Raw genomic sequence first — 217,238 nt, forward strand, 5'->3', positions numbered from 1 at the left:
TTAACAAATCATCCAGTTTGCATTTTTGTGCACATAGCATTTAACATTCAGTAATCCTTAAAATGTAACAGACGTCCTAGAGCATTAGTAGTAAAACATGGCTAGTTTGTTGTTTTTGGCTAGTTTGTTGTTTTTGGTCGTTTTAATTTAAGAATGAAGATATAGTTGGAAATCTCCTTATATTTATGGTACATAGAAAATGTTCTTTTATCCACAGTGACTTGCGAACATGCTTTGTTGACAGCTTGGAGAAAATGTCCCTACAGGCAAGTCCAAATAGGCTGCAGTCCAAAAAGAATTAAGGCTTGGCTGGACACTGAATCTGCTGATGTGTAGAACTAGACTGATGTTTAGAAATAATTAATTTAGTCATTAATACAAATGTAATCAATTTGTGTTTAAAACAAGCAGCAACTTCTGATGTTTTTTTCTGTTCTGATGTGAATAAATTTAAATGCAAATAAAAAACAGCATTAAAATCACTTAACCTTTCATAATTAGAAAGTGTTTTTCAGACCCAATACAAACATTTAATTATGTTAATCCCACTGATGTCAATAGGATTCGAGCTCAATGTGGTTGAGATAATTGTGTAGAAAAGGGAAGCTTTGGAGAAGAGCAGAGAGATAGAGTCGATGGTGCAGTCAATAATGATAAGGTTGTGTTGCTCTGATGTGTAAAGTTCATTTTAAACCAATCAACTGGATTTCAGCTTACCTGCTCATTAACCTTAGACTTGATCTTACAAATTCTCCTCAGGCTGTACGAATGACACGAAAGGTCTTGTGATGAGTGAAGAAGTTTAGAAAGACAGTAGTTCTGTCAATGTTCTTTACTTTTAATGAGATGTTTATATCCAAGTATCAAAACATAAGAAGACACATAGCACAACTAGACAGACAGTTCATCAAGTAAACTATTCAATATGAACAATATTATGATTATGATACAAATATACAGATGTAACTCAGGCGTGTGCGACCAGCTGTGTACAAGAAGAGGCCCTCTAGAGTGTAATGATCGGCACTGGCCTTTCACTGAAAGTCATTCATTCTCAGGCCACAGGAAGAGGAGACTGGTCCTCTCTCTCTCCTTGATCCCATTCCGTCTGCAGCTCGGACGACACCTCCGTAAATAGATGATCCCAGTCCCAGCCAACATCCTCCTGCACACAGAACAAGAGGACGGTAAAGCGAGAAGCAGGAGTAATGGAAAGAGAGAGGGAGAGAGATGAAATGAATAGGGAAGAATAAGATTAAGAGACAGAGCAAGGACGAGAGCACAAGCAAGGCAAGAAAAGGAACAGCAGGGATGAAGCAGTCGTAAAAAAAACAAAATAGAGACAAAAGCAGAAGAAACAAGTGAGATGGAGAGTCGTAGTCAACACTTCATAAATCTTATATTCCTCAGAGACATGGCACTGACCCCCTTTGGAGGCCCGGAGGCAGCTGGTCAGTTCTGGAGATAGACTGACCTGGCCGCTGCCTCTAAAGCTCCACTCACCTCTCTCACCTCCTGCTCCGGTGCTAAAACCTTGGTGAGGAGCTTCAGGTCAATCTCACCATCCTGCACAAAAACACAGGCCATGCATTACCCAAGCAATTCTCCCATGCTTACAGGCAGCTTTTATGTCTTTTGTGTGTTGGATACTAATGGTTTTTTCTGAGCAATAGGGCAAACAGCCCCTAAAGCACCAGTATGCATTTATTGGCATTTCTTGCTCCAATCTTTTCACTAGAGTCTGGAAGTGTAATTTGTTCTTTGAGCAACCAATAAAGCACATGCTTTACACATGCATTTTTGGACTAGCTGAGAGAGGTAGGACCATCACCGAAAGTAAAAGAAGCATATGGACTGAGGCAGTGGGCGTGTTTTTGCTGTTTCCAGCAACAGTATGTCAATGTGACTTATTATGTGAAATAACATCATTTTTTAGTGATTGTGGCTGATTGACAAATTAATGTCTTAATGGGACAAAAAAAACTGAAAACGCATATTGTTCCAGTATTTGACTGGTATATTTAAAGGTAATTCCAAGCACTTTTTAAAATAAGAATTAGCTAACGGCCAAGCAGCAGGACATCTCCAAAACATCAAAAGTGAGCATTGAACATAATAATACACATAATAAACACATCAATATATCATTAACTACATAATTGTTAATGCACAAGTCAGGATTGCATCTTTCTGTCTTACCAAGGTCTGAAATGCAGAGTACTTCATTAAATCATTGTCCAGATCCCTGTAGGTCATCACTCTGTTCACCTGGATACTGGAAAAAAAGAAATTCACTGTTAGTTAAATCTTATAATCAATGTAAATTATATTTAAAATACAGCATTTTTATTCATATGGTTAAACCATCCAGAAGCTTAATGAATTACAAGCAAGAAATAAATAGGGGGTCAAAAAAAACTGACATAACATTTTCTAAAATTTCAGCACTAATAATCACACCGGCATAAATAACTCAATGTGGGGATATGAACATACTGTGCCTGCAATATAACGTCTGCACTGTGCTACAAATTGCATATCGATGAATAGCCTGAAGAGTATGTCCAAAAACAAATACGCCATGAACAATGACTTGATTATGAGGCACTGGGACACGCGGAAACAAACGCCAAGTGTAAGTCAGTCTCTCAATTGAAAGCCAGCTGCTTATCTGCAATTTGTGAATTAAAATGAGGGGGAGCCTGTAAAAGTAGCCAGGGCCTAGTAGTGCATGCCAGTGCTACTTAAGCCACATTACACGCTACATTGCCTCTGCGATGAGTTCAGTGTGGATATTATCTCCCACACCGTACACAGAGGGAGCCAAAGGGGACAGGGCACCCACATTAACAGTCAGGGTTACTGTGATAGACCCCCCAACACACACAACATGGGGCTCTAACTGGTTCAGTTAATCATTACAACCCTTGTTAACATTAGCAACATGTAATACCTTGCTGCATTATACAGTGTATACAGTTAGATCTTTTTCTGAATCAGGGTCTTGTGATTTTTTAATTGACTGAATTGAGGAGTATGTGAAAGTACTAGAATTTTGCCCATTACTTTGTTGGCCAAAACTCTACATGCTTTCGGTTTCTGTTTTCATTATTTTAGCTTGTATTATAAATGGAAATCTAGCGGTATTGTGTGATCATAATTGTGTTACATTATTTTCCTGCATAATGCAGGCAAAAAGGCCAAAAAGAACAGGAACTTTATAGCAGTTTAGACCAAATGATTCTGGTCTGGTAAAAGCACACAGTGTTGTAAAATATAAGTAAAATATAATTAACCAGTTGTATTGTGCGGTGTATTGTACTGTGTTTCCTTAAGGTTGACTATGGTTTAATTTCCAACCTGGGCAAGCTGGGAAGAGTCTTTGTGCAAAATGGCAAGCTAAAATACACCCTGCAAAAACATTAGAAATACAAAATATGTACATATTAATGTTTTTTTAAGGCTATTTTTATTTCACTGAACAATAAGTAACAAATAGTAACAATGAAAATATTACTCTATGTGTAGAGTGCCTCCTACACTAAATGTGGATGTCACTCGTCTGTTCACATAGACAACTGTAGGCAGATGCTGCCAGTCACTATGATTACCCGCCACTGTACCGTGTTTAATGTGAGTTTTAATGCCTTCTGTGATTTATTCCAAATGCACACAAGAAACTGTGGATTGAGGAATATTAAATGCCTGCACAACTTTAACTCTACTAGGGGAAGTCAGTTCTGGCAACACAGATCTAACTGGAAATTTAAGGCTGTGCATACCTTGGCGGTGCAGCCACTTGCATGGTGAGATCTTCTTCTTGAACTTCGTCCAGATCGGGGATCACTGGGATGTCTAAAAACAACGCAGAAAGCAACAGTAACATATGCTGCACATTCTGGCTCTCTTGTTGGAAGAGTTTCAGAATTTCTGCTGGGTTAGAGACTTGGACATAAGAGCAACATTGCGTTCATAACATCACACAGGGCAAACAAGAGACAAGCAGTTGGCAACGGATCAGAGGGTGAAAAAATGAGGCATTCTTTATAACTGACCACAAACAATGCTAAAACTTTTTTGAAAAACATCTGAGGCTCTGGGAACACGTAGGGCCATATGCTGCTTGCTACTGCTGGGCACTGGTGAAAGCTGCAACATATCTCACATCCCTCGAATCAGAAGGCTTCACAGATGCCGTCTGTCTCCTCTGTTCATTTTTGTTTACGTTGTGTGTGAATTGGCTCTTGATTCCCACTCTCCCTCCCTCTCTTGCTCCTTCGCTCTCTCCGACTCATCATCTCTCTCTCTCTCTCTCTCTCTGCTATCCTCTTCCGTGCTGCCCCCTGTCACAGTGACCAGGCGGCCATGAATATTCAGTGAGCGAGGCGGCATCTCTTCCTGCTGCGAGGCAGGGCTCTGGCCAGGGGCTCCCCGGAAAGCGCCCTCCTCCCACCCCCCGAACCCCTGCTCGCTCCCCACCACCCACGCTCCCCACCTTACCCCCCACTACCCAAGCATTTGGGCCTTGTCAGCAGTGGCTACCCTAAGGACCCTTTGGGCTGGAAAGGCGACCTCCGTGTCCATTCGGGCTGGGCCGGGCTCCAGGCGTGCGGGCCCATCTGTGTGGGGTCGGAAGTCACGGCGCGCCCTGGCAGGAGCCACGGTGCCAGGAGCCGCCTGCCCGCCGCTCAAAACAGTGGGAACCCACTTTAATTGGCAAAACTCAACAGGACAGAGCATGGCGTCACTCCCAAAGAAGGACGGGGCGAACTTTCACAGCACCCCCCAACCCCACCGCCCCACCCTGTTTTTGGATGGACTTTTGTTGGAGTGAGCAAGTGTGAGTGGGTGTATGTTGGTGAGGGTTTTTTAGGAGGGGTGTTGAGTCAGTCAGTGACATAAACAACAGGAGCCGTGCATGCAGTACAGTAAAGATGGTTTTCAGCTGAAATACATAAGGTCCTATTGTACACCCTGTGTAAGGTGCGTCGCAATGCTCTTTGCTACTTTAACACTTTGCACCTAGTTTAGGAATAAATCTACACTGATGGGTGTGGTGGTCTGGAAGTGAGGTGTGTTCAGGTAAATTTCTGGTTACTATTTTGGCAGCAGAAAACACAGGTGCACTTCTGACTGAAACGAATCTAGACAACAGGCAATCATCAGAGTCCATTCCTATAGATGTGCGCAGTGCGCATACACCCCCCCTCATTCAATACACACACGGACGTACAGGAATGCGCAAACCCAACTTTTAACTCAACAATAAACCAGAATATTAACAATATAAAATTAATATTTATATTAACATATAATTATATTTATATATAATTATTTTTATATTCATATAATAAAATAATATTGCTGTTCCCTTAAATAAGCTGCAGAAGTGCCTTCACAGCGTGAACGCACAGGTCAGTATTCTCTGCTGAGATGCACAAAAGAGCACCGCTGTTAAGATACAAACGCATCAAAGTCAGGGTGCAGCCGGCTCTTAAAGGGAATGACAACTGGCACCCTGATTGGTTTATTTCATGTTACGGCCAAAACACACCCATGATTAATTAAGAGAATTAATACATGCATTTTGCACGTTTCAAGCCGCGGTGCACTACAGATTGCTAAAATAGGGCCCAAAGATTTGTACATACTTTTTACATCCTGATTAACTCTGTAACTTATTCTTACAACTTATTTTCTGCACTGTATTCTTACCACACACTTTTTCAGACTGCACTGTGTCAGAACTGTACTATCCTGTCCTGTCTTTTAAAATTTATTGTATTTATTGTAATGTTCCAGTTCTATGTTGTACAATGATTTGCATGTTTACACTGTAGTACTGTTTGTTCCAGGTTTCATTATGGTTCGAGAGGAAAGTAATTTTATTGCACTGTGTACTCGTACTCAGATAGAATGACAATAAAAGCCTCTTAACAAATTACTGGATATGAAATCAAATCATATTTTTGTTGTTTTTGATAAAGCAATAACACGCAGGGGAAAATAATGGTATAATAATGAATCTGATTATTTAAGAACCCATTTACACCTGGAGATTAGTATTTAGAATGTGTGCTGATAAGATTTTAGTCACATGCATTTACACTGGGACAGATTTGCTTATTATGCAGCAATTATTACTGGTGATTTAGTTGCACTGGTAGGGGTTTTGGTTCTTTAAGAGGTTATTCTGTATTGTTTTATATGTGTCAATCATATTTTATATATATTATACTATAATATGCAAACATGTTTTGCTGATTTTCTACAGTTAATATAAATGAACTGATCCGGTACAAACTGAAATGTGCCATTTTCCTTTAAATTTTAGAGCATGGTTTCTAACATAACATATAAATGGGCCAACATGTTTGTACATGGCATTTTTGTTTCCATTTTTCCCCATAAATAAACAGTAATAGTGCATTAAAATTTGCAGATGTGCAGACTTGGTCTGGAGGCATTTACACTGCTATAACATGTGGCTCAAATGCATTTCAAATGTCCTTCTGAAGTGGTTTGAGTGATGGGATTTGTGTCTGTTTTAAATGCTTCTGGGGTTTGCATTTTAATGAGGGATGGTCTTATCCAGGTATAATCCTGATACTCAAGATGTGTAAATTGACCAGGCGTTAACAGGGTCAAACTGTTCCATAATGAAATTAGGAGTAATTGCTCTAAAGTTAAAAAACATTGTACAGCCACAGAGGAAAGTGTTTTATTTAGTATTGAATGAGATTTCTAGGATTTACAACAATAGTGGAATGCCTTATATTGATTAAATAAATAAATTGTACGTAAAATATATATGTATATATATATATATATTTTTTTTTTTTTTATGAAGAACCATTTAACCAGGCAAAGAAGCCATTTTTTTTTTACTTGTGATGGTTTTGTATGGAAGGAACACTAAAGTACCCTGGAAGAATCCCTTTTTATAGAGGTATAAATAAACCAGTCACATTCATTCTAGATAAAAAAAAAAATAAAAAAAAAACAACTAAAATACAGCTTCCCTGTTCACCTTCATGACACCCCACAAGGAAAAATCAATTATCAGTGTGATCACCGTAATCAACATAAATGTAATCAGTGAGGCAGGCATTACTGAACAACTTCAAAAGAGCTGGGACACACTCTGGGGACTTTTTTTTTCACTGTAAGGCTCAGGTCACAGCAACATGCCACACAACTCATGTTAAATTCCATCACCCTGACACTGATAACAAGCCCTCTTATCCCTTCATTGATAACTCCTTGCTTTTCTCTTATTTTTAATTAATTCTAATTAAAATGCCAGACTCGTTTAGTCACTGACAAGATTCATCTGCTGTTCTGATATCCAAATAAATGCAGGCGCGCGCAGAGCGCTGCTTCATATTCATGAGGTCCTTGGTGACACTTTGTCCTCTCATTTCCAAAGCAGTGCGTTCAGCAGAATCCGTCCCCCCCGGACCCCCAATCAAATTTAATGGTCTTAGCGCAATGACATCAAAAAGCCTCTACGTCCAGCTCTTCGCAAATAGATTCCAGCCTTGTTTTTTTCCTCTACCCTCCCCTCGTCTCAGCAAATAATGCACTATCAACACAATTCTATGAGAGTTCAATGTGAAACACGGAGGGCCAGGCTTTGTGTATGCAAACGTCATGATTAAGTGGCGAAAGCAAAACAACAGCTTCAAATGAGGTTCCAATGCAGACTATTATGAGAGGTCAGGAGGGGAAGCAAGGGTCACTAAAAACAAGCTAATATGACGACTCCATCAAAAAACAGGAAGGTTTTGTTTTGCCTCGGTATCAGAGCATTCAAAATCTCTTAATGTCCAATTCAAAGACCCAAGCCCACCAAGGTTACTCACTTAAATATAATAAACAATATACACTACGATTCTTTAAAGCTCAGTAACTGCCATTACCCAAAAGTCAGCCTGTGGCACCCGCCATCCACAAAGTAATCATCGTCTGACTTATATTTACCAGGTCAGGTCTAAACCACCAGGGTCTCTGTGTATCTGACCATATCATAGTGTGTGTGGGCAGCGCAGTGGTGTGTGGGGGGTGTGTGAGGTGATGTGTTACGCCGGCTTGTTAAATTGACTGCTTCAAAACCAGGCAGAAAACAATCACCACAAGTCCAAGTGTATGTCGATGCAGTGTGTACATAATAAAATATACTGATATAATAAAAGGGCCTGTTAAAATACCATATCCAGCACAGGTTTATTGTTGCCAGTTTTCGTCAGCATTCGCACTACTTCAAATTGGAGCTGAGGGACCCAGAACAAATCCAGCCTCACACCAGCGATGTCTAGAGCTGAATTTTTCACTTTGTAGTAAAATAAACACTTCATAAAAGTTTTAGTTGTGCCATTGTTTCTAATCTGAGAATTTTCCCCCAACAGCTAAAAAAAGCCAAAACAGATACAGCTTTTGTACCAAATCATGATGAATTAGAAAAAAGCTTAAATATAAGAAATATATATCTGAAATGTTTAAAACAGTCTTTCTGTTTATTTGCATTTTTCATGTTTCCCCAAACTTTTTATTTGTACTATTATACTATTCGTCCTTCCAACAGCTACAACCATTTGTTTTTCCTTGATAAAGTAAAACAGTTTTCCCCTACTGCACTACCAGGAAACCTGTAGCATTTTTAAGAATTGTATCTAGTGAAAAGATGTCTTATTCCACTGACATATATAATTAATATGTATATGTCATTTGACTAACATTATTACATTAGATAAAATTACATAAAAAAAAAAACTATAACAAAAAAGCAGAATTATCTAATGTGAAATATGATTTACACTGAATTAAGACTATTAGGCTAAAATATAATTTTGTGCAGTGTATATAAAAAAGCCACCCTTATCTTCATTACTAATCTACTACTAATAAAATGTTTTTTTTTTTTTAAGAATAGAACTGAAGAGTAAAGATTGCCAAATTATTCAGGTCTGTATGTATCCATTGGTTTTTATTATGCATAAACTCACTCTGAATGTATTCAACGTTTGCACACTTAACCAGCGTTGCCTTCACAAAGTGTGCAACCAGTGGCTTTGCTCTTCACCCCTCCTCTTTACTTTAGCAATTTCAACCCTTATTTCCCCTGCTGCTTGCTAGAAAAATGGAACAATTATTCCAGGCTGTGCTTTGCTGAAAGTCCTGACATATTTGTGTGGCAGAGCTCCGGGCTCCAGGGTTTGGGGGAACAGTGTTCCCAGCGGAGAACCACTCCAGGCAGGGACTGGTGTGGTTGAGCACACAGCACAAAGCTGCCACACAGAGACTATTGAAAACTATGAGGCATGGGGATATGGAGATCACTCAAGTAACAAATAATAGAACAACATAATCAGGCTTGAAGGTTAAATGTGTAAGTAACGCAGACACGGATTACAAACGACCTGCAAATTTTAAATAAGGTATACATCGATCAGCCATAACATTAACACCACTGACAGCTGAAGTGAAAAACATTGATTATCTTAATTTTATCTTCTTAGGATTATCTCCTTCATTATCTACAAGCAAAGAAAATTTACTGTGATGTCTAGATGACTGGGTCAAAACATGGTCCTGTGGGGTTTGTTTGGTATGCAGTTTCCAGTACCTACCAAAAATGATCCAAGAACAGACAAACCGCAAATCATGATGAACTGCAGCAGGGTCACGTGCACCTGGGACTCACTGGTGCAGTCAAAGGGGGAAATAACTCTCCTTGAGACACTGTGTGGAGTCTTGAATGTCTTAAATGGTCAAATCTCTTTTGGTGGCACTGTTAGGTCTAAATATTATGGCTGATGGGTGTATGTGTCACTTAATATCAGATCTACTGTCAATTAATGTCTCATCATTAATTAAGATCGTGTTGATCTCAGATAGATGGTGTACATAAATCCACAGGTCAATTAACGCTGGTTAACACATCCAGTACAATCTTGGACTACTGCACATTTCTGCACCTGCAATCAATTTGGCCACCACCCACCGTTCCTAGTTTTCTGTAATTGAGTATCATGCCCAAGCAGTAAGTGATTGTCAAAGTGGAGACTTCTTCAAATCTGTCTCCACTGAAGCAAGCTGAACAGCCTCACTAGCAGGGCCACAGGGGGTACTCACCACTCTCATCATCAGAGCCCTCGGGGGTCTGTGGTCTCAGCCGCCGGCTGCACACAAACAAGAAACGAGACGTTTGGTAAAGAAGAGTCGATGTAATTGTTTCTTCAAAAAAAAGGCACCAAACAAAAAAAACAGAAAAGTGGTTCTATTCAGGAAACAATAAAATAATGAAGCCATGCTAATTTCTCCTGCTGTGAATATGTCCTGCACGGTTAACAGGAGCACGTAAAGAGGTGGAGGAATTTAAAAACGCCAGCCATCTTGGCCCCCAACCTCAACTAAAGTGATGAGAACTCCACCATGATGTCTTTTAATCAGGCTAAGTGATTGTTCTTGTAACGCCAGAATTAGTTGCAACAAAGGACAATTTCCAGCCAATAGTAATTTCCTCCTTATAGCAACAAGCATAAACAAACACGTCTACTGCTCCCATTTTTTTATTAACATTTCATTTGATTTAATCAACAATGTGGAATAATAAGCATAAAACAAAAATCATAATAAAAAGAAAGAAAAGATGGAACTTACTCCTCAACCTCTTCCGCACCTTGCCTTCTTCCAGATCTTTAGAGGACAGACAAACACAGAAAAGGTTAAAATAATCAAGTAGATTTTTAATGCCAATGAATGCAGTTCCTTAAATACTATATGCTGCCTTGTTAGTAATCAATGCATTTATGGCCCAAATAGGGGGACTGAATATGAAATAATCAGCCCTTTTTTTTTTTTTTTTTTTTTTTTTACTGTTCTATATGGTTAAAAAAAGGTACAGTTGCAAAATGTATCAAACATCAATACGTTTCAATATTGCAGTTTGGCAAACAATACAGTACTACAATTAATATATTTATTAATAATTTTTTCAATTTTTAATATTAAAACAATAGATTCAAAAAATCTAGCACCATCTACATCTCTGTATTTGCCTTCACGTCAAGAGCTTTTTTCCGATTTGAATTTTTAAAATGAGCTGGCCATTACATATTTGGTGTCCAAATGATGACCATTGTATCGTTTGGTACAAAGCACTGTGTATTGTTCTCAGTATGTATATCAATCTATACCTGTTTTTTATCTATACCTGTTTTTATTTGAGTTTATCTATTTTTATTTAAAATGAGAGCTGCAAACAGCTGAGAAAGTGCAGACAACAACACTGTTAAATAGATGCTTTTTGTGTATTATATTAATAAAACAGTTTTTTATAAACAAAAAAAAAACATTTAAATACATAAAAAAATAAAACAAAATTATGATATCTGATTATATATATTGTCCATCGCTCAGTCTGTTCACTCAAGCATTGGAATAAGCCATTAAAAACTCATAACCAGCCAACTACTACACAACTTAATTAATACAGACATATATTAATAAAGACCTACTAAATTCAACAGAAAATTTCAAATATGCACAGATGAACACAATAGTAGCAGCACAGCCGGACTAGTGTATGTCCTGCACTGTTTAAAGCATAGCAGTGAACACAGTAATACTACAGTCAGCACCACTTGTTGATTAAGTGCATAAAACAAATCAGCATTGTGGAGATTAATCACATACAATATGAATCCAAAGGATTGCATTCAGTGCCCCCTACTGGTTAAAAACAGTTTCATATCAATCTGAAAAACAGCACGTTCTCAACACAATTCAGACTTTTTGTTTTGGGGAAAAAAATAAAATATTTTATACAATCCGTAATTCTGCACATATTTTAATTCTGTTTTGTCTGCTCAACTGTATTGGTAATACTGTGTAGATATATAGTGAAAGCATCGACATTCTGTTTAAATACTGACACATTTGTTTTGTAGGAAACTACACAGAATTAACATCAGTTTAAGCCAGATACACTATAACATATTATTATTTAACTTCCCCTTAAATTAATTAAAGATATATTTATTTGGGGGCTGAACAGCTTTCCTACTGTTGATAACAAATCTAAATGTTTTTTTTAGGGAATGTATTATATGTCTGTATACAAATTAATGTCTGAATAATTAAAAGTTCTCTGCACTTCAAAATGGTCTAACTGTATTATTCTGATACTGCATTATAAATATACAGCTCTGAAAAAAAATAAAAGACCACTTGAAAATTGTGAGTTTCTTTGATTTTACCAAATTGAAAACCTCTGGAATATAATCATGAGGAAGATGGATGAACACAAGCCATCAAACCAAATTGAACTGCTTGAATTTTTGCACCAGGAGAGTTAGGTAGTAAGGTTCTCCAAAAGCAGTGTGTAAGACTGGTGGAGGTGAACATGCCAAGCTGCATGAAAACTGTGATTAAAAAAACAGGGTTATTCCACCAAATATTGATATCTGAACTCTTTTCTTTGCATTATTTGAGGTCTGAAATTTCTGAATCTTTTTTGTTTTTTCAGCTATTTCTCATTTTTTAAAAATAAATGCTCTAAATGACAATATTCAAAACAATATAAATATGGCATTTGGGAGAAACGTTGTCCGTGGTTTATAAAATAAAACAACAATGTTTATTTTACTCAAATATATACCATAAATAGCAAAATCAGAGAAACGGATTTAGTAACAAAAGTGGCCTTTTAATTTTTTTCAGAGCTATATATTCTAAATAATTAAAAGTTCACTGTTCTTTAAAAAGATGAAACTACATTTTTATGTTATTGTATTATCATCATAGTGACATACCATTGTCCTAAAATGACAATATCTTTTATATCAGTTATTATTTTATCAATATGTATCATCGTCATCAAAAAAATAATAAATATAAAAAACAGGCCTTATGGTTGATTTCAAAGTACAACAGCTACATGCTGCTAATAGGCTGTAAGTTAACGTGTAACTTTGTCATTTTGCTCCATACTGAAGAGTAAATCAGCAGCAGAAGCTATAGCAGTAGCTCACCTTGCTGCCCTTCGTGTGTGTCCTGTCCTGCTGGAGCCACATTTAAGACACATTACGGAGCCCTTGATTAAGACTCATGTAAGGTAAAGCGATAGACATGGTAAAACTGTCTGGAAAAAGTTGTTAGGGATAAAATATATTGTGACAACCTGGCTTCAAAGGTTCATCAATAAACTGACAGATCAGTTAGTGTCAATTAGGAGTGATAGATCGGCAAATCCTGGGATTTCTGCTGTGGGATTAGTGTGAGCAGGGCGGCGGTGATTGAGCACGAGGGGTGACATTGAGCTGAAAAAAGTCCTTGCCTGCTCTAGAGGGGACCATTAGTTACTTTGTTTCAGAGAGGAGGATCAATGCATTGCGAACCCCCTTTAACACCTTAGATAGCAGTCCTTCCACTCGCGCTCTCTCTCTTTCTCTCTCTATCTCTCCACGTCTCCCAGACAGAGAAAATAAAGACAGGTTAGGCACACACACAGAACCGACACCCTGACCTTTCTTGAGACAGATGTACACAGCTTGAACTAGTGACTCAGAAAACCAGGCAAATGAATCCAATCAAGTTGGCTTGTTCACTTTAATGTGCCGGTGTATGCATCTCCAGATTTAGAGGAGAGAACCAGTTAAGCAAGAGTCAACGGGAACAAAAGACCTGTTTGAACGGATACAACATAGTATGCATACAATAGCTTACACACCATATCTTAGCACTGCCCGTTTATTCACAGAATTTAATAAGTCAAATTCCATCTGAATTAAATGAGAGATTTATTTTATCAATAAAAGAGATCTAATAATGTATGGAAATTAATGTTTGCACTTGCACTTTCTCTGTGAAAATTCAGAGAACAGTGCCCTCCTGTGGTTCATAGGGCTTATTGCGTAGCTCTGTGATTCATTAACCATAATAACACTAATAAATCTCATATAGTGAGTGAATCTATGTAGATACAGTCACTAAACTGGATCACTGAATAGATTTAACTTAGAGCTATACAAACACAGATCAGTACAGATCATTTTTTAGCACTGAATCTGTTCCTATTGCTCAAAATCATTGTATCTTAATATTTATGCTTTGTTTTCTTAACTGTTTGACAGTTTTTTTTCTTTAAAATGTGGCATCAATTCTGTGATAAACAAACTAAAATGTGTTAAAATTACTTTGTATAAAATCTTTTTACACTGACTTACAGTGAAACTTAGGAAGGTCGTTTTTTCCTGTAGGGGAGATCCTAGGTTTTTGAACACAGTGATGATCTATTTGAATGGAAATTATTTGAAAGCAACACTGCATTCTAATCCCTTTTGAAACCAATATGCCAAACACCTTCAAAGGACAAAAGATGCATATTGTTTCATAATGGTTTCTGAATACTTTATAGTCACTTTAAATATTTATGGTGCAGTTAGGAGTCCAGTGACTGTAAACATTTACTTATAAAATACATATTCCAAGACATAATTGTAATTTTAAGAAAAAATATTGTATAAATATTATTAGCACAATAATTATTATATTATAATTACACATTCCTTTTATAGAGAAATTAACTTATGATTATGATTATGATAATTCCAGTACAGGTTTTACAATAAAAAAATGCATGAAAATCTTGGGTTAGAGGGATTAAATGTGCAAGGAAGGCAAATGTGACGTGACAATAAAAATCTTGAATCTTGAGTGTTATAAACTTTCTCCTGTTTGACAACCAAACATTGGATATATATATATATATATATATATATATATATATATATATATATATATACATATATAGGTTTGACTATTGTTATATGTAGAATCAAAGGAATGGATGGAGATATGGTCCTTCTGATATAGTACTAAAATACAGCATTGTTTTGGCTTCAATAAAGAGGTCTTTTGTCTTGCAGTATAATCTGTGATATGAAGATGTATGAATAGCATAGGTTTTACCTTAGTCACAGTGTCAGGGATGTAAATGCATTTGCTTAAAGAGTTAACAGTTCAGTATTTTACATTTACAACAATAATAGAAACCAAGGCATAATTTGTGTGAACTCACTTGGCAGATCCCGTACCAGTGGTCTCCTCAGCCCAGCCTCCCTGTCGGCGCGGTGGCTTAGGTGGGGGTCCCTAACACCAAAACAGACAATTAATTAAGAGCCTAACACTCTTCAAATTCCTGGAATCACATTGATCTGGTTAAACCTACAATTTAAATATTTTTTTTAAAATAAAAAAGCATGTATGTGAACAAACATAAAGTACAGTGTATACTTACATTGTTTCACATTTCTATTAAAGAGGTGGAGAATTTTAGAATTTGCAGCATTTTAAACCTTCCATATAAACCATTTGTTATTTTTCTAAAAAAAAAAAAAGCAATCTAATTAAAAAATCAATAGGTAGAATCTGTAGTTTGTCTAACAAAAAATGTCCAAAACATTCCCAATGTATATTTAATTAACTATATTATTAACTCTGCAATAATAAAAACATGTGACTCCGAACAAGCAATGTCAGTTCCTCTGGTGGGAAGCAGGTATATGTCAAATATCTAATCTCATTATTTTCTTAAATAAAATATTAGAGATAAAATGCAATCGTAAAATATAAGTCAAATACTTCATTTTATTTATACTGTGTAAAATCTCGAATTCAATTTGTAATAAATGATCACTTATGTCCTTAAAATTTTGTTTTTAGACATACAGTGAGTATCCAGTTGGGTTAGAACATTTAGTTAAGGCACATGGTGTTGCTGGATTAAAGGGTTTAAACAGTTTAACAATACCACAGTTGATGTCCCATACTTAACATTAATCTGCAATTCTTAATTGGACCATGTAAAACTCTATTAAATGACCTAGGCTAGGGGTGCTGTGTCATGTTCAGTCTCAGCTTCACTATTTGAATAAAACATACAAACTGCAATAATCTGCTTAATCTCAAAGAGCTGCTCTCTAATAATAGGATGTTTCTATTACCTAAAGTAGGTAGACACAGTGTTCTAGATAAAGGGTATCTGAACTGCAGATCATGTACGAATGGCAACAGAGAACCAGTAGAGGGCATTGCCTCACCAATTACTTCTGCAGCCCCAGAGTCAGAGTAAAGCAGCCAGACTACTGCTTCAACAACTCTACAAGCCAGTAAAGAACTACTGATAGCCATCTAAAAAACAACAACAATAAACCACAAGAAACAGTAACTTATAACATATATCTATAATGTCATGCAAAACACTCATCCCTCAAAAACGTCTCTTGTTCTCTGAATTGATAGTGCTCAATCCATCCTACTTTTGGAATGAGTTGGGGAGTTGGGATGAAGTGGATTGGTGATCATCTTACATCCTGTCCTTATTCTTTTGTCACTCTTGTTGCTGAATGCAATCAATTTCTCACAACAATGCTTCAAACACTTGTATAAAGAATTCCCAGGGCATTAGAAACAGTTACTTCAACAAAAGCAGAAAAAAACTTTCAGAATAAATGAGTAGGTGTCCCAAGATTCCTTTAATTAAGTCAATTCAATCAATTAGCTCATCAGTAAATGACGGGTTCATAAAGTGATTCTTTAATATATATATATATTACAATATTTTAATTAGGCCTGTCACCATGGAAATTCTTTGGATGCTATATATAATGTCAATATAATAGTAATAAAATTACATCAATTTAAAGGACAACATACACTTTTAATTAATAATAGTTTAGATGATGTGTACATTTTTCTTCATATGCAACAGTTCACTCTGCACCTGGCTAAAATATTGATGTTCATTAGTGTGTAAACACACACACACACACACACAAGAAAAACAATGAGAAATTGTGTGTGTGTATTATATATTATATAAGACCAACTTGTAGTTTTGACAGTGTGCCAAGTCCGGCTGGAAAATTAAATCTACATCTCTATAAAAGTTGTCAGCAGAGGGAAGCATGAAGCGCTGTAAGATTTTCGTGGAAAACACTGCAATGACTTTGGACTTGATATAACACAGTGGATCAACACCAGCAGATGACATGGCTCTCCAATACATCACTGACCATCAGTAAATTTTGCATTTCATTTGTAAATCAAGGGACCAGAGTCTGGAGAAAGAGTGAAGAGACAGTCCAAGTTGCTTGAGGTCTAGAGTGAAGTTTCCACAATCAGTGATGGTTTGGAGAGTCATGTCATCTGTTGATTTTTGAGTTTTCATTGGCTGTAAGCCATAATCATCAACAATAAAATAAACAAATGCTTAAAATAGATCACTCTGTGTTTAATACATCTATATAATATGAGTTTTACATTTTGAACTGAATCACTGAAATAAAGTAACTTTTCAATGATATTAAATTTTTTAAGATGCAATAGTACTAATACTGTAACTTTACCATGTTTTTTGACTGATGTGAACTTTTTTCTTTATTTCTTCCTATTCAGCCACTGATCTCAAAGAGCTACACTGTGTAATTAGGTTTCCTAAACTCACCTAATTAGTGCAGGGTTGCATGACTCACACTCTCTGACATAATTAGCAGCTCTTCATGTGTGTCTGGTGGGTTTCAGTGACAGCAGACCTGTCTGGTAGTTCGGGGAGAATGTTTGAGGATGAAGAACATGAAGAACAGCAGACTGTGGGAACTGCACAGAGGCCTACAGGGCTGCCCCTCATGACCCAAAATAGCTCCAGGAAAGAAAATAGCCTTTTGCTCTCTCATTCTCATTCTTAGTTTCTGAAAATAGCCCTGGAAACAGTCAATTGGACTGGATGAAGTACGTCAAAAAGAAAAAAATAGAAGACCAACTTCTGAATGACGGAACTCTGGTGGAAGGGAAGGATGGCAGGCAATAAATTGTCTAAAAAATGCACAATATTTTACATGACCAAATTGGGTCTGTAAATGATGTAGAGCTTTTCAGGAATTTCTTTACTTTGTTTAAAATGAAAGAACAGAGAGCTGCCTAGCTTTCTGTAAGGGATGTCCACATCTTGAACCCAGAGCAAGGAAAGTCTTCTAAGTCCTAATAAGATGGGAAGTTAAGAGCCTGGTTAGCAGTGAGTTTTCATTTTATGCCTTTTGAGTTAACTTAATTTAGTTTAGCCAAAAATTCTAACAAAGTTTTTGTATTGGTTACCGACACATTTCATTAGTAAATGAGCTGCACATTTATACACTAACATGGCAAAAGGACATAAGTATGTAAATTGATCATTAAGTGTTACTTCACAAAATGTCTTGGGAACACCTATGCCTGTACAAAACCTTGTGAGGTGATATCGTGAGTGAGGGTGAACACTGGCCAGCATCCTCATGATAAGCTGGTGTGAATTTTCAGTTCAAGAGAGGCCTGATAGTGGGTGCCAGGTGGATGGAACATTTTATTCCTGAAGTTGCTCAGGCATTTAGTATTCTTTGATCCACAGTGTTACGTGTGTAAAAAGGAAACCCTCACAGAAGGCCTTACCACCCACAGTAGAAAGTGCTTACTGTAAATGGTAATGATCATGACTGGTGGCATCTGGCTAGAATGATCCGTGTGAACAAACTGTGAAGCGACTCTGGCAGAAATCACATTCACGTTCAATGCGAGAGACCCCACATACAGTGCTTTTTAGCTTCTATAGATATGGCACAATATACCCATGAGTTTTGGCATGTCGGTGTAGACTACTTGGCCTGTACTAATGGACAATAACATTTATTTTAATATAGAAAGCAGACTGGGCTCACATGTAACAATAATTTTACATTATATTTCCCAAAATGTCCATGCAACTGTTAATCCAATGTTTCTTCCAAAGTCATTAAGAAAGGCATTATTATGTGTTCCCTTTATTTGTAATTTACCCTAAATGTGGAGAATTTGACAATGTGAGAAGTAGTTTGCTTCAAACAACAGGTACATTACTGAGGTCAGCTCAATGGCACTGTGCTCACATTTTTTTAAAAACCATAATACAAAATTCCCAGAAAGTAAATCACTTATATTCCCATTAAAATATAAATACGTGGGTGGTATTCTTAACATAGGCCTAACACTGCCTGTCTCTCCAAATCAAGGCATGACTGAGAGCTGGCTTTCTTTGAACATCAAAAATGTGACCCATTTGATGCAAAATTTATTTTTAGAACACAATTTAAAACCAACTTAAGGCCCAGTCACATGACACTTCAAAAAAATGTATTTCATGTAGTGGGGAGGTCAATGGGGGCGCGAGAATCCTATTTTTACTTCAGGAAAGTTAGACTAATTTAGGAGGTTTACATAAAAAAAGAAGAAAAAAAAAAAACATTGCTAGAATTCCTAGTGGAGAAAATGTGACCCATGGGCAGCTCTCACCAGTCCTGGGGTCAAACCAAGACCTCCATACTGTAGATGCCAATGTGCTGGTGTAAGCCTGCTGCAGAACTTGAAATACAGTGGCCTTAATGGTATTTGAAGCAGTTGGAGTAGTAATGGTCTGTGTGGCCTGAGTAACTGCCACCAGGCCTACACTGGCCACTGCAGCATCTTTAAGAAGTTATAATCTTACAATCAAATAATTATACCATTGTACTTGTTTCTAAAAGATAATTGTTTAACTAATCACAAAAAAGCAATTCTGACCTCAAAAAATGTACAGCAAAACTAAAATGTGCAGCCAAAATAAAAGAGCAAATCTAGACCAAAAACCAACATTAATCCAGCCCAAAGCACAAAGTAACTTTATACCAAGTGACTTTGTTAAATTCATTATTTTTGCCTGTTTGGTTTCAATTTGATTGAACTGAAAACTATTTTCATTGTTTCATTGTTTCATAAACACAAGGTATAAAATTACTGAGCCAACTTCACAATAAAGCACTCTGAACAAAGCCATGCGTTTTGCTACTGTACCGTATCATCCTCCTCCTTTGGATCAAGCACAGGAATTCAATCAGATGCAAACACAGCAGCATGATTAGGCATTGAAATCATCATCGCCATGAATGAAGATGAAGATGAAACTAGAATGGCATATTCAGATCTGAGATTAAATTAGGTTAATTCAATGCTGAGGTTATGAAATTACCTCTCCCGTAGCAGAGGTCCCTGAAGAGGAAGCTTTGCGCCCCGGCCGAGACTCTTCCATGCCCGTCATATCAGCAGCAGCCTGGCGAGCTCTTCTGCCTGTTTTAGCAGCCTGGTCGTAGAAAATATGGACAGACAAAGTTGAAAAGCAAATTACTGTTCATGTCTGACCAGCTACATTTCTTTTGGCCTATTTTGCTTAAGTAGCTCACAGTTCACCACCTGTAGAAAAGTTTTAATTAGATTAAACCATATGGTTAAAATGGCCTTATTCAGGGGTTACTCTCAAGCACTGGCCACACTTATCACTGCAGTCCTATATGTTTTTTATTAAATTCAGTTCAGGAACTCAGATCAATCATACCAGTGCTGGTATAATCTTTTTTTGGAGCAAAGCTCAGACTGGTCCAGCCCTGGGAGGTGTTGCTACTGTCTGATGACTACTATTCAATCATTTCATGAATCAATCAAATGTTTGTAAGCAATAAAAATGTATCAGTAGTTAGATTAATCAGGTTGTTTTTGTGGAGAAAACTAGTTGTTAAAAAAGGCAAGAAAAAATCTAGTGGGGCTCTAGTGGCTCTCCAGACACCATGGCCTGAGGATCCAAAGTTTGATTCCTGGGTCTTGCTGCTTGCTGAATCAGGAGCTCAGTGGCCATTGTGCTTTCTCCTGGAGTCCAGAGACCTGAAGTCCAGAGATCCAACAACACACAATACAGCTGAACACTCATGTCTAGCAGTGAGCTGCTAGGACAACATCCAGACATCTGTTTTTTTTCATGTAAAACAAAAAGACACTTGGCCATGACTTATTAAAGAGTGGAGTGGGAATGAGATCCTAATGCATTGCCACAGCTTGTTAATTGATGTGAATGAGATCCCAATTCATGGCCATGACTTATTAAAGAATGGTAACAAGAAAATTAAGTTGTAGGAACAAGCTTGCAATGTGTGGCCACAACTTATTAAGGTGTGAGAACAAGACAACTAAGTCAACTAATTCCCACGATGTGATAAGACATCCTCACAACGTAATTATGAGTGAGTGGATATGTTACAATTTCATGACACTCATCAACTAAACCTAGCTGTCACACAACCGACCTTCAACGTTGAAATGTGGTTGAAATATGGTTTAAGAAATTTCTGTTGCTGTTTCAAAGTTTAATGGTCAATGGTTGAGCAAACATTAAAATTTTAATGTTGAATCAACATAACTTCATTCTGCCTTTTGAATAAGCATTTTACATTTCATCACCATGCAATTTAAAAAAATGGTTGGATGGAAGTAAAAAAAAAAGTTTTTTACTTCCATTTGCAGTAATTCTTTCTTAATTGGGCAGCAATTCTTTACCATACCTGGGGTTCATGTTTTATTTGTTTTACTGTTTTAGTGTTTTTAAGACCAAATGTTTAATCAGATTGGTATGGTGGATAACATTCTTTATACTTAGCTTTACTACAGTGATGTAAGTTTATTGTTGACACTCTGTTGCCATAGGATTTTCTAGTTTTAGCTACTTGTAGTACAGTTCATACTTCTCAGAGATGTATATTCAGAGAGAGAGAGAATAAAAATAAAACTGTCAATTTTTTATCATGGCATACAATTGCTTATTTTTACCCTCTTCCATACAATTTTGAGCATCTTGAATGTGAGCTATGGTTTATTAAAGGTTAAACGTACAACGTTGATATATCCACGTCAAAATAGGTTATCTAGTTGAGCTAACTAGACAACAAGTTATACCACCCTTAACGTGAACCAGCAAATTCCACTAAGTTAGCCAGCGGAAAAAAAAATCCTTAAACTAACTAGCTAGGTTAACTAACCAAGCTAACGATATCAAGCTATCTAGCTAGCATTAGCTAGGTAAATCCATATACACGATTAGTGTTTTATTATTAATGCTTTATTAATAATTAACTGTATTTATAATTAGCCAGTAAACCTAGGCGTTAGACACTTAACTAGTTATCTAGGTTAACTAACCTAGGTTAACATGATAATTAATGTTTATGATACAGACTATCCTATCGCTTTTAGCTCATTTGCGGTAGTGCTGAACGCTGTGTGTGTTTCTGTGGTGATTTTCAGTGTTAGTTAGGTGAAGCCGCTCCACTAGCTTTAGCCTCCTGCTAAACATCCAGACACTAGTAGCGCAGCTACTGCCTCTGCGATCAGAAAACAGACGAGTAAACGCAGGATAAGTGTTTACACGCAGACGCTCCTTTTCCCGGTATTATAACTCACAGTCTTGGGGACCCCGTTCTCCCCCAGCTGCAGCGTATCCTCCATTTCTCCGTGTTTACAGGCTTTCCTGTATCCCTGTATCTCACGAGCTTCCCGTTACTCCGTACTTTCCACTTCCTGGACGCTGGACGCGTCACACAGCAACTGTAACCAAGGCGATGGAAACGGCGCGCTGTTTTGGATGAGGTGCTTGAGTAACATTCAATGTTTTCCTTAATTTCTTTATTTAATGTATTTTATACATTGTAGATTATTATTTACACCATATAAACAATTAAGAGACAAATATAGAATGAATAGCCAAATACTAAAAACACTTTTTTGGTATTTTGGACAAAATCATTTTTATTTATCATATTCATCTTATTTTTTACAGATATATATTGTGGACACCCCATGACATTAATGTTTTTATTTTTTTAAGAGACACACATGGAATGAGTCAAATACTGAAAACACCTTTTTGCTTTTTTTCAATCAATTAATTTTGGTATGCATATTTATCATTTTTATATGCATCCCTATTTCTAAAAAGAAAAAAAAAACACATTGGATGAGAAGAGGCATGTCTAAATGTACTTGTATGACTGGTGTATACAGTGTGTGTAGAGGGTTTAGATTATTGAGTGTTTTTACTTTTATATGTAAAAACATCCAATAATAAGCAGGGTTTTTTTTATTATTTTTGCCACTTTTCACAGTTGTATACATTGAATAGCATCAATGTATTTTTCTCTGAAAAAATAACAATTTAAATATATTTGTTAAACACTGATTTTTTAACATGGATACATATCAACAACGCACATTATTTATAGTTTGATATAAAATATATATTTTTACCAAAAAAAACCCCAAACTTTTTTGCTATTTTCAACTAAATAATTTTAGTGTGCAAAATATTTATACGTATCATATTTATTTGCATCCCTAATTCTAATGCTAGAATATATATATATATATATATATATATATATATATATATATATATATATATATATATATATATATATATATATATATATATATAGTGGACACTATGAAATTAATGTTTTTTAAGCACTTTAGGCTGTATTCACTGAACACTCACACAGTGCTTTTGTCACCGAGCCATCACAAATCATGTCAGCAATGTGCCAAAGTCTATAAGAACTTTTCTTGCCAGTTATTCCAACAAAAACAGAATAAACTACATAGATTTCAGATGAAACATTGAATCAGCAGGTGTTTTAATATTTTTGTTCCTATAGTTTACAGTACATGGTATGTTAGTTATATACAGTAGTTAGTTATACAGACTATGATACACTTTGCATACATTAATAAATATCAATCAATGTTTTGTTACAAGACTAATTTACTAATTTCAAGATCTCTATCCAACATATTGTTAGATGTCCACCACACACGTAAAGGCATTTCATGCCATGCCCCTGGGCTCCATGTCCTCGTGGTACGAGTATTCAATGAGAACTAATTTAGGTTCATGGCATCCGATGGAAGTACAGTGTTTATTTTTGCTAGTCAATGGATAGTTGGTCGAGTTCCAGCAATCTGGGGTCTTTTATTGTTTACTAGAATATGGCCGGTGGATGTTGATTTAAGGAACTTGGACCTCACCATATAAAGAAATGTTGATTTGCAGCCTCCTACAGCACGTCAACACTAGTCAGGCCTACTTCATGCTAGCTGCAGCATGTAATGAGCTATGTCTATCAGTGCTGTTCATTGTTATTAGGAGAGAATAAAGTGAAAAAGATAGAAAAAAAGGTGTTCATAGTTCACACATTACAGCCAGAGCCCAAAATAGTCACATTGTCACTGCCACAGAAAGGTACGTTGGCAATGTATAAATTTGAAAAAATTAATGATACACTTAATGTGCTTAAAGTGATGCTGGTAGATAGACGTCTCATGTACAGTATTCTCACAAATATGGTAAATGGCACACCTAATCCAGGTACTCAATCAGGTAATTACCAAGCACTCCCTAAGTTGAAGATGGTGTATTACAAGAGGAAACTACTAAAATGTACAGGGCAGGGAGTGATACACAGGCTTCATGTGTAGGCCAAGATTCATGGTTTATACACTGATCAGCCATAACATTAGTACATCACTGACAGGTGGCAGCTGTAAGAGCACCAGGTCATTAATGAGAGATTTCAGCAAGCTGCCACTGTTGGACCCCACTGCTCCTCAGGCATGTGGCATGTGTGCTCTCACAATATCACAGTGTGTATTTGGTCACTATATGAGCATGTTCACTACATTAAAGGCAGAGGCTACATTCTGTCTGTGTCCAACACAAGTATGGTGAATATGGATAGCTTGTCTTATATTAGGGGATCTTCATATATTCTGTGATGTGATGTCTTAAACACAGGAAAATGGACAAGCATAAGAACCTGAGTTATTTTGACCAAGAAAATTGTGATGGCTAGATAAGTGACTGGGTCAGAACATTTCCAAAACATCAATAATGCTCCTGGTGATCAGTACTTTCCAAAAGGAAGGACAGTTGGTGAACTGGCTGACAGGGGTCATGGGCACCCAGAGGTGGCTCTAGGATCAGAGTTGTGAGGGTGCTTGGCCAGACTCCTCCCCCTTTATAAAAAACAAAACAACAACAAAAAAACTGTGTACTTTTAATGATATTCAAATATAGTCTTAGGATTGTTTTCACTGGAGGGACGGGTGTGTCATATCAGTCGAATTAAAAAAATGAAGATTCAAATCAGACACACAAAATGCTTTGCACATTTTAAACATCTTTTCAGCAGAAAGAGGATAATAAAGCATTTTTACATATTTGTAATAAAACAATCCACTCATTGCTGCTTTCTTCATTATGTGGTTTAACTAGCTAAAAGCAGGAAGCTAATCACCACCATTCTGGATTTTTAGTGCGTCAGTACCAACATAATTTGTCCTTACCCTATCACTCGAACCTGCTCTTTTCTCTAAAAAACAATCCAATATCCATTCCTGACTTGCTGGCCATGCACCCACATACAGTGCGAGTTAGGAGTGGGCATCATTTATCTGCTATTCTTCTAAAACAGACAGAAAGACAGATATACTCATTTTTTACTCACAGTGGAAAATGGCTGATGGACAGCCTGCATCATTAGCTGCATATCGTCAGGAGAGACTGCTGTGTTTTTATTCTTAAAATTCTGTTTAATTATATATTTTCTAAGCTTTTACATGTTTGCTCAGCTTACCAGAGTCAACCCTCCATACAAAAAACACCCCATTTTTTTGTGATTCACATGATCCATTAAGGCCCCACCTCACATCATATAGAACTCTTTCAAGGATTCAAGGAGACTTTTTTGTTTTGCATCACATGTGGTACATGAGGTGGAACGAAATTGTAATCTTACAATCCAGTTACACCCAAGAGCAACTGTTATGTAGATCAAATAAAATAAAATAATAATAATATAAAACATAATATGATTCAAATAGATAACAGGATAGAACACATGATATAAAAAGGAGAGTAGGGAAGTAGGGAAACAGCAGCAACATGTCAGTGTTGTTTTAAATATGTAATTAATAAATTCAAAGGCTCATGAGGATCTGTAGTTGTGACTTGAAATATACCCACTGAATATTACACAGGTGGTTCTAATAATGTTATGGCTGATCAGTGTATACTAAAATACATTATTATCAGATATGAAGAAAAGCTCTATGCTGCATGTTCTCTTAGATATTATCCACTAGGGGGAGCGCATGCATGCAAAAAAGGTGGTTGAGTGAGTATGCGTGCGTGCATGTGCGCTTATGTTTGTGTGCGTGCACGCGCACGAGACAGATAGAAAAAGAGGGAGAGAGAAAAAGAGAGAGAGAGAGAGAGAAAGAGACATAAAGTGGTAAATAATAAATATATAGGCTATTTCTTATCTATTTCTTCAGAATAACTCTGTTGGAAGCTGTTTTCTGACTGAACTCCTGCAGTAATAAACGTGCAGTTGCCTCTTCTCACTCAGGCAATGGGTGAGAAGCTGCACCCCTTTTGCCCCTCCTCCCGTCCCGGGACGTCACGGGCCCCGTCCCTATAAAGGTCCGCGAGAGCCCCAGAGCTCATCTGAAGCGAGGAGTCCAGCACAGCAGCTGCGTGAAGGGAATAATATGCTGGTGGGACAGCAAGGCTTTGAGAAACTGAGCTCTTTAGGCTAGCACTCTTCCATGCTTTAGCTATGTTATGGAATTCTATTGGGATGCATTTTTGGAGTGCAGTGCATGGCTGCTCTGCTTAAGTTTACAGGATGGGGCAAACTCCCTCACCACTTGAACTCCAAGCAACTGAGAGGATAATCTGGAATTTACTCTCATAGATTTTTTTTTGAGTCTGTATATTATTTTATTTTAGATTTTTTCCCCTAGTATTTAAGTTCTTTTTTTCTATTTAGTCTCAACTAGCTCCAGCTCACCTTACGTGAACTGGACCTCTTGGTAACTTTGGTACTTAGACTCACAGTGAGGACACTCATAGACATACACACACACACACACATATAAACACACTTACACACTCACTCATACACACACACACACACACACACACACATCACCATGCAGCTGGGCAGAGCACTTTTGTTTTTCCTCCTCCTCCTAAACAGCATGACCATGATTTTCTCGCTGTCTACTTGCACCACTGTGGACATTGACCACATCAAGAAGAAGCGGGTGGAGGCCATCCGGGGACAGATTTTGAGCAAATTGAGACTGACGAGTCCACCGCAAGCCCTGGGTCCCAATCAGGTCCCGTACCAGGTGTTGGCCCTCTATAACAGCACCAGAGAGCTGATAGAGGAGCTGGGCAGGGACCGGCAGCAAAGCTGTGGCCAGGATAACACTGAGACCGAGTACTATGCCAAAGAGATTCACAAGTTCAACATGATCCTAGGAACACCTGAAAACAGTAAGTAGGCCTGAATAGCACTGCATTCAACAGCTTCATTGTTCTCGCATTTTATAAAAAGAGATTGTATTACCCTGTTCAGTTTCTGTATAGGTCAGTAATGGTCTGTGATCTGATCTTGCTTAGCAATACCTAGAGGAATATTGTATTTTATGCCTAGAACACATAGGCCATAAATTGTGAGCTTAATGTTTGTCACTGGACGGATCATCGCAGCTGGAAACCCATCACCCCATCACCCCAGCTCACAGAGCAATACTGTAATATAGACTGTGGTATTTTGCCACAGAAACCAATATGCTCTAAGGAATGGTCTTCAAATAATGCTTCAGTCTGGTATGTCTGGAAAAATCATTTGTAGTCTGTTTCTACTTTAATAATAAAACCTTTAGGATGTTCCTCTGACTGTTAAGTGAAGACCTTTAAAGTTCAGGAGGCAGCCAATCATTTGCTGTAAAAACAGCAAACAGAGGTCATGTCTTGTTTAGATCAATTCAGTTAATTTCACATGATCACCTGAAACTCAATGGAAAATACCTCAGTGGATTTTTCCATGAATTACCATGAAAGTTCCCACAGGCCCTAGAATTCCGGGGTCATCTCTTGATCTAATTGACCGTGTGTCGCTAAATGGAGTAGAAATGTTTGAGATAAGTTGAGATAAAGTTAGAAAAGCCTGAAAGCTCAGGGCATTCTGATGTCTGATGACTCTCTCCACTGGTTCACTCCATCTTTAGAAGAGCATTAAGGCGCTGAGCTCTGTACTGTCCTCAGCTGCGAGTACTGGAGCAGTATGGGAGCTCGCCAGTGCTTTCCCACTGAGCTAACGACCAGACTGTCTCAGGCAGCCTCACAGCCTTTCCAATGGAACCATTTTAACGAGGCTTGCTTATACTGTCCACGGAACAAGTCGTCAGTGATATTTTCCCCCCACTGTCAGACGCCATAACTGCGGTTTATGTACATAATTGTCCGTTTACTCTTTGTCTGGATCTGTGTGTGTGTGTTAATATCGCTAATGATTTATAGCAGCCTTTTTTTCAACGTGCTTCACAGGGTTGTAGTTTAAAGTGATGATTCTGAGTGGAGCCCATGTATTCTCTTGTCATCTTGTCATCTACATCCTGTCTTGATTGATAATAGACCTTTAACGACGGCCAGCTAGCCCATCTATGGTTGCGTCCTCCATCGCAGTGAAGTCTCAGGAGAAAGTGAGAAAATTTTGGAAAGTGAGAAGAATTGGACTTGGGCCTGTTCAGTGATGGAAGCAGGTCATTGCATCATGCATCAAGTGTTTTTTCAAATCAACAGGTGTTTTATGCTACAGAGACACTGAACAGACCGTCCTCTGGCTCCCAAACAAGCTCCAGTGCCAAATGTGGATTTCGGGTCAACTAAAGTGCTTCTGACACTTAAAATATACACTCCCTCAGCTACTTTAGCTGCCATACTGAAAAATATAGCTTATGGCTGCCTGGCCATTTCAAGACCACTGGCCTGTTGGGGTGATCTTCAGGTTATCAAGCGACTACCCACTGACCCTTCCTTTTCCAACAGATGCACACACAAGTCACTGGAGGAAAGGAACAGAGTCAGGCCCTCATCAGTAATAGTTTCCAGAGTTGAATAATTATGTTTATTTCTAATTTCCATTGTGCAATTTGACCATTAAGCAGGCCTGTTTGGCTACACTGTGGTTGATGTCACTATGGAGAAACAGGAATGTACTGTACAGTATATTCCCAGTCCGCTCAGACCAATTGAACTATGAACTTAGGCTTGGATTGCGTTTAGGATATATATGGAATCACTGCCAAAACGTCATGGGAAAGGAACTAGTATAGTGTCCAATGACTTTTGCCAAGTCCCATTGGAAACTAAAGAATGTGCAACTGACCTATGAGATGGGTGTGTGGGGCATCCTGCATTGAATATGGATGGGATTTCCGATTTATCCGATTTATCTGATTGATCTGATTTATGACAGAGTCTCTTGCTTGTCTGTTTGCATGGACATTTCTAGGCAGATTCCACTGGACACCATTATTACCACCCACTGCTCTGCTCTAAAGCCTTCTTCAGTGACGCATTTTTGGTACACATGTATGTGCTACTGTGGATCAAGGAATGTTAAATGCTCACACAACTTCGGAAAACTTTGAAAAACTTTGGAAAACTCTGCAAAAGAAATGTCACATCCATCTGGTATCTACCATCAGGTCTTGCTCTAACTCTGATATGTGCCCACTCTGATATGAACACTGTGCTGTTGGTCTGTGTTCAAATCTCACTCACAAGATAACACCTCACATATAGCACGTATATCTATATAGTTGTGTCAGTTGTTCTCAAGCCATTCCCAGAGGTAACACTTTATGTTAGGGTTAGTTTTCCTTCTTATAACTTTTGATAAATCAGTGTATAAAAAGGAGTAGTGTATCTTAAAAAAATAAGATATTTTAGAGACTTTAGAGACTTCACACTTCTCAAGATTCCAGCTCCTTTGTTTGTCTCCTAAAATAGCCAAGCAGAGTAATATCACTTGAAACATTTTTGAGATACCAGGTTTGTTTGCCCATGGAGTCTGGCCTGAATCGGGTGGGAAATATGGAGCGTTAGAGCTTTCTCAGTTCCACACCTGCATTCCATATGCTCTGCTGTGCTAGCATTGCTTCAGCGAGCTGACTTTTGACCTCTGTGGTACACATGTCAACAGAGACCAAGCCAGACGTTGTGACAGAATGCTGCTGGTATACTAACTACCAGTATACAAAGAGAAGTCAAGAAGTTCCTAGGCTTGTGTTCAGACTGCAGGCAAATCTGGATTTGTTTCACAAATCAGACACTATTATTATTAATTTTTTTAAAGTGATCAGATCATATGTTCTATGTCCAGACACCACATTGTATTATGAGTGTGGGAAACTATCCATATATTTTTGATATCCTCTTGAGACCCAGATTTTAGCATGATAAGCATTTTAATCTGGGAACTAACAAATTTGGGACAAAAAAAGATAAAGGTAGTAAGGTAATCATTTTTTTTTATAACAGTAGAGCATGTTTGTAACCTGACCCTGACATTAGACCCTGACATTAGAATCTAACAAGCAAAAAAAAGATGTCTTCAATTAGAAATTGTTGTTTATTTTAAAATTTAAGAACTATTTTTGACCCAGTTAGTCCAAAAACAAACTTTTATCTTTCGAAGGTGAGCAAATAAACATCAGGAGAATCGTTTCAAACTAAATTGGATGAGAGTTTTGTATTTGGCCCATATTTTTGTCTGAACTGGCTGTAGAAACCTTTGACTGGGATTCCCACCCTCTTGATTTCAATCAGTTAAGTGTTCAATGTTGTCATATGAGCAATAGATGATACAGCAGTGTGTCCATATGAGGCCAAAGGGTTAAAGGTTTGCAAAATTATTAAGTATAATGGTGCAGAGAAGCAAAAATATGATGTCCTCATATGAGAACTCAGGGTCTCAAGAGTATCGCAATATTTTGTTTTGCAATACTGTATCAATTTTCAAAAACACAGTATCGATCAACCTTTACTTTACATGTAAAGGTTTATGTCACAGTAGTTCATTCAGTGCTGTGTGTAAACACTGGATACTATATAGCAGAAATGTACTCTGTTGTTAGATCTCGCTGTTCTGATTGGATAAAAAGTAAACACTTCTTTTATTTAGATTTTATCAATATGATTGTGTATTTTTTTATATTATGAGAATATCACTTTGCTTATATTGTGATATATTGAATAATAACCACTGTATTGTGATACTACTGTATTGTATCTTCCAGTTCTTGCCAACACACAGCCCTAAAACGCATACTGTAGTGAGGAGGTCAGCATCATTATCTAACCATTGGCTCTTTTCTTAGATCCCTGCACTTCTGTCACTCTAGATTTGATGAGGTTGTTGTAATACAGTCCACACTGAGATGCATCTGTATAAATTGTACAGATTGTAATCTCACTTCAAACCACAACCAAATGTGGCTTGGATCTGATTTATAAAAATCAGATTTCATGTGGTTTCGAGAGATTTCAAGAGGCTGTCCACACAATCAAAAGTGAATCTGGATTCAGTCTTGACATGCCAAACTTCATATATGGGCTAGCAGTGTGAACGTGGTCTTGTTAATTGAGTGTGTGTGTTTGTGTGTTAATTAAGGAAGTTGAGCAGATGACGAGGATGGGTAATAGTATGTGGCATTAGGTAATCAGTGATTGAGCAGGCAGGGAGGGGAGGATGTGGACTGGAGTTGCAGACAGCACTGCTTCTGATATATGGAATAGTAAGAAGGTGATGTAATTTCCAAGCAAAACAGAGACCAAATTTTCTGGCCAATACTGGAAGGCCAGAGTCCTCCCCCCTAACTCCACACACTCTCTCAAACACACACTCATACACACACACACACACACACACAGATTTTTTCCTCCTCTTCATCCCTGATCAAGTGGAAAAAAGTCTTTACTTCTGCTGCAAGCCTTAGCGCATTATCTCATCTAAGCGTAGTCAGCCTACAAGGCCCTGGATGAGTGTGTGTGTGTGTTTGAGAGTGTGAGTGTGCGTGTGTGTGTCATGATTTATTCAAGAGCCGCTTCATTCAGAGTGCAGAGACACACAAGAGCACAGTGTTGTAGTGGTGCTGCCTACTCTAAGACTTTAAATAGCTTGAGGAGTCATTCAGTCAAATGGTCACTTAACATAGGTCAACAGCAAGGAGAATCCAAATCAAACGCCTGGGAAACATCTGAGCTACTGGGCGACCTCATTTCACTCAATGTGGTGAAGTGAAATTAGTGAGTTACAGTGTGACCTAATATATATATATATATATATATATATATATATATATATATATAAAACTTCACTTTTGGGTCATATCTCACTCATTTCACTCTATCACATTTAAAAAAATATCACATAAAGTGACTTAAATGATCAGAGTTTGAACAGTATATAAATGTAATTATTAAATAATATTTCTAAAGTTGTTTGGGCATTTAACATTCCTCAATCCACAGTGTTGTCATGTGTCTACCAGTAGAGTAAGAAATAGAAGAAGGCATTACCACCCACAGTAGACAGTACAGTTTGTTGTAAAAATCGTGACTGGCGATGTCTAGCTAGAACTGTCTATGCAAACATACCAAAAATTGCCAAAATGGCAAAAGACATAGGACACAATACTAGGTTCTGTCTTATAAGTTCCCATGGCTTCTCAATGTATTTCTTCCAAACAAGACAGGCTACACTCCTAAAAATAAAGGTGCTTCAAATAGTTCTTTGAGTTATTTGGTCTATACAGAACCATGTTTGTAATATAGAGATGAGTGTGAAGATTCTGGAGAACCTTTTCCAAGGTCTACAGAACTTTCACGTGATGAAGAGTTCCCTTTTTTTTTACATTTACATGGTCATCCACATTGTTCTTCTAGCACAAAAAAAAACATTTAATTTGAAGCACTTTTATCTCATTTCTTCCATAGGATTATGTTGTGATATATAAAATTACTGCACAGATTCTGATCAGCATTTTTCCACATTCTAAAAAACGTTGTTTCTGGTTAAATGCAGCTCAAATTCTTCCACAGCAGCTGGCCGGCACGTGACCCTCTTTGCTCCTCCGTTCCATTTCCTGTGTTTACCTCCACACTCTGACATCTCCAGCAGCCCTCTGGGCACTGTGGCAGTCCGGACTGCAGAGATTGCTTTTTCAGAAGTCTCTGTGTGATGTCACCTGTCGGAGGATGGAGGTACATCCCAGACACAGGAAGAGAGGACGGGGGGGTGCTGGGCCAGCAGTGTCTGGGACAAGGCCTTTATAGGATGCTTAGGGAATGATGGAGGACTACAGTGGCTGCTGCTGCTGCCCCTTTCTCTAGACTGGTTTTGGGGATGATCTCACTGAGAACCTCAGAGTACCTCAAAATATTCAAAATATACCAGAATTAGGAGTTTAAAAATCATGCTGTTTGTTCTGATCTTTACGTGGCCTAAAATCTTTATCAAGATCTTCTAACAATATGAATAAGGACACACAAAACAATAATACAGTATTTAAGAACCTTTTTGTGAACAAATGTCTGTGAACGGTAACAATTATATTATTAAACAATATATATTTTCTCAGAAATAATTGCAATAAACAATATTATCGTTACTTTAAGACAACCAATAATTTTATGCCACTAATTTTATGTTAAAATAATTATAATAATGAGATTTCACACTTTTAAGGAGCAATGAACTGCAGTATTAAAATGTTATGCATATCCCAAGTCCCTACTAGCTAAGTAAACACAATGGACAATATTACAGTAAGGTCAGCAAAAAGTACTGAGATTGTTTTCATATGTTGTACAAAGGGATATTCATTAGATTGGATCAGAGGCCAAAACAGGCATGTTTTATTGGACCAGGTATCTGACATTTTAATCCTAATCCAGTACCAAGTGTTTATTTTAGTGTGTCATAACAGACATTATTATTGTCCAGTTAGCAGTAACTGAGGAGAGTTCTCAGAAGGCAAATAAAAGAGAACCACAGCTTTTATAATTGTTCTCATACCATTCAGAACCATAGCACATTCACGTTACTATAAAACCAAAGCACCACTATAAATACCCATATAAATAAATCAGTCTAGAATGTCACATTATGTTACAATGTTTAAGTATTTATTAGCATAATGTATATCTAAACTGTGTGACCATAACATTTATGCAAAGTAGTATACAAAGTTATACAAAGATTGTATCAATTGATATTCAGCATTAAAAGACTGATCTGGTTTGGGGCCAATATAAGAATATTCCTAATTGGGCAATATGTCAAAAATGTAATCATCACAGGCCAAACAATCGTAAACAGGGTAAACAATCCTCAATAATAAATAATTAATAATAAAAGACTGATCAGTATTGTTGAAACAGGACTGAATATAACATGTTTTTTTTGTCTCAGTGTTCTGTTCACACTGGCAGATGTGAAGGCCAGGCCTCTGCTGATGTAAGCAATTCCAATCTGATAAAGGAGGATGTCGAAGTTTGTGTGTCACCCAATTATGCCAACAATCCCCCACACTCATAGTCATGGAACAAATGACCAACAGACTAAAAGCCTTGGCAAAAATAAGCCATAATGCGAAATCCACCTTAAACCATTGCAATGGGAAAAATGAGGTCATCCAAAAGGAAACCAAAGACTTGATTAGAATTTCAAATCTCTCAAAGTGGGGCTTTCCACCTTCAGCAGGAGGAGAACAAAGAGGGGAGCACTGAAAGAGGGTGATAGACAGTACAGTCTATTGTAGCTCCTCAGGCCCGGTGGAAAGTTACTGTGATATTTAACTGCTTTCTTGGAAAAGAGACACGTGGAAAAACAGTTATTAGTGAAAGTGCCAGATCTGTAAACAGGTATTTAAGATCAACTGCAGTTAAAGCTTTCAGGGGGATGGTATCCCAGGCCTGTTGTGTTGTCATGTTATCACATAGTTCTCTGAAGGCACTGTGTCCCAGTTAACAACAAGGGTAGGGTGCCTAAATAGCTGAGGACTTGGCTGTAAATTGGTGTTTCCATTTGAGTTATAAAATAGTAGCCATGTGCTTGTTGTGTTCGGGACTGTGAGTACCCAGGCTGATAAAAATAAATAAATACACAAATAGAGAAAAACAGAAAATGTGCTTAACCCTCCTATTAGATTACAGGTTAATTTGACTTTTTACATATTATTTTATTTTATTTTAAAACATTTTTGGGGCATGAAACTTTAATCTAAACTTAGCTGTGCTTAATTAGTGTAAAAAACGTAATTCACGATTTACAGAGCCCCTGAAGGACATAAATTGGTGATTGACAGATAATATGTGGTGGGCACCTGATGGTACCTGGCATCTTGTTGGTGCTCTCCACATAGTCCCTGATAAGCACAACTTTTTACCTGTAGAAAATCAGGTGCCCACCATGTCAAGTGTTCTCAAGATACTATCAGTTGAGCACCAGATACTTTGTCGCCCAGTGAACAGTGTTTATTTCTACTAGTACCAAGTGCTCACGTTATAGTGTCTGGTGTTTACCATGTAGTATTTGGTGCACACTAGATAATACATGATGCTCACCTGGTACAATCCTTTTGTTCACCACCTTAGTATCGGGGGTCACCTAATGATTTACTGTATTTGATGTGTTTAAATCATGTATGTTGGTATATGTTTTTATTACACACATACAGTACCAGCCAGTATGACCCTCTAGTGACAATAAAGGCTTTAAAATCAACTTTTTTTACTGTCTGTCACAGTAAAACACAGGTCAGATTGGCACAGGTTTATTTGTAGTTGAACAGAACAGCAGGGGTTAGTTAGTATAAGCACTTTAGAAGGAAGTACTGTATATACTGAAGAGTCTGTCCGGTCTAAAGCCACACTGCACTGCAGTCCAATTGGCATAATCTGTTTATTACATAAATATAGCCAACCGCATGTCACATGCCATCCAACCAGCTAGGGATTTCATGAGGGATTGCATGGATTGCTAATGAACTGTGGTCTGTCATCAACATGTTCCGCTCTTAGAAGTCATTAGAAGTAGTTTTACATGAATCGGTGGAATGTGAGGAGCCTGGATGTTGTGTATACTGTACACAGGGCCTGTTGGAAGGCATGATGTGTGTACTCCTGTGTGCGTGTGTAGGCCTAGCATTAGAACAAGCATAAATCGCAGTTTCGCTAATCAGCTGACAGCCGTTCCTCCCCCTAAAACACTCAGGCTTTGGGAGTTTACGGCTCAGAGGCACCTGTTCCGTGGAAGAGCGAGTGGGAGGAACCTCAGTGGTATCCCAGGCCCATTCAGCCCAGTTCACCAACCTTACTCAGGACATTTGGTTTTCATTTCATGACTTCAACTTGTTGCTAACTTTTCCTCCGTAAAGCACAAACAGATGGGACACGGCTTTGCCTGCGCTGCTCTCCTCAAGCGAGTAATGGCTTTCATTCACATCAGAGGGAGATGGAGATCTGAGAATCAGAACTGAATTTAGGTAGTGATGCTCCATAAAATCAAATGACTCAAGAGAGACCTTCTGTCCACTTGCCTTGCAGACGACCTGCCCTACTGTCCCAAAGGGGTTACGTCTAAAGTGTTCCGCTTCAACGTCTCATCCATGGAGAAGAATTCCACCAACCTGTTCCGAGCAGAATTCCGCGCTCTGCGGGTGCCCAACTCCAGTGCCAAGAGGAACGAGCAGCGTATTGAGCTCTATCAGGTGGGTGTATTACTCCAGTCTGTCTGTGTTTTTTTTTCCATGTCAAATACAGTAATGGGCTGAACTTGGAAATCGGTGTGGGCGATATAACAATACTTAAATATTATATTGCAAAGTGATAATAATTTTATGATAATACTTATTATGATTTTTTTTTTTACAGTTTTTAACCCATAAGATCCCAGACCCAATTCTGAATACTGATGCAATTTTTTAAACTGAATCAGATAAATTAATTGAACAGCTCTTTCATGTTTTTTTTCTAATTATTTTAAGTATTTATAACATTCAACATTTTGAAATTGTCTCAAAACTAGTTATATGGAACATTTAAATATGTAATTGTATTTAAAAGTATTTAAATTATTAAAATGGTTAGAACTAGGGGTGTGCCAGATTATATCATACACAATAATATAGAAAATTCTTGGCCACAAAAACCTTTACTTAAAAGCATTTATTTTTAATTGGTTTTTTTGTAGTTCATATGCATGCACTAAACATGTTCTTTATTTTTGTGTTAGATTTTTTGTTGTTAAATTACTTTACTATATTTGTACACTATTGTTATTTTATACAAATTCACAGTTTTTATATATTTTTACTGTTTCTACTGAATATTTAAAATAGTTATATTTATACTAAATAATATATTTAATATTTATTTTGTTGCAGTAATATATTCTTAAAATATATATATTTTTAAATCTGCATTTTTTTTACATCAAGAATCAATATTGTGAAATATTGTAACATTATTTTAGGGCCATATTGCCCACCCATAGTAGCTGATTTTATTTCTAGCATGAACCCAGCACTCCTACATTCTGTAAATAAGTTAAGATGAATGATCACACATTTACACACTGTCCTGTCCAGGATGATCTGTATATGACACTTTGGGACTTCATAAGGGACAGAGTGCTGTTAGGAACTTTACACATCTGTTAAAAGTGTCTGTGACACATACATTACCATGTATTTATTTGGGTGTAATCAGTCCTGTTTAACTGGATTTACCGCAGTCTATTTTGAAAAAAGTAAATGTACTAGGTATGGGAGAGTATTATAATAATAGTTTCTTTTTTTAAGAATATGTTGCTACTGATTCATTTAGTCTGTAAATCACATGTACTGTGATATCTTTTTTTTGTGAAAAATGTTTAAAGAGATGATGAGGGATTATACTAGGCATAATAGCATTTATTGAGCACATAAACAGGAACAGATGCTAACACATATTTAATGAAAAGATGCTGAAACAAAGGCCCCATTGGCCTGTTATCTGGTATTGGAACTATTAATGTGTTACATGCGTTAATTACATTATTATAATACATTATTGTAACAACAACGTTGTGTAGTTATAGGACCTTAGAGAGTAAGGGAGTTCATATTTCTATAAATCACTTTTACATACATAGTTATCCTCCTGAATTTACAGACTCATTATTTTAATGCTTATGACTTAGTAGTAAATAATAAATAAGCATTTAAGGGCTAATCAAGACTTATGTGCAGAACTATTGCTGTGGGAATTGAGCTGACACTCATTTTAAAGATGAACACTGTGTGTACATTATTTACTATTCACACTATGTGGACAAAAGTATACTTATATATTACACCTCCAGGAGCTTTTATAACATCCCATTCTAAACCCAGGTGCATTAGTGTGGAGTTGGTCTCACTGGGCAGTTCTAACAGCAGGTGTGGGGCTCTGCAGTTATTGATCCTCAGCACTTGGTCACTCTGCTCTGTGTAACTTTACATGCTTGAACACTTTGTGGATGAGTTGATGTGGTTCCTAATCACTTGCACTTTTCAATAATAACCACTCACAGCTGATGTTGGAAAGTCTAGGAGGGAAAAAATACATTTGTTTCACTCTGACTTGCTGACCCATTAATATAAAGTTAGACTGCATGGCTGTGAGCAGCAGTACCACTCCAACATTTACTACCACAAAAAAACTTACTTATTGGCACATTGCCATTGTTGGATAAAAACTTGAAATATCTGAAATGTTAACGTTTTTGACATGGCTAAACATTCTTTATATTTTCTTAAAATTACATTATTAATGGACCAACACAAATGACACTGACCTCCATAATGTCTGGGCAATAAGTAAATATTGATAGATTTGAAAATGTTTTAGATACGAAAGAAAAATACAGTTGTCTTATGTTTATTATCAAAAAAATATATATTGCTTCGATTTGCAGCTAGATATTTACAATATGTTAAATATACAGCATGCATTAAGTCAAGTCATCCAGCCATAACTTCCTTTTTTAAAGTGTTTTTTTCTACTGTACAGTTGTAATTTTTGAGATTTGTTTCATGTTTTTGCCTGACAGCAAGAATATAGTACTTGAGTGTGTTTAAATGTTGTGGAAAGCATTTGTATTTTTATGAAGGTACTGTATATGTTTGGCTCTATACTTTCCCTTTTAATTGAGTAAAATGTTGATACAGTCCTCATATTTTCCTTTAAGTCCAGATTCTCTGTAATTTTTCCACCCCTACTTAAGATCACAACTGAGGCCCACAGTAAAGATCATCATTAGTGCAGGAGAAGCAGCACTTCTGCTTACTTCTGCAGTGCCACGACTTTAAACTCCAGGCAAATGTTTCTTAAAGGAAGCTTCGGGCTGTTTTTCTGTTCACACAGTGAACTCCCAGGCCAGCAGTTTCTTAGCACCAGACATTATTATATATCATAGATCTGAACGTGGGACCAAAAAGGACACTGAATACTGAATTTATATCAAGCCCCCTAACTCTTGCGTCTCCAGTTTTTCAGGGCGCTGATCTGTATTCCAGGCGCAGGTAAATGGATTGTACAGAAGTGCATTTGCACAATTTAGCTGAACAAAGGAAGTATTCTGAGAAAGCCTGAGTAAAGCATGCTTTTTTTGCCACTGTCATAGCCAGAGCTCCGTAATGTAATACATTTAGCAAGGGTGAGAGCTGCAGGAGATATATTGTGTGTAGAGGCATATTATATATACACATATACTATGTGTACCTCCATATATACTTGGAGTGTATATATAAGGTGAAGGGGGATTTTGGTTGGGTTTCCTCATTAATCTCCCAGGAGAGGCTGGGAGCCCTGATCAGGTTCCAGCGTTTCCTGCCAGAGAGACGTACGTCTCCGGCCCTGCATACCACTTCGCCTCTCCACCAGGCTCTGGCCACGGCGCAGGCCCCGGCCTGACAGGCCCGCAGATGGTTTCCAGGAGCCCTGCAGGAGATAGAGGCCGGGTCAGCCACTGGAAGGAGAAGGCAGAGGGGAAAAGGGAGGGGAAAACAAAAACGGGGGTGCAGAGGAGACCCTCGCCCCCACACATTCATTTGACTGAAGCTGATTGGCAGCAGCCTTAAAGGCTCTAGTTTTAGAGTACTGTAGGTATTTCTTTCCAGACTGGCCTCACAGGACCCCCATCCTCAGCTTGAGTCTTACAGAAAGTATGATTAAGTAACTCTCAGCATTTACAAACCTATTATATACTATACCAGCCCTCTGTTTGGGATCTAAGTAGTTTAGGAAACTTCTGGCACACTCTACCAAAAAGACAAACCAGTATTCCACAAGCTAATCAAGCACAGCAGTGCTGCTGGAGTTTTTAAACACTGTGTCCACTCTTCTATTGCTGCACAGTTTGTGTTGGTCATCCTCTCGTCCTTTATCAGTGGTCACAGGATGCTGCTGCTGGCTGGATTTTTCTGGTTGGTGGACTATTCTCATTCCAGCAGTGACCTTAATGTGTTTAAAAACTCCATCAGCACTGCTGTGTCTGATCCATTCATACACACAGCACAGCACACACTACTAACATACTAACACACCATCACCATGCCAATCAATCAGTGTCACTGCAGTGCTGAGAATCCAAATAATACTAACTCTATAGTGGCCCTCTGGGGTCCTGACCATTGAAGAACAGGGTGAAAGGAGGTTAATAACGTATGCAGAGAAACAGAGATACTTTATTTTTTTTAATTCTAGAATATTATAGAACTACACAGTGCTCCTATGTTTTCAGTTGAGCTGACTAAAAAAAAGACAAATAGAAACAAGGAGTTGGTCATAATATTGTGATTTGACTGTGTAAACGACTGTGTCAAGCTACTGCAAGACTTTCTGAGTAATACTGGTCTGGTCCGGTCAGATTTTTTAACGTTGGAATAACATTCAGAGCTGAGCTTTATTGCTTTATTTACCCAAATAAGTTCAAGTGTAAACCTGTGCTGTGTAAACCTCGGAGAATTCTGGAGAAGCAGTTTATTCCGAACTGGTAAAATGGGGCTACATGCAGGCATTAACATGCAATATGGGGATATCTCACACACCGGGAGTCACTTTTTCCATGAGGGAGAGAGGAGAATGCTTTGGCCCCGGGCATCCTTGAGTGTCTGGCTTAAAGCTGGCCCGGCCAATGTCTGGAGCTTATGTGTGTGTGTGTTTGTATGTTACCATATGACACAACTACTCATACTAGCAATCAAATTTTTTATTTTACTGGTAAAAAAAGAAGAAGAAGAAAAAGACGGAAAAAAACAATATTCTGAACAGTTCCGTTTGGAAATGAAGTTAAGGCAGTTTTACAGTTACATTTAAGACAAGAGCTTCACGTCACTCAAGATGTCACTGTCTGATGTTTGTTCCAGATACTTCGACCCGATGAACACATCGCAAAGCAGCGTTACATTGGGGGCAAGAACGTCCTGACCAAGGGAACGCCTGAGTGGGTCTCCTTTGATGTCACAGAGACAGTGAGGGAGTGGCTCATGACCAGAGGTGAGTTTAAGTAAAATAGAAGTTTTAAAAATATTATTAAATAGTGGTTAGTTTTACACTGAAAATTCAGAAATCGACTAATTACAGTTGAGAAGTGGAATGAAAGCCATGTGTTTGTGTGTGTGTATGTGTTTTCGAGACCGAGAGAGAGAGAGAGAGAGAGAGAGAGAGAGAGAGAGAGAGAGAGAGAGAGAGAAAGAGAGAGAGAGAGAGAGAGAGAGACAGACAGAGAAAGCCCAACAGTAGCGATGCTGTGGTTATATTATTAAATAAAACTGCTAATATGTCACATGGAGTTAATTACAGAAGGAAGTTGCAGCCACACTTGGTAATTTCTTGATTAGTTTTGAGGTTAATTGGGTGCATTAACACATTACGTTGTTATTTTTTATAATAAACAATTATAATAAGGTTAAATGCAAACAAAAGCTCCAGCTGGTTCATTGCATTTGTTTGGTGGATAAGCAATGATAAGCCAAAAGCCAAAAAATATGACATGAAATAGTAAAATGTCCCATGACTTTTGTCATGTTACATGGAAGCTAAAGAATGCTGCACTGACCTGTAAATATGAGGGTGGGTCTCCAGCATTAAATGTAGATTTCTAGCAGAGTTGCTTGTCTAGCCAGATGTTGACGGGCTGCACACATTGCTGACACAGATGTGCAAATACAACACTATGGAGCAGATAATCATAAATATATTAGCACAGTGTTTAATGCCAGGCAATGCTAGAAGGGTCTCCTCAGTATTAAGCTGCTGAGCAGTGGAACTTACTGTGTTCACTGGGATGACGGTGCTCCATGCAATGCATTGGGAAGTTGGGGAGTTTGGGATAAGGTGGGTTGAGGTGGTGATCATCCAACATCCTGATCTGGCTTAAGCTCTTGTTGCTGAATGCAATCAAATTCTCAGAAGAATCTAGTAGAGGGCTTTCTCTCCCAATGCCCATATAGTGTATATGTTTCTATGCGTTTATTCAGCAAAAAATTGAGTGGGCAGCTACCTCCATGCAGCTGGCTGGGGTTTGATTCCAGTACACTATACAATTCATTGAGTAGGGATCTTAAAATGATATTTGGCAATTAAAATTATTCAATTGCCTCCTGTATAAAAGTGTCTTCCAAATGATCAAGATGTAAAACAATGCATCTGCATATAAAAAGCAGATGTACAGATAGTATTTTTTGCTTAAGAGTCCAAATGATTCATCTGTAAGACATAATAAGGGCTTTAGAGCTTCTGAGGGTGAGGCCGAGTCTTACCAAGGTAAATAGCTTGGAAATAGATATTATGAACCACCCAAGTTGAGTTTGCATTTTTTCAGTGCAAAAAAAAAAGAAAGAAAAAAGAGAATCCGGCCCTGGAAAGCCATTCTAAAGTGAACAGTTCCGAAAATAAATGTGTTGGACAGTAAATTGCGTTTGTCCCAGCCATAGTTGGAGTGGAATAGTTGGAACTTAATGAACTGCAAAATGAAAATGTTTAAATCATGGTTTCAGGAAGCAACAAATAACAATCTGTATTAATATGAAAACAGTTTTGACAGGGCACAGGATTTAGACCATTCGGTCAGGGTCTACCGTGCCTCGCATGCAGCGAGCTCTTATATTTTTATGATTTAGCACTGTTTGACTGTAGTCCTAAGGTCAGTATCTATGAATGATAAATCATGAGAAGTACAGCAGAGCTCTCTGAACCGCTCGCTCTCTTTCCGTTTGCTGTGCAGAGACTAACCTCGGCCTGGAGATCAGCGTTCACTGTCCCTGTCACACCTTCAGGCCGAACGGTGACATCATTGAGAACATCAACGAGGTCCTGGAAGTCAAATTCAAAGGTGAGGATCAGCCAGAAAAGAACATTCCATCTTTTTCATCAGTTTGAATGCAGATTATGTGCAAACAATGAATGTATATTAACTTCCATTCCCTCATATTTAATAGAAATTAAGCCAAAAATTTAATTTCCAACCAGAGTCTGTAGAACAGAGACTAAAGGCAGAGCCAGACTCTCCCAATTCTCCCAGACCAAGTGTCTTATAGACCACCTTCATTGAGTTTACAGCACAGCAGAAGCAAAGCTTAGTATTCTGCAAGCTCATTCTTCCACTGGATACTCAGTTTGTCCAGTAAGTTTAGTGCTTCAACATGTTGCACTATCTATGTTTTTCTATATATTTTCATTGGGTGGAATGCAAACCCTTCATGTGCCACTGCATCAAGCAACTTTGTTTTATAAAAATGGTTTTGCATTTATTTGAGTGAGCAAGTCTATGCCAAAGTTTCTCTCACTCAAATAAATGAAATTCATTGATTTTGTGGCACTGATATACAGCGTGACAAAATGCTTTTTGACGTTTTTTTGGCAGGGATTATTGCAACTTATACTGTAGCTTAGTCAGCAGGTCTAGAATATGTTAGATCATTATATTATATGACTACATTATTGTGAGGTAATTTGGTAAATTGGCAAAATTTCATCTTTAGTTTCTGAATCAGTGCTTTGGACAGTTGAATCACTGTAACTGGAAGTCGCTACTGGAATTGGTAGAAAGCTTCAATCATTTCTTTTTTTCACTCCTTAAGTCTTGCCTTTTTGTCACCTCGTTTCACCTCATCTCATCTCATCTCTGTTTTTACTCTACCCATTTATTTATATCTGGGATAACATAAATGAAGTTCCTGAAGTTCCTTCTGAAGTTTAGTCCAGCACATATGGGTCTTGGTTAGGTAGGGAGATAATGGTGAGAGAGAAAGGCTGAGGGAAATTGCGAGCTTGATCATGGGAACACACTTGAGTGTGGAATCTCACTTAGTGTTGGGGGCCTCGGGGTCTGGGGGTTTTGGGAATTCTCCCTACTCCATCAACAGGCTTCAGTGCGAGGAATGCGCTGCTGCCGCGGGCGCTCAGACTCTTGGCCCTGAATTAAAGAGGGGCGTCCGTATCCACTGGCGACGCCTCTCCTGGGACCTGAGCTGCTTTTTCTATCAGGGACAGAGTGGATGAGCAGACGGCTGAGTGGGGAGAATGGAGCAGCCAGTTCTGATGGGATTAGCTGTAGAGCGCTGGCCGGTCGTGGGTTGACAGTCAGGAGCTTGGGAGAAACCAAGCAGAGGCGTGAGTTTTATTTTGTGCTTCATCACCCAGCCAGTTCTGTCTGATGGTCTGCAGGTATGGAGCTGGATGATCTGAACCGCTGGGACATGGCCCAACTGCACAAGCAGAAGCAGCAGCTCCTACCCCACCTCATCCTGATGATGCTGCCGCCCCACCGCCTGGACGTGCCGCCGACATCCAGACGCCGCAAAAGGGCACTGGACACCAACTACTGCTTCTCGTGAGGGACTATTCTTTTATTTATTAATTAATTGTTTTTTTTTTCTCAAAATAATGAGCAGTGAACATAACTGTAGATGATTGTGAAAAAGCTGAAAAAGCTGTAGAAAATCAGGAAGTTACAACATCTGCAGTGTTTTATGGTAGCCAAATGCTGAAACATAACTTAGAAACTTAACTTATAGAAAATATATATAATGTATTATAGATTTGTCATGCTTTTCCACTCTTTCTGTCCATTTCATCAGCTTCACTGATCATATAGAAGCAATTTGTAGTTCTGTAGTTACAGACTGTAGTTCTGTATCAGTTTCTCTGCATACTTTATCCTCCTTTCACGTCTGTTCTTCAATGATCAGGACCCCACCAAAGAACCAACACAGAGCAGCTGGTGGGCCATTTTCAGCACTGAAAAGACACTGGTATGGTGGTGGTGTTTTGATAAATAGTGTGTGTTGTGATAAATGGTACAAGTAGAGATCAGCCACAGCAGTGCTGCTGGAGTTTTAAACAGTGTGTCAATTTACTGTCCACTCATATACACTCTATTATACACTCATACATCGTAGCTGCTCCACTTTGTATATTAATTGTAATCAGAGACAGAAGCTCGGAGATTCCTGGTTGAAGAACTATTTTCATTCCATCAGTGACACTGAGGTGTTTAAAAACTCCAGCAGCACTGCTGTGTCTGATCCATTAATACACACAGTGCAACCAACACTTCATACACCACCACCATGTCAATCATTGACCCACAACCCAAATAATAATAGCTGCTCTGTGGTGGCTGACCATTAAGTAACAGGGTGAAAGGAGGATAATAATAAAGTATGTAGAGAAACAGATATAGAGATTGAAATATTGAAATATTCTTACCGGACTGTGTGTTCAGAATGATGTTATGAACATCACAAGTGTTTAAAAACTAAACAGGGATATACAGTATGTGGATAAATATCGTAGTAATCATGAATGAAAGTAGGCTCTCTGTAGCCGTGTTTCAGTGTTTTTCTCTTGCTCTTGGCTCACAGAGGAATCTGGCTCCCAGAACATGCTTCCACAATGGAAAACTAAATAAAATAAATAAATAAATAAAGCGACAACAAAACATTGATATTTCATCACTGGCGCGAGCTTGCCAGCTCTCTCTAGTCCGCATTCCAATTACTATTAGCACACCACAGTTCCCTCCAGAGACTGTATGACTAAACCTCTAATTGGCATCTGACAGCTTTAAGCATGGAAGAAGAATCAGCAAGTCGAGATCTGTCTCTGTATTCGAATCGGGAGTGGGCTCATCTGCTCCTCACACACCGAGGATCCCTCGCTTTACCTCACCGACAGCATTAGATACCTGGGCCTGGTCCAGGAGGGAAAAGAAGAAAAAAAAATTGACACACCTCGCAGTGGAATTTCTGAGGCTCCAAACACACAGCCTGAGCTGTTTATAAGGCAATACAGAATGAAAATAGAAGACTTAAAACGTCAAGCAAGAATTAGCCATATTACTTCACTGAGGCCATGGAAATCTTCAGATGAATGCATCAAGTGTGCCAAGAGAGCAGAGTACCAGACAGAAGAGGTGTATATAAATATATATATATATATATATATATATATATATATATATATATATATATATATATATACACACACACACACACACATATATGGTGCTCTAGGGCAGGGTTTCTCAGCTAGTGAAGCACCCTCCAGGGGTCCACAGGCCCATTTTTTGGGGGAAGGTATTAGTCCACAGGGGGACAGTGCCATTTTTAATCATATAATACAGCTCTGGAAAAAAATAAGAGGTCACTTAAAAATTCCGAGTTTCTTTAATTCACATTTTTAACAAACTCTAAAATATAATCAAGAGGAAGATGGATGATCACAAGTCATCAAACCAAGCTGAACTGCTTTAATTTGTGCAGCAGGAGTGGCATAAAATTATCCAAAATCTTTTTGTAAGACTGGTGGAGGAGAACATGCCAAGATGCATGAAAACTGTGATTAAAAAACAGGATTATTCCACCAAATATTGATTTCTGAACTCTTAAAACTTTATGAATATGAACTTGTAAAAATCGAAAGAGCATTTGTGTTCAAACTATAACCATTATATAATGTTAACACAAATGCATTAAAAAGTAGCACCAGTTATGCTTCATCAGTCTGAGACAATGCATACATTCATGGGTGATTCTTGCGGACAATTAACTCAGCTGAGATGGAAACAAAGAAAAAATAAGTGATACACATTGATCAAGCATCACATTATGACCACCTCCTTGTTTCTACATGCATTATTAATTTTTTTCAGCTCCACTTAGCATATATAGTAGGAGCACTTTGTACAGTATTTCTATAATTACAGATTTTAGTACTGTAGTCATATTGTCCTGTTTTTAAATGGTCAGGATCATCACAGAGCAGATATTATTTGGGTGACTCCAGGATGCTGTTCTGTTGGTGGACCTTTCTCAGTAAAACAGTGACACTGAGGTGTTTAAAAACTCCAGCAGCACTGCTGCTTTTTCTGATCCACTCATTCTCCAGAACAACAAAACTAAAACAAACCACCGCCATGTTAACCAGTGTCACTGCAGTGCTGAGAATAATGATCCACCAACCTAATAATTAATACCTGCTCTGTGGTGGTCCTGTACAAAGAAGTAAGTGGTCATAATGTTATGCTTGATCAGTGTATTTTTTAGCTGTTGTTCCCTTTTGGTCCCTTATTCTAAAACTTGTTAGTTCTTAAAAATAATATGGCAAATAAATTTTAGACTTCTTTGTAGTTATGAACAGGTGGCTGTGAGGGGAAAGGGTTCAGAGCCCAAAAAAAAGAGGCATTAAAACAATTAATCAGTCTGTCTTTGTGCTTCTCTCTCTCTATTCCAGTAATTACGAGGAGAACTGCTGTGTTCGACGTCTCTACATCGATTTCCGTCAGGATTTGGGCTGGAGGTGGATTCACGAGCCTAAAGGATACCACGCTAACTTCTGCTCAGGGCCGTGCCCCTATCTCCGCAGTGCTGACACCACACACAGCACGGTGAGAAGGTTTATTTATATACCTGTTGCAGTCGAACACTTCAGCTTTTACTGTGAAGGCTTTTAGAAGCAATTACAGTGAGCATGAAAAATGAATGACTCTTTGCTGCAAAAGCACCTTAAGTGCACTCACCATGTGAGTGTGCTTTTTAAAATTATACAACAATAAAAAGTGACTAGCAGTGTTTCTTACTTTTACTTTGACTTTTACTTTACTGGTACTATTCATCCAATCCTCCATTTCAGGCCTGTGACAATTTCCATAGAAAAATGACTTTACCACTTAAAACACCAACAATACCAAGCAACAAAGTGTTTCAGGTGTTAACTTTGTCTCATTCGTCCTGAAAACACTACACTTCCTATGCAACAGTAATAGGTTGACATTTTGTGACATGTTTCATTTTCATTTACGGTAAAATGCTCTACTGGGGAAATATCAGCACTGCAGGCAAGCCGGTCCAGTACCCACACCCACGTTTTCTGTAGCCATGGCTTTGTAATTTGTGCAGCATGTGGTTCTGCACCATCTTGTTGACAAATTAATGGAAATCTCTGCAAGAAAAAACATAGTCTTGAAGGTAGCATATGTTACTGTTAGATCTCAATGTACATTTCTGCATTAATTTTGCCATTACAGAAATAAAAGTTACCTTTGTGGAGGGCACTGACACAAACCCATAGCATGACAGACCCTATCTTTAGTACTTATTGCTGATAACACTCTGTGCGGTCCTTTTCCATAAATCATTTATTTTTTTTGTGCAGTATAAAGAGGAAATTTCCCTTTTTTTTATTTATTTCTAAAATAGGCCAATTACCAAACCCACTCATTAGGACTTCCAGATCACTAGTGCTGCTCCAACACCAGGAGGGTGAAGACTAGCACATGTCTCCTCCAATACATGTGAAGTCAGTCACCGACTCTTTTCGAACTGCTGCTGATGCAGCATTACCGAGTAGCATCACAGCGTGCTCGGAATAAAGCACAGCGACTCTGTTCAGATACATCAGCTCACAGACATCATCCTTTAGAGTTATGTAGGGAGTGAGCGCCATCTACCCACCCAGAGAGAGCAAGGCCAATTCTGCTCTCTCAGGGCTCTGGCAGCTGATGGCAAGCTACATGAACAGGATTCGAACCGGCGATCAGGGCATTTCCAGATTAATATTTATTTAGGGAACATTGATAAAGATACTCTGGCAATCTTTGCTCCTCAAAGACGTTCATAGATACTGCTTTTATAAACAATGTACCCCATTACTAGCCTTAAATTATCTCTCTCTCATTTTTTTTTGGAATGCAGGGATAGATGTTTTTATTTTTAATAATAAATTAAAATAAGTTGACCAACTAATACATTAAATATCTTGGGTTCATACTATCTGCAGTGAAACAAAAATCAAAGTAAATGTTCGAAACACTACATCATTTTAAATTGCCATTTTCCGCACTGCCCCACGTGTTTCTGATTGAGGGCTGTATAATTACTGACTTGTAAGCCCATCTGTTAGCATTGGTCAGCGCAGCCCAACCAAAAATATCTGCCTTACAGTTGTCCTGTGGTCAGAAACTGACCACTGATGAAGGGCTAGATGATGACCAACATAAACTGTGCAAGGAATTGCGAGGACCTCAGACTATACACATCCTTCCACTTGCACCAGTGCCACCAACACTGCCGTGCCAGTATCATGTTAGTGTTACTACAGTGTTGAGAATGAGCCAACATGCACGATCCAATATCTGGTCAGATTTGGCACTATAGTGCTGGGTTTCCATTAATGGAAGTCAGCAGATGGGCAAGAAACGCTAATAATAAACCTGCAAATTGCATTGTATCATACTCCATGTCTCCAACATGCAACTTAATTTTTTTTTATAAAGCTAGTAATTTTCAAGTAATTTTGTACCATTTCTATTAATCTATTTATTGTCAAATTTGACATAATATTAAAAACAACTGCCAGATATAAATAGAACAAAAATAAAAAATAATTTAATACAAATAAATGTGTCAAGCATAACTTTCTACACCTTTATCTATTTATCCAAAGGAGTACTTTGTAGATCCCTAAATACAGACTGTAGTTCTTCTGTTTCTCTCTATACTAAATACCCCCACCTTATCATATACTTCAATGATCAGGACCCCAAAACAGGACAACCACAGAGCCGCTATTATTATTTGGATGGTGGTTCATTATTCTCAGCACTGCAGTGACACTGGTTGACATGATGATGGTGTGTTAGTAGTGTGTGTTGTGCTGGTATGAGTAAATCAGGCACAGCAGTGCTGCTGGAGTTTTTAAACACCTCAGTGTCACATCCCTTCCGGTAACAGACTCTGGTTGGTTTCTGCAGCTGGACAAGCACACCATCAGGGTTCTTGCGCCATTTTAAAAGTCAAATGTAATGCTTATTAAGACCTTTTTAAGACCTTGATAAACATGATTTAAGTCATAATTTCTTTGGTAGAAAATAATCTATTGTATTGCAAATCAAAACTTAATGTTTCCTATTTGTTTTCAATATTTTTTTCTATTTTTTTCCATTTTGATGCAAAACAGAGCCAACATAACATATGTAAGTTAGTTAGTATGTTAGCTAGCTCGCTGCTAATGTTAGCTAGCTCTCTGTTAACCTTAGTTCTCTCTCTGTGTAACGTTAGCTAGCTCACCACTAATGCTAGTTCTCTCCCTGGTAATGTAACTAACTCACATCGAACATTAGTATGTTAGCTAGCTCTCCACTAGCTTTAGTTCTCTCCTTGGTTACATAGCTAACTCAAAGCTAACATTAGTATGTTAGCTAACTCACTGCTAGCCTTAGTTCTCTCCCTGGTAACATAGTTAACTTAAAGCTAATGTTACTATGTTAGCTAGCTCTCCGCTAATGTTAGTATTTTAGCCAGCTTGCCGCTAATATTAGCTAGCTCTCTGCTTACCTTAGTTCTCTCCTCGGTTATGTTAGCTAGCTCGCCGCTAATGTTAGTATTTTAGCCAGCTTGCCGCTAATATTAGCTAGCTCCCTGCTTACCTTAGTTCTCTCCTCGGTAATGTTAGCTAGCTCGCTGCTAATGTTAGTATATTAGCTAGCTCTCCACTAACCACTATTGGCCACTGTGCTTTCCCACCAGCAATAAATGCACGGTTTGAAAATGTAATACCTACAGCAAATTTACAGTACATTTAGGACAATTTAAGACCTTAATTACCTGGATTTTAATTTATGACATTTTAAGACTTTTTAAGGACTTGCGGGAACCCTGACCATACTACAATACAATACACCAATAATACATTCTACTAAGGTACTCTGAATAAGAACATCAATCAAATCACAGGACTGTAAAAGGACAAAATATGCAGCAAATCAGCAAGTGTACTATTCTCCTTATTCATTATTAACACACAAATGTTGTGTTTAGCTTTTTACTGTCAAGTGTTCCACTACACATTTGGGTTGACAACACCCCATTTTCCTTCCCTCCACAGTTGCTGAGCCTGTACAACACTCTGAACCCAGAGGCGTCTGCCTCGCCCTGCTGCGTGCCACAAGACCTAGAGCCTCTAACCATTCTTTACTACGTGGGGCGAACACCGAAAGTGGAGCAACTTTCCAACATGATCGTCAAATCCTGCAAGTGCAGCTGAGGGTGGCGGTATGCGTGGCAGCCCCACAGAGGTCCTAACACTTTAGTACGAAGAGGGGGAGCGAGGGGGCGAGAACTGGACTTAAAATACCTCTATGTATCCTTCTCCCCCACTTTTTCAGGAGCATGAAGCACCTGGAGCATGATCCAACAAAGCACTACATCGCCTATGAGATTTGTTCCAGGGTGGATTTACCACCAAATGCTACTCTACCAACCCTCGGACCTCCACAAAGACCACCTGAACTGCTTTCCCCCTGCATTTTCCCTGCATTTTCAATTTTTTTTTATTTTTTCATCTGTTTTTTCTTTTTGTAAATTGTTGCTTTTTGCATTTTGAACTGTCTGCACCTCCATGCATCTGTCTTGGGCATTTCTGAACTGGTCGAATTACTAAAAACGACAGTGCTTACTTAGCGGCACGTGCAAGAAGCTGCTTTATCCAGGATGACTCAGCAGCTGTGATCAGGACACCAAGGGAGACTGATAATGCCTACTGGATCTATAAAAAAAACAAACAAAAAAAAACAGCCTCGCCTGGCTGTTGCTAAAATGATTGGCAGTTTTTTTTGTTAATTTTTTATTTGTGTGTAAATGTAAAGCCTTGACGCACAGGATTCATCTATGCTGAAAGTTGCGCTGTGGTCTTCACAGTACCCTACACTGTTCGTCTAAAGACAGGCTAACAGACGCCAATATCCATAAAAATAATGTTAATGACGATACAGATATGCTGGAAAGAAATGTTTTGTTTTGATTGTTTACCTCTGCTACACATTGGAATCTGAGTTTCTAGGGTCATTTGGTCATTCGGTCGACATCAAGCAGACAACAAGTCAGTGTAAAATGATGTATGAGACACTACATGAACTTTCAACTAGATCACAAAACTGTACATGTTTTTTTTATTGCTATTACTCATGAGAATACCTTTTTTTATTAAAATAGTCTTGGAAAAAATGCACTGAATTTGGATATTTTCTGCAACCAACCAAATAAGGTAAATAATCTACAATAAAAGTTCTTAAATGGTTCTTGGCTTGAACGGTTCTAAGAAAAAAGTCAAGCATTATGTTTGTGGACAGCCGTTCTAATCATTGCATTCTACTGCTTTAATAATTTGCCATCATTCTTGACACAGATGTGCAAATGCACACATACATAGTCTAGTAGAGAAACATGTATTGCCAATAGAATTGGACTCTCTGGAGTGAAAAAAACATAAAAAAAATACCTAATCCAAGGCATGGGTTAGAAGGGTATAGGTTTCCTAGCACTGAGTGTAAAGCAGTAAATCTGTGGTGGTGTTCCATCCAGTATTTTTTGGGATGAGATGGGGTGGGTGATTGTCCAGCATCCTGACCTTAATAACACGCTCTCATTGTCACTGTATGCAAATCATGAATGAAAATCACTGTATGAAAATCACACAACAATGCTCTGAACTCTAGTAGGAAACCTTAACGGACAGAAGAGACAGTTACTCCAACAAAAGCAGGATAAACTCTTTTTTAATGCCCTTGAATTTAGAAGAAACAATGAACGAGCAGGTACCCCAATACATATAATGTATTTAGGCTTATTATGCAATATCTAAGATTATCAATAGGTTAATTAAACTGCAAAGCACCAGGAATAGAGCTTTCTACTAGTATATTAACTCAAGATTTAATTTCCAAATTTAAAAAGCGTTATGATCATATTCTTTAAAGGTTCTTTGCTTTAGTAGACTTTGAGTAGATACAATGTTTTCAGTTTGAGGTCCTGTGGATTTTTATTTATTTTAGCTCCTAACTGCCGTTTTTTTGTTGTCAGATTTTCTGTAATTTACTGTAATATAGGACTTGACCACACTACCATGTAAGTGCTTGCATTAATGTCTAAAGCTTATTAATGTGCATCAAGCCACTCAGTATCCAACTATAGGTTTGAATTTATGACAGTTACTTCCATTAAAAAAGAATGGTTTAAAATATTTAGGGCACGGCGATCAGAAATACAACGAGCATGTGATCAGAAATACTCAATGACCAAGTTCTCTGGCCAGGTCTGTTTAAATTGGACTCATCCCTCACTCTTGGTGGGATTAATTTAGGCAGGTCTAAATATAGTACTCACATTAAAAGACTGACTGAAACAACCACACTGAGGCCTTTAAGGAAGAGGGGGAGTTGGAGAAGTTATTTTGTGTTGAGAATGTGATCTGATATCGATCTGACTATCAGCCAACTATCAGGTGTAGTCTAGCAGTTTGTGCTAGATAGGTTTAATCTGGTATACATTATCCATGTAATAACTACAGCTATGAAATAATGCAATCTCTGATGTTGCTACATGATTTGTTACACAGAAATACTGTATGCACTAGTCCTGACCAATAAGCAGAAAGAACTTTCTCAAGTGGTTTGTTGCAACACATTTTAGGGCATTTAAATTTTTCTGTGTAAAACAATTCAGATCCACTGATTTAGACCAGAGCAAACAAACAGCGTGTGAAAATTCAGGTCTTCTATAGTACTAGCATGTGAACTACTCTTATCAGCATCTGTAAGCTGATCCAAATATTACGCTGACAGTGATGCTACTGCACGTCAAACCACTGCATCATCACCTTGCATTAGTAGTAGCTCAGCATGGAGTGCTAATCTGATATATGTAAAACTGAGGATCGCAAATGTATTTTAGTAATAAACTTCAATATCTGAATGTCTGACCTTATCCAATCATTATCCACATGCTTGGTAACATTTTAGCTTAGGCTAAAATTAGCCAAATCAGCTACTGCTATCAGTGAATAATCCCCATCAGGTAAGGTTGTGTAATACTGGACAAAACAGACAATAATGTAGTTTTTGTCCTGTAGTTTACACTGCAATATAAAAAAAATAAGATAAAAATTACCAACTTGTTACTAGTTTTTATCTAACCTGTCATGATATTAATAATGCATTACTTGAGTCAAAGTTTTAAATAAAGTAAATTAAATTGGGTACATATAATATGACTTTAATCTGTCATGAAAAATGAGAACATTATGAATTTTCTTTCTGCACGAAGCAGCAAAAACAAATTGTAAATGAAATGAACTTAGCTATAAATGGTTTTGCGTACCATGCAGTGTGACAAATGCACACGCCCATGTTGTGATTATGATGCTAAAATGACATACTGTGTAGCTCTGCCCTGTAGCAATGTACACTGATCCTGTGTTGCAATTTAAAATAAAGTATTGACAGAGGTTATTATTTAGAAATCATAATTTAGTATTAAAATTAATGTACTGTAATTGAATCATTTAGAATTTAGGCTTTGCACTTTTGTAGAGGAAGCTTGCATTAGCCCTCACGTTCTCCATTTGGTCACTACAGTTAAGGAAACAGCTACATGGCTACTAACATCTTGAGAAACTTAAGGTAAAAATACAGATAAACCAAAATGACAATTTTTGGCTGAAGACTCTTGAAGTACTTTTGTCTCGCTTTTTAATGAAAGTGTCATTGCTAAGTATTAAGTATAAACTTACTATAACTTAATAATAAAGTATAAACTTAGTATAACTTTTTTTTTTTACATTTTCAGCTGAATTTGTTGAGTTGCCAGATATTAGGTAAAAATAGTTAGATATACGCATACGATTTAAGATGCAAAAAAAAAGTAAAACATATAAAAAATCTTACAATTCTTGTGCATTTACTAATAGAAAAGATGGAGTCAATGTGATCCAGCAAACAGATACATTTTCATTAAACAATTCAAGCGTACATGTAACATTCTTTCAGTCATGTCACAGACAACTGTAAGTTTTGTCAAGAGCTTAAAACAATACAATAATGATAAATCCAGATCCAGAGTTTCACAATATGTACTATAATTGCAACCACTTGAATACAGAGTTGAAGCTCTGAATAAGAACATGTACACAGACCCCACATATTCAGTTGCACGCTGGAATAATCAATAACACAGCATTGTGTTCGATTAATGATTAGAGGAAATTCAAGTACACGCAGGACACGTACAAAATCAACCACAGTAAAAACTAGACTAAAATGTTCTTAAAAAGAAAATAAAAATCAAACCCTGAGGAACATAATGTTACAGTACAGTATCCTCAAATTTGGACATGAGGTCAAGTTTTGCATACGTCAGCAGTAAACCTTGTTGGCCAGACATTATAATAGGGAAGAACTCGATGCTTGCAACTAAAAATGAAAACATTTTTGATCTAATTAGCAAACTTTAGGAAAGTAAAACCTTACTAAGCTCCAAAAATGTGTCATGCCAACTGCCAAGTCCAATATTAACACATTATTAATAATTAGCATTCCATGAGAGGTGTGAATATGTCTGTCATATAAATCAGCATAACTACCAATTCTCCCTGAGACTGGATTTATCTAACGGTTGTACTACAGAGTTGTAATTCATAACACTCTGGTGCGCTGTGGAAGCGTTTACTACCTCCACACTGAAAGACGGAGATTATTATCCAGAGGAGTAAATGTGAGACTTATTTTAGGGGCTGTTAATGAAGTATACAGAGCAGTGTTACTCTAGAGCCATTACATTCATTCAGTCCACTGCTCCAATAATGGTAAAGGTGCCATGAGAGCAGTTTTGAACATTTTGAACACATCATAAAACATGACACATAAGGTACTCAAAGTTGCCTATATATACAAGCACTATGTGGCACCTGAATGAGGCACTTTTACTGAAAGCATTAATGGCCGTTTATGTGCTGCATGAGGACTGTCTGCTGATGATAATGTCCATAGTGTTCTTTGGGAATGTTTAAAGCTACACCGTGTTTAAACACATAAACATTGATTGTTCTTGACAGGCTGCTTTCAGATACTTTAGAGGGTCAGAGAATTTCAAACCCAATCATGAGCCGGAAATATGATGCCTCTGACTGAATGGATGGAACTACAGTTTTAATGTAAACGTGAATATTCTCGTTTGAATGGGGTTGACGTACTATTTGTGACATTATATTAAGTTAAATTATTATATTAATGTAACCCCAAAATGTGACTTGTTTATTAAGCTTAAAAACTGGCATAAGCATTTAAATCTATAATTACTTTATAATTAAATGTACTTGATTTGATTATTGTAAACCTAAATATTTAATGGCATACTTCATAGATTAAAATTTTAGCCAAGATTTTTGTGTTTTGAATGTGGGAGGAGGTGAAACCTATTGTTGAAAAAAAAATAGAATTATGAAGTTTATTACATTAAAACATTAGACTTATAAACGTTCACATTCATAAATTCCAATCTATCTACCAGATGTTTCCCTTTGACCTATATTCATATTTCTGAGATCTGAATCAAATAAATTTGAGTTTATTGTTACAAAAAAAAAAAAAAAAAAAAAAACACATTAATATTTAAAGTTTATCAAGCCAGGTTAATGTGATTTAAATGTATATGTTATGTATTATTAAGCTTTAAGCTTTATACTTGTATTATAAAAATAATTTAAAAAACATGAAGGTAAATATTACTGTACGTTGCCAGCTCTCTTTCTAATGGCCTGCAGGCTCAGTACAGTACACAGGCAGCAGCTGTTGTTGCCTGTCCATTCACGCAGTCTTTCCATGGCAGCAGTTGCATGTGAGAATGGGGCTGGACAACTGGAGTGGTGGGATGGGGAGGAACTGAAGGCCACCGGAAAGTCTTGGGCCATGGAACAGATCCCCGCTCGCGTCAAAGCCAGGCATTTCTTACACTGCAGGCTATCCTGTTGCACGCCCACATGCTCTCCAAGAAAATAAATAAGGCTGGTTTGATGTCACAAACTGTCTCAGGGGGTAGCAGCATTTGTCAGCTGTTCCCTGACTGAAAATACTATAAGGGAAGATATCATTCTTGTCTACAGCACATGGAGGAAGACCACAGGGAAACAAGGTTAGGAAGCACACAAAATACAAATGTTTTTGGTATGGCAACTGAACAGCTGTCCTCTGTTTTTTGTGGAGAGGCCATTGCATCAGGTAAAACCTGGTGAATTTTAGGCTGGATGTTCATACCCAGAGTTCATGTTCATATAATAAACATCTGACAAGAAAGAGAAGTTGCTACATCTGCAGGTAGTCATCGGAGGAGCCCTCGCTCAGTCATCTTTGATTGGTCCCATGAGTCTGGAAAAGTTTGCTGTACACAGACAAACCTATGAAAGGAAAAGAACAGATGACAGTGTATAAGAAAACATATGGAAGAAGAACAAGAATTACATCATCACATACAAATTCTATGGACATTTTAGGGATGTAACGATTTGTAGTGTATTCATACCAAACTGCAATAGATCAGATGTAACGGATTAATGTCTTAGGGAGAATAAATGGTATGCAGTGAGCAAAATGGAGAGTCACATGGTGGATGAAAACAGATGAATGTAATGCAGAAACTACACTGCCTGGCCAAAAAAAAGGTCACACACTGTAATAATTTGTTGGACCTCCTTTAGCTTTGATTGCTGCACACATTCACGGTGGCATTGTTTCGAAAAGCTTCTGCAATGTATTTTCACAAAGTTTCAAAATCATTATGATGCTTTATGGATGTGTAATAGGAAGAACAGTGTCTATACTATTGCTACGGGTTTAGTATGCTAAAATTCCATTGTAGAACTTTGGTAAAGCGGCTAAGGTCACACTTGCGAGAGCAGCATAATGTTGCGTAACCTGAGTTGTATTTGTGCAAAATCCAGTCATTTAAATGTAATATTCACTTAAGATGCAAGTTCTCAATCTCTAGCTAGCATGTTTTATAGTGGTGGCTTAAAGGAGAACTCCAGTTTGTAATAGACTTGGGGTGTAGTAGTGAAACATGACAACAAGTATGAACTTTTGACGAATATGGCCTAGTTTGGCCTAGCATTCTGAAATACAGTGCTTTTGGCTGATGAACTGAACTTGCTTACAATGCAAGTGATCGGGGCCTAGTAGTTTCACACTTCACTGGTAGAATTCTGAGGGCTCTGACATTTTAAGGAAGGAATTGATCACTTTAAAAGTGAACAGGTATTTTTTTTAATAAGACTGTTTATTATAAGTACCTTGAGGTAGTTTTATCCGGGCAGCACAATCTTGTCACCATAAATCAACTGATGAGCATGAACGAATAGGTAGGATAGGGGAACAGATTGCAAAATGAATTCTGTGGAAATGCATGAATTCCAGCTGTTGCTGAAAATATATCTATAATATTCATGCGCTTCCACTGAATTAATTTTGCAATCTGTTTATCTGTCCTACCTATTAATGCTGTAAAACAGCTATTTCTTTGCATGGGCAACACTATGCCTAATTCTCTAGGATGCTGTATTTCAGATTGCTGGGGGAACAGAGGTGGGCTATTTGACATAAGGTTTTAATCATTTGCACGTTTCATTACATGCATTTCACAAGTCCATTTTACACTGGATTCCTCCTTTAAAGCAACCATTTAGTAAGTTCGAGAAATACCAATTCTTGCTTAATACTGATTTTAGCTTAAAGTCCTTAGTAAAAGTAAAAGTAAAACTAAAATTTGGATTTGAATGGTATTGAGCATAGTGTAGTGTATTTAGGAGCATCACTCATTATTAATAGTAGTTTTGTTATCTCTTGTGCCCCATTCTCCTGTAATGGTTGGGCTGGTGGGTGAAAACTGCCTGGGAGAGAGATGTCACAGGGTGGATAGCTACTTGCCCAGTCCTCCATAGGGAAACACATAGGAGACAGCCAGTGCAGTGAAATGGAGACTGTTGGGCTTGGGAGCACCCACAGCCTGCAGGTATTAATACTGTATTGAGCATGCACCTACTCTAAGGCACTTAAAGTGACTGTTACACTCCCTCTTTCCTGCCACCATGTTTTGAGAGATAGCTCACATACTTCGGTTTAATTTTCTTTCTTTAGTCTTTATCACTTAGTGTTCTGTATACAGTGAAAAAAGTACTTCTATTTGATCAAACTCATACCCAACTGTGAGGATCAAACAGCAGTGTGAACAAAATCATTAATGTTTTGTTTATGAGTTTATGATATTACTACAACACATTGTAACTTATAGTGTGAATTTATGAAGCAACGTATGCAATTTGGAATGTAGTTTTTATATAGATTCATATCTTCCCAAGTTAATAGGAATTCAATGTGACATAAGCTCAAACACATACAGTACTAAATATAATATGCAAAATACTAAAAACAGATTTGATGGGAAGTTCTACAGCTATTACATACAGCAATTACTGAATGATATTTGTGCAAATTGTATAATCCAAAATAACATACAGTCATTATTTTTACTGTCAAAATATTGCAACACAGAGTTCCATAAAAACAACAGCGCAGAGACGATCGCTGACACTGTTGCCCTTTGTTAAATTAATTGTCGCACGCGTCACACCAAGAGCAGCTCTGGTGAATTTCATGTGTTATCCAGTAAACGGGGTTATGTCAGATAAGAGCAGCAGCAGAAGCTGCAGCTGTCCTGCCCCTGTCCTCCACTCTCTGCGGTCTATCGCCTGGCCCTGAGCCAGTCTTACAGGAGAAAAGAAATTCCAAGTGCAGTCAGAGCTGCTGTGTTTGTGCTCCCAAACAGTATTCTCTTTCATTCCTTCTCCGCAGACTCTGTTTATTTTGGTGCTCTTTTACACCGTGAGGCCTTACGGCGCAGGAGAACGAAAACATCAGGCCTGACTTCCAATCCAGTGACATGACTGCTGGAAGCAGCTTTTCCAAGCTCAGCAAGAAAAGGGGTGGAAAAAAAAGAGAGAATAGGGAAAAATAGCTCCTCTTTTTCATCATATATTTTCATCATATATATCCCCTCGTGAAACATATAATATATATAATTTATATTCATAGTTAATTCTGTGATGAAACAATGATGAGACAATAGCAAACAAAAAGAAGCCAATAACAAAAAGAACAGGGGAGGAAGATCAAATACCAGAGTGCAGTGAAAAATGAGGCTCGGTGTGGTTTCTGGTTTGGGAACTGCACAGTAGGCCACTGCCAAAACCCAGGAAAAGGTTGAAAGAGAAGTCTAATTGGTCGGCTCTTTGTTTGATTTAGAATTTTTTGGGGCACGCGGTGAAAGTTCTCATTGGATTTGGGCCTATGTTACAGGTCTGGGCACACCATGTCCTCTTTGTCTCATGGCCGGGGCTGTAATCTTTCTGGTAAGTGTAGGTGTAGTCCTGTTTCCTAAGATTTCACACTCTACAAAAAGCTCTGTGGAATCCTGAGTAACCTCACTGACTAACATAATTGTGTTTTTTGGTTTGAGCCTGTTAGAACAGTAGCAAACTGCTTTTTAAGACTTTTAATACCACTCAAAGGCTAAATTAAAGACCATTGTCACCAAGATAAAACAACAAATAGCAAACACAGATATTAACATGATAGACGTTAGAGTAGGCATGCTATTAATGTATTTTTTTTTCTGAAAAGCCAATATTTCAGACAAACAAAAATGAACACTTTTGCACAAACAAAACAGAGAATAGGGTCCAGTACAGTTTTAACTAGTTTAGTCTAACCAGTTAAAAGCAAGTAACAAATGTACCTAAAAAATGATGCCCCTTAGACCCATAAATAATGCTGCTAGTTCTTTCTAGGTCTGACATCAAATCAATAAGCTAACTTGCATATCAAATTTGTAAACTGTGTATTTAATGTCTGGAGTATTTTAAACACCTTGGACCGTGGTGGATTTAAGACATTTTAGGACAAATGAAGGTCATTTTATTTTAACATCAATGAATTTAAGACTTCTTAATAATAATTTTAGCTACAAAATTAACTATAAAAATCCTGTCAGTTCACTAAAAGCTTTTGTTTTTATCATACTCCAGTACCATTTCCTGCACAATTAGATTTGTTGTGGCACATTTTTTTGTTTTGATGAGCGGGAGGGAATGCTACTTTTCACTGTCATGGTTCTCATAAATTGCCAAAATATTTTAGTGTGAGTGCTTCAGTGGAGCAGGGAGTACACCGGGCATCCGTTTTATCAGCCCGCAGCAATAAAACCGGAATGAGTGTCTGTGAATGAGAGTGAATACAGACGAGAGAATGGTGAGCAAGTAATAATGGCAGGCAGAACTAAAAAAAAGAGAATGAAAGAAATAAACATGAAGAGGTGGGAATGTGGTAGAGATTTGGGCAGGGCAATATATAGTAAATATAAAATATTTTAAATGGTTAGAGATATAAAAAATACTATATTGTAATATTTTGTCTGGTATGCCATGTGTGTTCCAAATAAAAACAAGAGTAGAGTTTTGTGTCCTAGAGAATTATGCAGATCCAGTATGTAGGTGTGTGGGTGTAAATATGTAGGAACCTGAATATAACTGAATGCCCAGATTCCATATAAAAATATTGTCATTTAGAGCATTTATTTGCAGAAAATAAGAAATGTCTAAAATAATAAAAAAGATGCAGAGCTTTCAGACCTTAAATAATGCAAAGAAAACAAGTTCATATTCATTAAGTTTAAGAGTTCAGAAATCAATATTTGGGGGAATAACCCTGTTTTTTTAATCACAGATTTTGTGCATTTCAGCATGTTCTCCTCCACCAGTCTTACACACTGCTTGTTGATAACTTTATGCTACTTCTGGTGCAAAAATTCAAGCAGTTTAGCTTGGTTTGATGGCTTGTGATTTTTCAATTTGGCAAAATCAAGGAAAACATCATTCAGTGGTCTTTTGTGTATTTTCATTTCTCTTAATCACATCTAGATATAAGCTTTTTGGTCACAGTGCCCCGCCTTAGTAGAGCTATAGAGAATGAGAGTGGTGGCAACAGAGGGAGGCTGACGAATGCACCCTGACAGCTGATCACAAAGAATGCTGCCTGTATAGATCAGATCTAACTCCCTGTCACACTCAATCAGGACAGCCCACTTATCTCAGCACAAAGACACAGAGGGCCCTTCTCACTCTCAAAACAACGCAGCAACACAATGCATGGCTGCGCTCTACCTCCAGCCGTCTCCACTACATTTTTATTGTCTCTCTGTCTCTGTCTTCAAATGACCTTTTCCTCTCTCTGCTCCCATTATTATCCAGGTGCCAAGCACCTCCCCAACCCCCTTTTTTCTCCATACAATGGAAAAATGCATTCATGAAATTCAGAAGCAGCTCCCTGCAGATCGAGTTGCAGCTACTGATGAGTTTATAAGACGTCTGTAGGGCCACGCCAAAGTACATACCTTAAAAATAAAAAAGGGATTGCAGTGAAAAGAAAGAAGTGACTGCACACTGCATAGTTGTTGGTCTGTGCAACACTGTCATTTTCTGCTAGTTTTTTTTCCACACTCTAAGACTCTGAGTGTTTGCATGTGTGTGTTCCATGATAAACGGTGGGATACATGTAGACACAGAGTATAGAAGGCGTTTAGGGAAAGTCCTGATCAGACAAACAGATGTGCAGCAGCTTAAACTGCTTAATATCACTGTTACTGCAATAAAATCAACAGTTCCTCCAGACCCACGCTCAGGATCCAAGGTGGAAAGAGTTGTGCAACCCAAGGAGAAGAGGCGTGAGCATGTGAGAGTGTGTGTCTGTGCTCACACTCATACTCTCTCATGGTACAGAGGAGGGCAGAAAGCGATGGCTCCCAAAGGACAGTAGAGGGTAAAAAAAAAAAATCACCTTAATTAAGCTACCAGTTTTGATGTAGCTTGTTTATGATTATGATGGCTAAAATGACTAATATTTATAATGCTACCAGACCTATAAGTGTTATCCTGTATCCTTGTATTGCAATTCATTGTATTAATTGTCATTTACTTAAAACACTTAAAAAAGTTCTTATATGCATCAATTATTAGTAGTAGTATTATGTTTGGGGTGGTTTAATTTATACTTTTATTTATTACTGTTTTAGAGTTTGCCTTTTTGGAGTTTTGTGTAAAACTATGAAAATACTTGCCCTTATTTTCTCAGTTTTCTTGTGTTGTTCCATTGCACATAAGTGTATAAGAAACAAGCAAACATGCAATTGGAATAATTTTCTAGAAGAAATACTTCATTTTCTGGAAAAATTCTGGTGGCATCACTTTCGGCCATGACTGTATGGTAAAAAAACTGCCATAGTGGCTAATACAGCACACTGGGTGGAGTACAACACTGGCTTTAATGAGATTCTGCAGACATTTGTAAGCTTTGTTGTTCCATCTAGCAGCTGAATTATAGGAACTGCAGCATCCTGTGAGTTTGTGAAAATTATCCAATAATTTCTCAGGATCAGATAACTTTGACATATCAGCCAATCACTGATCACATATTTCTTTTGTTAGAAAACTGGCTAATGCCGAACGAGAGTTGACAGATCTGTTCAGCTCTTCCACAAACATGCACAGAGCAGATTCAGTAAACAGCAGCTACCTTTCAAGTGATACCGTTGGCTTAACACATCCAGACAACAGACAAATGTCAGGAATATGTCCCAGTACAGTACGTGCTGCCAAAACATACAGAACCTTTTTTTTTTTTTTTTTGCAGAAACATCTTGTCTTGCTGAAGCCCAACTGGTATTGTGCTGCCACTGCTATGACAAGATCAACACCCAGCAGTTGAGAATGGCTAAGATGTGTCCCACAGTGGCATGTTGGAAGGACACTATGTTACATTAAAGTGATATATACATCCAACAGATGTCCTTTTGAGCAGACAGTTCACCTCTTCATGAATGCTTAAACCCAACCTCAATGCCCAGCTCTCATTTCAGCTTATTAGTCTGTGAGCTACTGTCAGCAATTCAGTAAGTGTCTGTCTTTAACTCTGTGTCTGTTTTCACACTGTGGACAGGTCTGGCTTACATTTTATCTACACTTTACAAAATAGGCTGGAAAAATACACCAACATGCCACATGTCAAGGAATAGGAACTAGCTTAATACCCCATGACTTTTGCCATACCCAAAGCTAAAAAAATGCTGCAGCAATCTGTGTGATACGTGCTTTGGGCTTCCTGCATTAAATGTGAATGTGATTCATTGCCTTGCTATGAGCACCCTGGCAGATAATAAGATAATACCTCACAATTTATACAGATGTGGAAGTTTCCAAAACATCCACTGAGGTAACACATTATGAGCAATTTACATATTGATATTCCATGATTTTTTAATGTTAGTGCATGTTTTGATATCAATTTGATATTTATTACATTATTGATATTAGAGTATAAAGGCTTTTAGACATGTTAACCTAGTCTCTAGCGGTTTCATAATTAGTGTGTGGGCTGACTCAGCTGTGCTAAAGGTACAATATGTAGAATATACAGGTCAGATTAGTTTAAATTACTTTAAGTACTGACGTACTGCAGCTGATTATAAAATAAAGGCATGTTACAGCTCAAAAACCAACAAAAAGAAATATATATATATATATATTATTTTTTAAAAATGAGGTACCTTTTCTGTACATCTAATAAAGCAATTGCTGCACATACTCTCATTGTTTTCATTAGTGCTACACACACTGAGTCAAAATGGATCATGAAATCGAAGGATGTCTTGTTGCCATAGTATGAGATAAAAATAAATTGCTGCACTGAATGTGGTTCATCAAATGTGGTATGGTCACTATGCCTATGCCCAGCTGCCAGCAACTGATGCTGGCAGAGAAACCCACCTGTCTGGCCACAAGCAGCTCTCTGCCAAGGTTGGCCATTAAAATACCACAGGCCTGGGTTCTCACTGCATGCTCAATTAAATAACCTACATAAGCATAATATGTAGACTTCAAACTCGATGCACTGCTTAATAAACTGGCATTGACAAGAGATCCTTTACAACTCTGGAGAAAAAAAATTGATAAGATAAAGATGTGTGGGTGTGTTCACCTGTCTTTCCACACGAGGTGTCATACACAATATGCCGACCGGATATGCCGTTACTGGATGGAGTTTCAGATGGGGTTTGCCTGTTAAAAGGAAGAGAGAGAATTAGCTGGGAGAACACCATATTTGTTTAATATGACACACACCTGGCAAATACAGTATCTTCATAGTATCTATATACTGTGTCTAACCTAATTTATGAGGAGACATTTATCTGCTTTATTCTTACACATTAGGAATTAAATATACAAACAACCTTACAGCTAAAATTCAACAGCTAATTTAAATCTGGCAGTTGTTCTTATGATCGTTTTAAAGTTCAATTAAATTATTATATTGACCAATATGAATTCTCCAAAAATACTTTGGAGGGATTAAACAATTTTACAATTACTTACAATGACTTTCTATCATATACTACTGACATTAACCGTTATAAGCATGGACATGTAGTTCCATTTCTTATCATTCTCTGTAAATAAAGTAAAAATGTTCACCATATTGTCAAATATGTAACTAGATTCTGCATAGTGGAGAGCAGAGAGTCAGACAAGCCTACTCATTCAGTTCACATGCTTCCTTCCTGCAGGCCAAGCATCTTAGACTGCCTTCATTGAGTTTATTGCACAACCAAATCAGATTATCATTTAGTTCAGTGAGTGTAATATCCAACATTAAAAATGCAGCTCATGTATTTGATTAGAAAGTGATTTAAAAAACATGACAAACTGAAGCTACTACAGTCCATTTCACCCCCACTAGCTGCAACTAGAGAGTCAGCATATATTGGTAATGATAAACATAATAAATAATGCATTAAACATTATTTGGATTGTCAAGAGCATTGGCAGAGATTGAGTACAAATAAGCTCAGCAGGTCTAATTATACTAATGTTAGCTGGCTGCCTAGCAACTAATTATCTAAATCACTTTGCATTATTTCCGGTATGTGATGTTAGCATAAAATGGCCTGTAATTGAGAGCAACAGTACAACACTATATGAAAAAAAAAGATCAATAATAGTGTGATCAACTAGGCTAGTTGCCTGACAGCTCAACTACAACTCAGAGCTACTCCATGTAATGCAAAGAAAGGTCTTCCAGCCAAGACTTTTACTTCATTATTAAATGTAGCCCTGGCTTCTGATGATGTAGCACAATAAATAAAAGATTTAAAAATGTCATTCTGGGGGAAAGAATGAAATGTGCCATTAGTGCAGGAAACTAACTGCTGTATTTAGACAGAGATTTAGAGATATGTAGACATAGTTTAGAAACATTTCACTGTATATGCTTTTCTATAGTCACTGGTTCTGGCAGAATACTCTTGTGAAACTGTTGTTGTCCAGAGTTTTAAACAATTTCCTAAATTACGGATATAAAGAATTATTTTTCCTCTGCATGACAATGCAATCACTTTTTCCAGGCCTGTGAAGTCTGTTTTCAAAATATCTGATGTGGATAAAATACATGCCATACGCTGTTCTGAGAAGTGTTTACCTTGTTTTCTTCATAACCCCCTGATATAAAGTAGCCTGGCCTTTCAATGAACTCCTTAAATATTAAAATAAATCATATTCATTTGCTATTTCTAAGAGAGAAAGTGAGTTATACATATTGGAATGCTAATACGATATCAACGTTCACCTTTTGTCCAAATGTTTTTGTACACCTATTCTAAATGAGTGCATTCAGATATGTTAAAATTTGTACCTATTGCTGGCACAGATGTGCAAATGCACAAACACGGTTTATAGACTCTCTGTATGGAACTCCCTCGTGGAAATAAACACAAACGTTTTAACTTCATGCCTCGTGAAAGGCATGGACTAGAGGGTGAGTATAAAGCCCCCAGCATTGAGCCGTGAAGCAGGGATAGAACTGCGCTCTCTGGAATAATCGCATTCTGTCTTATTATTTTTGGGATTAATAGGAGAGTTAGGGATAAGATGAGTTGAGGTGGTGCTTCCATTAAATAATTCAATTATTCTGACTTTACTAATAGTTGTTGAATGCAATAAAATCAAAATCACAGCAATGCTTTACTCTAAAATCTAGCAGAAAGCCTTCAATGGAAAGTAGAGACAGTTACTCCAACAAAAGCAGGAAAGAACTCTTTTTAATACCCCTGATTTTAGAGGCAACAATTAGAAAGCAGGTGCCCCAATACTTTTTGTCCGTATAGTGCATTTCCTTTGAGTTTTATAGTTTAATAATCTTGACTAACCATAAATTGCTAGTGGCAGATCTCATGGAACATGTGACAACCGTCCCTCTCTGGCAGTTAATGGCTTCAATAATTAGGAAGCTTTCAAAGAACATCTGGCTGTTGTAGGAATGTTAAATCATCAGTTCTGTCCAGGAGTGGTGAAAAAACAGGGGCCAACACGCCTGTAACTCTATACATTAAATCCGTTAAGCATTTTTGGGAACAATAAATAAAGCTTAGCTGGTATTAACCTCCAGGAACAGAACAGCCAGAGCAGTATTAACACAGTAATGAGGGTACACAGTGCTGCCTTGTAGGGTCCACACAGTTGGCCTTTTCATTTGGTTACACAAGCATAGGGCGCTGCAGCAGATAGAAAAGCTCCAATTAAGAACTCAGCTTGACCATGCAGGAAGCAACACTTTAGAGCTTTATTGGCAATAAGATTTCAAGGCTCTCTGCGGCAGTTACTCAGCATTTAACACGCTGGGCAGAGCGTGACTATGCACCACTTGTTGCCCAAGTTACATGCCTCAAACGCATGCATTTATAGCTGATTCACACCCTGAATTTGTTCAGTTTCATATTAAGAGGCTCAAATTAGGAGTCTAAATATTGTTAAGAAATAAAAACAAATAAGGCAAGTATTGTGATATGTCATATAAAGTGGATTTAAAAAAATGCACCCACTAGTCATTATCTAGTAATAACAAATGTAAATATTATATGTGTGTCTAAACTACTATATAGTGGCACGTCAAATGTCATAGCATAGCTGTACAGTATGTAAAGTGATCATAAATTGTTATAAACATCTTAGGTACATCCACAACTGTTTAGGTTGTTCACAAGCACAAACACCCTGACTGGTTGCTGACTGTTATGTATAGTGTTGTTTGTAAAGTTTATTTCCCATTTACAGACCCAGGGTTAAACATGAACACCAGACGTTTTCTAGCACACTAACAGTCTGGAGAGCTAGTGAATCATTAGGAAAGATTCACTGAAGTTTTCCTCTGCCACTAAAAAAAAAATAATTCCAACAACTAACTGTAATACTGCCAATGTCAGATCTGAATACTTTTCCATTTTAAAGATCTGACCAACTAAAATCAAGCTTAATTTCAAGCCTTCCTTTCTAATTAAAGAATCATGTAAACACTTTTTTTTTAACTGAGCCAAATATGACGTTTTTGTTCACTGGCATGGTTGAGGTTGAGGTGGCTGCACACCAGACAGTAACAGTGCTGTTGTAATTGTCACTCTATTAGTTATGCCCCTCTCTAGCCTCATTTCCTTGACTACAGCTGCAGAATTCAACATGCCTTGCAAACAAAACATACACAAGCATTCACATACGGCCATTTCTACGGCCACGTTACTCCTTTCAGAACAAGTTTAGTACCAGCAATCAGATTTGAGCTAGAGAATTCCAAGGTGGGTTTTGTTTGAGTTTGGGTTTCTCTGCATGCATGCAGGAACTTACCGCACAACCCTTCTATGATACAATGCACTTTTTAATTTCTCTAAAATAATTCCCTAAATAATGCTAAAGACACAATGATTGATGTTCTATGGATAACGTCTGGTGCTGCAAATGGTCTAGCTGGCTGGAAGCCTGGTAATTCCCTAAAGAGAGCATGACTCAGCTCCTATACAGTCAACTCAGACAAATTCAGACACTGGCAATGAATTCATTGACTGAACCAACTATGATTTCATTCTAAAGAACAGAAAGTGGCACAAAAACACTGGTAAAGTCTATATCAACCCCAAAAATTAAGGTAACCTGTTAAATTCTCATTTTTTAGGTGCTGAAAAGAGCTGGGCAAAATGACAAAAACATCATATTGAAATTTATAACCTCGATTACTATACTGTGATATATCACTATTTATTGAATTGTAACCCTTATTTTGTGATATGTATCATGGCCATGTTTCTGCAAATTATACAGCCATATCATAAACCAAACCTTTTTTTACACACACAGACCTCTGTAGCACAACATTATGATATGGCCATTTTTATATCTTGTTTAAATAGTGTATAATATGTCCATATTTAAAATATATTTCCCTGCTTTTGTGCCAAAATCATATTTTTCTTCTTCTATTAGTTTTTCTCTTTACATTGTTCTTATATTCATCTTTTTTTCAATCTTCCATTCTATCCTTTTCTCTTCCCTCACCTGTGCCTTTCACTCTCCTCTATTTCAGCTTTCTCCTTCTCATTTTTCTTTCTCTCATTGGTTCTGTGTTTCCATTTGAGCAGTTTTGGTCTTCAGGCTTCCGTTTTTCCCACACTCTCCCGTGTCACGCAGGCCGACCACAAAAATGCACGACTGTGGAGAGTGTGAGGGGCTATGGAATTCCGCATGCCGAGGGTAAACACAGCACGGGCCAGGAAGGCACACAGAGGAGCAAACACTGCACCTACCCTCCCCAGCACTATCATACCCCACTACTCTCGACTATCATCTCTCTCACTCTCTTTAACCTTCAAAGCCCACAAATAATTCAAACAACCATTAACTGCATGCCACTATTCATTCCTATCCTCTTTACTCTGCTACTTCTCTTTTAAATCTTAATCTGTCCCAATCACAAGCATAAAATAAGAGCTTTATTTAAACCTGTAAGGTTCTCATTACCTTTTGGAGACACTAAATATTATTGGAGTATAATATTTTCCAATTAACTTAGCTTAGCCTGAATGAATGTGCCATCTTTACCAAATGGCAGAAACATTACAAATAAATTAAAATAACTCAAGTTAATTTTAGTAGTAGTAGTTTTAGTAGTATGTCTTTTTAATTCTCATCCATAAAACACTTCATGAATTTGCAAGGTCAGCACATTACTTTCAGGAATTCATAGTTTAAAAGTTTTGCTAGATAAAATTACGTAACTTCATACAGCATAGACTTGATTTATTTTACTTTATTTTAGTGTATTTGTGGTTTGTATACTGATTTATAATATAAAACATTTGACAGAAATGTATATTTTAAGCTCCAAATACCAAAAAAGTGATGGCATTAAAAGGTTAACAAAACAAACAAAACCCAAGAAACAACACGCTCCCATACAACATGCTGCTAGGTACCAGCTGTCTTTAATGGCCCATTCCCACAACATTCACATCTGAGACTAGTAACCCAAAATCTAATTTCACCCCCACTTTCCGGCTCTCTGTGGCCAGAAAACTGTCTCCTGCAGGACAGTGTATTCAGGTCAAGGCATTTCAGCCTCACAGACTCCTACTACTACTACACATACTCTTCCACAGCCAAGAATAAAACGACTGTTTTCCATAAACCAGAAAAGGCAAATACAACATGAAACGTGTAATGGGACTCTTTAAGAAAGAGATACGTGTCATCTGTAAGCATATAATTTGTAGCTAAAGGACAAAAGGTAATGCAGCACACGTGCTGGCATTTGGCAGATTTTTAATAGAGACGTCATGCCTGTTCCACAGAGCGTTATGTTATATTTGCTGCTTCCAGACTTTATTTATTCACCCACTCACTCTAATTTCTTCCTAGATGCTTATCTAATCTCATAGAAAAGCATGTCTAATTGTTTTAAATGTAAAATAATTAACATCCCTGTTACACATAAATCTAGCAGGCCATCTAAAAAGCCTGTTCTACACAAACGCTCCCAGGACCCCTGTTTCCAGCGTTTGTATAGTGTACGCTCACGCTGTGAGAGCTGGGGGTAGGGATCCTGGCCTGAGTAGGCGCGAAGGGAGCAGGCTGTCTGACTGTGCGCAGCCCACCATGGTGGCCCATGTGCTTCCAGCAAACAGGTCGCCGCTACCACAGAAGTTTGCCATTGTTGTGTAGTTTGGCCAGATGTGCTGTAATAAAGCCATGCTGCAGCGTGGGAAACAGATGACAGTTTGGGCTTTCTCTGGTCCCTGCTCTCTTACCCCCCAGCCCTCCCACCCTTTTGTCTGCAAATCTCCAAACAAAATAAGGTTTCCAAAGCACTCATAAACATGGCCTGATTGTTGAACTGCACTGTTTACTAAGGAGGCAGAGGTCTATCTTGTGACTGTGTGTGTGTGGGGGTGTGCTGACAGAAGATGAGAACCAATAGTAGCAGCACAGTAAATTTCTCATTAGCACAATGTGGCAGTAATATTTGAAAGGCAAGGTCTGTACAATGTAGTCGAAATTAAAACAGCATGCAGTGTTGCCTTCTGTAAAGAGATAAAAATAAACTCTGCATCTCAATCATCACTGAATAAAAAAAATAATGAGAACAATGTCAAATGTATATATGAAAAATATGATTGTCTTTTTCCATCATTAGTAATAGCTAAGTATAGGAGACCAATACAGTAAAAATCTTATATCATGATGTTTAAAGTAATTTACAATATACATTATTTATTACAACACACATGATTGTATACAAACGGCCTCTGTAGCATTAGATTCTTTAAAAAAAAAAACACAATTCAAATACTATTGTATACTTAATACATTGCAAATAAATTTTTGTTTTTTGGTAATGTATTTTGGAAATATACTGAGGAGTTTTACTGGATTCAGATCCGGTGACTGGGAAGGCCTCTGACCAAATAATTCATGGTCAAGTTCATTCACAAATTACCGCCATAAAGTGATACACATGTTCAGAAACAGTATTTAAATAGTCTGCAATATTAAAGTGATGGATGTTTGTTATTAACTAGCCCAAACTGTGCCCAGAAAACATTCCCTACACCTTCACCAGCCTTGATGTTAAGATAAGGCAGGTTATGCAAAAGGATTTCAGAAGAATATTCTTTGTGAATATGTGCTCACTGCAGCTTCAGCTTTCTGTTCTTGTCTGACAGAACTTAACACGGTCTTCTAACAACTACAATGTTAACTGTATACAGGACTGCCATACAGTTGGTTAACTGGATAATATATAATTTAATATATGAATGAGTAGATGGCCTTCATAATAAAATGCTTAGTGAGTGTTAACTATACAGTAAGACAATATTTTGTTAGAGAAAAAATAATGTTGGTGTCTCCTTTTTAAAACAAACAATGCACTGTGATCTTATACTGAGGTCTTACTTGCTAAAACGTTGGGTAGCAGTCTTTCGTGACAGTCCATCTCTGGGTACAGTGGTGGGAGGTTTTGGAGTAAGAACCGTGACCCCATGAGCGAAGCTCTGTCCTTTTGTCTGGCCCTGGGTGCCCTGATTTGCTGGCTGGTTCAAGGTGTGCCGGGACTGCACTTGGACAGCAGATGAGTTGGGAACACAGTTTCGGGGTACTGCAGCAGGCACGAGTGTGTGTCCAGCCAGCATGGCCTGGAGACAAAGAGACAGAAACATACAGTAGGAAGAAAAAAAAAAGAGTTGGTAGGACATTAAATATAAAGAAATTTACGTTGACACTGACTTTAACCATCTAAAATTGAAACAGGCTGAGCTTTAGTTCCAGAGCATCTGCTCAGTATTTTCCTAGGGAAACATTAATTAATGTTTCAGTACATTTTCTGCATCTCCACACAATAACGACCATATCTTTATGCCTTTATTAGAAGCAGCATTTTCCCTCAAGTCATATGAGGTCAAACAGCAACAGACTCCAAAAGTCAGTTGGTTCATTTACATGGAAGAAAGAAATGTCACGGCTTATCATAACAGGCACTAAATACTTTATAATCGGACATACCACAACACAGGAATTCTTCACATTTCATGCTTGTTTAAACAAGATTTCATTTGAATGAGCCGTTGGACTTGGTAAACATATTCCGTTCCGAAAAGAAATTTAATGGCTACTGTTCACTGGTTTGAATTGGTCGGGAATGCTGCACATTCCTTCCATCTAGTACCATTTTATACTTGATGTGATCAAATAACTTTTGGAGTGCTGTAGTTTCCTATAAGCAGAGTTACAGTATTCCTGTGTGTAGGTTAATTTTCTGTTGGTGCTTCTGCTAAAGGATGTCTACTCATATACACTCTGTTTATGCTTGGTGTGTGTGTTTATCTTCAAAGCATCCAGCACTGTGACAGCGAGTGTGTTCCGAAACTGCTGGGTTTTGATGAATGAGTGGGCTGAGCTTGCAGGTTGGAGGGTCTGGGTATATGCTTCTGTTGAGCAAGGCCAGGAAAGGGCACCTTTCTAATGTTGCCAAGTGGCTGTTAGCCAAGCCAGCCAAGGAGCCGTGCAGTCTGCACCCAGTGACTGGAATATGGAGCGGAGAAGCCCAATAACACACTTCTGATTACTTTATATGATTATCATTCTGATTACTCCACAATGAAACGTGTTTAAACTGTAGATAATCAGAGCAGCTGTCATGCCCCTGTAACAACTGCTTTCAACAGCAAAGAACCCAATTTAAATGAGCTGGGAAAGGAATAGCATACAGCATTTTTCATACTATTGAACATGACTGCAAATAGATTCACAGAGAAATAGATCTCACAGAGAAACTGCAGGAAATATTCTCTATAGTCTATATTCTCAAACAAGCATTTGCACAATCGTACTGTGCCAACAGAACCACAGATTTTATCCAAATGTAAGATAAAATTGAACTGCATTCCTAAATCAGAAAATGTCGAGACAGGATGGAAAATAAAGGAATAAGTGTTTAATACTTAAGATGTTTTAGGTTTTGTCCAGTCAATTTTAGTTTAATATACATACGTTTGTTTATTTTAGGACTCTCTACATATTATATACTATACTATATATATTTATATATTTTGGTACAGAGAGGACTCTTTACCTTTTGCGTTTGGCTTTGATGCTGACAACAGTCTGCATTATGCCTTTTTTCTTTGGTATGGAATACACAGGATTCATTCCCAAAAAAGATCTGAATCTTTGATTCCTTTGACCACAGTACAAATTCATACTATGTGATGGTTCATCTCAGATGCCTCTGAGCTCAGAGAAGTCTATGCATTTAAACTGCTTCTGGAAATGTTATTTTCATATTTTCTTTTCATTGAACAAACTATTTTGCACATTAACAGATGTGCCTTGCCTTTATTACAACAAATCTGTCAATGGACAGGTCCAATTTCCTTTCAGTACTGGTGCTGGCTGCAGATTTTAATCACACTACATTAAAAACATTTTTAGTTACTATATTAAAAGTTACTATATATGCTTTATTGAGTGATGCCATAAAAGGACCCTTTTTTGTAAAAGGCTTTTTATGAGCTTAAAGGACCTACATTAAATGTAATCATTCTTTATACATATCTCTTGGTTCTTCTTTGAATCTTTAAATGAATAAACATACAGCATACAAGTCTCAATGTCATTTTACATAGTTAGGACCATATTTATACAGCTTCTCAGTGTTCACAGTTCATCTCAGTGTTCTTAGTGTAACAATAATTACAATGACCTCACTGACTAGAACAGATCATAGATCTGCACTTCTAAAGGTAACTGGATGATGTTCAGAGAAATTCTGACTAGAAAGCAGTGTGGCAGGCACAATTGAGGATGTTGTACTGAACAGATGTTATTCTAGACTACTGAATAGAGTAATGTGAAGGCACATAGAGTTGAAACATGTCTAGAAATGATCAGTAATTGAAGTGACTAAACGGATTAAAACCAGCTGCAGGATGCCATCAGAAGGTCAGTGAATACACTGTGCCATGCAGATGGACAGAGCGCTTATTGTTTTCTGATGTTTCTTCTGCAGGACAAACTTCTGTGGTTTCATGTATAAGCATCTGGTCAAACAAGACAGAAAGAGCTTCGAGAGGAGCAGAAATAAACTGGCAGAGATTTAGGGAATATCCCCTGATACGGTCATGAGTCACCAAGGCAAAGTTCACCCACTGAGCATATATACACAAACATACACATGCTTACAAACGGATGACCACACACAAACTGAAGGCCACTTGTCTGCTGACCGGTAGCTTGGCTCCTTCAGCTCATTGAGGCTTATTATTGTTCTGATCTGAGAATGTATTCAGAGCACAATGAGCTGGAACTAAACATAATGAAACCCTTTTAGCATGGGTGTGCCATATCATACTGTACACAATAATTTCACTATATTTTTTTATTTATGAAAAATCCATATTGTAATAATAGCAGTATTCTGTACTGAAACCATTTGGTATATTTGTTAATTTGCAGTTTATTTGCTTGCACTAAGTATTCTATACTTTTGTACACTATTTATTTTGTTACATTACTATTAAGTACAAAATTAGTCTTGGTAGAATACTGATTAAAATGTAAACAAAAAGTTAACATTTTGCCATATTGAAAAAGAACATAGTTATTGCAAAAATACACTGAAATATCAGAATTTTATTCTAGGAATGCATCACCTACTCCTTCTATCACCAGGAACTGAATCCTGATTTTTAAACTACACTTTTGCAACCACTATTTGAACGTATCTTAGAAATGATAAGACAAGACACAAAAATTTGAGATCTGAAATAGAACGATCCAATTGAATATAGGTATCGGGTCCGATATTGCATAGTTAATTATTCCACAATTCTGAGTAAAATGTTGTTTGTTTGGAGATATTTTAGTCAGAAAATGGCAAATAATTTATTATAAATCTTTACATAGCTTCCATGTTGATCCTTATTAATGCATTACTGCTTTTGACCCTGTTTATACCTGATCACTTTATACAATTAGTATCTAGATGGCTTTACTTGGCTTTACTGATAAGATTGTATCAGTAAAGCAAAAGCACCGAAAAGTAGACGTACGTCTGTCATATAGCTAATTAGGTCATGCATCTGCAAGGACCTTTGCAATGTGTATCAGTAATGGCAGTATCAGGATTATATGTCTCTCCAAGACATATGCAACAGCTTAAACGTTCCCTACTTCAACCAAAACACCAGTAAAATTTGCTGTACAAGGCACACTGCTTATTGCTTCCCAAAGAGCAACAGGACTCATCTCATCAGAATACAATCTAGATACTAATTGTATAAAGTGATCTGGTATGAGCAGGGTCAAAAGCACTAATGCATTAATTAGGATCAACATGGAAGCTAAGTAAAGATTTATAATAAATATATATATATATATATATATATATATATATAAATATACAGTCATGTACTATATACTGATTTTGATTGATTGTCCTAGTTTGAACTGCCCAGATATCATCTTTCACCAGAATTGCTGAGGAGAATTTAAATGTGCGTAATGAGTTCCTTAGGATCATATCATCCTATCAGCAACTATGCGGTGGGTTGTGTTTATACTTTTTCTTTATTTTTTGTAAGACTATCAAACCACTAACTAACTAACTAACCTGATGACGTGTGCGGCTCTGCTCAAGCAACTGCCTGGACTGAAGTTTCTGCTGTTGGAGCTGTTGAATGGCAAACTGGAGCTGATAGCTGCCAGACGGAAGCTGATGGTTTTGCTGCTGAGTGGCTCCTGTGGCCAGGTTACGCTCTCCATCACCCACAGAATCATTCCTGTGACTGCAGAGGAAAAAGAAGGACAGCACAAAATCTTGGGTTATTGTCTTTTATTCATTTTATCAGCAGGCTGACATTTAACCACCAGGACAAGAATCCTGAAACAGGTTGTTTTTGATACTAGAGATTAAAATATAGGAACTTAATACACTTTGTCATGTCATCAATAACTTGATCTGAAGCTACAGTTCGGATTCTCATGAAAGGTTTCAGAATACCGTTTTAAAAATCCTCTAGAAAAGGTGTTTAGATAACAAAATCCCCTGGAAATTGCAGATACAACTCACTGAAACAGTTCTGATGTTATATAACAAAAATCAGTAATCCATCCATCCATCCATTGCCAATACCCGCTTAATCCATCAGGGTCGCGGGGGGGGCTGGACCCTATCCCAGCCAGCATCGGGCGGAAGCAGGCCTGGACAGGCCGCCAATCCATTGCAGGGCAGACAGACACACAAACACATTCACTAAAACACTCACACCTAGGGGCTATTTCAACCAATAAACACTGTAAAAATCCAAAATTTGAATGACTTTCATTGAATGTATAATATTGATTAGGCAATAATTCATTGTAAGCTAAATTAACAAAAAAATTGTCATTCCAAGTGTTATTTTTGTTGCACAAAGTAAAAAAAAAATACATTAAAGGAATTGTCTATGCTGTATAGATATATCTGATGAGACACTAAATAATGTCAGACTATTCTAAATAGTAAAATAATAAAGAATGATAAAAATATATACATGACATGATTTTTATACAAATTAGATGTTCTAAGCCCACCTCCTGCAGTTTCCCTGGTGCTGGTATGTCTGTGTCAAAGTAGCATGTGGATCTATAGCAAACATCACAGAACACATAACCTCTCACTGCCCTCTGCTCAGCACGTCACGTTCCATCACCATCACCAAGTGAGTGCCCAAAAAAAAGCAGACCTTTGAATGTCTCCACGCGTTTGTAACCAGATTAGTCCTCACTTGAGCTCAGCTTAGGGGAGCGCTTTGACTTTTTGTTCATCTCTACAACTACAAGGTGTCAGAGCAGGGTCTCTGATCAACTTCAATACAGCAGCAGTATGAAAGCAGCCTTTTAGAGAGAGAATGTCTGTGTATAAAGAGCAGCACAGGCAGAATGAGCTTAGAGGAAAAACAATAAAAATATTCCCTGCAACATATGCAATATGTTTTCTAAAGTAAAAGTGCTGAAGAAATGCTGACAGGTATATCAATGTATGTGAAAAGTAGGATCAAAAACAAAACATCAGTTTTGTTAAAAGATATTATTCCAAGTAGTTTTGGATCATGTCTATTGGTCAATTTAATATGAAATTTTCAAACAATATAAAGCAAAATGGCAATACAAGGTTGCATGACAATTATTAAAAGTAGAGATGAGTAAAGACAAATTTAAATATATGGCCTAGTGTATTGAATGTGGGCATTATTTCTGTTTAAATAGACCATTCTAGATAGAAGCAGCCGGTCACAATCATTACCACCCACTGCACAACTGTCTACTGTTGGTGGTAATGCTTTATATTGACTACACACGTCACGCTTAGGATCCAGAAACATTTAGAAATGCAATGTTCCATCCATCTGGCACCCACTATCAGGCCTCACTCCAACTCACATCACCTTGCCATGAGCATGCTGACCAGTGTTTAGCATCATTCACAATTTATACAGGTGTGGGTGTTCCCAAGCCATCCCCTGGGGTTACACTTAATAATTAATTTAGATACTGCTATCCCAAATCTTTTGCCATTTCAGTGTGTATTATGGGTGTGCCATATTATATTGAGCGCTATAAAAATCACCAACATTTTTAAATATCACAAACAATATTATACCCTAAAATAATCAGCCATCCCTAATTATCACATGAGGGTTCTATTTTTTTTAGCTATTTTTAAGAAAGAGGAATTCACACTGTTCTCATTTCACATGATATATCTACAAAAGACTATAGATTATATCTGTCCAGTTAAATTTATTTCACTTCAATCCTGAATATATGGAGTGCATATTAGAATCTTGACATTCTGGATCCTTTATTTCTGTTCCAATCTGATGAAAATTCTTGTATTTTTTGATATCTCAGTTAGGGGTGAGCCATATCATATCATATGCAATAATAGAATTATTATTTTTTGTAGTAGTAGTAGTAGTGTATGCTTGAAATATCGCAAATTGCAAAAATACTATGAAATATCATATAATTTTAGGCTATATCATCCACCCTAGTGTGTACACACACTGTATACAAAAATATACAGTAAAACTACACATAGCTATCTCACATGATGTTCTATAAGTAATAATGTAATTTAGAATACAACAAACCAACAACAAATCCAATCTTCAACAATTCTTACAGTTTCAGTGTTCCAGACAAACCCGCTGTGTGAACTATCCTCAGTCAAAGAACCAAATATCTTAAAAATCTAACTACAATAAACAAAAACAGTTTGCAAATGTGGCAGTCTAACGGAAAACCAGTAAAACTGCTGCGGCACAGGGACGTATTGTGTACTTAAGCCAAAATCCACGACTGATAGTGATGGTAAGTGTCAGTCATCTGTAAACACTGCTTACTGTACCAAAACGCTGATGTGAACAATAAGTACAATGCCCGTCATGCACATGTTAAGTATTATGCTCATGCACAGCTAAATGTGGGAAAAAGGCCTGCTTGGGAAATTACATCATTCAGCATCATTCCATAGCCCTGGAGTAATACCTCAAAGCACCAAGCTGGTCAATGTGGCTAACATCAGGACACTGAGGATCAGGGTATTTCCATCACCTATTTATTTTCTTTCTCTTTCTCTACCCAGCTTAAGAAAACATGGCCAGCGGAGGGTCACACGACATTGGATGTATTGTTAATAACTGGCTAACCAAGAGTTGGGCTGGAGGAATTCGGTGAGGTCAAAAGGTCAGAGCTAAGATCAACATAGCTTGATGATCGTATTCAATGCACATCAGTTTCCAACACGCAGTTTAACTTTAAATTGAAATCTGAGTGTAAAGAACAGCAGTCCTAATGCACCATGGTAAACAATGTGTATGTGTGTAAAGAAAGGTAGTTTAGCTAGGGCGAGTGGAGCACAGCTCTCACTGCACTCACTGTCCCTTGGGTGTCTATGTCGACTCATTAACACACCACTGTTATCCCTGGATGGAATTTCTCACAGTACTCCCTCAGGGGGAGAGCCCAACTCACAATCCTCCATCTGGATCAAATTAAGGTGAATAAAAACCTTCTTATTCGAAGGAATACATCAAACTATGGTAATCCTCTCACTTTGTATTTAATTAATTTATTTGAGAAGCTTTGACTATTGGACTGCAATCAAAAGAACTCATCCGTACTTTTACATTCTCTAATGATTTCCAAAGTTCTAAATTCATATTAAAGCTAGAGTAAATTACTTTACTGGAAAGAAGCTTTTGTTACATTTCTTGAAATTTCCTTTTTGTCCTGACAGTAGGGCTGTGACGATAATTTTATTACCGCAATACCGCGGTTATGGGACGTCACCGCGGTGATGAGCTCATTACCGTCATTACCGCATTTTTTTATGGCTGTCAAATCTGATTGACTGCGTTTTGAGCGGTAGTAAAATGCTCCATATAAGCACAACTGTGGTGAATTCAGTATTAATATGTCAAGTGTAAGTCCTACACTATAGGGCTGTGCAATATATCAAATACATTTTGATCGCGATAGATATTGGTGTCAAACGATCTCAAAATTCATAATATCGAATATAATTTTTTTTGTCATTTATCTGTGCTGCCGCTGCACTGGCGCGGCAGCGAATGGGTTAAGCAAAACGCGGTGCGTGGTACTCATTGAGGTCAGAACAGCTCTGGAGTCTCCTGCTCACTTCGTCTCCATTGAGGCTGCTGAAGAGAGTGAAGATTAGCAGCACTAATATTGGCTCGGAAATGGAAGCTACAGGGCAGGCTCAGTAAGTTGAGAAAAAAGGAAGAAAAAGACTCAGAACAGAAGAGAATCATCTGCAAGATTTGCCGGAAAGTGGTGTCTGCACCTCTCGCCAACACATCAAACTAATTCACCCACCTCAAGGTAAACCGTAGAGCCATGTAAGGTGTTCCGTGGTCACATTTTGAGAATGTAAAATATATTAATTCATTGTCTGGCTGCTGGCTGTTCTGCGTGAGCACCGCGGAGAACGCGCGGCATTGCGCCTCAGTCTTGGTAAAAATAGTAAGGTTGGTTGAAGTGTAGTTCAAACAGCAAAGCAATGATATAAAACTATAACCACCATCTTTACTGAAATGTTGTTATCTGACCAAGTCTGAGGTAAAATGCGCTGCGCCTTGTCTCTTTCACAGCACGCGGAACTGAGTTCAGAACCGCTACAAATATAACCATATAAAACTCAGTTCAGATAAATAAACTTCAGATGAGTAAGGACACGTAAAGTGAAACAAAAATTGTCAAACATAAAGGACAGGTTTCTATTATTTTAAAATGGAACTAATGTCTTTTTTTTGGTCGGTTGTCTCTTGCGAGCCGATTTCTTAACGTCACGACATTTTAATCAACATATTATATGACCCGGTTCCCGTCAGGATATCTTGCGGCACAGACAGAACTGAATTGTTATTGGCGGGAACAGGAGTTTAATCAATCCAGAGGATGTGGGAGCACATTAATAAATAGTTAAGAAAATTGTAATAATCACGCAGTGATTCTCATGCACGCAACAAAAAAACCCTAAGCACAAAAAAGGAGCGGAGAATGGACCGACACGCGCACACACCGATTTTTTTTTGTAATGTGGTAAGAAACGTGACCGCACTATTCAGCGCGGTTTTAATAAATATTTTTTTTAATTTTAAGCACTAAATGTAATTTATTAAATTTATTTAGGACCGCGGGGCAGGTGCGGCAAAACTGTGTATGTGGCGGGCTGATGCGGGATTAAAAGAAGGATTTTTTTTGCGGAACGGTAACGGGACAAAAAAGAAATGATGTCTGAATTAATTTCCTCCAATCGAATATAATTTAACATGGTTTAAGAATATAAAATAATTTATAAACAAACGAAATATTTAATATTGAGCTAATAGCCCAAGTGCAAAAATACAAAATCAGTAATACTCTGCACTGCACAATTCAAACGAAATAGCCGTAACGCAGCTGCGCTCCTGCCCTGCGATGCAGCCGAAGCCTGGTGTGAGGCAGCAGAAATTCTGGGGTGAAAACTACATAACTACACAACATAAGGAGACATAATGCACTCCAAATATTCAGGAGGGAAGTGAAATAAATGATACTGTACAGATATAATCTGTATCTAGTAGATATTTAATGAGAAATAAGAAGAGTGTGAATAAAAAAAAAAACAGACGCCTATCACAGACTTCTTGAGCCTTGAGCCCGAACGGCCCGAGGAAAGGGGTGAGAAATATATTTTTTTCGGGCCCGGGGTCAGTGGAAAATTTTGCTGTGGATTAATTCGTCTTTTTTTTTTTAAACGAATATTAGAATATTCGCTACCAATTACTGCCGAATATCCTGAGCTCAAAACCGCTATTCGGGCCAGCCCTAAAATAGATCTATGGATGGAGAAGGGGGAGGCGGACAAGCTCCTCCTTCAAAAAGTCTGCTCGGAAAAAGACAGGTTAGCTGTACAATGACGAATTATACAGGCAGCATATGTTCACTTGTTATGCTGTATTTATGGTTTATGTAGAGGTTGTATGTAGGCTGTATGGTTTGAAGAATAAAGATTTGTTACCAATAAATTTGTGGTGTTTTTTTTTTTTTTGGGGGGGTTGGGGTCTCGCGGTTAACCGCAATATCGCGGTGATGCGTTTTTTACCGCGGTTATAAAAAATCAATACCGCCCCAGCCCTACCTGACAGCACCAAAACATTAAAGGGCATACCTGTCTGTCTGTCTACCTGCCTACTTCAGGGCCACAGCCCCATGCATATACTTTGGATGCACAATGCAGACAGTTTCATCTTGCTGTTTGTTATCATATGTGTTACGAAACGGGTTAGTCATGAAACACAGCATAGTAGTTTAGCAGCAATGCTAACAGATAGACTTAGCAAAGTTGGAGCCGTAATGCTAATAGACACAGCTGCCAACCTCAGCAAGTCGTTAGCAGAACAGTTAGATAGATGCCTATGGCGAGCTATGTTAAGTCTTGCTGTTTCATATGATATATGTATGATATCGATTAATATGATCTTGTGTTATGAATAATAAATCTACTTTTTTTAACCAAACATTGTAAACGTTTTTGTGCCATTTTCGGCAGAACTATTTTGGCTGTTAAAAATTTCCTTGTCTAAAGGATTCTCTGCTCTCCTGTGGCTCTGCCTGTGGATGTTCCTGTGTTTTGGCGAGTGGCTTCAAAGCGGGGGCTGAAAAACTATTATTTCTGCATATTTCAGTATATGTAGTGTACATTTATTATTCTAATGCATTTACAGGTTGCTGCTTGAAGTTAAAATAAAATTATAAAATTAGTTCAATTGAAAGACATGACTATGTTTTTAGCCCTTTAAAACATATTTCCTCATACCACAAGAAGCATTCACACCTAAGAAAGGTGGTTCTGCTTTAGGGGGATGTTGATGCTTTCAAGAAAATGTGTCAAAAACTATTAGTGTAGAGCATTCCACTCTTATTAGTCTTGAGTCAAAGTTCCCCCAAGCTAAGATTCTAACAACATAACATGATTCACTTACAATCAAAGCCAGTTAAACACTTAAAGTCATGTTCTGTCAACTGTTCATTACTGTTATTACAACCCAAAAGTAATAAAACACCTGCAGTAAATTACTATTTTACAGATGTGTTTATATGTCTGATAAAATCACAAAGATGACTTACTTTATTGAGTAGAAAAATGGCATGAAAAAAATGGAACAAAGCACTTTTATAACTACAGTTGGTATAAGGGGCCAAGGTAAAGGAGAGAGTCAAATCAGCATTATCCTCTCTGCTGGGCTCCACATTCCTCCAGCTGTACTCCAAAACCTAAATATCCAATAATTATGACATTCCATTACAATCCTAAAGCCCGTCTATTATTACTGTTTGCGAGCAGTACCCAATAACTTACTGGAAATGAATCTCTACCTAAGCCAAGAGCAGAGGCAGGCTGAGCACCCATCCAAGAGCAGCTAAAATTACCCAAATATTTCACAGACTTATGACAACACTGTCATTTACAATGTTTGCCACACACTTGCTGTTAGAATCCAACAATACAACACTTCAACACAGGCCATACATTCTGCTGTTAATAATCCTCTGAATTAGGTTCAGCGTCAGGAATAATATTGGATAAATCAAACCAAATGCCAGCTAGCCTTGCTAGTCATAAGATTCAGCATACGATATGATCTCCAACAGTTTTAACTGTGGGTTTAGGGGTTAACAGATACTGTACAAGTGAGTAGCGGTTCATTTGTGGCGGTACAATGAGTGAGTGAAAGAAGATGAAAAAAGAGTGGCAGTGGGAATACGGCTTGGAAGTGCTGATACAGCATACCTGGCAGCTCCTGGCGAGAGCAACTTCAAAGGCTACTGCTCTTTGAAAGGCATCACGCCTCACCCCTTTGGCTTCTTAAAGAGCCAGTATGCTTAACGGCTTCAGCATGTTTGGCACAGACCACTGGTTTCAAAGCGCTGGATGTGGAGGGAGGGCTCAGGAAATCCAACATTAAGAACAGCTCACAGGTCACAATAAGCAGGTAAATATATTCTTAGAAAGACCTTAAAAATAATGGAGCTTTACGATTTTTCACTAAGAGTGAACGGCACTCAAGGTGAGGGGGGATAACTACAGTCTGGTTTGCTTTAATATAGTTCGGTTTGGTGCACAGCAGACAGTAGCCAGTGGAAAGTTCCGGGCAGATGCTGTACAAAAGGGATGCCACGTTTTGACCAGAAATGAAGCTTTAACTACAAACACAGACCTGCTGCCAAAACCTTTAAGGGAACAGCTCAGGGGAAAAAGGCTCTCTTAGTCTTAATCGCCAGCAATATTAGGATTAATTATTAACTAATGGCAACCATGGCCGGGACTCAAGGATAGGAGTTTAATCACTCTAATTGTATAATGCTAAGTGCTATATATTGAATGCAGAGTGATGTAGAAGTGAAGTGGTCTGTGTTGGTAATCAGATCATCAGAAAGAGAATGCCAAAAAGGAATTTAGGCTATTAGTAGTGAAAGTCATGCAGTGGGAATGTTATAAATTATTTAAGTGTTTTACGTTCTGTCATGGAAATCAAAACATTTCGAAAAACGGAAAAAGCCAGACATTCCAGGAATTCCTTAACAGTTCCATATATAAGGAAGGGTTGAACTAGAAAAACAGAAAAGGGAAGATGAGGGCCAAAGTGTCTGAGACATTGTCACTCACATATCACTGTAAAAATACAGAAGAAACCACATATACTTAAGACTTCCAAATATTGCATGGCTTCCTGTAGCACTGCATGAACACACAAAAAAAACATATGAACAGGGACTGCTGAATCAGTAGTATGACTACACCAGCCCCCTAAAATGCTGGGTGATAAATTAGGTTTCCTTACCAGGATGTAACTTAATAAACAAACTAAATTGTGATTTATGAACTATTTGGTAACCATTTTCTCTCTATTACAGTGCCTAAGGGTTATTGCTAATTATGATAACAATGTAGTTACAAAAGTGAGAAAACTGATGCAGGGTTAAACAATAGTTTAAGAAAAAAGATTGTAATAGACTATAGACTATAAGATAATAAATCTAACTAGATAATAGACTATAAGCTTAATACAGCTATTTAAAAATGGCTCCTATTTTCAAGCACAGCACAGTTTTTAACTACTGTGATAATCTTCCACTCTTGCTCATTTTCTCCCTAAAGAGATGACACAGGTCAGAAAGACAAAGTGAACGTAGGAGGTGTTTCTGATTGCTTGTGGGAGAGAAATCTTTTATTTTACCACTTGCCCTGATCCACCGCAAAGCTTTCTGATTCAGTCAAGCCTAACAAACACACACAAACACACAGAGAGAAGGAAAGGCAAAGAGATAAAGGCGGAAGGGAGAGTGTATAAAAAAAAAACAATGTAAAAAGTGTGTGAGCATTCTTTAACAGATAAAAGATTCTTACATTTCGAAGAGGTCGTAATGAATTTTGCCCAGAAGTCACACAGCTTAAACGACTTCTTTTCCACCAAAACGTCGACTCCCAACTCTCTTTAAAGATTCTTCAGAGACCATTAAACTGGCCTTTAAGTTTTACAGCCTGTGACCGGTTCGGCCAACACAAACTAAGCACCTATAAAATTGTCCAGAGATGATTATACTGAGGAAGCCTACAGGATGCTAATTTGCCCCTTCAACAAGACACTTTTAGTAAGTCTGACTGTAATGCACACAGGTTTAAACTTTGCATTCTTGGGCAACAAGGCTTTTAGACAGTGCCAGGTGTGTCACTTTATGTTAGTTAATTTCTAATTAATGAACGAATGAGAGTTTAACAAGTCACTGTATTATGTAATAGCCATCACTAATTAAAGACTGAACAGCAATAAATAGTTTCCATTGCAGGGTCTTAATCACATAAAATCAAACCAAATTCTATGGACACATATATATATATAATCACACACACAATAACTAGTGGGGTTGTGCTTAAGCAAATGTCCAATCAGGTTGAATAAAATAAAGAAGGAAAATAAATAAAATTGGGAATCAAAAGTTTTAATGCAACGTTTAATTTAGAATGTAAATATGAAAATTGTGCACAGTAGGATATGATGTCCATTGCTGTGCAATAGTCATTGTAAACTGATAAACTGATGATGTTGAACACTGGGCAGTGTGCTCATGGAAACATGGGCACTTGGAATGTACATGAAAAGCAAAGAAAACAGTATTTTAAAATATACTGATCACTGGGAGTAGGCTTGCTCTGTACAGCTCTGTTTAACATCACAGCTTCATCACAAGAAACTCCCTTGTGGACGATGGATAGGAAGAAGTTGATCAACAAACTAAGGTAATTAGATACTAGTCTCAGATTGCATCACCTTAACAACTTCAATATAAACAAATCGCCCTCTACGGCACTTTCACTTCAGCGCTTTAGTGCTCCAGTGTGCGGTCATCTTTACTGAGACTGAGACTTTCTTATCCCTGTTACGAGAAATGAACAGAGAAGATAGGGAGAGGAAGAACGACTGATATTTCCTCACTGCAGGACCACAAATAGTTAGAAGCATTTGAGGAATTCTAAAGGTTGTAATATTAAAAGGAGAATAAAAGCATGATGCAACCACAAAATCCTTTCCCTCCAACTCCAACATTTACCATGGCACAGAGGAGACATGCTAGGGCTAATCTGTAACACTTACCCTTTGTTAACCCACAGACCTATTAGTCCAAAAAATGACTGGAAATGAACTACAAAAGCACCAAAAACAACACTGCTGTAATGCTTCAGCACCGTGCCACATGATGGTTAACGCTTGTTATCACAGACCTATAAAAGACTGCTTGTGAAACAACTTCTGACAACTTAATATACTGTGATGTCAGCCTTATGACTAGGATTCGAATAATGCTTCCTGTTAATCCATGCACACAAGTGTGTGCACAAGTGTGTGGGTTTGTGGGTAAACGTGCATGTGCATACATACCTCCCTGCTCCAGTAAGTGTTCCAGGTTGAACCCCTGAGGTCAGGCTTAGTCCCCCTCTGCTAAACACTCCATTGGCCAGGTTCAGATTGGTCAACTACGAGAAAAGAAAAACAACGTAATTACAGAGTACAAATCTAAATAAACATGTGATCTCATACTTTAAGCTCTTTGGCCAAGTTATGAACTGAGAAACATCCCATAATCAGAGTGTAGGAGACACACATTGATATTGATTGCCTTATTCTGTATTCTGATATCCTGATGTGTACAACTGTGTGGCAGATTTTTAAGCTACATGGCTGTTTGGTGTTGCTTTGCATACGTTCCAGTGGTCACCCTTAATCCTTCATATGAGTGTTTGAGTATACTTGTATACTTAACTAAACTTGGAACAAATCACTGTGATGACAGAAAACAACCCACAGTTGTAACCTGACTGCTAATTGTATTGTTCCAAGTCTTGGTTAACTGTGCAGGTCAACAGGTTCAATTTTAAATGTTGCACTGAGCTGGGAGCTTCATTATGGTGTTCTGACCTTCGTAATTGAGGACCAGAGTAACATATAGACATGATATAGGTATCATAGCAAACAGTATAACTTACTCTGCCATTAATCTGTTATCAACAATCAGCAATTAATTTAAAATTTAAAATTCTTTTTTTTTTTTTTAAAAGAACCAGCTTCACCTCGCCAGTTTTTAGAATTGTAGCTAATTCACTATTCTATGCTTCAAAATAGGAGTCCTAATTTACTCCACATATAGCAGAAATTCATGTTTTATGAGAGATATTTTCCCCACATACATTTAATTTGATTTTAGTAGATTTTTAGAAAATAGTACATGTTCCTCATCCCACAACATTTAGAATAAAGTGCAGTTATAATTGCAGATCACCCTTAAGAACCTCCACATCTCCATGCTGAAACATTTGGCATGCTGCATTACATGTGATACACACTGCTTCTGTATGTGTAGCCCGTAGAAAAAGTTAACGGGAGGACACCCTTAGGAACCTCTACAACTCCATGCTAAATGTGTAGCTCAATAAAGACAATTGCCCATGTCAGTCTAATCTGTTTTAATTTACTGTTCCTGGTAACCTTTATCTTCCTTCTACATAGTACTGTAAATCAACATTTCTTTCTGGGTGCAACTATTTTTGCAACTATTTCTTTGACAATAAGAATATGATAACAACTATCTTGGAAAAAGTTAAATGCACCAGATCAACAGTAGTTCCACATTAACAAAAGGCTATAAAACACCAAATTACTAAACACTGTCTTATGATATTCACAATGATGTTATTCTTTATAAAACATACAGTAGTTCAGTTCCTGATGTTTGTAGAAAACCCAGAAGATGACATAATTAATCACAATAACATTCACATATCATATTGCCCTCATTCGTTAGCTATGCTATGAGCCATGGTTACTATGGCTTAAAAACTGTAAGGAAATCAGCAGACTAGATTATAATTACAACAGTGGCCCCTTAATCAGTGCTGTGGTAAATGCACAAAGCAAAACAGATGTTCAAAAACACATACATAGAGATATGATGCTGAATTTTCCTATATACAATTTTTTTATGTAATTGTTGTAATTCATCATCACGAACCCAAAGCAAATAAGAAGTCAGCTACCAAGAATACAGATAGCTACCACAGTGCAGTGTTACTGTTTAGAGTCACTGTTATCAGTAACACATAGTCTGAAAAGAAAGCCTAGGGTCAAGAAAAGATTTAGAGAAAAGAAAGATAAAAATGAAAAATAGGCTAGAATAATTAAGGGAACAGGGCATATGCTAGGGCATATGCTATCTTTCCTGAAGCAGAATTGGAGTGCTGTACTTTTTCGGCTCTTCCTGCTTCTTTGGATCTGACAGAGCTGTTTATTTTCCCAGAATTTTAAGTTAGGTTTCTAGGCAGGTGGACGGCTTGTTTGTGTGGTTGACATGACAGAGAGAGGGAAATGTCAAACATTCCTCAGCGACAGGTGTTTAAATTAATGCAAGATCTGACAGAGCACAGCCAGACCTCTGGAGCTTCCCTGGTTTTGTTGAAGGAATTTATTTTCTAACTTTATATGAAATAGACTGCAGCTTGAACCACCAACGTTGCCTGCAATAAAAGGGCTGATTTAAGACTCAATTCCACTTCCATGCATTATTCTTAAAAGCACAATGACATGCCACCACATTATGGAACAGAAATTAGCACAGGGTTCCATGACATTGGCCATGTAACATGGAAGCTAAAGAATGCTGCACTGACCTACAGGATGTATGTGTAATGCCTCCTGCACTAATTGTGATTCTGTAATTGTGATTCATAAATGTGATTCACTTGTCTTCAGCGCACTGGCCAGTGTTCAGCCCAACTCACAAGTAGGGCTGTGTTTTGGCAAGAACTGGCAATCAGATATGTATTATGATAAAGAGGTTACAGACATATATTGAAATATATTTTAATACTGTAAGCAAGGATATATATTGCAAACTTTTACTGTTTTACTGATTTTTTACATACATAAGGCACACCAGATTATAAGGCGCACTATCAATAAACATCTATTTTCTGGTCTCTTTTCATACATAATGCACAGTGGATTATTAGGCGCATGATGCCACACTAGAAAGGAACAGGGGTGCTGCCATGTTTTTCCTTCTAATTCAGCAGCTGAAGAAGCTAAGATAAGTTAAATAAACAAAAATGTAACTTCTAAAAAACATTTTCTTTTAAAGTCAAACGAGCGCTGGATGTTAATCTACACAGATTTCTCTCCTGAAAACTGTTTATTTGCGTGAGTAAAACGCTTCAGTTTATTTACAGTTAAGCTTAGCACGATTAGTGGTTAATGCTAATGCTGCTCCAGCAGTGCTAGCCAGGTTTAGCAGCACACTACAGGCCGATAATATTCACCTCTGAGCGGGGAAAGAGCTAGAGCTTAGTGCGGTTAGTGGATAAAGCCTAAACTGAAACTTCTGTATGAACGCTGCACTTTATTGCACTGGTGATTTTTCAGAAAATTAAAGGATTTAAAGTGCGCCTTAAAGTGTACAAAATTTCGATACTTTTTATACAATCAGAACAGTTGGATCTAATTACAGATTATTGAAAATCGACAAAGCATTGCAAAACAAAATTCACAAGAAAACATTTATACTTACTTATACAGGTTATACTATGATCAGTTTACAGAGGACTATCCCATGACTTCTGGTATGTAACAGTTATGTTAAGAATAATCATATTTTACCTGTTTTATTTTAAAGTGCCTAGTTTCAAACCACCTTTTAAACGTGCTACAAAATCTCAGCTTTTGAATTTAGTCTGTCTGTGGGTCAAATGCCACTCTGCAGTGCCACATCTCCAGCGCGAGCTACAGGAAATTGCAGTCATATCTCAGCCACATTACAAACATTGCATGCCTCAGAAGATGACCATCCTACAGCTGTGATTTAATTGAAAAGCTAAATATATGTTGCTAGACTTAAGACAGATATGCAAAGTATGTCCCTTTTCCAGAACCCTACATATTCTTTTTATTTATCTTTTGCTCTCATGACCAAGGGTCTAAAAATACAGGGCAAATCGTCAACAAATTATCCATTTAGCGCAGGATTAGACACATTTAAAAGACCTGTCAGCGAAACTATGATGTTATTCCAGCCAAATAGGCTTGAGGGTGGATGAATGAAATATCTTAGTGCCTCAATTCTCCTGGGTAGAAAGAATACCAGCCAAGATGGCAGCAAGCTTTTCTAATGTGCATATCTTTGCGTGGAGCAGCTTCTATATTTGGGGCTAAATGAGCGTGAGGTGAAAGTAAAATGTTATTATGCTGAGTTGTATTAAGGGTGTGATTTAATGATGCATGCTAAAGCTGAAAGCTTATTTCATGATGGTCATCATGCTGCACTTGCACTTCCGGCCAAGAACACAGGAGACACTTTGGAATTATTTTGCTGTGAAATTTACACCAACAAAAGTGCTGTTTTCCAGCAGTTATCTTACTATTATCACACATACCTATGCAAAACCCTGTTTATCCCACTGTTTAGATATTTGCTTTTAGATATTAACAATGGCAAATGATGTCAGTTGACATGCATAGCTCAGGAGAACACAGCGTTCACCCTTTAGGATTGCCAACTATGATAAGGTGGTCACTAAAAATACTTGTTACGCTTTGTAAGCAAGTGAAGTAAGAGCATAACAACGACTTAACAATGATTTTATTTCCCCCCTTTATACTCCTCTGTAAAGCGAACAGTATCACTCCTTCCCAGATACAACCATAATCAGAAAAAATTGGGACAGTAAAGAAAATACTGATAAATGTAACTTAATTTCCTTTGATAATAAACACCTATTCCTATATGTATTTTTCTTGCATTTTCTTTATAACACTAATGAAATTTGAATGCAGCAGAAAGCTATCAAAATGTTCTAACTGAGTTTAACTGCAGGCACAACTGAGAACATCAGAATGATGCCTTGCAAATGAATAAACTCTTTAGAAGTACTAGTCACCTAATTTCATTCCAAAATAAAGGAAAGAAAACAGAATATAAATCTGTTCATGTATTTGAGCAACTCGTAAAACTGTATGCTAAAAAGTAACCATGTCTCCATGCTGACCTGAATGAACTCTCCACCATAAACAAAGCAAACACCTTCTAATGTAACCGTATACATTAGAGTAAAGTACTGGGGGAAGCAAAAAATGTGCAGTCTGTGTGGTCTAGTGACATTGCGCGGAGGAGAAAGGAAGGGAAGGAATTAGAAGGGAGCTCAGCCAGTGGTCTTCCCACTAAAAAAAGCTTCAGGGCAGAAATGATAGATAGAAAAAACAAGTAGTAGTGCACATACAGCTCTTACACACCAACTTGGTGCCAATTTGCCACATTCTTCTATTTATAAGCATCAATTACTCAGAAGAAAATCTGCCTGCCTGTTAAATATCAACAGAAAGCACCTCCCCTGGGGAGCATCTGATAATGAGACCTCACACAGAGCTGCTGCAGACATGTATCCTCCAGCGACTCCACCAAACACCATGATGTATCCCTACAGTACCTTCTGAGACTCTCTGATCTTTGACTCGGACTACGTTATCAGCATTATATTTGTTACAATTATTTATTACAATTATCAATCAATTACTATCCAAATGATAATCAGCTAAAGTGACTAGAGTATACATTATATTGTACAAAAGGTTTCTGAACGAGATACACCCAAAAAATCCTTCAGGAATTTTCAGGGAGAAACTTTAACCTTGATAACAGTGTATTTTAGGAAACACACATTAGAGTTTTAAAGGTCACATTCTTTCATCAATTAAGATACAATTTTACAACTCTAAATCATTTACTCACTAAGCATTAAGCTTTATTCATCACAACCTCTAACAGTACATAAATGAAGGTATAATGAGTGTGCATTACTTGTCTAATATACCTTAACCACTCTGTTATACTATATATTGAGCATGGACTTTTACCATAAATTTGCATGTGATGATGTATGAAACATACTTATTCCAAATGAATCAAATTCTAAAGAAAACTGTTAGAACCGCTCTCAGTAAGCTTTAAAGAATGTGGGTCATGCAACAGTACAATGACCCTAATGACATAAGTTGTTCAACAAAGGAATGATTAAAGAAAAATGAAGTTAATGTTACGAAATGGCCAAGTCAAAGTCCTGACCTTAATCCAACAGAAACGTTGTAGAACAACCTGAAGCCACAAAACTGAAGTTGTTTTTAAGGAGGAATGGGCTAAAGATTATCCAAACTGATGTAAGGGACTAAATCAACAGTTACTGGAAATGTTATATTGCAATTATTGCTACGCAACTGGCTCACAGCAAATACTGAAGGCAAAGGTTTACATACTCATAGTATGAAAGTTATATGGAATCATGTAATACTGAATCATTTGCCTCAACCAAAGGCTAATATTTTTTGTTTTTAATAATTTGATTGATACTAATAGGTACATTTGTGCGTTAGTTTAAATTCTCTATATAAATAATCTCTATATAATTTTTTTATTTAGGATCATCAGGATTTATTGAAAGAAAAAGGTTACAAGTAACATAGGCCCAACTTACAAGTTTTCAGGTACTATAGGTTATATTCATTACTAATGAGACTAATTCACAAATAATAATGCAATTCTTAACTTTTCATACAGTATCTACTACTAAAACTCAAAATAAATCAAGCTTAATACACAGTCAGTAAAATATACAGAATGGGTATTAAGTCTTTATTAAACAAAAACAATAAGAACCTTTTATAAACTGTTTAAATGTTATGTTCCTCCACCAAAAAGTGTTACCTTAAGTATCTGTAGGGGTAGATAAAAAATAATGTATTATCACCAGTGTAAAACCAGACCTTGTGTAAATTATGAAAAAAACAAGTTCAGCATATATTATGAACCAAACAATTAAAGCAGCATGATGATGTTATTTAACCATTTGCAAAAAATAGCCTACATAATACAGTGCAGAGTCAGTAAACTAACACAGAGTGTGCAATTGTCTTGTGCATATGTACTTAGATACACAAATATTTAGTATTTAACTATAGCATGCTTTTGTTTATTTTATAAACTACGGACAACATTTCTCCCAAATTCAAAACAAAAATATTGTCATTTAGAGAATTATTTATTTGAAGAAAATGAGAAATGGCTGAAATAACAAAAACAATGCAGAGCTTTCAGACCTCAAATAATTCTAAGAAAACAAGTTAATATTCATACAGTTTTAAGAGTTTGGTAGAATAACCCTGGTTTTTAATCAGTTTTCATGCATCTTGGCATGTTCTCCTTCACCAGTCTTACACACTGCCTTGGGATAACTTTATGCCACTCCTGTTGCAAAAATTCAGGTTTTAAATTCGGTAAAATCAAAGACACTCATAATTTTTAAGTGGTCTCTTATTTTGTTTCCAGAGCTGTATATACAGGTACTTTAAAAAAATATTTTGTTAACATTAGCATTTCTCTTGAGCCTATGAGTTAAGCACTTTTAGGTCAGATTGCACAGCTGTATTCTATTACAGTATTTGTTTGTGGCACTAGTGGTCATTTGTCATCTATTCCAACTTATCAAAGCACAGGTAAATTACTGGGTACTCACATGTTGTGTAAGCAGGCTAATGTGACTAGAGGTGCTGTACTGGCGAGCTGCTTGTTTCTCCACTAGTCTCTTCAGGGCAGTCACAATAGCCTGCTGGTTAGACTGGGCCTGGGAAGACAGCAAATCTGGCTCCTTCAACACTAATGCAGAACCAGGTCTGGGCTTACTAGCCTTGTGAATCACTAAAGGACAAGTAAAATATACAGTAGTTTAGGGGATGAAAAAAGGCAGTGTACAAAAACAACATCCATACTATGTGTTATTGTCAGTAAATAAAACATTTACATTGCCCTGCAGAGGAAGGCCGTGAGAGCTTCTGGTTGTGGACGTTCACAGCAGCGGGACTAGAAGATGCTCCAGTAGGGATGCCATAAGTCGGCGGCTGATCTGAACGAGAAGCGTGTAGCCGCTGCAGAACATCACTTGCAGCTGTATTAGAACGTGATGAAGCCCACATGACACGTGTAGGCTGAAGGGTGCTGGATGTGGAAGATACAGCTGTTTGTGGTTTGTTTTGAGGATCAGCATGTGGGTGTGGTGGAGGCTGAATGTAGGGTGGGGGTTGAAGTTCCGATACAGATGGTGGAAAGCAGTGCTGCAGGTGGATATGCTCACAGTCTAAGACTGCAGGATACGACGAAGTGTGCTGGGAAGCCAAAAGCCTGGCCTGGACTTTACAACTTTGCACAATTTCAGGCTGCACCTCGCTGACTCTCACAATTTTCGTGGAGTGGGGTTTGTTACTCCCATGATCGCCATCTGATGTAATTCCTGTGTTATTTTCATTATTTTTAGTGCCATTTGAAGCAAATGCTTCAGCTTGAAGCTCAGTTTCAAACACTGCATCTCCACTTTGGCCCTTGTTGCTTCTGTTTCCACCAATATTTGATGAACTGTGTTTGTTATCTCTATTTTTCTGGACAGAGTTACTAAGCTTGGCCATGCTAAGAGTTACAGCAATTTTGCTCTCTCCAGGTTGGGTTGCATCTTGAATTTCTTCATTTTTTGCTTGACTGGCCTTGGCAGAAGACACTGAGGATTCCGGAGCACTAGAACCCTCTTTGGCATTCATCAGAGCTAGTTTGAGGGAAAAAAAAGTAGCAGATAAACACCATTAACAAAGATAGTCTTAGGTACACTTATCTTTATAACACCAAACTTCATGCCAAGTCATTTGACAAGTGTTTTTTTTTTTACTGATACTGCTCATCCCTAGGTCATTATTGCTTTCCTAGACCATAACTCACAGTAGTGGCACTGCTCAGGTAGACCTAATTATTGCAACACTGCAACATTAGACAAAATCACAGTCATGCTTGGTACTTGGAAGGGAGATTGCATAAATGTATAAAAGTTTAACAGATAAAGCTAAGCTGTTACGCCTAAGATCAACACACGTTTAGATGCCAGGTAACATGAAAATATGTTTTGCAATCTGGACATTATTTATGACCTAAAAGTGAATATATTGGAGCATTTTCAGTTCTATAATTACAGGTTGCAGTCCTGTATCTGTTTCTATGAATACTTTATTATCATAGTTAATTTTTTTAACGTTCAGAATCACCACAGAGCAGCTGTTATTTGTGCATTGGGCTGCAGTAATGGTGGCATTGTTGTGTACTGAGCTGCTATGAGTGAATCAGACACAGCGATGCTTTTGGAGTTTTTAAACTTTACACTAGTACCTGGTACACCAATCGGTCATATAGAAATACAGGTATATTAATCTACAAATCCTACTACCTACTTTTTCTGCCATGAGGTTTAGCTGACTCTCCTGAGCACTTCCGGCATTCTTTGCTACTGTCCGTGTTGGACGTCTGACACTTGGTCCCTAAAAACACACTGGCAGACTTGTTCTTGTGCGTGTAGAAAGTGAGGACTTCTTCTAGGTCACTTTCACTATGAAGAAGCAGAACAAGATTAATAGATTATTAAAATGGCAAGTGAAGCTTGCAAAACAGAAATCAGTACGATATTCAGGAAAAAAGAGCAATGCTGAGTACACCAACCTTGCTTCCAGAATAAACTCCTGAAACACATTTGGATTAATACATCGATCATCATCTTTAATCTTCTCCAAACTTTTCACCATTTGTTCAGTCTCCTAGATGTTTAACAGGAAATCAGTTGCGTGATTTATCTAAACAATCGTTTAAAAAAAACAGACTTCCCCTTTAATTCATGTTTTCCCCAAGTAAATAAAAGGGGCAATTCTAAGGTCAGAAAAAATATGTGGTTATGTCTAAACATTGTAGGATAAATCAATTATGTAATTATCCTGTCAGGCCTATCTTCAGAAAAATTAGCTGTGGATTTCCCAGTGCAATGTTCTTTACTAAACCTTGTTATAGCACTGGATGAATTCCCCCAGTTGATGAGACAGTATGCGTTGACGGTCAGGCAAGGAAAGCTGGCGACTGGGAAGCACAACACGCATGTCCTGCTGCAGGTTACTGGCAGCTCTCTTCAGGAAGCGCATTACCAGTTCCTACAGGATGACAGAAAGTGGGGTCAGGCATGGAAAAATTACACTTAACAATTTGTTGTTGGTATTTCTAGAGTCTAAAGTGACATTCTACCACTTCTAAAGAACATGCTTTACACATGCATTTCTGGACAAGCTAAGCTTGTGTTCTAAGCATGATGATCAGTATGCTAAGCTTAAATAAAAACATTAGTCAATCTACTCTCTCTATTACAGCTTCAACATAATTTCTAGTAGAAATGTTACATAATGCTGCTTTAAAAGTTAGAATTTAAGAAAAGATTCAATCAGTTACAAAACTAATTACTGACTGCTGCTACTTTTGTTTAAAAAAAATGCATAATTCATATAATTAACTCTATATTCCAAAGCTATTTACCATTTGGTCATTGTCCTTCTCTTGCCAAGCAGAGCTACTGTTTGCTCTGCTCTCTGCAAGCAGCCTCATTTGGACCCGATGGAGGTAGGAAGAAAAGGCCATCCGGGCCTGCACCTTACTGCAGAGTGGAGAGGGGTGGAGGAGGTTAAGCAGGTCATCAAAAACAGACATAGGGAGGAGGACTATGTAAGACAGTATAAAACGCAGAAAACATCATGAAAGAGGAAAACATCCTTATATAAAGACAAAATAAGATGCAGAGACTGACATGAAAAAGGAATAAAGACTACACAATGGCTGACACTAAAGTTTCTTTGAAACTGAAGCCTAAAAGTAATCAACACTCATTCAATGTAGACTATACATGTGTGTGTGCATGTGTGCCCTAAGGAATGTTAAACGCACCGCCACTGATGCACATCATTTGTTTTTACAGGTCTGGCATGACAGACGTAACAAACAGTGGTATGTGTCAGTGCAACGAAGTATATGTTGATGTTATTCCTCAGGGAAAAAAAGATGTAAAATAATTTGGAAGACTGATTATCTCCTCATCTGTCCCAGATGACCCTGGGATAGGCAGTATGACTACAATGCAACAGAAGAGGTTTGAAAAAAGCCGTCAAACACAAACAATGATACACTGTATACTAATTGCTCAGGTCCTTTGTCAGTCCTGCCAAGTACAGAGGAATTTCTACAAACTCAGACTTGTCATTATAATTCTCTGCTCAAATTACCATTTCTGACGCGCTTTCTAAGTCGAGGGGAGACTGGTGTCTTTGTTACACTTTCGACGGGAGTATGTAATATTCATTAATGTCACAGTATAAAAAGAACAGGTCTAAATATTTTTGTAGGGCTATTGCATAACATGAGGGGGGAGTGGATGTGTTTCAAGTCTTTCCAGGATCCTGCAAAATGTTAAACAAAGGAAAGACAGTCTGACTCCAGCAATTAGGCAGCCAATCGGAGCCAGATTCTCTACATGGAGGTCAGGGTTGACCTGCAGGATTGGTTGGCTGGCGAAGGATCCACTTCCTGTGTGAATGAGGTAGACTCAAAGGCTCAAAAGGAGTGAAAACATGCTGCAGCACTGCTTGAAAACGATACTGCAGCACTGCCAGAGTTTTGTCCAGAGCTTTTCTCTCTGCAGAGAGTTTCCTTACTGTAACTCAAGTTCCCAAAAGGTTTACACTAACTTCTAGTGAGTGTGTGTGTGTATATATGTGCGTGTGTGTTTGTATGCATTTGTGTTTATTTAATCTGACATCTTTCTAAGCAGTTTGCCAATTTTTTCCACATTTGTTTTGTTCGGCTTTGAATTTCTACTGAAATATTTCCCAGGGTTGGAAATGAGATACATGATCAATAGAATGAGAACAAAAAAGCTAAAACTAAACTAATGCATGAATAAAATATTATAAGGTTAAAGCTCCCTTAAACTGAAATGAAGAATTTTAGAACTTTTAGCCCTTTTTCAGTCATGATTTCAAGATGCAAGGAGAAAAGTGAATTATAATTCAATGGCTAATAATAAATGGATGTGCCATCTTTATCAGAAACTGGAGCCAAAGGCTTCCTAAAACTGTACTAATGACATAGCCAGGCATTCAGAGCCTGAAGTAGCAAGCAAAGTATCCACAACATTACTGTACCACCATGGTTACATGCTTGTTTTTATCTATTCTTTATTATAAGTTTTTAGATTTAAATGATAATAGAAGTCACTTGGATTCACTGTCCAAAACCAAAGTCTTGGAAATGGCTTTGTAACTTAGAACAGAACTTTGGTACTGGTACTAGATTTAGCAGAACCTGAAGAAATTAAGACTGGGTGTGTATTTTAACTCATCCCACTTATCAACAACTATTTCATTTGTTCTTAGAATAAAAAAGGTTTTTTTCACACTTAGTATACTTTTTGGATAACTGCTAAACATACATTTATCATCAGGATTTCAACAAATTTCACTCTTAATTTGATGAATCACAGAGAAAGCACACATTGAAATGCCTTGTTGAAAATCCTTATGCTTTGCATTAAATCTGATGTATAAAATGCATATTATGGAACATGCAGAGGCCAGTTAAACTGTTCCCCATCCAATTAGCTAGTTATTAAAGTTACTTTAGAAATCTGATCAATTTTAAGGGGACAAATGTGTACACTGACCTAAGGTCCCACCCCTGCTGGAGAATGTTTAATAGATCCACTTTAGGTTTCCGGACTTTAACTAGGAAGGGTTCCTCAGTTTGAAGGCTCGAGGGTCGAGGGTCTGAGTGTGCTGGTTTCTTTTCCTGGGTTTCCTGTGGCTCTTGTTCCTCTCCCTCATCACCTTCTTCATTCTCACTGCTGTGTGGAGAAGATGGTGAGAGACCTTGACCTGTAGACAGAGGGGAGTAGCTTTTACAGCTTCTGTGTGGATAAGTCTGAGTTAGTACAGAGCCATTTCCATTCCTTCATTGCTGGGTTAATGTGTTCTGCTAATTCTACCTGCTTTCCTGCTTCTAGTAGTAGCCCGGCCGGTTGAGCGTCTTTGTCTGCGTCGTCGGGCCTCCAGTGTAAGCAGTTTTCTTTCATATTGAACTACGTGACAGGTCGTACGTGAGTCCACCTCTGAAGGCACATTACCTTTCAACTTATTCCTATGGAGTACAAAAATATACTCAATATTACACACGCAGTTACCAAAAACAAATTCACATCATAAGTTACATTATGTCAAATAAATATGCATATTTCTGGCCAATTTAACATGCGTCCATGGCAGAGATGGCATTCATTCATAGGTGTACTAATTATCTGGATAATATACCGGCTTTTAGGTCAAACCTAAAGAGTACACCTGATAGTTTGGTAGTTCAGATTACAATTACCACCATTTTCATCACAGAGAAAAACTCCAGAGCTAATTTAAGAACAGAGAAAAAACAGTATCCTCCCAAGTATGTCAGTGTAGTTTTTGGTTGGTTTGATCTGAAGGATATATATATTTTTCTTTCGTGCAGACTGACTACATTGAGTAAGGAAAGAAATGAAAACTAGTCAGTTCTTTTTTAGATGTAATTTAATGTGCTAACCTAGACTTTGATGCCACAGATGTTTTTTCTGACCTGAGGAACAAAGAACAAATTACATTTTAGAAGTCGTCTTTCTTAATAACAGGACTAGATCAGACACACAAACAATAACCGTAATGTTTTAATATAATACAAAAAGTATTTTAAGAAACACTTCTTAAAAATTCTTTATAGTATCATATATCAGTTTTTTTTTTACTATACACTTTTTTTTTTGACACGAAGCAACCCAGGCCACACTGCCACATAGACAGTCTGGAAAAGCTAACACTCTGCTCGTAGTGTACATATATTGTTACCCCCACCTATTCATCTCTAGACAAAATATCAACTAAAAAACCTAAAATACAGACCAAACTTCCCTCAAGAACGCTCCCAACCACAGTGGAAAAGCTCACCTTCCATGGAAAAGTTTATTAGCCAACATGGAGTTCATAGATGTCTTGTATTCCAGATAACCACTGAGACAGGGACAAATGCAGAGAGCAAGAACATTATTACATAACTCATTTCACCCAAAACCTTAGAAAAATAGCATCAGCAGCTGCTGAGAACTGAGTGTTTTCTAAATGTCCAACTCTAAAAAGAGAAAGGGTTGAACTGAACTTCTCAGAACTGAATGTGATCGTTATACAATTTAATATATTTTTCATGTTTGGGAAGACTTTCCCCCTCAAATGAGTGGGGCAATTCACAGTATGACAGGAAATCTAAAAGGTTTGTACTTTTTTCTTGTCAACATCAGTTTCCTCTAACCTGTAGAGCTCCCAAGTTTGCGGTGTGGGAAAAATGCGGATGAATCCACCTCTCCTCTCATGCTCCTCCTGTGTCCTTCTCAAGACTTTAGCCTGGCCAAGTGAAGCAGTGGAGTGAAGCAACATGACATTAAGGATCAAATTCAACAGGAACAAAGCACAAAGGAAAGCACTGGGGAAGGTGTTGTGCTCTCCTATATGTATAACTAAAAACAAGGGATTCTTTATTACTGTAACTCTATTGTGTTTGTTTATTTGTTTTATTCTAATATAATATATAATATAGTTTTTTTTAAAGTTCATATAATGATTTTCTCTGTATTGTATCTGTATGGTACAGGCTACATTTCACACAGCAGGTAAAGTTGCATCTTTGATTTCTTTTTATTTTCTGTTGACACTGCAAACACAGCTTCCTGTGTTTTTATTCGGCCATTCAATCATTATTTAAGGAATTCAAGGAACAGAGCAGTTACCTTCTTTTTTCATTTGAAGAGAGACCTGATGAGACATGTCATCTTGTTATTTAGCCACTGAAAAGCTCCTAAACTGTTTTTATCCTTTTTTTCTGCAAATAACTTGCCATAAAGATCACATATTTTAAAAATGGTTGTATTTGGGTTACTTTTACTTCCTATGTGAATATAGCATGAATGGTACACTGGTTACCATGTTCAACTATGATTCCCATTAGATCACAAACAGAAACAATTTGTTTATATGAGGGGAAAAAGGTTCATTTGTTATAATAATAGGATTTACTATTAAACATTACCTCCTCTGCGGTCAAGTCCAATCTTTCCACTTGCTTGCCTCCCTGTTTCTCCTTTTGATCAGCATCAGTATCAGTGGCAGATAGAGGCCTCTGATGCTGGATAAGGAAAGGTTGAAATATCAATATACTTGTTTACTCTGCTTGCAGACCACTAACAAATGCATTCCTGTTTCTCTACTGTTCTTAATACTAATATATTATCTGCATATGCGCAAAAAGCCAAAAAATTTGAGCCTGTCACTAATATGTCAAAACAGACTCGGAATTACATCATAACAGTGCATTAAATCTTATTAATGATTATGTATTTTGAACTATGAAGCACATCAGACTGCCCACATAACTGTCTTGAATGGTACAACATGTTTTTAAATAATAGTGGTAATGCCTCGTGAGCAAATGTTTTGATTTTTTAAGAAACATTTACTCAATAAATTCCATAAAGCAAACTCAGGGCCCTGGACAAATGATAGCTGGCTGTATGGAATCTTGGAGTAAGATTTTCCGACCAGGATAGATTTAGCAGACGGACAGATTGAGGCGCCCTCCCCCTCCCCCTTAATATTTATTATGATTTCAAGCTCACATTTTTAAAACATTCAAATGTAAATGTTATAACTACAAAAGTACTATTTAAGCAAAGTTAAAGTTTACCTATAGACATTTAAGTCAACAACAGCAACTAAAAAAAAAAACCCTCACTGTAAGGGGAATCTTCTTGGTTGGTTAAATAAATGTCACGTTCCATCTCCTTTGGCATACCCGCCTGGCACTATTCCCTGCCCTCCCCTGCTAATGGTAAGCATTGCCACAGGAGATTGACGGCTCTAACTAGGCTTTTGACCAAGTGCCAGGAACCATCGTCTGACCCCTGAGGATCGCTGGCTGCATTTGTCATCTTAAATAATACAGGGATTACATTTAATTTGTCTGACTGGTGCCAGGCTATCATGGCAGCCAAAGACTGAATTGTAATCCTCTGAAATAATCTTACACATGGCCTCTAATCAAAAAGTCAGAAGGGAAAGGAGAAAAGAAACACATCTAAAGACTTTAGTGACTTTTTTCATTTAAATTCTTAAATAAAATGCCCTAAAACACGAAAAAGTGTAACATCAGCATCTCACTCCAAGCGTTTCAGCATTTAGAGTTCTTCTTTTTATAATGCTATTTTTACATTAAATCAATGTAAACACTGACCATTAATTTAAGACAAGGAAATGTGGTGAATAAAAAAAAGAGCTTTTTCTACTTATAACAGAAGATAAAAATGACTTCAAAAGACCACGCAAATTGCAATCTCTTACCAATAATAGGTCAGGATGGTGGTGAGGCACAGGAGAGAGAGAGACAACAAAAATAAGATTTTATTAGTCTATTGCTTTTACATTAAGAGGTAGAATACTCACCACTTTGGATTTAGCAGACTGTGCAGAGAAACTGCGCTACAGGACATAAGGCAACAAGCAATGAGACAAACAGCATCATGGGAGGGATAAACAAATGTGCTCCTAAAGAGCCAAAACACCAACTATGATGTTGTTACAGGCAAGATACTCCAACATCTATGCAAGAATACAGAATACAGTTTACTCTGCAGTGTTGATCTACAGTGGTGTTCACAACAAACACATCCTCAGACATCTATCTGGGCTTCTTGAGTAGTTCTAAGGTACAAAAAAGTAAATGTCTGATCTGATCTGAGTTTGTACTCTAGGCTTGCCTGGGCATGGGTATAGCAGTAGGACCATTCTATAAAAATGGGTCTGATGAGATAATTCAACATAAAAATTGTTGAACAAAAAAAAGAGTTAATTACTTGAAATTTTTGCCCCCATGTTTTTGAGAGCATCCGTTGTGATGTGATTTTATAATGACTAAAATTTATCACCCAATCATACAGCATCCAGTCATTTTAAGGTTTAAATATGGTGCCCAAGTCAAAATAAAAAGAATAATATTAATTAGGATGTTTCGCCTGAGATTAGAAAATGTTATTGGTGTGTATTGAATATATTTTTGGTTGTGAATTTAATGATAATGATGTTAAAATTACAAATTGTGTGCACCGCAATAGAAACACAGCAATAGAAAAAAAAACATCAGTCAGATGAAAAAATGATTTTATAGTTCAGTACATATACATTGTCTCTAAGCAATGTAGTCATCGTAACTTGGCACATCTTTCAAGACTACTCCTATGAGAGAGACAACCTTATGGAAATAAAAATCCTCAAACTAAAAGAAGCATGCAAGAATGACAGTTAGATAAACATAAAATGTCAAATATGCCATTTAGCATGATGCTAATATGAAAGAAGGCCTCACTTCAGATGGATTAAACTCCATTTTTCCAGATTTAATAACAAAGCAATGCTTCGCACTGTTGTAGACATCAATCACCGCAGGCCGTCAGCACAGTGAATTTATAAGTGAGTTAACGTGCTGGAAAAGGTTTTGACTGGGAAAACTGGAGAGTTTAGAGATCAATCACAGCACATACCTGAGTTTTTTGGGTCTGGTTCTTCACACTGCTGTCAAGACCAGCTTTATCTGACCTCATCTGCTTTACAACAGGGTCTTGACATACAAACCCTGGAAGCAGAAAACAATTCATGTTTATTAAATGCATGACTAATAACAACATATCTGGTCTTGACACTGCTTTGATAAAATATTACTCTGTAAGGCATCTGTAATAAGTAAGGTGCTACGAGCATCAAAATAATCTCAAAGGTTTTAAACATTTCTGGGACACAAAGCATAATCATTCTACTTAACTGACATTTAATCCCCGCTGGTTTCTGCACTTCTGCATCCAAGTTGTCAGTCTACAATCTGCATGTAGCAATTCTTCAAAACATGGCAGGCTAAAACAAACCTGAGAGTGCTATAAGAGAATAATGCCAGCACTGTTGCTATTGGCATACTGTCACTATTTACAGGACTGGGACACAGCCCAGCACTATCAGGGTTTATTTGGAGGAAAATGGATGGAGTATGTTTAACACACATACACCCATTCCCTCCATCATCCCACCCCCCCGCTGGCGCCACTAATGCATCCATCCAACAAAAACTAGCAATTTATGAGCACCCCATCTCTCCTAATGTGTCCTGGGGGCAATAAACTGGAACCATGAGCTGACAACTGCACTGAACAGCCATTACTATGCATCACTCCCCTGGCATCAAGGGAATCGGTCACAAAGGCAACTCTAGACATTTCTGTTTTGTTATATAACTAAAAGAAATGCTAAATTACGAGCTACAAGCATAGATCACATATAGTACAAATTACTACATGTGATCTATGTAGATCAAACAACTAAAGACAAATACAATCCCAAATCAGAAAACATTAGGACAGTATAGAAGAAAATAGCAGAGTTTCTTGCATTAAATTTCATTGAAGGCCATATGAATTGAAGATATTTCATGTTTTATCTGTCCATTTAATTTCTTAATATACATGCATTCCTGCATTGCAGGCCTGCAATCCATTCCAATATTTTGACAATAAAGTATTTACTACTTTATAATGTTGGTTGTCTTCTTATAACAATTAAAATACTTTTCTACAGTGTAATGATCCATATTAGATTCCTCTGTGCCCAGAAAAGTAATCACCACCTCTAAACATGATTAACATAATGCTTTTTGTTTTGCACAGTCTTTGAGAAACAGTATTTTAAAAATGTTATAATTTCTTCATGCATTTCTTACATACTGGAGATCCTCTTCCCATCTTTGATACTGAAAAACTTTGCCTTTTGTGGATAAGTCATGATTACAATCACCTGTTGACATCAACTGTTTGAAATGTAATCACTTCACTTCCTTATTTAGTTTCTTTTTACTTAATTACAAGCCCTAAATTGAGCCTGTCCTAGCTTTTTTGAGTTGCAACGTGCAGATTGGAAGAGATTTACTGAATATTTACAAATGAAATTAAGTTGAGCAAACAAAACAAAGTATTTTCATACTGTGGGTTCATACTGAGACCATTGAAACAAAAAGCAAAATAAATTTAAAACACTGTGTATTATAATTATATTATAAATGCAATGGACAAGTTGATTTCTTTAACAATACAAAGGATACCTTTATTCTCCAATCAAATCAGGAGGCCTAATTGCATATCTACAGACAATTTATGACTAGCCTGAGGAATGTCTGGAAATATTTAGTGCCCTTTGGGAAAGAGATTAGTATAATAAAGTTAAAATCTGTTTTGTAAACATATACTGTGCATATATTCCTATCTACATGCCTGAATGTTACTCTGAATTAATGACTTAAGATTCAGCTATTCTTTAGCCAAGCCATAACAGATTAATGACACGATAACATACCCTTCTGTTAACAAATCCATCAAAGAAATCATCTAATGCTAATGAATAATGCCTGTGGTTTTCTCCCAAAACACTGGGGATCATTTGTGACGTTCTATTTTAACCCGAATCGACAACATTTACTGAATATGAAATAATGCTCAGGACAGAAACAATGCTTCTCTGGCTCATGAATGAAAACCACCAGCAAGCAACAGAACGTTTAGTGGTTTCATACCCTTCTGCAATATGGAGTGAGCAACGTGAGAAACTCCATAAACAAAGAGACACACACTTAAAAACACAACTGCAGGAGAGCCTGCTTCAGGCTAAATCTTGTGGATGGAAGGAGGGCATAATAAATTTTCCACAGCACACTGGCACTCCTTCAATATTTCCAGTGCCTATTTTACAGGTGAAAGCAACATAGAGCCTACCAATAATGCTGACACTCAGCACTGATAGGCCCCTTTCTGATACTCTTCAATAAATACATTCAGTACATAATACAAGTAGGCAAGTCTGTATTGATTTATTAAACAATATTTGCTGCCCTCAATATAAGAATTACATAAGAATTAATGTCACCAATATTTTATCCAGACATGCAGTTATGTTCATCTATCTGCTTTCTGTTGGAGGCGGAGCTCAATCTGTGAGCAGCAGCACCATCTATTTTGTAGGAAAAAAGTGCAGCATGCACAATGAGTAACGTAATCTTTATTCTCTCGTTTTTGTTTTTTATTTCTGGTTACACGGGCACTCAGTTTATTTTTGTGTTATTCCCAAGCTGTAAATGCCCAATACTTTGCTGCAATCCCATTTCGGCTCATCTTTCTGGTGGAAAAAGAACTAAAGTTGGGTATTACCCTAAAACAGATGGGAAAGTTTAGCTCGTTGTGGAGCTACCAATGGAAACAGCTCCTGTAAGCCACCACAACCACGTAAAAAAGAACAGTATTTAAAAAATATGCAGCACATTTGACAGGCAGTACCAATCTCCTTAAATAATAATATTTAAAAACGTTCAATGCTCTTTAAATTGAGGCAAATGGATTTTTATGCCATTACATTATAATTACATCAGCAGCGTAAAATAGTCTTACAATATAACAATAATAATATAATTTATCACAATTGTTTTTGATTGTGGTTGGCCTACATACAACGTAAGTAAGTACATGTAACAAGTGCAGATAAAATGGTGAAGGAGTAGCTCTATAATAATTATCAGAAAGTGGAAGACAAAAACTTACCCACAAGCGAGAACATATCTGAGATCATGCTGGCCTTTATCTTCAGATCAAGGGGAGCATCACTAAAAGTATGGAAACACAAACATTACAAAAGTGACTACACGCAACACAAATAAATACAGTAAATACAGTGTGATGTACATCTGCACTATACTGTACGACTAATATACTCTTTGTCTAAATTCCCTTTCAAATAAAGTTGTGCAGCTACTATAAGTTGCACCCACTGAATATGCAGATACAAAGCTTGTATAGTCCGAGTAGGAAAGTACAGGGGCAGCTTGGGAACAACCACATCTGTATAAGTTGAGAGGTGTTAACTTGTGAGTGAGGCTGAACACTGACCAGTGTGCTCATAATGAGTGCCATGTGAATGGGAAGTTGTGCAGGTATTTAACATTCTTCAATATCATAGAAGCATTACCACCCACAGTAGACAGCAAAGTGAGCACTAATGATTGTGACCAGCAGCATCTGGCAAGAATTGTTCATTTAAAAAGACAAGCAACTTTGGATAAAATCCCATTCACATTCAATAATGGATGCACCAAACACAAAACCCACAGGTCAATGCAGTATCAGGAGACATGACGAAAGTCATGGGACTACGGAATCTAGTTCCTGTCCCACAACCGTTGCTTTGTCAGTGTAATTCAGATAATAATGAAATTGTATTTAAACTACTATATGTCTAAAAGTGTCTGCCTTACTCCATCTTAATTTCTACAATCTCGGCTTAAATTGAAATATTTTTTTATTAACAAAGATAATCAAAAAATTCAATTCCAAAGGCCCAAATTAGAGACATGTGAGACATGTGTTACACAACTGAACCCTTTCCATGGCAAAGGCTAAATGGCAATTACAGGGTAATAGTGGGAACACGTTTCACATTTAAGTGACATTTTATTACCCTGGAAAAGACGGCCACGGTTGTTTTTCAAGAAGCAAATGACATAAAAGTTTAAATCTAGCTGAACAAAAATTTATTGACACTAAAAGTGAAAATGCAGTAAACTTAACCATTTCAGTTAAATGTCACAGAAGCTGGGCTATTTTAAGAATCACTGTACAACATGTTTATAGGCATGTTTACAGTATGCTTACAGGCAGAGTAGTGTTTGGGGGGAAAACCCTTGACTTGTTTGAGAGTTCATTAGGAATTTCTTTTTCCATTTGCCAAACCAGCATGAAGGCTGTCTTTGAGTCTGGGTTTTTAACAAACTGTGAAAAGCACATGGGTGGATCTAACCCGCTTGTATATGTTCACCTATCTGTGTTTTCAGTTAGACACACCCAGCTGTTGCTGCACAAATGTCAACTTTGAAGAAAGAATCAAACAGATGTTTTATGCAGTTGTTCATATTTTAGTTGTGATATTGCCAGCAGTCTGGAATTAAATCGTCCTTAAAAGTACAGCCTGCTATAATTTGAAAACGCAGGTAAAGGGTTATGATGAATCACAACTTCTGAAGCCCTGGTCAAAAACACAGGCCTGCCAAGCCCCTTTCGAGCTTAGCTGCTCATGACATTTTTCAGGACAGTTTTGGGCATTCACTGTGAACTGGCCATTTAGGAGGGATTAGCTTGTGCGCCTGGCTGTGCTGAAATAAAACAAAACAGTAGCAAGCAAAATTTTCTGCAATCCTGGTAAAGCTGGGCAATATCACCTCAGACCAACATCATAATTAACTAAACATTTGACCTCAATTATGAATAATGAGTAACAATAATAATATTAATAATAACAATTTGTTTTTTGTCAATGCTGTGGGAGTTGCATAGTTAGCTCATTTTTGAGTATTTCTCATGTTGCCCCATGTGCCTCAATGTTACACATTTTAAAGTCAGTACATGAATATGTATATTACATTAATAAGTACTGATCATGCAGGGTTCTCAAACTATTCTCAATCTATGACAAAATGGGACATTACAGAGGCTAGGTTCACAGTAAAACATTACAATAAATTCATTTTTTTTGCTCTGATTGGAATTGGCCATTTTGATGGCTTACAATCATAAACGTAAGTGTATCTGTCAGTAATGTAAACACATTTTTCCTTCAACATATTAGCTTGCTAGTGGCAAATATCCACCTGCAAAAGCAAGAACAAGCTAGAAAATCTTATTTTGCACCGAACCCTACAAACCAGTCATGAGATTTTAATCAAATTACATCAGCGATTTAAAATCTGTTTTTGAAATCATAATTTGATCTTTAGTTTCGAGTTATGTGATCTCTCCCCTTGGTCTTGATTGGAAATAATCTGTACAAACAAAAACATGCATAAAATCCGATCTGACATTAAAATTCACAAATAAGTCAGACGGGTATCTGATCTAAAAAGATTTTTAAACATTGTCCACATAGTTTTTAAACAGATTTAAGTCACTTTAGCCTAGTAATGTGAACTTCCCATTGGGGACGGAAAAATAGTAATAAAAAACATTCTAAAGGAAATATGTGAGCTATCTAAAAACACACAACAAAATGGAAAACTAAATGTATAGAAGTATGAGCTCATAATGTCAAAACTGATCTGTCACTCACCACGCCAATGATGGAGAGAGGTTGACTTCCAAGAGCCATGGCTTGAGGTTGGAATCAATGAGAACATCAAAACCATACAGCTCTGAAAACAGAAACACACACACAGAGTTCAGTGGACAGAAGAGAAGTTACAAGGCCAGTTACACTGAAGGGGAATGATCTTGGGCTATACATGCAGCCTGCATGCATGCTGTCTGCTACTGATTTTGCCCATATTAAATATCCATTTATTTGAATTTAATCAAAAAACAGCAACTAGGAACGGCATGGATTAAATTCAGAATACTCAACATTTAAACAGAAAGATTAAACACAGACCAGGATAGGAAACATTTACAGACGCATTCATGAACTCAATAAAAATGTTATTAGAAACCATTTTCAAAGCAAATATGGGCCAAATTTCATGGGCCAACATGTGGCATGGATGGTTCAGATAAATCTAAAATAGCAGAAGTGTGCCTTCAGCAGACTTTTATAAAGAAACAGCTGTTCTGAAAATCAGATACAAGGCTTTTTAGTTTTAAGCAATAGAGTGTATACAGTAAAGGTGTCCTTAATAGTACCTTAGTGTCCTTATTGTAATTATAAAAGAAGCACAGCTATTCCTCATATTAAATGCTAGTAACCAAATCTGAAACAGCTGAACAACAGAAACACAAGGGAGTGCTTCTGTCCTTCTTCTTATTCTGCTGACTTCTATTTAACATCACTTATTGTTGCTGTCAATGATTTTATCAATAACAAAAAAAACTACAAAATCAAGTCCCATCCCATTCATTTGTTTGCATACAGCGAGCACATGGATGATTCCTAAAACCATATAAAAAAAATCCATGACTTCCTTTTTAAGACAAAATTTGTTTTGTTGGATTGGATATAGCTATAATTTTAATAATTAAAAAAAACAACCATTGTTAAGTTTTTAAAAGCAGTTACATTTTTATTAATAGCACTATTAGTCCATTTATGTTGGTTATGAAAATAATATGATACATACGATTTGATATAATGTGTTAAAGAATTGATTATTTTTTTAAAGGATACAGGATAAAAGAAAACTTAACTTAAATGGTGTGTTACATTCTGCAAAACAATAATAAGTACACAAATTAAGTATTTTTAAGTATTTGGTTATTTGGTTTGTAATTTCGTGCTTTGTTGTACTTTTATTTTCTACTTTTCTCTTTATGTGGCATACTTGGTGTGAAACAAAAAAGAGAATTTCATTGTACGAGGAAAGTTGTTTATTACTGTGTACATGACAATAAACTCTTTGAATCTTGAATTACAGTCATAAAAATGACCACTTAAAAGACTGCATTTGTAACACATTCACATCTTTAAATATCCTTACAGAAAGATAAATATTAAACTGTACATCCGCACCCCTCCCCATTATTGCCACGTCGAGGAAAAGCTGGAAAACTATTTTCCAAGTGTGAAAAGGCACCTGGCAAATTCACAGTCTCTGCACTATTTATCCCTATCTTAAGCCTCTCAGTCAAAGAGAGTCGTACAATAAAGCCTTTTACCCAACTGAGAGGGAGTTCCCTGAGCTCAAATGAACTCTCTCTGCTCTTTTTACTCTCTGCTCTCAAACAGCTGAGCTCTGCTATTATGGTAAGAGTGTCTTTTTTGTGTGTGTATGTGTCTCTGGTGGGATCATATGATTTCACTGCCATGCTCTCACACTACTGGATAAACATTAGGAGGGTGGTCACCAGTCACCCCTCGAGAGCAGCAGCAATGGAATATTCCTCATTTCAGATTAAATTACTCCTTAATGTGAATACTGATGGGAGGAATAATCTAATTATATTATTAGATGTGTGTTAAACTAAGCTCACTTTACAATGTAGCTCTAATGTTATTCTTATTAAAGCAGCAATCCTTAAGATTTTTTATTTTTAAATAAAAGCAGTACTATTCCTTAGTGGGGAAGGGACATGTAATTTTAATTCATAGTATCATTGTCTTAGCTTGACCATCCCTGCAACGTTTAATATACAGTATTTATTCTACAGAGTGGTCTGGTAGGTTTTCACAGGACTTTTTCTGGAAACATCATACATTTACTTACATGCACACCCTCTGAAAGAGGATCTGGTACCATATGCTAGTCAGATTAGTAACCGTGGCACCGCTAAAGGCACTAATACCATAACTACTACCGCACACATGATACATCAGAGATCAGAACAGTAAACTTTATATCTTTATATGCTCATTTACCCACTTCACACCAAAGAATTGCAGAATTAGAACTAAACAAATCTGGCAAGCTAAATGAAAGTGTGACAGAGTCCTCGCTTGTGAAATATGTGACCTAAAATTATTCAAAAATGATGCTGAGTTAGATTTTTTTCTTTATAAAATAGATACGATAAGGTAATTGCTGTGGATTATGTAACGTAACGTACAGTGCAGTACAAGTGTAGTACCTGTATAGCATTATTAGCATGCGAGTTAATATTCTCAGACAATTTTAACTGTTATTTTCATTGCAGTTTTTTTTAATACAACTCAGACGACCTCATTTTTAAAGTACTTATCCAGATGCTCAGTGCAATTACACACTCATCATCACAGAATCACAGAGGTCTCTAAATCCAGCAAATCCCCCAGATTTTATGAACAAGAGCTATAAATGTCATAATTTATATAAAGTAAATTTTACTGAAAGAATACAAGCTGAACAGACTACAACAAATTGTATTCCTTAACCCTTTATCATCCTCGCAAAGAAAAAAAAGTGAAAAATTATTATTTTTATTTTTTTTTCACTTGTTTGGGGCAATAATGTAAACCATTTGTTAACTTTATTCTTACTAGAGATTTCAGTTGAATTAAGCTCCATATATATCAAACGTTTGAAAATACACTTTGTTATAAAATCAGAACACCAATCACAAATTCAGCAAAAAAAAAGTTACCATTCAATAATCAAAACTATAAAAAAACTATACTAGTGACAGACAGAGCATCCCCCAGTGGATACTTGTATTTTGATGTATCTCGACTGATTAGTATAGATGGCACAATCAGGCTGTACTAAATTTCAACACTTTTCCCAGACTGGGATTATGCCTAGTCCTGGATTACACAACAATTTTTTTTTACGGAAAGGCAAATATGGACCATAACTAGGCTTAATCCCTGTCCATGAAACCGACCCTTTAGTGTCTCAAAATGTGCTTTACCAAAAATGCTAAGCAGGACTTTAAATGGTTAAAAAATGTCAAGACTGCCTATAAACACCACTGTGTTCTGTGAAACAAGGCTAACAGGAACACTGTATCTAAATTACTTCATCTTTAATTACGTGCTGAATCTTTTGAGTCCAATATTGAGTTCCATTCCTATTTATTTTCCAAACAATCCAGCTATTCACAAAAGGCTGGTGAGGTCAGATGCATCTGCAGATTGTGTGCACTACTGTGCCAAGGCTAGAAACATTAGAGGGATAGATTCTACAGTAGTTCCTGGCAAAGTGGTCAATTTTGATTTTATTAGGTTCAACAAGGTTTTCTCTTATTTTCTCCTTTTTCTAACTTTCAGCAGGATGCAACAGTCAACAACAAACAATCCTATATATGAAAGAACAACCAAAAACCAAAACAAATGCTAGCAAATCACACACATGTACACATATATAAGCACACATTACACTATATAAAATGATAAATGCGCACAGAACATTTTATGCTTCCCGAATATCCATCACCACACATGCACAGACCTCATGCACCCTCCACTCACATTCACACACACTCCTCACCAAATTCTGCCAACCGAGCTCCATGTGCTACGCATTTTCCCCCAATTAGGAGCAGACGCCGGTCTTCCCCACTGCCTAAGCCCTCACAAGCAGACTCTCTTGCTCTGGCTCTTCAACATATACCAGGAGGCCCTATTAACACGACCGCAAAATATTCACAGTTAGGAAAATAAATAAATATCAACAAGAACAGATCAAGAGCAAAGTGCTATTATGAGCAGCTGGGCACTGGAAGAGAGGGAAAGGAAGACTGCACCCTGAGCTCCAGCCCAAAACCAAACCCGCCACCATGGCTGCACCACACACCAAGCCACAACAACAATAACAATGGGGTTATATATCAGCTCTCGGCTTGTTGTGACATCTGACAAATGTTGCATCATTCCCATAACAAATCGTTTTCAAATCAGCTTTGGGTGACTTTTTATAAACAATTTAACAATGGGTGGAGGTGTCTGAATGAGGTCAGAGATGAAACATCAGCACTGCTATGAAAGACTTCATTCTGCTCTCTCTGGATGTTTCTGACGTCACTCTGGGTGTGTTAAGGTAAGGCCTACTAAGATGTTAAGAGTTCCCTATGAAAAACACTGCAACTTGATTACATTTTTTTAGATCATCACTGTTCTGCAAAGACTACAAAGACTGTAAATGTGAATTGACAAAAGTCATGGGAGAGCAGTACATGACTTAATTATAAGTGTTACTAGGAGACAGCTTGGAAATGCTCACAACTGTACAAATAGTGAGATGTTATGTTGTGAGCGATGTTGGACACTGGCCAGTATGCTCATGGCCAGGAGACATGAATTTGGAACGAGTTGGATCGAGGTCTGATAGTGGGTGCAGAAGATTGGGACATGCCATTTCTAAAGTGATGATTGAAAGGGTCAATTTGTATCTATATATCGTCACTGAGGGCATTACCACCCACAGTGGACAGCACAGAGCATGGGGATGTTCGTGACTGGCAGCGTCTGGCTAGAATTGTACATAAGAACATCCATATTCAATATATGAGGCCCCATACACATATCCCTTACATCAGTGCAGTGTTCTTTAGCTTTCAGGGGACATGGCAAAAATCATGGAATACAATAAAATTTCATGTAACATTACATTTTGCATGTCAGTCACAATGAAATTGAAAATGGCAACTTTCATAGAGAAAGAAAAATGCGTAACTAAAATGTTCAGGATTTCTATAAGTCAATTTATTATCTGGGTTTGGCGGGCACCACTGTTGGGCTGCACACTACTCCAGACACATGTTCTCACCGTATCACTGTGTGCATCTTCTAATTGTGTTCACTGATGTGTTTTAAAAAGATTGGATAATAGCAGAGGCTAAATTCCACCTGTGCCTAGCACAAATACGGCTATTATATTGTCTTCTTCTTCAGAGATCAAATACCAGATTTACATTATGTCAAAAAGTGACAAACAGAAAAAATGGAGATAAGGTTTTTGCATGACAGCGATGATATACAGAGGTACATATGTTGGGCAAGATGTTATATCATCCCTTTAAAAAAGCAGTTTCAGTATAGAGAATACAGAATAACAGATTTAGGATCATTTTACCCTTTAATTGACAGTTGCATAAGGACTGGAGACAGACTGGGTTTTTTTTCCCTCACCAGCTCAGTGCAAGAAGAAGCTGCCATCATCCTAAATGATCCTAGTTCCAAAGCCTGCCTCATTTTATTATCGTTTATAGACACTATTTTCCTTCTATGCAGGCCACTTTTTGACAATTTACAATAATAGTATTATTGATTACGACTGCTTGATGCACAATAGCACACCCTTGCATACTGTCTCTGCAATACAATCAAACAAAAATGAGGGTGCATGCCCTCCCTCTCATCTCCATAACACTTAGCTAGCTAACGTTAGTTTAACTAATGTAAGTAATGTTAATAAAGGAGTGAAGTCTGTTTAAGCTCCCTGCAGTAATTGAACTCACCACAAGTAATATAGAAGTCAGTCAACTGTACAGAACTAGCAAAGATTGTAGAATATTGTGAAGTAAAATGCTATGCTACTACACTGTTTGCGCATCCTTTTCTCACGCATGAGGAGAGGCCAATCAGGATGCTCAGGATTTCCATCACCCTTTTTTTCTCTTGCGTCTCTCTCGCTCCACCAACCATTAACGATAATGAAATTCCGCGTCAACAAATTTTTTTTGTAGACATTGTCAATTACGCCAGCTAATCGTTGCAGCCCTAGCTGGCAGGCCTACCAGGAACCTACTATAAAAACTTAAAACGGCAATCCATATTAATTTTTTAAGCTTTAATCTTACAGTAAAAAATTAACACAACAAAACACACAAGTCACTACAAGCCACTCCTGCCAGTGCCGCCTGGTCAGACAAAAGATGCAGTGTGTTATCTGAGCCCAGTAAGGGGAATGCATGCTGTGCATTAAAGTAGCTCTCTGGCTTGACTAATCAGGTCTAAGTAATAGCAGCTCTTAATCAGCATCATTCACTCTGACAGCCTGTCGATTAATGACGAGCAGGAGTGCTGAATAGCAGCATGGGTGTCACTGAGCCTGGTCTGCACATCAATTTACAGACAAAGACATTTAGTTATTAATTAATATATGAAGAAAGGCTAACCCACTGACACCCACATCCATGGCCCTTGGGTCTTTTAAAACACATTTGTCATAGATAACATTGGCTTCTAAATGTACGCAAAGCATTAAAACACTTTGTATCTTAGAGACAGACATACATAGATGAAACACAATGATGCACAGTGGACACAAACAGACGTTTAGTCCAACACAAACAAGGACACTCATTTCTTCACCCAGAGCTTGAAGTAGCAGACTGTTTTTTTTTCCTTCCCACATCAGAGGACAAGAGGGAGCAATAAAAGATTATGTTACAATGACTCGTTCAGATAGGAGTCGCAATTTGGGTCAGAAAAAGGGCCAACCTGCTGCAAATCTTGCTCTAGCACAATAAATAGTATATTAGAGGCCCTAAATGGTTTGAGGGAATCATTTGCTGCATATCAAAATTACAACATGCATAGCAGCCCAGTGTGGCGTTCATCCAAACTTGGGCGAGATGGTGCGTAAACTGGGAAAACAATGGAGCCTGTTCTCTAGTAGGGTACTTAATGCTTTCAGCTACTGAAAGTTTTCAGAGTTCTTATTTATTGCCCTCCGCATCACAGCCTACTACTGTTTTTCATTTTATTGGTGTATGCCAGGCAACACAGCCTGGAATTATCTGCAAGAGAAACAAGCACTGTGGCTTTCACCATGTGATAGAGTAAAAGGCAGACAAGGAAAGAGGGACAAGGCGAAGGAGGAGACAGGGAAAGTGGACCGCAAGATAAAGCTGCACTTTAAACTAAAGGGCTCATTTAAGGATTAGACTAATCAACGTTTAGGGTTTGTTTCACATGAACAATAAATCTTAAAGTCTTAGAAATAACACCTTCAGGTTTTATTTGGCTTAAAACAGAAAAAGAGAAGGAAGGTTTAGGATAAATAATGAAGGGCTAGGCAAGGGAAAGGCTTAGATAGCTTAAGGACTAAAAACAAAGAACTGGAGTTGAGAGGTGAAATCTGGAGCACCGTGATCAATGTGGAGAAAAAGAGAGATGCAGAAGTGTTCACATGTGTTCACATTGAGATAATGGTAATGGTGTGTGAGAGGTACGTGGTGGTGAAGTCAATTTATTTAATAACTGATCGCTAATCACATTTTGGGGTAAAAACAGTAAAATATATGTTAAAGGTACTACTTCATAACATAGGTTCAGAATAACCTACATACATGAGATACATCATAGCAAACAGAGCAAGACATACCGTATCTAACCAGCCCTCAGCCTGTCTACAACTATCAGAGAGAAATCCAGCTTAGTAAAACAGCTACTAACCATAACAATCCACTCAATACCAGTTTATTCCCACAGGAGTAACTTAGTGCATGTACTGACTAGTCTGTAATTGAATTTAAATGGTTTACGGTTCTTTAGTATATTAATATTCTGTTAATGCTAATGTTATTATGTTTGTCATAACATAATACCATAATATTTTATTGATCATATGGAGTAAATTTCATCGAAAAGCATATTACAAATACAGTACTTGTGTGCTGCAACAATTGGAATTTGACCTCTGCCTTTAATTTATCTATGCAGTCAACACACACATACACAATAATAAGCACAAACACACACACAGTGTGTTAAATTGAGCACATATTCCCGAAGCAGTAGGCAGCCACAGCTGCGAAGGCCAGGAAGCAGTAAGGGGTAAATGCTATGCTCAAGGGCCCAACAATGGCAGCCTGCCAAACCAGGGTATCCCTGTTATTGAGAACCCAGTGCTCTAACTGCTGATCCACAACTGGCTGCAACCCTAATAAGCTCACAAGTCCTTGTACTTTAAAATGTCTTATATAGGACAGTCCATTTCGAGCCTATGTCCATCTTTGCTATCTTTTGTTCTGCATCCGTCTTAAACTGTTCATCAGCAGAATGTTTGAGATCACGTCATTTGCTATCTACTGTGTAACACTGGAAGTTTTTAGAAATCAGAGTAAACGTTTTTTATTCCTGTAAGCTCACTCAGGACTACACAATAAACAGACACAGATGCTGTAACTTCTTATTCCTGAGTGTCACAAAATGAGTTTAGAGTATAAAAACAGAGGAAGAAATGGCTGGGAAGATGAATTGCAAGTCAAGCTCTGTAAAATGACCCTGTCCTGCTTGACCAAAGCAGCATGTTTTCTTTGGACTGAAGGCTTAGCTCAGCATCTGTACATCTGGTCAAAGATCTTTCCACCTCTGTATTTTCACTACTGCAATTTTATTCTACTACTACGCAAAATGCATATATTCAAGATAACTATTCATACTGATACTTTATATTATACTATTTTGATGGATGGAACTGGGCATGGACTAGCAACACCCGACTTTGACTACACAAAAGCATATCTAAAAACTATTGACGTGCTGTTCCAATCCTCATCATCAATATTGATCTGATACTGGCCAAATGAACAGGATTGCTTAGCAGAATAAAAGAAAACAAATATACAGAAAAGATCCATTAGTCCACATTTTCACATCAGTGCTAAATCATTAGAACCCGAGCCGGTATGTGTTTAAGCATGCATGGAGCAGAATATTTGTTTCACAGTTTATAAGCATACATCCCTCACCTACTTTAAGAAAAGGAAGAGATTGTTTCTGTTCGTAGACACTTAATATAGCAGTACTGGTATCAATATCTGACATATAAAGGAGACCAGGTTGCTATGTACAGTTTTGTTTCTGTTCATATGAAATCTTGCATCTTTTAATGTGAAAAAGGCAATTTTGCCATCAGTCTGAAGTGACAATTTCCCAGCAACACTTCAGAATTAAAATTAAGGTTCTCAACAACTTTATAGTATTAAAATTTTCGATGACTGGATTTGATTTTATGTATCGATTAGATTCGAATTCACAAGCTTGCTATTCAATCCGATGGCCAATTAGATTAAATATCAATTCAGTTAGGGATATTTTAGTCACTTCTGTGATTAATTTTCAGAGAATTAATGTTGCAATTGTGCAACAAACACTTAACCCACAATGTTAGTGTTTACAGGAAGAATTTATTCAGCGTTTTCTCTAAAATAGGCATATTTTAAAAAGCAATATTTGATCAGACTCTGATGAAGATAAATATAAAATAGAAAAATCTATTTATTACCCCAGCCTTAATTAAAATGATTTTACATTGGAAGCGAGGTAAGAGTGCTAATAAAGCATGTAAACAAAACATGTCTAAATCATGTTAAAATATATTAATGTGTTTCTCGAAAGTACTACACTATACCCACCTGAACAAACAGGGTCAGTATTTTATTTAGCATGAAAGAACAGTATACTGAGTAAACATGGAAATATATGAGGGACACGAGACAAACACCATGCCTACAGGTGGGTGTTGGCGTGAAAAAGTTCGGAAGCACCGGGTCTGCTGGTTTAATCCACCATAAAATCAGAAACTCACACACCTATGCTGATGTAATCACTGTTAAAAGTATTCAAGGAAATCTATTGTTTTGGAATGCATATGGATGTTAACTGGTACCCTATCCATATCTTGCCATATCCATCACGTTCCGCTGGTGCCTGGACCTGCATATTTTGCTCATCTTCAGTCACGTAATGGGGTGAACTGAACTTGCACTTGCCCCACTGCCAGCCCACTGCCGAACATGCCATCGTAACCTCACCCTATTCGATGACAACCCAAACATGACTGATGGTAAGGCGGTGAGGGAGAAACAGAGAGAAGGAGAGATATTATCCTCATGCAGGTGATTTTCAGTTAGCATAGCTTAGAACCGGGTATCTTGCATTTACTGTCCAAACACCCAACACCTCCAAAGGAACTATTATGTCTACAAACATGTTACAGTGCTAAAGGGATGAGAGATGGATAGATAGTGGAGGGAGGGCAGAGAGAGAAAATTAAATGGATAGAAACAGAAGGGGGCGACCCTGGGAGGCTCAGTCAACGCACTTTCAGCCCATTCCAATTCCATTCCTCTCGGCTCTCAGAGGGATTGCCAGATCAAGAGGAGGGTGAAGAGCATGCCAAGGAGGGAGGGAGAAAAAGAGACAGACACTGAGCCAAGGAAAGAGAGAGTGAGGGAGGGAGCAATTAATGCCAATACCAACACTGCTAATGGCTACAAACTGCAGCTCACACAAGGCTGCTGCAACACAGTTTAAAAAGCACTGGAATTTGAGATTGACGGTTAACTGTTGGTCTGAAATATTTGTGCTTTCAAAAAAAAACATTAAATGTTTTAAAGTATTTTTTTATTTTAAGTTGCACTTTGTTGTATAAATAGAAAATATGTAACTGCGGTTGGGGCAGACAATGCTTCAATAAAAACCTGTTATTTTGCATCCAAATGGATTTTTTTATTGGCCAGTTTACAGCAACTGTGAAATAAAGCCAGTACTTCATTAGTTGTTGTCTGTTTAGCTTTCCCAAAGCCCTTTAAATAGTTCTTGCACAGTTTCAAATTAAAGGAACTTTTATTTTTTTACAGTGTAGTTTGGTTGTAAGCTTATGTTTTCTGGTTTGTTTTTTATAAAGCAGACTTTGGATAGAAAAGACTACATAAGTTTAGTTTGGTTCATGTTAGCTTTCAGTGTGGTGTCCAGACTTCCAGACTTGTGCTTCATCACATGCAGTGTTTCTGCAGGCCTGAAATATTTAGCAACAAGTACTCCTATAGCTCCATTAGCAGAGTATGGAGGTGATGAGCTGCTGTCCAGCATTAACAACTCTATAGACATTGTTACATTTTACCATATTAGCCATTTTACTAGGGTGGACACAACAGTGCTTAAGGTTCACTGTCAGCTGCGTATGCAATACTCTTATTATTCAATGATCTGATCTCTTAAAAATAATAAACAATTGGTCTTTCAAGTGTCCCTTTAGGTCACAGTGTTAAGTAATTAATTTTACTTAAAAAAATGCATGACATTACAATATGGATTTAAAGTGGTTTTGAGATTCAGACAACAAAAGAAAACAATAAAACAACAAAAAAGGATATAAAAAAAACACTGTAAAAAGAAAAGAAGGAGTGAATCTTTGTATCCAGACTACAAACACATCCACAACAAGGTCTTATAAACCTGATTACAGGCTAACTACAGAGTAATTTGCAGAGAAATGTGTTACAACTCACCTCAGCAGTTAACACCTCATAATAGCACAGAATGAAAAACAGTCAGCATGCCTGCATGATGTATAAAAGCCTAGTAATGCTGAAAGATGCAGTGGGTGTGTGTGTGTGTGTTTACTTCGTCATAAGCCATGTCAACCCATTTTTGGTCTATGAAATAAGGCAAGGTCATATTTATATATAGTAAGTGTGGTCTATATAGTTTAAAAGACCTACTAAGACCTACCAAATCTACAGTTGTTTTTCTGACATATAAACATTTGTTTAAATGTTTTTATGGCCCAGTCAAGCCAGTGTAAAGCAGTAAGCTTACCAAAGCAGTTGTTCCTGTGGGGGACAAACATCTTGCAGGCTGTAGCTATCTGTATCTCTGCACTCAGCACGGCTTTGATAATCAGGTCCTCTATTTGACCCATCAGCACTGACATAGAGGACAGAGAACAATGCCATTCAGTCATCTTGCTACCAGACTGTCTGCGTTCAAAATGAAACGTGCTTAGTTTTACTGTGTGTTTCTTATTTGATTCTGAAAGACTCAATTCCACCTATACATAATAATACATACTCATTTTTTTTCTTTTAGTTTCTGTAGCTGAGTCTGAAACTGTGCCCTGTTCATGACAAAAACCTCAACATCAATATTTACTGCATACAGAATGTCTCAATAATAGTGATATTATTAAACAAGTTCCGGACATTAATATACATTATTTACAGAATCTGTTACTGCCATTCATTACATGATGCATAACAGGGCACAGTTTCAGACACAGCTTGACACTCCTGAAACAAGCAGCAAAACAGTTTATTCATAAACCACAAATATCAATACACAGAAATACTCAGGCATAACAAAACATGTATATTCCCTTATCAACATTTAATTCAGCAACATACAGTACCAACCATGCAAGAAATAAACTAAAAAAAAAAAGGAGCTGAACAGGTGAGGGTGACCGTATTATCAGCCTCTACTCACATGTGGTGTCCTTTCCCTCCTGTCTCAAATACCTCAGCATTGCACTCATGCTCCATTTGTTCCCATAATCCTCTACTTCAGGGTCATCGCAGCTGAAAAGGAAGAAAAGGCCCTCAGTGTCAGGCTTTGCCAAAACAGCACTGAGAAATGAGCACAGTGCAACAATGTTGACATGATTAGCAAACAGGGGGATTATCTCACATCTGAGGATGCATTCCTTCTCCGTTTGGGAACAGGGAACAATGGCGAGTGATGATTTAACTGTTTTTCATGACAGCTAAAGTCTTTTCCAATTAGTGTCACCTTCATGTATTTCTACTACATTGAGCCCCACACATGAAGATAAGAAGACAACATACAGCACAGATTTAAAATGAAAAAACTCATAGTTCTAAAAACTAACAGTTAAAATGGCAAGCTTCACATGGAAGATACAGTATATACTTGGTTGACTGCAGTGTAAATTAAATAAATAAGTATAATTACCAGCATGTTTCTAATAAGTATCATCACTTGAATTTACAATTTTCATGTTTTCACTTTTTTTGACGTAATGTGACTGGCAGTTGTTTTTTACATTGTTTTAGAATTTTCTGATGAATGGGCCAATGAAAATGCTCCAAATGACTTGGAATTCAATGATTTTATACTGGCATCCATTCAAAATGAATTAGCTTGTCTTCTTCTGTCATTTTGGAGATACTCTATATAGAGAAAAATGCCTGAACACTTAATTGTTTCTTCTTAAATCATAGCATATTTAAAAGACTTTAAACTGGAGTAACTGCCTCCACTATTTACAGAGAGCTTTCTGTTACATTTGCATAAATGCTAAAGAGAATGCAGTTCCACTGCTATACAGCATAATGTTGACCGAGGGGGCTTTAACCAATCTGGCTCATGCCTGGCATTAGGCATGGTGCCAATTGGTTCATATTTATCTGCTCTATTAGCAGCACATTAGAAGAGGTCTCCACAAATACAGAAATTTACTGTATGAAGGTGCGAGAAAGTGACAAAAAAATAAAAGAACTGATATAAATAAATGGGTAATTGCCTTTGTTGCCATTGTTGGGCTCATTCATAAATTTACATGCACTGCTGTATACAAAACATTGTAATAAAATGATAGAATCTATCTTACCTGACATAGTCACTGCTTTTCTTGTTTACACTGTAGTTGGTGAGGTGCATAAACTGGTTCTTAATGTTCTTCATGGCATGGTCATACTTCACAGTGGCAAACCTACAGTACAGAAAACCAAACAGTGGAAAATATGGTTAATAATAGTTTAATTAAATATAAATTGGTCAAAATGGCTTTACATTCGGTCATTACAAAGGCCTGACAACACTGCTGGATGAATCATGTTGTTTAAATTAAACAAAGAAGAACTTAACAGAATTATGTTGTAATAATAAAAGGACACAGTATTGTCAATATAGTTTTTGTTGTTGTTGAAATAATTGTGTAACTGCACAGCAGAAATACTGTAAACTGTGTTCACATTCAGAAAAAAAAAGTCCAAAAGCATGGCTTGAACCTCTCAGTGTACAATAGTGCTGTGTTTCACAGGGTGGACACCACATGTGGAATAATGAGAATTCCTTGGCATCGTGAGCACCTGAATGCCTGCAAAGCCACTGGAATGTCCAAGATAAAAGTTGGATTTGGAATTCTGCCAGGATTTATTATAGACAGTTAATAATGGTGCATGGTGAAAATAAACTGGAGTGTCACTCTGTGAAGGCCATGCTTGTGCCAAGGCTAATAGCGACAGGCCAAGCGTTTTATATTTTATCCCAGTCAATCTGACCCCTGAGTATCCCCAAGCCACACCTAGCCAATATATATCCAGTTCCCACAGTTTTATTTCCACAGTGAGTTAGACAGATGGTGATGTGACATCTGTATTATTACACAATCTTTAAACTCAAAGCAGAGAAGTTGAAAGTTGGATGAGACCTGCTTTAACTGTATATTTCAGGTTAAAAAGCATCGAAAACAGAGAGCTTAGTCAGAAAGTACAACAGAGCTGACTAACTGTGATACCTTTTAGAATTTACATACAGTACAAAAATATATGTTTCTATCAGTGTTTAATTTTAAGATAAATATATAAATTACTATTCTACCACATACAATTTTAAACACACTGCAACCTTTATCTCTTTCAGTGTTCTTAAGGAAAATCTACACTTGGTAAACCTGATCTTGCTCATCCATCAGTGAGACAATGGAAATCTTTGTAGACTTTGTAGACTACGTTTGTCCAAATAAATCAGAAATTTCCTGCTGCCATCTAGTGGTGTCTCTTCTCAGACAAACATTATTGCTGATGTCAAGATTCTGCTCAAAGACTTAATTTTGCATTTAAGAACTTAAATGATAATAATATCTGAATAGAAATGCCCCTCAAATTTGCAAATAAACTTGCCGGTATGGCTCCTGCATCTAGGCCTGTCATGATTACACTTCTCTTGACAATATTTCTTCCCCAGAATTGTCCAATTATTATTCTACTAAAAATATAATATAATTGCATAATAATGCAATTACATCCTGTCTGTAAATTAAACTTAAATATATTAACTGATTATTAAAAAGCCAGACAGTGGAATGTTTAAATAATCTAAATACATAAAACAGAAATGTAACTAATCCACAGAAAAATGGGCTCTCAAGAAAATGTATTCTCTACTCCACAATGTTGTATTTTAGTTTCAGTCTTTCAGCCATTATCTCAATATAATTTATATGAATAAAAACATGCTTCCTAATATGCTGGGCAATACTGAGACCAGACAAATGTTGGCACAAATGTGTTGTTATTAATGTATATAAAAAAACAAGCAAGCAAGCAAAAAAACAATAAGGCTCACCTGGCAAGGCCTTCTTCATAAACATAGATGATGATGGGGTCATAAGAGGTCACCAGCACATATAACCGCACATCAAATTTAAAATCTGAAGAAAAATATTAAATAAAGTAAGAATTATTATACAATTATTATACAAAAAAGCTACAAACAAGCAAGTGCTACTTTATTACTTTACTGCATACTTACCATCAATCAGCAATGGATTATTGATGTATCGTGACACTAGTAAGTTCTCCTCCATCGGGATCTGGCTAGGCTGGAGGATTCAAAATGACAGGCAAAAGTTATGTTCAGAGCAGGAATACAATATATATCACTTTGACAAACCGCCTAAACTAGCTCTCATATCACAGCCCAATTTTCAACCCTAAGACAACCTAGAACTTTAAACTACTGGACGGACCATGTGTAATATGGTTTTGTCCTGTTCTGTTTTTTTTTATGTCTTTGTGCTTTTTGAAGATGTGCAGCCGTCTTCTTATCCCTTGCTGCATATGTGACATACTACATATTCCTAAACCAATAAATAATTATATATGATACATAAGCAAGAAGCTATCAAAACTAAAAATAGTGGCCTTTTATAAACCTTTAACAAAACATGCAACTCTAAGTAATAGTATACCCCACATATGTATACAATGTGCTTGTCTACCAAAAGTTCCGCACTTTTGTACCACACTTCAAACCTAGTATAATTCAGGCACGCAAACATTTATTTTACACAGCTTTGCTTATAAAATATCCTAAGATGGAACATGAGTGTGTGGTCAGAAAAATATAGATCTTAACCAACAGCACACACCATGTGTGCATGTCTGAAATTAGTTTCAGGTGGGGGGTTGCTATAACAAGAGAGCTCAGGAGCTGCTGCTGCTACCAACTTCAGATCTGGCACCAGTTCACAGAAACAGAACACACAAACAGAAAAAAAAAGACATAAACCATCCCTCTTTCCAAATATCACTACATTCTTTCCACCTTTTCCTGAGGGGGTTGGGTGCTACATACTATGGCCAAGGACGAAAATCATGAGAAACTCGGCCAAGAGAGGATTCTTTGATGTGTGTGATTTACTCTGAGGAGCATTAATGCCTAGAACTCACATTTGTTTCTGGAGCCTGCGAGTTCAGCGCCAGCTTACTATATAGTCATATGGGTTTAACGATCATAAGTGCCAAAAAGACAATGAGCTAGTTAGTGGTCTAGTGATAATGCCCTTCTGTAAGAGCAAAATGCCTTCATACTCTATGGACAGCTTACTATTATACTATTATTGTAGTGCACATAATAAATAATAAAAAATGACAACAAAAACAAAAAATATATAATTTAAACACGTTTTGGAAAATATGAAGTTTGTAAAAATGGTTTTATAACCAGTGGGCCACAGTGACACTGCTAGAGGGCCTTTTGGCCAAAAATGTAGTAAGTTTTTTATTGCTTTGCCAAGTAAAAAAGTTTTCAATGTATTGAAATATACACTTATTTTCAAAAGATGTAAGGACTTAACCGACAGAAATGAGAGGTTTGACATCCTAAAACATGTGAATGATCCAAACTGTATGCTGGCTGTGCCTATGACATAAGCAAGGAAGGATCTTATCTCGGTAAGCAATTCAAGGAGGTGAAAGAGTTTGAGAGGGGTCGCATCATAACCGTAACCCTAACCTTAGTACACCATTGATGGCAGTGGGTAGTTGAAGGCACGATGCAGTAAACAATGATGCCTTCCATACGTCATCCTGTTCCATTGTCAGCACCATTGGCATATGGATGCAGAACACAGAATTACATACGCACAGACCATCGTGACGACTGCCCTTAACACCCAATCACCACAGAACTAGCGGGTGTATTTGGTTACTTCTTTAAGTCTATTTTATTGCGAGTCTCAATGTATAAGTTTTACCCATCATAAATAAATAAATAGATAAACAGCCAAAAACTGTAGCAAGTTAAGTTTATCGATTTAATAGGCTGCATTAATATTTGTGTTGTACTTTAAAAGTGATCAATTAAATGGCCCGTGGCTTTGTGGTGAGCTAAGTGGGCCGCAAGTTGCAAATGTTTGAGAACCCCTGTTGTACAATATCATACATTCTGTAAATGCTTCTACAGCATTAAGTGCGGTGGTTATTAACTTACACTGCTGACCAGGTAGATGCCCCTGCCTCTGGAGGATGCCACAGGTTTGATGATCCAAGGGCCCTTATCCTTGCTGAAGTAGTCTACAGTTCAAACGAGGAGAGTGAGGAAGACATTAAAGTACAGCGGAAGAGCAAATGAGTGCAGGGCTGTCATACTTTATGATGTTTACTTTCTGCATAAGCAAAAATCTAAACAGAGATGTTAGCAAAGCTTGCGGTGGAGGGCACTTACTGCAGAATTCCTGGTATTCAGCAGGAAGCACGAAGGTCTGGGGCACAATGTGGAAGTTTTGAAAGCCGTAAGTCTGCTGCATCCTCTGAATGTTTTTGTAGAGGCGGTCCTTCCTTGTCAGCTCATGAGATCTGGAAACAAACAAGAGCAATAACCACGCTGCCTGTTTCTAAATGAAGTGTTACAGATTTACTGTATAGCTATAGGCTGCTGTATCACACAGTCATTTGCATTAAAGCATCTTTTTGGTCTTTAAGCAACAGAACAAAAGGAAACACTTTCTTATTAAATGTAATAATGTTTGTAACACATTATACAGCAGTTTAGTGGTGGCTCAGTTATTGAAACGTAAAAGGCTTAATATTTTGGTAATTCTGTTGCTCTATCCTTTGGTTAAAAAAAAAGAAGAAGAAGAAGAAGAAGAAGGTGAGCCTGTGCAGCGTGGAAGGCTCAAAAGCTATCTTAACGAACCTCCTCCTAGTCAGACATAGTGTTTAAAGAATGACCCTGAAATGAAGCCTGCAAACAAAGTCTTACTTGGGAATTTTAAAACCATGAGACAAGAAGACAAAATGACACATCATTCATCAAGTTTACCCACTAAAGACAAATATAAATAATATAGAGCAGCATTTGTAGCCTATTGTGTAAAGGCTGGCTCAGGAATTGTTACTGTTGCATAGTAACAACTAATTTGTTGTGGAACTACTTTTTGGCAGTAGGTAATATCAGTATCAAACCATATCTGTTTGAGAGCTATTTTTTCTTTTCTATGTGTGTTTGGGCTCACAATAAGTATTTTTTGGATGATAAATCTGCAATATTCCATTTTTTTGGCAATTTAAAATAATTTAATGACATGAATTTAATTACATGAATACAATGATAAGCTTACAATAGCTCAATAATGAAATTTGCTTATCCTTTTAAAAACTAAAGAATGTTTAAGCAATAATTGTTTGGGAGACATATACTTGATGTACACTGTAGCTGTATTCTTTTCTCCATGCCACAGTCCACAGTTATTGATGCACTCGTCTGCAGCCCTTGTGATGTTATAGCTATTGCTGTGATGTAATTCAAAATAGCACTCTAACATGCTCTATTGCTTAAACGAAATGTGTGTAAATAACCAACATTTTCAGTCACAAACAGGTTAACATACCTGGGGAAGTGGTTGACTCTCTGAAAATCCTGAAGAGTGCGAAGCAGGTAGGTCTTAAGGTGAGTGCCTGTCCACATCAGGTTGTAGTCATTACTGTTTGGATGTACCTAAACAAAAACATGAAAGATAATTACATAATATTAACTGCTCTCTGGTTCTGTCACAGAACTAGGTGCTTCAGATGACTAACCACATAACCCAACTTCATGACCATCTCATGACCAAAGACAATGCCTGACTGTGTTCTCAATGTGAATTGCTGCGTCAGCTTTCTAGCAGATGTAACAGGACCTGTCCAAAACTTCTTTCAATCCATCAGTCCACAGAACATTAATCTGGACTGGTGGTCATCAAGGTGTTTTTTGGCAATTCGAGAGAGCCGTCATGTTCCTCCTGGTTGGCAGTGTTTTCCTCCCATGGATATATTTCTTGCCCAGTCTCTTTCTAATGGTGGAATCATGAATGATGGTCTTATTAGAGGCAAGTGAGGCCTGCAGTTATTGTGGAGTCGTCTGGTAAGTTTTCCCATAATTCCTAACTTTTCTCCATTCAGAGAAAATATTGCAGAAAACCATTCCAACATGTTAAAAAGTCTTTCCAGACTGACATATTTTAATAATGTTATTTTTCATCTCTTCTGGATTTTCTTTTGCATGTGGTATAGTCTGGTCCCTTGAGAGGTTTAAGTCTATTTCACATTTCTGGAAAAGCTCTAGATTTAACAGGACTGGCCATGATTAAGCCTGGGTGTCTGTAAATTATTTATTGATCCAAATTATCAAAAAAAAATGGGTTTATCAAAAATAAAATGTTATTCTAAAACAGGTATTGTTTAATGTTTAAAATATTACAGTCACAATAATTCTGTTATTGTCTTATGATACAAAAGATGCGCAAAAGCTCGACAATTATAACAGAGAGCTTAATAATGTGCATAAACCATGTTAACTCTGTTTAAACAATGGTTTTGTTTTATTTGTGTTTTACTTAGCATATTTTAAAATTTTTATATTCTAATTCCAATGTATGAAAATTTCCTATTTGTTAGACATCCACTGCTCTTTAAGCATTATGTATAACTGCATCATTATTTATATCATGACAAATTTTTAGAATTATAATAATGTTGCTTATTGCAATTATTTCTGATATAATATAGCATCCTAAAAGTTATTATCATTACAGGCCAATCTGTTTGGTTAGGTTCTCTTTGCTTTATTTTTTTTTTTATCTTATTAAGACAATACAAATATGGAGAAATTCAAAACTTTTTTCACAGCACTACTGACAATGACAATATTTTCCCTAATGAATTTTATTGATTTTTTACTACAGAACTCAATATTTAACATTTAAATAAAAACAGCTCCACTAAAATAACTTGTCTACCTTTTAGTACTTTCCTTTTTTCAGTAGAAAAGCTGACCTCTCTATAACACAGTCAAACTACTCCAATCTGTTGCCCCTCCCCTCACCCCGCCTCTCCCCACTCTCTTTGTGGAGGCAGATTTGGCATAGCCATCTATACTGGCTACGAGAAACCCAGATGTTAGCAATAGAAGTTTATTAAAGCTTGGCTGGAGTGCTGCTGTGGTAGATACTAGCCCTGCCTTTGATGATGATTTTAGGGGAAGTCCAGCAGTACTGAAGTGAAATAAAATGGGCATTAATAGTAAGTGCTCAGATGGCGTGATAATAGTGCAATCACTCCCTCGTGAATCAGGATTAGCAATTTTGGAGGCCAGTTACTTTGCATTCCTGGGCTTTGACATCGGTGGTGTCAGAGTGGGAAAAACAGGCTCCTTTACTGTATTCTGTTCCATGGATGATAGTGTCTTTAGGGATGCTGGCTGATTTACCTGGCTGACTCAATTTTATATTTATATATTTCATATTTCCAGATGATTTCAGCAATGTTCTACTGCCAAGTGAGCAAAATATGAAATGAATTGGCAAGAAATCTGCCTTGTAGCTACCAAATTACCTAATTCAACTACAACCTTTTTACAGTGGCAAGCATGACTCACATGGGGTGATGTTTAGCTCTTAAAATATTGAACACTTTGAAGGTCAAGACAATCTAACTGGTACTAGTTCTAGTGTGATGTCAGTGCATGATGCTCTACCTCATGGAATCCATGATTCACAAGTATGCCACGCACGAGCCGACTCTCTGTGCGCACAATCTTGAAACCCAAGTTATATTTTTCTGAAATGAGAAAAGAAACCCACCGATACAGCTTTAGTTTACCAATTCTCAGTACTTCAACAGTCATAAAAACACCAGTAACATGCAAATGAAAATCTCATCAAAGAGGCTACAAAATATGAGTGTAATGTTCTTGCCAAGTTACAAAACATAAATAATTATCCTGGTTATGTTCAACTATGAGGAACATCAATAATGTTCCCAATCCAAACTGACCCTTATTTTTCAGGAACATTTTTATTTATTTATCTAAAAAATATATTGGTCTAAGACAAACACATATGAACAAATATAATATAAACATTAATTACATTTTCGTTTAAAAATTAACCCCAGCTATGGTTAAAGATTAAGGTTTCATGCTGCAACATTCTAAAAAAATATTTTTCCTGTATTTGAATCTGACTCAACAACATAACAGGAGGTTTAAAGGACCCTTTTCCTTGACAAGTCTATTATATATATACACATATACACACAAAACTGTTGGGTCCCAACTGCCTTGATACCTCCAATGGAGCGGATATTTCCATCTTTCAACACAAGGGCTTCAGCATGGAACAGCAAGACAGGAATCTTCCTACTGACCCCACTCCAGGCAATACAGGGATGAGTTCTATGGATGTAAGGATCAGAGGAAAGAGAAAAGGTTCTGCATCAGTTGAATTTGAAGATATACTCCTGCATACACAAATATACTAAATATTTAGCAAACTCCTACTAACACCCAGCAGCTTGTCTCTGTGGTACTTCAGGACATGCTACCAAAATAAGCAGTTGTGAAATATAACACAGAATATATCAACCTATTCAACCAGTGGTAGTGATAAGAAGATGACATGCTGATGTGTACTATTTTGGAAGTGACAGTGCTGATAAGCAGATAACATAACAGGGAGACATATAAACAGTGGCTGCAATTTCTGTTTACGCTTATCTATCCAGGTCTGTCAGACAAAAAAACATATTGCAGCCTGTTTGACATAACTGCAGGTAAGATAAGCAAAGCCTCACAAATCTCTAATGGGAGAAAATTAACAACCTGTCAAAATCTTGTTAGGACAAAGAATCTGATAAAGATAAAAATAATGTCTGAATCTTGGCACAGGCATAAACATTTTTTCATGGTGTTCTCACACCATGACAGTCTGAACAAGTGTCTAAATCAAGGTTCATGTGTTGTTTGTGTTCTATACTATATATTTGTTTTAGTGACTTGTAGGTTTCACACTGCAGTTTAGTGATTGAGTGCACTAGAGAACTTTACTACGTCTTGTCATCACTTTCTACGTGGGTTGCATCTCCATGTATTAGACAGCCTGACACATATTGACCTTTCCAGATGTTGTGCAGGGAGTTGTATTCTGCCAAGAAGGCAAGTGTACACACAATAAGGAAAACCAAAACATGGTTTAGTTGTTCCAGACCAAGACCACCTTTTCTGAGGCCTTATTTATAAAGAATGCACATGCACAAAGATAGGAAACAGATTTATATAGAAATACTTGGCATAAACACATCACGTGATAAAATAGAAAATTGCAAGTAAATGCAACTAAGAAAGGATAATCAAAAAGGCTAAGGAACATGAACTTACAATTATTATTTTGTACGTTATTTAACTTTAGTTGCTTGTTCATTTCACTTTAATATGTATTTGTTTGTTTGTTTATAGATTTTGTTTCAGCTTACACTAAAAAAGGTTTTAATAAATAATTATAATAAATAAATAGATATTATTATTATTATTATTATTATTATTATTATTATTATTATTAATAGTAGTAGCAATATTAGTAGTTTTATAAATTAAAATATACATATGAAAGCTCCCTTAAATATGAAGGTGCTTCAAATAACCAGTTTTGGTGGCATTGTTTAAAGAACAATTTGAAGCCAACTTTAACTTTTGAATACCGAACTTTCTGTTAAACCTGTGAATGTCCCACCTAGTAGAGACTAATGAGCTCTTTCCTGTTTTGACTCAGCATAAATGGCAAATACTAGAAAATAATTTTTTTTTTTTCCTTTTATGTTTTCTTTGACTGGGAAACACCCTGATAACCACTCTATAAGACAGAAAAACTTACATCTTTAAACAACTCAAGACTAAACAGTACTGTAAAACAACTATAATAGGTTATTCCAGGAGAGCCTACTCCAGACAGTGTCTATTTAAGTCATGCCAAGTACAGCTCCAAGATTATCTCTATAAATATCAAAGCACTACTTATTAAGTGAATATCATGCCATATTACGCAAATCTGAAACAAACACAGATGTTATATTGCTGTTTTCGAGTCTGTGTGAACACCATAAGCTAAAGTGATCATTTCGAAGCCAAGATGAGCTTCACAGCAACTTACTCCAGCTCATCTTCTGGCGGAGAATCAGAATCCTCTTTAGCCCGGGTCACAGCTGGCATTTCCACCAAAGAGATGGAGAGGATCTGCTCAGTGTCAGCTAGCCGTGGTTATGATAGAACACATCTCCTACCTGCAGGCACCTGCCAAAAACAAAGTTATGTTTGTATAATTTGTTATATTCATCAGGCATTACATTCTAGAATTTATATTTAGAGTCAGACTTGCAAATGTTTTTTTACTCTATTTAAGTACATATTTAAAAAAAAATAAAGCTAAAGTTAATGAAAGGTTAACTAAAGCCTTTAAAAGCAAGAGCTCTTCATAACTGAACATATTAAAGCTAAAACTTAACCTTTATCCCACATAACAGTCTACATTAAGGGAGTAAACCACTGTTATCAGTACAGGACATTTATGTAGACACATAAATAAAAAAAATTAAAAGTAAAGGTGACCAATTGCATAGAATAACCATGTTTTGTTCTTTGAAGGAGCATTTTTGTAAAAGATGTGGGCTATGAAGAACCTTTAAATTAGTAAATAACCTTCAATGAAGAAAATGGCATTGCTCAAAGAACCCTTCTGTAGCACCTATATTTAAATATGTAATCACAATATATTTCTTAATGTCAATAAATAAAAGATAATATCAATATCAATATAAAAGCCATATACAAATACCCAAAAACACCCACAACGGATGTCTGTACCAACCATCCTCTCTAGCACTAAGCTACGTCATTGACAAATTCACATATGGGAAATAAGATTTAAATTCAGATCACCTTTATTAAAACATGACGTATACCAATATACATATATATATATATATATATATATATATATATATATATATATATATATATATATATATTTATATATATTTTTTTTTTTAAGTGGATACTGGGAGCAATAACACTCAACCTAATTAATTAAATTAGAATATTAAGAAACTTTCGCACATTTTGCATTTATTTCATGTCTATTTTTCTGTCTGTTGTTTAATTAATATCTTATTATTACATATTTTGATCTGCTCTCTTTTCACTACATATGTGCTTTTTGTTCTAATGTATTGTGTGACTTCCACTGGCATCTAAAAAAAGCTACCCAACTACATATGGATGTATTCATCTATGAATAAATCGACTGACATATCCTTTCTATCTACATATGCATGGATATATCTAAGCATCTATCTATCTATCTATCTATCTATCTATCTATCTATCTATCTATCTATCTATCTGTCTGTGTGTCTGTCTGTGTGTCTGTCAGTCTGTCACGGTTAGGTAGTAACTAATTCTAAGCTAAAGCTCCCTGACTTAAGTAACACCACATAGCTTACCTACTACTACTGTAGTAATAGTAACCTTAACTATCTAGCTAGCTAACTTCTGTCTATTAATATACTTAGCTCGCTAGTTAAATATTCTAGGTAAAGCAATATTTAGGCAATACAATATATGTAACGTTAACTAGCACCAAGACACGCCATGCCAAATATAATAGCCAAGCAGGCTATAATAATATTAAATGCTCCGAACAGTCCTAACAGCTTCAGCTTCAGTTAGCTAACGGTGGCTCTGTAAAACTCGCTTGAATGTTAGAGCGTCAGCTAATTAGCTAGCTAGGTAACTATCTAAGATGCTAAGGTAACTTAGCTTAGCCTCGTCAGCCAGTTAGAGCTATGTTTACTGATAAACTGCAGGTAACAGCAGTCGTCCGCTTTAAATACATAAAAATAAATAAATACGCGTTGCTGTCTCTCAGTTTTAAAGGGTGTAAACCTACCCGCAGTTGAGGGAACTGGTTTAGAGGGAAGTTTAGGTGCAGCTGATTTAGTACCTATTAGCTAGGCTCTCTCTCCCCCCGCTGTAACTATAACAACCGACTGGCTGCTGCAGGACTGCGCGTGCGCGGCGGCGCTGGTGTTGCTGAGGCTCACGTGTCTTCCTGTGTGCTCTTTTACATTAATCCTGAACCAGGAATAAAGGTGGTTCCTACTAATGACTCAGCACTGGGATTTAGCACTTTATCAGTTCAGCCCAAAATTCAGCTTATTCTATGCTGATTGTGTTGTGTTACAGGTTCTTTTTTTAGGTGGCGTTCGTTGTTGTAGCCCCTGAGGTGACATCATATAAAAAATGCGACTGATTAAGGCGTGGGAACGAGATCCTAAAACATGGTCACGACTTATTAAGGCAATTCAATTGCGTGGGAACGAGATAATTAAGGTGTAGGAACAAGATCCTAATGCATGGGAATGATTAAATAATTAATTCATTATTTATTTTACATGATGTCAACTTAGGGGCTTCATATGATATGCTGCCCACGATAACAATAATATCACAATACTTGATATATCACAAGACAAGTCTCTATCATACTTCAAAGCACATGTGTTACTGAAGAGGATAAAACACTCCTAAAATACGCAAATAGCAGGAATGATGAATGTAATTATATCTGGCATTTTGAGCTCCAATTAAGACTTCAAGGCTTTTTTTTTTTTGGGCTGTTATAAGTAAAGTCATAAGTAAACTTATGGACAAATATCTAAATTCTGTTAATATTTGCATCTCATTTTAAGCATAACTGGTATATTGTATTATTTACAGATTTAACATACTTAAGATATTATTTCAATAAATGTCTGAGTGTAGCTACTCTTTAATATATATTTAAGTAGCCTAACATCTCCTGAAAGTGACCTCAAGCATGTCTTCTTTTTTAAAGTGTAAATGTGCACCAAACATCTTATACTGATTAATGTCTGATCTTCATGGTGGGGAGCTTTTACGTCTGTGCCAGTTTGTCATTCATTCATTCATTATTTCTTTCATTCACTCCTAGCCAAAAATCAATTTAGACCAAATAATCACAAAGCATGTAAATAATTAGTAAAATAAAAAGGTTTTAATCACGTGACAGTACCCATGAGGACAAACTTTTGCACTCCATTCATTCCTACAAGAGAGAAAAACAAGGCCCCCCACTGCACAGAGGGAATTATTTAATAAAAAAAATTTTAAAACAAAAATAGAAAACCTTTAAATATGACTTTTTTTTACTTTGATACTTAAGAGGCTTTGTTTTCTTTTTTTTTTTTGTGCTGAATTTGTAGTTTTAAATCTCCTTTATTGAGAAACTCTGTTTGGTGAACAACCCCACTTTCCAGAAGCATTGATTGGTCGTCAGATTCACGTTACCTTTCAGTGATTGGTAGAACTTTCAAATTTGGGCGGGGATTCAAACCACGTGTTTTTGAACTGTCAAATGAAAGCGTGATCCGTTGGCCGTCAGCTGTTTCTAATTGGCCCAATGCTGTGTCACCACCACAGTGCAAAGACTGAAGTGGGTGTCCAAAATAAAGCTTTATTTTAGCGAATGTTAATTGCTGCTGCTGCTGTGTGCAATATAGTGAACAGAGGGGGTTCTGCTCTGGTGCTGACAGTGGATATAACCAGTTTATCTCAGGTGGGAGGAATTATTAAACATGAGCAGATTTAACTGTAGAGCATAAAGAATAAATAGCGAGGCTTGTAGCTACTGAACACACCTGCCCACACCTGAACGTAGCGTAGCGTACACTGTTTTAGTGTTTATGAGCTTCTGTTTGTGCTGTTCTGTGGTGTATTTGTGTTTATTAGCTTATTTTCCTGGTGTTTTGTAGTGTAATTGTGTTTGAGCTGCTGTTCTGTAGTGTATTTGTGTTCTTGAGCTGCTGTTTGTGCTGTTCTGTGTATTTGTGTTCTTGAGCTGCTGTTTGTGCTGTTCTGTGTATTTGTGTTCTTGAGCTGCTGTTTGTGCTGTTCTGTGTATTTGTGTTTATGAGCTGCTCTTTGTGCTGTTCTGTGTATTTGTGTTCTTGAGCTGCTGTTTGTGCTGTTCTGTGTATTTGTGTTTATGAGCTGCTCTTTGTGCTGTTCTGTGTATTTGTGTTCTTGAGCTGCTGTTTGTGCTGTTCTGTGTATTTGTGTTCTTGAGCTGCTGTTTGTGCTGTTCTGTGTATTTGTGTTCTTGAGCTGCTGTTTGTGCTGTTCTTTGTATTTGTGTTTATGAGCAGCTGTTTGTGCTGCTCTATAGTGTATTTGTTTATTAGCTTCTGTTTGTGCTATTTTATAGTGTATTTGTGTTTATGAGCTGCTGTTCGTGCTGTTCTGTAGTGTATCTGTGTTTGAGCTACTGTTGGTGCTGTTCTGTAGTGTATCTGTGTTTGAGCTGTTCTATAGTGTATTTTGATTTATGAGTTGCAGTTTGTGCTGTTCTGTAGTGTTTTTGTGTTTATGAGCTGCTGTTCTGTAGTGTATCTGTGTTTATGAGCTGCTGTTCTGTAGTGTATCTGTGTTTGAGCTGCTGTTCTGTAATGTATCTGTTTATAATCTGCTATTTCTGCTGTTCTGTAGTGTATCTGTGTTTATGAGCTGCTGTTCATTCTGTCCGACAGTATGAGTCGTTTTTTGAACCTGCTGCGGAGCTGGCTGGTCATGGTGTCCGTCATCGCTGTGGGGAACACGGTGCAGAGCTTCCGTGACCACAGCTTTCTCTCCGAGAAACTTTACACAGGAACACCGGACTATGGTGAGCATTCTCCTGAAACACTGCTGTAATATATCCCATAATTTACAGTACATATCTTACTTACATAAACACATGTACCCTGATAGCAGAGGACATTGAATAGTGTTTAAACATGGGCATTAAACATTAGGCATTATTTAGTGTTGAAATTCTGACAAGGTTTTGGTTCAATGGTTGAGGCACTCAAGCTACACCCACAATGCAAAAGCTGCTCCCCCACAAATGATAATAATAATAAAAATAATAATATTTAAATGTTATTTTCTGAACTGCATGAACACAATAGAAGCTGTAAGAATAGAATATAAACAAGATACACATATTTAGTATTAGTAAAGTTTAATACAAACAATACAAACAAAACCCTAAGGTCGAATCAATGTCAAATTAATGCATTGTCGATGGAAAATTGAACCTTGATTCAACCTAATTTTTCTTTCTGAGTAATTGTGCTTTACACATTCTGGTGTGTTCCCTGGTTTTTATAGTCACTCGTGTTCTCTAATAAACCACTAAAGCCTTCACAAAACAGCTGTAGGATTTCTACTGATAATAAATTACACACTCTGATTTTTATTTATTAATACACAGTATAAGGGTCAATACCTAGGGTCTTGTTTTAGTATATTTATTATATTTCTCTACATTTGTCTGGGTAGTGTGCTGCACCATGTTGTTAGTTGTATTTAAATTTGTGTGGCTTTAAAGAAATGTCAGGTATTTCTGTAGACATTCTGGTACAAACTGATGACACTAATTTACAGATGATAGTTAGTTCCAAGAACCATTCTTAACAATATGCTTTCTTTCTGCAGTAAATGGCCTTCAGGCAAGAACTTTTGGGATCTGGACCTTACTGTCATCCATCATTCGCTGTGCCTGTGCCATAGACATTCAGAACAGAACGTACATTTCCTAAAGTTCTTCAAAGATAGTTTGGCTTTTAATAGGAGGACTGAGTACAAAATAATGAATACTTTCTTTTCTTTATCTCTGTTACCCCTTTTCTTAGGCTTTACCATATAACCTTGTGGACATTTTTTCTGGCTCTTGGCCACTTCTTATCTGAAGCCTTTATCTATAAAACAGCCGCACTTACCATTGGAGTCATGGCTCCTCTCTTTGTGGCAGGTAAGTAAACTGGCTATACTATTTACTATAAACAAAATGATTGTTTTTGAATAGTGCATGTTGCAGAACATTGCTTGGGTATCATTTTGTATTGACGTTCCTTTAAATATTAAAATGAATCAAAGCAGACATTTAAAACCTCAGATTAATCATTTAAATATGTTATTATAAACCTATCTGCATGTTTTGCTTTGTGGATGACTTACCATTTTATTTTTCACTCTAGGTTTTTCTATTGTGGCCATGCTGATTGGGTTCCAATGTATGGCAGAGCCACAGGAAGTGAGTGGAGCGAGGCAGAAGAAGAGGAACTGAATGTAAGCCTCATTAACTTAGAGGAGAGAGTAGTGGATGGGTGCATCGCTGTTATCTGAAGACTTAAACAGCAAAACTAGACAGAACCTCAGGAAGTCCAGGCTGTTCCAGGTTTACATTGACCACTGTGTGGTCTAGACTGCACATAGTGCATTACTGCTGATGATTTGTACCTCTTGAAATAAGACATAATGAGAAGTGATGTCAGTATTCTCAGCCTGAGCATTGACCTTAAGATTTTTAATGTTCCTTTATGTTATGTGTATATGTTTAATTATTGCCTCATACAGTCAAACAAGCAAAATCTATCGATTGTCACAATTACTCAGTATGTCAAATATAATAAGTAATGTAAAATATTTTATCTAATATAAAGAGAAAAACGGGGGCATTACTGAAACTCAAAAATCTTTAGCAGTGCTTTTGTTAAATCAGAAAATGTACAGTGCCTGTAATATTTGCATGTATATTTTAATGGCATGCAGTCAGTAAGTGCCCTTCAGTGCCTTTTGTATGTAATCAGCATGGAGGGAATGTATAAATGTGAAAAAGGGTGAAAGTTTTGGCAGTTTATTAGTTGCCATGACTACATTTGGTATGTATGTTAAAACTGTTGATGTATACACCAGTTCTGTAAAATAAAAACTAATGAATATATGTATTTTTAGTTGTTTTTCTTCTAATTTAAATAAACAGAAATCAAGAATGAATGTCTAAATAAAAATCTTTATTATAACATAAAAAAGACAGTTGACAAAAAAATGCTTAAAATATGCTACAATTTACTTTAATATTAATTTCTGTCAGAAAACTATTAAGTCCTAAGAACAGTTCTAGAATTATTTATATACGTATATAATATTTTTAAAAGTATACCATTTCAAAAATATACTGTGGGCTAGGGCTGCACAATATTAGGGAAATTTAAAAAAAAAAAAGGGATTTTAAATTTCATATATAATTCATATATCATATAATTGATGATCTAGTACATATTGTCATGTAAAATGAGAACAATGTGAATTTTTCTGTGTTTTAAGCAACAAAAGCAAAAACTTTGGAAAAAGATATTGACATTGCACAAAACATTGCTATCGATGCTAAAACAAAATTCTCTGCAGCCTCATACAAGACAAATATTATCACAGCACCTGATGGTTATATACTGGGCAGAATATCAACATAACAGCATTTTTTTTTTCAACAAAATATGTGTATATGTATATATACTTAAAAAAGACTGTAAGTGCTACAGAACTTCCCTCATATTGATATGATCTGCCATAGCATATGCTGGAATTACAAAAGAAGTCTATTTAATACAATCCAAAATCGGATACACAGTAAAGTAAAGTAAATACCTATAAAGGTGTGTTGGTTATAAATATATTACATAATTGAGTATTTAAACTCTAAAGATTAATTTCAATGAACGTTTTGATCATGGTTGAGACTTTTGACCCACTTACAGAATCCTTTAATTTAGTAAAATGGATGATTAATTCACAAGACTGGTCCGATCTGAACTCTGTTTTACTAAACTGAACATACAGTAGATGTAAGATATGCTGAGAGATAACCATTTTGTATGGACTATACATTGTTGCTACAACTTGGTTAAATAACCAATTACACAAACCGCACAGTACAGTTGAAGTGGTTTGAACAATTGACAGCTATTTTGGTTCAAACTGAAAAATTATATTTATATGTACAGCATTGTTGTTTTTTAAAGCGTCACATAATTCTCAAAATACAGTAAGAACCTGTTTCAGACTTTTTTTCTGGGCTCAGAGATAATGTTTTGATGCATAGCATCAATCAGAACACAGCAATACTATACAGATGTGCCTTCTCATTAACTCTAATGAGAGGTCAGGACTAAACAAAAATAATACTGGATGATAATTTATAAAGTCAGCACTTATCTTACACTTTCTAGTCACTTTAACACACTTTATACTATAAAACCATTATTATAAAGATATATGGTCTTATGGCACACTGCCAGTCAGTATTGCTTTGATTAAAATCATTTATTCAGATAGTTATTAAAAATCATGGGAATAATACACAGAATATAATAAGTAGAGGTTAATTAATTCTAACATTTAAAGTGCGTGATCAACATCAACCTGGTTAACACTGTTTTGTATATATATATAAAATATAAATAGAAAACATAAAATCCATTAAATTCTGTAGTGAATTACGGTAGGCTATTAATACTATTTCTTTTTAAGAATATTAATGCATTTGATTGTCACTACATAAGCCACTAAATAAGCACCGTGTTGTGCTTTAATAAATAGATTCACATTGTAAAACACTGCAGATTTCCAGCAGACTTTTGGCATGGAGTTCTTCAGTATAGATTTTAGGTAGATCATTTTAAGTTGACAGCAGCTGTGTCTAAATCTGTGCCCTATTTTTTTATAAAGTGCACTACCTTTGGATTTCTGCTATTTCTTTTTTATAATGATCCCATCGCACACCATAATATAGTGTACAACTTTATGTACACTATTGGATTTGAACTACCCATAATCCATAATAAGTTGTTTTGTTTGGTTTAAATATTCAGCAGTATCCACTTTTTCAGGTTGGCTATGAGGATTCTCCTTTCTGTGTGAATACCTTGTAATAGTTGTGTGCTGTGTGAGAAAGATTCACTCAGGAATGTTTTAGTCCTACACTTTGTCCTCTTTCAGTGGGGAAGATAGTCCTTCTTCCTGGCATCCTGGCTTCTTCTGAAAGAGAGCACACACAGGTTATTACCCAGTGGACTAATTCACAGTGATATTCTCATTTAAAGCTCTTCCTGTGATTCCTCAGTTTCTCAGAGCAATTTAAAGCTGATTTCAATAAGTTTTGGGATTTAGGGCCCTCTCTGAATGGTTAATTGCACCGAACATGCCGAAGAATCAATTTAAACTTAGTCTCTAGGTTTTGTTCAGTCAGAGAGAGACAGTGTGCTCAGTCAGAAACTTTACATCACTATTTCTTTGGTTTTAATGTAGGTGAATAAGCTACAGAATAATGGTCCATTGCTGCACCAGCCACACACCTGGCCAGAAGAGCTCCTGCGAAAAGCGATCAGACACCCTAGTTTTTAGAATAAATATATTAGGCTTAGCACATTGGTACCATTAAACACAATATTTTATCCCTTCTCCACTCAGAAATGCTTCTGCTTTCAGTTTAGAAACAAAATAACACAGACTGCCTCTTTAATGTAAAACAGCTTCAGATGCATTATGAGGTGCATTGTGAAACAAGTAGGCCTAAATTTGTCAATTTGTATAGCACCGCAATATGTGATCAAACATGCGATATCAGTGCATTTAGACATTAACAAATCATCCTTTTGCAGATGTGATAGATTTAATGCAGAAAAAATAGGCCTGCAACGATTACTCAATGTCGATTATGAAAATTTGTTGATTCCAGATTTCACTGTTGACCAATCGTTCATTTGTAACTGGATAGAAACACAATGGGAGAGGGTTAAGGCTGCTCCCTCACTCAGTTCACACTCAGCACGGTTTCATAATAGGTTAAATATTTTCTCAATAAATATGAGCATGTCCACATTAAAATGTTGGACATTTTAAAGGCATTTCTGTGTTTTTAAAGGCATTTTAGCTGTTTCTAGGAATAGGAAACATATCCACAGAAAGCAGAGATGGAGGACATGGCAGAAACCACCGAACTACTAAAATAATCATCAATAAACTATTTCCACTCATACACAGTTATGTACAAGCACTATGTTTTTTTTTTTATTATTTGCGTGTTTCCCCTTCTCCTTTTCATTCCAAGATATTGTGAATCCTTTTTGTTATGGTTTCCAGATTGAATGAGATTATTTAATGTAAAGCATGATCTGAGCTAAACAGGATCTAAAGGTTAAGCGCAGTAGCAGCAGTATTAACCCCACAACCGTATCGTTAGTGGCCCCGGTGGTCTAACCACTGAGCCACCACTGCCCACAAGTCTAAACATAGCCATTGACTGTTCTATATGTGTTTTATAAAAGAGCCTAACCTACCCCAAGCCAAGACTTTAAAACACAGCTATAGGACTATATGAAATCTTCTTAAAATGCAGCCACTGCAGTTTGGTATATGCAACATAGTGTTCAAAAGACCACCGATTCTGTATAACTATATGTGGCTGAACGAGCCCAGAGCATCAGTCCTCATTAGGTGGGAATCCAGCTACCCAGTGAGTTCTGGCTGGCATCACTGAGGAAGGATCCAACTGTTTATATGTTAGGGCCAAGAAGGCTGCCAGAGAGCAGGAAATGGTATTGTCACACTGGTGTGGTTTTTTTTTTTCTTCTGTTTGTCTGATTGTTTGGGCATTTTATCTGCCTGTTTCCTCACTTTGCTTTAATACAGTTTTGAACTTTCTATGCCAGGGATGTGCTTTGTTTTTGTTATTTTACTGGCAGCTCCTAAGTTAATTTTTCAGGAGGTTACGTCTCATGTTGGAATGTGCTTTGTTTGGGTGAATTTGGCTGGCACACGGCTTGGATTTGCCGAGAGAGACATGGTTGTTTTTGCCACCTGGGGGTTTTAAACAGGTGCACCTGTACAATCCACACCATGCAGGCCTTTTGGTGCTTTCAAGTGCATGTCAGGTGGCAGGTCTCTCTGAGGTGCAACTTGTTCACCCGACCTGGTCACATTTATATGGCTTGAATGGGAAAAAAATAGAGAATGTTAAGATTTATGTATTTTTTATGTGTTTTACCTTGCATGGTCAGCTTAGATATTGGCCAACACAAGGTATGTTCAAGGTTTAGATAGTCTACTCTAGAACGCTAGTCAACTAGCATGATCAAAATCAAATGCAACATACTAAGATGGTCATAAGTTGGTTAACAAATGTGTAGTTATCTTGCAATAAATCAAAGTTGAGTTGCTGAAAAGCATATTTACTGTGGAGGAAATGTTGTCTTACAGTTGGTGAATAATATAATAATATTGAGACTTACCCCTATAATGAGTGGACATTTTTATCTCCTAATGGATGAAAAGACTACACACACACATTTTTCATATAAAATAACAATTTAAACCTGTGTGGGATGGGGTAAATGTTTTATATATTTTTTAACTGAGACCTGCTAATCTGAATATATTCCATTTCTACAGTAACTCACTGCATGGTCTGTCTTTCAGAGTGTGATTACAGCTGCTTTTCAGGGTTTAAGTGAAATGCTATAAAACGGTGGCTAGACTTTAACCGTCACAAAGAGAATGGAAAAAGGCCAGATAACCTCAGATGTCTGATCATGCATTCACACACAAAGCATTCTGCACGCCCAGTGAAGCAAACAGAGGAAACCAGCGTTTAGTTTTCTGAACTGTTTGCAGTTATAGAAGCGCACTGATCCTACAATTGTAGAAATAAAACACTTACTGCATTTGTCTCAGCCACCTGGTTCGCCCTCTGCCGCCGCAGATCTGCCTTTATGAAGCCTGTGAAGAAGAGGGCAAGGTGAGGTCAGTGTGACAATATAATCCTCTAAATTTCATGGCCTTCTTGTGTGATCTGTGTGCAATATGACCATTTAGGCAACATAAAGGTACAGGAGTTATATGTTTAGTAGGCCACTAGAGGGCAATATGCGCTCACACTCTATTCCCTGACATAAGGCAAAAAATGTTTAGGTGACCAAAGAAAAAAAAGAATCAAAAGTATAAATAAACACATGAAACTAAAGTAATGTCTTTTAAAACAAATTGCAAAATATTATTACATCAATGTACCCTTCCGATATCCAATGACATCACAACCTTCACACTATTTTATTTTCAAAGAACTGAAGACATTTACTGCATGTTCAATAACTCTCTTAATATTTCTCGTATTGTCTCTATATTTAGCTGAAGTAAAGCATAGACTGTCCACCCTGTCATGGTAAACTAGCAAAGTCATTTAAAATGTATCTTTAAAACAAAACAAAGTTACCATGAACAACTCTAGGTCAACTGCAAATTTTAATCAAACGCCAATTTTTTATAAAACTGTCCACCCTGTCATTGTCATTGTGCCTGTCCAACCAAGCCTTCCATGACAAAGTGGATGCATGCAAAACAGGAAAAAAGTAATTTAGCTGGGAAAATATCTAATTTAAAGGTTTATAAACATGATAAACAGTTTTTTTTGTCAAGGACTAAAATGCTCAATTCTGGTAATAATATAGGATACTAAACATGTTCATTTGTAATTCATAACTCTGAAAAGCTCTCTAAAGCCTTCAGATAAAATGTTCTAGATACAGAGGAGTCTGGGTGTGGATTTTGATCTATTAAAATCAACTATTCCACTCTCCACTAAACATTAACATAACTAAAGCAATGGCCAAAATAGCCAGATCAGGCTGTCCGAGCAAGATAAGCCTAAAATCAGACTGCATGAAGGCACATTATACGGTGGCCAAGAAAGCCCAGCGCAGTGCAAATAGAAAAGCGCTGCAAAAGCACAAAACACATCCATCAAAATTACAACACAGGCGCAGCAAATAGAAAAACGCGCTGCAAAAAGAAAAACGCGCTGCAAATATAACCACAACACAACGGAAGTGAGTCACAACACAACAGAATTTTCCCGGGGGACCTTAAAAGATGCTGTACCAGCTGTATACAAAGGACAATAAGTGGCAAACAAGCTTCTGAAAAGTAAGTTATGTTTATTACCTGTGATTACCACGGTTGTGTGCATATTATTAAAAGTTCTGCTTCACAAAACGCCTTGTTTGCCACTTATTGTCCTTTGTACACATAGTGAAGTCCGAGACGTTACTGAAGACGCAGCTTAGCTGGTACAGTATCTTTTAAGGTCCCCCGGGAAAATTCCGTTGTGTTGTGACTCACTTCCGTTGTGTTGTGGTTCTATTTGCAGCGCGTTTTTCTATTTGCAGCGCGTTTTTCTATTTGCTGCGCCTGTGTTGTAATTTTGATGGATGTGTTTTGTGCTTTTGCAGCGCTTTTCAATTTGCACTGCGTTGGGCTTTCTCGGCCACCGTAACATTAAGAAGCCTTAAACTATCCTAAATATCATCATGGCACTTGCAGTATATTCTCACCACAGATGATGTCATTAAAGTATAGCATCATCCACCACTGGAAAGAGAAAAACTGCACAGGCTTGACTTTCATTAGAGACGAGCAAAGAGGAAACTCCTGTTTTAAATGTTTAAAACGTAAAAGTTTTCATGTGGTGTCATCATTTGTCCTCTTGACTGTATGTGACTGCAGTTTTTTTTGTGATGTCTTGCTGAATTTGCAGAAGGAGTTTTCATCTATGGTGGATGATTATCTGAATGAAGATTCTCCCATACCTGTCATAATTGTCCCTATAAGGAGGAAAATGCAGAGGAAGATGTTGCCAGCAAGTGTGCCATAGTAGTCAATGATCTTCCCTTGACAGATTGTGAATATTATTCCAAATACCTGCACAGAAAGAATGAACATGGGTGAAGTTTTATTTATAAATATGTTAAATATAATCAGTTTATATCATTTATACACATGGCCTTATAACATATCTATCATTCCACTCTCTTATTCTCCATTCCTTCTACCTCAGTGGACATGTTATACAAGAACTGTGAAATATCTGGTTCGCATGCCAACCTCACCTACTTTCTCCCTCTTCTGCTGTCTCGTTCTCCCTCGCTCTCTAACAAGTCCTGCATAATCCATCAAAGTAAACACAGTCGTGTATTTGGGACACAGCCACACAGAATCCGGTTGCCACCAAAAATGTTTCTGTTTGAAAAAAGCTCTCAGTACTCACAGTGACTGAGATAATGGCATGACCTTGAATGAATGAATGTCATGTTTCTTGGCAACATATTCATTTTAAGATAAGCTGGTATTAATCAGTAAGCTAAGTATCAAATATTCAAATAGTGTAAGAAGCATTAATAGAGAGTAGAATTTTTTGTAACCTAGAAAATGAGAACTTTAAAGCTGCATTATTTTTTTTTTATTCTATCTTTTATTCTATCTAAGACAGGGGTGTCCAAACTTTTTTTGTTGTTGGCCAGAAGGAGAAATATATTTGAAGTCGAGGGCCACACTCTGTAATAAAACAAATAATGAAGTATACCACTTTAAATAATACTTTTTTCCTGATTACTATCATTTACACACCATTTTACTTGACTTACTATCTTTATCTTTGACAGTGTTGTGTAAACTAAGATTTTTCAAATTGATGTTTAATTTCATGATGTCTCTTAATATTAAACTCCTTAATTACGGCAACTTTTAGACTCTTTGGCCCGTTTTTCTGCGCTAGAAATGCGCAGCCTCTCCGCTTCTAGACTCTTTGGCCCGTTTCTGACACCTAGCGTTCAAACTTTGAATCTCACATTAGAAAAACCTGCTTAACAGCGGACCAACTTTCATTCTATTTCGGAAATACCTTGCGGGCCGCTCCAAAAAAGGAAACTGGCCGCAAATGGCCCGCGGGCCGTAGTTTGGACACCCCTGACCTAAGACATGGGTCTCTGCAGGTCTAAGTAACATATTGAAAGCACAGTGGGTGTGTCAAAAAGGTGGGAATTCTGAATGGGAGTTTTACCCTAACTCTAACTATTAAACAGCTAATTAACAAGCATTTCCTGACTTCCTGAATAGAATAGTTGGAAATGGACCAATGTTCTTGGGTACAGTGACAAGAGTGCATTATATTAGTATATATTGTATTATATTGTAGATTATACACTAACATGCCAGAAATCACGCGACAGCAGTATGTAAACTGCTCATGAAGGTGGATTATCAGTTTGAGTGAGGCCTGATAGTGGGTAAAAGATTTAACATTCCTTAATACACAGGGTCACATGTGTACCATAAATATACCATAAAAGGCACACAAGTAGACTGCACTGGGGTTGGTAATGAACGTGACCAGCAGCATCTGGCTAGAATTATCCATGTGAATGGCAGAAATCGCAACCAATTTCAGTGCAGGAGACCAACATGCATATTCTATATTCTATACATTTGGCTTGTTAGTGTACTAGAAGAAATGTGGACCAAATCTGGTCTTTACTAAATCTTTGTAACACAGATGTCTTATCTGGGCGGCAGTGTGAAAAGTAAAAAAAAACACAGAATGTGCAAAAAAACACAAATATACAAGAATTGAGGAACTTTCTAAACAAATGGTTGAATGCAGCCACAGGAGGTCATTTTGGCAGCATTTTAAAAGTAGAGCACATTAAAAGAAAGTATAAACAGACTAAATTGCTTATACTGTTATGCTTCAAGAACCTAAAGAGACCTTTCAGGTGATAAAGCTGCTTAGTCTCTAGTATACCTGTGCTGAGCAGTTGAGCAGGCCTGAGGATGTGCCCTCGGACTCTGGGTATGTGAGTTCTACTGCAAACTCAAAGCCCAACGGCAGATAGCCAGTCATGAAGAACCTGTGGGCAAAAGAAAAAAAAAACATACACGTAAGTGTGTCAGTTGCAATAAGAGTGTAAATAATAAATTAATTTCCTAGCTTTTAATCTCTTTGTTAAACCTGAGAAACTACTACTGTGTCAGGGGTAAAGCATGTTTGTCCTCACGAATCTGGCTGAAGGCTCAGAACTCCCACACAAATGACCCTTTTCACCTGAATGAACCTAAATAGTCAACATTGCTTTCTTTTATATTCTACCGAATGGCAAAGTCTGATTTAGAGCTAATATTTGTACTTTACACTCAGTTACTGTAGCATGTACTATGACAAATAGTTTAAAAGCCCTTTACCCTAGTGCACCTGCTGTGAGAAAGACTACCCAGAGGTGGCCCAAGTCGAGGGTGAAGGCGTAGATCAGCATGCCCACTAACGTCAGGAAATATACCGCAAGTGTGGTCTGCCTGGAGGAAAAGAGGGGAAAAGATTGAAAAACATTAAAGACAGTAGTTTGAATATAAGGATACATGAATATTGAAGAAAGGGCTAAGGGGGGGCATCTTTACCTGCATGTGCCACGTTTATTTACTTATTTTTCATCATTTGAAAGGCCAGCTACTGTGTCAATGTTTGATGATTGGTGGGACAATTAAATGGCTCAAAATAAGAAAAAGATATAAGTTACATGTTTTGTTTTAGCAGTAATGATTTACCAAAGGAGCAACATTTACCAAAACACTGAAATTTTTTAACAATTGTCTTCCTGTACCGCCAGCCCTACCCTCATCATTTCCCCACTGCTACGCTTGCAATATATACATGAAATCATGACCACTCTCACAGGAAAAACAAGATTCCCAAACAGCTCCTTTCTTGGCCCTGGCTCCCTGACTCTTAAACAAACAATGTATTATGAAGTAGAACTGTGGTGGACAACCACGCGTAAGAAAATGTCCCACTTCACTGCTGCTGTTGGAAATAGCCTCAGGCTTGTTTGAGATATATAAGACAGCAAATTCAACCATGATAACAAACGTCTAAATTATATTTTTCTGATAGCTCAGACAGGATAAAGGATAAAGTAGGGCTACATTTAGACACACAACTTAACAAAGAATGATTGTGGTTTCAGTGATAATAGTTCCATTTTGATTGTAACAAACAGCTTAAGAGGGCCCTAAAATTTCTAACTTTATTCTCTGAGATATATGTTGGGAATATTAAATACTTTTATAATTCTTTTATAAAGCCTTTGATCATTCTCAGAGACTGGTTGCTGGAAGGGAGACATTGACTAAGAATACTACCACCATAACACAGATTGTAGACTCATGAACACATATACTATCCTGTATCAGTGATGCCTTCAAACCTTTGTTGGTCACTCAGGGTTGTTTATTTGATTGATGAGTTTCCACTGTGCTATTTCCAGCTTTATGCAAATCAACAGTTTTGATTGTAGATCCTCTGAAAGCTCATTTTGGCTTGGCATGGCTCACATACACATATCTTTCTGAGTGTTTTTTTATCCAATAAAATTTTCCACTAGCACTATGACAGTTTTATGATAGCTCTTAATGAAGACAATACCTTTTGACTTGGATGAAGATAAATTCACATGATATTTTAAATGCTACACAAACTTTTTTTCTTGCCATTATATAATACTAGCTCGTCTATTCCCTGTAGGACTCTCTGGAGCAGATAACCATGAACCTATTGGCACCATGCTTAATGCCAGGCTCGGGCTGGAAAGGTATAAAGCTCCTCAGCATTAAACTGTAAGCAGTGGAACTGTGTTTTCTGGAATAATGGTGCACCATAATAATTGTGCTAATAGAATCACTGACACTGGAGGGACTGTGAAACAGGGCAAATTTATGAAAAGCTTAAAGTCAAGTGTGTTAAACACCCAAGGAATTTGGTAAGAAACACCCCATTTATCCCTTCAAAGTTTGGACATGTGAGGTATGTGTGCTGGAATTTTACAGCATGCAGCAGTTATTGTTCAGCCAAATCCTCTCACACTCAAAAGAGATTAAGGAACAGTAGGTTCATTATGTCAGAAAAGGAGTATTAACTTATGCATTAACTTTTCTGATTTTGGCCAGAGTGGAGTCACAACATGCACACTGGGAAGATAACAGATGCTTGAAGAAAACCAAGCAAAAAGCCCACTAGAGGTGCAGCTGTGAATGCAGATGGTACTGGCACAGATCACCACTCTCAAACCCACCACAACACGCAAGAAACAGACCACTACACATGCTGCAGCTGGCATGAGGCCTTCACCGATCTTCAGACAGAAAAACATCCTGGAAGTGTCCCATTGATCTCTGAACTGAGCCAATCCACTGTCAGCAGCCTTGGCATTTCCCCTGGCACTTCACAGCTTGTAAAATATAAAAGGTACAGGATGTTTTGTTTGAAAGTCTGCCTTGTGTCCAGATTACTATCACCTTAGCCAAAGGATTAGGCTTATGTTCCACAACAGAGTGACTGCAGGGTCTAGCCTAATGTAGTAAAAACAGTAATTAATGTGACGCATACTTTTAGGTCTTAGATTTATCCAACCAGATTCCACAGATGAGGAAACCCACCATACCAGCGGTGACAATAGTTAAAAAGCACCCCTTCTAATGAAAGCTTTATTAAGGTAAATTTTAGGTTACACCCATTGCTAAACACAAATGTACAAAGACACACGGCTGTCTAGCACTGTAGATAATTACTGCCAATAGAATAGAACAAGAGTAATATTTTAGACTAGGCTTATGTTCCAAGAAAGAGAGATAGTAAAATGTAGTAAAAAGGAACAAAGGCATACTTGTAGGTCTTAGATTTATCCAACCAGATCCCACAGATGAGGGAGCCCACCATACCAGCAATGACAATAGTTAGACCAATTCTTCCAGCATTAACCTCTTCCCCCTGAAAGAGGAAGAAAATAGATCACGGACTGTCATGGCAGTGCATTTCAATAGATATGTTATTTTTGGACTATTTAAAAGTACATTTTGGTACATATTTATGGTATATCTATATTATCTACAGGTTTATTAGAGAAAACTGCAGTATTAAATGTTATTCACTCATTCCAATAGATTGGCACTGTGAGTTTGTATTAGTACAAACAACACCAGGTGTGCTAAAAGAACCAAAAGTGTTAAATATGAACAATGATAGTATGTGTTATTGAAAGTGTTCTTTGTGTCATAATAACAATGAGTTTTGTAGAGTTGTCCACATTAGTGTTCAAAAGAACTACACTATTTTGGCAAAAGTGTTGGGACACTATTACATTGCACCTACCAGAGCTTTAATGACATCATGTTCTAAATCCAAAGGTATTACTATAGGGTCCCCCCACCCACGCCCACCCCACCGTCAATTTCCACAGCAGGTGTGGAACAGAACCTGTGTTGGATACTTTGCACTCTGCACTATTCTTCTCAACACTTAGACAGCCCTCAAGTTATGGTTCTGTAACTCTCAGCTTGTCCAGAAAAACATGTTATTTATTGGTGTCTCGATGTATGAATTATACTTCCAGACTGTGGGGGGAGCCCAGGGGAAAGAAATATCCTTTTTTCCTTGTGTTGCAGCATCCTAAAGCTAATAGATTCTTAAATTTCTCTCTACATTCTACACAAACTGAACAGTGATGAAGTGGAGTATTGCAGTATCACTATAATATAACATTTATCCTTGATGTACCCATTGAGCCAATTTCTAAGACAGTCTACTGCCCACAGGGATGTGTAACAAAGGGTGACAAGACATTCACATCTAGAGGCTCTTGTGACTCGTCCAGCCACGGTGGCCTGTGAGATAATCACTGGGGTGGATTAGATAAGATTGAAAGTGACTCACAGGATAGTGGTCAATTATCATCCGGTTCAGCAAAGTGGAAACAGCATAGAAAGACCCCACATTTAATCCTGCAAAAAATAATACAATAAAATAAAACAGTGATTTGCTTTATTCTTAGTGACTAGTGATCAGTCAGATATTATAGAATAAATTATACACAAAGTCTCTATGTTATTATATAGTTGTATAATATAGTTGTATTAAAAAGATAATCATTTTAAATATATTTCTATGAGTCATATATTTTTGAATGGCCTATGGATAGATGGGAACAGATACCTTAAAGAGAACAACATGTCATGTTCTAGGATAATTTATTAACATGGCACGTGCTGATCTATTTTTTGTTAATAATCAACTTACACTTATTTCTGACCTTTGAAATCCAAAATCAACAGTACTTTTAAGTTCTAGAAAAACATTGGGGTAGAGGACAGCTTTTTCAGTGCATAGAAACTATGCTTACTAAACACGTGTTTCTACATTTACTGCACTTATTGCGTTTAGTAAATACATGTTTTTAATATTGTACTGGAATTTTGGAGAAACTGCAGCATTTTCAAGCACCCACCTTAGAATTAGGACATTACTCATTGTATAGCAGTAGTATACTGGATCACAACAAACTCATAGTTTGGATCAGATCACAGTTTTTGAGTTTGAATATTTTGGATCACCAAAAAACAAGTAAAATAGGAAACTAATTGTTCTTATTGTAAATGTGATCTGGTAGGTATTCAGCTGTCGTTCAGGTACAGTATTTTTCAAACTATAAGGTGCACTTAAATTTTTTTAATTTTCCCAAAAATCGACAGTGCTCCTTATGATCCGGTGTGCCTTATGTATGAATTTTACCAGTCAGGTTATTAAGGAGCAGTAAAGCTACTCTGCTGTAGTACATCTGTTATAATGGTGAGTTTTCAGTAAAGTTCCTCAAGCACTAAGGCTGGGTGCAGCAGCATTAGCCGCTAACTGTAGCAGTAGCTCTTTCGCCTTTTAGAGGCGAGTATATTGGACTGTAGTCTGCGTGTTTGCAGTGTTAAAATAAGCTACATGGGACAAACCGCTAGATAATAATCGAGCGGCATTTACGTCCTGCTGCGCTGCGGTTAGCGACTAATGCTAATGCTGCTGCACCCAGCCTTAGTGCTGGAGAAACTTCATTGGAAATCTAAGCTTACTGTAAATAAATTGAAGCGCTTTACTCACCCAAATAAACATTTATTAGAACAAAAATCTGTGTAAATAAAAATCCAGTGCTTATTTGAATTTGGAAGAAAATGTTTTTTTTTTTTTTATTACAGTTTTTTTTACTAAGGCACTTTCTCATTAGAAGGAAAACGTGGCGACACCCTTGTTCACTTTGATGTATGCATCCTTACTAGTGTTGCTTAATGCGCCTTATAATCAGGGCGCCTTATGTTTAAAAAAATAGACCACAAAATAGATGCTCATTGATAGAGCACCTTATAATCCGGTTTGGTTTTTAGTTAGAAAAATGCGGTAATATTCTATTAAATGCATGAAGCCTACCATAGGTGATGATGAGCAGGATGAAAGATTTGTTGTGGATGAGCCTCTTTATAGAGGCCAGGTAAGAATATTCTTGAGGGGACATGTTTCTCATCGCTGCTTGGGCCTGAGAGGGAGGGATTTCTGGCTTTTCCTGGAACACTAAAACACAGAAACACTCAAATTGTTAGTTTATTAACAGGAAAGCACATTTATAAAATATCCAAAAGCAAATTACAGGGTTTTTCCTATAACAAAGGTGGAACAATGTAGTGTTATCAGTCTTTCCCAAGTACTTGTTGGTGTGATAACTTTCCCAATAAACTCATAAAGATATCTACAAATAAAGATATGTATAAAACAAAATGTCCAATACATTCTAATTTTAATATAATATAATATCATCTAAACATTATTTTTCATTGAGATTTTAGTGCACTCTGGGAATTTCAGGTTAGTACAAACTGTCCTGACAAATACACACATTTGAGAATGTTTTTTTTTTATTGTTTAATTAAGTCATGAATAGGACACGCCTGAGCTCACCCCAGGCCACTGTAAAGATAAGATAAGAGAGCTACAGGAGGAGGCGCCACTATTTCCTGTCACTCCCCTCTCTTTCCCCTGTGACAAACACAAAACTTTCACAGCCCACAAACTACACACTAACACTCACAACCTGTGACGCAAACATGCTCAATGACAACATTTAGCATTTTTTTTTACAGTGTTTTAAACTAATAATTTACTTTTATACAACACTATCTGAAAGGAATGCTGATCATTCCAAATAAATAGACATAGTTCTAATCATGTTTCACTGATGTTTCCACATGAACTGTGAGTCAATGGAAATATGATATTGTACAAACATCATATGTGCAACGTGGCAATCAATATCACAGATAAACACATTCTACTGATACTGACCATTAACAATAAAAACAAATATTCAGCTGACAAATATTTTACATCTTACAAAATTCATAGTGACAAAGTGAGCCTCTATACCCAAACTAACTAAACTGTATAGTATATAAACTATATACTGTAATATTATGTATTAAGTGCTTAACTACAAATATTTTGTCTATTTAGAGAGAATAAATGTCATAAACTACTACAAATCATCTGTTTTAATATATAGAGTAATATAACAGTTATTTTGTTATGAAACAGGGGCATGTATTCTAAATGATCCAGAATTGGAAAATAATATTTCTAAGAGAAATTCTAACACAATAGATGTGTAGAAGGAATGACTCTAGTTCTGACATAGTTCTGACAGTGCACTCTGGTATGCAGCATGATGAGGTGGCACTGACACAGTTACAAAGACTTTGGAACCTGAATTCTGTCACTGCAGAACTATGGGAAGACAGGCTTTATTAGACATTAACTATACCACAGTTAGTTCCGACCCTGCAATGTGATTGGCTGAGAGGCGTTATATGAGTGGCGTTATCAGCCGATAATGCACTGTAACCGAAGCTCTCCATATATTACTCCACCACATACAGGTAACCTAGCAACGATCAAGCACTTACAAGCCAAACATCGCAGCTACAAGCAGAGCAGCAATGAAACTGTTTAAACTCGCGGAGTGTTTATAACCAAACAGATTAAAATTGCTCGTTCTCTTTAACTCAAAATCTTTAAAAAACAGCAATAATGGAACTGTGTTATAATCACAATAATACAATCAAGGGTCATGTGATCTACGAACGCATCACAGCAGTGCCAATATTACACGTTATAGCACTCCCTTTCACGTATTATTGCCTAAATATAAAATAACTGGTATTTAATCACATTTCCCTTTCATTCTTTAATACTGAATACTGAGTTGCATTACATAGATACATTTTTGTGTATTTTGTTGGCATCTCATGATAGGATATGACCACAATATTTTGCCCATGATATTTATAATATCACAATACTGTGATTTTGCGTTACTCAATATATTTCAAGGCAATTCTCTACGATACTTCATGTCACCAAAGAGGATAGAATACTTCTAAACAAGCAAATACCAGGAATTATGGATTTATTGGTATCAGTTTCACAGAATTTAACAACTAATATTCCTCACCACAGGTTTACCCTATTCATGTTATTAACACAACTACACGGAGTAATGAAGCAGTGACTGTAGTAAGTCAAAATGGTGTGTGAGTCTTATGGAGTTTAGAGCATTTATGTTTCATTAAAAATATTGAAATTTAAAGCCACTTATTGAGTAATATAATACAGGAAATTGACAAATCCTGCACCTAACAACTGGGGTTATGCATAGGGCTCAGCCAGGATCTACTACTCACTCAACTAACAACAATAGCAAAACCACCACAATCTGATACTGGCTCGACAAGAATCCAGAAGCACAGCCTAACACTATGTTCATGGTCCATTGCCTCAACTGCCAAGTAACAGACCTACCAAAAAATAACCTATGAACAAACAGAATCCCTCCTTAATCTAAGCTCACTTCCTTTAACTATGGCAACAACACACTTACCTAAGCACAATCACACACAATAAATCACATTATAAGTTGCGTGAGCAGAACACAGCAACCACTACCATCTGATACTGGCTCGACAAGAATCCAGAAGCATAGCGAACTATGTTCATGGTCCGTGCCTCAACTGCCAAGTACTCAGACGTCTACAAAAACTCATGAGACAAATTATTACAAGAGCAGGACCACACCAATCCCCTTCATCCAAACTCTAACACAAACTTCAGTGCAAGCTCTTCTCAGGGGTCATCAGGCAGGCACCTTCCTTCGTCAGTGTTTCGCTGAATTAGGCCCACGACACCTTCAGAAGGCTCAACAGTGAAGTCTGGCGTCCCAGACCCACCCCCCTCCAAGCTTGCTGTAGAAGCACAAACTCACTCCCTCCCCCACACAGCCTCAGCCCTTCTGAACCACAACCACTGACTAGATCTTTCAGCTACATCTGACAACTCCTTCACTACAGTCCTTAGCACACGACCTCTAATTCCGAATTCAGACAGCAGTCTTGTGGCAGACTTCGCAACAAAGCCTCTAGTACCTACCTCTACCGGTCTAATATACGCTTGCCACCCGCGCTCTCTCACCTCCGCCACCAAGTCTGTATACTTCAGCCTTTTCCTTTCATAAGCTCCATCTACCTCGTCTTCAAACGGAACAGTCAGCTCTATAAAATACACTATCCACTTACTTTCAGAGTACAACACTACATCCGGCCTCAAGGTTGTAACCAGAATGCACTCTGGGATCTGCAGTTTACTACCTACATCCACTAATAACTTCCAATCTCGTGCATTGGCCCACTTACCAGCAGTTTTCAAGCACTGTGCTGTTTCTCCACTATGCTGCCCCTCACGCACAAACGTGATTACCCTACTGCAACCTACCACGGGCATGTTATTAACTTCTAACCGTTTCTTATCAAGTGCACCTGCAAGAGATCTAAGTACCTGATTATGCCTCCATGTGTAGCGCCCCTGGGATAAACTCACCTTACATGTCGACAAAATGTGCTTCAGCGTGCCACTTCCTGCACATAGCTTACAACTTGGATCCTCACCCACCCACTGAGCAAGGTTTTGTGGCGTTGGCAGAACATCATATGTAGCTCCCAAAAGAAACTTTATACGGCTATATAATGTATCACAAACTAAAATGCCATTGATATTGTATCTTTAACAAAAGCACTGTGTACTGGACACTCTGATAATGAACAAGGTCTACATGATCTTACCGATAATAACCAGAAAGAAGATCAGTGTGGCGACTCCAGCTGTAATATAAAACATGATGCTGATGTAATGAGCCAGTTTATCCAAGTCCTCCACATTGGGCACAAGAATAGGTGGCACCAGGAACCCAATAGCAATACCAAGCTGTGGCAGATAAAAAGTCAATAAAAAGTGTTACTAAACATAACATCTTAAAGAGTATAAATGTAGTTAATACACACATTACATACACACCATTCTCTAATTAATAGTAATCAAATGAATTGAAGTTAAGGTAAGGTAAGATTTGTTTTTGAGTAATGATACTAAAAAAAAGGTGTGCTGTTACACAGCCATTATTTTTAAAAATAATACATTTTTCACAAGTTTTTACAGAACTGGAAAAATCTGATTTTAGATACAGTGCACCGATGAGCTGAAATTAATTTCAAGAAAGAATAAAGCTTAGATCACTGGTGTGACTAAATAATTTATTTTTATTTTGATTATTTAATAGTTAGTTTAAGCTTTAGTAAGATTTTTTTTAATTAATGTTATTTTTTAGTTTTAGCCATCATTTAATTTGTTTTCTATTGTTTTCTTTATTATTTTATTGTAATTGTTTAACAGTGGCAGCTTTAGTATTTTTTCTTTTTTTTAAACCACACTTTTCACATTCTGTTTATTTTTTTACTTTTCCTAATCTTGTTTATTTTCCTTTTAATTTTTTTATACTCTTATTAAGTACATCCTAATTTGATCATTTTTATTAGTTATGCTTTATTTATGTTTTTTATGTTCTTAGCTTGCTTATTTTTTTCTCGTTCATAGTGATTAAATATAAATGTTATTATTCTGTTCATTTGGGAAAAATGGGGCTGAATTCATTTAAGACGAGAACCTCAAAGTATTTTGCCATAATTTAATGAATGACCTACTACCCCACAGTAAAAAAGACAACACATTTGACCACTTGAACGCAGCATTAGGTCAAAGTTTCATTGGCACCAACGGTGTGACATCCTTGCTTTTTATTTTTAATAGCTTTATTTCCAAAACATTGCATTGCTTGTATCGTGGCCTTCAACACAATGTGCTAGAAATAAAGTGCACTCAGTGCACTCTCCTCACACTCCTCCAACAGCGTGCACCCCCTGGAATACCCCAATAAAAAGAAACAACAATACTGGACACGGGAACATTGAATAAGCACAAAAAACAAACATGGACACACCTGGTTTCCCAGAACTCCGATGGAGCAGGCCATGGACACTTCATGCTTACCAAACCAAACTGAAGCTAAGAAGGAGGGTATGCCCAAGACATATACTGAGGCTACAGAGCACACAAACTGGCCAAAAAAGGTGATGGGGAACATGCCTGGGCGAGCTGTGCCAGTCTTGATCCAAGCTCCAATACAGTTAAAGGCAGAACCAACCACCACTATCTCCCTGATGCCGTAGCTGCTCAGAACCCACATCACCGGCACTATGAGGACAGTGTACGTGAGCATGTAAATCATGGAGAGACAGTCAACGGCAAAGGCATCAATGTTATAGAAGCTCATAAAGACGTTGCTGATGATGCCATACTGGAGCCACATGAAGGCATTGCTCATGGAATAGATACTGAACAGAAAAAGCATGACCCAGCGTCGCTTGTAGAGCTTGGTCTCCACCAGAGGAACCAATGCTAATGTGTCTGATGACCTGGCCTCCACGTCAATCCCAGTAATGCCAGGTAGAGTAGACCTTTGGCGCCCATTTAAGTCCTCACCTGGGCTTTTGGTATTCCTCCATAAGGATACAGACTTCACCCCAGTCTCTCCACTCCTGACATAGCCATCCGCACAGTCCTGCAGCTGGTAGCCAAGCTGTGAGCTCATTCTGCCAGCACCCGCACTGCCACACTCCACCAAGCACTCCTCCTTCTCCTGCTCGTTTTCTGTAGCTTTTGTTAGCTGTCCCAAACAATCCGTTAGTCCTCTAGAGTGAAGTTTCCCTTGTATGTGGAGTTATTGTACATTTAATACGATTTCCCCACCACTAACAAAACCATCCAACCCAAAGCCTGACCATTTCATGCCCATGTCTCCAGGCAGCTGTGCTGTACCCAACTCAATGCCCTTGTATTCAACAGCTTTGGACTAAGCTTTGGTCATGTGACACGACCAGAGAAAATAACAATAAAATGTCTTACACAACTAAACAATGCTCCTTTGTAATCTGACCAGGCTGTTGTTCTCTAATGGCTTAATTCTGCATCTCCATAAGATGATGATATTGATATGTTCCAGCACATTTCCACCTTCAGACGTAATAATAATTTGAAGGACGAGGTTAAAATACAAAATTTCTACATTAAATACAATATAAGAAGGTCCAAATAAAGCACTTTGTGTATCAAACTTTTGAGTAAAATCAATTAATTTTTATTAAGCAGCATTGTTTCTGGTAAATACAGTATGTTTTGTATTAGGTAGGGCTGCACTATTTAGCAATCAAAATCCACAAAAAGATAATTGATAATTGAATAATTGAACAAAGAAACTTATATACACAACATTTATACTGAACAATTTTGATGAAAAAAACTTGTTATATTTGGTATTTTAGTCTTTAGTTTCACCCAAAAAAATAATAATTTCAGTGCATTTCTAGTTTTAAGCAGACATGTATGACATTGCACATGTGCATATTGTGATGACAAAGCTGAAACAATATTTTACTACAATATGCGCTAAGTGACCTGAACAGTAATCTCTAATTGCATATAAGTCATCTGGACTAAACGCCTCCCCAGAAAGGATTAGAATAAACCAATGAATTTGATGCTGTTCTGTTTTTTTTCTCCTTCTTCTATATAATCAAGATGTGCCCTCTTCATTGGGTGCATGTTCATAGCAGGATACATGAACATGGACGGGGCTATGTCAACACACTGAGTTATGTGAAGTGTACGCTATCTCCTGTATGTGCTGCTGGATCTCAGTCTATGTGAACAGGTTCTCAGTGGTGTCAGGGGTTTGGCCAGGTTATGTGTCAAAGCTAACAATTTAACCATATAAAACTGAAATCCTATCCATCTAAAAACAATGCGTTTTTCTCATTTTCCTAGAAAAACCTTTCACAGTATGGACTAGCTGACCCGGAGATATAGGCGGCTCTTCAATAGTTTGGTAGGCACTTTTTTCTACATTTTGATATTATATAAAGTGTATACTGGACACATCTAGGGGAATATATACCATTTTGAACTGTATAGTGAAACTATACACTCCTGGTGCAAAAATTCAGGCAGTTCAGCTTGGTTTATTGGCTCTAATCATCCATCTTCCTTTTTACCTTTTTTAAATTAGGCAAAATCAAAGAAACTCATTATTCTTACTCATCATTCTTATTTTTTTCCAAGAGCTGTATGTACCAGTATTTTGAGTTGAAAGTTTTACCACAAATACTGTATGCTTTTTCCAAACTCCAGGTTATTGAAAGGGGATAACAGCATCTTCTCCTCTGAGACAGCATGGCACTCGATATTAGAGCATTACTGTCAGGATTTAAATGCATTCAGCCAGAATGCTTATGTGCGTTTGTGTGTTAGTAGCTTGGGCTCTGACTAGGTTTGTACATGTGTTTATAGGGCCTTCTTTTACCGGGCTAACTAAGTGGGCCCCATTGTTAAAACTCTACCTAATCGCACATGGGTCTAGTGTAGGTTCATCACTGACATCCATATGTGGGGCCAACATGGAACCCATTGAAAGAACTTTCTAGTCCCTAGTTGCTCATACAGGCCCCACATGGGCACATTAACTGGGAAAGCATTTGTTGTTTGGGTTCTACGTTCTGATAATGATTTATTTTGGATGAAAAATCCTACTCCAACATATCATTTATGGAGCTCTCTCATTTGCAGTTCCACCAGTTTTTATCCACTTCTAACCTATTCACTGATGTCTGAACACTTTTGGACATACACTGCACAATAAATGAAAGACATTATTTGTTCACAGTTTGCTTCAATTGTCTCCAGAAAATGTATCAAAGCTACATTATCTTACAAAAGTGAGTATATCCCTCACATTTTTGTAAATATTTATCTTTTTATACCTTTTCAGGGGACAACACTAAAGATATGACACCTTGATAAAAAGTAAAGTATTCAGTATACAGCTTGTATAACAGTGTAAACAGTGCTGTGAAGTCAAAATAACTCAACACACAGCCATTAATGTCTAAACTGGGGTGTGTGAGGAACAGGCAAGCATGGTGGTGCATGGTCCCAGCTTACTGGGAATTGCATCTGTGGGGCATCCTCAAATAAAGGCAGAGGAGCGCAAGGTCTCTAACATCCACCAGCTCTGTGATGATGTCATAAAAAAGGGAAAGAGGATTCCAATGACAACCTGAGAAGCTCTAATAAATTCCATGCCCAAAAGAGTTATAGCAGTGCAGACAAATAATGGTAGCCAAATAAAATATTGATACATTGGGCACAATTTGGCCAATTTTACTTAGGGGTGTACTCACTTTAGACATAAATGGCTGTATGTTTAGTTATTTTAAGGGTACTGTTGTACAAGATTTACACTGACTACATTACATTGTATCAAATTGTCATATAATCAGAATTTTCCAATAAAACGATATAACACAGTATTTACAAAACTGTAAGGGGTGTACTCCCTGAGATACTGTAGATGAGCTACAATATGACAGTTGTGTCAGCTGTTGGATTAATGATGTTTAATGTAATGATACACTATTTGACTCATCCTGTGATGACCTATGTGTTATCTATGGGGCATTTATGTCACAGATAAATGCAGTGACTCATTAAATGTGGTTTGACATGATATAAATTCATCCTGACTTCTCGCTATCAGGCAGACATATCATCTACTCCAGCCCATATAATCAGGCATTTAGTTGAGACCTGAACATGAAACTCAGTAATTAAATCATTGATATTTGGACTAAACCTTTTTGGTGTTGTAGATATTGTTCCATCTCTTGCAATCAATGTGAGCATCTGAAACATAAGCATGTGACTGACTTCCATTAATGTCACCTAAAGATGTAATTGTCTTCTGCAATAGAAGTAACCTTCAGCAAAGCCTTGCTGAAGGAAATTTTAGCCCATGGAAATTTTAGCCTCCTCCACTCTTCTCCTGGGCTACTGGAACAGCACTTGACAGGGCAGATTAGCAAATTTGTTTCTGGGTCATGAAGAGACAGGGAGACAAGGAAATGAATAGTGGTGACAAATTGGCCTTGTGGGATGCAGGGCCTATGAGAGCTCCTCACACACTAAGTCACTAAACCAGGAGAAGTGTTAAGTGCATTGCTACAGCACTGGAATTGCATCATGGGCCAAAATGTACTGTCTGCCAAATATGGCTTTTCATGGTATACACAGCTCGCAGCTCAAGACTTACATTTATGCTTTCCAATAGTGCTGCATGATATTGGAAAAAAAATATTATTGCAATATTATTGGGCTAATATAAACAGGTCTGCTGCTGGGAGAACTTTTTGATAAAGTTGTTGATAATTGCTTATTCTTAACTGTAGTATACAGCTGTGATTGACTAAGAGATACCAACAGCTTACACAGTATTTACATTTACTCAGTTCCAGGTATATTCACATGCAGTCACACTGCTTTACTATTGTGGCATGTTTTTGCTCTTATACCCAAAAACTAGTGATTAACTACCATCATATTCTGTTCTGATAGATGTTTACATTTCTCAACAGTTGCAGTTTTTAACCTGATTCTAGTTTGCTCATGCTTGTTTTTATGGCAATGTTTCCTATGAGTATTGAGTTATCTTGATATTTATTATTCTTTGTCTGTATGGTGTTGTATTGTCTGTCTGCACTTTTGTACTGTTGCACTTTTTGTTCTGTCTACACTGTGTTTATGTGCACCATGGTCCCTGGAGGAACGTTGTTTCGTTTCACTGTGTACCCTGTATATAGCTGAAATGACAATAAAAACCACTTTGACTTTGACTTGACTTTGACTATTAATTTATTGAAGTCTTTGAGTTAACATTTTCACTTAAATGGTGTTATACACTTCTGCTGCTGCTTGGCCCCTAATCATCAAGAGCTTGACCTATAAGAAGACTAACTTTCTTTTGTACTTACAGGCAGTAGAAAGTGTTAACACAAAAGAATGCCTTATTCTGGTGCTTTAAATGGGCTAGTGACTGTTAGGGGGGGCTATATGGCCCTAAAATAATATCACAATATTTCATGGTATTTACTTGGCGATTTGGCAAAACTCAGATTTTTTTTTTCAGGAATACATTACTGCAACAAAATTAAAAATCTATTTTTGAAGGTTCCTCAAAGCACATTAAGGGGTTCCTCCACAGTTTCCAAATAAAGAACAGAATAGCAAATTACAGCACTGCAGTGTCTGCATGGGATTCCTTTAAAAATCCTACAGACGGACAATGTAAAATATATATATCTATGCTAAGTGTGGGCAATGTGACACTAAAATAACTGCATGATATTTCAGGGTAATTTTGCTATAACAATAGTCTTGGCAATCTGATAAAACAATAAAATATATTTTACCAGGTTTGAGAATATGCTACTGCAACAAATAAATGTTTTTATATACAAAAAATATTTACCGGTAGTAAAAAAAATCTTGCCTACATAGTGACAAACAATACCTTACCTTCACTCTGATTCTGTATAAAATAATAATTTCAACCTGTTCTTTTCACATCACAGTAAAATAAGTGGACAGGTAAAAAGCTTAGCTTTATTAAGCTTTATTTTAGTTCCTGTTTATGATCTTATTTAGCTGCTTTAAAATGTTAAAACGACCTGTTTCATTTTAAATGTAATTGAAAATATTTTTTATTATTTACAAGTTGATTTATATTCTTACATTTTCTGCTTTTTATTTTTGTCTCCTCATCCTGTATTTTGTATAATTTTGTTTTATTCTATTCATTTTATGGGTTTAAAAATGTTCTTCCTTTCTAATTAATTCAAATTGTTATCAATTTTATATAGTTTATTTTCAACCCCATTAATTCTAACCCTGTTCTACTGTATATCATTGCTGTAGAAGGAAAAACAAGTATCTTCATTATACAGTGTAAAAAATAATTTTGATGAATGGACCAATAGAAATTCTCCAAAATGACCTGAAAAAAACTCTTTTTACATTGACATTAAAAGTTAAGTGGGCTGTATCTTGTCATTTTGGAGATACTTTTGAACTTATTGTCTTAATCCTGGTCTTGAAATTTAACAAGTGAGCAATGTTGGCAACAAAAGTTCTACAAAAGCATTAATATGCAATAAAATAAATAATGTAATATAACAAAAAATCTACAACACTAAAGAATTAATATAATCTTTTTTAAATAAATTGTCAGTTCAAGAATTAAAGAATTATACCCAATGCCTTGTGCCTCCAACAGCTTACCTGGTTGCCGAACACGCCAATGGAGCAGGCAGTAGACACCTCACCTGAACCAAACCACACTGAGGCGATTCGAGAGGGCATCCCCAGGATGAACACCTGAGCAAAGGAGCAAGCAAACTGCCCCAGCATGGTCACCCAGAACAGGTGAGGCTTTACACTGGCCACCTTGATCCAGGTCCCCAGGCAGTTGATGGAGCTGGCCACCAGAGCCACGACCCTCAGCCCCTTCTTATCCAGGAGCCAGGTCACAGGGAATATGAAGGGAATGTAGGTCAGCATGTAGATCATGGACATCCAGTCTATAGCAAAGGAGCTGACACTGTAGAAGTGCATGAAGATGTTGTTGATGATGCCATACTGGATCCACTGGAAGGCGTTGCACAGGGAGTAGGAGCTGAAGAGGAACACTATGGCCCATCTTCTCTTATACAGACGGGTGGTGCACTCTTGAGGAGCCTCGGGAGAAAAGACCTTGCACTCTATCTGCTCAGCTGCGGGTTCACTGGTGGAGATGTTGCTCTTCACGAGCGCTGGTCCGTTTGTCTGTCCTTTCAGATCTTCAGAGTTCTCGCAGGCGCTCATTTTCACACTTGTTTGTGGTGAAGTGTCTGATGATTTATGGCTGTAATAAAGTTGTGAAGTCAGTGAAAGACTGGAAACAGTGCAGAAGAAGCTGAAATGAAATTAAACAGCGGTGAACTGACCGACTTCCACTCAACCGCTTCATTCATCAGACGCTCAAACACTGTATTCCCCCCCACGCGCATTCTGACCAGGCCACGCCCACCTGCACTGCGATTGGCTGATGCACCTGTGATAACTGTTTGACTCACTTAAAGGGTCACTAAAGCCCCTAATTTTTGCTGACTCCACCCTCAGCTCAAATTTGAAAAATAAAAACTAAAATATATATAAATGGTAGGGCTAGTTTGGGAGGGGAACTGGGTGATGTATGGGTTTAGAGGCAGGGCAGGAAAGAGAGCTGATTGGCTGAGCTGCATAGCAGTGAGATGCAGATGGTTGGATGTCAGCAGGAGGGCGATATTATTAATATTACAGACATATCATCCTCACCTATCAACACAGTTGAACCTGAGAGGGCCCTGCAGAGGTGGAGATGACCCCATAATAAAATAAAAGCATTTTTAAAAGGTTAGGTAATGTTTATACACATTTTAGGCAGGACTGTTATTTCAGCTATTAATTGAAAAAATATGGTTTAGGGTTTAGTGGCTCTTTAGTCATAAATAAATCAAACCACCATAGTGGTGTAAGACAGACCCACCCCCTTTTAAACAATGGGGAATTAGAAATTGTCATAATAAATGTATATAATAAATGTAATAATATCTATAAAATATAAGCGTATAACTTTAAAAAAGTGAGTGTGAGACAATGTCTGTCCGATACTGTAAATATATTATATGAAAATTTGCATGCACTGATGTAGTAATTCTAGACCGATGCTAATATTCGTTATTACACAGGTGCCGTACCAGTAAAAGTTTGAACACACCTTAAATAAAAGTGTTTTATTTATTTTTTTTAAATGTTCTTATTGTAAATAAGAAAAATCATCCAAACTATGAAGGAAAATATCTTCCTGATCTGTTGCAGGGAATACAGTTGATAAAAATGCAGGTTGCCCAGTTACGTTTATAATATGTACTTTATAAAATATATCATTTGTATTGTAAATTGAATAGTTTGAACAAATCTGTTTTAAATTAGTATTTTGTAGAAAATAAAACACATCAATGAGTTACCTCTTTACATTTACTTCATTACATTTCTTCTTTACATCCTGGAATCTAACAATGTCTTGGCCTCTTAATTCAGATTGTTTCAGTATTATTTAATTAAGCTCTATTTACATCTTTATTTTGTTCATATCTCTTGACAACAGAAAATATGGTCCTTATACACTTAATTATCCCATGTACATTTAGGGGGCAGCAATAGCCTGAAGGTTGGTTTGGTGAATCAATTTCCTTAATTGATTATATGCATTCATTCTGTACACACCTGTGCATATTTGCAGTGAAGTTTATTCCTAGACTAGCTGAGGACTATTTAAAACCGTGGACATCTACCTTTCCCCTTACAATATGTACTTTATACAATACACAATTTATATTTTAAATTGAATAGTCTCAACTAATCTGTTTTTAAATGAGTATTTGTAAAAAGTAAAAAAACATCTATGAGATACTTCTTTACATCTTGTAGATGATCTCTACCAATACTTCTCAATTACTTTTGTTACTGTTTTATTTACTTAAGCTCGTCATAATGAATCCATCTTAATTTGGTTCATATCTCTTCATAACAGCAAAATACAAAAGAGACCTTAGTCCTACCTTTAAGAAAATGTAATATAATTAATTTGTTTGTTTATTTAATGTGTAGAATTAAACTGCTGTCCTTGTTCTTCTGAGACACATTCTGTGTTATTTCTCATGTCAACCACTAGATGTCACCAAGGGATCATTCTTTCATTCCTCGCACATTAAAAAAAATCACTGAATTGCAAATTTACTAATCAACTAATCAGATAACAAAATACTCAATAACTCCCCACTGAGTGGAAGTGAATATGATATAATCAAAAAATGTGCAGCCAGTTTTAAAATAGTGCTAGGTAAATTTATGGAGCTGGAGCAAGATATCCTGTCATATTTACTGCATGTATGGTTATCAGATAAACAGAATTCTCTACTGAATATAGATCATGAGAAGCCTCAGCAACAGTTATAGCTTCCCATCAGTAAAAACTGAAGGTAAAGTAATGCATTACCACTTCAATCCACGATTAATCACCTGGTCAATATATATTGTATTGTATTTTAATCTAATCTTAAAGCAGCGTGATATTCAGAATGTAGCAATAAAAATATTAACACAGTTGTGTATAAATATAAATCTCAGATCAAAAGAAGTAATGGAAGTATTAATATAATTAAAATGAATATAAACACACCTACTGAAGCCCCTAAACTAGTATAACATATAGTGAAGCTATGATCATATTACCATTGGAAAATATGAATACTAATTATTCTGTATACCTAGATGGTTCGTACACACGTAATTATCACATGTACATTTTGGGGGCAGCAGTAGCCTGAAGGTTGGTTTGGTGAATCGATTCCCTAAACTGATTATGTGCACTTCATCTACTAATGATATGATTTTTTATTCCTAGACTACCACAGGTCTGATTAAAACACATCTACCTTCCTCCTAGTGAGCTGCGTTCTTGCAGGTTTCACCCCTAACCCAAATCAAGAACTTCTCATTCAGCCAATCAGAACCTCTGAAACCTCTTAACCTCTTAACTGCCATTGATTGGTCTTTGCTATAAAAGAAACCAAATGTACTTACATAGACTAGTAGCACATTATAGAGCTTTTTTATAGACAGGCTACTGACTGATTAATGTCCATCTTGACTTTTGGATAATGTGTTAATTTTGTATTATTCCTTACAAATATAAAAAACACAGATTTGTGAGAATGCACAGGAGGTAGCAAACATTTAAAGAAGAAGTGATTTAATCATTAAAGTCTATAGAACATACTACCCAAATACATGTTTTATATTGCAAAATACCATTTAGGATTGACTCCCGTTTAATATTTGTTTGCATTTCTTCACAGCCATTAAACAAAATGAGTAAGTCACAGAAAAAAGGGTTATATAACTATTTGTTGCAGAAATATAAATTGTATCACATCTAGTGATAACAGTCCATATAATGTAATGTACAAGAAGTATAAAAATCAGAAAATATATAAATTGTAGGTAACTAATAAAACAGAATGATGTAAACAGTTCATATATATATATGTGCATACACGACGCCAGCGTCAAAAAAAATGCTATTGAGGGCAAGTCACGACTCAGTATCATGAAGACGCAAAGTGTAGTACAAATCATCCAGTTACGTTGGCAAAAGGCCACAAACACAAATAGCAATGCTGCGCCTGTTAGCCTTATCGTCATTCATGATACCGTGAGGAAATGATGTTGCAGAGTGCTGTTATTACTGAGCTCCTCCGAAAGTTCTCTCTTAACTTGCTGGATTATGATGAACCTATGAGGCACTGAATGACCACAAATAGAAAAATGTAACAGTAATACAAAACTTGTAACTTTTAGCACATAGCCCAATCTGATTGGTCCACAAAGGTTCTTAAACTCCAGGCTTACAGGCTGGAGTGCTTCACTCGTTCCTCCTCAATTGTCCAAGAGCTTAGAGCTAAGTGCTTCTAGCTAGCTGTCTTAAAGCTAACCTGTAAACAGTAAGTGTGGAAAGGCACCACTCTGAGCCTGTGCGCCTCCTCATTTAGCCTCCAGCTGCTCCAGGAGGGGGTTAGTCTCGCTCTCGGGGGTTTTCACACTGTCCGTCCTCACGATGCACGTGGGCCGGTGGCGATTGAGCATGAGGATGAGCTGCTGGCGCTCGTGTTTCAGCTCCTCGATCTGTGCTTTCAGCTCTGAGTTCATCATCTCCAGACGCTCCGATTCCTGAAACAGTTTCACAAAAGACAGTGTCATTTAGACTGTGTGATTTTACTATTGAACTGTTAAGAGTTACAACAGTTGAATTTTATACAGTGGTGAATTAATTTAATCTTTGTTATGTAACAATTAAGTGTAAATAAAGGGTGCTAAAATAAAATTACATTTTGAAATATTAGCGCATTCAACAGAAGCACAGCCTTTTATTTGTGCTAGCCACTAAATTATACATAAAACAAGTCTAATATAAACTATAAATGAGTGTGTTTTTCCTCCTATCCTTTGGTTCTAAGTTAACAAATAATTGGTTTCATTTTAATAGCACTTCATTTAACACAACCAGAATTCAAGTGAGCACTTTTTTATCTTACAATTCTAAAGGATACAATATGATATCCAGGTTTGTTACATCCCTAGTAGAGAACATCTCATACACTAGTGTTCTGAATGTTTTAAGCATATGTGAATTCAAGGTTCTTATCTGAGCAGCAAGTGTGTATATGCCCAGTGTCATCAATATAATAATATAAAACATATAACATAAATACAAGAAAAAATAATCACTGTTTTCAATAAAACTTCTCCAAAGCCTAGTTTAGTATTATTTATATCTGTTCTAATGTGATGTATACATTTGCATTCTACTGTCTCTATTGTCTTGGTCAACCAAAAAACTTGTGTTTCCAAAATGCCAACTTAGTAGAAGAAAAAAAAATAACAACTTTCTTAACTTTCATTGTAAAATATAATGAAGCATATTTAATAATCCAATTAGCATGTAATTTTAATACCACATAAAGCACAACTGTTGGAGTAAAAGTATGCAAAAGTGAAAAAACAAAAATGGAGGTGACAATAATGAACTATTGTTACAAAATCATAAATACCATCAGCATACATAAAAATACCCACTCGTTGTAGATACTCTGTTCGTTCTTTCTTTTTGTTTCGACATCGTGCTGCTGCCACTTTGTTTTTCTCCCGCCTTCTTTTCCTCCTCTCCTCTTCCTCGTCCTTCTAATAGTGGACAGAAAAACACATTACACATAATTTAGTTAAATGGACAGAAAAACCATTTCATATTTTTAAGTACAGCAGTGTTTTCAAATTTCTGGTTAAAGCTGGTTAAATGTAGCCATTGGGACTCTGAGTGCTGATGAATACTCAAAAGAAATATGCTGATCAGGCCTTTCCATATGGCCAAATTAATGGTGGGGGGGGGGGGCTTTTTGCCCTTCTAAAACCATGTCTGGCATTAGGCATGGTGCCAGTAGGTTTCCAATTCTATTTGTGGTTAGACAAGCTGTGTGTGTACGCGCACATTTGAACATTTGTGTCAGCAAAATTTAGAGACCTTTCTGGTGAGAATGTGTAATTGCACACAGCATGTGGCAGTGTATTTGTAATGCAGGATAATGTAAATATGTTTCTGTGTGAAATTCTGTGTTTTTGAGCATATTGTTTTGTGAAATGTAAAATGTAGAGAGCAATTACACCAAACAAACCTACCATACCACTCTGTTTTAGAATGAATATACAGCTCTGCAAAAAATTAAGAGACCATCTAAATCAGTTTCTCTGATTTTGCTATTTATAGGTATATGTTTGAGTAAAATGAACATTGTTGTTTAATTCTAAAAACTACAGACAACATTTCTCTCAAATAAAAATATTCTCATTTAGAGCATTTATTTGTAGAAAATGAGAAATGGCTGAAATAACCAAAAAGATGCAGAGCTTCAGACATCAAATAATGCAAAGAAAACCAGTTCATATTCATAAAGTTTTAAAGAGTTCAGAAATCAATATTTGGTGGAATAACTCTGGTTTTTAATCACAGTTTTCATACATCTTAGTATATTCTCCTCCACAGTCTTAAACACTGCTTTTGGATAACTTTACGCCACTCCTGGTTCAAAAAATCAAGCAGTTCAGCTTGGTTTGATGGCTTGTGATCATCCATTTTCCTCTTGGTTATACTTCGAGTTTTTCAATTTGGTAAAATCAAAGAAGCTCATCATTTTTAAGTAGGCTCTTATTTTTTTCCAGAGCTGTATTAGACATTGCAGTGATGGTCATTCCAGGACAATGATACCATTCATTACAGTATTTTGTCCCCTCCCAACTCTATACATAACATTACAGCTTCCAGTTTAAAAGAAAAAGAAAAAGATGAGTGCTGCTTTACAGTAGGTGCATGCATTCATTAGAAGGGGTATCCAGAAACATTTAAACATATAGTGAATGATGTTTAAGCTAATTCATTTGTTTCTTGTGTCTGCAAGCTACATTTTCAATGCTAACAATACTGAAGCCAGTGGCTAATTTTAACCACTTCAGTCCCTCACCTCTGCTTTAATGGGAAGGTGACGTTTGCCCAGTTTGCCCAGAAGGTGTAATGGAGACAGCATGGCCCCCAGGCTGCACAGGTCGGCGTATTTAAGCTGGTCCGTTAGCGTGGTGGCAGAGATGCCGGCCAGTGGGCCCAGGCTGGGCAGGGAGCCTGCCGTCACTGAGGGGTCAGGGATCTGTCCGGGCATCATGTCACACACGCCCTTGACCACAGCTGGAACAGAGAGACCATGAGAAGGATTGGTTTGAGCTCATTTTCACTTAAGTACCATCTCTATGGAAACAAAGCACACTGCAGGCAAACAAACAGCGCTAACCTTCAGCAAGGTCTTTCTCTGTATTTCTCTGTATGTCTATATATGGCTCAGGAAGAAGATTATCCACACCATTTATCTGTGCATTTCAGAGCTTGGTACAGATACACAACTCATCAGTGATATAATCAGTACATTTAGATCCATTTAGTAATAAAATACAGAAATTGGGAGAAAATAAACCTGGAATTAGTACTATTAATAATCACTGGATAGAGTTTTCTGCCCAAGACCTGAAGCTCCCAAGGGTTGCCAGACTGACACACTATTAGTCTGACTCTATAGTTGATCAGTCAATATATATGTTTTCAAAGTCCAAAATGAAGCTCAGTGATTACTTGTTCAGGATAAAAATTGACAGCTTACCCATTTCCATGGCTGCAACACACTGTTTGCATGCTGTTCTGTTCTACACCTGCCAAAAGGGGATGTGGAATTGAACTACTGGAATGGCAGTGGGCAGGTTCGGAGGTGACATACCGCACAGAATATTGTGGCTGATGCTCTGCTGAGAAGAGCTGTCAGTGCTTTAATTTAGCATTTCTTCTTAATATTAAATGTTACACCCTGATCATGTTATTATGACTTACTACAGAAAACATAATCCTTTAACACTGACAATCCAAAAGTCATGTGACAGCAAGTAAATTGAAACTACAAGCCTAATGAAATTTGCCACGCCCCATGAAACCTAAAGAATGCTACAGAGAATGCTGCATGGCATATGCGTATAGGAACTCCTGCAGTGAAAGTGAGTTGACGTGATTTTTGTCAGAAAGGCTTGTCTTTTTGCAAGGACAATTATAGCCAGATGTCACCGGTCACAATCATTACCGCCCAATGCGCTGTTCACTTTGGGTGTTGATGCTTTCTTCTATGACATATTCCTAGTACACTTGTGATAGTATCAATTGTAAAATGCTAAATACCCACACAAATCACTTTTAATCACGAGCGATAAGTAATCACATTATTTATTCACTTTTCCTTCAAAGGAGAATGAAAAAAAAATCTTTTAATTTTCAATGGAAAATGTTACAGGATGAGTTTAATTCAAAATATGCCAAAAGTCAGAAATGTTTTTGCATGACAACGACAATCTGTTGACAAATCCTATTTGATCCTGTGAAGCTACTGATGACTTCACAAGGCTTTCTCAGACACCTCAGTGTGCCTACAGCAAAAACAGGTCAGCAACATGCTTTTTAAAGCAGAAAGTAGGACCAATTTCTTACCCCATGGGGTGCACCGCTTTTATATTTGGCAGAAGGCCAACCTTTCAGAGGCCTTTTATAATGAACCCTAGCTCTTCTAGCCAATTGAGTCCTCAAAACCCTGACTGGTAACTCCTGTCATATCATATAATCATCAAATCATCATCTGTCACACCATGTCCTCTCATCTTTTCCTGCAGCTTGGGGACATGCCTTATTCAAGGGTACAAATAGCTTTAAACGCACATGCTGAGTTCTCTGAGCCAGTAACAGCTTACAACCTCGCAATAACGAGCACGAGCGCCTGAAGCCACTACCTCTGCACAGCTTCACACGTTTCTTTAGGAAATACAGTAAAAACTGACCAGGAGAAATGTATTTTGTCATTGCCTAAAACCAATATATTAATGTATATCTACTGATCTTAAAGGACCAAGTTTAAGCACCAGTGTCTCTTGACAGCACTACTTCAGCCAGTACTTATTCTCTGAATTGCCTGAATACTAGAAATCTGTTTGTGTTTTAGCCTTTTATCCCACCCTCTGCCCATTCCTCAGTATATTTTACACACTCGGGTTGCCAAGTATGGAACACAATAGCAGGGAAACAGCAAACTGCAGCCTCTGCATCCTGCTAAAAAGCTCTATGATCACAGCCGGAGTAAATGACAGTAAATATTTGCAATGCATTTGATAGATGAAGACAGTTTAGAGTCCAGAAGGACTACAAGACAAATACAGAGCTGGCTAATTTTCTGGTGAACAGGGATGCACTGAGCTTTAGCTGAGATAAGATAATAATATCTAGATGTGTAATGTATCACAATCACCACTAGTAGCAATGAGCACTTTAGGTCATTGCAACACTCAAGCACTCACGGTCATACATGTGGTCAGTGTGAAGCTTTATATTATCAAGGCAGAGAATTTTTGAGATAGGTAAAGTGATCCAGACTAGTGCTGGATAATACTACCATACAACAAAATATGCTAACGTGAATTGATATCAGTGACAACAAAGGAAAATATGGTGCAAAATTTACAGATACATCTGTAGCAATAGGGAAGAGTAAAATACTTGAAGAGGTTCCACAAATTATCATACAATATATGAATATATTTTTAATTATTTAACTCAATATTGGCCACTGTGTAGAGACAGTATGCCAACTTTATGTTTTTTTTTTTTAATTTTGTAAGGATATTTAAATTTCATTTATATTTCTTTAATTTTAAATGCCACATTCATATTGTTGAACATTTCTAGTAATTACATTAGAATTGCATGATTATGCCATTTTATTATTATTATACCCACATTACAAATACAGCTCTGGAAAAAAATAAGAGACCACTTTAGTTTCTGAATCAGTTTCTATGATTTTGCTATTTATAGGTATATGTTTGAGTAAAATGAACATTGTTGTTTTATTCTATAAACACAGACAACATTTCTTTTAAATTCCAAATACAAATATTGTCATTTGTATCATTTGTATATTTCATTTATTTGAAATAAAAAAGACAAATGTCTGAAAGTGACAAAAAAGATGCAGAGCTTTCAGACCCTAAATAATGCAAAGAAAACAAGTTCATATTCATAAAGTTATGAGTTCCCCTACACCAGTCTTACACACTGCTTTTACATAACTTTATGCCACTTCTGGTGCAAAAATTAATCTTCCACCTTCCATCATCCATCTAACTCTTGATTATATTCCAGAGGTTTTCCATTTGGTAAAATTAAAGAAACTGATTATTTTTAAGTGGTCTCTTATTTTTTCAGAGCTGTATATATTGCCTTAAAATGGCAATAGCATTGTTTATTGCAGTTATTTCTGGTAAGATGTATCTTCCAGAGCGAATGATTATCGTGACAGACCTAGTTTCGGTAGTTTTGACCATTTAGTTTTAATAGATTTATTTAAGGTTTGAAAAGCAGTGATTTAATAAAATATGCTGAAATGTAAGTGCGGAAACCTGTACAGAGTATATTAAATAAAGTGATTTGACAGATCTAAATTAAACATCTGCTCAATTTCAATACACAAAAAAAGCAATTATTTGATAATACCAATACAAGTCATATACACTATCACCATGGGAATATTCATCATGCATTCAGTACTTGTACTGAACATACTTCTTCAGTATTTCTCACCACACATATTTCTGAATCACAACAAAAATGCCCAGCTCACAGTGGGCCAGCTATCATCAGAAGTCCACCAGTACACTACAAACTACAATACCGCAACATTCTTCACCCAGATTGAGTAAGAACATACAAACACATGTTTGTTATTAATGCTCAGTTACCTTTTCTGCACTGCTGCACTCTGTTCACATATCAGCTCCATCTCCAGTTCTTGCTCCCTCCATGTCCTGGATACAACCAAGACATTTCTCACAGGCTCCTTCTCCACCCTTTCTGTTGCATGTATAGTGTACTCCCATTTACAGCCGCTTTGGCAAGACTTGCTCAATATTTTTTTCTCTTGGTTCGCTCTGCAGAGGCCAGGGGGAGCGGCATACAGCAGTGCCTGCACAAAAGTAGACCCAGACACATTCCCCTTTATTCCGTGGAGAGAAGAAGAGAGGGAGCCAGCCAAGACCCGCCTGCTGCCCATGTTCCCCCCACACAGGCCTGCGCTCGCTCTCTTGCTTTCTCTCCATTTCTCTTTTGCTCTCTCTCTCTCTCTCTTTCTCTCTGTGTCAGATCAGTGGAATGTGGCCACAGAGGAACAGGACAATGTCATCAGCCTCCGCCACTCGCCCTCTCCTACACTCCTTTTCAAATAACTCCCACTTTTAATGAGACTTGAGGCTGCAAATGAAGTCTATATAGGAATCTGAGGGCCTATTCTCTGTCTGGACTGGATGTACTACACAATGATAAACAGAACTACACAGAAAAGGCCTGCAACTCATTAGAAACTTGTCAGTCTTCAGATTCACAGCTATATTTCTCCACACAAACTGCAGTTCTCCAACTAAACAAAGGTGCAATGTGATTACAACATATCAAAAAAACCCTAAGCAGAATAACATTTCATGGCAAAAGCTTTGGTCAGCACTTTCAGTATGAGCATGATTTGGGTGGGGGTTCTGGAGCTTCTCCAGCTTCCAGCAACAGTAATAATGTTTTCAAACACAATAAGACTTCTTTTAAATAAATGCATGCTCAGTCCAGTCATGCATTCCAAACTAACTGAAGGAAATACAGTGATACTACAGTGTCTGTGAACAGTGGTGAACTTTGTGTATTTGTTCAATTCCACTTTAAAGTGTAATCAACAGAATGTTCCAGAGTCAATCCCTGCCTAGCTGTGGTCATAACTGGAGTATGACACCACTAGGCCTGTCATTATAATCAATATTTTTGGCCGATATTGTCTTGGAAATTATTGTGATGAATGATATTTTTGTCATTTCATGACCACTTCTTGTCACTGATATAATGATAATAAAAAAGTAGCAATTCAAAATGACATCAGAATTATATCAGTATTGGCCGATGGTAGCTTTTTTTCAGAATCATCGGCATCAGCCGATTTGGACAATATATTTTTAACCCATAGTTGCTTTTGTATTACACGCTAGCGTGTATGGACATGCTGCTTTAAAATACATTGATTTAAGCTCGGTGTTTTTTTTTTTATTAGTTATAAAGATATACATTTATACCACGGTGTCTAATCTTTCTGTAAGTTATAAATGCGTATATCGGTATTGGCATCAGCATATATATAAATACATTTGTAATATCAGATATCGACATCGGCCCAGAATTCCCATATAAGTGCATCCCTATATAATACTACAATACTGCAATTACAAAGAACCTTTAAACAGCTACTAAACAAGTTTAATTATTAAACTATATATATTCATACATTGCAATTGGAATATAAAATGTTTAAATACCCTAGATAAATAACAAATAAATAAAACTAAATTACTATTTTTAAACAAAGTCAACATACCGCAATACTGAAATTATTGCTTTCATATAGCACATTTGATAGGGTTAAAACACTGATTTAACACTGGCAAATTTGCTGTGCATGTCCATATCATCAACAGCAACTTTATAGAAAAGACTTTCTTAAGTTTAATTAAAAGTTAATGTAAAAAAGAGCTCATTTCAAGTTTTTTTTTTTCATGTCATGCGATTTTTGACACCGTAAGCCACAGCTCATGTGTTCAAACTTTGTAGTAAATAAATAAAAAAATATGCATTGAGGATATTGTATGATAAGTCGATAACATAGTAAATATGACAGGCCTAGTCAGCACAGTTCATTACTATGAGACACAGAATCTTCCTTGCTGAAATACTGTAACTCTGCCTATCCTTAGCTCATTTAGGAAGCTTTTTTGTCTTGCTGCCAAATGTGCTTTTTGTGAATAGAGCTATATACTACATGACCAACACGAGAACCCAGCCTGCAGTCACAAAACTGCAGGAGACTATTAAATAGAGTTTAGCAACATTAGTATAATATGCCTACACATCCCGATCCTACTGAATACCATTAAGCAAAGCTGTTTCCTGAGTAAATCTACCCAAATCTCCATCCTTGAAATTCGTAGCCCTCTTCCAAATAAAACTCCATGCGGGCCAGTCAGGACAAGCATGTATTCAAGCGATGACAGCATGAGTAATTTGGAAAAATAAACGGAATACAACAGTGTTCCCTTTGTTTAGGTTTTCACCAGAAAGCTCTATATAGCGCTTCTAATACAGAATGTGTTGGTCTGGGCATATACCAAGCACTACAGAGCACCGGCAAATACAGCCAAGTACTGTAAACACAGCACTGGAGCACTGAAACACTGAACTATCATTAGGAGAAGTTTCACAATGCAGTGAAACAGAAACACTATTCAATACAATGAATAACTGTATCTTCTTGTTCTCTGTGAATTTAATATTTTATATATTTTTATATGACTAAATATAACTATTTGGTAACTACATGCAAAGCAATGCAAACTACAGTAGTTGTTCAAAGGCTATAAATAAACTGAGGACCAACTAGTTTCCAATCAAAATCTTGCCTGCAAGTCAAATAAGAATTGAAACTCCTGCAGAACGCCAAAAATCTGCACCAAATAATCGAGTGCTGTATTATCCTAGCCAGCAGACAGAGAGCACCGTTGTGTGTGAATAAAGCACATGACTCTCAAACATGGTGTTCATTAAGCATTACTTGAAATTCCTCAACACCTTCATATAACAAGAAATAAAAGAGGCATACTGTAAACTGTGGCTGGTCCAGACTAGCCCTATAGGCTACACTCTCATAATGAGAAAGAACAAACCTGTAGGCTCCTATTAATCACTACAGTAAGGAAATACCGTGGTATGCAAAAGGCTGGGCACAGCTGGTTAAAATAATGTGTCTGTTATTGTAAACAGCCTTTTTTCTTTATTATTTTAAGCACATTTGCTTTTTTTATTTTGGTCTTTTACAGTTTCAATATAACAAAACAAAAAATGACCCAAAGCAGGGTTTGGGCACCCTGGATGGTCAGATACTTAGTGACACTCCCTTTGGCAAGTTTCACAGCTTGTAAACACTTTATGTAGCAGGCACAGTGCCTTTAGTTAGTGTCAGGGGGATTTTCACCCATTCTCCTTTGCAAAAGGCTTCTAGTTCCGAGAGGTCCTCCAGCTGTCCTGCATTCAGTGCTTTTTTGAGGTCTGTTCACAGATTTTGATAAAGTTTAGATTGAGAGACTGTGAGGGCCATGGCAAACCCTTAGGCTTGCATCTCTTGACATAATCTTTTTTAGATACTGGGGTGGGTTTAGCATTATTATCTTACAGTCAAAGCCATCCTGTTTGCGTATCATTCTATTTTTATAGACAGGGTGATGTTTGCTTCCAGAATTTGCTGCTATTTAATTTAATTCACTCTTTCTTCTACAAGTAAAATGTTCCCTGTGCAACTGGCTGCAACATAAGCATACAGCATGATGTATCCACCCAATGACAGTAAAAAACAAGAACAGTGCACCATCTCTCCAAAGTGACACCAATACAGGTGTAGCATCTCTGCTGGCTGGTTGCAGTATGATGTGTAGCTCTGCCCATCACCATATTTAGCTGTATAAGTACAGGTGGGATAAAATATAGTTGCATTGATATATCATATAGTTTTTGTATGCTTTGGACACAGAAACGAAAAACGCTGCAAACATTCAAAGCGATTACAAGGACGCAGCTGATATATCATTCCCGGCCCTCACTATCCCACAATTCTGTACACAAATAAAATAAAAGCGCACAAATTTGCAAATTATGTCACCACAAAGCCTTGTTTGACAGTTATATATATTTATGTCTGACCAATACTCTACTGAGTAGAATTGTTTATTGGACAGTCCTACCGAGGATCTGCCCTATTATAAGCTTTGAAACACAAATAATGACAAAACAGTCCATTTTCCATTTTAATTGTCTTTTCATCTGGCTGTCATCTTCAGTGTTTAATTGTAAAACAAATCCCTGTGATGATATTGGTACATTTTAATTTACTCCAGAAATCAGTTTTTAAAACATTATTCCACTGTATCATAAGAAGACGGTTTACACTTAGCTGATGATTAACACAGTTACAGTCATTGGAACCATCCCCGTGCTTAACAGTTAAGGAGCTCCTTTCGTAAAAATTTGCACGCCCTTTTTTTCAAATTTACTTTTTTATCATAACCAAAAAGTTGTATTTTAACTTTGTTAGTCCACAGAACTTACATGCACCAGTGTCACTGCACAGTAGTACTCCTGGAGGTACAAAGCACAGTATGTCCAAATATTTCTAGTGAATGCATTGCTGACACAGATGTGCAAATGCACATGCACAGCTTGTCTAGTTCCTATGGAGAAGTATTTTCAATACAATATGACTCTCTGGAGCATATTAACATGAACCTTTTGGTATCATGTCTAATGGCATGGGCTATTATGGTATAACACCCCCAAACATTGAACTGTACACCAGCCAATACTTGTGGGACAAATTGGAGTTGGAAGTTGGGGTAAGATGGGGTCGTGATCATCTTTATAGCAATAATGCAAAATCTAGTAGGAAGTCTTTTTTTGGACAGACAGTAATTCCAACACCAGCAGGATACACTCTTTTTTTAATACAGTTAAAGTACTGCCACAGTCCTGTAACAGTCCATATGACATAAAAAAAGCTTAAATAATGGGTTTTAATGTTGCACAGCAAATGTCAGACAATTAAAGTAGTGTGATGAGTGTCATTTGGTCCTTTCCCAGCCCACAATAAATACGTCAGCTAATATTTGTTTGAAATATAAGCAATATCGACCAATGCCGATATAATAGCATTATCATCATGTACCCCTAGTTTTCATTGAAGGTTTCAATGATATTCCAGACCTCAGCTTCTCTTTCACAATTCCTGTAATTGCAATTCCTTATTTGCATTAAGAACTAAAGAAACAGCTATTTTTAAAATGCTTTGCTGTTCTCCAGTTCTGTGGACTTTTTTAAATTTTTTAGGGTGCTGGATGGCTGCTTAGAAGAGCTCATGGCTGTTGCTTAGTGTATTTACAGTATATTGCTTTGATTTTTTTTATGAATCACTCAGATTTTCCTAATGATGATTGCAGTCACAGTGCTAACAAGCTAAATAAGCACTAAGACCTTGGTAAAATTAAAAAAGTCCTCATATTACTCACTCATTACACTTGCTAAAAATGTTGAAAATAATCTTAAAGCAGGGATTTAATGCTGGGATCAATAAGGAAAATGCAAAACCTCAAACCTTCAAAGCACACTAGTGGCAAACATGTGGAAAAGTATACAAAAATGGGCACCTGTCTTTTTTGCTTCACCTTTGCATTTTTCTTTCATGTTAAAAATGATGTTTTATATTAAACTTCATGCTTTCCTAGTTCTTTAACTAGTCAGAGTAAACGAAATCTTGCTCAGGGGGCCCATACTGTAACATGTCACTGTACCTGCAACACTAGCATCTCAGAAAAATACAAAATAAAAATTAAAATAAAAGACAAGAAAAAAGACTTTCCACTCAGCTCACAGTAAATCTTCCTGCATGCTGTGATCACACTTAAAAGTAGTGGATCAGACCATGAGGTGGCTTAAAGATTAGTGCTATCTAAGGGAAAAAATATCCTACATCGGCAACTTTTCTTCCGACTGCACAGCCTCCACAGAAACCTGTTCCACTAAATAAAGAACTGAACAAATGTAAAATTAATATTAATTCTATATAAAAAAAGTTTCAAATGTTCCTTAGCCAAAAGACTTGCTGTTTTGACTCCCTGATTAATTTGCCGTTTTGCAAGTATAAGTAAACAAAATATTAAATAAAAGCAAAAAAATTAACTTTCTCTTCATGATACAAAGATCACAACACGTATTGTAAGGTCAGAATTCAGTTTCAGTTCTGCACAATAACAAGATGATGAGGAAATCTGGAAGCACTGAAACTGCACAGCTTCTCATTGCATAACAGTGTTATTATGACGTTGTTTATAATGCTACATAATGGCATTGACCTTTCTGCCGTCAAGACATTTCAGACACTTAGCAACCTTCACTGTCAAAGCACACTGGGGTTTTGCAGAAAACAGTAATTGTAAAGCTGCTTCACACTAATCATAGTGGAAATAGCAACAAAAATAAAGCCTCTAATGTAATATGAGCGTTTTGTGTCGCACTGATGGAGCTCTGTGTGATTATTTGTGGTATCATTACAGCGCAACTGAAAATGTCAGAAAGTTTAAATGTGCTTACACAACCTGCCAAGAGAAAAGATTTAAAAAGTCAAAAGTAAAAGCTCTTCAATAAAAGCTGCTTAGTCAACAGTACATGAAATTCGTTCTCATTCCACCTCTGCCTTCCTTTCTGTCCTTCTGCTTCAAAAATCATGCCAAGACACACTAGAGTTAAATCTAAAGTATGTCAAGGACAACTAGAATAAAAATAAAATGAAAAAACTTGAGCTGCATAGGAATACAAATCTTCCTTTCTTCCTACATTCTGTAGCCAAACTACAAAAGCATTTACCTGATGGAGTACCTAATGGCGTGTGCAAATTTAAAAATATATCAAATGTGTTGCCAAACTAAACTACATGCCATGTTGCACATTTACTGCTACCGACTGACTGCCTGTGGCCTTAAATCACCCAGCAGTTCACTTCATAAATGGATCTAATAAATACACAGCCCAGCTTTCCAGTACAAAGTATTTACACTGTATGAAATACACTACAGCTGACTTGAATACCTGAGAAAATTAATCCTGAACTTCTTTAACTGTTTTATAAAAATGTTATGGTGCTACTTAACTTAAATACTATCATTACTTAAATAAGAATAATGATCTCAAATATTACAGCGTTCGTTTGCTATATGATATACAGCTCTGGAAAAAAATAGGAGACCACTTAAATATGATGAGTTTCTTTGATTTTACCAAATTGAAAACCTCTGGAATATAATCTAGAGGAAGATGGATGATCACAAGCCATCAAACCAAGCTGAACTGCTTGGATTTCTGCATCAGGAGTGGCATAAAGTTATTCAAAAGCAGTGTGTAAGACTGGTGGAGGAGAATGTGCAAAGGTGCATGAAAACTGTGATTAAACAACAGGGTTGATTTCTGAACTCCTAAAACTTTATGAATATGAACTTGTTTTCCTTGCATTATTTGAGGCCTGAAAGCTCTGCATCTTTTTTGTTATTTCGGCCATTTTTTATTTTCTGCAAATAAACGCTCTAAATGACAATATTTTACTCAAACATATACCTATAAATAGCAAAATCAGAGAAACTGATTAAGAAACTGAAGTGGTATCCTATTTTTTTCCAGAGCTGTATATAACTGAAATTGCTGCAATTATTTATAAAGGTGAATCAAGAAGATTATCAGCAGTGCCCAAACTTTTTGCATACCAATGTAGATAGATAGATAGATAGATAGATAGATAGATAGATAGATAGATAGATAGATAGATAGATAGATAGATAGATAGATAGATAGATAGACTGGGTATATGTGTGTATATGCAGTGGTGGTGCAGTGCTGGATAGTGTAGTTATAGCTGCTGTATTGTGCTGGGAGTTAAAATCCTGGAGTAACACGCCCTGTGCCATGACTCAGTCTCAGAGCGGAAGTCATTGGTCAGGAAAGCATGTAGCTGATCTTACGTAAGGCTGAGTGGAGAGCAGCAGAGCGAGCAGCTGCAGTATCTAATGGAAAAGCAAAGATCAGAACCAGGACCATCAACTGCACCCCTTTACACACTCTACACACCTCTACACACACACACACACACTGTCTGTTCAGCAGTACAGGGCTGAGATTAGCCTCGGAAACTTCTCAGTGTAGAGGGAGAAGTGTGCGCAGACATGGCCGTGTGTGTGTGTGCAGGAGATGCGGGCTAAGGACCATTCCTACAGATAGATATACACATATAGCTCTACATATATATAAACCCACTAGCGCTACTGAACCAGCAGCTCGCGCACTGCAGCGGACACGCGAGCGGGCAGGGCGCGCGCCTGCACGCTCCGTTCCTCTCCATGCAGTCTGTTCCAGCCCGTCCAGCCCAGACCCCGCCGCACAGAGGGGTTCCTGAGCCCCGTGCTCCCTCCCTGAGCCGCGCGCAGCCAGCCGCTCCTGCTGCAAAAAGTTCACCAAGTGTCCTGCTTACCTGCCTTTGGTGCCGAGCTCGCGGGATGTGCCTTTCTGAGGTCAGCCGGGGGTCGTGAGTAGATTTTGAACAGGGGAAAGCGTTGCATCAGCGCGTTTATATAGCGATCTCCCTGCCTGCCTGGGAGGACTGGGGAATGCGGAACTCAGCCTGCTCGCGCTGCCACACGTAAGCAGGGATGCAGAAAGTCCCGCACACACACACACACACACTCATGCACACACATAGAGAGAGAGAAAAGAGAGAGAGAGAGAGAGAGACATGGGGCAGAGAAGGGGAGAAGGCAGAGAAGTGACTCCACCCCTTAGATACCAAAAAAAACAAACAGCCTGTCCACCCCTTAAAATTTAAAAGAAAGACCCAAGAAAAAAGAAATATACATAAATCATAGCACACAAAAAGTGAAAGAAATGTGTGCTTTTTAGATTATTACTTTACTGTAAGAAAGCATGTCAATTTCCTTTTAAAAAATGGCACATTTGTAAGGAACATGTAAGGAATCTTTGGTTGTTGCTGGTTTGTGGGTTCTTCTACAGGACCTTAGTTTTGTCTTAATTTAGTGAAATGAAACTCAATCGAATTTACTCTGTCACCTCTTTGCATTAAAAAAAAAACTCTTGGGCTGCTTTTGCAGTATGTTTTGGGTCATTGTCCATTTGTATTGTGAAGTGCCTGTGCAGAAAGTAAATGGTGCCACATTTGTAAGGATCATGCATTTGTCTTAAGTCTGGAACCCACTACAATACTGGGTTTCATCCTTCATAATGCCTTGCCAGGCCTTTACTGCTGCTGCCTTTAGTTGTTGTTGGTTTGTGGGTCTTACTACCTTAGTTTTGTGTTAATTGAGTAAAATGATGCTGAGATCTGGTGATTTACTCTGCCACTGCAGAATATTTCACTTGTTTACCTTAAAAAAACTCTTGGGCTGCTTTTGCAGTGTTTTGGGTCATTGTCTATCAGTACTGTGAAGCGCCATCCAAGAGTTAGGCCGATACATTTTTGGACAGTGACACAATCTTCATGATTTGGACTCTGCATGCCACCATGCTGGATTTAAAATAAAACATCCATGACATGCAGTTGTAGACTTTCAGGTTTAATTTAAGTGGTTGAACAAAAAAAATCCTACCAAAAATTCTTTTTCTACAAATCCTCCTTATTTCAGGGGCTTATAAGTAATTGGACCAATACACTTTACCATAAGGAAAATGCAAATTTTTAATACTTTGTTGAAAATTCTTTGCAGGAGATGATTGCCTGAAGGCTGGAACGCATAGATAATAACCACCACACCACAATACTGGGTTTCATTCTTTCTAATGCTTGGCCAGGCCTTTACCGCAGTCTTCAGTTGTTGCTGGTTTTGTGGGTCTTTTTACCTTAGTTTTTTCTTAATTAAGTGAAATGCAACTCAGTCAGGTTGGGATGTGGTGATTTATTCTGCCACTGCAGAATATTCCAATTCTTTGCCTTAAAAAACTCTTGAGCTGCTTTTGCAGTATGTTTTGGGTCTTGGTCTATCTGTACTGTGAAGCGCCGTCCATTCAACCTTGCTGCATTTAGATTAATCTGAGCAGAAAATAAATCCCTGTATTCATCCTTCTGCTTCTGTCTTCTGTCACATTTTCAATAAACACTAGTGGATGGATGGATTTTTTATGTGCTTGGAGTGTTTATGGGGCAGTTGAGACCCAAGTGAAAATACAAAAGCATGCAAAAAATTTGTTTTGCATAATTATGTACTGCAGAGATACATATAGTGTGGATTCTGATGTCTGCGATTGTGGTTGTTAGGGGTCTAATTTTCTGAGTATTTTTCTTTTTTCTGAACTCCAGTTTTAAAAACTTTGTCTTTTCACTTTCATATATCTCAAACGGGAACAGAATTCCATCACTTCTGTGGAACAAAAAGACAAAACCGGATGGATTAGTGGTATGAATTTTGTGGGAATGTTTGGATCAGTGTCCAGAGAAGGAAAATGAAACTTAGTTAGCAGTGGGCAGAATTTTTATTGCAACTGTTTTTGTTTATCTAATCAGTTCTTCAGGTATATTAGGTAAGCTGGTGGAACTGAACAAATCCATACAGTGCCTAGACATTAACCTTCATATAATGAAGTTGACGCTACTGCCGATAACAGCTTATGACAGCAATTTGTGGCCACTGTTGAAAAAAATTGTAGTCATGATATAAAAAAAGTTCTAATATTTTGATGAATGGTATTGCTACCAGCATAACCCACAATAGTATGGATGTTTAAAGGGTTTTAGAATAGAATAGAGTAGAATAGAACATACAAAGACTCGAGCACACATCAGAATATTTTAAAATACACCCCAATTATCTATGTTTCATCCAATCTGTGAGCACCTTATTAGTTCATTAGAGAGATATGCAAAATTAACTGAAAAGTTGATATAGTTATATCAGCACCAGATGTTTTTTAGTACAAGAATACTAAAATGTTTGTGACAAAAAGAAGCAGCAGGTGGACTGTTATGTGTATCATACGTTTCTTTTCACAATGCTAATAAGACTTTTAATCCCGAAATATTATGACTTCATGCTTAAAATATTATGATTTTACTTTCAAAATTATAAACAGTAGAGGGCTTTGAGTGGCTTAGCAGACAAAAAACTGCTAAGACTGACACCATGGCCCAAGGATTGTGAGTTCAAATCCTAGTTCATGCTGCTTCACCATCAGCAGCCGAAGCTGAAAGAAAGCACAATTGGCCATGTTTTCTCTGGGTGGGTGGGAAGGTGGAGCTCGCTCTCTCTTCATCACTCCCATTGGGATGCTGACCGACCGGCACAGGCATCAGTTGCCTGAAGTATCAAAGCTGAAGATGCAGCGGCCGCCTGTTGATGCCACATTGGTGGCAGTTCAAAAAGAGGTGGGTGCCTGGCTTCACATGTATCATAGCAGACATATTCTTATCCTCACCCTTCTTGTGTTGAAACCATTACAAGTGGTGGTGGGAGGACAAGAGAGTGTGTAGCTTAATTGGCTAGGGTAAATTGGGGAGAAAATTGGGTAAAGAAAATACACCATACCATACCCTATACCCAAGTTTATACTTTCTAAAAGTAATGTTTTATGTTAATTTTTAAAAGTTCACGAATAGTTTTAGTTCAGTAAAGGTTTTATTTTATAAACATTATTCATTTTTTACTAATGCAATAATATTTAGAAACAATGTAAGAAGTGAGATAATTGCTAAAGGCAATAATAGTCGCATAGCAACAGCTATTGGATTAATGATCTGAATTAAAACATTGTACATCTAATTAAGATATAATTATTTAACAAAAAGAATTATCATTTTCAGTCAACAGAGATTTAACACATAGTACAGCCTGCAGAAAGCTAGATGTTGATATCTCATTACTGAAATTAGTGAAACCTTAATAAAATCATTTTGCCTTCAGCAGACAGAAAACTTCTATTATCACACATAATATTATAATCAAAAACATAATATGCAGAATAGGCTGTTGTTGGCATTCATAAATAATAAATGCAGATGCGTAACAGTCTGAGTTACGCAACAGAAATGAGTCTTTGACCCATCATCACCCAGAAAAAGAATGACACAGAGGTCACATTGCATGAATATTTAATGTGAATATTAATTCATAAGCAATCAATGCTCATTTAACTCTTTTCATTTGACAAACAAGTCAAAATTTAAAAGGTAGAAAAATAAATTATCATAAAATACATCTTGATCGTTGATAGCACTGGATGTTTTCATGGAAAACTCTAAACATCTTAATGACGTCAAAACACAGTTTGATGATGACACTGAGGTATGCAAGAACTTCAGGAATGTGTACTAAAGCACAACATTGATAAACTATTGCCATCAAAAAACACAAAACTGCACAGTGAACAGTGCACGATACAGCTTACAGAAGACCTCACAGCAGATCAAACAAATATAAATCTGATACATACATATATGTCTGTTCATTTATATATATTTATATATATATATATATATATATATATATATATATATATATTAATTTATTTATTTACTTATTCATTTAGATGAGATCTTTATCTTTGCGCATGCTTTTTCGAACCAGAAGATAGCTCATAACTGTCCATAGGATAATTTTTCCATGCTCTTAGCTACATCAAAATTATCTGGAAGAGGATAAACACTATCTCGGTCACATTACATATTTCTTAGATGCTGCCACTGAACTGCTGGCTTCACATCAATACCACTCGTCTCAGATATCACAACACAGTGATATCCGATAGTAGAGAGGGCTTTCACAAGACCACTATCCAACACCTCCGTTTCATTCCGGTGTTTATAAGGCCAAAAGTGTGGGCGAGTTAAGGATATCTACGTTGGAATCAGATTTGGGTGCCCCACCTTTGCAGCCATCCAGTTCCTCGTCAAGAGAGTCCAGCTCTGGGCAGGCAAAGGTGAAGACAGACAGGTAGTTGCTGCAAGTGGGGGTAGAGGTGTTCACCACCGGGGTGCTTAAGGGTTCCAGGTCATTGGCCACAGACTTGTACAGGGTCTCCCAGTCTGTGATGCCCAGGGATCCAGTGAGGTCAATGTCAGGGACAGAGCGTGCTGTTTCCACAGAGATCCTGTCCTCATCCACAGAACTGAGGATGTTTTCCAGGAGCTCCTCCTTGACGTCCAGTGACGGTTCAAGGTCACAGAGGCTGACTTCTGCGCTGGAGCACAGCAGGATGTTGGAGTTCCCCGAGATAGCGGAGGATGGAACGGACGGAGCCTCCAAGTCTTGCAGAGAAGGTGTGTCCTGCACACCATCCTCTGGGAGCTTGACGGAGGAATCCGAAGAAGGAAGAGACTGTGGCGACTCTGGGAAAATGCTGTCCAGCTCTTCGGGCAGCTGGCATAAAGGCTTATGTGCGGAGAGGACATACTCAAGTCTTTCCTTTTCCTTCAGAAGATTTGCAATCTCAGCCTGCAGAGCTGCTTTGTCTTCCTCCAGCTTGTCGGTTTCCTAAAGAAAGAAGATTTAATTTAATCTGAATTGAACTGGTTTAGGCTGTATAGGTGGAAACGTTTCAAACAGAGACTGTGATGCATCGGCATTTCCACTTACAGCCTGCAAGGTGTCTGTGAGCTCTCTCCGTCTGTTGCGGCACTTCGCTGCGGCCATCTTATTCCTCTCCCTCCTTATCCTCTTCTTTTCCTCCTCTTCGGGTGTGAGCTGTTTGGCAGCAAAAGACGGATTAGAGCGTCTACCATGATGAATGTACCCATTTCATCTAGCATTTCTGTCTCCACATCCTTCGCTTATTCACCCAATCACAATGGCAAGTGCACCCCCCCTCTACACCTTTCTCTCTCTTTTTCTCTCTCTCCCTGTCTCTCTGCAATGCGTCTAAAAATAGCCCATTGTTGCCGACACACACACTGTGATGCGAATGTGAAGTGGATGCTTGCGTCTAGGCACCCTGCCCAGGCACAGCTCTTAGAGAGAGCATGATGCCCATAAACTGCTGCACCACTGGCATTACTGCCACCTTAGTTAATCCCATTAATCACAAGAACATCAATAAAATAGGCTATCAAAGAAATGGACCTAATGGGTCCTTCAAGTACATACAGTAACTGCAACTGCAAGAAGGGATTGGGAGGGAATGTTGGGATGGGGAGGGAGTGTTGGGATGGGGAGGGAATGTTGGAGGGGTTGTTATGCTGGTTGTATCGCCTACCTGCTCGACTTTTCCCTTCCTGGAGGCGCTTTTCCCCTTGCCCCCGTGTGTTTTCAGGGAGCTCTGCGCCTCATTGGCTGCAGCTCTGCCCGGAGACGGCGAGACGGACGTGACGATGGTGGGCTGGACCATCCACTGCAGGTCTGGGGTGGTCGAGATCGCAGTCACCGTTGGAACAAACGGAGTGACGGACGTCTCACGGCCTGCCTGGACCCCCTGTGGTTCAAATGCACGCGTTAATTAATCAGAGGCTATGCATGCAGCAGAGTGATGGGGGAACAAACATATGGCTTAAAAGTAAAACATCTGTAGCTTCTTATTCTTCTGTGCGCGCGAGAATTTATGATATGGATATGCATCTGGATGAGTCTATTGTGACGTTTGGCTCTCGTTGGCCGCACGTGGCTCTCTTTCTTTAAATACAAGTAGGGGTCCAAAAATAGTCCCCGGATCAATATTTGACTTTTGCATTGCATTGTGGCTGACGTCAGAGCTGACGCAGCCCTGCTGTGGAGTCTCCTCAGTGGGCTGGATGCTGCTCGCACTCATCGAACCGCTGCAGACAGACGTGCGCAAAATGCCAGCCGTGCGCAAAAGCAGCTGCTTTTGTGCGGCGGTTGCGCGAGGACGCGCGCGCAGCAGCTGTCAACCTTACTGTTGGCTGTGGCATTGGCTATGGTGGGAGATGTTGAAGGATAGGGCGGGCATGGAAGGTAAATTATCACTAGAAAGCTGGGAACTCTGATATCTGATGAGGAAAAAAATGGAAATTGCTGACATACTAAAAAATAAATAAATTGTGAATAAATTAAATAAAAAATGAGAATTGTCCCTTTTTTAACCACCAGCATCTTTACGCACGCAATTTCTGTAATTTAACATGCCATATTTTAAGCCATTTCTCTTTGACAACCTGCTACCATCCGTCCTCTTGCTACCCCCTCCCCCTGCAACCCTTTCCCCCTCCCTCCTGCCCCCAAGCCCCCCTACCTGTGTGGTCTCCATGGGCTGGAAACCTGCGTGGAGGGTGTCCCCGTCCGGAGATGCAGGGCTGCAGTGGGGCACAGAGTCGACGCCGTTCACTTTGCTGATGAACATTGCTCCAATCCACCAGGCACGATCCAACAAAATAAATAGATATATTTATATAAATATATATTTATAAATATAAATATTAACAGAGACAAAAAAGAACGGACGATCTGCTCTGTCAGCCAGCCTTCTCCTCTCCTTTCCTTTGCTGTTGCTGCTATTCAAAGCTCCAGGTTTGTAAACCTGGCCACTGACAGACTGCTCTGCAAGCTCCTCCTTATATTCCCCCAGAATTTTTATGAATGAACCGAGGATGTACCATCTGGCTGTGGGGAACATCTTCACACGGCACGCGCCAAAAAAGCGTAGCCTATCTGCATAAACCCATAAACACTAACTCTAGCCTGTTTTAGCCCTTCTGTTGCACTCTGTGGCTGTCTAAATCAAGCACTGCAGGTTCACACGTGTGCGTAATGCGCCATGCCAGGACCCTACCCCCCTGTGAAGGGGCGATGTGGCACGTGCAGCATGTTCATTCATAAAATACTGATGCACCCCCCTCCCCTCCTCCTCTGCACTGGCTAAAATCTAAACAATATATTGCTGTGATATGATCATATCAGGTTAATATGATATTGGTAATGTGAGAAATAGATAAGTGGTCGTTTACATGGCTGAAATGGTCTGGGTGCTAAGTGCTAACGCCTGATATGAAAAAGCAAAAACAGACGATATCAGGGTCAAAAGCATCTTCGTGACATCTTCTCTCTCTCTCTCCGTGTCTCTATCTCTCTCTCTCTCTTTCCCCTTGCACAAAATCAGTGCACTGGTGAGTGCCGTGAGTTCCTGCTGTATGCATCGCTTTTATTGTTAATCCCTGCAAATCCTTAAGATCAGTATTGTTTTACATCAAGCCTGTATGGTATATAGGTTATGCTATGCATGTTTTACCAAAACAATAAAACACAGCTTTTTAATCATCCTGCGCTTAATACTAATAACACCTCAGATCCAGATCGTGTCTGCTGGACCTCAGCTCAGTCGATGGTGTTTGCTCAAGTCGATGCAAATGCGAAAAGGCCGACCCCTGCAGCCCCTCCACTGCGCTGGAGCTAATTGCCATTCTGTTTTGCCCCCTCGCCCCCTCTCCCTCCCCTGCCTCACGCTCTCACGCCCCTGCAGTGACGCAGCCGCGTTCAACAGGAAGTTTACCATATAAGGACTCTGACGTACTGGGATTCCATTTTTGAGTTGAAACTTAAAGTTCACACAGAAGAGCACAACTCAGCCTCCCAGACCTCACAGTCACGATTAGACACAACCAGCACTTTACAACAGCCTATAAATAGCTATTTAAAGACATATTGTCTGCCTCTGTACAGGCTGTTTAGAGTATCTGACATAGGCCTTTTAATCTAATAGCACCATTTAAAGTGATGCGCAAGCTATAGTTTCCTTTACATTTCATTTCTTTTTTTTACGAATAGCAAGTTGCTCCCTTCAACCTTACAGGTTTCTCACAGAAGCATCAGCCTATCTTTACTGAGGTTCCCTCTAGCATCGTCTATATGTAAGAATGCTTCTATATGTAATCTCAATTATTCCATTTTAAAATCACAATAAAACACTAATTACATTAATCAAATTAATGTGATTACCCTTCCAGCCCTAGCCCTATAAAATCTCACTCTCTCATCCACAATCATAAGTTTACTAATAAAAAAAGTTCAAGGACATTGGACACTGAACAACCTTTAATATCTACACTGAAAAATGGAAGAATGGAACATATAATTTTTATAGAATAATTGAAGGTGTACTTAATTTAATTTGTTTTTTTTATTCTTGACAATGACTAAATAAAAAAAGGTGTACTAATAATGTCCCTTTGGTAATGCTTGTCCTAATCCTAATTATTATCTGAAATTGGAATTTCTACCAGGAAAAAACTACACAATATTTTATAAAGATTTTTTTATGTTTTGAAATTGGAACTGTGTCTATTATTGCTGGTGATTTGATAAATCTAATTTAAAGCTAATTTAGATAAATATGTGATTATAAAGATACATTGGACAGAATACTTACATTGTATTTTTGTTTTATTAAATGAAAGTGATAGTTTAGGTGCTAAAAAGCAGCTATTTCAAAGAAACACGTTTTATTTACCTTAAAAATATATTTTAAAGAATAACAGAACGAGATGGAGAGAGGCTGTGAACCACACCTACACCATACCCACCACTACAAAATTTACAATATACAAATCTTCGACCCCACCTGCTCCCTATGAAATATGTTTTATTATTATTATTATTATTATTATTATTATTATTATTATTATTATTATTATTATTATTGCATGCTAGTATTTGTAATCACTTTTTTAAAATAATTGTTATTGATGTATTTAAAATACATTTAATATTTATGGGCACATTGTTTTAATTGCCATTAAAAGCCAATCTGAACTGAACTGAAATTAATTAAGAGAGATAAAATGGGGGGGGGGGGGGGGGGTTCAGGTTCATTTCTGTGATAAGTTAAAATGTAGTCATACATTAGTACATGAACTCCATGAGTACTGATTTCTACAGATTTCTTTTGATGCAGACATGATACGACTGTCTGTCTGAGGATATTAGACTTTATGTGATTGAGTGTGGCTGTGTGTCCAAATGTCAGACTGGCACATTGGTTGTGATTTCAGGAGCAGCAGTTACAGCACATTATTTGTGTCATGCTGTGCTCTTGGCAGTCCTGTTGCTCACATCATTGGCAGAGGTGTAGTCTCCATTCCCAGGAAAGCAATGCTTGGAACTACTGTTGGTCTTTAAAGGCCTGTGTTGTTGTTTCCATTTGTGGAAGAAGACTGAGAGACACTGCTGTGCAGGATGAAGACCTATTCCAAACAGCTATTACTGTGCTATTTGGTGTGATGTATAACAGCTGAAAATCAGCTCATGTCATTTCAAAATTCTGTAAAAGCATAGTCTATTATAAATGTTAACTGTAAATGAAAATGCTTAAATGCAGTTAATAATTTAATGTTACTGTATAAACAGTTACATGTGTTAAGTTAAGAAATTACGTTTTAAACAAATATTATTACTCCAGATGGTTAAAATGTTCACCAGGTGTAAAAAAGGTTGTAAACAGCATAAACATTCCATTTAGTTGGTTGCCTTCAATCAGTAATGTTTCTGTAAACACAAAATGTCAGTGTACCCTATGTTCTGATCATTTGGCACTTCATATCAAACTTGTGCCTCTAACTTTATTCAGTTCCACAAAGCAAATTTTGGAGTTGCATGCAAACCTTTGAGCAACCCTGAGCAAAATTTTTAGTATTATATTAATTAATTGTGTAGAAAATGAACTACTTACCGAAAAGCAGTTTGTAATGCAATTGGAAAAGAGCACTTAAGGAATAAGTTCTCTCAAACTTTCAGAAAATAAACCCTACCTGTGCCCACACCACAAAATGCACCACCAGAGGTTTACAAAGAAACCTTTAAATATCCTGTTGGCTGATGAATTTAAAGTAATAAGTAGTGAGCCAATATATTAATGAGTGCACTATCATGAAAAGAAACCTCTCCAACTGTTAAATGTGTGTGGATTGATCATGCTTTGGGCCTAATGTAGGAAACATTTCTCATGAAAGAAAAGATTGATAAACAGATTAACAGTAAATTGTGGAAGCAAAACACAGTGGATTTTAAACACTCCTCAGTATCCACAATTAACAACCACAACTGGCACAAGCTGAATGTTCTGCCATTACTCTCACCACCCTTTGACTTAAGCATTATCTGAAATGTGTGGATAGACCTTAGAAAAACAACAAATGCATACGAGCCTAAAGAAGTCCAAGAACTTGAGATCTTTGCATGGAAGGAAGATTTCAATAAAATTTATTGATTGCAATATATTGTGATATTTACTAAATCTTTACCACTGTATTGTGATACATTGCCAAGTTCTAGCCAATACAGTTTTATAAATTACTACTTGTGTACTTAACACCTCAGTTCCAACACTATGAGTGGTATTCATTTTGCAAAGCAGATTTTGATGAACTCAAAGTAAACTATATTAATTTGCCTTCACAGTAGAGGATTCTTGTTTTCCTTCCACATGTGGCCCAGCAGCAGTAGTTAGGATCCATCAAAGGAGCCAAGCAGTGCAAGTGCTTCGCTAAATGGACTTGGTATTATGTGTGGTGCTAGGTTCCATATGGGTGGTTGGAATTGTTGGAGAAAAAAAAAAGACAGTGTACAAAACGTGCAGCCAGGCTTGGATTTGGAAAGAGAGAGAGGTGGAGGGGGGAACAGTCATTTCCTGGAATGTTTGGCTCTCTCACAATAAGCCTTTTCATTCTGGGGTCTAGGTACTGGGAGGGTCCCAGACCAGCTGGTCAATTTAGACATGAAACATGGCGTGGAAGCAAAGAATTATGAAGAGGTAAGTATGCGCTGCCAGCACGCGCCAGCGTGACCTCGTGCTAAAATCAACTCAGTGTCTTCCTGCAAGGAAATGGACCTACCAAGGTGGGCCAGACGTTAGGACAGTGCTGTATTAATTAGATCCCAATTAATGTACTTAAACTTTAAATTAACACAATGGGATAACTTTACAACAGAAAAAAAGATTTTTGTAATGAACAATGTTAGACTTTATTTACCTTTACCTATTTAGTTTACATAAATGTCATTTACCCTCCACATACACAGTCTGTTAAGATTGATCAGAATTTGTGTCATTCATCACTGTGGTTGTACAGCTTACATGGTGGTCCAGACAAAGAACTGGAAGTTTGGTTGCTGTTTAGTTTAGGATTTGACTTGGATTTAATATGTATAGGTATAAGAAAAAAGTACTGGGACAGTTGCCTCCTCATTAGTCAAATGGTTCCTGCTGCACACATAACTGCCGTAACGTCTAGAGCTGGAGACTGTGGTCTTGCCTTTATCTAAACCAGTGTGGAAACTACACTTCTGTCTATAAAAAAGAGCAAGCAATTTGGAAGCTTGGAGAAAATAGGAAGTCAGTGCCAGTGGAAATCAGCAGGATACAATGTAGTCACCAACCTGGAAAGAAACCTTAAATGTTCCATTCAGGGTTTAGAAAATACATTTGTGCCTTTAATTAAAAGTTTCAGTAATCCTGCTGCAAGAAATAAGAGACCTCAAGACACAGTTTCTTGTTGCGTTAACTAACAGAAGCTCGGTTTCAGTTCAGTTTTCAGTTTTGAGTTAAAGCTTTATTGTGCTTCACCTTTGGCCTGAGATGTGTAATGCACGATTTGAGCAACCCTCAAAGAGGACAAGCTTACATACATTTAAGCTGAGAGATACACAATAGACAATGAAAGTAAATGAGGATAGAAGTGATAAAATTATATAATTTCTACATTTTACACAAATTGGACTTGTTCATAGGTCTCAGAAGTAGGGTACTGCTCACATCACATAGTAGTTACATAGTGCAGAGCAAAATATATGAACATAATGACTTTAAATGATTTTAATTTTGTGGTTAATTGTTTCTTAATTAAATCAATTAAAGTAGAATTATTCATAAATAGACACAAGGCTATGTCCAGTACTGTCTGAACAGCAAACAAAATTTAATCAATTCAGTTAATTCAAATATAACTAAAATAAACCAAAATAATGACCGTAAGCTAATAGTCAAATTCTTCATAATAAAAAAAAAACTTTAGACACAGGGTAGAAGCTAATAATCCATACATTTTATGTGAATAGATTATGATAAATGTACTTTTTCAATAGGTGGAAAAGATAATGCACAATCTTCATCATACAGCCCTTAAAATAGTAAAATAACATCCAACCTAATGAAATGGTGGGTCATGCCATACTGTGTTCACTTAAAATCTAGTGTAATGAATTACTGAACAGATTACTTACTATGCAATATATATACACACACACACACATAAACTACGGTATAAAGAAAAACATCTTGTATGTAGAAATCACTCAGACGTTCAAAGCTATTTGAATGTCATGTGTATTTATTAGTGCACGTGTGCATACTCCTATATTGGAGTGTATTGTCAGAGTAACAGACAAAATAATTCATCTATAATGTCTAAATAAAAAATAATAAGTTAAGAGTAGTCACAACAATTTCATTAATTTACTGTGTTCATTAACGGGCAACTTTAAAGTCTTTAAAGTCCAAGTTCTCAATGGTCTTCTCATTATTGAACTCTGCTTTTATTATTCGTGACTGAGGACTCCCAGTGGTTCTGAGCCACTCCTGCATCTGTTTGACTTTGGAGGCTGGTCCTTGAAGCTGCCCTTGTACAGTTCCAGCTGGGGTATTCTGCACCCATCCAACCAGGCCAAGCTTCTTTCCTTCAGACTAAAAGCAGAGAAACATGGTAAGACCACATGCATTCATCTGTTTATTTATTACATGTTTTACGATTCTTAGCCATCTCTTTAATTTCTATATAAAAAAAAAGACTACCCTATATCACCCATAAAATCCTCTTACAACAGTTGTGTGGCTCTAAATTGTAATTGTGCCTCATTCAGAAAGTTGAGTAGCTGCTTCAAGGCGTCTTGTGTTATTTACTTGAATTTACTAATGAGTTTCTGGTTTCTGTACATACAAATATAATTGTATCAAAATTATACACACATGCAATAAATGATCAGATATATGGTCTTACCTGAGTGTATTTTCAGAAGAACACACCCTGAACTTTCCCATAGACTTCATAGTCCACTGACAGAAGTTCCTCTGACATGGTTGTGGCCTGGATTAAGTATAAATTTCCATTTTTAAGAATAACAGTAGCAATACTGATCATGGCACCTAATTCTAATCAGCCAGCAGAATTGCAACTTCTTAAACGTTGGATGAGTCAATATTGTTCTGGTATGTATAGTGTGGGGGCTTAAATGATCCATCATTACTAAGGTGTACGAAACGTATGTGCTGTTATCTCTGGATACACAGAAAAGTAAGTATGTGTCATCAGTTAAAAACATAACTATTGGGTCTTTTTTTGTGTGAATTAATTTATTAAATAATACACTACGACTTTAGAAAGTCTGTTAAACAGTAAGCCTGTTATTCATTTTCCATTTGTTGGAGTAACTGTCTCTACTGTTGAATATATAGTTAGGCAGATAGTAGTGTATGTTAAGTCATTTGTTAAAGGAGAAGTCTGGTGTGAAATGCACTTGGGGTGTAGTGAAACATGATAACGAATACAAACTTTTGTTAAATAGCCTGCCTCCACTTACTGTCAGCATTCCAAAGTACAGCGCTTTTCGCTGATGCTCCCAAAAGGCTTTCAATGCTGCAATCTGTTCCCATATCCTACCTATTCATTCATGCTCATTAGTTGAATTATTTCACTTAATTTCAAAATGGAAACACCTGGGGTGTGTATAAACAGTGTTCTACCTGTAAATTTCCAAAGTTCAGTGCCTTGTTTTAAATGTCAGGACACTCAGAATTCTACCAATAAAGTGTGGCGATACTTTAAACTTTTTAATGGTGTAAAAGTAGTGAGTTCTTTGCACAGGGAACGCTATGCTCCAATCACTAGCACTGTAAGCCTGTTGGGAGCATCAGCGAAAAGCGCCGTATTTTAGAATGCTGGGGGCAAACAGAAGTAGGCTATTTGACAAACTATCATACTCGTTATCATGTGTTTACACGGGTCGTTTGTCATAGAATTTACATTTGTGAATATGAAACTTAGATTTAGATTTAGCTATTATATATGCATGTTTTTATCACATTAATTCTACAATACTTGTCCCAAAAATATATATATAAACAATACTTTTCCTTTTCACATATTGACCAAAACAAGAAGGGATGGACCGATGTGGGAATTCTGGCTGTTGCCAATATCCTATATTCCACGTTTATATCGGTCACTGCCGATATACTTATTTATACACAAATATATACACATTTATGTATAACTTAACTAACAAATGGAACGTTTATATACCTTAAATTTTGGCTCTCTCATACAACTGCATGCAAACAATAAAATAAAATCCTTCTCCTGAGAAATTAGCCAACAGAGGTGGGCTATTCCACAAACGTTTCACTACAATCCAAATCAATTTCACACTGAAGTTTTTCCTTTAAGGCCTGTTGGACACCTGCATTAATTGACAGGCCAGCATGCTAACATAATATAAAAATAGAGCACTTGCATGTCCTGATATAGCTACTGAAATGTCACTGAGATGTATTGCACAGATTTAGCCAACTTGTTATCTGCTGAAAGTAAGGAAACTTATGTAAAAGAGACGAAATAAAGCCGCAGAAAGCAAATGTTAGTAGGTTAACAGCAGTGAGTAAACAGGGCTATAGTAGCCTAGCTAAGAGCCTCTGCTTTGTACAGGGTTCTGCAGGCAGCTACATTAGCATTTGCTCTCTCTCAGCAGAGTATAACTGTAACACACGGAGGGAGATAGTACAGAAACACACAGGCACCTTTAAGAGCAATAAATAAAGGAAGAGCGTCTGAAACAGCGCTGTTTTCGCCTTCATACAGAACGCAGGCAGCTCCTCGTGTGGATCCGACTCGTTTCATAGGCGGCACGGCAACATCCGGGTCACTGCCGTCACTGCAGACCAACCAATCAAACGAGAGAACGGCTCAGCACGTTTGTTGTCCTGTTTCTAAGTAACGTGTGTCAACAAGCCGGCACCATGTAAGCCTATATAAAAACTCTAGAGACAACTTTAGTTATTAACTCGATTTTTCAGCACAGACAGCGCGAGATCTAAGCAAAAACAGGAACACTGAAAGAGAAAACACTGCCTTCTACAAAACAGTAAACCTCTGGTGAGTTCCATTTTCTTTTATTGCTCTATTTTTCATTTAACTCATCGATTAAAGCAACTCTTAGTACACAATGTACAGCTCGGGAAAAAAATAAGAGACCACTTAAAAATGATAAGTTTCTTTAATTTTACCAATTGAAAACCTCTGGAATATAATCAAGAGCAAGATGGATGATCACAAGCCATCAAACCAAAGTGAACTGCTTGATTTTTTGCACCAGGAGTAAATGCATAAAGTTATCCAAAAGACTGGTGTAGGAGAACATGCCAAGATGCATGAAAACCGTGATTAAAAAACAGGGTTATTACACCGAATATTGATTTCTGAACTCTTAAAACTTTATAAATATTAACTTGTTTTCTTTGCATTATTTGAGGTCTGAAAGCTCTGCATATTTTTGTTATTTCAGCCATTCCTCATTTTCTGCAAATAAATATATATATATTGTATGGTTAAGATGCATTGAAACATATTTAGTTATATAGCTACATAACCCACAGTACCAGTCAAAGTTTGGACACTGCTTCTCATTTAATGTCATAATTTATTTTCTAAATTGTACATAAATACTGAAGTTATTCAGACATTCAGACAAAAAAACATAAGGAACTGTGTAGTAAACTTTTTTTTGTAAATAATTCCATGTTTGTTTTCATATTTTGGATGACTTTATTATTAATCTACAGTGCAAAAAAATCCAAAGTAATAAAGCTAAATTTAAAGTTTGTCGAAACTTTCAACTGGTACTGTACAATAGTGTATACAATACAGAAATACTGCCAGAAAACTACACAAATATCTTAAAATACAAGTTTTTTTTTTTAAATAGAGGGATGTATTAGGTTAATCTCTTAATTAAAGTCGACCAAAATGGGTCCTTTGTGATAATTTGCACTTGTGAATATGAAACTTAGATTTAGTTGTAGCTCCTATATATGCATGTGTGTTTTATCGCTTTAATTTTACAATACATGTCCCAAAAAAATGTACAATACTTCACATTGCATAGACTGTTCACCGATTTGCATTTAAATAACAATAAGCTTAAATGAAAGGATGTTAAAGTAGTATGGCCAGTGTCAGCCAATTGTAGTACTGTCAGCAAATATTAGTTTACATGAGTCAATTTTATGTAGTTTATGTTTGTTTGTTTTTACACATTATTGATTTCAGTTCTGGTGAATTGTAAGAGATTTATATTCAATTCTGACTTATAATCATCAGAATCCAGTGACTACCTCACCTATATCTCAAAGATTAATCTATAAATTATTCTGCTTTTTTTTTTTTTTTTTTTAGATATAAAGTGCTCTATTGGTATTATGCCACATTTGCACATATCACATTCTCACCCTGCACATTTGCATTTTTTGGGGAAAGATGTGATACTGGAAAAACTGCCACCATTGCAGAGTGATGACAAAACTGCACAGGATCTCTTCTCAACTTCTGACTCCCAGTCAAGAGACAGGAAAAAAAGAATGACTGCTGCCCTTAAAGACTGGGACCAAGATTATTCCCATTACAAACACTGGCAAAACATAGACTCTGTCCAGAGGACATACAGCTCTGCCCCAACAAGACGAAGAATGGACTCTGATGGAGACGATGACTTTTTATTAGAGAAATCTGAAAAGGATATAGTTTTTCCAATGAAGCCTGTGTGCCACAAACGAGCTTTTTGCCTGAACAACTGTCAAGCAGGTGATTATTATTTTAAGCAAAAAGAGACTTCATATCAAAACAGACCTGATTATCTTGAGGTGGACAGGAGAAGGGTTAAACAGGTCAGTAACAGGAGACAGGTGAACATGAATCCAAGTAAACCAGAGCCTTTTGACACTGAATCTCATCACCAGCCATCACGGAAAAGAGGTGAGGCCAAAAGCAATTCGGCCAGAGAGTACCAGGCATTACGTGCGGACCAGTACATGCTTCCTGAGAGTCAGAATAGTTTGGCAAAGGAAATACAAAGAAAGGAAGTGATCTTACAGGAAAAGCTGATGAAGACAGGAGAAAAACTGAAGAAAATCCAACTTAGGACTAGATCTGGGGACAAAGACAAAACAGAACAGAGGAATGAGAACATGGAAAAACCAGAAAAACAGTTACACTTAACTGAAAAGGGAAACTGGGACTGGGAGAGTGGCAGAGAAAGGGCAATAGCAGGTAGAAGAAGAGACGAAGGACAAAGAGAAAAACCTAGAGACTGGGGAAGGGAAGACAGAGATGATAGAGAAAGACGAGAAAAGCATGAGATAAAGACAGATGAGGATTATAGAGAGAGAAGAAGAGAAGGAATAGAAAGGGAGTACAGAATGAGAAATACTCAAAGAACCTCAGACTACAAGATTATGTCAAAAGAATGGGACAATCATGAAGTAAGAACAACACAATGGAAAACAGTGAGGGTGGAAAAAGACAACATAATAAAAAGAGAAAGAGCAGTAGAATGGGGCAGGAATGAGTTGCGTGAATGGGACAGTAGAGATCGGCAGGGAAGAGTGGATGATGACAGACAAAGGAGAGGTGAAAGAGTAAAATCGAAGAGAGACCTAGAAAACGAATATCAGAAGAAGCAATGGAATGTACTGGATGCATTTATGTCAAATTCACATGACAAAGTGAAAGCATCCTCAAGGCACGATCAAACAAACAGGTTTACAGCAGACCAGCATCCAGCCCAAGTAAGGCTGCAGCAGCAGCAGCACAGTCAGAGAGCAGTTGAGAAGGCGATAAACAGCTTCAGAAAGGGTCCACCCAAAGCACCATCCACTGAAGAAGCAGTGGCCCAGTCTCCTCGGCTCAACCAGACTGGTACCAGGCTTCAGCAAGTCGAACTCAGCCCAGAAATGAGTCTTGATGCTACTGGCCAGCTTGTACCCTGTGAAATATGCAACAGGTGCTTTGCAGAAGAGCGTCTTGAGAAGCATATCAGGATTTGTGAGAAACTGCAGCAGTCCAAACGTAAAACATTTGATTCTGCACAGTTCAGGGCCAAGGGCACTGAACTGGAGAAGTTCATGAAGACGAACATCCAGCGCAAGGCACCAGAGGTATGGTTTTACTTCTTAAATGACAAAATCAGTCATCTGTCAACTATCAGGTTTAGGACATTTGCACATTTAAAAGTCTGGACCAAGGTCCAAACCAAGATTTATATTTGTTACATTTTGTACATTTGCACTGCAGTTTAGTGTGTGGAGCAAGGAACTCTGCTGTCAAGTCATTATCACCTATGTGGGCTGCATCTTCCTATACTCAATGTAGAAAGGTGGTTTGTAGAACGGTGTGACTTGGATGTCATCGTTGTTGATCTGACATCTCACTTCAAGTTCATGCACATCATGCAGTAGACTTTTTATTCCCGTTGATAAATAAGGGTTAGTCTACGGTTACAGTAGATACAGAAATCACCAGTTTAATCAGTTGCCTTCACACTAAGTAATGTTTCAGCACAACACCCATCCTTTGTCTTCTTCTGTTTAATAGATGACAATAGCCTGCCTCAAACTTCTGTAACTGGTGTCAATCATCAAAAAACTAATTCATGCTGCAAACAAACCAAACCATAATTTAGTTGGTCCTTTGGTCCAGACTGTTGTTTGTGACACCTTTCACACCTGCTAGTTGGTACAGACCAAAATTAAAATCTGAAGGTCCGAAACAAACATGGAAGATGTAAAAGCTCCCTAAGTAAGAGCTAGCAGACCACACAGTATGAGTGTTATTTTGTATAATGCCTCTCTTTTAAACACATGTAAACAATTTAGTTTATTTTGCAATTGTTACCTACATTAACTTTAATCACTTTTCTTTCTATATCCGTAGCCAAAGAAGAACAACTGGCGTCAGAAACACGAGGCTTTAATTCACAACCTGCGCCAAGCTCGTGCCCCAGCACCAGGAGGCTTTTCGCCCAAGCCAAGTTTAGATGTGAATCCAGATTATGTAAGCTGTCCCCACTGCAGCAGACGCTTTGCTCCTGGTCCAGCAGAGAGACACATTCCGAAGTGTCAGAACATTAAGAGCAAACCTCCACCCCCTAGACATCGCTAATAAAAATGTGATGGCAGAATTATAACATTTTGAATTATGTGTTTAAAATGTTACAACAGTTATCACTGCCACTAAAATGTAAAAGTGAATGTAACTGTAAAGCATAATAAGTATATGAATATATACAAATGCAGCTGCAAAATGAATTCAGGTATGTTTAATGCTGTTTGTAGGGTTTACTGTTTTGATTAATATAAAAAGTGTTTGCAGACTTACAAATTAAACTGCTGCTACTGAAACTGCTGATTGTTTTGCTTGATGCTTTATGTTTTGCACTAAAAGTTATTTTCAGAGTAGTTTGAGAAATCAAACATAAGTATTGCCCAATTATACTGTTATACAGCTATAAACAAATGCCATCTCTGCTATTGCTCCATGTCGAACTTCAAGAAAAATATGAACTAGTACAGAACACAGAACCTTCTTTCTGTATTTTGTTTTATTAGGTCCCACCCCAGACAGGTCTCACCAATAAGAAATGAAAATATTGTCATGTGGTTTGTTGTGAGGCAAATCAAGGGGAAAGTACACTTTTTTTTGTAAACATGCTTTTATTTATACAATGCATGCAATGCAATGTTCTCTTTCAAGTGTGAGCAGATAAAGGTGGAACCTTGTAAGTACTGCCCTTAAATCTACTGTGGCACAAACTCAGTGTAGAAAATAATTTAAAGAGTAAACTTTAAACTGAATTCTGCATAGCTTAAATTACAAATTAACAAGGCACTTATGCTACGTTCGAAATGTTTCAGAAACTGTGAAATACCATTTAGTACCATTTGATGTTACATACTGCCCTTCTCTACAAGTTCATAAACTCAGTTTATATCAACTTTTGCATTACTACACTCTGTTGACAATGCAGTGTCTTTCTTGGGATATTCTACATACCTCCATGCTTAAGTGGGCGGAGCTTTCGACAAGCACCCGCACAGACTAAAGCTGTATTTACTAGTTAACCATCTGGTCAATACAACCTTTTGAGGAGCACTTTAATGCAACATTAATCCTAATAAACATGGTATTGTGGCAGTTCTTACAATCTACAGGTTACTGATTATTTAGCACTGAATGTATATAATTATCAAACTGAGTATACAAACACAGCTTGAAAATGTTAAATGTTTTGTGTGCATCCATTAAAAAAAAAGAATAATACAAAAAAATGGCATTACATTTGGTAAACAATGTACACAAACACATTATCTTTGGTTTCAGTTGCTGTACTTTTTAAAGTGTCATTTCTATTTAAAAAAAAAAAAACACATCGAAGCTATGCATTCTGCACTCAATGGACTCAAAAGAAAGTATTGTTGCATTGCAAATTAATAACAATTTGCTTTAAAATGACAATTTAAAAAATGTAATACAAAAAAAAGAAAAAAAAAGGGAATACAATCCCAGTACAATCTAAAAAATCAGTAGTTTGTACATTCATCCACGTTTATCCTCACAGATAACTGGGGCACACGTGAAACCGTATGACATACATTTGCACATAACTTTTTCAAACATGCATCTTTTTTTTTTTTTTTTTTTTTAAGCTGTGGGTCACAATAAAAGAAAAGCATCACAACAACCTACACCATTAAAATGCACATATAGTGATGCATGCAGAGGTACACAACCAATATTTTTTTCAGCTTTTGCTGTTTTAAAGTCTATTAAGCACACAACTCCAAAAAGGAGGGCAAACGTACATCAGGTATGTAACACAGCAAATAGCTTAAAGCTTGTTGCGAAGTATATGGAGTGTAGCTTTGCTGCTCTACATTCCACCACAACCCAAATAAATGTTAAATGTTACAGTAAGTCAAGACTGCTTCTGTAATGTATAGTCCTGAACCTGTATTACCCAGGTTCTGATTTAAAGGCAACCCTGTTGCATGACACTCTTAAAACACATTCTAATAATGTGGAACTACCAATAGGCGGAATGTAATGGCCTTGCCATTTGATTTGACCTGATGTTTCCTCTGTAAAACAAAGAGCAAAATCTTTGGTTGTTTCCTTAAGGCAGCAAAAATACTCATGTGACTGGAAAGTCAGACAGTCCTCACCCACTTATCCTGCTGTGGTAAGAAGAAAACAAGGGACCAACTGATTAACAACCTAAGCAACACTCAGCCTCACCAAACAGATTTTTCACTGAGGCTTCAAGGTGTGTCCTGACCAGCACTGGGTTATTCTGGACAATAACCACTGTAATCCATTTTAAAAAGCTGTGCACACAGACTGTCCCTCATTTTTATTCATCAGATGGACTTCCTGATTGGTGGTGATTGTTGTTTACCTTTCCAGAAATGTCAGGTCCTAATCTGAGTTCATGAATGGCTCTCCACAGCCTCTCATTCTCTTCGAGTTGATCTTTGTACTGAAAAAAGCAACAGATTATTCAAGCTGAATATAAATATGAAGTTTGAGTATGAACAGTAAGCAGATGTATGTGCAAAAACCTGCATACACATTTTTGTAGTATGCTTTCTACCATAGTATGCTTTCTACCATTTGTGATCATCAGAAGTACAGACATTTCTACAACTTAATATGAACTCTTTGTTCCCTCTTTTTTCTTTATTCCTTCTCAGTCAGATTTTTCTGCATGTCTCATAGATTACCTGAACAAGATCATCAAATATAATTTTCAGTCATTTTCATGTCCTTTTTCTGCAATTTCTTTGAAATATTAAATTACTGATAATATAGCAATTTTATATGCAATTTTAAGATACTGCAAGACTCATTTGGAGGCTGAAAGAATCCAATGATTCTGATGATCTGACTGATCTGCATCTCATGCCAGTTAAATACATATAAAGCAGTCATTTATTTGCTTTAAAAATCAATCAAAAATATCTGTTAACAAGTTTTAAAAAGCTGAAACATTCAGCTTTGCAGAGAAGTTTTTGTTTTTAATAGAGAAATACTATTTCATGCAATGTTCTAGATCTGCTAATTAATATATCTACCAATCCTTGCAATTAATTTACCTTAAATCACATAATTGTCTTTCTTAACTTCATGCTTATTAATACTATCCTATTAAAAGAAAAATCTCACCAGAAACTATTTACTTTTTATCTATTAGAGCAACTACACTGATCAACCACTGCTCTTCCTTTTTTTTCACAGTACACTTTAGACTGAAGACTGTAGAAGACTGTAATGGAGCTCTAATAATAAAATGCAGGCTTATCACAGTCATCATCATCATCATCATCAACTGTGTCTAAATGAATTAAGAGAATTAAAGTAAATACTCACTTGCTTCTGTAACAGTTCGATAATGGCATCTTGCTTTTTCAACATTTCACGCATCTATATATAAAAAAAAAAGAACACTTTTTAAAAACTTTTCATTTATATAAAAAACATCTTAACACAAACATTAAAATGTTGTATTAACATGACTAATGTTGTTTAGAGAGTTAGTGGTGTCTCTGTGTTTATGCCTGTTTATTTTTAATGTACCCTTACTTGGATAAGCTCACTACTGGCTTGGCAGCAGGTCTGTTGAACGTCTTGCTGCGGGAGGCTATTTTTCTTCCAGGCTCCAGATTCCAATCCATTGACCCTCTCATAGTCTACACATGCTGTTTGCTTTCAACAAATACAGCACACAAGTCAAGATCTCATGATAAAAGTCTCATCTCTTGATAAAGAAAACATACTTTGCTCAGTCCTAAAGAATGAGGTTTTATTTTTCTACATGCCTTACCATGAGGCCATTACCACTGGCAGTGGCCGCCGCAGCTGCTTTCAGCTCTTGGAGCTCCTCATATGGGAGTGTGGCACTTTCTGCAAAAACAGAGGTCATAGGGCTGGACATGGAATCTGTGGATCCTGCAGGCATGGGTATGAACTCTGCATCTAGCAGCTCCTGAAAAAAGGAAGGAAGGTATAAGATAAGTAATAATTAATCTGCTAATAGGTAAGCTGCCCTGTCTGACAGAGTGTTTTACCTTGCGAAGCCAAGATGGGCAAGAACTCTCACTAGCTTTGCTGTCCATTGAAAAAATAGGAGTCTCCAGACCTCGGTCCTCCATATCTGCTTCCACAGTTCCACCCATAATACCATCTCGCAGCTCTGAGTCTGAGCTTGGCTCGATACCCAAATCCAGAGAGGAACTAGAGCCTGGACCTATGCCTTGTGATTAATATACATAGGGCAGAATACAGGTAGACACAATTTAAAGATGAATGTAAATAATCTGAAATAAAACAACAATTTTACAGTAAGAATTACAATACAAAACAATTGCTCACCACTTCCAATGGAGAGTCCACTACTGTTTGATCGGATAGTTTTAGAGTTGAGCACCTTTTCTGTGAAAAGCATAAAATGAGGATCTGTGGGCTGCAGCAGTAGATATTATGATTTGTGATAAAAACCTCCTTTTACTAAAAAATGTTTTTGGGCAATGACAGACTGATGCAGACAAAGAATGCGGTTGGGATAATTACCCATAATAAGGATGGTGTGCCAACCCCTGCAAGACAAGTCAGGCACATGGTGTAGAGAACCAAAAATGGGGCGTGGAAGAGCAGGGCACACCTCAGAGCCAAAGCCTCGATCTGCAGGCATACCTAAACGTCCATTGCCTGCATTGCCCCAGGCAAAGATTTGATTATCTGTATAGAAAATGAGTAACAGGAAAAAAACATATTAGATGTCAGCTTTCTATACAATTCTACTACAAAACATAATTCATGTTTTTTACTTTCTGAAGCTCTGACATTCTCAGCTTTACTCACCCTCTGTTGCAGCAATTGTAAACCCATCTCCGCAAGACACTTTGGAAACAACTTTCCCTCCAAAAGGCCCCAAAAGTATTTGAACCCCCTGATGTCTTTTAAAGTCTTTCACACCCAGCTGGCCATATTTATTACAGCCAAAGGTCATCAGGCGTCCCCGTTCTGTTGTTAGACAAAAAACAAAAGAGAATAAATCCCTAAAAGCTATGAAGCACATTATAAAAGGCAGCAACAATACAATAAAATAATTTAACACAAGATTTAATTAAAGAAGAAATTCTGTACCGTCGATGGCTGCTGTATGGGTCTTTCCAGGAGCAATAATTTGAATCTTGAAGCGGGCAAGCTGCTTTACTAAAGTCAGAGTTGTGGTGTATGGTATCTCTTGAGAACCCTAATCCACAAAGATATATTTTTTTAATTATAGCAATATCTGAGATGTGTAATAGCTACAATACATAGACATTCAGTAATTCAAGCAAGATTGAAATAAGAAGTACATACATTTAATGGAAAATAATGTAATTCATACCTCCCGAAAGTGGTTCTTAATACCAGTGATTCCTTGATTGAGACCCAGCTTATTAAGATCATTGTTTCCACAGGCCAAGACTTTTCCAGACTCTGTAAGGAAAAATGTACCATCGCTCCCACAATACACAGAGTCGATACTGGCACCCTTTGGTACTTCCACCTACACAGATGAAGATGAAAATAAGTAAAAAAGTTGAGCCACACAACAACAACTCATATTGACTAGCATAATATCAAAACAGATAATGCCTACTGTAACTAAAAAACTTGGTTTAACTGAGCAAATTAGTTTCATGGTATCAAATTGTATGTGTATCTTCATATACACTTTCATTATCGCTTAAGTAACAGGTTAACATCACTGGACCATAATTACCAGTGTGGTGTACATGCTACATGTTGTTCATTAATGTTATATCAGCCTCACATCAGTACTTATAACAGAGAGTACCAGTTAACTGGCAACATGCATGCAAAAATTCATACTTACAAGCATAGGGGAGGCAAAATCATCCTCACAGTCCAAGCCAAGCCTGCCTACACAAGATAATTACTCATTTTTAAATTAACATGCTCTCTGGAACCAATTACTGTAACCCAAAATCAATGACTCTTTGATATTGTGATTAAGGGCTCACCATGTTCTCCACAGCCCCAAGAATAGATATCTCCACTGTGAGTCAGCACTACTACATGGTTGTCTCCGCAGGACACCTGTCGCACCGGCCGCTCCTCGAAAAACTCCAGCAGAACCGGCTCAAGAACCTCCATTCCCATCTCATTCTCCACACCAATACAGCCATAATAGTCTGACCCAAACATGTACATTTGGTCCTCATCTGGAAAGAAAATCAGCTACTGAGTATGTTTCAAGGGACAAAATGCATCTTAATAACCTCTAATCTCTGATCTCCACTTACCAGTCACACAGGCAGTGAAGTCCGCTCCACAAGCCACCTGCCTGATAGCTTTTCCCTGCAGACGTTCTACTTTGCGAGGTTGTCGGTAGGAGGCCTGGTCCCCATGACCTAGCTGGCCCACCATCTTAGCTCCTCCTTGCACACTCTATAAAGGAACACCCAATGCACTGCTCTTTAGTTGCATTTCCTCCAAAAAATAAGACAGCACAAAATAAGGTCACAATGCAACGCAAATTCAATCTTATCCTGATCCATAAAGACTCCTGTCCTGACAGAAATTATAAATAAATTGCAAAAAACACATTATTCAGGTTGGTTCATCAAAATATGGCATTTCTCATAATGACAGTAAATAAAGAATAAATCAACAGAAAAAGTTGTATATAAAACCTGTGATTTTGAGTGAAACAACTGCTCTGGTGTTAACAGTTCATCTAAACCCTACAAATTACTTATTAAGTTAATAACTAAAACAAAAATACTCCAAACTATGTTGTGATTATAAACAATATGCAATATTAAAAAAAATACTACATACATACATAAATGTCCATACTGACTCAATACAAAAATCAATCTTGTACTAAAAAAAACAAACAACAAAAAGTTTGGTTCTGAATCTGAAATAAACTTCCTTTTCAAGGCTTAAATGAATAAATTAAATAAGTGACCTTTATCTGTGACAATCCCCTGACTGTAAAATTATTAATCACTGTTCAGTTTATCTTGTTTGGATAGTGAGCCACTCCCAAAAAACACATTTTACACATGCATTTCTGGACAGGCAGAGAGAGACAAAATTGTCACTGAACGTAAAATATGCACACGTACTGAGGAGGCACAGTATAACTACTGCATTTTATACAATTATATCTCAAATGACTCTGCGTTACACAATTCTCGTGAGCAACAACACTTTCTCTACAACATGCACCACTTTCTGCCACTGATCAAAATGAAAAAAAGAAAGTAAGGTTCTTACTGCCCAGGTGTAAAGTTCCTTCTCCACAGTAACCACAGCAAAATGTGTTTCCCCTGAACACACTTGCTGAGCACTGTTACCACCCTTAAACATATCCAGCTTTTGAGGGGTGAACTTCCCTCCTCCCCAGAAATACACCTCCCTTGAGCGAGTGGTCACGATAGCAACCGGTGTCTCTGATACTGTGCTCAACCTTAAAAGGAAAAAAAAAAAAGAAAACACAGCAGGCAAAACAGAACCTTATTACTTTTTTGTTAATACAATAAATCCCATATAAACAAAATTTTATGTAATCTTTAGCAACTGTTCATTTTTTTATTTATGCTTATACCAACTTTTAGATCTTATACATACTTGGGTTTTCTGATGGCTGAATTGAGTACAGCCACACGATCCTCCAACTCCCTGCAAACAAGATTATTTTGTGCCTTATTCAGAGCTCAAAGTATTTTAGGTTGACCTAGATAAACACACTGGCATTAGATAAGCAGCAAATGCTAATTACAGTACAACAATGTACAAGATAAAGTCATTACACAGTACATAGTCATCCTAGGTGGGCAATATTTTTCCATCCTTAAGGAATCAGTCTTTCTGTGTTAATACTCACTGTCTAACACGAGAGATAATGGGCTGGTCAAGAATCTGATCGGAAGTAGGTCTCTTCTCTGGATCCTGTAACACAAAGAGATGCTTCGAGCTATAAGCTCACCTAATTATGTGGCATATGTAGTGCCACTACTATCAAGTATATATACTCATATATGTTAATTACGGCTGAACCTGCTTACCTGATCTAAACATGCATAGACTATCTTGATTAGCTCAGATGAATAAACATCTGAGTTCACTTCCATAGTCCAATTGCCCTGGACAATCTTCACACACAGGTTGAGAGGATTCTGAGTTCAAGATAAAACATTAAAAGAAGTTTTAGTTCATTTTATTATCTTCATCAAACAGTAAAATGGAAAGATCAAAAAAATATAGTTGTGAATACCGTTGCATCAAAGGTCCTGGTTAGAGTCAGGAGCTCATATAACACACAACCCATGGCCCAAATGTCGGATTTAAAGTTGTACTTTACTCCTTGACAAAGCTCAGGAGACATGTAATATGGGGTACCTACACACTGTAATGAAATGATTAAAGAAAAAAAAAGTCAGCATTTAAAAATCAGCACAAGAGAAATGTGTGCCTACAAAATGGGTGGTTGTAAACTGGTGTGATGAAAAAAGGTGTGTAGAGAAATGCAAGAGATAACTGGCACAAACCCATTGTGAGTAACCTCACTCTCAAAACTAAATATGTTCACATGAAGTTAACGCTCAGTCTAACGTCAATTAGTTTAAATCTAAACAGAACAGAAAGCACAAGAAACGCAAAACAGCTGAAATCACTTACCGTCTCAGCCATTGAATACTCAGAGTCCAGTTTCTTGGCCAAACCATAGTCTCCTAGCTTTATCAGGTTTGTCTTAGTGAGGAAGATATTTAATGTTTTAATATCCCTTTTAAAAAAGGAAGAAAAAAAGCAGGTTAGAATAATCTGGTCAGTGTGCACAAAATACTCTACTCTTCTACCTCAAACTGCTGTGTTTACTTATGCATGTAACTATGCATTAAACTCAGTCACAGTATGTTCCAAATCCCTGCACCTTATCTTCACCACACATATTCAGTTAAGAGTGCTTACCTGTGCAGGACACCAGCTTTATGAATATGTGCCACAGCCGAGGCAATTTGGTACAAATACCAGATGACAATCTGGAAAAACACACCAAGAGTTAAACCTCATAAATAAGCCTGTAATGAATCAACATGTTTAAAATGATATTAGTTTTAAATTTGTACCTCCTCTGTGAACAGCTTCCCTTTCTGTTGGATTATTTTGTCATAAAGATTTCCACCTGGACAAAAAGCACATTTGTTGTGAATGGCAGCCTTATAATTCAACACATATATTTAGAAAAAAAGGAACTGGAACACTGAAATATGTTTTCTGACCATTGCAGTACTCCAGCTCAATCAGTAGGGTGTTCTTGTCCATGAAGTGGTTAAAATATGCTATGATGTTGTGATGTTGGAGAATGGACAGGATACTGATTTCATTCATGACATCTCTGCGCTTTTTATCAGAGAGATTATTCAGATCGATCTCTTTCCAAACCACCAACGAATTATCCTAAAGAGAAAGAAAAGTCATTTTTACTTTTTCAATTTCCAGTTTTCTTCGAGCTTTAGAAATAGCCAGGACGCTTTTAAAGCTGTGCTTTAAAAACTTGTATTTATGCAAAATGCTCCTGGTCTAATTGGCTGCCCTGTATTGTGTTTTATTCAAAAAGCAGTTCAGGCTAAAACAACAGTCCTTAAAACTTCAGCATGCGCAAAAAAAAAAACTGCTATAAGGTGAATAGGCAAATACATTTTTTTACAAAAATGCAAAAAAGCAAATCCACAATGGGCTGACCTGTTTTGCAGCCATTCTGGAATCTTTAACTTAAGTGAGAAAACTGCAGAGTGGGAAAGGTGGGATGCCAGTGCATCCCTAGATGACAATGTAAGAATAATGCCTACCTCAGTCCGTCTGTACAAGGTGGCTTCACCAAAAGCCCCTTTACCCAAGACACGAATGGGAATGTAGTGCAACTTCTCCTCTTCGCCTCCAAATGAGCCAGAGGTATGGGGGCCACTGACAGATTCACATCCAGAATCTGAGAGTGATGCATAGTGCCTCTCATATTCTTCCAATGACATTTTCTCTCCTAATCAGATGATAATGAGGCGTTAGGATATCACCACCATGAAAGCAGTAACACAAGTCCTAACTTAATTTTTAATGGTGAAACAACTAAATTAATGCATTTTCCTTCTATAACTAGGTACTAGTGCATGTCAAAAATGTAGAATATCATTGAAAAATTACTTTATTTCCGTAATTCTATTCAAAATGTGCTGACAAAATTTATGGAGATGCTGTAAGCCATAATCTTAAAATAGATCACTCTGTGTGTAATACATGAGTTATGGATACATATGAGTTTCACATTTTAAACTGAATTACTGAAATAAAGTAACTTTTCTATGATATTATAATTTTTTGAGATGGACGAGTATGTTTTAAAGGCAACATTACTGTCACAAGACAAAGCAAATAATTTTTTGTTAGATTTAGCTTATAAAAGGTCTGCTGAGATAACTGTGACTATGTCTATAGAAGGGTCAATTCCTCAATTGTCAATAATTAAGTTTACCTGGCTAACGCTGACACAGACACGTTTACCATTAAATGCATACGTTTGATTCTAAAGTTGAGCAAGTGTTGTTGTATTATTTATCTGTATAACATCTCAGCAAACCAGCAGCTAAAACATGTTCACAAAACTAAGTTAGCTAAGCTAACTAAGCTACATGACTTGGCCTCACATCTACACACGGCTAAAAGTTTGGGGTTAGCTAACCTAGCTATAACTAGTTAGCCAAACAGCTAAACGAGCTTCGCAGCTAAACTTACCCAACCAGCGATACTACAACGTTAAAAGTCCCATAAACCTCCAGGCGAGCTCTGACCGCGATTTAAACCGTGTATTTTTCTGTAAAAGCCACACATGTGGTAAATCTCTTCATTACAACTGACATATCCACTTCAGCCGTGCTCTGCTTCTCCTGTACCAAACTAATGCTACTGTAAAGGCGACTCAGGGTTGCCAGGTCCAACAGAAACATCCAACCCAAAGTTGGTCTAAAAACTTTAGCTAGCCAAAAATATAAGTGTGTCACACGTTTAAAGCAAACGTCAAAACAACTTTGAGTGTACGACTTAGTATGTACTTTACAAGGGATGTATTATTAGTATTGCTATTTATCTTAAAGTACTTAATAATATTGTAAAATTAGTTTCCCTGTCAAGAACATTTAATCGTAACATAATTAGCATTTATATATAGCAGCTTTGAGGAAAAAAATCTTTAATTATACCAAATTGAAAACCAAGCTGAACTGCTTCAATTTAAAGCTATCCAAAAGCAGTGTGTAAGACTGGTGGAGGAGAACATGCCAAGATGCATGACAACTGTGATTAAAACCAGGGGTATTCCACCAAATATTGTTTTCTGAACTCCTAAAACTTGAAAGTTGAGGTCTGAAAGCTCAGCATCTATTTCGTTATTTCAGCCATTTCTGCAAATTTCTATTTGGAATTTGGGAGAAATTAATAAATGAACATGAATAAATCAACAATATTCACTTTACTCAAACATATATGTAGAAATGGCGAAAACAGATAAACTGATTCATATAAGTAGCCCTCCACCCCTGAACGTTTTACCCTCGAAAGGATTTTCAAACAAGCCCAATTTGGCGAGAAAACCGCGAACCTGGCAACTCTGAAAGGCGTAGCCAGCAGTGAATCGATTCCCACAGTGAATCATTTCACCCGTCAACGTACACGGGGTTCATTATAAACCGACTCTGAACCGAGCGGCAACCCCCAACAACACTGACAACTTCTGCTTTCAGCGATATAAAAAAATATATTTCTTAATAAAAAGCATTTCTTTAATCCAAAGATTAAACAGACTTTGAATTATCCAACGCATTCATGCAGTTTAATTTCCTACCATCTAAAAAAAACATTTAAAAATGAATAGATTTAGACGTAAGCTAACTTGCAGTTCAAACTAAAAGTTATTAAAATGTATATGTTATTCAACATATATTATATTTAGTTTACAACAAATGTGCATATTGAAAGATATATCTAAGCAATTCTCAAACTTTTAAAATTGTGCAAATCAGCCAGTGTAACTTCCCCATTGCATTCAGTTACATTTGCTGGGATGACTGATATTTTGAAGGGTGTCGATGAAACAGTTGAAGCCCAGTAAAAGCTGGGGGCTGAGCTCGAAATGTGGGCGGGCAGTCCAGTAAACAACCACAGCATGGCAGGTTCAAACATGAATCTGAATCCTGAATACCAGCTGATGTAAACGGTCTGGTTATTATTACAGTTAAAAATTACACAAGGCTGTAAAAAAATCTGTAGCTTCTATGTAACGTTCACATATTTCCAAATAAAGAAAAATACTTTACATTTGTTGCTGTTTCAATAACATATTTTATACTGTACTGTGTAATGTATACTTTACTTATACACTGCCATTACTTTAATATCTGATGTTGCTGCAGTTGGTCAGGTCTAGGTTCAGCAACAGTATGTGCTGAAAGAATGAGGTCAGCTGA

At 37.2% G+C, this 217,238-nt stretch overlaps 10 protein-coding genes across 19 annotated transcripts; 3 read left to right on the forward strand and 7 right to left on the reverse strand.

Annotated features, from left to right (window-relative positions):
* Window positions 1–817: 817 nt before the first annotated feature.
* Window positions 818–22,483, reverse strand: LOC103033244 (intraflagellar transport protein 43 homolog A). 4 transcript variants are annotated; one of them, XM_007257342.4, is made up of 10 exons: window positions 22,330–22,483; window positions 20,075–20,185; window positions 19,900–19,914; window positions 15,083–15,153; window positions 10,663–10,698; window positions 10,135–10,181; window positions 3,783–3,855; window positions 2,200–2,275; window positions 1,504–1,566; window positions 818–1,165 (listed from the first exon to the last, which is right to left on the reverse strand). In XM_007257342.4, exons 1-10 carry the CDS (start codon window positions 22,372–22,374, stop codon window positions 1,055–1,057), a joined length of 648 nt encoding a protein of 215 aa, XP_007257404.3. In that variant the 5' UTR covers window positions 22,375–22,483; the 3' UTR covers window positions 818–1,054. The 4 variants fall into 4 exon arrangements, with proteins under 4 accessions (XP_007257404.3, XP_007257405.3, XP_049319643.1 ...); XM_007257343.4 differs by lacking the exon at window positions 19,900–19,914; XM_049463686.1 differs by lacking the exon at window positions 1,504–1,566.
* A 3,926-nt stretch (window positions 22,484–26,409) lies between these two features.
* On the forward strand, window positions 26,410–54,117 carry tgfb3 (transforming growth factor, beta 3). Its single transcript, XM_007257341.4, has 7 exons — window positions 26,410–27,265; window positions 36,389–36,552; window positions 41,233–41,362; window positions 43,092–43,199; window positions 44,534–44,699; window positions 47,603–47,756; window positions 51,254–54,117. Exons 1-7 carry the CDS (start codon window positions 26,917–26,919, stop codon window positions 51,410–51,412), a joined length of 1,230 nt encoding a protein of 409 aa, XP_007257403.3. The 5' UTR covers window positions 26,410–26,916; the 3' UTR covers window positions 51,413–54,117.
* A 967-nt stretch (window positions 54,118–55,084) lies between these two features.
* Window positions 55,085–135,883, reverse strand: ttll5 (tubulin tyrosine ligase-like family, member 5). 3 transcript variants are annotated; one of them, XM_007257345.3, is made up of 33 exons: window positions 135,767–135,883; window positions 133,973–134,112; window positions 132,116–132,222; window positions 131,524–131,606; window positions 129,398–129,504; window positions 128,233–128,363; window positions 127,999–128,081; window positions 126,037–126,106; window positions 125,851–125,935; window positions 124,112–124,213; window positions 122,968–123,059; window positions 122,302–122,409; window positions 110,458–110,539; window positions 107,904–107,965; window positions 104,817–104,908; window positions 103,723–103,758; window positions 102,314–102,403; window positions 101,540–101,631; window positions 101,182–101,244; window positions 100,784–100,816; window positions 100,197–100,348; window positions 99,876–100,086; window positions 97,700–97,817; window positions 97,177–97,323; window positions 96,845–96,939; window positions 96,580–96,734; window positions 95,115–95,906; window positions 94,830–95,011; window positions 87,661–87,755; window positions 76,782–76,956; window positions 72,569–72,807; window positions 65,277–65,356; window positions 55,085–57,592 (listed from the first exon to the last, which is right to left on the reverse strand). In XM_007257345.3, the coding sequence occupies exons 2-33, from the start codon at window positions 134,029–134,031 to the stop codon at window positions 57,540–57,542; spliced, it is 4,071 nt and encodes a 1,356-aa protein (XP_007257407.3). In that variant the 5' UTR covers window positions 134,032–134,112; window positions 135,767–135,883; the 3' UTR covers window positions 55,085–57,539. The 3 variants fall into 3 exon arrangements, with proteins under 3 accessions (XP_007257407.3, XP_007257406.3, XP_007257408.3); XM_007257344.3 differs by having other exon boundaries at window positions 102,314–102,409; XM_007257346.3 differs by lacking the exon at window positions 103,723–103,758.
* A 1,436-nt stretch (window positions 135,884–137,319) lies between these two features.
* erg28 (ergosterol biosynthesis 28 homolog) lies at window positions 137,320–140,662 on the forward strand. Its single transcript, XM_007257347.4, has 5 exons — window positions 137,320–137,455; window positions 138,426–138,559; window positions 139,375–139,465; window positions 139,572–139,690; window positions 139,917–140,662. The coding sequence occupies exons 2-5, from the start codon at window positions 138,427–138,429 to the stop codon at window positions 140,003–140,005; spliced, it is 432 nt and encodes a 143-aa protein (XP_007257409.1). The 5' UTR covers window positions 137,320–137,455; window position 138,426; the 3' UTR covers window positions 140,006–140,662.
* Window positions 140,663–140,715: 53 nt separating this feature from the next.
* flvcr2a (FLVCR heme transporter 2a) lies at window positions 140,716–166,760 on the reverse strand. Of its 2 annotated transcripts, none has more exons than XM_007257349.4 (10): window positions 166,013–166,760; window positions 158,575–158,716; window positions 154,841–154,981; window positions 153,308–153,375; window positions 152,262–152,365; window positions 149,788–149,898; window positions 149,351–149,456; window positions 147,360–147,471; window positions 145,436–145,494; window positions 140,716–142,755 (listed from the first exon to the last, which is right to left on the reverse strand). In XM_007257349.4, exons 1-10 carry the CDS (start codon window positions 166,592–166,594, stop codon window positions 142,696–142,698), a joined length of 1,485 nt encoding a protein of 494 aa, XP_007257411.3. In that variant the 5' UTR covers window positions 166,595–166,760; the 3' UTR covers window positions 140,716–142,695. The 2 variants fall into 2 exon arrangements, with proteins under 2 accessions (XP_007257411.3, XP_007257412.3); XM_007257350.4 differs by lacking the exon at window positions 166,013–166,760 and adding an exon at window positions 159,786–160,887.
* Window positions 166,761–169,548: 2,788 nt separating this feature from the next.
* Window positions 169,549–185,365, reverse strand: jdp2a (Jun dimerization protein 2a). Of its 2 annotated transcripts, none has more exons than XM_007257351.4 (4): window positions 185,137–185,365; window positions 172,885–173,102; window positions 171,449–171,553; window positions 169,549–170,542 (listed from the first exon to the last, which is right to left on the reverse strand). In XM_007257351.4, the coding sequence occupies exons 1-4, from the start codon at window positions 185,222–185,224 to the stop codon at window positions 170,357–170,359; spliced, it is 597 nt and encodes a 198-aa protein (XP_007257413.1). In that variant the 5' UTR covers window positions 185,225–185,365; the 3' UTR covers window positions 169,549–170,356. The 2 variants fall into 2 exon arrangements, with proteins under 2 accessions (XP_007257413.1, XP_007257415.1); XM_007257353.4 differs by lacking the exon at window positions 185,137–185,365 and adding an exon at window positions 176,735–177,310.
* A 3,375-nt stretch (window positions 185,366–188,740) lies between these two features.
* On the reverse strand, window positions 188,741–192,298 carry fosaa (v-fos FBJ murine osteosarcoma viral oncogene homolog Aa). The gene is made up of 4 exons (XM_007257356.4): window positions 191,847–192,298; window positions 190,857–191,072; window positions 190,241–190,348; window positions 188,741–190,138 (listed from the first exon to the last, which is right to left on the reverse strand). Exons 1-4 carry the CDS (start codon window positions 191,952–191,954, stop codon window positions 189,467–189,469), a joined length of 1,104 nt encoding a protein of 367 aa, XP_007257418.3. The 5' UTR covers window positions 191,955–192,298; the 3' UTR covers window positions 188,741–189,466.
* A 5,615-nt stretch (window positions 192,299–197,913) lies between these two features.
* acyp1 (acylphosphatase 1, erythrocyte (common) type) lies at window positions 197,914–200,535 on the reverse strand. Its single transcript, XM_007257364.4, is given in 3 exon segments — window positions 197,914–198,284; window positions 198,598–198,684; window positions 200,394–200,535. Coding segments are annotated over 3 exon segments (360 nt in total). The 5' UTR covers window positions 200,451–200,535; the 3' UTR covers window positions 197,914–198,068.
* A 63-nt stretch (window positions 200,536–200,598) lies between these two features.
* On the forward strand, window positions 200,599–205,046 carry LOC103038401 (trichohyalin). 2 transcript variants are annotated; one of them, XM_015607895.3, is made up of 3 exons: window positions 200,599–200,748; window positions 202,048–203,804; window positions 204,580–205,046. In XM_015607895.3, the coding sequence occupies exons 2-3, from the start codon at window positions 202,071–202,073 to the stop codon at window positions 204,805–204,807; spliced, it is 1,962 nt and encodes a 653-aa protein (XP_015463381.3). In that variant the 5' UTR covers window positions 200,599–200,748; window positions 202,048–202,070; the 3' UTR covers window positions 204,808–205,046. The 2 variants fall into 2 exon arrangements, with proteins under 2 accessions (XP_015463381.3, XP_007257425.3); XM_007257363.4 differs by having other exon boundaries at window positions 200,600–200,748; window positions 202,129–203,804.
* A 460-nt stretch (window positions 205,047–205,506) lies between these two features.
* Window positions 205,507–215,709, reverse strand: LOC103037873 (serine/threonine-protein kinase Nek9). Of its 2 annotated transcripts, XM_007257361.4 has the most exons (25): window positions 215,512–215,709; window positions 214,575–214,762; window positions 214,005–214,182; window positions 213,852–213,907; window positions 213,694–213,764; window positions 213,403–213,508; window positions 212,999–213,130; window positions 212,790–212,900; window positions 212,609–212,673; window positions 212,353–212,403; window positions 211,999–212,191; window positions 211,017–211,161; window positions 210,735–210,935; window positions 210,587–210,633; window positions 210,095–210,256; window positions 209,848–209,956; window positions 209,563–209,724; window positions 209,272–209,439; window positions 209,074–209,133; window positions 208,770–208,954; window positions 208,526–208,687; window positions 208,285–208,407; window positions 208,072–208,125; window positions 207,101–207,181; window positions 205,507–206,879 (listed from the first exon to the last, which is right to left on the reverse strand). In XM_007257361.4, exons 2-25 carry the CDS (start codon window positions 214,752–214,754, stop codon window positions 206,853–206,855), a joined length of 2,829 nt encoding a protein of 942 aa, XP_007257423.3. In that variant the 5' UTR covers window positions 214,755–214,762; window positions 215,512–215,709; the 3' UTR covers window positions 205,507–206,852. The 2 variants fall into 2 exon arrangements, with proteins under 2 accessions (XP_007257423.3, XP_007257422.3); XM_007257360.4 differs by having other exon boundaries at window positions 205,507–207,181.
* Window positions 215,710–217,238: the final 1,529 nt, after the last annotated feature.

The sequence above is a fragment of the Astyanax mexicanus genome, chromosome 14 (assembly GCF_023375975.1).
Source record: "Astyanax mexicanus isolate ESR-SI-001 chromosome 14, AstMex3_surface, whole genome shotgun sequence".
Taxonomy (NCBI): domain Eukaryota; kingdom Metazoa; phylum Chordata; class Actinopteri; order Characiformes; family Acestrorhamphidae; genus Astyanax; species Astyanax mexicanus.

Bases quoted from the DNA above. Each gene is read 5' to 3' on its own strand.
- LOC103033244 (XM_007257342.4), bottom strand. From the start codon at position 22,374: ATGGAGGATACGCTGCAGCTGGGGGAGAACGGGGTCCCCAAGACT. The intron at 20,186-22,329 runs GTGAGTTATAAT...TTCTACGACCAG, and splicing joins AGAACGGGGTCCCCAAGACT to GCTGCTAAAACAGGCAGAAG. The intron at 10,182-10,662 runs GTAAGTTCCATC...GTTTGTGTGCAG, and splicing joins GGTGCGGAAGAGGTTGAGGA to CCGGCGGCTGAGACCACAGA.
- tgfb3 (XM_007257341.4), top strand. From the start codon at position 26,917: ATGCAGCTGGGCAGAGCACTTTTGTTTTTCCTCCTCCTCCTAAACAGC. The intron at 27,266-36,388 runs GTAAGTAGGCCT...CTTGCCTTGCAG, and splicing joins CCTAGGAACACCTGAAAACA to ACGACCTGCCCTACTGTCCC. The intron at 47,757-51,253 runs GTGAGAAGGTTT...TTCCCTCCACAG, and splicing joins CTGACACCACACACAGCACG to TTGCTGAGCCTGTACAACAC.
- ttll5 (XM_007257344.3), bottom strand. From the start codon at position 134,031: ATGCCAGCTGTGACCCGGGCTAAAGAGGATTCTGATTCTCCGCCAGAA. The intron at 110,540-122,301 runs GTAAGCTTACTG...TTCTGTTTTCAG, and splicing joins CCACAGGAACAACTGCTTTG to AGCTGTATGGTTTTGATGTT. The intron at 104,909-107,903 runs GTAAGTTTTTGT...TTCTGCTTCCAG, and splicing joins AGATATGTTCTCGCTTGTGG to GGTTTGTATGTCAAGACCCT.
- erg28 (XM_007257347.4), top strand. From the start codon at position 138,427: ATGAGTCGTTTTTTGAACCTGCTGCGGAGCTGGCTGGTCATGGTGTCC. The intron at 138,560-139,374 runs GTGAGCATTCTC...TTCTTTCTGCAG, and splicing joins CACAGGAACACCGGACTATG to TAAATGGCCTTCAGGCAAGA. The intron at 139,691-139,916 runs GTAAGTAAACTG...TTTTCACTCTAG, and splicing joins GGCTCCTCTCTTTGTGGCAG to GTTTTTCTATTGTGGCCATG.
- flvcr2a (XM_007257350.4), bottom strand. From the start codon at position 160,436: ATGAGCTCACAGCTTGGCTACCAGCTGCAGGACTGTGCGGATGGCTAT. The intron at 158,717-159,785 runs GTGTGTCCATGT...TATCTGCCACAG, and splicing joins TCGGAGTTCTGGGAAACCAG to CTTGGTATTGCTATTGGGTT. The intron at 154,982-158,574 runs GTAAGATCATGT...TCTGTGTTTTAG, and splicing joins CTTCTTTCTGGTTATTATCG to TGTTCCAGGAAAAGCCAGAA.
- jdp2a (XM_007257351.4), bottom strand. From the start codon at position 185,224: ATGCAACGCTTTCCCCTGTTCAAAATCTACTCACGACCCCCGGCTGAC. The intron at 173,103-185,136 runs GTAAGCAGGACA...TCTCTGTTCCAG, and splicing joins GAGCTCGGCACCAAAGGCAG to CTGTGGTCAAGGGCGTGTGT. The intron at 170,543-171,448 runs GTGGGTATTTTT...AAACTGTTTCAG, and splicing joins GAACAGAGTATCTACAACGA to GAATCGGAGCGTCTGGAGAT.
- fosaa (XM_007257356.4), bottom strand. From the start codon at position 191,954: ATGTTCATCAGCAAAGTGAACGGCGTCGACTCTGTGCCCCACTGCAGC. The intron at 190,349-190,856 runs GTAGGCGATACA...GCTGCCAAACAG, and splicing joins GGAAGGGAAAAGTCGAGCAG to CTCACACCCGAAGAGGAGGA. The intron at 190,139-190,240 runs GTAAGTGGAAAT...TTCTTTCTTTAG, and splicing joins TCACAGACACCTTGCAGGCT to GAAACCGACAAGCTGGAGGA.
- LOC103038401 (XM_015607895.3), top strand. From the start codon at position 202,071: ATGCCACATTTGCACATATCACATTCTCACCCTGCACATTTGCATTTT. The intron at 203,805-204,579 runs GTATGGTTTTAC...CTATATCCGTAG, and splicing joins TCCAGCGCAAGGCACCAGAG to CCAAAGAAGAACAACTGGCG.
- LOC103037873 (XM_007257360.4), bottom strand. From the start codon at position 214,754: ATGTCATTGGAAGAATATGAGAGGCACTATGCATCACTCTCAGATTCT. The intron at 210,634-210,734 runs GTGAGCCCTTAA...TATCTTGTGTAG, and splicing joins TTGGGGCTGTGGAGAACATG to GCAGGCTTGGCTTGGACTGT. The intron at 209,725-209,847 runs GTACAGAATTTC...GTCTAACAACAG, and splicing joins CCATACAGCAGCCATCGACG to AACGGGGACGCCTGATGACC.